At 40.2% G+C, this 246204-nt stretch overlaps 2 protein-coding genes, 1 long non-coding RNA gene, 2 other non-coding genes and 1 pseudogene across 12 annotated transcripts in view; 3 read left to right on the top strand and 3 right to left on the bottom strand.

The window, feature by feature from the left end:
- Positions 1 to 2911: 2911 nt before the first annotated feature.
- On the bottom strand, positions 2912 to 142892 carry GPD2 (glycerol-3-phosphate dehydrogenase 2). Of its 3 annotated transcripts, none has more exons than XM_008138676.3 (17): positions 142841 to 142892; positions 105636 to 105745; positions 85772 to 85943; positions 69999 to 70123; positions 68573 to 68670; positions 67194 to 67357; positions 37766 to 37930; positions 36785 to 36929; positions 30315 to 30508; positions 19768 to 19902; positions 19342 to 19517; positions 18617 to 18748; positions 17581 to 17739; positions 9617 to 9729; positions 9440 to 9518; positions 9158 to 9256; positions 2912 to 6291 (listed from the first exon to the last, which is right to left on the bottom strand). In XM_008138676.3, exons 2-17 carry the CDS (start codon positions 105735 to 105737, stop codon positions 6166 to 6168), a joined length of 2184 nt encoding a protein of 727 aa, XP_008136898.1. In that variant the 5' UTR covers positions 105738 to 105745; positions 142841 to 142892; the 3' UTR covers positions 2912 to 6165. The 3 variants fall into 3 exon arrangements, with proteins under 3 accessions (XP_008136898.1, XP_054579496.1, XP_054579497.1); XM_054723521.1 differs by lacking the exon at positions 142841 to 142892 and adding an exon at positions 142183 to 142404; XM_054723522.1 differs by lacking the exon at positions 142841 to 142892 and adding an exon at positions 107590 to 107652.
- Positions 116913 to 131043, top strand: LOC103283518 (RNA-binding protein EWS-like; annotated as a pseudogene).
- Positions 142893 to 181869: 38977 nt separating the features above from the next.
- Positions 181870 to 181940, top strand: TRNAG-GCC (transfer RNA glycine (anticodon GCC)). The gene has a single exon. It is a non-coding gene; the product is annotated as a tRNA-Gly (tRNA).
- Positions 181941 to 182230: 290 nt separating this feature from the next.
- On the bottom strand, positions 182231 to 182302 carry TRNAA-CGC (transfer RNA alanine (anticodon CGC)). The gene has a single exon. It is a non-coding gene; the product is annotated as a tRNA-Ala (tRNA).
- Positions 182303 to 236650: 54348 nt separating this feature from the next.
- On the bottom strand, positions 236651 to 237627 carry LOC129150689 (uncharacterized). Its single transcript, XR_008557409.1, has 3 exons — positions 237517 to 237627; positions 237082 to 237211; positions 236651 to 236667 (listed from the first exon to the last, which is right to left on the bottom strand). It is a non-coding gene; the product is annotated as an uncharacterized LOC129150689 (long non-coding RNA).
- Positions 237628 to 237880: 253 nt separating this feature from the next.
- Positions 237881 to 246204, top strand: part of NR4A2 (nuclear receptor subfamily 4 group A member 2) — an 8556-nt gene continuing 232 nt past the window's right edge. Inside the window, exons 1-9 of one of the 6 annotated variants that reach the window (XM_054722901.1) lie at positions 237881 to 238316; positions 240081 to 240204; positions 240688 to 241553; positions 242350 to 242479; positions 242862 to 243025; positions 243914 to 244116; positions 244509 to 244525; positions 244630 to 244687; positions 244831 to 245003. In XM_054722901.1, coding sequence (XP_054578876.1) covers positions 240690 to 241553; positions 242350 to 242479; positions 242862 to 243025; positions 243914 to 244116; positions 244509 to 244525; positions 244630 to 244687; positions 244831 to 244918 — 1524 coding nt within the window. In that variant the 5' untranslated portion in view covers positions 237881 to 238316; positions 240081 to 240204; positions 240688 to 240689 and the 3' untranslated portion in view covers positions 244919 to 245003. Of the gene's footprint in view, positions 238317 to 239120; positions 239132 to 239223; positions 239249 to 240080; positions 240205 to 240687; positions 241554 to 242349; positions 242480 to 242861; positions 243026 to 243913; positions 244117 to 244508; positions 244688 to 244830 lie in introns of those variants that run through there. The other 5 variants (XM_028141212.2, XM_054722900.1, XM_028141208.2 and 2 more) reach the window with 5 other exon arrangements.

Raw genomic sequence — 246204 nt, 5'->3', positions numbered from 1 at the left:
ATCTGATGATAAAATAGAGATTAAGGGGAACAGACAAATTTGTCCACTTAGCAATATTAAAACATTATAGTTACTGATCTAATTGATTGCTTTTAAAAATATTTATCCATAGACATATTTTTCATTTTTACTTACAAGGATATTCCTAAGGGAGAGGGAATTTCCATATTAGATATTCATTCTGGGTCATATGTGAAATGCAAACCTATGACTTGTCCTTTTTGGAAGAAGCCATGATTTTTTAATACTGTTCAAACACATAGTGCAAAGCACACACCTTTGAGATATAAATGACTAATTTGACATATGAAACCCATTGAAAATTATATATATTATTTAAGGAACTCGACACTCTTCCCCTTTTGTTATACTAGCAAATCACAGAATATACTTTAATATCAAGCTATTTTTGAGTTATAAAATAGATGATCTATTTGTACATGAGTTAAATTCCTCATGGTTCTAGAGGAATTCATTTGTGATGTTATGAAATTTTGATTAGCCTGCTGTAAAATCAGAATTGTTTACCACAAGTGTCTGGATTCTGACTCTTGCAGTTTTTCCAAACAAATAATGCAATGAACTGGAGGGAGGAGGGGAGGGGCAGAGTAATTTATGAAAACATGGTACACCATAATTTTGCCATTTTTCTACAATAAGGATGGCAAGTGATTCATGGGATAAAATGAAATATTTCTCACTGTCATTTCAATGGATCTAAGATTTACAGCTTCTTAACTTAGATAGGAAAAACTCTGCATGCATAAGAATGAATTGTAAAACCAATTAATGAGGGAGATGAAAAACAAAACAATTGATTTTAAGTAAAGGAGAGAAAATCTAACAAGCAACAAATCAGAAGGGAGAAGCAGCAGCTATTTACTCTGAGACCTTTGAAGGAAGGAGGTTGTGAGAGGGAACTGATCACTTAGCAGAGGGTATTAAGGTCAGGTTAAAGAAAAGTGATATGTTGATCCGATCTCATTACATTCAGATTGCTTAGACAGACACGGGAAGGTAGCTTTTAAAGCAAAATCAGATATACCTACATTGGATTTTTTAAAGTCACAACAAAGTTAGACCCGGTTTTACAGTATAAGTTTAAAACAGCCTCCAATTCAAGATTCTCCCTAGCCAAAACTATTTTTTTCTAAGTATCAGAACCAAAAAGAAAAGAGAAAGAAAAATGTTGACACATCCTAACTCCTTGAGACACCACACTGAAGGAAAGCTAACAGCCCCCACTGAAGAAGTGAACTTGAACTCTATGGGAGTCACTATACCTGGAAAACGAGAGCAGATACTCTGCTTAAGACACAAAAGAGTGGGCTTGAATGGCTCAGAAGCTGGTGGAACCAGTTGTACCATGTGCCATGCCCTAACATCCCAGGTGGGTACTCTGAGATTCGATCCTCCCATCTCTTCCACTGAAACATGATATGCTATCTACGACTCTAAGACACATACCTCAGCTTTCAGTTTCAAGCAACTCCAGTATGAATGCAGGTAACTAACAGGGGACTGCTGGGAGGGTGTGCTAAGCAATGCAATTTAATGCCAAATGTGGAGAACAAAGATGGCCTTGATCATTTTGCTAAAGCAGTTTTGCTTAGATCATGTAAATTTTATTATTCTGGGTCAAATATTTAACAAAATGCAAAGATAATTATTGCTTTTTGCAAAGGGCCCACAACCTTCTTTGTGCAGGATCTACAGGACTATCCTGGTGTCATCATGCCTCACATATATCGTGTTATGTGCATGTATTTCACAAGTTTGGTAGCTAATTAGAGGCCTAAAATACAAAGTGCAGGCACAAAAGGCTCATCAACTCCATCTCCTATAAGAAATACTCTCATTAGAAGGGTGCCGTACCAATTTAAAACTTCTGTTGTGCCTCCTTCACGAGTCATCAGGTGGAATCTAACACCCATGATAATGTGGTATTGACAAAGATTTGCAAATATCAATGTTAGTATCCATTTTCCTTTGATTATCAGAAATTGTATATACATTTCAAAAACTGAAGCAATCCACTTTGACAAATTTTATGTTGACAAATTTTAAAGTGCTATAAAATTTGATAAGCTAGATCAATGAACAATGTTTCGAGCTGCTATATTTTTTTTTTTTCAGGCACTGAACAAACAGTTCATTGTTACCAGTCTGTCTTGGGGGGCTATGGCTTTGGGTATTCTATGCAATTCCAAAGAAACTTCAGAAGCTCACACATGCTTTGAGCACCAAAAACCAGGGGGCAGTGCATCTAAACCTCAAATGGAGCATATGGTATGCTCCACATACGTGTGTAAATTAAAACCTATAAAATAACATGGGCATTGTAAAACTTGTGTTAAAACTGATAACAGCTTTACTGATTTACCGACAATGAAAATATATAGCATTTTTTCTGTCAGAGCATTTATCAACACTTGGCAACCCTGTACTAACTTGACATGTGAGATGATCAAAATGGATTATGTAATCTTTCCCATTCATTTCTATTGATTTTAGTTATGATAAAATTCATCAGTGTGCCTGAGAACCCTCAGGCTGAAATGCTCTTGGAGACAAAAAAAAAAAAGAAAGGGAAAAAAAAGAATTCAGCTGTTAGTTGTAATAGGATGAATGTAATTTTAGAATAGGATTGCACAAATCCAGAAGTCATGCCCTAAAGGCTGCAGCAACAAATTAATACAAATAATCCTGGCAGTCTCAAAAAATTACATCTGTCTATGCAGAGATTTACTTTTGAGATCAAATTATGAAATTTCAAGCTAAAAGAATTAATTTGTAAGTGCCATTAAAAACATAGTTTGTAAACATATTTTCAAACTTTTTTAAAAAAAAACTTCAACAGTAATCAAAGTTATTTCTCTGACTGCAAGTAACATCAAAATGCCAGCAAATGGACCATTTTAATCAGTTTTATTGATTCATGCTTTCAGTTCTTATTCTGTTAAAAACAAGGCACATTAAATACATCCTCTTATTGCTCTATAAATGCATGCAGCTCATTCCGTATATCAAAAGTAATAAATAATGGCGATAAAACACCAAGACAGTTATAAAAATGACAACCCAGCCTCAAACACAGTATTTAACAGTCCAATCTAGAACAATAACCCAACACGATACATAAAAGAGCCATGAAAACATGCAGTATGTATCTCTACTTCAGTACTGGGCTTATACTTGATCTTTAAAAACACAGTAGGGCTTTTTTACTCCCTAAAAAGGGCTGACATAATGCAAAACAGTGCAAGTTATAGTGTCACTGACATCAATATTATTACATTCATAGGCCAAAATACAAATACATAAAAAAGGGAATAAGATCAATGATCATTCTGACAGTATGTTTAGTAAAAGCCAGAGTGAAATTTTCGTTGTACAAAAGAGAAATCTACATAATTTGAAAAAGACAAAACGAAGCTAGAAACTAAAGCAGAATAGGGAGCATGCATTTAATTGTAGAAACCCTAAAGTTACACTCAGTATAAATTGATTAAAAGCAAGAATTTTGCAAACAGCATGATGGATATGAGGCAGGCAACCCTGGCTTCACAAATAATCCAGCATGATCACTCTTGTATGACTGTGGTCCAGCTGTTTAAAGGAGGACCATCCAGGTCTCCACCACAGATGGGGTTTCCTTCACCTGAATCCCCTTAAAGGCTCTTGAAAGAAATCACTTGATTGATAAAAGACAATCTCTGCACTCCCCACCCCCACCTCCACCCTCACAGCATCATCTACATCACATTTATATAAAAAGGCAGAAAATCCTTTTGCATTTGGAGTAGGTTTTGCAGGGGCTTATCCCCCTATTTCTTGCTTCATTTCTGAAATCAGGTGAAGAAGCTGTACAGGTTTAATTAAGAACTTACACCACAATGTGGGGGTGCTTTATTCACAGTAAAGACTTGGAACCAGCTCGTTTCCAAGATGAGTCTCTGGGATCGATGAAGGAGCGTATGTTTTAGAATTAGCAGATTTTAAGCAAAAGCAAATATGCTCAAGAGAAGAAAAGTGTGCTTTTCTTTGTCCTTAAAGGAACTTCACTCACAGCAAAGCGTGCACAAACAAGGCGTGTGTTACAAACACAGCTCTGCCCAGGCCAGTCAGGTCTTAAGCCGGGTCCCTACTGTAATGGATTCAGGGAGGATACAAGTCATCCTTATCACCTCTAACTAGAAAAAGAGAAAGAGAACACAAGTGTACAATATTGTGGTACATCACCTGTAATGTTTGAAAGGACAGCTCTTCTGTCTGTTGAGTGTCACTGGATTCCAAACAGTGAAACGTATTGTCTTGATAGAAAAATACTAAATTACAAAGTCACAAGCTTCCTTTATTTAAAAAAATAAAATAGCCAGTATAAAAAAAAAAAAAATCACACCTTGAAAGAAAAACTTCACAGTGGTACCTCGGAGCATCCCTTGCTCTGTTTTAGGTTTTCCTTTCGAAGTGGCAAGTCTAAAACATCCTTTAAAAACAAAAGGAGTTAAGATGCTACCATAACTGTTTCAGAAGTGAGGATGGGTGCTTAACTGAGTGAATTTCCAGTGTTTATACTATGACATCCAGGCTCAGACCCCACTCGAAAGATGCATAAAGATAGTCTACAATATTGACATACACAGAAATAACTGCGCAAAAGCGTTTCATGTACCAGTTTAAAAAACTAAGACTTTAAGTGTGTGCAGTGAAAACCTGACATTAAATAAAGGGTTAGATTTCACATACACAACCTGATCTGGAGACACAAAAAATAGGTAGTTAACTTCACAAGAGGAAGCACAAAAAATAAATATTCAGGTGACTGGCTAAAATGCCAACAAAATATTGCAAAAGCCTACCAAAATAGCCCTTTAAATTCAATTCATTATTTGTGAAATGCAATACAGATTGGATTTTTGTTTGTTTTGTGTCTCTCTGTGTGTGTGTATGTGTGCTGGGGGAATGTGTGTGAGTGTATGTTTGTGTGGTTTTATATTTTTCTTTTTCTTTTTGGTTGGTTGAGAACTTTTCCACTGAGTACAGAATGGGAGAGGCTTTCGGTAACCAAAAGGACCTTGAGTGTTGTGCCTTTTTACAAATAATTATAAAGTTACCGAAGGGCTATTTCTACCCTCGTTGCTGTCTGTTTACAAATACTCCCCCAAACGGATGCAGTCAACCAAGCAAAACAGTTCGTGTCTGACAATGTCACACGCTCTAACATTTAGGATGTGGGGATTAAAAATTGTGCTATCATATGTGGGTCTTTAATAAACACAGGTTTTTAACCTTTACGTGTATTAATTACTCCTGTAAAGATTTGAGAAATTCAGTCTCATCCCATTACATCTAACTTACCACTGAAATGCCGGTTTTGAACGTTAAAAAAGCAAGAATCTTCCTGGCAACTATAATAGTCAAAGAAAAACCAGCAGTGACTGAGGGAGGAAAAAAAAAACCACAACGAATTGCTGAGATGAAACTATCACTGTAACTCCCAGAAATGTCAATGCTATCCTTATCTTATACCTGTGATTCTGGAAGCTCTCAGAGTTTCTCTTTCAGACTTGCTCCTGTAACCAGATCTAAATGTTCTCTTCCCTCTCCAGCTTTGCCAGTCGCGCTCTACATAGAAAATTGTGCGACGGTTTGGAGAGGGAAGGCAGACAGGCTGGAGGAAGGAGTGGCTGGAGAGGTCTTCTCTTAATAGGCCACTCTCAGCTCCATTTCTTTTAAGAACAAATACGATCTGCAAGCTTAACATCAAGCTTTGTGTATGTTACAAAATTCTTCCTGTGTCTTTTCTTCAATTTCAGCCAAAGCATTCTGCCTCTAGAATTGAATGAGAATAAATGAACACATACACAAAAAGAGAGCATGTCCAGTCTAATCGGTCACAAAATGGATACAAAACATTAAGGCAGGGTGCATCAAAAATGAGGAAAAGGGATAAAATACACATTTTAGAAGCTAGAGTGAATGGCAGATACAAAGAAGGGGTATACATCAACATCCTAAAGCTTTGGAATGTTTCCCAGTGTTGTTTGTTTTTTTTAAAGCAGCTATCCATATCCACTATTTTGGAGTGTTGTATTTCGTAACTGTTGTTACATGATGATTTGTTGTTCCTACGTGTGTTGGCCGAGGAGTCACTGCTCACACTCACAATCCTCCACAACTTCTGTCCACCGGAATGGGAACCCTTCTTTCCAGGTTCTCTTCTGCCGTTTTCAGTAGGATCGCCAGCCGGCTTCCAGACACCCTTCCTTTCTGAATAGCACTCATCAGCTTAAAGAGAAAACATGCAACAGATTCAGAAGGCAGACTGGCTCACTCCCTCCTCCACGGCGTTTTAATGGTCACCTTGGCTGTAGGCAGAGGTCATTAAGTGCTCCATCAAAAGCCATCCCAGGTCCTCCAGCTCAAATCGAAAGAGGACAATTTTTGAATGTTTCAGAAATGGGGGCACGGGCAGGTATTTTATCACTGCTGTAAAAACTACACCCATCTAGCAAAATCACCTGCCTTTAAATGCAAATAGAATACGTCATGTTTTTTGGCCTTTAATGTGCTCAGGGCACATATTTTTTTTGAGCAACTCAAATATTGGATCTTGAGTTCCATTTTAAAATCTTAAAAACGAATCTCAGGGATTGAACAAAGACAAACCATGCTCTATATTTAACTACTCTTTTTTTAATGTTACTGTATTTGACAACTTCAATTCCCCTAAATCCAAATTCTTAAAGACTTGATAAAGCAATTTACATTTAAGTACTTGAAAATGGACCCAGATATCTACCTTAAGAATTAAAAGCACTCCGCAGCCCAGATTTTAGCTAATTCATTTTTATCCAATGGATAAAATCAGAATTAGTCTTGAAATTACATGCAGTCAGTGGGCAAAGGCCTTTAATCTTGAAGGCACTTCGCCATTATGAGCGTGGGGATTTCTTTTTTCCTTTTTAGGTTTATGTGATTTTAACTATTTGCTTTTCCTAGTATCACTTCCTCAATCTTTTATTTATTTATTTAAAAGAGAACTGAGTCAGCCATTCACTCGAATATTTTTTAGGGTTATAGTCTTTAGCTTACAGAGATATATTTCTTTAAATGGCTCTGAAGAAGAGTCAGAGGCATGTGCCAAGGTGCAGGATCAGAATTTCCTGACCTTATTAAAAGCTGCTTCACAAGTTATTGCCTATTAGAGATTGACTCCTACATGCAGAAGTGACATTAGAGCCCAAACCTAAAAATAAAGTCAAGCAACCACGTGCTACCTGTAGTGATCCTTCCAGTGGGGATTATTGAGAAACCAAATCTATACTGACAAGGGTGTTTGATGAGGTAAACATGGACTCAATCCCAAGGGGAAAAAAATTGTATAAAATAAACAACCCTGACAACACACTTTACATATGACAAATGACGTAACATAAAGAATGCTGACATCTAAATACAGAACAATTTATTGTCTATTGTTTTGTCTCTGAGTGCATGAAGACCTTCAAAGTTTATCAGAGCTAACAAATCTGATAGAACTGACTGGAGCTTTTTATTTATCCATAAACATTATATGATGTACCATCCTTTAAAAATTCAAAGTTTCTTTAAACATTACATGTATCTTGAAACCATATTATAAGGAGGGAAAAAAAACATTTGGGTGTGAATATATTTCATGAGAAATATGATCAGCATTTTTTAAGTTGAGAATTAGACTCTGTTTGTACTCAGTAGAGGCATGAAGAGTCTCTTTCATTAAGAATTGGACACAAAAAATAAGAAATACTCAATTTTTAAAAACTGTGCAAGAAAACCCACAGATGGTTTAAATTACTTTGTATGTGTTTAACTCTATTGCATTAAAAAAATTACTCAAAACTCAAACCAGAGAGTATATCCATAAAATTAGATTCTTATTGCTTCTAAAACCCTAGGTCTTCCAACCTTAAGCACTATTGCTTATTTACAACACATGAAATGAAACATAAACTATTTCTTTAAAGTTTTCTAAAATACTGAGACAAACCATAAAATATTCTAAAAACAAACTAGACAAAAATGTATTAAATGATTTCTAATTGCCAAGCACAAATTTTAACCTCAATTCAAAATGTGAACTTAGTTAACCGGTAAGTTAAAGAACTAAACATCCTTTTTTGTAATGCTGGACACAACCTGTGAAAATTTTCTGCATTTAGATTCAACAATGCTCTTATCTGCAGCTCATCTCCAGAGAGACAATTACCATTTCCTTTGCCTTGATCTTGTTTGTTTAACTTGACACAGTGAAGAAAGGGCTGACATTGACCAAAATCCCCAGCATTAATTTATTTCATGTTCAGCATTCATCATTGCCATGGTGAAAGCAAGACCTGGCATTCATTTGAAATACCTGCCCAAGAAGCACTACAGAAAAAAACCTGGCTGCTTGGAAACCAATACATACTTCATATTATCGGAGTCCAATGGACAGCCACAATAATATATGGGTTTGTTGAATTTCTCTCTTTTAAGGAATGATGTGCAGCATCCAGTTTGAAGTTAAAGTAGCAAAACGTATTTCCTTCATGATTACGATTAAAGAATTGAGCCGCAAGTAAAAAATAGTAATGCTTGAATTATATGGTCTTGACCCCAGAATGCATGTTCTCTTTCTTTTGTTTTTCAGGTTCTTTATAATGTAAGAATATAATAATTACATTTCAGGATCTCAAGTGAATATGATTCTGAAATGAATGCAACAATGATTTTTAAAGCTTTTCCTTAAAAAATTACTTTCCACATTAGAAATGTTGTGTTGCTAGCTCCTTGAAGCAGGTAAAGAATGGTCCGGCAGTGGTATTCCATGGCATACTTCTTTAAAAAGCATACTTCTTATTCACCACAGTTAAGCCATAATTACCTTAAATTTAATCTAAATTGCCCAATATAACAGGATGTGTCTTATAAAAAGGAAAAAGAATGTGGAACATGCATCCTTGAAGGCAGACATATCAACCTTTGCTGGCTTCAAGCTCTCTTCTTTTCAGAATGAAGTGACAACTGTGTGGCCATCAAACTATTCTGGAGCAACCATTAACAACCAAAAGATTTAAAAAACACAAAAAAAAACCCACAAATACATTTGTTTCCTTTCAGTACAACTCACCTGCAAAAATTCATTGAGTTCAACTTGTCCATTTTTGTTCAAATCTACTTCATTCAGAATTTCATGTAGTGTGTTTTCATCCATTTGGATATTGATACTCTATATTAAACCACAAAATAAAGATTAACTAAAAATTATGCAAATCCTTTTAATAATGTTACCAACTTTTCAAAAATTAAAAGAGAAATATTACCCATAGAAATACCTAGATAAGGAAAAAATATCTAATATAATCTTTGCATTCTTTTGCTATCCAAGATATTGAGTCAAAAAAAATATTACCTCTAATGCACGCTGAACATCAACAGTGGTAATAAAGCCCTTTTGGTCTGTATCAAACTTATGAAATCTCTTCTTGTACCTGGAATACAATGTTGAATAATGGAATAATATACTTATGTAGGTTAAAAAAAAAAAAAGAGAGAGAGAGAGAGAAAGAAAGAAACTTATTAGAAGTACCTGTCAATGTCTGAAGGCAGCAGGCTAATTTCAGAGTTATCTGTTAACTGTTCTGATCGAGATTTATAACCCATTTCGAAATATAGAAACTTCTTAGCTGTTTCAAGTTCTTCCTAAAACACAGACACACACAAATTTCAAAGATTTATAGTAAAATGTATTGATTTTTTTTTTCTTTTGGTGTTCCAAAAAGAAGCTAGCTCATCCTCACTTATCTGACCAGCACATTTTTATTTCTTCCAGACTTATTGAAGTATAATTTACATTCAACAAAATCCACCTATTTCAGGTATGTAGTTTGATGTATACTCTACCATGATCAGGATATAGAACACTTCTATCACCCTAAAAAGCTTCCTTCTGCCTATTTGCAGTTCATCTCTTCCCCAGGCAACCACTGATCTGTTTGTTTGTTTTTTGTCACAAGTTTTGCCTTTTCTAGAATCCTATATAATAAAAGGCTAATATGCAAATTGTCTCCTCAGGAGTTCGACCGACCAGGAGTTCAACTGTTCACTATGACATGTGCTGACCACCAGGGGGAGGCACACAAGGAAGGCCCCAGCCGGCAGCCGGCAGCCAGCAGCTGGGGGAAGGAAGGCCCCAATTAGCCCTGGTTGCCTAGAGTCCCTACCCGTGCACAAATTTTGTGCACCAGGCCTCTAGTTTCATATAAAAGGGCTCATATAGCAGGTAGTCTTTTGCATTTGACTGCTTCCACAGCATAATGATTCTAAGATTCATTCATGTTGTTGCATGTTTTATTACTTTGTTTCCTTTAAATGCAGAATACTCTTCCACTAGCAAAATCTACAGGACCAAATTCTGTGGTTTTGGTTAAAAAAAAAAAAAGCAATTAGAAGTGAAGAAGATATATAGGACTTAAACAACTACTTACAATGGAACCTGCAGTATACCCAGACAGACAACATGAGATTAGCTATTCTGAAATTCTGTCACTAGGATTCTGATAATTGGGTGGAAGTTACTGAGTAATGAGAAGAAACAAGCTATCCTGACTAGTTCTACCTGTTTTCTCAAATGTTCCAGACTCAGTTGATACTATTGCTGAGAACACTGTCATTCTTTAAAAAAAAAAAAAAAAATCACACAAACACACACACAATTGATTTCAGAGAGGAAGGAAAAGGGAGAGATACAAACATCAATGATAAGAGAGAATCATTGATCAGCTGCTTCCCGCATGCCTCTTACTGGTGATCGAGCCTGCAACACAGGCCTGTGCCCTGACTAGGAATTGAACCATGATTTCTTGGTTTATAGATTCATGCTCAACCACTGAGCCATACTGGCCAGGCAGTCATTATTAGTTTTCATCATGTCTGTCTCTCATCAAAGAACTTTCAAAATGACTCTATTGTACTGTATATTGTTCACAAATATCTCTTTCCTCCTTTTTACCTATATATATTATATATACACACCAACCTCCCTCCCCTTGCCATAAGTATACTTCTCAACCCATTGATGTGAGCTTGGACAGATGATTAACTTTGGCCAACAGAACATGAATAGGTATGACATAGGCTACTTTTGAGTAAAAACTTAAAAGCATCTGCACAACTTTGCCTCTCTGGTTTCTCTGCCATGACAAGGGAATAAATCAGAGACACCTGAAGATAATCTGGCATATAGAAAAGAGCCACAGCAGCTAACATGCAGCCTTCATGTAATATGAGTGAAAAGTAAATGCTTGCCATTGTAAGCTAATAAGATTTTGAGGTTGTTTGTTATAGAGCACAATCTAGAGAAAGCTCACTAATGCAAGTCTTAAATTCCCCAGACTTCCCATCAAAGGATCTTATGCAGATGACAAGTCCCTTTTCTTGGAGAGGGGAAGACAAACTATTTTTCTGAGATTATTCCCTTCCTACTTTATTTTCTCTTAGGAGAAATATTATATAATATAAATATATATTTAATATAAACATATAAATAAAATAAATACATACTATACATTATAGAAAAAGGCAAAATAACTATAGTGTATATAAAATTAGAAATGCTAAAATGTTCTCAGCTAATATATACTATATATTATCAAAACATACCATATATGATCTATCTGATATCACACACACACATGATATATAAGGTATATATAGGACTTGTCTGTGAAGTTACAAAAGGCATTCTTCACGGACAGATTATTCTCTTCAGACAAGAAAATCACCAGTTATAAAGAACAACATATCTCCATTGCACCGATTTTACCAGGTCAGGTTCTGTAAAACTCAGTCAAGATTCATTTCCCTGGAAATAGCTTCTCGGATGCTTCCCTCTAAGAACAAGCTCTTTAACTCAGCTCCTTTCATTACCCATGTGACTTATTCATACACCACCAAGCAAGGAATCATGGAATTTCAAAGTTGGAAGTGATTTTTCCCTAGAATCCACCCAATGCATCTCCCTAGCCTCACATTTTCTTTACAACATTCCAAAAATGGAAGCAGGAGTTCTCCATCTAAAAAATTCTCACAATAGGGTGATAACTCAATACCACTGAAAGTAGCCCATATAGGGATGGCTCCAAATGCTGAAAAGTTTTATGTTGAGATTAAACCCATCTCTTTGTAATTGCTCCAATTTGCTTGGGATTAGCAAGTACCTAGGAAGGAGTAACTACTAGCTTCATCAATCTAGAGATAAGATTCCTATTAATGCAGCTTAGGATTACAATTGCATTTGGGGGCAGCCATGATTTACTGTTAACTGCTATGTATTCACAGATAACAGAAACCATATTTCATTTTTGCATGTGTTACTGGTAAGCCTTGTCAAATCTATCATGAACGAATGGAGTCGTGTTTCTATGTATTGCAAGGTTTGCCATTTATCTCTAATTATACTTAAAGAAATTTCACCCCTTGCTTCCATTTGTCTTTAAACATTCACTCTCCCTCCAGTTCTTATTATTGGTGTGCCAAAGATGCATGCCATCAACACTGTAATCTCAGCACTTGAAGCAAGGTAGACTAGGTCAAACCAAGGACGGAATCCTCAGAGACCTTTTGTGACAAACAGTGATCATTTGATTACAAAGATATCACATGGGGCTTCACAGAATGCTTTAAGGAATTAAAATACATCATTTCTATAACATTTCCTTTATCTAGCAACCTTGCTAATCTTTATGAAAAGAAAATGAGATATCTGAAATGATTTTTTCCTAAATAATTCCTTACTAGCTTCCAATGATCACTACACTTCTTGTTAAATCAATAAAATAAACTTAAAATGCCATAATCTAGAAAACTTTCCAAGAATAATGCTAAGATCACCAGTTTATAAGTTACAAACTATATTTTTCTCTCTTCTCCCTTTTTGGAATTTGGTGCTACATATGCCCATCTTTTGTCTTCTGGTTCTGTTTCTATTTGCCACAATATTTGAAATCTCAACAGTGGTTAAATAAATTCCATCTGCAAATTCTGTGAGTGGCCTGAGGTATAATCTTTCTGGGTTGGCATACAGACTCATTTAGAGCAACCTTCTATTTAAATATCTATTTCCTCTTACCAATATTTATTTTTCTCTTTTCACACTGAAAATCATTCTCCTTGACCAAAAAGAAAAACAATTTGGTATTAAACTATAAGTTGAAAAGTTCTCCCTTTTCTCCAGCATTGAAGAATATGGTGCCAGTCTCATCAAACAATCATCTAGGTTAGGCCTCACTGGCATTCTTTTCCATTTGTAAAAGGTGTTTCTTGTGGGGGTTTTGTTTGTTTGTTTGTTTGTTTGTTTGTTTTTGTCCTTAGCATTTTTTATCCAACAGTCAGCCAATCCCTGACACTATTTATATGCATCCATATCATTCCTAGATACCCTTTCATTCTTGAGCACTTATCTTCCATATGTTTTAAATTTGCTGCTAAACAGCGTGCTTTTTTTCAGTCACTTCATTTCTTCACTGGCTTCTTCCCCATTGAAATCAATTTTGAAAGAATTTTGAAAGAATTTTTTTTGTGAGACTCCTCAACCTATTTATGTGGTCTTCTCTTTAAAGTCTCTCAATGAAAGGGCATGCTTTGTCTGAAAGTTATAAAACCTCCTTACCAAATCCTATGGGGGCATTTCCCAAAATACTTCCTACTCTCCTTTTCCCCAGCCCTTCCAAAATGTGAGAGTTGAGTCTGTCTCCGAATAAGTTCCTTTTTAGAGACTGACAGTGCACATAAGCATTTTAAAGGCACCAAATCACCTACATTGAAGAAAATTATTTCATTTAACTCATAATTTTCCACTCCTTTGACCATGTAGTCATCTTTTGACTTATATTATTTATACCCTGTGGGACACAATTTGGCAGTGTTCTATTTTTTAAATATGCCCAGCAACTCCTCTCTCGATTCCCACTGTCCTTAGATAATGCCTTTCTCCCTAACTGGTTCTTCCAAGTGGGTTGAATTTGGTCTTGAATGACAGTTCTCTAAATATTTCTCTACATTTTGGAAAACATACACACATTTCTGAGGTACACATGTGTTATAACTACTCAATGGGATTTCAAGGTCCTTGAAACTATGAGCTATTTATTATTCCTCTAAAATATTTGGTATAATGCTCAGCATACAAGTCACTCATTAAGTATTGACTGGTAAAAACAAGCACAATTCATCTACAGAGGGTTATTTATCACCTTGTTCCTCTTTCACTTTTGCAGGTTAAATAATCCCAATGCTTTTAACCTTTTCTCAGAAGTCCAGCTTTCTAACCTTTAATTCTTTTTTTCCCCTTCTCCTTTGTTCTCTCCAGACTGTCCACAGACCTCATTAACACTCCAATGTCTCGGATACTGAGTAATAACTTTAGATCTTTTATTTCTGTTTCTTTGTTGAGGGGGATGGGAGAATATTCCTGAGTACATAAATCTGCTCATAAAATTTGAACTGAAGTTAAATCTAGTTTCCTCGGGAGGGCCGAACACACCAGTTTATAGAAATTTCTTCCTCCTTTCTACCTCCTACAGCCTGAATTCCTGGCACAAAATATCTTCCTGCATATTCAAATCATTCCAACCATAATTTTTACAGGAACACATTATCCTCAGTCCTTCTATATGCTAAAATTGATTGGCAGTAGCACAGGAGTGAGTTTCATTCTGTGTTGCCTCCATATATAGCTTTAATTGATCAAATCAAAACTCCAAACAGGAAGAGCTATAAACCAGTCCCACCAAAGCAGAGGCAACAGGGCAGGTGGAAAAAGCGTATGTTCTAGGATCAGAACACTGCTTTCAATCCCAGTTGCACAACTTACTACTGTTGTATGAACTCTGACCGGGACTTACGCCCTAAGCCTATTTCCTCAACTATAAAATGGGGGTAAAGGTTTATGCCTGATAGAGTTGTGGTCAGATTTAAGGAGCTCCTTCAACTGGTGAATTCCACCAGCAGCATACTACATACAATGCATTCAAATTACAAGAGAAGTTTTAAATGGAGGGCCATAGTTTCACCCCTGAAGACTCTGACTCTGATGGTCTAAAGACAACCCTCGAACTCTGCCCTTTCCCCTACATTCCCAGGTGACTGATATGTAACCATCTTTGGGAATCTACACCAGAATGAGAAAAATGTAAGGACAGAATCTATGCCCAATCCTTCCTTACACAGATGACATGGATGCTCAATAATGTTCATGCACTGATTCAATACGTATTTATTTGGGGCCCCCTATATATGCTGGGCCCTGAGTGTACAGAAACAAAACAGATTATGTCTTCTCATTTGGGAGCTTATTTCCTGGAGGAAAGGCAGACAACAAATAAACAACTAAATACATCCTGTGTCAAATGGGAACAGATGCTAAAGAGAAAAATAAAGTAGGAAATGGAGCAGAAAACGTCATTCAAATGGGAGAAGGAGCTCTTTTATTCTGCCCAGTTAAGGAGGGTCTCTGGAGTAGAGACCAGTAGGAAGTGAGGGAGGAGGCCGTGAGGATATCCAGGGAAGAGCATTCCAAGCAGAGGCATCAGCAGAAAGTGAATGAAGAAAAGCAACTTGACCTGTGGGTTGAAGGGGAGTGAATAATGGAAAGGAAGACCAGGGATCAAAAGGTGATGGCCAGATCATGAAGGCCTTGTAAACCACTGTCATGACTTTGGCTTTACTGTGAGTAAAAGAAAGAAGTTTTAGCAAATGAATTGTTAATTGTCAGTCCTCATCTTACTAAACCTATCAGCGGCATTTGATACAGCAGATTCCTTCCCTCTTCTTAAAATACTTCCTTCCCTTCTGGTCACAGCTCTCTCCTGAGGCTTCTCACACTTTCTCCAAACTCACTAGCTATAACTTCCTTTTTCTCTCCCAGATTCTTCCTTTTCTCTCCAGCTTCTAAATTATGGAGTGCCTTGGGCTCAGTCTTTGGACTATTTGCTGTTATCTAGCCACATGAACTCCCTGGATCTCATTCAGTCTGATGGCTGACATACCAACTCAACTGTTCCCTCTGAACTTCAGACTGACATATCCAATGATCTGGCTTATGTTTTAATAGAATTACTGAGGTTGTTAAAGCAGGGACCCTGGTTTAGGGGAGGGAAACTATTACAACAATCCATGTAAGATGCTGAATCAGGGTGAGCAGTTAAACGTGTTAAGAAAGGGTCGACAGGGTTAGGCTAGATGTGGTCAATGGAGAAGAAAAGGGGACACAACGTAATACTTTCAACAATAAAGATCTAAATAAATAAATAAATAAATAAATAAATAAATAAATAAATAGTTGAGTTCAAGCCATGATTTGAAGATAAATATGATGAGATTTGCTAATGGATTTAGATCAGGTTATGATATCAAGCTTTAAGCCTAATCAACCAAATTCGTATGCTGAAGCTCAATGTGATGGAATTCAGAGATGGAGCTTTTTGGGAGGTGATTAGGTTTAAATTCATCTTGAGAGTAGGGTCCCCCTCTCCCTATCTCTCTCCTCCATGTGAGGACACAGCAATAAGGCAGCTGTTTGAAAGCCAGGAAGAGGGTTCTCACGAGAACCCAGACATGCTAGCACCCTGATCTCAGAGTTCTAGCCTCCAGACTTGAGAGAAATAAATGCCTGTTGTTGAAGCCATCCAGTCTGTAGTACCAGCATTCTATTATCACAGCCTGAGTAGACTAAGATAGGTGGTGTTCCAAATAGTAGCTCAAGGAGGAATCAAATGTGTCAATGCCACTATTTAGTTGAGTAAAAGGAGGATGGAACATTGACAAGTATATTGAGCAAGCTAGAGGTTATTGGTGAGTATGACTAGAGTTACTACAACAAAGTGGCAGCAAAATTGCCTAAATGAAATAGGTTCAATAAAGACTAGGAGGGAAAGAAGTAAACCAGTGAGTACAGAAAGAATTTTTTTTTTTAATGAATACATGAAAGTGACTTTGCATATCATAATGGTTGGGTTAAAAAAAAAAATTAAGATCTTCTGTTTATTGCAATAAGCCCATGGCTGTATATGTGGGCATCTGAGTATCATTGGCTTTCTTTTTCTAATTTGGGTGTAAATATAAAATTTCAAATGACACAAATCAATATGCATTTGATGGTCAAGCAGTAAAACTGATGGCAATAGGTTTCCTACCAAAGGCAAATTCACAGGAGTATGAATTTCACTGTAGATTACATTCTAAGAATGTTTTCAGTGAAAATCAGAAAAAGGTCTACCCACAATCATTATGTTATTTTTTTTTCAGGAATTATGACCATGAATTTGATAGCATTTTTCTACAAGGGTTTTTCCAGAAACAACCAACACATTTTGGTATAAGAACATCTTTCTGGTTTCCTAAGACTTGGCAATATAAAACACACACACACAAACACTCATAAGAACTGGCAAGAAATCTAAAGTCACCACAAAAGCTATGCTAGCCTCTACTAACAGATCACGACATTACATGTTTATAATGGTTACTATAATTTTAAAGACTTCTATATAATACCTGTTTTTTAGAATCATTCCAGTTCAGTTCTCTGCCCATCAGCTCAACAATCCTGGGTAGAGCTTCCTCCGCTGCCTGGACATTTAGAAAAGCCAGGCGAGTGCGACGTGAAATCATATCCACTGCGGTGCAGGCATACTCCTTAATCCCATATTTCACCTGATTTTGAATTAAAGTAAAATTAGTAGTTTAGGTTTCTTTTTTAAAGCAGAAATAAAACTTTACTGAAAACAATCATGCTTAGGAAAAGTGACATTTTTCTTTATAAACAATGGTTCTGTGGCAGGCATGGGACAAATAGTGACATCATACAAGTTGCCCATCAGCCTGCCAAAGGAGTTTTGGAAACTGGGACAAATTGGTCAAGAGTTAATGCCTTCTTTCTGAATAGAACCTGCCACAAACATGCAAACTGCCTCACTTCTCAGTTACTGTCCACAGTAATCACATACCTCTTTGCTTATACATAGTATGGATGCTAATTTACATAGCTGAGTAGGCAAAGAACAAGTATCAAAAAGTTATGGTCTCATCTCTTTAAGCTGTCCCAAGATTTCAGTCTCCGAGTAACCAAAATGCTTACTGGATACCCAGGTTTTAAGGTGAAGTGAATTATAAGTAAATATAAAGCATGGTCTCTGTTTCATAAAATGTGAAACCTTGATGAGAAACAAAGCATAAATCTTTGAGAAGTTAAGTGTCAAATCAAGATGTATCATCAGGGAGCACATGAGTGGTACCAGAGTTGCAAATTCACAAAAAGGCAAACAACTGGGAATTAACAAGACTTGGGATAGCTCTTGGAGGAAAAAGAAATCCTTTATTTTCTACTATCATGGTTACCATTATCAGTACCAATTTAGAGTTAAAATAAAAATGTATAAATGAAAAATATCTAGGCTGAGCAGACACTTTACTCCAGGTTTTAGCTCACATATGTGCATTAAAACTTAGCCATATTTTAATTGTTTTAAAAGATGAAAAACAAACAGATGAATGGCACCCCATGCAGATTCCCATATGGCCATTCACATACCTCTGCTTCAATGTATGGAAATTCTGACACCAGCCGCACTCCAACAATGGGCCACCTTTTTCCAGTCACACTTGCCATTTTGGCCACCTCAAAGGCCTTGTCCCCATAGGTGGAGGCAAGATGCTGTGCCACCTAGGGAAACAAAACTGCATTAGGACTTTGAATATCAATACTTGTAGGTGCAAAGCAAAAAAAAACAAAACTACAAGCTTATCTTGTCAGCTTTCTACAGCCTGTAACTAATAGTTCTAGGAAAGTATTAGATTTTGATTTTGTGGGAGGAAACCACTTGGGCCCCAAATGCTTAGGCCAGCATGAACTCTACTACACATGTATCACTGTATCAGTGACGGATGGAGCTTCAGCTTCACTCTGCTCCCAATATCACTTCTAAAGAACAGCTCCCCTGATGTTCACGACAGAAAGAATTTAGGATGTCCTGTCTGCTAGGAACAAAGCAAACAAACCCTAGATTTTAAAAGAGAAACTAAAATGTTCATTTTTTGTTTTGTTTTTTTAGGCCCCTAAGGCAAATAAGCCCCTCTTTTTTTTTTTTTTTTTTCTTTTCTCCATTAATTCATGTCCACAGTACACAGACAGAAATGAACCCCACAAGAGGAAATTCTAATTAAGGGAGGCCACACGGTTGCTGATTCTGCTACTGGTAATAGTGAGATTACTAGTTGGCAGGTAAAGAGTAAGATGATATAGCAATACACACCCACCTCACTTTCAAGTCCATAATCCTGGACAAGCCTAATGTAGAGTGTGGGGCTCCAATCTCTGCCCCCTTGAAGAAAAAGCCCAACTGTTCTACTTGGTCCCGCTTTCAAATTATGAGCCTTGACAGCAGCATTTATGGTATCTTCTGCCATAGAGCGATAGGTTGTCCACTTTCCCCCTACAAACAAGTTAGTAAATAATTCATTAGGTTACTACCGCTTATTTTTTTATACTTAATCATTTATCAATGTATGAATAACAAGTCCACCTGTTGTTTGGTAAAAATATGGCAAAGTGATGTTAGCCTTTACTCAGAATCATAAAAAAAAAAAAAAGCCTGTTGATTATAGTTCAAAGAGGTGCCAGTGTGACCACTGAACACAAGGTCCTCTCTAAAGCTTTCCCAAGTAACAAGGTAATGCCCATACCTGCTATTGTGATGAGGCCGCTCTCGCTGATATCCACAACATGATTCCGGGAGATGGACTGAGTGTTTGCCGACTTAGGATCTGTCACAAGGGGACGAATACCACTCCACGCTGCCAGTACATCCCCTCTCCTCACTGGGAAGGATCAATGACAAGGGGTAAGAGGATTACTCAGAGACATCTCAACAAAACTATGAAATAGTTAATCAGCAGAAAAGAGTACAGCAAAAGGAACACATGAATATGCACTTCAAAAGGGAGAGAAAGCCCTAACTGGTTGGCTCAGTGCATAGAGCATCAGCCTGCGGACTAAAGAGTCCAGACTGAAGGGTCCGGGGTTTGATTCCGGTCAAGGGCACATGCCCGGGTTGTGGGCTCCATCCCCAGTAGGGGGCATGCAGGAGGCAGCCAATCAATGATTCTCTCTCATTATGTATGTTTCTATCTCTCCCTCTCCCTTCCTCTCTGAAATCAATAAAAAGGTATTTAAAAATGGGGGGATGAGGGAGAGAAAATCTTTAAATATAAGAACTGAGTAGATAAGTACAAGAAAAAATCAATTTATTTTATTACAAAGATAATCTTCATGGAAAAGAAATTGAAAAGAGGAAACAAAAGAAACAAATGCTAGCAAGCTTCAGCTGGGATAATTTGAAGTAGTTAAAAAGATCAACAAAAAAGGCAGAAACTAAATAAAAACAAACTAATAGACTTATGACTTGTTATATTTCTCCTAGAAAATGTCTTGCTATCTCTTCTCAGGGAAGACACAGATCCTTAATTGAGCATTTCCAGCCGGCCTAGCCTTGTCAAAGCACTTGGCATACACATTTCATCTCACTTAACCTCACAAAGCCCCATAGCATTGGTTATTATTATTCTCACTGTACAGATGAAAAAAAAAAGATTGGAAAAGTTAAACCAACTTGCCCAAAGCAAACATCTTATAAATGATAGAGCAGCACATTCTTACCCATTGAATCACGGTCTCTCAACTGCTGACAATTTCCATACTCTACTTTTTTTTTCTTTTTTCATTCCATTATCTTTATAACTGCCACAAAAATAGATATGTCTCCTCCCAATATAGGTACACAATACTTGTGTTATAGCGTTTGGAAACTCTCTGAAAAGTCAAGATACTATGAAACATTTCTTACTATCTCTGCCAAAACAGATTACCCCTCAATACCAAAAATTGATTATATAAAAACAAAATTGGACAGCATTTGCATAGCACTCATTACTGACATAAAAATGCTAAAAAGAGTAGCCTAGTTGTGGTTCTGGAACACCATCGGAGGAAGGGCAAAACCTAAAGGCAGAGCTTTCAGAATCTACTCTTCTTTATCCAGATCAGCTTCAGGTTTGGCTTAGCTTCTTTCCTCTCCATTCTCCACATCAAGGAACTAACCATGCGCACAAATTCAACAGCTGCCTAATGATGCAGACTCTGGGGAGTTGGGGAGGTGACTGCTTACCTGGTTCTGTTGCACTTACTTTGGTTAAACTAGTTAATCCATTCCTGGATACTAAAGAAATACAATTTTGCTTCAACCATGACTTGGGTCATACTTCTTCTTACTCCCAGTCATTACCCATAGTGATAAAAACTGACTGTATATAGTCTTAAAAACATCAAGAAAATGGAAAAACTGGATATTCACATGCAAAAAATAAAATAAAATAGAAGTGTGCCCTTACTTTCCACTGTATACAAAAATTAACTCAAAATGGATCAAAGACCTATACACAAGAGCTAAAACTATAAAACATTTAGAAGAAAATGCATGGGAAAAGATTCATGACATTGGATTTGGCAATGATTTTTTGCATATGCTACACAAGAAAAAATAGATAAAATGGGCTTCATCAAAATTAAAAATGTTTGTACATCAAAATACATTATCTGGTGGGGGTGATTGGGGGGGAATGGAGCATATGCAATACTTTCAACAATAAAGAATTATTTTAAAAATTAAAATAATACATTAAAAAAGACATTATCAACAGAATGAAAAAGCAAGCCATGTAATGGGAGAAAATTTTTTTCAAATCATATATCTGAAAAAGGGTTAATATCTAGGATATACAAGAACTCCTAAAACTCAATAACTAAAAAACAAACAACTCGGTTGAATGGTGGGCAAAAGATTTGAATAAATATTTATCCAAAGAAGGTGTACAAATGGCCAATAAGCACATAAAAAGATGCTCAATATCACTAATCATTAGGAAAATATAAATGAAAACCATAATGATACACAACTTCATACCCATTAGGATAGCTATTATAAAAAATTTATTTAAAAAAACAACAACAGAAAGTAACACATGTTGGGAAGGATGTGGAGAAATTGGGATATCTTGTGTATTTTAGATGGGAAGGTAAAATGATGCAGCTACTATGGGTAAAAGCATGGCAGTTCCTCAAAAAAATTAGAATTACCAGATGACCTAGCAATTATACTTCTAGGTTCATAGCGAAAAGGATAGAAAGCAGAGAGAATTCCATTCATAGAAACATCATTCATAATGGCCAAAATGTGGAAACAAACCAAGTGTCCCCAAACAGATCAAGGGATAAATAAAATATATTATATACTAGTATATGCAATGGATTATTATTCAGCTTTGAAAGGGAAATTCCGAAACACACTATAGCATGGATGAATATAATGCTAAGTAAAGTAAGCCAGGCACAAAAGGATAAATATTATGATTCCATTTATATAATGTACCTAGAGTAGTCAAATTCATAGAAACAGGAAGTAAAATAGTGGTCACCAGAGGGAGGGGTAGGGACGAATGGGGAGTTAAGTGTTTAACTCTCTAAAAATCAATAAAAACGTATTTTTTTTTAAAGTTATATTGGAACCAAGTTAAATGTAGCATATTTTAATATGGCTCCTTAAGGGCCACACTCTTAACATGATTGCATGCTGAAAGAAGAGGTGCCCATAAACCTCTACAGGGGTGGCTAATCAAACCCATATCCAAACACTGTGTCTGAAACAAAGGAAGAAGAAACATAATCTGGTGAGGAAAGCCTCAGGCGTCCAGGCTTCTCAACAGGAGCCCACAAGGGAGTCTCGATGCTGGGGTTTCAGTCCTCGCCCTGCCCCTCCGATGCGTGCATTCTCTTTCATAGGTTTAAGCCTAATGGCTCACACGGAATAGGGGTTAATTCTTGCTTCACAGGGTTCGACAAAAGTCTTTTAAAATATCACATAAAGTATGTAATGTTTTAATCTTTACAAAAAGCCCAATTAGGAAATTACCACTATTTTCCATTAGAGTTCAAATCACCCTGAGTTAAAAATAAAACTTAGCCAACCACTTAGACCGTCACTGTGGTCACCACACAGTCTGCGGAGTGTGTCTGCGACATTCCTTAGGTAGCCACGCTGACCAGGAATTCGGTTTCAACTCTTAAAGCCCTCTGACTGATTCTAAAATTATTTCATGGAAAATTAGGCTTTCTAGAGTAAATCTAAAGCATATGCAAATAATCTTGGTAGTGAATGCTTTCCCTTTTCTGGTATAACAGGAAGAAAAATACTTCTATGAAACTGTGTTATCTGAAAGAAAAAGACAGAACTAAAACACTTTTTTCATTCATAGAGGAACATTAACTAAAGCATTAGGCATACTGATGCCATTCTTAATCCTACTCTTGAAACTGACACTCAATAAAGGAAAACACTACCAGGAAGAATTCATAATGTATTAGGAACTTTCTTTTATTTTGCTTGATATCTTAACATTCTGCTCTTAGCCTAAGAATTATATCAGATAAATTTTGCCATTAAATTTATTTTAAAAGGATAATCAAATTTTAAATCACATTTAAAATATGAATCAGTCTTCATAGCCTGTAGAATTTTTATATTATTCAACCAGAGGGTGATTGGATCAGGCTATCTCCCTACCAGTTTTCTCTCAGCCTTGAGATTTAATGATTTTTACGGATTATTCTTCAGCTATTTACTGCTGAAGAATAAAGTGCTTGTATCTCTTCACCACCCAAATTTAAGAAATGACAAGTCAGCCCTCGAGTATAACCTACGTCCATGGGACAGAGCATTGCTAAACACATGAAACATAAATTCTAACCACTTGTATAAAAGACAGCAACTAACTGAACTAACAGCTTTCTCTCATTATCACCCACAGTAATATTTTCCCACAGTATTCACCCACACTGGAAACACTGTACACTGTTAAACAATCACTAACTAAAGTTCTCTGAAAAAAAGAAATTCCAATGCAGTAGACCGACCGCGTAGAGAACCTTTTACTATTGCCTGGAACTGCTGCAGCCATGTTGAACCATGAGGGAAACAGCCCCAGGATGAACCCAACTTGGAGAATGGCAGAGTGAAGAGAAATAAAGAGACATGCACTTTAGATGCTGCGGAGTCACTAAATTAACCACCTCTTGAGCATTCTTATATCCAGAGTTCTTCTTTTACAAGATAATACATTATTTTACAGAACAAAGAAATACAAATTCCATGACTCTAATAAACTGACTATTGCCTTCTCTAAAGGTATACATACATACACCCTTTGAGATTCTGCAGTGACACTGCCCCACAGACTTTCCTGCAGTGATGAGTGTTCCACACCTATACTGTCCAATTCACCAGCCAATTGAAATGTGGTTCATGTGAACTGAATTTCAAGTTGTATTTAATCTTAACTAACTTTAATTTACCTAGCCACATGTGGCTATGATATTGCACAGCTCTAAAGTAAAAGCTGCCAAGTAGTAGATCTAGATTTGTCCTTCTAGATCATCAAGCTGGTGACTGCCACCATGGCCCCCTCACCCACATCTCCAATGGAGCAACTTTTCTGTGAAATTTGACTGTACTTCCTTCGCTCATGAGAATACAATTTGCTGTAATTGCTCTCCTTTCACCCAAATAATTTTACTGTCATAACATGTTCCATATTTACCATTTCAGACTATCCTCCTCTCTTACTAATCTCACAAAATATATATTTAAAAAAAAGTAATTTTACTCAGTTTAGTATTCCTACCCTCAAGTTCTTACCTGGATATCAGTTCTATCACTCAGGTTATAGCCAAGAGTAGGTAGTGAACATCACCTACTTTAACTCTCCATGGTACAATGTGTGAAGCAAATAACTCAGCTCAAGGTGGTAATGCTTCAGAGCTCAAAGATTCATCTTGATTTTTCTGGTTCTCATACTGCCAGGATAGCTAAACAAGATTTCATTACTGCCTCCTATCCCTCACCATGTTGAGTCTCCAGTGATGACAATTCTACTATTTCTTAAGACTTTACATATTGTATCAATGTATAATATGTATAGTTCTCATATATATATGATCAATAAATATTAAGTGGGGGATCAAGTATAGTGATCAATAAGTGGCATATTAAAACATTCTCTGAACTTTCTATATCAAACAAGAAGTGCTGACATTACCAAATCAAAAAACAAGAATATTTGGGCCTCTGAGCCAATATGCTAGGTTTTATATGAAATTTCTAATGACTATATATATATATTTAAATATTTTTATTAATTTCAGAGAGGAAGAGAGATAGAAACATCAATGATAAGAGAGAATCATTGATCAGCTGCCTCCTGCATGCCACAATGGGGATTGAGCCCACAACCAAGGCATGTGCTCTGACTGGGAATTGAACGGTGACCTCCCGGTTCATAGGTCGATGCTCGACCACTGAGCCAAGCCAGCCGAGCTATATTTAAATAATTGAATATTCCCTTTCAAAATAAATGAACACTTTAAACAAGATGACAAGAAATAACACTACTATTAACATTGAGAAAAAGCTTCATTTAACACCACTTTTTTAGAGTGGCTTGCCCTGATGGCACCTAGTTGATTTTTAAGTGTCAACTGCCCAGATGTAAAAAAACAACAAAAAACATGAGTACCTCCAGAGTGTATATAAGACCTTGGCAATATTTTCTAAAGGGCAGTTAGAAAATAAAATTGTCCTACCATCATGTCTAAGAAGTATTATTACAATGCTGATAAACAACTAATTCAGGTTTTAGTATATATAACATATAAGGAATAAAATAGCACAGAAATAGTAAAGTTTGCACAGACATTGTTCACAGCTGGTTGAAAAGACTAAATACTATGTGATTTTTCAAATTATAATTAATATTTTTACTCTTAAAAACTTGGCAAGACAAGTGTTTGTTTTAACATTAATAGAAAATGAAGCCCCTGGGAAGTGACAATTAAGAGCTAAATGTGTGTTTTTGTTTCACATCAGTAATTTAGCCATACGTTTGGGGGTGTTCTTTCTCATGTGTGCCACTTTCGAAAAATCAATAAAAAGCATGTGAAATATCTAAGTGAACACAGGGGAAATAGTGTCAGAAATCAATACTTCTCTACCAGCATGTTTAACCTGCTGAAATGAAGTGTTAATCACAGAAATAAGATACCATATTACATTTATAAACTAATGAAACTAGAAAAAGCAAAACATGTGACACTATAATTAAACAGCTGGAAGACATCCAAGCCTGTGTAAGTTGATAACCTTGGTACAATCTCTGGCAGTGAAAAGGCAGGTCTGCAGTGAGTTGATATGGCCGGTGCAGTTGTTAATTGAATAGCAGGCAATCTATAAACACTCCTAATTGCATATGTGAAAACCTGTGCACAACTAGAAACGCTGCCTAGAGAAGCACTCCAGAAAAACTACATGGATAAAGCACTTGGCAAATCTTCTGTCTCTCTCAATCCCTGTAAGTCGTAGCTTAGTTTCGCCACTGCATCCTTCTGATTAACCTGCACACAGCAGACTTAATGATACATTTTTCAAAGGATCATTTTTCTTCCTAACCAGATATGCACCGCACAACTATCAATTACCCACTCGTTTCAGAAAAGAACAAACAAGCAATCTAGAAAATTCAGCTTGTGAATGGAAAGCTTTCTACATCGTAAAAGAAGACATGGTCTTATTCCCAACAGGCAAAATGCTTTGCAGAATTGTTCCGACGCATTTTGCAGAAGTGTGGCAGCTGCTGCGAACAGCATGGAGTGTTAAGATTTGACACTTTTTTTTTTTTCCTTAAGGATATAGCCATTTGGGGAGGCTCAGAAACTGTTGTCAGAATTTTACTATTCATCCATTTAATAAATCCTTTTAAAATGATTATTGCTCTAGGATCTAAATCAAACTTTTTAAATTTTTTGAATCTGTAAAGAAGATGGCTTAGCCCAAGGTTTTAGTTAGGAAACATGGGATCTCCTCTAGTTTAATATACAAATTCAAAGAAGGCCAGTTAAGAAGAAAGGTTGTTATCATTCTGAGAGTGTCGAGCAGCTCCCATAAAATGAATTGAGACTTAATCCACTCCGCAGTAAATATAATATCACATCATGAAACCTGAAACTACCAATCAGAGAATGGTACCGTTTTCAGAAGCACAAGTATTGAGGCCAGACTGACTACTCAACTCACACCATGTCTCCGACACAAAAGATTTATTGGCAAGAAACTTCAGACTGCTGGGACTCAGTTTCTTCATCTATGAAGTGGGAATTAAAATATACCTCAGAAGGTTGCTCTGAGAAATCATAGAGATAATATAGGCAATATGGTTAGCAGAGTGTGTAGCATAAAAAGTGCTCAATAATGGTAGACTTTACAAAAAATAAAGCATGTGTTAACCATTATACACAAATGGAAAGATTAAAATATGTGTAGCAACAGCATGTCATCAAATGACTCAATGGTTCCTGACGGTGAGTTTTCTCCCATGTTTCCTCAGGAGAGAAGAGAAATTCCTTGGGAAAAAAATACAAATTTGAATGTCTCACTTTAAGATATAGATATCCTTCAGCTAACACTCTTCCAAGACTGATGGCAATTCCTCAAGTATGAGGCTCTCGATCATTTAGAAATAAAAATGAAAAGCAACTATAAAGAATCATTCATTGTTCATTGTAACGAAGGGTAAGTTTATAAGTAGGAAGCTGTGACAGATGGGGTACACAGGAAAATGAATGAAGTATGTGAAAGAGCTGAGATCCCTGCTTTTATCCCAGGTATTTGCTATCTGGAGAACTCCTCCTCTCATAAGTCCCCAGACCACCAGAGAAAGGGTGGATTTAGTGTTAGATGTTCATTTCAATCAACCACTTTGATCAGAAATCAGAATTGACAAAAACTATTTGTTAGTTTCACCAATTCCCTGATTACCAAAAGGTATGTGAACTGAAACAAGCTTTATAGATCAACCAGTTCCCACCAGGTAGGGCAAAAGTCTTCCATTTATTGATGGGCAGAATGAAAGAGCAGGGTGCAGGGTCCAGTCTCTGTTACAGCCAGAGCTTATGTCACTGGTGGAAATCCCCACCTATGGGGATATGCATGACAGCCTCTTGGAACCAAATCTGTTTCCCGCACATCCAGCCTTCCAGCGCATGTAAGCAGTTAGATTTCTCATTGTTACTGCATTTGAACTTTAAGAATTTGGAAACTGTCAACATAGAGCTCTCTGCTCCTGAATTAATTTTATTTCTTGCTCCAACAATCAAACTTCCCGTTTGTAAGGCCAAGACATAAACCTACTTTTTACATAAATTTGAAATGAAGCATAGTTCATTAACAATAATCAATGTACTAAAATATAATCATACCCAGAAGAAGCTCCTCCCTTGCAAAAGGGATCAAGCTAAAATTGCAAAGCACTTTGATTATTTAAATATGGATATTAAACAAATCATGATTATTTCCCTAATAACTGTCTGTGAGCCTAAGTATTAGCGAGATAGATTTCGATTACATGTATTCAATATATTTATACTATTATTACAGACATCCAAAGAGATTCTACTAAAATAAAACCCATTACTTGAAATTAGAATAAAGTAAAATTGTAAATTGTGGATCAATCAATTAAACTAGGAGAGTGACCTGAACCATTTTCAAAGTGGTTTGTTTATAAATATGTGATCACACAATAAACAAAATTCTTTAGGAAAAAAGGATCCATAGATGCCAGTGAGTCACATCAAGACAAAAATCGTCTTTGCATGTCTTCCACTGAAGCCAGCATTATAGAAGATTCCTGATATAAATGGAGACTATTTTTCAAAAATCTTAAACCTTCTACCTTCATACAGAATGATTTCCAAGCTGCTAATGTGTCAAAAACCTTGAAGACACCTCTTACTAATTAATTTTAATTCAAAACAATCATGAGTGGCATACCAGATAGACAGCAAGCTTTGTACCTGAGTAAAAAACCCTTACCTTCAAGGAGCTCCAAGTGAAAAAACATCTCAGAGTGCTACCTATAATATAATGTGATATACTAGGCCAGCATTTTATGGGAATCTAGGTAAAAAGACAAGATGAAAAGTCGAGGGGAAGGCATCTCGGAGCGAGCCTTCAGTCTAAACAAGGAGGAGGTATAAAAGCGCATGACCTGATGATATGGTAATACAATGATTAGACCACAGAATGCACAGAGGTAGTGCAGTTGAATACAAACCTGCAAAGACTAATTGTGAAAAGCCTTGGATCCCATGGGAGAGAGTTTAGACTTTTCCAATGGGGAGACAGTCAAGGGATATGTTAGTGCAGGGAAGTGATGATCAGAATTGTGTTTTGGAAAGACAGTTCTGGTGGAAAGATCAGACTGGGTGGGGACAGAGACCTGACAAATAGAAGCCAGCTAGGGGGCCAATGTAACTGTTCTAGTGAGAAATGACGGGGGTGAAGCAGGGCAATAAAGTGAAAGGGGGTGTAAGGAGTGAGCACTGATAGAAACCAGAATGGATATGGAAAGCGAAGAAAGACAAACATGCCATTTCTAGCTTGAGTGACTAGATGGATGGTGAGGTTGTTAACTGACAGAGGAAATATCGAAGGATAATATTTGGAAACTTCTGAAATTAGCCTGGATTTTTTTAAAAATCATTATATATGTTCATTGGAGAAAATATTATGACATCCAAGTTAAATAAAAGTATGCCCAGGTTAACATTGGAATTAAGTAAACTTGGACATTTTCAATTCAAGCAAACATACCCTTCTTAGCTAAATCCACAGTCAAAACTCTACCTTCCACATGGTAACAGCTCACAAAGCTTCTTAAAATATACCTCTATGCTCTCATTACTCTAATTATTTCCTATGAATACCCTGTATTTGTAAATCAGACCTTCCCAAGCTCTAGAATTTAAATAGCAGTACAACTATTTCATACTGTTCTCAAAGAACATGTATGTTTAGAGCTCATGTGCAGCACTCCAATTGTGCCACTAAAAATTACCAGAAAAGGACTGTGTGAATTCATGTGGATGCACAAAATAGAAGGAAAAGAAAGGCAACCTCTTCCCACAGTGTTATAATTTGGTTCTCATAAATTTTCTGGAAGGAGGAACTGGAGCAGGCAGGTGTGAAGATGAGTCAGACTGCAGACATGGCAGTCACCTGGAGAGCTGGAATGGTTTGGGAGACATTTATAAAAGAGAGAAGACAAGCTTAAGGGAATGGATACATTACCTTCAACATCATGACTCAGGTAGTTACGCACTTCGTTCAAAATGAAGTTGATGTCTTCTTCCGAAGGAATAGGATGGTGTGTAATATCGGTTGGAGTGTCGGTAGTGCCAGCTATAGTCATCTTTTGCCACGGTAAGAAGAAAATAACTCGCCCATCACTGGTCGCTGGGTCAAGAAGTCCCATGCTCTCTGGGCTGAGATAAAAGGAACATGTTTTTATTTTTGCAATTAGTAAAAATTTAATCTTAATCTACAACCTATTTCATTCATCACATCTTTATAAACAAACAAGAACAACATGAGCTGTTATTTTTACTGCCACTAAACTAACCTAAAAATTCCTTTAAAAGCAAAATTGGCTCAGGCTGTGTGTCGGTTCTTTGGAGCATCGTCCTATACACCAAAAGGTTGCAGGTTAAATTCCCATTCAGGGCACATACCTAGGTTGTGGGTTCAATCCCCAGTCAGTACATATATGGAGAGCAACCAATCAATGTCTCTCTCTCTCTCTCTCTCTCTCTCTCTCTCTCTCTCTCTCTCTCCTCTCTCTCTCTCTCTCTCTCTCTCTCTCTCTCTCCCCTCCCCCTTTCTCTCTAAAAATCAATTAAAAAACATATCCTCTGGTGAGGATAAAAAATAAATTTAAATATTAAAAAAAAAAAACTTTGGTAACAAAAAGTAATGGAGCAAGTGTGATAATGATAATATTCCACAGCAGAACCAACCCTCCCCATCTCAAAAATGCATGGTTAATTATGAAAGTGGACTTCAACTTACAATTGTTTGGGATTTTATATTCTTTGGACAATTCACATCAGATAATGTCAGCGAGATAAATGTCTATAATTTCTTTTATGATGGTCAATTAAAAATAGCTCTTCAACCTTTTTTAAAGTCTATGGGAAGTATTTTCCTGGGACATTTGACATTTGGCACATCTTTTAGTAGAAGGTCTCAGAAGAACATGAGAAAAGTGAAGGGTCAACTTTCTAGAAACTAAAACGTAATCAAAAAGTTCTTTACTTCTTTTTGCCTAGATGAACTTGTACCACTTGACCAAATATGAGATTTCTTACTTTATTTCATTTTACAGAAATCTCAAGGAGTACAGCCATAAGAAAGGGGCTCAGTTTTCTACTACTACTAAAATAATAATGTACTAGGATAAGGCCAAAAAGGAGAATGTGATGAAAATATTTACGCAGAGAGAAGGCACTAGTGCATTATGCTATGAAATCGAAGTTCAAGGATGCCTCTTCTGACAGATTACATAAAATCTTCCAAAATATTAATCAAGAATTTTCATTAATGTGTGCTTATATTCTAAAACCAAATTAGAAAACACAATGGAAATGATAGGCAACTATAAAAAAAAAATTAACAAAACCTCATCCAATAGTGTTATTAAATCACTAGAAACTGTTGTTTGAATGTATCATTAACCATTCAAAGACATTTGGAGAAGTTGTTAAAGGAGTGGAAGGAATCTGAAAGTAGCATATTCAAATAGAACACTACAAATCTTCAGAAGGCTGTTTCTATTTGACTGAATTCTCAAAGCAAGCCAGGGTTAACAGTATTTACTGGGAGCTATTTTCAACTTCTATTAATGCAACTTCTGCAATAGGAAACACAATTCCATTTGGTTTAAATAAAGTTTTAAGAAATCTCTCTTATACCCACAAACTTAAAAGGGCATATAGTCAACCTTTTATGTTTATCACTAGAGGCCTGGTACATGAAATTCATGCACTGGGGGGGGGGGGGCAGGGGGGTGTCCCTCAGCCCAGCCTGCACCGTCTCCAATCTGGGACCCCTCGAGGGATGTCCGACTGCCCGTTTAGGCCTGATCCCTGGGACAGTCGGACATCCCTCTCACAATCCAGGACTGCTAGCTCCCAACTGCTCACCTGCCTGCCTTCCTGATTGCCCCTACCCGCTTCTGCCTGCCAGCCTGATCACCTCCTAACCACTCCCCTGCCAGCCAGATTGATCCCCTGCCAGCCCGATTGCCCCTAACTGCCCTCCCCTGCATGCCTGGTCACTCCCAACTGCCCTCCCCTGCAGGCTTGGTCCCCCCCAACTGCCCTCCCCTACCAACCCAGTCATCCCTAACTGCCCTCCCCTGCCAGCCTCATTGCCCCTAACTGCTTTCCCCTGCTGGTCTGGTCCCCTCACAACTGCCCTCCCTTGCAGGCCTGGTCCCTCTCAACTGCCCTCCCCTGCTGGCCATCTTGTGGCAGCCATCTTGTGTCCACATGGGAGCAGCCATCTTTGACCACATGGGGGCAGCCATCTTGTATGTTGGAATGACAGTCGATTTGCATATTGCTCTTTTATTAGAAAGGATAGAGGCCTGGTGCATGGGTGGGGGCTGGCTGGTTTGCCTGAAGGGTGTCCCGGATCAGGGTGGGGGTTCCCTTGGGGTGTGGGGCGGCCTGTGCGAGGGGCCTGTGATAGTTTTCAGGCCGGCCACACCTCCCAGCGACCCAAGCATAGGCTGGAAGCAGGTATCTGGGATTTATTTATCTTCTATAATTGAAACTTTGTAGCCTTGAGCGGAGGCCAGGGCAGGCCAGGGCGGTGGGAAGCTTGGCTTCCTCCATTGCCGGAGGCAACCCAAGCCTCTGCTGGCTCCAGCTCCGTGACTGTGGCCATTTTTGTTGGGATTTATTTATCTTGTATAATTGAAACTTTGTAGCCTTAAGCAGAGGCCAGGGCAGGTCAGAGCGAGGAAAGCTTGGCTTCCTCCATCGTCGGTGGCAACCCAAGCCTCCTGCTTGCTCTAGCTCCATGGCTTCCGCCATCTTGGTTGGGTTAATATTCATACTCGCTCCTGATTGGCTGGTGGGTGTGGCTGGTGGGTGTAGTGGAGGTACAGTCAATTTGCATATTTCTCTTTTATTAGATAGGATTCCCTTTAAAATTTTTTTAGCCCTGATTGATTCACATATATAAAGATTAGACACTAACAACTCCTAAATAAAAAATAATATTGTTTTGCCCTGGTCAGTGTTGTTCAGTTGGTTAGCACATCATCCTATACACTGAAAGGTTGTGGGTTCTATTCCCAGTCAGGACATACACCCAGGTTTTGGGTTTGAGCCCCATTCGGGGCACATGCAGGAGGCAACCGATCAATGTTTCTCACATGGATGTTTCTCTTTCTCTCTCTCTCTTCTCTCTCTCTCTCTCACTCACTCACTTGCTCTTTCTGTTTCCCTCCCTTTCTCTTGCTTTCTCTAAAATCATTAAAAAAATGTCTTATGAAAAGGAAATCCACAGTCTGCTCAGCTAATGCACTTTCTTTATTTAAACCACAAGGAAGACTAATCTTTCTTTGCAAAACCCATCAGCCTCATGATATGCCTGCCGTGTCTACACAGCCTTTGGAGAAAAGAAATCACTTTCTACAGCCTACTTGAAAGACACAGGAGAGAGAGGGCCACAGTCCCCACTTAGCACATGCAAAAAGCATCACAGAAGTATGTCAGTCATTTAAACCTTCAACTAAGATTTTATCTTTACTCAGGGTTACTTAAAAAAAATATTTTCATTTTCATTTTTATATATCGAAAACTATAAGTATGGAGTATTTTCAGTCTCTATATGACTATATTTTTTTCTTTATATTTATTATAAGATTCTCTTAAAAGAAACTAGTTAAATATGTGTTTTGTAAGCACCTAATTTGATCCTGGGTTAATATGCCCTTACATTAAATCTGTCACTTTGGGATTGGAAATTTAACTCATTCAAAGTTCAAGTTTTCAATTTTATAAGTAGTACTATATTGAAACAAGAAGATAAATTCCATATTCCAACAAATTATATGTTGGCATATCTTATATATGGTCATCTTATGGGCTAGATATCATGTAATACACCTATATAACTCAATGAACCTCATCAACTTCAGCATAAAATTATAATATACGGCAACCTAGACATGAAATGCTGTTAGAAAAGCATAACTACTGAATCCTTTAAAACCTTCCAATGCAATAAAAGCAGTTTAAAGGGTGAAGGTGATGGTTACCAACACACGTAACTGGAACCTGTAGAGAATCAACTGCTTAAGTGAAGACATATGTGTCAAACACAAAATTAACAAGCACAGAGGGAAGACAAAGCTATTAATGTCTGGTATAAAAATTTAAGAATCCATTTGGAAATAGCTTTCATCAGTTCTAAATTACCTAATTCATGCTCTCCCTTAGGGAAAAGTTTGTTTTCTTATAAAGAATTAATTCTGCACTGTTACCCTAAAGTTTGAAAATGGATATCAACTATGGTGATGGTATATACAACAGAGTGAGGCATGGGTCTTTTTCAATATGTATGATTCACTTGACATCAGGAGCAAAAAAGCTTCCTGCTAATTTGTGTGTGTGTATAGGATTAAATGTAATGAACAATTTTCTCATGCAGACCATTGCCTTCCTGAAGTACCTGTATTTAAACTGAAATCAATTTATTAATTACATAGCAATCAGTGGTAGAGCTAACAGTATGCAGACACTTATAGAAAAAAACTGACCTCTTGTCAGTGGTAAAAAAATAAAATAAAAATCTTTAGGCTATAAGGAGATGCTTTTCATGCATTTCAGCCATTTGGTGTATTGTTGCTGCTTTTGTAAGAGCATAGCATAGCCACAACTCTGACGAAAATTCCAGATTTCTTCAGTAAACTAAAGAGTACCTTTAAAAAGAAATTATTTCTGTGTGTTGGGTTTTCTGGCATTAAAATAATTTTTAAAAAGCTGTTACCATGGCCCAAGAGAATTCCACACGTGGAATTGTTAGGGTCATGACAAGCTTAATAAATGCCATAAAGATACTCCGGAAACAACCCAACAAGATAGACTTACGCATAGTCCTTGCTCTCCATTCAGTAGCCTCCATGCAAGGAGTCAGTGGCTAATGAGCTCACTGCGTTTTCAAACTGAGCAGGTTCTAGTTGAAATGTTAGGTCTTCAGTTATGATCAGACCATGTATAGGACAGCCCCTGTGGACTAACTCACCCCTGAGGACCTAGTGAAAGCCTTGAGCTATATAATTGCTGAGTGTGGTTGGTTGATGAACCCAGAGAGATGTTTCCATCTGAGATCTCTTCACCCCACCCAAGAGAATGACTTGATATGGAGAGCAAAACTTTCTTCTGGATTGCCAGTATCACAGCTGCTCAAGGTCAGTGCCTTTAAGAGGGAATAAACTCTTAATCCAAGTTGCATTCCCAAGCCAAGAGGCTCATCTGCAATAGAGCTGGAAGGGAACTGGGCAGTCAACCATGCCTCCAAGGTTTCCAGCAGGCTGTGTAGTACTTGCAGGTCAAAGTGCTAACTAAACATGGGGATATTTATTTCTCCCAAAGTAGAATGAAAATGATTTTTTTTTTTTATCCTCACCTGAGGATATTTTTTCCATTGATTTTTAGAAAGAGTAAAAGAGAGGGAGAGGGGTGGAGGGAAGAGAGATGCGAGGCATCTCAATCGGTTACTTCCTGCACAACCAGGGCTGGGGATCAAACCTACAACCCAGGTACGTGCACTTGACTGGGAATGGAGCCTGCGACCTCTCAGTATGTAAACTGACACTCTAACCAGCCAGGGCAATAGATATTTTTATTTCATCTCTATCCCTAACCATTTCTCTGTTTCTGATTATCTGTGTTATTATGATAAATTAGAAATGATATCTGATTTTTACTTGCTATAATATTTTTCAAAATATATTTCAGAAGTTGTAAACATAAAAATACCTGAGTGGTCCTTATTTTCAAATTCTTCATAAGTAAATTTGGATGTTTTATAAAATTAACTTTTTAATTAAAAAGTCCTTTATGAGCCCTAGCAGGTTTGGGTCAGTGGATAGAGCATCGGCCTGTGAACTGAAAGGTCCCAGGTTCGACTCCAGTCAAGGGCACATGCCTGGGTTGGGGGCTTGATCCCCAGTGGGGGACTTGCAGGAGGCAGCCGATCAATGATTCTCTCTCATTATGGATGTTTCTATCTCTCTCCCTCTTCCTTCCTCTCTGAAATCAATAAAAATACCTATTTTTTTAAAGTCCTTTGTGAAAATTTTTGCAAAATTAAATTTTAATTGTTTAATGAAAATGAAAATTCTGAAACACTAAGGCTTATTCTCTGAAGATGACTACACTAAAGAAAGTACAAAAAAGGATCGCAAATCATTACTGGTAACTCGTAGAAAGGAGTATTGCCATTAAAGCTAAGAAATTGTATTTTGTCTTCTGGATGAGTTCCTTTACTTACTTCTCCTCTTATTTTTTAGTTTATTTTTTAATTATCGTTGATATACAGTATTACATTAGTTTCTGGTGTACAACATAGAGATTAGACATATTTCTCCTCCTCTGTTACTAAGAGAGGTGAGCTAAAAGACTAAATACAGAAAACGTCTGTGCCCCTCATTCTCTGGTGACGATCACAGAGTTGGAATCCAGTACCTGTAATAACCAGGCATCACAATGTGGACCCCAGCACTCGGCTGGCAGATAGTTGCGGCGTCCTTATCATCCATTTGGCGCACGGCGTCTGTGAAAGGTCCCGTGGCATTGATAACACATTTGGCTCTCACATCAAATTCCTGTCCTGTGAAAGGAAGCAGCATCAATCACACACCCCATTTGTTTCTCTGCTCACGGGTGCTTTGGATTATTAATTCATCTATTAGCTCCACCTATGGCAAAGTATATTGTCTACCACACTAAGTGACATGAGCAGCCAGAGTTATTGAAAAGCCACACAAAAGGCTCACACCTGAGTAAATGTTCCAAAACGAAGTCCAAACTGAGGGCTGGGGGAGAGCATGCCACTTTTTCATTTCAGCTCTCAGTTATTTTGCAAAATGCCCAGCATCCAAGTGCCAAATATGAAGAAAAGGAGATGAGTAAATAAGCTGCTTTCTCTTTAAACCTCAAACGTGTAAGCAGGGTTGCTGTGAGACAATATATTTCACGTTGCTGGTTTTGTTTGAAGAAAGGGTGTAATTTTGAAAGGGTGCCTACATGGCCTTAGAATCAGGACAAGAATGAAAATCTAACCAAAGTGAAGTGATTGACTCTAACGTGTAAATGCACTGTTTATGTCATGTAAACGATCCTCTGAAACTTGCACGTTTATTTTGTTTTATTAACATGTTTCTGCAAAGAAAACGAAATGCATTCATAGCTGTGGGGATTTTGTGGGCATTTATTATGACTGCATTTTATTATCATTACTATCATCATCATTATTCGGGGTAAATCGCCAGGTCCCACAAAGAAAAATTTTCACGTTAAACCAGTCACTGTTGACAATAAGGATATAATTAAGAGGACTCTGAAATCTGCTTAAGTCAAAGAGAAGTGACAGAAAAATTATAATTCAGTCATTATACAGGCAAGGCAAGATGCTAAGAAGAGCTCGCTGCCAGAGCCTTGGCATACCTGTGAGCACGTCCTTGCACCGCGCGCCGCTCACGCGCTCTTTCCCTGTTGCGGGGTCTGTCTTCTTCAGCAAGCTCAGGACCTCCATGTAATTGGCTGTGGCAGCCCCATACCTGGCAGCAGTGAGAGCAATGGCAAGGTTCATCCGTGCGTCGTTGTGTTGTCCTGCAGCAGGGAAAGAGGAGGGACAGGAGTCACCTCCAGCCACAGGCTGGTGGTTCAGAAGTGTGTCACAACAGATATGTCACATCTGTCCCTGTCACCCAGGATATAAATGATGGCTGGTCAGCTCTAGAGGGCAGGATTTAAAAATACACAGTCATTCTCGGTCAGGCATTTACCTGCCACTTCAGCAAGCGCACTTTTGTGCCGCGGAAAGGGCGAAAAATTCCCTTTCCTGCAGAGCTCAGACCGATTATCTGAAAGTTAAGCAATAAGTAATTATTCTCTCAGTTTTGGGAACATGTATATGTCAGACTTCTCCTAATACAGACAACCCTTATGCATGAAAGAGAAGCAATTCGAAACTTCAGAATATTTGACACCCCAACTGGTGTTGATTAACAATTTTTATGAGTATGTGCGCTATCTAATATTCAAAATCAAGAGCTTAATCTTCCATACAGAATCTCTCAGTATTCTATAAAAGGATTTTTTTTTTCTGGGTCTGAATTTTGATCAGAGCTCCTTAACATGTAACTTTTTTTTTTTAATCGCACACATAAAAGGTAAGAAATTAAGCAGGGCAAAATTTAATTACAGAACAATTCCTACCTGTATTGTTAAAGATTTATTGCTGAAAAAATCCTAGTTAAAGAAAACTAAGGGGGAGCGGAAGGGGGGAAAGATGATTAATCACTTTAAAATACTGGCATCACTAGAGACTTTTTCTATTTATTATTGCCAGTGGAGTTAACGCTGACCAGGAAGAATTACTCTACATTGCAGGGGCCAGGTTCTCTGTGCCCTGAATAATTAATTACCCAGGGCTAGATGTATTGAAGCAGGGTTCAAATTCCCACACACTGGGATCAGTTCTATCAAGATAATACTGATAAAGGGATGAATTTGTAATGAATATTGTTGTTGATTTATGTTGCCAGCATACCAAACATTTAGTATAAATGGTTTATGTAAAGTTTCTTCCTTGTGATTCAGTCTGTGCAGAGCCAGAAGCACAACACAGGTAATCTGTTCCAGCTAAAAGGGCAAAGTTATAAAGAGAGAATCGATGACTGAGATGCCGCCGCCCCTCCCCACAAACATCTTATTCTAAAACCGCTGGACTAATACAATCCGCCAAGAACCTTTCCTTCAAAATGAAATCCTCTTATCAAGTGAAGAGCACATATTAAGCCTCAACATGCAGAATGAAAGTTATTTTATCAAAAAATTAGTAGAAGGAAAGTAGAAGAAAGAAAACAACAGCAGCCTTCGGACCTGAGCTAGAAGTAGGAAGAAGGGTAGCATGTCTATCAATTTCAACTTAGCATGACCCCAAAGTTGCTATTAGAACAGTCAGTAGGTATATTTAATGTTTAAGAAATCAACTTTTATTAATGTAGGGCTCCTTACTTAAAATTGGAATATATTCCACAAAGTTAAATGCACACAGAGTCCAAAGCAACAAAATAAAAAATCCACTATAGCCCAGCCGGCATAGCTCAGTGGTTGAGCATCAACCTAGGAACCAGGAGGTCACGGTTGGATTCCAAGTCAGGGCACAAGCACAGGCTGTGGACTCTATCCCCAGTGTGGGAGCCGATCAATCTCTCTCCCTCTTCCTTTCTCTCTGAAATCAATAAAATAAAATAATAACTATTTAAAAATTCTACTATAGATCTTCTCTTTAAAGAAATTATACATCTAAACTAAAGAGAGTATCCATCCCATCCAATCTTTCTAGTAGATTTATTCACATAACAATGAAACACATCACGGGCAATTCAAAAAGCCCAGGACCTGTGAGTGCAGTGGGAAACCCTCACCCATCCAGATGCGCCTTGATTTACACACATGGCAGGTCTCTGGAAAGCCATGTGTGACTCGGCTATTTTGAACCCTACATGAAGTCACTATTCAAAGGAACCAGACAGAAATCCCATTTATTAAATGACAGATGCCTTTGTTAAATGGTATCTCTATTACACAATCATCTAGTAATAAAACTCTCTAAGTTCTGAAAATACAAAATCTTTCTTTTAATGCCTTTGAAAATACAAAATCTCACGGGAGCAGTACTCGTATAGTTCATCAAGCTCTGTGGCTTCTATACTAAGAAATGCCTCCCTAATTAGCTTTCAAATCCCAATACTTTTTTTTAATCTTTATTATTGGAAGTATTACATATGTCCCCTTGTTTCCCCCATTGGGAGATTTTCTTTTCTAGCGGGCCTATCTGATCAGACAGCACGAGGTTTAAGTTCCCACTAAGTCCAAATACTTTTGAAGGTAAACAAGACCAAGCTCGGTTAAAGTGTGAGGGGGAAACCAGTTCCTTTGCTCCTTCTTTTCCACACCTGCCCTGATACCCAGCAGCACCTGCTTTGACTCGAATCAGGTACATCACTTATTTATGAAGGGCTTCATCTGCCACATTTCTACTCCCATTATTCTCACCACCTAGGACTATGAAATTATTTGCAAATCCCTGAGCATCTGTGTTATTTCACAACTTCTTGCCTTCACCCACACTCATTCTTCTGGCTGCAGTACCATGGTGGAAGCTCCAGGCAATTCCTATTCATCTCTCATGATCTGGTTCAAGCATCTCCCCATGAAGTCTCCCCTTCGCTGCATCCCTCCAAGACAACGTTGTTCATTCCTTCTTCTGCGTCACCATTCTAGTGTGTACATACCTTTTTTATAAGCTTTATGATACTACATTCATCCATATATCCATCAGCTTAAAAAACAATAAGCTTTGGCTATGAGTCAGACACTGTGACAAATGCAGGGAACAACCAATGGTGAGAAGAGATACAGGTGTCTCCAGTCTCATAGAACTTATATCCCATTGTAATTACTGTATGATTTGCCATGTTCCCTCATTCCAGTCGTGGGAAGTCAGGAAGCTTTACTTGTTCATCTTTCTTTTTTCTTGTTAGTACCAAGCACAGAACAGGTATCCAGTAAGTGTTAAGTGTAGCCAAAATCCACAAATAAATAAGATTTATTTATAGCCTTAGATATATAGTCTTAATTATTTAACTTTTTCATAATTATATATAAATTTTATAAAACTTTCTCATCTACTAGTATACCGATTTACAGTCTTATCTCTAACTATGGAATGCTTTGTCTAGTGTTAAAGAACTTCAGAACTCAATGAGTTGGTTGCAAGAAGTTTTAAGGAGAGCAGGGAAACCCAGAAATGTGTAAAATCTGAACTTAAACCCAAAGTGGGATGAAAGGAGAAATGGTTATGTATGATTCCCTCAAGACTTATCCCACAAGTTTCTCCTTACTCTGAAGGGAAAGCAAATCCAGTTATTATAAGCTTCTAGAAATTGATGAATACGTTGAGTTTCCTCTGGGCCCGGGAGCTCACACCTCTACCCAGAAGTTCCCTTCTTTGCAGACATTCAGCTGAATTCATCTCCCTCCTTGGATTCAGGGTAGATCTCCTCCCCTACCCGCATTAAAGTCAGCCTGTCCCCTGAGATACCCAGATGCTTGCAGTGCATGCTTCCTAGGATAAGTGGTATATCTTCAATCTTCTTAACTACATTCCTCCTAACCCCCATTCCTGACATTTTGCAAGGTATCTGCATGCCTCCTGTAATTTCATTTCTGGAGAAAAAAGTTTTTGACAAACAGTGCATGTCATTGGAATGCGCTACAACAATCTCACCTCCCCCACCCAATTGATCTGCTTATTAAGTTTGGATTTTCCAATCTGTTTCCTCAGAGCCAGGCAACATACTATTCACTAATCAGCGAATAGCTTTACATTGGCACTTACACAAGCGCCCAGACGGGGACTGTGAAAATCTGTTTCCTACTCCTCTCCTTTTGCACTTGAAATCTTACATATGTGCACATTCTGAACTTGCAGTGCTTCTGAGAGGAAGCACAGAAGAGGTGGAATTATAACTGTTTTCCCTTGTTTAGAAAAACAAAATGTTCAATCAACCCACTGAACAGAATGTAGGTCAGTGGTGGTAGAGAAGGATTTCTGCCTTCATCCTCAATGGCCTCACACACAGGTTAGTGCGAGATATTTTGGGTGGAAAATATTTTAGGATGTAATCATAGGATAGACCTCAAGTATAAATATTTTGGAGACATAGCAATATTGCTCTACTCAGAGGGTTTCAAAGTTTGGCAGCTAAGTTATCATGCAAAACAGTTGGAAAAAGAGAAGTAGTCATTGAATGTGTAAATGGTATGAAGAATGAGTAAATATGAAAATCCCTAGGTAACAAATTACCTGGCATTTTCCTGATCCTTTGGATCTAAAATTCTACAGTGTTGTGAAATTCTACATACAATCTTATTTTAATACAGCATACTTTAAAATGGGCATGTACATCCCCTAACAGGTTTGGCTCAGTGTATAGAGCGTTGGCCTGCGGACTCAAGGGTCCCAGACATGTACCTTGGTTGTGGGCACATCCCCAGTAAGGGAGTGTGCAGGAGGCAGCTGATCGATGTTTCTCTCTCATCGATGTTTCTAACTCTCTATCCCTCTCCCTTCCTCTCTGTAAAAAAAATAAAATATATATATATTTTAAAAATGGGCATGTACAGTGCACAGAGCTATCAATACAGACCCAGGAATTCATAAAGAAAGTCTAATTGTTAGAAAAAATAGCCCTTGATTAAAATAACACCTGTCCAAAAAATTCATAAGCAATTAAAATCGCCACAAGAAATATTGAGAACATTTCCTTCCATCTCCCTGTGGCCTGACCCTACTTCTGGAAGGGGGAAAAGGATGCGTGAAAGAAAGAATACTTCTCCAAAGATTCCATCCCATTTCCCACAAAACGCCCAGGGCACGCTTCATTGTCTCAGACTGACAGTGTCACAGTGACCTCTCAGGCAGCTTCTCCTTAGCAGACAGACAAAGACAATTCAAGGCTAATAACCTACCAAACTCAAGCTGATTTCATATAATCATTATATTTAAAGTTTCCCTGTCTAATGGGAAGAGTGCAGATAGAGGCAGAGTAAAAAGAAGGGTGCGCGCGTGCGTGCGTGCGTGCGTGCGTGAGTGTGTGTGTGTGTGTGTGTGTGTGTGTGTAAGGAGATGACTAAATTCTGGTTTAAGTACACATGATGAATAAATGTAAAGAAAAAAACTCAAAGTGAGAACCTATTTCAGAGTAAATTGTGACAACAATGCATTTCCGTAAGTAAATTACGGCTAGTGGCAGGGGTGCGGGAAACAGTTTAGCAACTCACAAGACATATTGGTGAGTGGCTCTGGACTTGGAATGACTGGGTCACACGTTTCGGTACTTCTTTGGACTTCAGTGTCCTATAAAAGGAGAGGAGTTGGGTGGCCCCTCTGAAAATATACAATGAGGATATGGCTGATCTTCAATAGCTAGCTACTACTCTTTTCAATACTTCAATTTTTTCGTTTCTGGTTTCTCTGACTTTGCCCCAATATGTCTAAAAAGAGAATGAGCATTACTAAAGACCAAAAACAGGTGCTTTATAAAGTAAATCAGAAAAATAAAATCAGAAATCATGTTCTTACATTAGATATGGAGTTATAATGCAATCGTGATTTGATTGGCCTTTAGGGGCTATGTAGTATATTGCAAAAATTGTCCCAATTCTTCACCCCTCCTTGCAGACATGCCCTTTGCCACATGTCTTCACAGCATCTCCTCCCACTCTGACTCTGGACTCAGCCATGTGAAATTGTTTTGGTCAATGGAATGTCAGTGGATGTGAGGAAAAAAAGAAAAGGGAAGCTCTTCAAATGCTGTGAAAAGCACAGCCCCAGGCTGACCTGCTGGTACCAGGAGGACAATGAGAGGCATGTGGCAAGTTGCTGCAGTCATTCATTCCAGCCAAGGCCATCCTACACCAGCGAGCAGACCTGAGTGCAAGTTGAGCCGAGAGCAGAAAAATCTCTGAGCCAACCCAAGACAAGATCAGAAGAACCCGACTGCTCCCGTGCATTAGCAGTAAATCCTAATTGTTTTTGTGCTACTGGGGACTAAGGGTTGTTTGTTGTGTGGGATTGTGGCACTAGGTAACTTATACAAGCAATGTAACCAATTTTCTTATATAGTCCCAATTGAACAATGGGTTATATCTTCAAAACTGCATTATAAGATGGCTATTTAGAACACAATCCAGCCCTAGCCGGTTTTGCTCGGTAGTTAGAGGGTTGGCCCTCATACCGAAGGGTTGTGGGTTCAATTCCCACACCTCAGTTGCAGGCTCAATTCCCAGCCCCAGTCTCGCAATGTTTCTCTCTCTGTGTCTCTCCCCTCTCTTCCACTCTCTCTCTCTTAAAAAAAAAGAAGGGAAAAAAATATATATCCTCAGGTGAGGATTAATAACAAAAAGAAAAAAAAGACACAATTCATTTTCCTGTAAAAATGCTATAACTAAATCGCGGTGAGTTGATTAGTTTGTGCCACAAGAGCTATTTAGTGCATATGGTATTTGAATAAGGGAATTGGTCATTATTCCAAAGCTTCAATGCCCACCACTCCCTCTCACTGACCCTCAATCTCCAGGCTGACCCCGCTGCCCATCCTCAAACACAACTCTGCTCTTTCACCCCTCTGGCTTGTTGCTCATGTTGTCCCTACTCCACGAAACATCTTGCCCTACCTCTACACTACTCAACTTTTCATCGTTCCTTCACCAAACCTTCCCTGGCTCCTATCAGTCACAAGAGCCTTCTCTCCTCTGTGCTTCCATGGCACTTTATAAGCACATTTATTACGGCACAAACTATTTTCTAAACATTTGCATTGAACACTCATTAATTGAGCAAACATGTACTCAATGCTTTTAATGTATCAGGGATTATCCTAGGAACCGGGTTTACAACAGACACACAAATAGTCATTGCAGACCTAGGGAGCTTTGATGTTCCTAAAAGAACAGAGAGCATCTTATTAATTTTGTTTTCACAGCACCTACCATAGCATTTGCTACCTAGTAGATATTCAAATATTTGTTGAACAAATGAATGAATGAGTTAATGGACATGAATATGGAACATAATCACTGGTCAAATAAAGGAAATGTGCTCAAGGCTCAGAGATTCTAGGAACAGTCCCCAACCCCTCAGTCCTACCCCCACTAAAGGCTGTGTTCTCCACTAAACCAAGGGGCTATTGTCTGTCTACCTAGCTACCCAGACAATGGAAGCAGCATGGCTCCTATCACAAAATCTCTGGTGAAAACAGAAGCAAAAAGAGAAGGCCAGTGATAAAGTTAAGGCAAGCGTGTGGTGTATGATTAGGACAGCAAGTGGCAGATCCCTTTAACAAATATTGACCTCGTACATATTGTGATCCAGGTATGATGCTAGGCACTAGAGATCCACCAAGGAGGGAGAATAGGACTACCCTCGTCCCTGCTCTATGGAACCACATGGGGAAGACAGATAAAAATCAACCAAAATAAAGTAATAAGATTATTAAAAATTGCAATAATGGCAATAAAGGGGGAGATAGGTGGCAGGGGGAGTAACTCCCTGGGTCGGGCTATATTTTAGACAGGGCTGTGAGGGAAAGGTCAAGACGAGCAAGAAGTAGAGAAAAATGCAAAGAAGGTAAGTCCTAACAGCAAGACCACCTTCTATAAACTGTAATCACTGCTAATTTTCAATTATATCCAAAGCTTATATGAAGCATAAACTACCAGAAATGCGACTATGGTATTAACACAACTCCATTTGATTAAAAAGTGCTGGGAAAGTGATTTTTTTTTACTCATACTTTAAAGTACTCACATATATTTTAAATATGCTTATCAGGAATTAAATTTTAAAATCTTCCTGGGTTAATGTACACTTTTCCAGGAAATGTCTTCTAGAATAGACTGGTAAAACTCAAAACAAAAGCATGATACTCAAAGTTTATGAATTGGAGTAATTTGCTGTCACTTATCCAGACTACAGTTCTCAGGAAGGGGCACGTGTTAGCACTAAGCATGTAATCATTTTTATTATTAAATACAAAGGTACAATTAACTACAGGTACAGGATGTGACCTGCATCATAATTCTGCCCGGCCTTTCTCTTTGCAATATCCTTTTCATTATCCTGGGCCTTTTGTTCCTTCATGCTTCTTTTGTTTCTCCCTAAGTTCTCGGATAAGCTATTTACAATCTAAATAATTAGCAATCAGCGTGGATCTGTGGTCTTTGGCCCCATGTAAACGAAACATTGTGAAGTGCCTTAACGTGACATATTTAAGCACATAAAGCTTCTATTCCCTCACGACTTTCCTTTCTTGAAAAAGTTTTAAATGAATCTAATAAAGAGTAAGTTTTCTACTTTTCAGATACTTAGAAATCTAGCTAGAGCTGAACAAATATAACCACGTGTAAACTTGCAAACAACAGAATGTTTGGGTTTTCATCAGCTATATCTGTGCAAAAATGTTCTATGTCAGTTTACAATGAAGACCCCCTCGTGTCCGATGACTACCCAGGACAATTCATTCTCTCTCTAGCGCAAACCAGAAGTAGGCTTTTATACTTTTAAGAAAAATGGGAAGGGAGCAATGTGACAAAAGCAATTAACTGAAATGAGGTGAAAAGTCAGAAAGCATGACCTACTAGAGGGACTCTTGCAGACCATTCAACCATGTGGCCTGAAGCCACAGGTCATCCGCCTTGGTTGTTTGTGAAATGCACAAAAGTCACTGATAAGCCATCTTAGAATGTCTGGCTTTGAGGGCAAAGGTCTCGCTTTACTGAAAACTGCCGTCTGGAACACAAGGCATCTTAACCCAAGGTGTTCTGCAAATGCTTGAGATTTGTTTCTTTTACAAATATTTATTAAACAGGCTGGCTCAGCTGCTCCAGGACTCTGAGCTACAAGAGCAAGTTTATAGTCTAACTTGGAAAAGTCTCGAGTTCCAAAAAGTCTCTCCACTGCCTAGCACACGTCCTTTCTCTTTCCTCCGCAGTTTTCCTAAAATATCACCAAACACAGTGCTCCAGCTATCTGTTTCCCTCATGTTATAGGAAGATTTGCAAGCTTCTTTCAAAGGACTGTGTGCGTAAGTGCAAGTCCCATCCTCAGCACCTGGGAAACCTCTCACTAGTTGCTTCATCTAAGATTTTCATTCATCTCTACAAGGGGGAAGTAATGGGATTGACCAAGGGTTAACATGAGGAATAAGGAGACAGGCAATGCATGTTACAACATAACAGTTCTCAACAAATATTAACTATCATTATTAAAATATTTAAAAATTTTACTAGAAAGTCAAGACCACTTTACACCGTAATTAACAGATATGGTTGCCTAAAATATTTTTTAAATGTAGCAAACTTTCCCCGGAAATGTGCCACAACAGTCTCTAATCTCTGCACTTCAGGAACACTGCTTGCTCTTTTTGTTTCTTTCTCTCTCTCTTCACTTTTCACCGCTGACAAGCAAGGTATTCCTTTGCGTGCATCACAAAGGATAGGAAGACCAGAGAACGCTTTTCCATCCAGAGAAAAACAGTGTTGACAGGATAACAGAGTGTTCCAAAATGTTAGCATCACCAAATCTTAATCTAGGGCAGTGGTCGGCAAACTCATTAGTCAACATAGCGGCAAACTGCGGCTCGCGAGCCGCATGTGCCTCGCGAGCCGCAGTTTGCCGACCACTGATCTAGGGGACTTCATTTATCTTTCAGGTTTACAAAGGAAATCAACACTTGCTAAAAATTAGGAAAAGTCAAAAGACTCACATTCTAATCCTTCAAACAGTCACTAACTGGATGTGTTTTTGTAATAGATAACTGTCTGGGTTTTGTTTGTTGGGTGTGGCTTCCCAGCATCTGACCCCCCTCCCCTTCTCTCTCTCATGCAAGCCTTGAAGGCTGGCAGTCTGCCCCACCCGCAGGAGAAGGAAGGCGCACGGAAAAACTCAGGCCTCTAACCTGGCACCAGCAATTGGATGCTCTCAATACAGACATCAATCTAGAGATAGTGACCCAGAGCATGGGACGCAGGAATCCAATCTGAAGGTGGAGGCAGAACAGCAGCAGTGACAGAAATGTCAGCCGTGGTGGCACAACAAGCCTCGATGTACGGCCATCAGCACTAAAGTCTCCAATGAAGTTCCGTTTCTGGAACAGGATTTTGCCTGTGGCTTTAGTTGCTGCAAAACATTTTTGGCCCTTTATTTTCCAATTGTCTTCAGCGTTCCCATATTTCTGCCTGTTGTTCAATGTCCTCTTAAAAGATACTTTTCTCCTTACATGAGCCAGATTTTTTTAAATATATTTCTTTATTGATTTCAGAGAGGAAGGGAGAAGGAAAGAGAGCTAGAAACATCAATGATGAGAGAGAATCATTGATTGGTTGCCTCCTGCACGCTCCCTACTGGGGATCAAGCCCGCAACCTAGGCATGTGCCCTTGGCTGGAATCGAACCTGGGACCCTTCAGTCTGCAGGCTGACGCTCTATCCACTGAGCCAAGCTGGCCAGGGCCAGCCAGATTTATTTTTTTGCCTAAGACGGAAAATCTGGGCAAGTCCGACCTCTGTGCCTCAGTTTCCTCCTTGCTTAAGCCACCAAGTGGAAGTTTATCATCACTCAGGATCCTTCGGGCTCTCCCAGTTTTATAAGTTGCAATCACAAAATTTCAAATAAACCAACTGAAAACTTAAGAATCTACTTCAAAGTAAACGAAGCCTTTCGGAAAGTAACACACCTTGCATAAAGGACTGGCAAAAGTGAGTCCTTTCACTTACAAAGGACCCCCTTCCAGTCTTCCTCTCCTCATTTGTGTGTGAGTGCATGCACACAACTTTTTACAAACCTGCTGGAATGGCTCAGCCTGCCCCAGGGGTGATTCCGAGTGTGAGCTACATAATAAATACACGGAAGCGTGTGCTCAGGACCAGCCGGGGAATCCTAAGTGGGAGCAGCCTTCAGAGGACCTTTATCAGTTGCAGGGCCAGTCCCGTCTGTATCTTATCAAATTTCTCTCCCTAATCACAGAAAGATTCCACGCCTTATCAAACTGTTATCGAATCAGCCTGACCAGAGTGCGATGTCCTGATTGTCTGAAAAAAATGTGCACTATCACATTGACATGAACATCTGGCTAAGTCGCCGCAGCCCAGGGAGAGCACTGGGCCTGGAGACTCGGCATACCTGAGATGGGGACGCAGCTGCCACAGGCTGACACGTGCTTTACCCTTCAGAGTCTGCTCTTCATCTGCACAGGAGGGTTTACGCCAACTCCTCGGCCAATCTTCTAGAGAGCCACTGAACTAATCCAAGTAGAGCATATGGGGAAGCACTAGTCAACTGGAACCATTGTAAGAATGAAGCTATTCTTGCCCGACTGGCATGGCTCAATGGTTGAGCATTAGCCTATGAACCAGATCACACTTCGATTCCCAGGCAGGTCACAGGCCCGGGGTTGCAGGTTCGATCCCCAGTGTGGGGTGTGCAGGAGGCAGCCAATCAGTGATTCCATCTCATCATTGATGTTTCTATCTCTCTGTCCTTCCTCTCTGAAATCAATAAAAATATTTTTTTAAAGAATGAAGCTATTATGGTTCATGAAGATTTCCTTCTATTAATTTACCTTCCCTCTTCCTTTGAGACAGTCTTTAATCTGTTATCCAAGTCATTAACATTTCTCAGTTATCAGAATAATCTCTTAGCCATCCAGATTCAATGTTTACTACAAAACATTTTGGGGTGCTTGAAACTCTAAAATGAGGCAGAAAAGTAAGAATTTAATTCTTTTTCAATGCAAAACAAACCTTCAGGCTCACTTCACAAATATATTTTTAACTGATATTGTTTGAAGCTACAATAACATCCAATTGCTTCTGCTCAAATTTGCTATTTACTAAGCAGAATCCTGATCATAATTTGGTGATTCAAATATGTTTGCCCTAACGGAATTTTTAAACAGCCATCGTGAGTCAACTGATCAACATGATGCTTTGTTTTTCATAAAAATTAATAAATCATTTGCAGATGACATGATACTCTATATAGAGAACCCTAAAGATTCCACCAAAAACTACTAGAACTGATAAATGAACAGCAAAGTAGCAGGATACAAAATGAATATCCAGAAATTGTTGCATTTTTTAAAACTATACATTTATTGATTTCAGAGAGAAGAAGGGAGAAATAGAGATAGAAACATCAAATGTGAGAGAGAATCATTGATTGGCTGCCTCTTGCATGCCCTTACTAGGGACTGAGCCCACAACCCGGGGCACGTGCCCTGACCGAGAATCCAATGGTGACCTCCTGGTTCATAGGTCAACACTCAACCACTGAGCCACAACCAGCCAGGCTGCTTAAGATTTTTATATATACACACAGATCTCCTAAGAGTGTAAGTTTCCCTCTGGGCAGAGATTGTGATGGCACATGTTAAGTTATTATCTGAATAATTTTTAGTTCTAAGAGTTTTGGAGCCTAAAACATGGTATACATATAAACATAATACAATGGACTTTTATTGAGTTATTGCTATGTGAATAAAAGACCCAAACTATAACAGTCTATTTGCCTTAAAAAGAGAGCAAAATTATAATATGTTACTCCATTAAAATATAACTTTAAATACAGCATATTAATCTTCAGCTTAACACACGTCTCCAACTTCCGAGGAGCACTGCACAAATACGCTTTTGTAAAACAACCTCACAGCACTTTGATGTGACCGTATGTTCATTAAAAGGAAGTATTACTAGTTACATACATAAGGTACATAATGAATTCAGTATGTGTCTAGAGTTGGCTAATGCCATTAAAGCACATGCCAAAAGCACAGACTATAAATCAAAATGCGATTTGTCAAAGTAAGATCTTAATATGATACAGGTTAGAAATAAATAAATAAACCAATAACGTTCTGAGATGGGATTAGTGAGCAGAGAGCTAAACCCAAACTGAGACCAGGTTGCAACTGACATCCCTTTGTTCTATCTATAGCTTTGGCTACTCCTCTCTCTCCTGCACCTGGATAAGTACAAAATTAGCATGCACCAGGCATCCTTCACTCCCCCAAGGATTTATATCTCTAATGCCATTTTAAAGACTGATATTCTTTCCAAAATGTTGACATAAACCAGTTGGGCAATTACAGATTTTTTTTTAAAGCCCACATTACTAAAGTTTTTAAAAATCTAGATTATTCCTTTTTTTAAGAAGTGTGGAAAACACTTCACATTAATTTATTAATTCACTTCCAAATTGAGGAAGACTTAACAAGGACTAGAAAGAGCAGACAGAAAAATAAAAAGACTAAGCTAACTATCACAGAATAAGAAAATCTAGTCAGTGGACACTGGAGTTGTCCAGGAAACGTAAGCAACGAGAGGATACTGCTCCACGTCATGCCTTCTTTTTCCTGTGCCGTTACCTCTCTCTCGGCCTGGGCTCTTTCAAATTAGCATTAAATCTCATCCAAAACACCTCCGACTAATCACCTAAATATGTTCCCTACGTTCTGAGTTCCACTGCCCACAGAGTTCAAAATAAACCCTTTAGAGTGTGGCATGGCTGTCCCTCCATCATCCAGGTCCTGTTTGCTACTCCCACCTCTCCACCCGCCTCTGCTCAAGATCTATCTACAACTGCTTCTATTTCCATGTGCCTGCTTGCCTCTGGCCACAATGTTCCTTTCCACATTCTCTCCAATGACTTCACCTGGCTGTACTATTCATTCTTACAATTCGGCAAAGTGTTACATACTTAGGAAGCTTTTCTAGGTGTGTGCCTCTCATAGAACTCCCACCGTTTACTGAAAGTCATTGGTCTGCTTTAAGACTCAAATAACTTTCTGAGGAAAGGTAACATTATGTTAGTCTGTGCATCTCCAAGACAGATCACATGAACTATATGCACGGTGCTAGTATATGGTTACTGAAGAGATAAATAAATAAAGAAAATTGCTAGTTATATTTTTTTTAAAAACTAAGAATACTATCCCATCTAGAAAGATATGAAACTCCAAATTATTTCATCTTGCTATGCAAAGTGTTGCTTCCCTTATAATCATTCCAAACTTCCCAAGACTAATACATAAAGGTCAATCTTGAAGAAGAATTAAGTACAGAGACATAGAAAAATAAACCCTTAGAAAATATTAACATTCATATTTAGAGTCTACACAACTGAGGCAATATATAACCTATGCCTAGACCCCTAGTAGGCACACTTCAACGCAGAAGTAATGCATGTCAACGTTTAGTCAACTTCCTCCCCAGAATCATACAACAGGAAGTTCAGCAGTGTTTACATCCTGGGACTTTTCACTAGCTTTGGGAGGGTACATTTAACAAAACCAACTCCGGGCTTAAGGTCCAAACCTGAGTTCCCACTGACAGAATCAGCCTCTTTAATGGACTTTAAAAGGCTGGAAGGTGAAACCCAGGCCGGGAGAGAAGCCCTGTAGTTTGGGGAGCAGCAACTTCATCAGCAAAAATATGAAACTAAAATGCAATTCCTTCTTTCAAACCATTCTCCAACCTTCCTTCAGATCTCACAGCTCCAGAGCTGATGGGGGGAAATAAGACTGCTCAGCCTTTCCTTACTTCCTTTTCAGAGATTAAGCCAATCTATGCACACAGAGACCATCAGGATCTAGCCAAGAATGCTGCAATGGCCCAGAATTTTCTGGAGGTCTCCTACTTATCTGGACAGAGCAAAACTGAAAGCAATGAGAGTGGCTGCCACCTACTCAACACTCCATGTTCAGGGGCTGCTGCTTCTTCAACCCTGGGAAACACTCCTTCCAGGAGAGGTAGAGGATCCATTCAAAGATTAGAGGTGGCAATCCCCGCCCCCCACACCCCTCCCCCCGCTCCCACCACCCCTAAGCTGACTGTAGGTGTCCCACGCTGAAGAAGCTGCTCTAGCACACAGACTCCAAACTGACACAAGATGCTACAGCTCCTTTCCATCGTGAGTATGGAAAACTTTATGGCAACTTGCTTTAATGTGGGTCTGTCCAATACTAGAAAAGGCATGATTTGTATATCAAATACCGGTGGTAAAGTGGAAATCAGAGATTGTTTTCCCCAAGCTGTCTATTACTCACTAGCCTTCTAATTCCTGTTATTTTGTTGGTTATGCTCAACTAGTAACTGCTGTTGCAGCCAGCAGAATAATTTTAATAAGAGAGTTGATAGGGTCAGGCCCTCTGGTGTCTCTAGAATTTCAAGTTCAGTATCTGTGGAAAATGGCTAAAATGCCAAAATTCGAAGACAATTAAGAGAGGAAAATAGTCTGCAGTTTGTAGCTCAAATAAGACATGAAATGAGGGAAGGGTACTTATTCCAAATCTGATCTAGAGGAGCACAGAGGCGGGGGTGGGGGGGGCGTGGTGGAGAGTTCGGTCATAGATAACCACCCAGCACACAGAAGGCCCTCAATAACACTTAGAGGCAGTCAAGGGCTTGCAGAATAGAGATTCTTACTAATAATAACCAATAGGGGAGAAGCTAAGTTTCAGACAAATTTTGTCTACATTCAAATGTATGGGGTGAGTTAATTCTATTCACATTTGAGGTGGGGTGGGGAAAAGAGATGGTTAGATGCAGCAAATTTTAAAAATTAATCTTTAGTAGATGAGGTATTTAATTGCTTCTAGGTATTTATATACTTCAAATATTATTTAAAATTGTATGTTTGTTTCATTATGTTTATGTTAATCATGTTTATGCTTACCTTCTTTTAAATAGGATTTTTTGCTACTTAAATAAAAAGTATATATACTTGAATGGAGAAATACGTTTTTCTCTCTAGTCATACTTTGCACTCGCTTGCTTTTTTCTCGATTCCTTTATTCTACATGGGATTTAATTTTTTAAATACCCCAGATTTTACAAAGCCTGGCAGTAGAATAAAAAACTGGAGTTTATTTTCATACAAACTTATTTATTTGGATTTTTTTATATTTCAAATTATTGATACATTCAATAACCGTCACACTCGACATCCGAGTGCAAAAGGTTAAGGATCATAAAGACACCAGTTTTACCCGAAAGTGTGAAAAAGAAATATACAAGTAATAGAGGAAAAATGTAAAAATACATATTAATCTTACTTTACACAATACTTTTTTCTTGTTACTAGCATGTACTGTTCTGTGTGTGTGTGTGTGTGTGTTTAATGCTGCTTGAAGAGACAACTACTAAAAAAGAAAATCTGAATTTATTTCATTCCCTTAAGGGGTGATAGTGAATTTATCCAATTTGTAAATCTTGATCATGTAAATAATGATCTTGTATTTGTACCCCTTCTTCTACCAAAACAGCTTGAGGTAGCCACTGAGGTACAAGGCGTTGCACAGAGAAAATTATCGAGAGAGAAAGAGAAGCCTTGGGAGCCTCATCTCAGCTCGATTTCAGCCAGACTTTGTCCTCTGTGAGGGGAAGTGAAACAGTGCATTCACTGTTGCATCCATCAGGTTAAAGTTAGAAGGATCTAAAACTCTTGGAAAATACAGAGCTTCTGGTTTACTGAGAGGCTCTGGTGCTACCTATCCCTAGTTAATTCAGGGTTATGTATTAATCATTACTGACATAAAGTACAAGTTATTTGATTTTGTTCTTAATCTGACAGTTGTTCATCTAATTCTTGAGTGTGTGTTTTTTATCATGTTCTGCTCAAAAGACTTATTCTTCCTAATAGGTAGCAAATTACAGATTGGTAACAGTTTTTCCAGAATGCAAGAATACCTATTTGGTTTTAGATAGTAAAGGAGCAGCAGCTATATAAGTTGTGTGGGAAGTCAGTTATGATGTGTGTGTTTTTAATAGGCAGAACTGAGGGTTGTTTTTTTTAAAGCAGGTGTTGTGTGGGTCACGTTTTCTGTGGGCAGATATGATGGTCTAAGCAGTGTTTTATTAATATGAAGTGTGATATGAGTAAGTATTAATAGTAATAATGAAACCAGTTTGAAATTCACAGTCTAAAATAGTGGCCCATTTGGTTCCAGAGAATAGAATCTACCAAGATGTTAGGTCTATTTATAAGAACTATGTGTACCAATAACTTTTTTTCACAGTTTTTCTATATAATGTTACCAAGGTTGGTTGTAGAACTGATATTGAAACTAAAGTGTGGCACTTTTTTATTGAAGAGATGTTTGTATTACTACTATTTCCTGTGAGGTGAGACACCAGCCTGGAATCACATAACACTAAGAAAGCTGCTGCGTGGTGTATACAAAACTCCAAATGGATTTGACTACTGTTGTTGTTGTTTTTCTCTGTTTCTTCTTTTTCAAATAATTTTACCTGAGCAAAGACTCTCAATCCCTCAAAAGAATGTTAGAAAACACACGAGAGTGGATAGATCAGTGGGCACCTAGAGACTCTGCCAACAGATACATGAGACATTATATTGTCAGTCAATCAAGTAGCAAGAGAATCAGTTCCTAAAAAAATCATTCTAGCTTTTTATTTCCTATTTCCCACATTCCAGTGGCAAATATTTCCCACTCCCCGCTTTTCCAAATGTGACCCATGAGATCAAAATTTCCGAAGGAAAATTACTTTAAGACAAACACATTGCATAGTTACCTTAAGCTTCAGTGTGCAGCACATTTAAATATGGCTTATAGTTCTTGGGCATGTGTTTTCCTAACGTCTCTACAACAAAAGCTTAAAATCTCTCAATGTTTTAAACCTTGACTGTAAACTATAATTAATTAGTTTCATGTCTAATATGTTTAAATGTACCATTAATATAAAGATAAGATTTTACTAAGTATATAACTGTATGCATTAATGTAAAACAGACCCATCTTTTTTTAAATCATTATAATTAACATGAGCATTTAGTTTGACTAAGCAGATTGCCGTTCAACACAAGCAGATGATATGAACTAGGTTTCAGCAAATTTAAACAAATCAGAGCATGTTTTATATAATGATAAAATTATGGATTTGCAACTCACAGCCTAATTTTAAAGTCTATATAATAAAAGTAGTGGCCCTAGCCAGTTTGGCTCAGTGGATAGAGCGTCAGCCTGCGGACTGAAAGGTCCTGGGTTCAATTCCGGTCGAGGGCACATGTCCGGGTTGCAGGCTTGAATCCCAGTAGCGCGTGTGCAGGAGGCAGCTAATCAATGATTCTCTATCATCATTAATATTTCTATCCCTCTCCCTTCCTCTCTAAAATCAATAACAATATGTTTTTAAACAAACAAACAAATAAATAAATGTATGTAGTGGGGTGCCATTGTTTTGTAGTGTCCAAAGAAAAAAAGATTTTATTTTCATTTATAAGAAGAAAAATAACTTGAAAATATTATTTACTGATGGCTAAGGCTGTACTAATGGATATATATTGATCCAAGCAGCTAACATAGTAATAAAATTTAATTCTGTAGAATTGGGGTATTGTATGCTTTTAAATTCATCTTTTCAAAACTTTGTGGTTCCTTATACTACTATGAAATAAAATACCCACTGTTAGCTGGGGTGTGAGGAGGGGGAGAAACCAGGGCACTAATATTATCTAAGAAATGGTAAGGGGAGCAAACACAAGTGTACATATAATATACAGATATGCATACACATGCATACATACAATTAAAAGATATATCAAAATTCTTAAAAAACAAAAACCTTATATTTAAGAAGAAGGGAATACAGTAGAGGGAATAGGAAGAGAAGCTAGCCTTATTTGAATAGTGTTTATATTTACTTTTTACCTTGAAACTTTGTATTTTACATAATTATTATGCAAAAGCACAGCTTTAAAAAAATAAATTCCTGCCTAGCCAGCATGGCTCAGTGGTTGAGCATCGACCTATGAACCAAGAGGTCATGGTTGGATTCCCAGTCAGGGCACATGCCCGGGGTTGTAGGCTCAATCCCCTGTGGGGCGTGCAGGAGGCAGCCAACCAATGATTCTCTCTCATCATTGATGTCTCTCTCTCTCTCTCTCTCTCTCTCTCTCTCTCTCTCTCTCTCTCTCTCTCTCCCCCTCTCCCTCTCCCTCTCCCTTTCCCTCTCCCTCTCCCTTCCTCTCTGAAATAAAAAATAAATAAATAAATAAATAAATTATAAATTATAAATGATCTAAAGCAAAACTAAATTGATTTGTTATATTGAGTTAGTGACATAAAAACACTAATAGGAACTATGTCAAGTAGCTTTAAAATACAGTAATCTGTCTACATATCCTCATTGGCAGGCATATAAGAACAACAACAAAAATCTTGAACTGCTTTCAGTGGTGTTTTTAGAGATATGACTGATGAGGTTAAATAAAAGGCATGTACTCCTGAATTTAAAGTGGAATTATGTCTAAGAATTCATCATGTTTTTCTTTTTTTTCTTTTTAATCCTCACCTGAGGATATGTATAACAAAGAGAAAGAGAGAAGAGAGAAGCATCACTGTGAGAGAGAAACATCAATCAGGTGCCCTGACTGGGATTGAATCCAAAACATAGGTATGTGCTCTGAGCAGGAGTCAGACCAGCACCTTTTTTTAGTGTAGGGAGCAATGCTCCCACCAACTGAGCCACCCAGCCAGGGCATGTTTTTCTTCTTTAAACAAAACATTTTTCTTATTTTTTTCTACTCTAAGGCCTAAAAATAATGACCAATCAGTAGCAATGAACATCCATAGCAAAGTGGTTATGGTTTCTGATTACCATCTCCCACAGGAAGGAATCACAGCTTGTTGAAGAAACGGCTGCTTCCAAGTCTAGGGCAGGAAAGTTTCCAGAAGAGCCTGGATATAACTTGTGATACCAGGTAACACAGAAGTCATCATCCACCACTGACAGCATATTAAAAGGGCCAACCTGAGGAGGTGCCCACAGGCCAGAGATAGGACAGTTTGAACATCAACATGTAATGAATTGACACACATCAAATATGTTTTATATCATGAGTGTAGTTGGAAGTCAAAAAAAATTCTCATAACATTTGGAGAATACTGGAACACCAACTCTTTCTTTTTAAAAACTAGCAATTAATGGAAAGACTCAAGCATTTATCCAGACATTTTATACAAAATGTAACAAGGTAGGCAAAGAATTGATGCAGGAACATTATAAGAAATCCAACATATAAAGAAGGAAAGAGAGTTAGGAAAATACCATGTTGTAACCTCTTAACCTCTCTAGGCAATGATTATAGTGACTGCTGCCCCTTTCATTCACTTTAATTAACAGAATGTGGTAGAAGTGACACTATAACTTCCAAGGTCAGAAGAAGACTTGCAGTTAAGCCTTGGTCTCTTGGTACACTCATATCGGGGTAAGCCAGCTACGACATAAAAAGTCTTGACTACGTAAAAGTCCAGCCTGGCCGTGTAGAAAAGCCCCAGTGAGACAGATGAGGAGCCCCCAAGCTGTTCCAGCCTTCCCAGCCCAGAAGCTAGACATTTAAGAAAAACTCCAGCCTCAGATGCCATCTTACTGCAAATATAGAGGGATCTGAGTGAGAAACCCAGCCGAGCCCATCCATCCTCAGAACTGAGAGTACACTGGCATTTGAAGCCACTAAGTTTGGGTGGCTTACGCAGCAACAGATTAATGGAACAAGCCTAACTACCAGTGACCAAGAAATATAGCAAACTGGTAAATAAAACCATAAGGAAACAAAGGAAGGCATGAAAAACCTATTAGGTAAAAGGAATGAATTGATATATATGAACCTTAAATAAGATTTTGTTTGTTTTATAGGTTGATTTTTATTTTTATTTTTTTTAATCAGGACTAAGGTTAGAAGACTACAGGGAACATATGTACATGACCTGATATTAAGAAATTATTGTCAAACATCTTAGGTGTGGTTGTATTTTAAAGAACAAATGTCCTTTAAAGGTACAAACTAAAATATTCATGGATGAAATATCTGGGGGCAGTAGGAAGTAGATAGGAGTATAGATGAAGGTAAACCATGAGATTTCGTGTTGAAATGGGAAGTTCATTTTATTAATCTCATTACATTTGCAGTTTTTTGTTAAAGTACATGACAGACTTCAAGAAGCCATAATGTTATAATCCATACCTTGTAAAAACTCTTTCTTTTTAGCCAAGAAAAAAAAAATTACTTTCACATCCCCACATATCCAAAATACTGATCCAAATATTCAGCTATGATACCCTTCTCCTTTAAAACAGGGATCATAATATCTCATTCCAGCATACATACTGAGCAGGGTCAACTAACATAATTTATGGAGGAAAAATGGTTTGAAAACTATACACTACTCTACAAATGTAAAACATTGTTGGTAGTGGGGACCACGTGTTTGGCACAAGATTTGGCATCCATGCAGTGAACTCTCTCAGAACTCGAAAGCTCAGAACTCTGTCCTTACTGCATTTGGCCCTAATGCCAGGCACAATGTCTGAAAAATAGTAGGAGCTCCATAAATACTAGTATATATTTTGGGTGAGTGAGTAAACTGGGAAGAAGGGGTAATACAAGAGCAATTGCCTTTGATCCTACATCTTTTCAAAAAGGGTCAACTAGCAACAGTGAGAAGTAGATAACTTACATAAATACACCAGAACTACATACTCAAACAACTTCTATGCATAAAAACCCTTCTATTGGTGAATTTAGCACTGTTTTTAAGCCTTTATATACAGAGCATAATATGGATGACTACTATCTCAGTATCCTACACCTGATCAAATCTACTTTTTAGTGCTTTTCATTTTCTTTAATAGGACTAATTATAAGAGAATGAAAGCCTGGTATTTAATACATACTAGTCAAATGAGCAATAAACAATTGTATACTTTCCTAGGGGCTATTTTGCTCTGTCTCATCATCAGGAAGCAAAACCATATGTTAGATGTTAGCCTGGGTGGACACAAATGTGTCCTATTTATTCAAGGTTTCCTTTGAAGCCACAATTTATAAGTTTTGTTTCTTAGGGGTACATGTCAAACTTCATTTAGCATTAGTTGGTATCCAGAAAGATTGAATAGCAAAAAGGCAACATTCGGGGGCAAAAAAAAAAAAAAAAGCCTGCTATATGAGCAATAATGTCAGTTTCATTTATGTAACTCACAGAAAACAAGTGAAGAAATACAATGGAAAATTGATAGTAGGAACTCAAGATAAAAATTACACATTTAATGTATGTGTAAAACTGCAGATGGGCAAGGAGAACTATTAAAATAAATGTGTTTTAAATCAGTGTCTAAGAGGTGGAAATTTTTAGAGTAAGTTCTTTTAGAATGTGTGTTTTCTAACTCTTAAATTTCAAAGATTATATATTTACGTGGAACATGTTTATCTGCACAACATGTTCCTTTTTCCTAAGAATGTTTTACAAACTTATCTGGGGAAAGCTGCAAATTTTAAATGTATAAAGGGACATTAGTGGAACTGATGCTTCCCTTTGGAACATTTTCATGAAAAGAAGAATTTGATATACTGTAGATTACCCGTAAAATTGACCCCAATAAAACAATTAATATCTGAATAATGTTCTATAATGTTATTTTACACTTATTAATTCATCTAAACCTCAAAACACCCTATACGTTAGGTATTATTAAAAACTTAAAGTCAGCCCTAACCAGTTTGGCTCAGTGGATAGAGCGTCGGCCTGCGGACTGAAGGGTCCCGGGTTCGATTCCGGTCAAGGGCATGTACCTTGGTTGCGGGCACATACCCAGTAGGGAGTGTGCAGGAGGCAACTGATCGATGTTTCTCTCTCATTGATGTTTCTAACTTTCTATCCCTCTCCCTTCCTCTCTGTAAAAAATCAATAAAATATATTTTTAATAAAAACAAAACTTAAAGTCATAAATGTGGAATGTGGGGCTGAAAACTCAATAAAGTTTGTAAACCTAAGGCGTCTGTTTCCATATTATTGTTTCAACTGCACTACAATACTGTGGAAAGCAGTTCTCAAGTATGATTGTGATACAATTGTGAGACAAGTTTTTGTGGCATTTTCAACATTCTTTTTCTAAGACTCTTCTGTGTTGTTCACTTCAGCTTTATTCATTCACTTTCAATGCTGTGTTTTACTCCATATTATGACTACACTATAATATATTTATTCATTTGTCTCTTAGTAGATGTTTGAATTATTCCTCTTTTGAAATTATACCCAGTGCTGCAATGAACTTTTCTGTACTTATCTCCTGGTGGACACTTTGTAAGCTTTTCTGGAGCATAAACTTAGTAGGAGAATTACTGAATCACAAGGTATCATATGCATGCTCAACTTTACTAGGAGGGCCTAATTGTTTTCCAAAGTGTTTATATCAACTTATATGACTGATCACATTATACTTTTACAAAGTTTAAAAATAAAACTAAACAGCAATTTTTAAATATTTACCTAAGATAAAAATGAATACTCTGTGTGTGTGTGTTATAGTCTTTTGTATGTATCAATATCTATGCAAATTTAAACCTCAGTATGTACAATAATAAGGATCTGAAAAGGATCTGAAAAGGAGCCTGGAAAACTGTTGGCAAATAGAACTTTATATTTTAAAATAAATTTATTATATCTTTACTTTAGGATGGAAATAAAAACAATAAGTAAGTCTTAATCTATCATGCCAAATTTTGATAATTTTGAGGTTCCCAAGATAGTAAACCCTCTTAGTCAATATATTTTGGGTTTGTTTTTTCCTAGACCCCTCCATCAAAGTTCCTAGAAATTGGACCTTGAGAAATGAAGAAAGGGATTTGGTAATGTTTACTCTTGTAGAGGAATTTTTCTTCTCACTGAATACATCTATCTTGATAAGAGTAAAATTAGTCAGTTACCAAAACATAACATGATGACAAATTACCAACCCAGTGGTTCAATAAAAAAAAAAATTAAGCCGAGTGTTACAACAGTATAGTAAATGTCAACATATAACCTCAATATGGATGTTTATTTATAAACACATATCTGTATTGTTATGTGTGTGTATATATATTCCTGTACTTATATGTTATAGACATTTGAACCATATATAACAGGATTTTTATTTATTTTACATATATATATGTATATATATGTATGTATATGTATATATATATGTGTGTGTTTATTTATTTATTTATTTATTTATTTATTTATTTATTTATTTATTTCAGAGAGGAAGGGAGAGGGAAAGAGAGAAACATAAATGATGAGAATCATTGATCGGCTGCCCCCTGCACACCCCCTACTGGGGACTACTGGGGATCGGGCCCACAACCCCGGCATGTGCCCTGACCAGGAATCAAACCATGACCTCTTGAACTACTGAGTCACACAGGCTGGGCTATAAAAGGACATTTATATGGAATTTGATAGAAATAGATCTAAGTAGGAATTCTGATATTGATAGAAGTAGATCTAAGTAGAAATTCTCATATCTTCTTCCTACAAGCAGTGGATGGTCTTGTGCACCCATGAGGCTCACTCACATCGCCTTAGAGGTCACAATACACTTATAAGAACTGCAATAAGAAGCAGGTAGCCAAACTTGCATAATAGCACTGCTATTTTGTTTGTAAATCCACATCATTCAGTTACTTATTCAACCTATTTCTATTCCTCTGAAGAAATTAATGTGTCTGTCATATGCAAAGTAGATGACACCCAATTAGTTCAACAATGCTGTTTGCATATAATGTAAATGAGGATTAAAGGCACCATCTTTAGACTTGACTTATGTTCCAGGATTTCAACAAAAAAACACACAATAATACCAAAAAATATCACCTTTCTGTTATTGGATAATTAATTTTTTAAAGCTTTCAAAGCAGATAAAATCAGCACCTTAAAAGACTTGTCTTTAACCCGGGCTTTCTTTATTCGAGTGTACCATTGCAGGTGCATGCCTAGAGGAGCAATAGTTTGTTCCTAACAAAAGAATCTGAATGCCACAATATGCCTCTTGCCAGAGGCATCGTTCCCCAAAGCACACAGCTAACTGCATCTCCTGCTGTACCTGTAACAATTTAATTGTATAAGTCAGCCTAGTCAAGCATCTCCAGCCCATGACTGGGAGACATGAAATTCATTGTCATTATTGTCCCTGTCATTTTGGATCATTATATCCTGCTGCAGAATTTTCCTCACTTCAGTGCATCCCTACCTCCAGGAGCCAGGGATTATAGCTGAGGTTGGGGCGGGGGCAGGACCATGAACTACATTTACCTCAGGGGAGCCAGAGATTAAATTAGCTTTGCTCTCTCGCCAGCAGAATTCATCTATTTGTATGCTGTGAGTTTTACGTTGGAATAAAAATGAATATTCTAACAAAACCTGGGTTTTAATTCCCCTTTTAAAACATGGATATAACCAACTTTTATTTACATTAGGAAAGCTAATGCAATTTTTTGTAGGTTGCTGTTTTCATATGTGCACAAGGAATACTTGAGGGCATTATCAGGTAGGAAATAACAGACAATTCTCTGTGTCCATGACTGGACTCTCAAAAGAAAGAATTTAAAGCTGTATTTTTGTTCTCCAGTTGTATCTTAGAAAACCCTAATGGAGAAATTTAATGGTTTTAAATATTTCATGATTCTTAGTTATATCTCACTTTTTGTGCACTGAATCGGATGACTGGAGTCCAAGAGGAATGGCATCAAAGATCTCCTCTGGGAACAGGAAGATAGAAGTTGACAGAGGAAGACAAAATAAGGCGCTGAGGAAACCTGCTTCCTCTCCACAGCTGGTTCACTTAATCTCACAGCTGGACCAGTCACCCACGCCTGTCAGGCCTTCAACACTTCTCGCTGACTCAGGAGAGTTGGATCAGTCACATACTCTCTATCTGGTGAACCCTTGACCAGTGGTCACGGCCATGGCCGGGGTCAGCTGATGGCTCTTTGGTAGGAGATGGCAAGGAGCAGATAGGAAACACTCGGACATGTCTCAGTCAAAAATCCAGTGAGCTGACTGTGTTTTCTCTAACAGAATATAAGAAGAAAATACAAGCTTATATGTCGCTTCCTATTCCAACTTTCATTTCATATGAATTTTACTGAGAAATCTGACATTTACTTTGTCTGCACTGAAAAAAAAAAAAAAAAAAGGAAAAGGTAGCTATTCCTCTATATGTGTGAGTTTGTTTTCAGCAGTTAAGAACAAAACAGGGCAATGGATCATACCTTTGCTGAGCACAGCCACTATACTTACTACATTTTTAAAAATATGGAATTACTTTTATGACCTTTTGAACTTGTGAGGAGGGAATATATTTGGCCTTAATCATATGCAATGGCCATCCCTATTTATTTAGGATGATATGCCTTTATGAGTAATTAAGAAAAAATTTTTTACCTTTGTACATTTCATACTTCAGAGGGAACATCTTCAGCTCAACATCTCAGTATGGAAGGAACCTTAGACTGTTTCAGCCATCAGTCCAAGTGAATGGCAATGTTTTCTAGTCCGTGTCACTATATTTCCACACGCCTACATTTCACTTTTCATTGGTGCTGATGTAGCTGTCTAATGTATCACTAATAAGAGCTTTTCGTTCAGAAAACTTCTGGTAGCATTTAAAAGTTCTTTCAATTACTTGTGCCACTTTTTTTTTTATCATAATCAAGATTCCAAGATGAGAGGTATAAATATTACTTCTGTTCACTTTAAAATGGTAATTTGGTTATGTGACTTTCACCTCAATAAATCATTTTTTAAGTTAAAAAAAGTTATTTCAAGAAGCTCAAATGCATTTTGAAACCATCTGGGTGACTGTTACTACATTCTCATAATGGTTAGTTATGGAGAATTTTTTTTTTCTTGTTAAGAAAGGTTTATCTTATAAATAACAATTTTAGACCTTGTTTGCAAAAGTAAATGTTCAGAAAGTTATTTTTTCCTCTGAAATACTTTGGTAACAGGATGCTGATTTTATTTTTTGATCAAGGGGTAAGGCATTCCCTCCTTTCTCTGAGCATATATTTACTGCATTTAATTCCTTTACCTATATGCTCCCTTTTGTACCTGATTTCCATGTTGACATTTAATTTGCTCATCACCGTGTTGGGTAAAACAGGAGTTGTCCTATCTGTGAGCACAGTTGGGAAACCACAGAACTACACTTTGGTTCACATTCTTGTGTTAACTTACTGAACGACTGAACGACTCAGTGACACAGTTGGGCCTATATCATTTCTCAAGAGCGACACAGCTGGGCCTGTATCATTTCTGAACAAGGATTAAAAGAAAATTATTTCAAAGGACCAGAATATAATTATTTTTACCCTTTCTATTCAAGACTTAAGATTTTAAAATAAATTTTCAAATGTCAACATGAAATTATTTTCATAATGATCTTTAAGTTTTTCGATAATCTTTGCTAAACTCAATTTTGCAACCTATAACAAACTGTAAAAGCCAATTCTAAGGTAAAGAAATTTTTGATCCCCTTGATTCTAATAGGGTCATGTGTTTGTTTGTTTTTTGCGTATGTGACATAGATTTCCCTTTAAGAATCTATAATTCATTCGCCCGGCCAGTGTTGCTCAATGGTTGAACCCATGGACCAGGAAGGAGGTCACGTTTCAAATCCCAGTCCCAGCACATGCCTAGGTTTTGGGCTCAATCCCTGGGTGGGGTCGGGGGTGGAGGGGGGGAGGATGCAGGAGGCAGTCAGTTGATAATTCTCTCTCATCATTGATGTTTCTATCTCTCCTCTCTGAAATCAATAAAAACATTTGAAAAAAGAATTTATAATTCATAACAATATTAAAGCCAACATAAGTCAAGATGTCACAGAATCAGATATGATATGCACTAAGAATCCTCTTAAGGAGACTCAGATATGCACACATTAAAAACAAAAACAAACAAACTGTAAAAGTAGTTAGCATCCTCACATGAACAAGTCTAGAGGGTCTGTGCAGGAGGGATGAGCAGTAAGAGGCAAAGAATACAACACTTCCACGTCAGGATGCATAGAATGGACCGTCTTACTCCTCCTGGACCAAACCTTCTTCAATGCAATTACCCAGTAAACTACAATGGACTAGCATTAGGGTCTGATGCTGAGAAAGCAAATTCACAGTTAAGGTTGTCCTTAACGTACAGGTTCCATCAAGGGTACCAAAAGTGTAGGTAAGTGCCCCCCACCCTCCGTGGTGTTCACATACTGATGGGCACTGTCAACTGTGAATTTTCTAGCTTTTAATGTTTGTCTAAGACCCTTAACATTTCCCTAATGTTGCTCCTAGGACATTTTCTTGAGCTTGTCCCCATTGCACATACACTTTTTGTATTCCCACATGAAAGCCTAACAGGCAGCTAAGTCGATTCAGAAACCTAACAATGGGGGGAGGTGGGATGGTCTTGAGGATATCCTATAATATGAAGTAACATAAATATCAAAGCCTCCTAAATATATATATTTTTTTCACACTAAGAGTTTAGATACCTAACATGAAATACAAACATCACATAATGGAGATTTAAAAAACTCACTGAGCTATAGAACCTATTGTGTCACAAAATTTCTAAGACTTTTTGAACATATACAATATCTATATCCAGTTATTTCCTTGTAAATAAACATCTTTGGACTATTTGCTAATTCCACACACCCTTTAAAACTATAAAGAATTTCATAAATGGCTTTTCCTGTTTTACTTTATGTTGTATTGTGGTCCATCTGGAAATATAAGTGGAGAGTTCCTTCAAATAAAAGTATACAAAATTATATTGCTCACACACAAAATGAACATTGAACACATGGCAAATGGATACTAAATAATGTCACTATTAGAAAACATCCAACAACAATAAAATAAGCAATAAAAACAGAGGGGTTGGTTTAATAAATGCAATGTTCATCCACCTTCATCATAAATTATATGTTCAAGAATTGTGTCCTGTGCAAACTACAAACATGTCAATTTCAGCCCAGGGGGCATTTTTCTCTAGGTTTCTAACCCCTTGAAAATAGAGGTTTCATCTAGAAAACCTAACAGATCCTCAGCTCCTTTCAACATTATAATATATTCATAAGGCAAGTAGTCACTGGCAAACATGTAACATATTAAATGACATGAAGGTGGGGCCCAAATTCATAATGAGGGAAAATGGACCAAACCAACCATAAGATACAAAGTAGAAATCCAAGCAGAAAAGAAATATGCAAAATTAAACCTATGAAAAGCAAAACACAACGCGGAGGTTTTTAACTAGTATCAGAGAAAATGGCGAGTGGGTGTGTCTATCTGTGTGTTGTGTAAGATTCACATTAAAATGAAGAATGCAAAACTATCTCATTAGCAATAGACTGTAAGGGTCATGAGTGAGAGTAAAGTATCTTGTAAAACAAAACAAAGAAACACATACCATCATAGTAGACGATTGCTCCTACCAGCCTGTCCTTCTGAAGCATTGGGAAATGCTCAAGGGCTCTCGATTTGCTGAGGATGTAACTGCTTTTCAGGCAATTACTTCCTGCTACCAGGTCGTACAGTTTGATTCCTACCCAGTAGTAAGGTAACTGCCACCACCTACAGCATAAACAGGGGAAACGGTTTCTTTAGAAACAGTGTATAACATCACGGCATGTCGCTTTACGTTATTAGATACGTTTCATTTAAGAAAAGCAAAGTATGTCTAGAAGTGGACTGCAAAGGAAACAGAACGGCACCGCTGTTTTTGACACCAGCCCAGCTGAACTATGTAAGTGAATGAATCGGTGAGCCTTTCAGTGAATCACCTGGAAGGCAATGGCTCTTGACCTCGTTGCATTTTAGAATTCTCTGGAGAGCATCAAAAATAAACACGTGTCTAGAGATTGATTTAGCTAAACTAGGAAGGGGCCCGGGTGACGCTAATGGATCCCCAGGGTGAAGAACCACTGGTTTAAGGTGTCCTAAGCAATCTATGACAAGATGTGGACAATTGTAAAATCTGTTTCTAGGTCCCCCACAATACTCATGGCTAACAAAATTACAGAATCCACTTTTTCATATTACCTGTACTCTAATTTAAGGCAACTTCATGAATAGCTTTAACAATATTAGGAAAACGGGTTTTATAATTTATAATCTGGCACTTTTTTTAGAAGTATTGTTTATTGATTTCAGAGAGGAAGGGAGAGGGAAAGACAGAAACATCAATGATGAGAGAGAATCATTGATAGGCTGCCTCCTGAACGCCCCACCCTGAGGATCGAGCCTGCAACCCGTTCATGTGCCCTGACCGGGAACTGAAACAAGACCTCCTGGTGCATAGGTCGATGCTCAAGCACTGAGCCATGCCTGTCAGGCCATATCTGACACTTCTAAACAAAGTCTGGGTTAACGCACAAATTGAAAATGACCCAGAGTGATTTAGGTTTGGAGTTGGTACATACTAGGCTCAGATTTTGCAGCAGGATACTCTCGGGCTCTGCATTTTAGTCTTCAGATGGGCCTCTTGTGTTCCTCAAAGCAAATCTATATCCTTCCAGAAACTGCCATAAGAAATTACTAATTATAAATACAGAACACAGCTTCCTTGCCTTCAAGACGTAGCCTTTGGAGGTTGGTCAGTAGGGAGTGATTTAGGAAAAGCCACACTTTTAAATACAACTAAGGAAAGTATTTGAGCATGATTAAAGATTGCGACTAATTAAAACTACATTAAGAAATACAAACTGAGGGAATATTTCCATTAAAACTGTGTTGTTCTCTATTAACCCCAGAGAAGCAAATGTGTATAGATGCTACCAAAATGCTTACTTGTAAACTGGAAGCATTATAGGCAATGGAGCTGATAAATGGGGAGCAATTTCTAGAAGGTTGGCGCGCTCGTGAAGGGCTTCTTTTACCATCCTATACTGAAAAGCAAAACAGAGAAAATTAGTTTGGCAGTAACAGATCATAATATTTTCAAATGGCAAATAGACACCCCACCAACTGATTGATACACACAAACCTCTCTACCTCTGAGCGAGGATAGCTCCCTCCTAATCAAATTTCTAATAATACATCATGCTGTCAACCGGAGAGATTTTTTAGAAACCTTAACTGTATTTGCATAGGAGAAAAACATGCTGTCAGAGCTCCCAGGTGTAAGATATTTTCCTGACTGGAGTTACAAGATTATTATAACAATTTATCTTGCATTCTCTATATTGTCCCTTTTCTCAGTCCCCTGTAATATTTCCCCATGTAAGAGATAACAGATTGTTCAAGGGCATGCTAAACATCCCCTTCTGGCCTCCACTAACCCAAGCAGAGATGATGCTTAGGAGTTGCACAGTATTTTATAGAGTATTATAAAAAAGCTTATCTCTCAACTCCTTTGGTCCTTAGACCCCTCTGAAGAACCAGCATTACAAGCATGATACTAATTTTACAAATGAGAATACTGAGGCTCCTAAAAATTGAGTAGTAAACTGGAACACATCCCAAGCCATCTGATTCTAAACCCTGTGCTCTTTTCCTTGCAGCCATCACGATGTCGCAGAGACACCTAAGAAAAGGGGACAGATTCACAAGTGACAATGTCAAGTTAGTGCTGCTGTGTTTTTCCCGTACGGAAGACAGATACGGAGTTCGGCTGATTTTTTTCTTCTTTTTTTTTTTTTTTTTTTAGCCCTCTGGGAAATGTCATCTTCCACACTGCCTTGGCAGTTTTCAAGTGGTGGCAGACTGGACACAATAATGTGTGACATAAGAAAAGCATGACTCAGATCATCTTTCCTTAAGAATATGTCAGCGGCAAGATTAACGTATGGCTGCAGTTTCAGTTTAGGGGATCAATTTAATTCTCCCCCTGTATTACAGCACAGCTCCCCGAAATTGCTGGGGAAGTAGCAATTTGGTGGCTATTGGCAAACAAACAAAACAAAAAAAAAAAAAGAAAGAAGAAAAAAAGCAATCACCATTGTTAAAAGGCAACGCCTCCAAAAGGGATTTTGTAAATCTGCTACTTTGACATGCCTGTGTAGAAAAAGCCCCTGACTGCCCATAAACATAATGCCACAGGAAAGAACCGGCTCACCTCTCCTGGAAGATATTGCAGCAGACTACACTAAATAGGTATTTCCAACAGGAAGAAATGTTAGGAGCCATTAAAAAAAAAAAAAAAAAAAAACTGATTTAATTGGGTAGAAAAAAGCATAGTCGCAATTTTTGTTTAACAACCAGCATACACAATTACCTGCTCAATATCCAACTTCATGATAGCCTTCTGAAGATATCTCACACCACCATGGATCAATTTAGTGCTTCTGCTGCTGGTCCCCGATGAGAAATCATCTCTTTCTACAAGGGCTGTTTTTAGTCCTGTGTAACCAGAAAACCAAATTAACTTCTTAAATTACACAATTTGTATGTAATTCATTAAAGGCGCTTCTCCAGGGTAGAGACAATCACAAGAAAAATTACTCTGAACATGGATAAATTTGTATTCCAAGTGCAGTACACTGTCTATATTATAATGAAGAGATTTTAGTCTCTTCCTGGGGGAAAAGTCAAAGCCGAACTAGAAGCATGTTAAACGGTGAATGAATCACAACTAGGAAATATTACAGTACAATTTCAGGGCAGTAACAAACTCTGGTGCTTTTAGAGGGTCCAAGGAGAGCCTGCACCCATCTTTACCCAGGAGGCTAACTCAGTCATTTTTACAAGTCCTTCTGGAACTCCCATTCGTCCCTCACTACAAGAGGCCAGACCTGTTCCAGCCCCACATCTCCAACCTACTCTAATGCATCATCAATGAGCCTAGACTAGCCCTCATATGTGCTGGCTCCTATTTCTAGAATGGTGTTATAGAGGCTATAAAATGGGAAAAGAGATCAAAGATATCACAACAGAAGAAGAATAAAATTAACCCCTGATATTGAGGAGTTCCTGGTCTAATTTAAGACATCCAAGCATAATATTGTGGACTTACAAAGAAAAATACAAGCCAGTACAAATGAACCGAAGAAAGGACAATATTCTTGGTAAAGGTGAGGCTGAGCAAAGAAAGGTCAGTTTCAGAAGTCATCCCCCTCCCCCTTTCTTTGAGGGTTGCAATAAATCTCTTAGAGATTAAATTAGTTTGGTTTGGTTTTCTTGTAGAGACACCCCTATCTCTCCAGGACTGGGTAGGACCAGCAGTACTGTGAGGCCCATACACTAGTTAGAGATGAAATTCAAAACTTCAAAAGACCCAAAGTATATATCAACACCAAGCCATGAGGAATTTTCATGGCCTGGCATACTCTTGGGGATGAGAGAATGTCATGGAATCCAATTACAATGAGAATATGTAACTGGAGCAGTTTGGGCTCACAAAGCTCATATAAGAGAACTTGTGCATGTATTCAATTCAGAGCCATTCATTACATTTAATACCAAAGGGTCGTTTTTATAACTTTTAACAGTTTAAATATCGTACCCAAATGTCATCATAAAATCAGGCCAATTCCCTTGACTCAAAAGGACAAAATATTTGGAAGCCGTGGAGAGGAAAGAAGAGAACTTTGATTCAAGGGCAAAAACTGCTAATGCTCTAACTAAGGAGCTAAATAACACAGAAATTACAGGTATCATAGACCCAGGTCCCTCTTTTTAAGCATTTATGGCAGAGGAAGATCTGTAAAATTCTCAAGTATGAATACCCTTTCAGAGTTTAGTAAATGTAGTACTGGGCATATTATAAAAAATAAAAAATAAACTATATCAAATTAGTACTTATGAATATTGAGAGTTTAGTGCCAACTTAGAGCTAAGTGATGATGTCGGAAATGAATTAGGCATGGACTGAGCTGTCAAGTAGCTCCCAGCCCAAAGAGAGGCGCAGAAAGCGCCACCAGGTTTCATAGGTACTACATTTGAAAAGACAGAGGACTCTTACCTTACTCTGGCTTAGCAGGTAAATTCAGGACATAAGCCCCAAAGTGTGTAATCAAGATTACATCTGCATTCTCTTACAAATGCACTGTCTTGGTGAGCTATTATCACCTTGCCTTAGTAAGTCCAACATAGGGAGTTTTTCCAGCTCTGAAATAGACTGTGTTTCTTCAGTTGTGATCAAATTGGGGGGGGGAGGGGAGAAGAGGGGGGCTTTCAAATGACATTTAAGAGCCAGATTGTATAATAAATACCTCTCTTTCAACCTCAGAACCACAGTCTTGGCATCGAGACGCCCGTACCATGAGAGGCAGGGACATAAGACTGAGAATAGTCAAGCAGCCTCCAAGCCAATCCCTGGCTCCCCACTTGGGCCTGCCCAAAGGCATCCTGCTGGCAGTGGTAGAGGGCATCGTAGTGACCCATAATCCCCACTTCCTAGTATCTAATCCCTCGCCCTGATGTGTGGGCTGGACCTCGTGCCTTGCTTCTAATGAATGGGGCACAGCCAGAACAATGGCATGTGACTTCTGTGTTAAGTTACAAAAGACTGACTTTCCTTGTCCTTTTTACTTGCTCAGAAGAAGCAAGCTCCCATGTTGTGTCAAGGAACCGCAGGACGCCCCAGTCAGCAGGTCATGAGGAATGGAGGCCTCAGGCCAACAACCTGTGAGGCACTGGTCCTGCCAACAAGCATATGACTTGCTTGGAAGCACTGCATCCTTCGAGAGGCTCCGAGCCAGAGGCAGGCCAGGGCACACGCAGATCCCTGGCCCACTGAAACTGGGATAATAAATGTGGTTTCAAGCCACTACGTTTTAGGGTAGTTTATTGATGGTGCAATTCCCTCGAAGAACAAGAACGACAGCCAAGGCAGGAATTTTTAAATACCTGGGATGGGTGTTCAAGAAAGGCTGAGTCTACAGAGGAGTGTGTTGCAGAGAGGTGGAGGGAAGGTGGATGGATCACTGGCCAAAATCAGCTTAAGCAACAGAAAGGCAAATGCTTGAAATGGCCTAACTTTTGTAGGAGCCACTTGTCCCTCCTCAGGGACTGGAGTGCAGGATTCAAGGGGGAATGGGAAGGACCCAGAGGGGGAGAGGTAAAAGGCCTATCACAAAGGGCCTCTTGTCCACTTTGGGGCACTTGGATCCTGTCCTGTGGGCCACTGTCTAACCAGTTAAGTAATATCCAATCTCCTCAAAAGGAAATGCCTCTGAGAACATGGCTGAAAGTCATGGATCAGTTTGAGAAGCAAATGCTTCCTTCAAAAGTACAAGATCTGGCATCAGCCCAGCTGGTGTGGCTCCATGGTTGAGCATCGACCTATGAACCAGGAGGTCACAATTTGAATCCTGGTCAGGGCACATGCCCAGGTTGCCAGCTCAACCCCCAGTAGGGGGCATGCAGGAGGCAGCCTATCAATGATTCTCTCACATGAGCATGAACTTGAATCCTGTGCTCAGTCACCAGGTATCCGTTTGGAAGAACAAGGGTGTGCTTGTTAATTTTTTTTTTTTTTATCATTACAAAAAGAGAAATAAAACTGAAAAATCTTCTAGAGTTTCTCAGATATTGTTTTTGAGAAATGCTATTGTGCTCCTATCAGGAGAACCACCAAAATGCTTTAAGCTGATAAATCAGATGAATGTTCTAGAAAGATTTCTCTAAGAGTGGGCCTGGAGGGCAGGCCTGGAGGAGAAGAGCTGGAGGCAGGAGGGCATATAGGGGGACCCGCCAGAGCAGGAGCAGGGCAGTGATGATTCCTAGCTTTACAGGGCTAGGAAGAGAGAATTTTATGGACTTGTGTTAACAGAATACTTTTTTTTTTTTCCCCTTTCCCAAACTAACAGTGCGAGGCAGGGAACTACTCTAGGAATTAGCAAGCCATCTCAGGAAGATATTTCAGGATAGATAAGTGAGACCTAACACTTTAAAGCCTCAAAACTGCTTTTGCAAGTATTGGACATTTTAAAAAGTTATTCACATGTACGTATGTGAGAAACCCTAGTGAATACCAACAAAAGTTAAAATGGGCTTCTCTGTCAAACCACGCTGTTTTTCTTGTCCCATTATTTCCAGTGTCATATCATCAAGCTACCCACCAGAATTCCTGGTGAGAAATGGTACTGCTCCTTCCAGAGCAAAAAACATAAAAATCAAATTGTAGCTACACTGATATATTAATGTAATGTGAAAGCATTACCAAAAGTTTTTTGGAACCACAAAAAAACTAAATATTCTAGAAAAATAAATACTTTAAAAATTTAAACTGATGTTATATGCTAAATGTTCTGAATTTCTTATCTTTGTTGACAAGAATGATAGATGAGGAGCGGGGGACAATGTAAAGTCAAGACATTACTAGAATTTATAACTGTTTCTCAAAATACATTCCTCAGCTGATTAACCATCATCTAACACTCGGCCTGGCCTGTGGGATCTGGCCAAAACTGGCTCTCCGACATCCCCCGAGGGGTCCTGGATTGGGAGAGGGCGCAGGCCAGGCCGAGGGACCACACCAGTGCATGATTGGGGCCAGAGAGGGATGCGGGAGGTTGGCCAGCCAGAGAGGGACGACAGGAGGGCTCCAGGGCATGTTCACCCCATCTTGCTCAGTCCCGATTGGCTGGATCCCAGCAGCAAACTAGCCTACTGGTTGGAGAGTCTGCCCCCTGGTGACCAGTGCACGTCATAGCAAGTGATTGAGCGGCCTTAGCATATCATTAGCATATTACACTTTGATTGGTTGAACGGATGACCAGATGATCAAACACTTACCATACTAAACTTTTGTTATATAGGATGTTCCTTTCTGTTCCACCTCTACAAAATGCAAATTTTTTCTCCCCTCAAAAATTATTGATCTGAAGAAAAACAAAATACTGATCTAAAATTAAGACTTTAGTCTTTTGATACATTAAGCATAAAGCAAGGAAGTAAAAAGAGGGTGCTGTTTTATCTTCTCAAAGAGAATGGACAATATTTTTAAGTGACAATCAATGCTAAGCACATTTTGTATTCTTAAGGAAAACAAATTTGAAGGGCATCAGAAATAATGTCCCCAGGCTTCAAGCCTCTACTCCTGACTGTATTTGAGGAGCTCTCAAAGGCCTTCCTTCAGAGCAGAGAGAATGCCTCCCCACATGGCTGGCAATGAAGGGCTGGCTTCCCTGCATTTAGGTAATTCATTCAACTAGTTCAAGATTTTATGAGAAATAGTTTTTGTTTCTTTTCTTTTCAGATGTTACTTCTTTATGGAAATCATTAAGCTCTATCACTGCTGAGATAAACCAGAACATTTACGATGCTATTATTGCTTTATTTGTTTTTATTATTGATTGGTTTTAGTAAGTATTCTCAGGAGTTTCACGACTGTGGTGAAGTATTAATACTGGATTAAAATTACTCTGAAATGCTTAGGTGAAACAATAAAAGGATTAGCTCCAGTAGAAGAATAGAGTCACCTTGAACTCTACCTTTCAGCCCATCTCTTAGCAAGTTAAAACTGTATCTTCTGTGTGGGGCAGGGGTGTGAACTAAATACAGCTCTTTATAGCTTTGTCTTTTCCAACTTCAATGAGAAGTTCTAGCTACCAAGTACTTCCAAGTAAATGAATTCATGAATCAAGACAGCTGGGTGGTCGGCCGGTATAGCTCAGTGGTTGAGCATTGACCTATAAACCAGGAGGTCACAGTTCAATTCCCTGTCAGGGCACCTGCCCAGACTGCAGGCACGATCCACAGTGTGGGGCATGCAGGAAGCAGCCGATCAATGATTCTCTTTCATCACTGATGTTTATATCTCTCTCTTCCTCTCCCTTCCTCTCTGAAATCAATAAAAATATATTTAAAATTAAAATTAAAAATAAGACAGCTGGATGAAGTGATAAACCCAATAAGTCTAGTTATATAGATCACTTCATAAGCTATATAAATGTCTAATCACTGTTATATACCTGAAACTAGTATAATATTGTATGTCAACTATAATTAAAATTTTTTAAAGTTTTTTAATTTAAAAAAAGAGAGTTGGATGAATATAGATGGATAATTACCACCTAAGGGGAGGAATGATACGACATTTAACTTTCACAGCATAAAATAGAACAGAAGTATATTTTAATGCCTTTCACTGATTATCTTATTATGCATAAAAACATGCTCAATATAATAAATGCAGAAAAGTAAGGAGAACAAAATAAAACTCTCCTACAATCACACCATTCAGAGACAACCACAGCTGACATTTGAGTGTTTAAATGTTCACACTTGCTATGCATGTATATGATCACATACATACATTTTTCCAGTTAGGATCATACGATGATTCCTTTTGTTTGTTTGTTTTTCATTTAATAATGTTTAGTGTAAATAACTCTCCATGTCAATAAATATTTTCCTATTATTTCATTTTAATGTGTGGATAATATTACACTAAATATTTACAATGATTTACTTATTCAATTTTGGGTTATTTCATACCTCATGTCACAGATAGAACTGCAAGATTATATTTTCACTTAAACTCTGCATCTTTAATTATTTCACTAGAATAAATTTTTAGGTATGGCATACTTTAGCTATTTTTCAATAGCAAGGAAAGAGTAATCCCTATGAAATAACCATCACCGGCATCAAGGTAATAACACACAAATCTAAAAATTGAGACATTCTGTACATTGGTACTATAGCACAGGTATTAAAGCCACATGTCCCATGAAAGAAAAATGATATCATTTAAGGAAAATGGAGTTTATCTATCTTTAGAAAAGCTTTGGGCACTTACCCTTGTATTTCAAAAAGTCATTGCCATTAATAAGAAAAGGGACTAACCCAAAGGCTAAACATTTTAAATGAATGATCAGTTTCTCTAAAAAATAACACTCCTGTAAAGCTGCAAAGTAATCCTGGCTTTTTAATCCTCCTGATCATAATCCTGTGCTTTGGACTAGTATTTTCTAATAGTGAATGTTAGCATTTTATAGAATTGTATAATATTGGATTATTTAGTATCTATTTCTATTTTTATATTAGGAAACAGATAAACCATTAATGGGGATACCTTGTGAAGTTAGAACATATCATTTGAATACTCTGTTTTCCTTAAAAACACAGCAGGCTCAAAAATGTATTAAGCCATAACATTAATTGTAATAATATAATTTTGGGAAAACAAGGGAGTTGCTTTTGCTGCTTTTACTTTTTACTTTTCTATATGATAAAAGGCTAATATGCAAATTGTCCCCTCAGGAGTTTGACCTACCGGGAGTTCGACCGCTCGCTATGACATGCGCTGACCACCGGGGGGGGGGGGGGTGAAGGAAGGCCCCAGCTGGCAGCCGGCAGGCCCTGGCCAGCAGCTGGCAGCCAAGGGAAGGAAGGCCCCAATCGCCCCTGATCACGGCCAGGTCTAGGGACCCTATCTGTGCACGAATTTCGTGCACCAGGCCTCTAGTTTTATTATAAAAACAGCCAATGTTCAATGAGAGGAAGAATATCCAAACAATATGAAAGGATGCAAAGAGAGAATAATACATCACTGGCTTCCTAGTGACAAAACCCAGAGGTAACCAATGCTAATATAAAAATGCCCCCTGTATCTTACTAGAAACTTTCCATGCTTATGAAAGTATACAGCTTGTATACTGCTTAGCTTTAAACACAAATAAAATTAACAAACTCACTCTTCATAACATGTTTTTTTGGTGTGTGTTTTTCACAACTTGTTTTTCAACTTACAATATAGTGTAGCCATTTTCCCTGTAAGTACTTATAAATTGTTTTTCAATAACTGAATGTACCTAATTTATTAATCCAGGCACCCATTTTTTGCTATTCCAGCTTTGAAATCCTCTAAATACAGAGAAAGTTATATATGTATATATAAACACTCCATGGACCAGAAATGTAGCAGGTAGTCAAGCCCCCACAGCCTCTGTCTTGCTGGGCTCTGGGACTAGAAACAGGCAAAGGAATCCAAGATTTCTGTTCCTAAAGGGTCAGACGAATAGAGGTCTCCCAGGAAGGAAAGGTAAAGATGCCAGATTAGCACTTGAATGCAAGGATTGAAGAAAGGCTTTGGCTCCTGTGAAAGGATCCTCCTACCCACGGTGTGAGCTGTGCACTATCAGCTGGGACGTGCCCCGGAGGCAGGGAGACAGACCGCCGGGAGCAGCACCTGCACCACCAGCTGGTCAGCAGGATGCCCGACAGCAACAGAGGAGCAGGAGCCTCCCTGCGGTTCTGGGAAAGTCTCCGATGGGACTGGATGGTGGTGGCAACTCTATCTACAGAGGTGAAGGTCTGGAAGCAGAAAGTGATGCTCATTGTTTTTTTTTTGTTTGTTTTTTGTTTTGTTTTGTTTTGTTTTGTTTTTTTCTTTTTTTGTGCTCATTGTTTTAATACAAAAGGATGAAAGGATGAGGGAAAAGTAAAGTAAAAAAGATAATAAATAAATAAATAAATAAATAAATAAATAAATAAATAAATAAATAAATGCATGTGGAATCAGATAAATGAAAATTGATCAAATTCACCTGTTAAAAGGTGGATTCTCTCTATTCGGCATAAACAATCCAGGTATATGCAGTGTACCATAACATACTAAAACAACAGATGTAGAAAAGTTGAAAATAATTATGACACAAACCCCGTTTGATGCTACAAATATTTCCCAGTATCACAGGTTTGTTATAATTCTGCCATAGATAAAGTTTAATATTTATGAAATCAAATTTAGCAGGATTTTCCAAAAGAAAAATGGCTTTATTGGTGTCTTGCTTAAAAGCATCTTTCCTACTCCATTTTAAAAAAAATTTTTCATATACTTTCGTATAATAGTTTTACAGTATTTTATTAAATCCTTGATCCACATGAATTATAATAAGCAGAATGTGTGTGTGTGTGTGTGTGTGTGCTGTGTGTGTGTGTGTGTGTGTGTATTTGGGGAAGTGGATACTCCAGCATCACTTATTAATAACTAGTAATGACAGACCTGAAATGTTGTCTTTACCATATTCTAAATTTTATGTATTTAGATCAATTTTAGAATCTTACTTTTGTTCACTGATCTCCCTATTCCTTTAAAAAAAAAACTATTTTAATTAAACTAGCTTTAGAAGACACTTTAATATCTGATCTCTATCTCCTTTATCATTATTCCTTTTCAAAATTAATCTAGTAAGTCTCATAGGCTTATTTTTCCAGATAAACTTTAGCACAAGTTTCTCTACTCCTGCCAAAGAAAATCACTATATTAATTAAAATTACATTAAATCTCCACATTAACTTTAGTAGAAACTTGCAATCTAGTCTAATTAGCAGTGTCCAGCAAACTTTCACCAGCTGTGATTCTACTGTTCTGAAATAAGAATTTCTCTTCCCTCGTGGTGGGAAAAGGTACAAATGGTGAAGGGGTAGAAACCTGTATGCACTATTTTCCAAGGCTCTCCCTTTTCTGCATTTTGTCTGCAATGCACACACCTCCTGCTTTTTGTAAATCTTTACTTATGCAAAAGAGTTTTATTACATTCCTTCATTTGTGTCTGAGAAACCTGGGGTTCTCTGTAAGGTTAAGATACCAGCAGGCGTGGCTCATAGGTTTGAGCATGAACCTATGAACCAGAAGGTCACGGTTCGATTCCAGGTCAGGGCACATGCCTAGGATTGTGGGCTCTATTCCCAGTGTGGGGCATGCAAGAGGCAGCCGATCAATGATTCTCTCTTATCATTGATGATTCTCTCTCTTTTCCACACCCTTCCTCTCCAAAATCAATTACAAAAAAAAAAATTTTTTTTAAAAGACACCTGTGGAAAGTCATGGTGCTAGTAAAGGATGAAGTCAAAATTTGATCCCAATTCATTCTAAGTTTACAACCTGAGTCCTTAATCACTGTGCTGTACTGCCTTAAACTTGAAGGAACTGTAGTGAGAATTCCAGAATTGCTAGCTGGATTTACTCATAAACTAAAAGTACACATACATTTTTAAACAAGAGACCGATAATTACTGTTTTCCTCTCGCGAAAAGCAGTCTTCCCTGGAATTTGAATAGAAATCATAAAGGTTACATTTATAAATCAGATTTTAAACCAAAACTGTACTAGGTGATTCCTGATACATAAGTAAAGTCACATTGAAGAACATGAAGAACTGAATAAAAACAACTTGAAGAATGTTGAAAGAGTGAATATATTTATCAATTTCCCTTCATTCCAGCTCTCTTTGGGGACAAAGTGCCCACAACTGGGCTTCCAGGCTGTGCTTCTGCCCAGGAACTGGACACAGAGGTGTTAAACAGTGAAACAATTTCTAATGACCCCTAAAGACCTATAGGAGAACGTGAGAACTGTGCAAACTATGTTTATAACATAATATTCCCAAATGAAAATTGATTCCCAAAAAACGCAGATAGTAAGAATGCAAATGTTCATTATGAAGACTTCATGACTTTTTCCTCTTCCTTGTACTCTTTGTTTATCCATTACCCAAATTGCACTGGGGCATAGTATTTTATCAAAAAGCTTGTACAAACATTTTTATACAAGCCCTTAAATACCTAGTGTTCCCCCAAAACTTTGATGTCCTGAAAAATCTAATTATTACTGGTAACTTTAAAAGATCACAGTAATTTATTTTTGTCAAATGTGACTAAAGATTAATGGATACAATCAGGAATAATTTGGTAAAAACATATCAAATGCAGAGAAAGCAAAATTTGTTGTTAAGTGAAGCATCAAATATAATAAAAGAGCAAATTCCATGAATGAACAGCAACAATGCACAATTCATTAACCAAATGCCCATGACTATTTCACACTTCAGAGAGCCACTGATATGATCAGGAATGTTAGTAAAAGGATAAATATAGATTAAGTTCAACATCTCTATACATTTTAATTATAAAGGCTACCCCCAGAGAGCTACCAGCATAAAAAAAGAAATACAAACTAAGGTTCATCCATCCCCTTTATAAATCACAATTCCACATATATCAAATAACACATTCAGTCAATTACTGTAAAAGACAGCAGTCAATATGCCAAGAGATATTAAAAGTACAGCACTTTCTTGGCTGTTACTAACTATAAAAATTAAAAGTCTGGTCAGCATTCAGACTCTGGGAACCCTTATCTCTCCAAAATTATCACTATCCACAATCACCTATTCATTAACTGGTTGATGTACTGATCACTAACGACTGTCCTCCACTGCCCAAAGGAAAAAAATGTATTTGTTCAGCAAATATTAATAAATTATAACTCCTTGAGGGCAAAGCCACATCTTATTCTGTATTCTCAGAGCTGTTTCAGTACTTGGCTCACATCAAAAATAATGTGTATTGTATATATGTAAAGACTGACTAAATATACTAATATTTGAAAGAAACACTGCAAAACAGTAACTACAGTATGTTCTTGTATTTTTATAAATATACTAGAGGCCCAGAGCTCAATTGAAATCGCGCAAGGAGGCACCCGCCTCCCACCATGTGAGGAGGCACCCCGCGGGGGGCCAGGACCTGCACCTGACTCGCAGCATCCCCCAGCCCCCCTGCCTGTGTCCACTCTGGGGCCGCCCAAACCACCATGCTGGCTCGGGCAGGCCCCCCTGTCTCTGTCTTCGTCTCCACTCCGGGCCTCACCTGCACACGCAACCTCCTCCTATCCAGTCATGAACTGTTATAGAGTCCAGGCCTAATTTGCATATTACCTCTTTATATATATAGATATAGGTATGTAGCCTTGGCTGGTGTGGCTTAGTGGGTTGAGCATCATCCTGTGCACCAAAGGGTCACTGGTACAATTCCCAGTTGGGGCACATGCCCAGGGTTGCGGGCTCGATCCTCAGTAGGGGGCGTGCAGGAGGCAGCCAATCAATGACTCTCATTATTGATGTTTCTATCTCTCTCCCTTCCTCTCTCTAAAATTAATAAAAACATATTTTTTAAAGGATATATGTATAAAATGCACAAAAGTAAGCATAGATAAGATTTTTCAAAAGGAGAAAAGGAATAAAAGGCATTTAATAGTGGTTGGCTTATAATTATTTCATTCACAGTCCTTTAACAACCCTAACTCTTTGAGGGAAGCTGGCTTTCCAACTCCCCTTGCCTTCCCCTGTCAGTCCTAGGTCTCCATTTAAGCAATTCCCTCTGCCCTCATAGACTCTTTTCTCATTTTCTCCTCCTATCATTAACACCCAGTCATTTATCAATTCTGGATTATACCAAACTATATAATGTTTCTGCCTCCACTCTGAGCAATACTGGACAGACATGGGAACAGATACACACACACACACAAATATCCTGGGTAGATAACAAATTTACATTTACTAATCTCAGCAACGTAACCTACCCCCATCACATCCTCCATAAGGTAGTTCTAAACCTTTTGTACACAGAAGTCCAGTATCCTACCTACAAATAGAACCACTCTTAATAGCCACACAATCTCCTCTTTTATATCTTAGAATCTTTGCCCTTTGTTTCTGTTCCGAGAAATGCCTCTTACCTCCCTGCCAAAGCTAAGATACATCTCTGATATCCCATCCCTCGTATTTTCACCAGATCTTGTTCCACATGCTGACTTCTATTACTTGCATAGTCAAGTTCTCCTGCACAGGCTTTTATCTGAGTCTACAGAAATAATCAGATTGCTCCTATCTTGAAGCTGGGGGAGGCGGGGGGGCGGGGGGAGATAAAGACAGAGACAGAGAACAATTCTTGTACATATTACCTCCTTTCTTTACATCTTACACTATACTATCAAGTGATCTCCTTTCTATTATGTGTCTGGATCTCTTAAAAGTGCATGCCCATGCCTGCTCCTTCCTTGCCGCCTATCCATCCCTCTTCACCAATCCTTGTGCTCTTCAGGATCTCAAAGCCAAGTCCAGAGTACTCTCCCTGGAGCACAAGGACCCGTTTTGTCTGTCCATCCTTTTCTCATTCTCCCCTCCACAGCCTGGGTACTCTGAATTGAAGCACGTGCTGTCTCCCTCGTGCACTGCCTCCATGCCGTCCCTTCTGCATGTTCCTTCAGACTGGTACACTTTCAGCCAGCAATGTCTGCCTATTAAAATTCTAACTATGCTGCCCTAGTTGGTTTGGCGCAGTGGATAGAGCATTGGCCTACAGACTGAAGGGTCCCAGATTCGATTCCAGTCAATGGTACATGCCCAGGTTGCAGGCTCGATCCCCAGTAGAGGGCATGCAGGAGACAGCCTATCAATGATTCTCTCTCATCATTGATGTTTCTCTTTCCTGCTCCCTTCCTCTCTGTAATCAATAAAAATATAAAAATTCTACCTATGCTAAGTAGCAGCTTTCTTTCTCTCAACCATTCTTTTTAGCTATGACCACCCTCACCTTTACACATCCATAATGCCTCCAAACATTTTGAAAGACACATAATCTCTATAATGTAATTCAGTCTATACACACATTAAAGAACAGTGAGCACCCTAAAGGCACCAACCATAACAATCATCTTTATAGTCTCATGTAGTGCCTTACATATTGCCATGCATACAACAGGTACTCAGGAAATATTTGTGGAACTAATTAAAAGAATTACTATACATTTCAGTACATAGCATGTACTGAATATCTTTTTTCTGAACCCTACTGGAGAAATGATCCCTTCTGACATAGAAAACTGTCACCTGGTAAATTCTAACTACTGGGATGGTCCCAGGACAGGTTGGGGGAGTCCCAGACAAGGCCTCTCATTATTTCTGGAATGTGTCCTCTCTTTCCACTCTCCTTCCCAGGCCTCCAGGGGAAAGAGTTGAGTTCAAATACCTTGAGACAACTATAAATATTCTTTCCATCTGCTTTAGCATGCCCAAGGATAATCTGGCTCAAATTACAAACCATGGAGACAGGAAATTATATGAAAACCGGGGTCTGTGGCAACAGAATAGATTCCAGGCCCTATATTTTGTATTTACCATTATTTAGAAGTGACAGAAAGGACCTAGCTAGCAAATCTATAAAGATTAAAATTTAAGTATAGGTCCTGTGCAAGCACAGTAAATCTAGGGCACTGTTTTGCTTGTTTGTGTACCTAAATATTTTCTTTTTTAATATACTTTTTATTAATTTCAGAGAGGAAGGGAGAGGGAGAGATAGAAACATCAATAATGAGAGAGAATCATCTATCAGCTGCCTCCTGCACACCCCCGACTGGGGATTGAGCCTGCAACCTAGGCATGTGTCCTGAGGGAATCGAACCATGACCTCCTGGTTCATAGGTCGATGCTCAACCACTGAGCCACACCAAATGGACCCTAAATCTTAAATTTAATTCATTTCTGTAAGAGTAAATTCTACCAAGTATGTAAGGTAACAAAATCTAGGATGGCTGTGGAGTAACTTAATCTGAGAAAATCCTTTTATGTAATAAACTAGAGGCCCGGTGCATGAAAATTCATGCACTGGAGCAGGGGTCCCTCAGCCCAGCTTGGCCCCTCTCACAGTCCAGGAGCCCTCAGGGGAGGGAGGTGACCTGGTGATCATGGGAAGGCAATGCCCCATCACTCCTCTGCTGCTGCCATTGCCGGCAGCGCAAGCCTTGGCTGGCCCTGGTTACCTGAGCCTTGGGCGGCCCTGGGTGGCTGGGCAGCCACCATCTGAGGCTTGCCTGCACCTCGGGCCCACCCTGGGCAGCTGGGCAGCTGACATCCAAGGCTTGCCTGTGCCTCGGGCTGGCCCTGAGCGGCTGAGGACAGGTCCAGCCACACTGTGTGCCTGCCACACTCCTCCCCACCCCCCGAACCCTGGCAGGGCTGAGGGGACTGGGCGCCGCCATGTTTGTGATGGTGTGATGGTCAATTTGCATATTCCCTCTTTATTAGATAGGATTATTATCATTAAGCATGAAACTGCAAATAAATAGTGAACCTTAGGTAGTACCTAAAATATCCAGAGTCAAAATTCCTTGTAGCAGTACTCTGCCCCCAATTCAATACTTATAAGGACACCAAAAAGCATTATTTCAGCAGGACAATTGGTTCTAAAAGTGTTTTGCCTTCATGTTAATAATGACAGCTATAATACTATCTCTAATATTCTGAGCTTCTACTTTGTGTGACCAGCACTGTTTTCAAGTCATTTTCATGACTACACATTTAATCCTCTCAACATCATCCACAGAAGATATTTTTCCTTACTTGAAAGATGAGGAGCCTGAGAGAAATTAACTAATTTGCCGTGTGTGTGTGTGTGTGTGTGTGTGTGTGTGTGACTCCACATTGATAACCATATATCTTAAGTAACAGCATTGGTGTTCCATACCAAAATGCTTTTCTTTCCATGTCATGTTTCCATTTTTTCCTTTAATTGATTTCAGAGAGGGAGAGATAGAAACATCAATGATGAGAGAGAATCATTGATTGGCTGCCTTCTGCACACCCCCTACTAGGAATCAAGCCTGCAACTTGGGCACATGCCCTTGGCCAGAATCAAACCCGGGACCCTTCAGTCCGCAGGCCGACGCTCTATCCATTGAGTCAAACCGGCTAGGGACATGTTTCCATTTTTAATGAACTTTCATAATGTCTTTCCTAATGTTGACTAATAGAGTGACTGAGAGAGAATAGGTTAGCAACAATTTATTCTCATACACTGGAGTTTCCCAAACTGCAGTCCGTATTTCACTAGAAGAAATTATTTTAAGAGATATAGGAACAAAAAGAATTATTTGAATAGAATAATTCACTTTAATAAATCTTTTCTACTCTTTACTGACATGTGATTTCAGATCATATACAAATATTTCTTATTTCATAGAGGTATATTTACTTTACTATATATTAAAAAAATTTATAAGAACATCAGATCATAAAAATCACAGAAATACAAACTTTCCTTTTTAAATTCATTTTGGTGTAAACAAGTTCTCTTTAATCTTAAAACTGCAAGCGCCTACATCAAAAAAATATATGAAGGTGTTTCACAAAGGATGGAAAATTAGTAAATGCAACAGAAACGTGGCTAGCAGCATAGAGGCCGACTGTGTGTTTGTACTGGGGAAGAAAGGTGGAAACTTTCATCTGTGTCACATCCATCCACACCAGGACTTACCTCTGGTGACAGCATCCAGTGCACAGCCACACCCTGTCGCTCCTCCTCCAATGACAAGGACATCGAATTCAGACGTGTTTTTCAAAGTCAGTATCTGAGCTTCTCGGGAAGGAGGATCCTTGTTCACAGGTTCTGAAATGCACTCGGCTGCTTGAACATAGGCCAGGCTCATCTGATGTAAAAGGAGACCATTTTCAGTTGTTCGTCTGGAATGCTCACTTAATAAATTTTACAACATACTAAAAGAGATTTGCAAGGAGATAAGGAATACCAGAGCTAGACCACAGTCTACAGTCCACATGGAGTTATACGACCAACTGTCTTGGGAAGAAAAAAGTCCTTAGAATCTAGGTGGGTTTTTTTTCCTCCATGAATGACAACTACTGAGCCATGGAACATTTGGTTTCAGATTCAACCTCTCAACTGCTTGATTTGGTTTCATATACAGACAAGTTTAATTATTCCCCACACCATACAGCAATTCCCAAATACCTTGTCTAAGACAGTATATAGAGAACATAAGGATATGTTTTTATCCGGTAGCAACAATTCACTCAAATAACATTTAAAAGTTTTGAAAGGAGGAGGTTTTCAAAAGCACTTTACGACTTTCTACAATTTCTTAAAAGTATGTGCTCTTCATTCCTTAATTCCCCTGATAAAAATATATTCTGGAGTTTGAGGGTCTATAAGTTTAAAAAGAATCTGTTTAACACAAGTTTAAATAATCAGCTACGGCCAATGGGAATGATATTTTTCAAAGATTATAGTCAGAGCTTTGCCCATTAAATGTTTTACTATAAAATTACAAATTTTATACATTTAATATACACTGTTTTGATTGTAGAAAACTCTAACAATAATATAATTAAACCCAGCCATAGTCCCCCTAAAGAATAATGACCTTCTCTCATTAGAATGTAACTTATCATCCTAAGTCCAAAATGATGGCTGGTCTTTAAAAAAAAAAATAGCTGTCAGAAGTCAGAAACAAAAGGCTAGAAAAATAGATTAAGTATCTGGTTTTTCCCCCAAAATGCTAACATGAGGTTCATTCACTATAATGAACAGTGCTGGCTAACGTGGCTCTGAGAAATCATTACCCACAGACATATCACTTCTGTATTCTTTTCTTTAAATCACAGCATCTGGACCAGCCATAATGCAATGTTTTTCCCAATTCTGCTGCAGGGGCCCCATATGATGCTCTGAACCACAGGCCACAGCTTGCTTAAGAAAAGGTGATCTATGGCTGACCAAGAGATTGTTCTAAGTGATTTTTATTCACTTAAAGTAAACCAAATTCCTCGTTTAGGTCAGATTTAATTATAATCAGGCCAATTGGATTTCTATAAAAGCCATCAAGTACACTGAAAGAAATCTAGAGTTGGGTCAGCAGGTCCTAGTTTAGGTCTTAGCACTCTTGTTTACTAGTAATGTGACTTTTGACCCATTAACTCTCTGGACCTTGGTTTCTTCACCTGTAGAATAGGATAATATCCTGTGATCTCTCTCTCTTCCTCTCTGAGTTAACCTCCGTCTGAATGGTACAATAACATGAAAGTAATTGGTCAACTATAAAGTATCACCACCAAAGATTTGTTGTTTTTCGATTCCTTAGTAGTATATAAAAGGGAACTTTCAAAACATATTTTACTAAGTATCATAAAAACAAAAGTTTATACTCAGGTACCATAATTTTTCAGGGTATTAATTCTGATGCCAAGCCACAAAATCATATTCTCCTTCATATAACTTATCCTAATTATCTGCTAAAAACCATTTCCCTATGTTCACATTTAGATACATTTAAGATAACAAACTAAATAAATGTAACTGCTAAGTACTAAAATCACTTTCAGTCATGGTCTATACCTTCCATCATTTAATAAGGAAAAAATATTTATACACACACACACACACACACAACACACACACACACACACACATACACACACACACACACACACACACACACACAGCACTGAGCTATGGCCATTCAGATGAGGAAGTCTTTCATTTGAGGATTTCAAATGGGCCATGAGACTGACAAGTGACTAAACTGTCAGTGCATTTTCACACAGCAAAAGAATTTTCCTGACATTTTGTGTTTGGTAAGTTTTCTAGAAATACTTGAAAAATAATTTAAGAAATACTTGAAAAACAAATTCAAGTTCTAATGCAGTATATCTTGATATATGTCATTAGAATTTGGTAATGCTAAAGCCCCATATTTTTCTCTGTTCACAGGTCATAACTATGAATATTAAATTCAACTGAACTTCTTCCCCAAGATTACTAGATCTGATTGATGGGTATCTCTCATGCCTTGTGGGTATGTCATTCCATTGACTACACTGATTCTTCTGTCATCATCCCCTGCTCATCCTTCTCACCAGCATGCTCTAATTTGTCTCATCTTAACAATCAAAAACATCTCTTAACACACATTTCTAGTAACCAACCTGAAAGTTCTTAAAAGCCCTGTATGCCCTTGCTTTTTCTACTACCTCACATCCTACCCACTCCTCAATTCATTCTAGTATAATTTTTACATATATACTAGCACCACCGCCATTACCAGCAAAACTGGCTAATGTCCACTATAGTTCTACTAGTAAATTTTATGAGCACATTCCATCCCTGATTTACTTGTCATCTCAGCACACACATAACTCTTCACTCACCTTGGCATCTGGGATACAATCTTATAAATTCAAATTCCCTCTCATTCTCTCTCTCTCTCTCTCTCTCTCTCTCTCTCTCTCTCTCTCTCTCTTTCACACACACACACACAATCTTATAAATTCAAATTCTCTCTCTCTCTCTCTCTCTCTTTCTCTCTCTCTCTCTCTCTCTCTCTCCTACTTTCCTTAGTATATCCCTCTACCTAACATTAAACACTGAGGTTCCTCTTGGATCTGCCCCCGTCACTAGTCTCAGATCACTAAAAACTCTCTAGAGAATCTCTTCAACCTCCATATTGTCAGATACCTTTTATACCACAGACTTCCAATTTTGTTCCCCTATTCCAGAACCAGATATCAAACTACCTACTTGGTACCTCCATTTAGACATCTCGCATATATTTCAAAATTGAACTGATGACTTTATCTTCCCATACTTTTTTCCCCTGTCAATGTTCCTCATCTCAGTGAAGGTACCATTATACATGTAGTTGGGTGTATCACTCTCTCAAGTCCCATATTTGATGAATCACTGAGTTCTACCAACTCCACCTCCTAAAAATTCTCACATCTAATCACTTAATCTTCACTGCCATCTTTCCAGTCAAGGTGTCATCCCTTTCCCCTATATTAATATGATATCCTCCTACAGATCTTCACACATTTGCCATGTCTCCTTCCAAGCCATTCTCTACACTTCACCTGAGGTAATAATTTTTAAACCCAACTAATATTGTTTCCAAGTGTAAAACCCTTCAAGAGCTTCCAACTTAATTTAAGTTAAGGGTAAATATCTTTACTCTAGTTTCCAAGATTCTTCACAGTCTTTTAGAGTAGACAATACCAGTGCCGGTGAGGACACAACACAGTTGGAACCCTCTTACATTGCTGGAAGAAACACAAAGTGATACAGACATTTTGGAAAACAGTTTGGGAGTTTTGTATAAAGGGAAACATACATGTACCATACAACCTAGCAATTCTCCTAGGTAATTAGTCAAGAGAAATGAAAACCTTTATTAATACAAAAACCTGTAGGAATATGTTTACAGTGGCTTTATTTATAATTGCCAAAAATCAGGAAAATCTCAAACATCCCTCAACTGACTAAACAAACTGCCATATATCTATGCAATGGAGTAATAACTGACAATCTAAAGAACAAACTACTGATAGATACACAATATGAATAAATTTCATATTCATTATGCTAAGTCATGTCAGCAAATTATGGTTTTCCACCCAAATCTGGCTGCCACCTGTATTTTTTGTTTTGGGTGTGTTTTTTTTTAATGTGTTTTTACTGATTTTAGAGAGAGAAGAAGGGAGAGGGGAAGAGAGAGAAACATCAGTGTGAGAAACATCAATCCGTTGCCTCCCATACACACCCTGATCAGAAGCCTAATCCACAACCTGGGTATGTGCCCTGACTGGGAATCGAACTTGCAACCTTTTGGTTCATGGAATGATGCTCAAGCAACTGAGACACTGGCCAGGGCAACTACCACCTGTTTTAATAAATAAATTTTTATTCGAACACGACCACACACAATCATTCATGTATCATCCATGATTGCAATAGCAGAATGAGTATCAACAGAGATATGGCCTGCAAGCCTAAAACATTTACCACCTAGCTCTTTATTGAAAAGTTTTCCAATCCTTGTGCCAAGCGAAAGAAGCTAGACTCAAAAGTGTATATATGGTATGATTCCACTTATATGCTATTCTATAAAGCAAAAATGTATAGGGTCAGAAAACGGATCAGTGATTGCCAGGATTTTGGTGTTAGGGGCAGGAAAGATGGACTACAAAGAGGGTAAGAAAGAACTTTTAAGGATAATAGAAATGTTCTGTATCTTGATTGTGGTGGTGGTTATATGGTTCTATGTACTTGTCAAAACTCCCAGAAGTGTATATTATAAAGTGTGAATTTTACTGCATAAAAATTGCACTTCAAGTTATACATTAATAAACTTGACTTTAAAAAAAATAGGTAAGTGATAGATCCTCCCTTCCCTCAACTGATGGACGGAGTATGACATAACCTGTACCTGCAGCATACACATTCCTGAGCACCTAACCAGGCACCTTATATGGACTGTACATTGAACCACCAATCAGCACCTGCCAAATACCCTAAGCCACCACCCCCGCCCCGCCCCCCATTCCTAAGTCCCTAAGTGCCTAATCGTGTGCCTTATATGAAACCACCAATCAGCGTGTGCTGAGTACCCTAAGCCCCACCCCTTCCCATTCCTCCCCTCAAAAGGCGTCTTCACTCCTGCACAAGTGCTCTCTTCCTTTGGGAGGCAGCCCGGCAGGGTCCTTCTCCTCTAATAAAGCCTGTGTCCTGGTCTTCGGCCCTCTGTCTCATCTTTCAGTAAATATATATATTATAGTCATTCTATATCAGGCGCTATTATAAAGATTTTTTTTCCTACCCATTTACTCCTCACAATAACCCTATGAGCTAGGCACTATTATGGTCTCCATTTTACAGAAGGAACAGAGAAGTTAAGCACTCTATATGGTAGGGCTGGGAATTGAACCCACACCGCCTGGCAATGGATACTAAGTTTTATATTGCCATACCATACGGACTCTACACATAATGAGGGGAAAAATAAGGAAACAGACTAAATAGTTATAATAGGATGAGTTATCACCAGTTGCCAAATGCGGAAAGTTTTTTGTTTTGTTTTTTGGTATGGTTTTGTTGTGGAGGTTTTGCTGAACAGTCCTCCCAAAACAATTTTTTTTTTAACTATACGGTGCTATTGAGGATAATTTATTTAATTTCTGCCACTACATTTAAAATAAGATTTTATTTTTGTTTACTTTTTTCATAAAAGCTGGAAAGTGTTGCAACTGAGAAGCTAAGCACCACGTTTATTTTAGAGGCAGTAAACAGCCTAAGGCCCTACTTCTAATTATGACAAGAGAAAGACTCATTTTGGCTTCATATGGCTTTGAGTCACAAAAACACATCTGCACTCTACCTTCCCTAGAATATGTTGATGGAGGGGAAATAAAGGAGAGAAGCAGCAGGAAGGAAACAGCAGTGGGGAATCACAGCATGCCCTGAGAATAGAGGCCTTTGTGCTCCAAATCTCCCCAACCCTCTTCTCACCCTCCTTCTTCCTAAGGCAGTTTGAGTAAATGGGAATCTGGGAGACAGGCTCCATTACAGGACTGATGCCGAGATTCTGGGAGAAGCCTTGGACAGGCCACCCGGTTCTAAATCACCTGAGAGACCAAACTCTCTCCTGTGTCCTGAGAAGATATCTCACCCACTGCCACTCAATCAATAGGTACTGAAGGCCCTCAAAGAATCTACACACTGGAGGACAAAACAAAAAGATAAAAAGGAAACTGTAATATCACTGAACAGCTGGATTTAAGACAGAGAAGAGGCTACCATAGCAACAAGTGGCACCCCTAGTCCAGACCTGAGAAAGTTTCCTGGAAATTACAGCTGAATCGGACCAAGATGGACTAATACATTATCTGGGTGATAATAACAGGGAAGGAAGTAGTATTCAATAGCATGTGCTAAAACCGGAAGTCATACTAGCGAATTAGTCAGCACAGTACTTTCTCAAAAGCGTGAGCTACACTTCCAATATTTAAAACCTGATGTGTTCCACATAAAAATTAGAAGATGTCCATCTGAGATGAACCTGCTGAAAGTGAACAGAAGTAACTCCCTTCGGCAGGACCCGTGCTCTTGTTAGCCCAGCATTCCCATTCACTGGCTTCATGGCACCAGTCTGGCCCTTCCAGGAGCAGAAGTTTGCCAGCCCTGACCTAAGACAGGCCCAGTACGACCAGATTCAGAATCTATTTCCTAATTCAGCCATTGATGCCGGGAGAAAGGAAAGCCCAACGCACAAAGCAAACTGCCTTTTCCTGGCACAGTTCCAACCGCAGCTCCCCAACAGAAAATGCTTATCTTAGAAGAATTAGAAGATCTAATATAGAATATTATTTTCATGTTATTTCTGACTATATTTAATTATTATGGACTATGAGGAAGTAGCTGTTTTATTAATGTGTAAGCAGATTTTTATATACATTTGAAAAAGATAAAATCCTTCCAGCATTCTGATAGAAAATATAAAGCTTTTGTTAAGAGACAGACTGGCACACTGAACACCGACATGGAACTGAAAGCCAAGCTCATAGTCTTTGAGAGTGTACGTCCCAGAGAACAGAATGGGAGTCAGAATGAGATCTGTTTCACTATGCCTGTGCACCATTAGCCTTGCAAATTAAAAAAAAAAAAAAAATAGCCTAGACACTTGCAACTTCGGGTGAGACCAAAAACAAGATCTAATAATTAGTGTCTATTTCTGAAAGAAGCGCATATTTAAAGACCACAGGCAATTAACAACCAGGTTGTCCTGTAATCACGGAGAGTAATAATTGGAGTATAAAGTAGGGTTTCATGCAAATCACTTCATGCTGCAACTATCATTCTCTCCCATATTATGTGATTCAATCACACATTGATAATGGAACCGTTAAATGTAAGGGAAATTGCTTTGTGTTTTGTTGTCACTGAAACAGGCTGACAATATCTGTATATTCCTGGAAAGTAAAGTGCAACAAGCACCTCCTAACAGTGAATCTTAAGTTGTTTTAATGGCCTTCACCTCCTGAGTCACTTTGTGATCCTAAACTGGTGGTTGTCCTGTAATTACATGACAGTAAGCAACATTTCTCAGTGTAAACATACTTGGTGATGGATGCATGATTACTCTGTAAGAACAGTTGCAAATGGGTAGACTGTCATCTCCATTGGGGACCAGACAAGAGAAAACAAGACAAGTCCATCCCTCCAGGGTGGCTGAGAATGGAGTCCTAGTTCACCTTGAAAGTGCTATCCAACCTTTAAGTGGAGGGGATTCCTTTGAGAAATCACAGAGAAACTTTTTTTAATAGCAATCGTACTATCCTACATAATAAAAGGCTAATATGTAAATCAACCAAACAGCAGAACAACCAGCTGCTATGACACGCACTGATCACCAGGGGACAGAAGCTGGGTTCACAGCTGGTGAGTGCAGCGGTGGTGGTGGGAGCCTCTCCTGCCTCCGCGGCAGGGCTAAGGATGTCCGACTGCAGGGAGCGTGCCTAAGCCATCAGTCAGACATCCCCCGAGGGCTCCCGGACTGCAAGAGGGCACAGGCCGGGCTGAGGGCCCCGCCCCACAAGTGCACGAATTTCATGCACCGGGCCTCTAGTATCATTATAAAAGCTTTTATAGCTGAAAAATAGGAAAAACCCTTTGGCTCTGTCTGCCTTCAAATAAGCTCACATCATAATAGACTACATAAGCTGAGGTTTAAGAAATATGTTTCATTGGTTTTCAAATAAATATTTTTTAAACATAGAATATGTGTTTAGAGGTGTCTAAACTTGACATTGTTCTTCAATTCCCATAGGGTGCTGAGGATTAGAAGATCTGGAGAGGAAGCCTGAGATCCGAGAGGCAGAGAGGGCAGAGATGAGAGTTGTCACTGCCTAACTGCTGCTAGACCACACACTCTAACATGCTAGCTCCTTTAGGTGTCATGGCTACTGCAGAAGGGAGGCATCCTTTGACCAGAGAGGAAACTGGGTTTTGTGATTCCTTAGGAAAGTCACTGAGTCACTGGAATCACACTTTGATCCCAGGTTTGACTCTAAATCATATGTCCTCACCTCTGCTAGGTTATCTTGGCCTATATGTTTGGGTTACCTGGGCCCCGAGATCCAACAGCCTCTCTGACACCAGCAATGCAGGAAAGTATTGATGACAGTGTAATCAGAAGGCCCAGGGACTCTGCCCAGCTTGTAGTCAGCCACCCTGGGCAGTAAAGATGACAACCAGGCTCCAAGAAACAGCACTTTTCCTTAAAACCTTCCCCAATGCATATACCTGGAAGTGGATACAGAACTAAAAGGCGGCTCACTCTTTCCCCATCCCTCTCAGGTGAGTAAGATGTTGACCCAGCCCAGCAGGCATGGCTCAGTGGTTGCGTGTCGACCTATGAACCAGGAGGTCACCGTTCAACTCCCAGTCAGGCACATGCCTGGGACATGGGCTCAGTCCCCAGTGTGGGGTGTGCAGGAGACAGCCAATCAATGATTCTCTCTCATCATTGATGTTTCTCTCTCTCTCTCTCTCTCTATCTCTCTCTCTCTCTCTCTGAAATCAATAAAAACATATATTTTTTAAAGATGTTGACCCAATGAATCAAATGACCAAGCAATCCAGATGACCATTGGCTACATTTTAACCTTATGTTCAAAACCATTTTGGGTAAAATTTGTGATGCACACTTTCCATTTCCTTGTGAATTATTTCATCGAATATACTACACATATTTATAACTTCTCTAGTTTGTACTCACAAGCTTATCATTAGATCTCAAAACTTCATTGTTGAAAAATCACAAATTTCAAAATAAGCAAGTAAAATTAATATTGCCTAACTTATCTTAAAGCATCTACTTTCTTCTTAATTTGCAAAACTAGAGGAAGCTTGCCTAACATAAACACAACTTAACTATTAAGCAGGAAGATGGGGAGGGAAAAGCTAAAGGACTCTCCCCAAAGCATTTATAGAAAGTTTCCCAAGTCCCACAATATCCCCAAAAAGTTTCTTAAAGAGACCTTAAAATGAATAAATAGTTGAAAATGAAATGCAAAGTCAAATCAAAATGAATGTCAGTGTTGCTCAGTTTGCAACAGCCTAGAAGCTCACCAGCTGTCAACGCTAATCATAGCTCAGCCGTTGACTCACTGTGTGACCTACAACAGTACAGTTAACCTCGCTGATTTTGTATGCCAGCAGTAAAATAGCATCACAAACTCCTCGAAAGCCTGGTGTGAGTTAGAACGCAAAGATATTGCCATGGCCCCACTTTGGGAGCTAAGTGTTAAATAAAAACCAAAATTATAAGGAAGATGATAGGATGCTCTTCAAAGAACATTTCCAACTCTGTCTGCATAATTTTAGTGCTTTGATGAAACATGCCTCTGAAGAAACAGTGAACCATACAGAGTAGTTAAGAATAGTTTCAACTGGCCTTATCGAAAATACAGTGCATTCAGAATCTTCATCAAGCTTTAGATATCAAACACAGCCTCAATATATTTAGTTGTGTTTCTAGGAGGAAAAACAGTCCTTCCAGGAATCTATGCACATGGTTCTATAAGCAAGAGAAGTAAATGAATGATAGAATCTTTGGCACAAACTTACAATAAAATTCTCATCAAAAGAAATTACATCAAAAACTAGTCAGGACACAGATGTAATGGCGGGATGGGTGTGTAACCAAACTTCTCTTCTTCAAGAACACTACAGGATCACATTTTCCACCTTCCCTTACGATTAGCTAAAAATGATCCAGTAGGTCAAAAAGCCCGGTTTGGCTCAGTGGATAGAGCATTGACCTGCAGACTGAAGGGTCCCAGGTTTGATTCCAGTCAAGGGCACGTACGTGCGTGGGTTACAGGCTCGATCCCCTTAGGGGGCATGCAGGAGGCAGCCGGTTAATGATTCTCTCTCATCATTGATGTTTCTATCTGTCTCTCCCTCTTCCTTCCTCTCTGAAATCAATAAAAGTATATATATATTTTTAAAAAGCCCTATAATGTGTAATAGCCACTAGAATAAAGGGACAGAGGTTCCTGAATAATTTCCAAGAAACAAGTCCCCAACCAATCCACCCTGGACCTTAATGTGGCAAGAAATAAACCTTCACTGTAATGAGGTTTGGGCATTGTTTATTACACTAAATAGCTTACTCCACTAAATACACCAATCATGAGATATGTGTAGCATTCAAACCCAAGATGCACAACTTGCCTAGTTTGTATGTAGTCTGTACATGGTTCAGAATCTTCCTGGGACAGATGAGGCCCCATCGTTTACAGAAAAATAAATCCATAGAGAAGCTCCAAAAGGACAGATAGATCATTAAATGCAAGCCCCTCCGCACCATGGTGCAGAGATGTTTCTTCCTTCGTATTTCACAGAAGTGATGCTGACAGCACTTTAAGCAGGCAAGGAGGACCGAGACCCCTATCGCTCAACTCCAGTCCTTTCTCCTCCTAAACATACATTCCTCACATGGTATCTAACAATGTAGTTTCCACCTAAATATTAAAATCAACAAAAATGAAGACCATTTAAGAACAGCTGCTATTACAGTACTTTGTAAGTTTTGTGTGTTGTTTTGTGGCATTTTTTTTGTGTGCTTTTTTTTTTTTTTTCCCCAGAGAAAGGCTGTTTATGAAACTATAAAAAATGCCTCTGGAGATGGAAGATTATTTACTCAGAGAGAACAAACAAGTCTGCTAGCCTGAATTGACTCACAAAGTTAAAAGCAATCTGGTAAGCAAATGTGTCACATAATTTCAGCTACATCAGTGCTCAAGAAAAGTTATACTCATTTCAAACCCACAGATATGCTTTAGCTTAGGAACCAGAAAATATTTACAACTGAGGTTAAATTCTTAAAGTTATTTAAATGTGCTGCCCTAGCCAGTCTGGCTCAATGGATAGAGCATCAGCTTGCAGACCGAAGGGTCCCAGTTTCGATTCCAGTCAAGGGCACAAACCTTGGTTGCAGCCCCGGCCCCTATGGGAGGCAACCAATCGATGGGTTTCTCTCACATCGATTGTTCTCTCGGTCTTTCCTTCTCTCTTCCACTCTCCCTAAAAATCAATTGAAAAATATCCTTGGGTGAGGATTAAAAAAAAAGATATTAAATGTGTTAAATACATATATAGTTTTATATATATAGTTATGCATATAGTTATATTCAATCAAGATACTACTGAAAAGTAATGCTGAAGTGAATTTTTATGATTTTAAATTTCTTAATTGACATGTTCCAGGGGCTATGTTTAAGATTTTAAGTATATTTTTAAAGGCTTTATTTTTTTTTTAGAGCAGTTGTAGGTTTATAATAAAATTGAGAGGAAAATCAAAGGATTTCCCATATAACTCTTGCCCCCACATATGCATAGCAGAATGGCACATTTTTTACCAAGGATGAACCTACATAACACATCATAATCACCCAAAGTCCATAGTTTCCTTAAGGGCTCACTCTTGGTGGTGTACATTCTGTGGGTTTGGACAAATATGCAATGACACATATTCATCATTATGATATCATACAGAGCAGTTTCCTGCCCTAACACTCCTCTGTGCTCTGCCTGGTCATCTGTCCCCACACACCCCTGGCAACCACTGGTTTTTGTGTGTTTTTTTCAGTCTCCAGAGTTTTGCCTTTTCCAGACATCATATAGTTATAACCATATAGTATGTAGCTTCTTCATAGCGACTTTTTTCAGTTAGTAATATGCATTTCAAGTTCCTCCATGTCTTTTCATGGCTTGATAACATTTCTTTCTATATTCCACTGTCTGGATGTACCATACCACAGTTTATTTTTCCATTCACCTAGTGAAGGACATCTTGGTTGCTTCCTAGTTTTGGCAATTATAAATAAAGCTGCTGTAAACATCCATGTGCAGGTTTTTGTGTGGACATAAATTTTCAACTCCTTTGAGTAAATATCAATGAGTGTGATATTGCTGAATCATATGGTAAGAATGTATTTTTAGTTTTGTAAGAAACCACCAAACATTTTACATCCTCACCAGCAGTAAACGAGATTTCCTATTGCTCCACATCCTCACCAGCATTTGGTATTACGCTCAGGATTTTGGTTTCTCTTCTATCATTACTCATCTGGACTTCAAGTTTCTCTGACGTCTACCAGTTTCTCTGTCCAGCAGTTAATATAAGCAATGTAATATCAACCAAAAGTTCAGCTATTTAAAGAAATCTGGTGTCATAGCTTTTTTATTATGCCTAACAAGGCTAGGTCTGTTCCAAATTTTCATATCCTCTATCACGGAAAGGGAAATAAGTACAATATTTCTTATTTTACAAAGACCTGCTATGTGTCAGGTACTGTGATCATTGGCCTCTATATACTGACTGACTTACTGCTTGGCAGGGGAAGGAGCCTGGGAGTCAATGACATTATCCTCACCTTGTGAGGAAACTAGAGTTCTAAAAACTTTCATAGCCCGTGCACAATAACAAGTTCACCAAAACCCGGCCGCACTTGTATAAAAGACACATTCAGGAAGCTAAACATCTTTTCATCTGAGTATCCATTAAAATAAACTGCAAAGTATGTCTTTCTTTGATTAGATATGATCATTCTATTCTTTGTTGTTTGTTAACCTTTTGAAATTTGAGGCATTGGCACTACCAATCAAAAGGCCCTGGTTTATTAGACTCCCTTACAAATAATGTATTGAGGGGGAGAGACTAAAATTAAAACAATTTTAATATAAATAAGAGTTTAATTTGTCCTTTTCTATATGACTTATTTCACTTAGCATGAAACTCTCAAGGTCCATTCATAGGAACTTAACTCTTATTTATATCTAAAATCCCATAGATTTTAATAATGCATGTATCACTTTGCCTCTCATTAGCATAAATATTTTTCCTCATAGGTTCTGATGATGTTAACAACAAAGGTAGCATAGGCTTACCTATAATTAAACCCACCTAACACATTGTCACTATGACTTTTTTATGTTCCCTTAAGTAATACACAAAGCAAAAGGAACTACAGTATTTAGGAAGCCACTAAAAGTATGTGAATTGCTGTCTCTTACAAAGTGAGACTGTTTTGCAAAGCAGAAAGATCCTGTCATTAACAACTATTACTACATCATTGATTTTAGGAAAGAATAAGTTGAATTGCATTGTACTTGAAGCTAAAATGGTATACGAAATTCTGATTTACCAAAAAAATGCAAGTGTTTTTTTTTTCCAATTTTTCATTGATTTTTAAAGAAAAAGGAAGAGCCGAAACCGGTTTGGCTCAGTGGATAGAGCGTCAGCCTGCAGACTAAAGGGTCCCAGGTTCGATTCCAGTCAAGGGCACGTACTTTGGTTGCGGGCACATCCCCAGTGGAGGATGTGCGGGAGGCAGCTGATCGGTGTTTCTCTCTCATCGATGTGTCTGGCTCTCTATCCCTCTCCCTTTTTCTCTGTAAAAAAAAAATCAATAAAATATATTTTTTTAAAAAAGAAAAAAGAAGAAAAAGAGAGAGAGAGAGAGAAGAGAGAGAGAGAGAGAGAAACATTGATGAAACTAATAAATCTGCCATAACTCATATCAGCTTACATAGTTAAAAAAAAAAAAGAAAGAAAGAAAGAAACCGTGTAAACTTTATGAAATTTATTACTTACAACTTTTGTAAAGAGTTTAAGTCAATAATTGGGATTGTCTACCTTGTTACTGGCTCATCTTCAGATCAGAAAGCAAGGAGAAGAAAAAACAAGAGGATGTTTGTATAACTGTTTCCTACCCATTCTCCAACCACCTCAGATGAAAGACATACCGATTGCTACTAACCTCAAAGTCTTAAAAAGGTGTCCTTGAATGCAAGACTCCCCAGTGACAAGAACAACTTTCTTGCCAACTACAAGCACACTTCATAGTCACATCACCTAGGAATCTAATCATATCTAATGGTTTTTGAAAGCTTACTAAGTTCCAGATACTCTCCCAGGCTTTATTGCTCTTCCACAATCCTATGAGGGAAGTACAGCAGTCCCCCAATAACACCATTTTGTTATGAAGTTGATGAGATGCCATAGGAAATTAACTCTTTTAAAAAAAATTAAGTTTATTGGTGTGACATTGATTAATAACATGTTTCTAGTGTACAATTCTATAACAATTATTGTATATTGCACTGTGTGCTCACCTCCCAAAGTCTAGCTCCTTTCGTCACTATATAGTTGACCCCCTTTCCCTCTTCCACCTCCCCCCACCCCTCTTTCCCTCTGGTAACCTTCATGCTGTTGTCTATATCTATGAGTTTGTTTGTTTTGTTCATTTGTTGCTTTCTGTTTTATACCCCATATATGATTCTTGTCCTTTTCTATATGACTTATTTCACTTAGCATGAAACTCTCAAGGTCCATTCATAGGAATTTAACTCTTATTTATATCAATTAGCCTATGGTAACATTGGTTTTCTTATACATCATTTCACTTCAAGTCACAGAACCTAGCAAAGACTTACTGTACCATTCCTCTCCTCATTTTACGGGGGTGTGGGGATGAGGCTGAGAGAATTTAATAATTTTTCCCATAGTCACTTAATTTTTAAGAAGCAGTGTTAGATACAGGCAGCCTGCAAAGACTGCATCAAAGACCATGCTCTTGTCCTCTCTGTTGTGTTGCTCAGGAATAAAACATCAAATCACTGGAATCTCTCAATTCCTTGATCTTAATACCACTCCTTACACTGATAAGAGACTTTGATTTCCATACTCTTAAGCCCACTCCCTGCCTATGTCTGATGCAAAAAAGAAAAGACTTTCACATCCGGGCTTTGAGAAAGCTCTGAGTGGTTCTCAGGTTCCACCTCAGCATTGGTTCACAAAGCCCACCACACCTCAAGAGTGGGTAATGGAAGGAACAAGCCCAGTATGTGTTACGTGAGAGGGCCCACCCTCAGACCTAAATAGGTCTTGGTTACATCAGCTATATACCACTGGGGTTGAAAAGAAACCCACACTATCACACCAATATTTCCAGTTAGGACCTAGAAGGTATGAAATAAATGTTCAGTTTTTGTTTTTTAAAAGCTTTTCAAAAAGTGCCTTGGTCTATTATGAAAAGTCAAAAGCCTAAGGGGCCCCTCATTAAATCTTTGCATTCCCACCTATCTTTGCCTCCATTCTCTTCCCAGCTACCTCCATTCTTCCCACCCCCCTGAGAACCCTCAGGCAGCCCTGACTTTTACACTCTCCACTCTGCCCCTCAGCCACTAAGGTTGTTCAGTGGCTTAAAAATACCCAAGGCCCTCTCTCCTAATATAAACCCTCCTATTCATCAGCTCCATTCTCCTATCAGCTTGGAATTAGAAGGAAAAAAAAAAAAAAGGGTCTCCTATGAAGTAACCCTTTTCTTTCACTAGATATTAAAGAACCACAAGCAGAACATTCTGTACTGAGAGGAAGATTGGATGTCTTCTAAGTCCCTTCCCATTAACAGTTTATTATTAAACAGACGTATACTAAATAGGAAGTGACAAATGCCTTGCTCCTGAAAATCTGCACACCACTGCAGAAGTTGGTTGCTTGCTACATCCCTGGTGGGACTTAAGACAGAGCTGGGATGTGTGTACCCTACTATTCAGCTTCCTGTCCCTTGACATATGGCCGGTCTGGGGAGAGGAAAAATCAAGAAGTTTTTTGTGGAAACTTAGTCACCTACTTATGGGTGAGGAAATAAAAGAAGTGGGGAAATGAACAGAAAGCCTCTTCAAGACCACTCAACCACTGCATGCGTAACGGAGGGGGACCAGGAATGGGGGTGCAGTGTGGCCACAAACCTCCTCCCCTGCAGGTGGACACAGTCAAAAGTCAGCCACCATTCATCTCCTTTCCTCTATCAGCTTCCTCACCGGAATTGAAGATTTAGTTTGCCTAGTTCCAAAAGAAAATATAATAATGATAATAATAGCTCTCTCCTTACATCATGATCTCCATCCCTTCTAAATATGACTTCATTTATCTCAAAAGAAAAAAATATATATTTCTAGGCTTCACCTGAGTTAACAGTGGACACTACTCACCATTGAAAAACATAATAGAAATGTAATCAATGTGCTTGTAAGAAGAAAAGCCATACTACAAAGTAAAGTGAGACCAAAAAATCATTGCTATCACCTGTAACCCCCCAACCTGCCCCCAGAATTGCCAGCATCTGCACAAATGTCTCTATTTCCTCACCTATTCAAGTAACTGGGTACAAGGGAAGTGAACCACCTCTTACTCAATTTCATTGTGTTTTCTGTTCAATTAAGCAAAGAAAAGTAGTATATGTGATAGTTTCACTTCTAAAAATTCTTTCCCTTGCAAATATAACCGACTTGGCACCTGAACACTTACAGAAGTATGCCATCACCAAATGTGCTTTAACAATTGATCAGCTTTTAGAATCAACCCATTTGTACTTGGAATACAACCCCCGTCTGCATTTTAGGAGGAAGCTTTGTACTGGGAATATCAAATGAACACAAGCTAGGGGCAGGGGAGGCAGAACCGCGGGTACAGAAATGCCAGCAAAATGTGCCTCAACTTAAAGTCAAGAGAGAGCTTTCTCAGGAATCAGCATTTTGGGCTTTCAACACCAACTTATTCTTAAAGGAGGAGAGTTTGTCAGTTGGAATCATCTTAGAAAACTGAAATCTATATAAATATATATAAATACAAGCCAATACTATAAAGTATTGCTCTGTTTTTTAAAAAAGGAGCATGCCTAGTCACATTTAAGGCCAAACTTCTACAAACTTCAGCCAAATAATGGATATCAAGGGGCAGGTTTTTATTGACGATTAAAGTCAAGAAAATGTTCCTGCCCAGGATGGCTCTGATTGGCAGATATTTTCTGAGAAAGGACAGCTGAGGCCTGTGGTCATTTTATGTCAATGGCTCAAGTGAGTTGGTCTCCTTTTCCCCCTTGCTCCCTCCCCATCATTCTCTCTCCCTTTTTTTGCAATCCCTATGGCTACATCGCAACCTGCTACCCAAAATATGCTCATGGCAGTGGCTTAAAGGGACAGCAATCACCACAAAAGAATGCACACACTTGGATGCATATCATATGCAACTCATTGACTGAATATGCCTATGGTGATTTTTCTCAAAAACACTTGTCAGCTTAAAATTATAAATGACTCGAACTGCTGATATCTGTTTCATTTTGGCTATTAGGGTGGTCAGGATGTCTAATGTAGGAAGGAGAAAATGATAAAAAGGCCCAGAAATCAACAGACCCTTGTTTGCCTTTTATTTTAATGATTAAAATTGACCTCTAACTGGAGACAGTACCAACTGTTTGTTCTATCCCTTGAAATTAAAAAGAAATCAAACATTAAAAAACAACAGCAACAGCATATTACCCCGGTACAAACTTAAGTTATAAGCTCTGAGGTAGAACATGCTTACTGTGGTTAAGTCATAAACCATGTACAAATTTAGCAACAACTCATCATATTAAATGTCGTTACCTTTGACACTGGCATTTTCCAGTATCATTACAGATAGCACTGGTTAAGGATGGCAGAAGTAATCAAATCCATTGAAGTCCAAGTCTCAAACAAAACTGCACTTCTGAAATAGCCTCAACAGCCTGCTCTGTCCCCACAGTGCTGTCTCTCCTGGCTCCCAGCTCCTAGCTTGTGCTCATTTGATATTCCCCGCACAAAGCTTCCCTCCTAAAATGCAGACAGGGATTGTATTCTAAATACAAATAGGTTGATTCTCAGAGTTGATCAATGGTTAAAGCACATTTGGTGACTGAATAGTTCTGTAAGTGTTCAGGTGCCAAGTCGGTTACATTAGCTTAAATTTACAAGGGAAAGAATAGAAGGAAAACTATCACATATAATTTTTTTTTTTTTTTGGTCTTTTCACATTCACTTTTAAGGAACCAAGACAACATTTTAAAAGAAAGTAGTGTGCATCAAAAATTATCAATGGGTAAAGTTAAGTTTCAGTAACAAGTTAGGCAATTAATAATACCTGTAACATGTACTCCTGGGGAAACCTTAAGGTAATGTGCTCAAAGTTAAGAATGAAAAAGACTAATTAATCTGTTCAACATTGTCCATCTTTAGGAGGAAGCACTAAAAATAAGCCTTAAAAATAACTAGCTCTGGCTCAGTGGTTGAGTGTTGACCTGGGAAACAGGAGATCATGATTCCATCCCAGGCCATGTGGCCAGGATGTAGGCTCGTTCCCCAGTAGGGGGCGTGCGGGAGGCAGCCGATCAATGATTCTCTATCATTGATGTTTCCATCTCTCTCTCTCCCTCTCCCTTTCTCTCAGAAATCAATAAAAAAAATTTTTTTAAACTATAAGCCAGCAAATTGATTTTTCTTAATATGTGTTTTTAAAGTATTATTTCCCATTCAGGATATAGGACTCCAAGCCTGTGGCTGGCTCCTCCACATCATAGCCAAAAGCAACCAAAACAACCAATGTAAGACAACCATGGCTTAAAGGTTATCACAAAAGTGTAAAAAAAAGGAGTAGTTCATAGATAACCCAGCCAGAAATAGCTTCCCACATTCCTGCATCTCCATCTTTGCTTAGAGAATGCACCACCCAAAAACAAAAGAAAGAGAACGAGAGAATACACCACCCAGCTGTTATCGCAAAACGTCCTTAGGTCCTGGGGGACTTACACTGACTACTGAGGTGGCTACTAGCATTTCAAGCCTGAAAAAAAAGCAAAACCATTCACCAAAATTATTTCCTGGCATTAGTTTAAACTATAGGAAGGCATAGTTGTGGTGCCTTTTTTCTCCAAGGGGAAAAAATAAAATAAAAATAAACTGAACACTTTAAATTATTTGGAAACTTCATACCAATCACATTTTCATGTCTTTCCCTTATAAAAATTTTACCAAATATAAAGTAGTTCTACATGAACTAAACCATTAAGAAACAAAACCAAGATTCAAATTTGGGCCTTTTATATACGCTCTTTCTTTTCCATTTCCTTTCTCAGCTGCCTGCCTTCTAATAAGACAAACTTTTGGCAGGAACATAGAAGGTATCCAGACATTTGGAAGAATGAAACAAGGAGAAGTCTAAATGAACAAACGCTGGCATTTGGAAATGAAGCAGTCTTTTAAAACCAAAGAGCAAACGGAGGCTAAGTTATATAATGCTTTCTGATAAAGAAATTTACTTTTTTTAAATCAGATACACGCATTTCTCAAGGATCATTAAGGCAATATTCTAAATTAGTGTCTTTCAGATCAAACTGAGAAAGTAATCCTATATAATACAAGGCTAATATGCAAATTGTCCCCTCCACTGGGAGTTTGACCAGGGGGCGGGGCCAGCCGGCCAACCACTTTCGGCCCCTCCCCCTAGCTGGCCTGGTCCAATAAGCCCCAATTCGGGGCAAGCCAGCCTGACCCCATTCATGCACGAATTCATGCACCGGGCCTCTAGTTTCTAAATAAAACTATTGGCATACGCATGCCTCACACACAATTCTTTTACAGATTTAAGTTTTATAGTATAATCAATACATGTGCCGTTACTTACTTGCTTCCTTCTGTAATGGGCAAACTGAGAGAGGCCTAGAATAGTTGCAAGAGCACCTCCTCCAGCAAGAACAGTCCCTTTTACTGCCTTCTTAAATGCCATTTCTTAGCCTACAAAAAAAAAAAAAAAAAAAAGGAAAGGGAAACAAAAAAAGTTAATTAGGATTTTCATTGCATGAACAATGCAAATAATAAAGAGACTGTGTATTTATGAAACTATGTTAACCTAGAAAAGAAAATACAAAGTAAGTTACTAACATGCCATTTTGAGTATTTCCGTTCAAAAACAATAAACCAAAAAAACATAAACACGGGAATTGACTATACAAAAGCTCCCTTCCAACAGGACTTAAAGAAAGAAAAGCAAATTAAAGGACAACCGAAGCTATTTAAACAGTATAAAGTCAAGAGAGCTGTAAAAAGAAATGTCATTGTGTATCTGACAAAACTGCACTGTCCTCGCAGATTTGTTCAACCACTAATCCCCTCGGAAAGGAGAACTAGGAGAAGTCTTCTGTCACTCAACATGACAATGAACTCCATGCCCGCTTCAGGTTCTTTGTCAAGTGTTTAATTCACATTGTGGTACAACTCCCTGAGTTTTCCCCTTCCTAATGAAGTTCTCAGCAGAGTCCAAAGCCCACACACTTACATTTCTATCCCTAAAAGAGTCTACGCTTTACAGACAAAAAGTCTCAGGAAACCATGCCTCAATCCTTTCACAAGGTGGCGGTTTTAACACTGCTGTAGCTCCTTTCATTAAAGAAACTTAAAAAAGTTATCTCTAGCCAAAGTTGCCTGACACCCCTATTTCAAGGGAAACCCTCCAGACCAAGTACTCTTTTGTGCTCACTGTATATATTTCTAAAGTCTTGCTTTGTGTTAGCTTTTGACTGTCTTTCTTCTCACCTTTTGTAAAAATATTTCTGCTATTAGACTCATGGCATTTTTTAAAGCTTTTTTAAAGACTTAAATATTCTTTATTTTCAGAAACCAAAAAAAATAAAATAAAATAAAATGCATTAAAAAATTCCACCAAAAAAAAAAAAAAAAAAACACCTCTTGCCAGTTTTTATTCTTCTAAACAAAAAAAGATAACACTGTGTGATCACCTAAGAAGAATTCGAACCTAGAGTCCATAATACCTGCCTGACATTTACGCACAAAAGGAGCCGGCACACCCACATCTTTCAGGGAAGTCACTACCCTATTTTCCTGAATGGGCGGAGGTCTGACCTGTCTGGACAACACACCTTATACTCTAGAGATATTTCTTGCCTCAAGAAAGTATTTGATATGAAGTCAGTTTTAACCGACGAGGATAATAAAGAACACTTATCATCTCAATGTAAATTATGACAGCTAAAATGTTTGGGTCCTAAAGCAAAGAACCGCAGTGCAGTTGGTAACTAGGATTCCACAGAAAATTTATTTTGGAATACTATAAGTTATCTACTAAAATAAAAGTTGGCATTTCTTAAAACTTTATTTTTACTCTGATCTCATTCCTTCTGACAAACTCCTACAGTCTAAGACTCATCTTTATTATTAAGATTCTCACCAAAAAACTATTTCACAGGCATACATACGTTCTCTGCTGCTGGAGGCATCTTCTTGACTGTCCCTTCTCTCCATCAACCATCCCCTCTCTCCCAAGTTGTGCACAACAGTTGGTATATGCTGGCTAGGCGCCTCCGTTCATCCTTCAGTCAACCATAAACAAAACCTAATGTCCCAGGTTTCTCTGATAGTAGAAACCACAATTTAGCCCATTTGGAAGGCATCCATTAGTTACAGCTCACCAGCACCATTTCTACTACTGCTGTAAATGCTCACATGAGTGCCGATCGCACAACAGAAACCCTAGCAGCCCAGACAAGATAGCATACGATATCCAGGCTAACTGGGTCCCCCTGACTAGCAGGGACAGACAATAGAGACCTAGTTTTATTTACCTAAACAATGTATGTATCTGCCCTCCCCATACCAACAGCAGCCTGGTGGTTCCTTGGGATGTGTTTTATAGCTGATTGACTCTAGCTCAGTATCACTGCTTCTGTCTTGTTGATAATGGCATTTATGACCTCAGAAAGGATACCACACATCAACACAGCCAACTGAGGGATGTCATATAATACAGTCAATGAAAATATTTCAGCAAAGGTGATCCCTCAGCCAGTTAATTTTGGAGACAATTTTTTCCAGTTGTCTAGGTTCCTGTATTCCTTGTTCACCTTATTACGCAGCTTTAATTTCATTTTTCTGAAATCAAACCTTGCTAAGGGGCATATTTTCATGGGATTTTTCAATAAGCCACTAATACTAACAAAAAACTGCATTAATACATCACTTTGCAAAGTTAGTAATAACATTGACTATAATCAATAGTTTCTTTTTTCAATAATTTCATAAGATAATCTATATTTAGGGAACCATTATTTCTATTTTGATCAAATTCATCCATAAGATCATCTAGCTTGTTGTAATGAATAAATCACTCTTACAAGTAATTCAAAAACAAAAGCGCACGCATACATACACACACACACACACACACACACACACACACACACAGCACAGAATCAGTCAGTTTGACCTGGCTCTCCTAAGGTGACAATGATGATGACGATGATGCTAGCTTGTTGTAATGAATAAATCACTCTTACAAGTAATTCAAAAACAAAAGCGCACGCATACATACACACACACACACACACACACACACACACACACACACAGCACAGAATCAGTCAGTTTGACCTGGCTCTCCTAAGATGACAATGATGATGATGAGACAATGATGATGATTAATATTTACCACTTATTATCTGCTAATATAGTAAGTACTATGCTTTTAATTCTTTATATATATCAGCTCACATCAACCTTACAACATCCTAATTTCATAAAAGAGGCAATAGGGGACTTGCCCAAGGCCACTCCCTAGTAAGTGACAAAACCACAACTTAGTCTACTAGTATGTTCTTAAGCAGTGGGTGGTTCTACCCTGCTTTTGTTCTCAAAGAGACGCCCCATATTTTTCTGTTACTCTCAAAGAAAAAGTCCTATTCTCAAAACTCACTCAAAGTGTACAGTCCCTTGACTAAGGCAGTGAAGAGCCCTCTGATAAAATATCTACTGGTAACCTTCTGCCAGATAATGTAAGAATTTTATTTCAATGATGAAAGAAATGTAAAACCAGATAAATATAAACCACATGCTCTGGGCTTCTTATACCCATTTACATCCCATTATAAGGAGAAAAGTTTGCACTTATTATATAAAGAAAAGATGTTTCCTTCTAAGTAAAAGCTGCAACCAGTAACCTAGCAAAGGGGAACAAGAATATCAATAAATTTTTACATTTTGCAACTAAAACTGTGAGAAAATCAAAGGTAGGAAAATCATCCAAAAAAATTAGCCTAGGCCCTAGCCGGGTGTTCAACGGTTAGAATGCCCACTGACCCGAGGACTAAAGGATCTCAGATTCGATTCTGGTCAAGCGCACGTACCTCGGTTGCAGGTTCTATTACCGCCCTGGTCCAGAAGCACGCAGGAGGGAAGCAATCGATATGTCTCTCACATCGATGTTTCTCTCTATCTCTACCCCTCCCTTCCACTCTCTAAAAAATCAATGGAAAAAATATATACCCTTGGGTGAGGATGAACAACAACAAAAAAATTAGCTTAGTCAGCATAGCTTGATGTCCATATTTAATAGCCCATGAATTAAATCACAAATACATTGACTCAGGAGTGACTCTTGCATTTGCACAGACCAGTGCCAGCCCTCTAACTCTTGCACGAAGAACACCAGCCCAACTAAACAAAACCCTAAGTGAAAGGGTACTCATTTAAATATATATATGTGGGTGTATCAACTACCCTGAAGAGGATAACGATCAATTTGGAGGATTAAATATCAAAGTCTGTCTTGTAATTCTGTCTTATAACTAATTGTGCTATACTGGTATATTGAGTGCTGTTAATACTCTGATAGACAAAAGACCCTCAATAGCCAAATCAATCTTGAGAAAGAACAAAGCTGGAGATAACACAATTCCTGATTTCAAACTATATTACATAGCTATTGTAATCAAAACAGTATGGCATTGGCATAAAAGTACACAGAGATCAATGAAACAAAATAAAGAGCTCAAAAAATAAATGCACAAATATACTGTTAATTAATTTTTGACACAGGAGTCAAGCATATTCCATTGGGAAAAAGATACTCTCTTCAATAAATTGTGGTAGGAAAACTGGACAACCACATGCAAAAGATTGAAACTGGATCACTATCTTGCATCACACACAAAAATCAACTCAATATGGATTAAAGACTTAAACACAGCCCTAACTGGTTTGACTCAGTACATAGAACATCAGCCTGTGGATCCAAGGGTCCCGGGTTCGATTCCAGTCAAGGGCACGTAAATAGGTTGCAGGCTCCTCCCCAGCCCAGACCCTGGTGGGGGCTCATGCAGGAGACAACTAATTGATGTGTTTCTCTCACATTAATATTTCTCTCTGTCTTTCCCTCTCTCTTCCACTCTCTCTAAAATCAATGGAAAATATGCTCGAGTGAGGATTAACAAAAAAAAATTTTTAAAAGTAAATAAAAATGTGAGAGCTCCCTTTAAACAACAACAAAAAAGTCTTAAACGTAAGACTTGAAACCATAAAACTCCTAGAAGGAAACAAAGAGTGAGCTTATAATCAACACAGAGGGACCAATGGCAGGCAATGAAATAGTCCCATGTGAGAGAATGAGAGCCTGGCTTAGGACTATTTCAAAAGTTCAGATTGATGCTTTGCAGAAATCTAATGACAGCACCAAATTAGAAACCAGGGCAGGACCTGACAACCGACTACAAAGGAAGCAGGAAGAGACTTAACACCACAAGGGGTTTTGCCCTGGTAACTGGGGACTGCTCTCAACTTACAATATTAAGCTTTAGAAAGAGAAGTAGGTTTAAGGGAGAAGAGCTTAGTTTGGAATTAAAGAAATTTGAGATCTACAACACTAACTTAGAGAAAACAGTAAAAAAAAAAAAAAAATGAACAGGTGGGTCTCAAACTCACAAGAGTAGTCAGAGGTAAAGCTATGGTTTGAGGAATCTTCTGCCAGAACTACAGCTATAACTACACAATTCATGTACTTGGGCAAACAAAAAATGGGTTTGCCACTCCTCAAAGTCTGTTAACCCATGCTTCTATATAAACCTGCAATTTACCTGGCTCAACTTAATTCTTAGCTGTCCTTTAGGAGTCCCAGTAAAAATACAGTGACTCCACCCTGCTGAGCTGGCTCAGTGGTTCAGCATCGACCTATGAACCAGAAGGTCGTGGTTCAATTCCCAGTCAGGGCACATGCTGGGGGTGTGGGCTCCATCCCCAGTGTGGGGTGTGCAGGAGGCAGCTGGTCAATGATTTTCATCATTGATGTTTCTATCTCTCTCTCCCCCTCCCTTCCTCTCTGAAATCAAAAATATATATATTTTTTTAAATACAAGGACGCCAACAAGAATAACTACTCAGATCCTATTTCAAATAGTCCTTGAATACTCACCCTTTCTGCCTCCTATTCAGACAGAAGGCTACTCTCCCAGCTAAATCATATATTTGAATGATTTAACCACACATTTTAAACTTAAAAACAAGAAATAACCACCCACTGAAAAACGGCTGAGGGTCCTCTCAGCAACCACCCACCAGCAAATTTATTCCAGAACAAGAGCACAATTCCTGGCCCCTGAATTCTTGAAATAGCGTTCACAAACTCCTCTTCCTATCTTACAGCCCTAGCGTCTCTTTTAATTTAATATAAATAAAAATCCACCCATATGGATTTATCACTCTTCCTTGGATATCCACCCAGGGCCTTCACCTTTACGAAAATTCTCCTATCCTTGGGCTTCTGGTGTAGAAATAGCAATTTCCTTTCCAATCTTCAGCTCTCCATTAACTTAAGAGAAACTGGGACTTGTCGGGGTTTTGAGTCTTTTCACAGCATAGATGTAAGCATATTTCTTCTCATCTTTTACAAGAGTAGTCAGTGTGTGTTTGGGGAGAAGTGAGGGGAGAAGAAGGTATAGCTCAAAGACCATTTTCAGAAGAGTCATTTCAATCATAAGCCTTGTAGTCCTTGGGATCTGTGTTCTCTAGTAAGATATAAAGGATTCCATGCCACTCTGATCACATTCTCTGAGGAACCCAGATGAGTGAGGAATTTAAAACATAAAATGAGCCACTGTTGTGGTTGAGTATTGACCTATGAACCAGGAGATCATGGTTCCAATCCTGGTTGGGGCACATGCCTGGGTTGTGGGCTCAATCCCCAGTGGGGGGCTTGCAGGAGGCAGCCGATCAATGATCCTCTCACATCATTGATGTTTCTATCTCTCTCTCACTCTCCCTTCCACTCTGAAAACAATAAACAATATTTTTTTAAATAATTAAAATAAAACATAAAATGAAAACACCAGGATGTAATCTACAAGTATGAAGCCCTTTACATAGCATGTGCAGGTAGGTTCAAAGTAGCAAGAAGCTCTTTATACTTCCATTGTGCAGGCACTTACCTTATAGCTGTGCAGGAAAAACGCCCCCTCATCTACTTTGAGTCATAACACTCTAACCCACAGAAGGTACAATTGAAAGGGCCAGGCCTCAAGGTCCACCTGTATACAAAATCAGTGACTTATCGGAGACGGTCATAGGAATCTTACAAAATAAGGGTGCAGGACCTCAACAGAGGAAGTACTATGCAACCACGGAACTTGCAGCACGTCCCCAGCAAAATGGAACAAAGGGGAGTGAGCTCTAAAGTACCTTCCCACCCAGCAGCCTCATTTTAACTATAAAAGCCAAGGTTTCTGGGTGTTTTGAACTAAACATGTTTCAACAAAGCAAACCCTTTATCATTCCAATTGGTGTGATAGCAAATGTTTTGTACACTTCTCTACAAGAAAGAACATCCTGGTTCAGGCACACCGAGAACATGCTGATAAAGTACTTAACACAGTATCAAAGCACAACATGTACTACCTTCTCTTTCCCCGGGGCTGACATTACACTGTCAAAACCAAAAAGGAATTCTCCCCAGTGAAGCAGAGAGGCACATACATCTCACATGGCAGCATGTGGTCCTGCAGAAATGCACATGCTTTTTGAAAGCTGTCAGACATAAATGAACAAAACCTCTTCTCTGAAAAAAGAGAGAAGTCCTAGTCCATAAACTGAAAACTTAATTGTCCTTTTTTGGGTTGTTTAAAACATTGTAAGAAAGAATTTAGGCCAAATCTGGATAGGAAATTGACCCAAGGGTTATCCTCAAAAGATTATCCCAATAGAAATAAGTGAATATACTAAGTCACGAGGAAACAGTAGCCACTTTTATCTTTTATTCACCTTCTTCTTGCCTTTCCCTTATTATAAATAAATAAATTATGTAATTAATTAATTAATTTTTAAAGCCATAAACACAACAATAACAATGACAACCTCTCTGAAGCTATTGAGAAAACTATTTTCCTGATAAAACAAGATACATGAAAGAAGCAAGTAAAAGTCAGCAGAAAAGTTAGAAATACAATGGATCCTCAGATTCCGGATGGCCAAAATTTTGGATTGTGGCTGATTAGGAAGCTACAGCTACATAATCACACATTCCTGGCTCAGCATCCAAACCCTAGCTTTGTCCTTGCCTTTCACATCCTATCAGAAAGGCAGGCTGCTTTAGGAAAGGCATGTTCTATTTCCAATCAATTTCCCCAGGAAATTCCAAGCCAGAAGGGCCCAACCCAAAGATTGGGGTCGGGTTGGGGGGAGAGAGGGGGGTGAAATATAATCAAAGAAAGAGGATTCCAAAAAGACAAACAAGTAACAAAAATCAGGAAACAAAGAGAAAATGAAAGACGACAAACATTACCTGTGTATTGGTTCACAGAGCTTCTAGCAAGAAAGTACTTTGGAAAAGCTTCCTCTTAATCTCCCTGAGCACTGTTAGGTCAGTTATATTATTTCAGGGTCAAACACACAGCTACAGATGACTGAGAAGAGGTTAGCCCAGGACCATTCCTCAGGCTCAAAGCAGGGCAGGAGCCTAGAAACATGACAGAAGGAGGAGTTGGCACAGAAAAGGGTTGAGCTGGTTCCAGAGGTTCAAATCAGTTTAATAAAAGCCACCAAAAAAAGAGAGCGAGAACAAGGTCAACAACCATTGAAAATAAGTCAATTAGTACAGGATGTTGAAAAAAGAGATAGAAGAAGATATAAACAAGTGAAAGAATATTCTTTGTTCATGGATTTGCAGAATTAACATCATTAAAATGTCCATACTACCCAAGGCAATCTGTAGATTCAATGTAATCCCTATTAAAATAATAATGGCATATTTCACAACTCTAGAACAAACACTCCAAAAATTTATACGGAATCAAAAAAGACCTTGAATAGCTGCAGCAATCTTGAGAAAGAAGAACAAAGTTGCAGAAATACAATACCAGATATCAAGTTATACTACAATGCCACTGTAATCAAAACAGCATAGTACTGGCACAAGAACAGGCATATAGATCAATGGAACAGAACAAAGAACCCAGAAATCGCCCCAACTCATTACTCAATTAATATTTGACAAAGGAGGCAAGAGCATACAATGGAGTCAAGACAGTCTCTTCAATAAATGGTGTTGGGAAAATTGGACAGATACATGCCAAAAAAAAAAATGAAACTAGACCACTAATTTACATCATACACAAGAATAAACTCAAAATGGATAAAAGACCTAAATGTAAATTGGGAAACCATAAAAATCCTAGAAGAAACCATAGGCAGCAAAATCTCAGACATTTCTCGTAGCAATATGTTTACGGATACATCTTCTAGGGCAAAGGAAACTAAGGAGAAAATAAACAAATGAGACTACATCAAAATAAAAAGCTTCTGCACAGCAAAAGAAACCATCAACAAAATGAGTAGGGAGGCCACTGTATGGGGAAAAGAAGTGTTTTAGATAATTAAGTTTCTATTGGCCTGGATCTTAATTACAAATATCCCATATTGTTTTTGTTAATCCTCATCTGAGGATATTTTTTTCCAATGATTTTTAGAGAAAGTGGAGGGAAAGGAAGAGATAGAGAGAGAAACATCTACGTAAGAAAGACACATCAATTGGTTGTCTCCTGCAGGAGCCCTGACCGAGGCGAGGATGGAGCCTGCAACCGAGGCAGGTGCCCTTGACCTGAATCGAACCCAGGACCCTTCAGTCCTCGGACCAACACTCTAACCACCAGCCAAAAAAAACCTATTTCTAAATGTAGTCATCCTTCTTTGAAGTCTCAAAAAATCTTAAAGAAACTCAAGATCATTGTTCTGAAATCTCTTTTTTCTGAGTAGCACAGATGAAGGTTTGAGAATCTGCCTTCCAACATACAAAACTTTGAAAAGTTGGATTTTTTAAATTTTCAAATGCTGATGCCAATTGATTTAACTTTCCCTAATTTTTTTTATCACTGAATGAAAGGGAAAAGTACCACTTCTTTCAGAAGTTCAGTTGCAATTGCATTATATTTTTATCACTAGAAAAACATTTTAGGTAATACTTGTTGAACATAGTTCATGAAATCCTGAGCTCAATAATAAAAAATATGACTGATAATTTTTTTGTAATTAATTATAACACAATAATTTCAGTTAATTTAATTTACTTACATTGTAAAAAAAAAAAATAGTCCTAAATTTGATCACAGCTCTATTACAACTCTATTAATGCACACACCATGGCTGAGAGTTATAACAGAGACCAAGAAGTATGCTGGAATGGGAGAACATTGTTCTACTTCCTTCAGCTTGAGAATATCTTCAGGAAATAAAGCTAACCACAGTTTACATCCTGTAGCTTTTTTCCCCTCTGTAGCCTGCTGAAATTTACATTTAAAATTCACTCCTCGCCCTGGCGGGTTTGGTTCAGTGGATAGAACATTGGCCTGAGGACTGAAGGGTCCCAGGTTTGATTCCAGTCAAGGGCACATGCCAGGGTTGCGGGCTCAATCCCCAGTAGGGGGCGTGCAGAAGGCAGCCCATCAATGATTCTCTCTCATCATTGATGTTTCTCTCTCTTCCTCTCCTTTCCTTTCTGAAATCAAAAATTATATATATCTGCCCATGGATTGATAGATCCCAGGTTCAATTCCAGTCAAGGGCACATGCAGGCTTAATCCCAGGACCCATTCAGAGCTCAGGGCTGGTGCAGAAGGCAACCAATCGATATGTCTCTCTCACATGGCCGTTTCTCTCTCTCCCCCATCCCCCTTCCCTTCCACTCTTCTCTAAAAATCAATGGGAAAATATCCTTGGATGAGGATTAGCAAAAATAAAATAAAATTCACTGCCCTACACATCTAACTAATAACCTGCTGCATGTATAGATGTAACTCACAACAAAGGGCCAAATTACACACATAAAGCATCACGCAAAGTAAGTCTAAAACGTACTAGCATTAAAATAATCGTGTATTGTATTTTTAGCTTAGCAATTATACTCCCTAAAAAATGACTGACCCTTAAGGAAATAAGAATCAGGCAACAAAAGAGACAGATTCTAACAACAATTTCACTCCAAAGTATGGAATAAAAATCATACAACATATTGTAAATGCTCCATCCCCTCATCCTCCAAAATGGGAAAGAAAAAATAGATCTTCCTTCACCTATGCAAAAATACTATGCAAAGCTGTATCTCCACCTCCTTAGTCATCTTGGCTAAAACAAACTTGGTCATAAGATCTTATTTTCCCCACTTGAACAAGGCATCCTCTTCAAGCCTCTCCCTTTAGATTTTTCTTTTCTTCTTGAAAAGGACTGGCACACACCCTAAGTGGAAAGCATTCAAGTCCTAGACTCTTAACAAGTCTAGTCACTGTGCATGAGGCAGCTGTGTACCAACATTACACAGCTAATACCCTCGCATTTGACATTCTAAAATGTAAATAGCATACCCGGGTGGCTTGGTTGGTTGGAGTGTTGACCCATACACCAAAAGACTGCAGATTCAATTCCCAGTCAGGGTACATCCTTGGTTGCGGGTTCAATCCCAGGTCGGGGTGCATATAGGAGGCAACCAATTGATGTTTCTCACATCAATATTTTCCCTCTCCCTCTCTCTCTCTTCTCTTTCTCTCTCTCACACTTGCTCTCTCTCCCACCCCCTCTAAAAAACAATAAGGAAAAAAAAAATGTTAGGCGGCGCCTAGGGAGAAAGGGAGAGGGAGATGGACGTTGAGAGAACGAGAAGGAAGGAGAGAAAATGGTGTTCACGGATTACAGTACCTACAGCCAAGCTGCAGCCCAGCAGGGCTACAGCGCTTACACCGCCCAGCCCACTCAAGAATACGCACAGACCACACAGGCATATGGGCAGCAAAGTTATGGAACCTATGGACAGACCACTGATGTCAGCTATACCCAGGCTCAGACCACTGCTACCTATGGGCAGACAGCCTATGCAACTTCTTATGGACAGCCTCCCACAGGTTATACTACTCCAGCTGCCCCCAGGCCTACAGTCAGCCTGTCCATGGGTATGGCACTGGTGCTTAGGATACCACCACTGCTACGGTCACTATCACCCAGGCCTCCTATGCAGCTCAGTCTGTGTATGGCACTCAGCCTGCTTCCCAGCCTATGGGCAACAGCCGGCAACCACTGCACCTGCAAGACCACAGGATGGTAACAAACCCGCTGAGACCAGTCAACCTCAATCCAGCACGGGGGGCTACAACCAGCCCAACCTGGGATATGGACAGAGTAACTACAGTTATCCCCAGGTACCTGGGAGCTACCCCATGCAGCCAGTCACGGCACCACCATCCTATCCTCCTACCAGCTATTCCTCTACAAAGCCGACTAGTTATGATCAGAGCAGTTACTCTCAGCAGAACACCTATGGGCAGCCGAGCAGCTATGGACAGCAGAGTAGCTATGGTCAACAAAAACAAAGCAGCTATGGGCAGCAGCCGCCCACTAGTTACCCCCGCCCACACACACACACACACACACACACACACACACACACACACAAACTGGATCCTACAGCCAGGCTCCAAGTCAATATAGCCAACAGAGCAGCAGCTACAGGAAGCAGGGTGAGTTGCTAAGAGAGAACACCAAATAAGAGTGGCTATGTTTGGAGTTTCTGAACGTGGGGAAATGGTCTTTATCATTGTTTGCTTTTTGACTCCAAGATGCATCTTTAGGGCATAGCATCCTGGCTGATAGCTTGGATGTCCCAATAAAGACTTCAGTGCTTTTCAAAAAAAAAAAAAAAAGTTAAATAGCATAAACATGAGAAGATAAAGGATTCTACTCAATATTTTCTCTAGAGCCACTATTGCTAAAAAAAGAAAAAAGGAGAAAAAAAAACCCCGACTCTATGTTATTCTTATTCTCAAAACAAGATTTTAAAAAAGCACCAGCAAGGTGAGATTAAGGAAACTTGCCTTGTAATGCTGTTTCTACCATCAGCTTGCTTTGTGATTTCAGGCAAATCATTTGAATGTGTGGTTCCTCATGCCACCTATAAATAAAGTATCTCTGAAAATGTCCAGAGATATTTTAACTTTAAATTCATATTATTTCATTATTTACTTCATTCAATAGGTACATGAAAAAAAAAAAAACACACCACAAAACAAAACCTTAACCATTAAAGGTGATACCATCTTAATGCCCTATTTATTTAGCTGTATTGGGTAATAAGTCCTGAGTTCATTCTTTCATTCAGTAATTATTAACAGATCATCTAACATGTGCTAGGCACTGAACGTACAACTGAGAACAAATATACAAAACTCCTGCCCTGCAAGAGTTTACATTTGAATGAAGTTTACAGGTGTGTGTTTTTATGTCTAAACTTTTTGAATTCAAATATCTCTAAAATACTAGTTATATATGAGCACTAGAGGCCCGGTGCACAAAATTCGTGCGCAGGGGCCGGGGGTGTCCCTCAGCCCAGCCTGCACCCTCTCCAATCTGGGACCCCTTAAACGGGTGGTCGGACATCCCTCTCACAATCCAGGACTGCTAGCTCCCAACTGCCCTCCCTTGCAGGCCTGGTCCCCCCAACTGCCCTCCCCTGCAGGCCTGGTCCCCCCCATCTGCCATCCCCTGCAGGCCTGGTCCCCACCAACTGCCCTCCCTTGCAGGCCTGGTCCTCCACCAACTGCCCTCCCCTGCAGGCCTGGTCCTCCCCAACTGCCATCCCCTGCAGGCCTTGTCCCCCACCAACTGCCCTCCCCTGCAGGCCTGGTCCCTCCCAACTGCCCTCCTCTGCTGGCCTAGTCACCCCTAACTTCCCACAACTGCCTTCCCCTGCAGGCCATCTTGTGTCCACATGGGGGCAGCCATCTTTTACCACATCAAGGTGGCCATTTTGTGTCTTGGTGTGATGGTCAATTTGCATATTGCTCTTTTATTAGATAGGATAACCAATGGACACAGACGGGGGTTGGGGGCGGTGAGGGATGTGCTGGTGATTGGGGTGGCTGGGGAGAGATCAATGGGGGGAAAGGAGACTAATGTAATACATTAAACAATAAAGAACTTAAATTTTAAAAAAATACAAGTTATAGTCTTCTTCTTAAATAAAGGATATTGCCCATGAAGTCAATTACTGATGACTTAGAGCCATCCATATGAACATCAAACTATGCTATCAAAGGGCCATGCCCTCAGGAAAAGCACCAGGGACAACAGTATCAGCCCCTTTACTAAGGGGCCCCAACCAACAGCCTGTTCCACTTGAATTCTTCTTCTGTCTGCTTTACAAAATTTTCCTGTTTCTTCCAAACTGTCGGGCTGCTGGTAATTTTCCCTTTTGATCTTGGAGCTCTCCAGCTCACTTCTAACTTGTTACCACTGTGGTCAGAAAAAATGAGAGCCAAGTTAGCTAAAACTGTGTTTAAAATACAAATAAATAATTCTAAGCAAGGCAGAAGGAACAACTTAAAAGCATTTTAGCATTTGGATTTTCAACAGTCTGGCTCTATCTATTCAAAGGTCTTTGCTCCCTTCCTTCCTGAGTTCTAGGTCAGAAGAGTTTACCTGGAAGTTTGCTGTACACAATATGGATGAAAAAAAACACCACCAACTTCATAAGAGTATGTAGATTAAGAACTTCAAACCAGACACAAGCACACAGTCCAAGATTAGAAAAAGAAAATTCTTATTTCAATTCTGTCTCATCTGAACAGAATTGAAATAAGAATTTCATCTTTTTTTTCATCTCTTGGGGAAAAAAATGCGGCAAAGCTGTTTGCTTCTGCTCAAGAAATAATTAGAACAATTTTTCTGTGCTATCATGGATTTAAAGAAGAGTTTACCGATAAATTAGCCAAAAAAATCATCTATCTGCCACTCCTAAAAATCTACAATATGCCTTGTCAAAAGCTGGCTTATGAAAAACACACTTATAGTTGGTGAGGGAAAGATAACAATGGTGCACTTTAAGAAAATAACAAAAGCAAGAGTTTGAGTACTCAGGAAAGTTTCACTGAAGGACCTACGCAAGTAAGGAAAATGAAAGGAGAAACATTCAGTCCTGCAACATACATTCAACTGGGATTTCCTAGTACTGAATGCCTTGCTGTGTCCTCAGCACTGCTCTAGGGACTGGCAATCTCTCTGCTCTCACAGATTGGGGAAAACAAAAATTAAACAGTTAGACCAATTTTCAAATTGAGTACTTTGAAACTGACAAGTGCTATGAAGAAAACAAGATGGAATATTAGGTTAGAGATTGGCTGGGGTTAGCGGGGATCCACTTTAGATAGAATGTTCATGAAGGTGATTTGGCAAAAATGTAATTGAGGAGGAAGAGCCAGCCACCCAGAGATCTGAGAGAAGGGCCGTGCACAAGGAGGAACAGGTGTGCAAACTTGGCCTCTATGGACACTGAAAGCCACTCTGGCTGCAGCCCAATGAATGATAGAAGCAACGGGTTACAGAAGAGGTCAGAGAGCAAGACAGGTGCTGAGCCACATATGACTTCTTCCTTGTAAGGCGCTTATTCTGAAAAGACAGATATAAAATCAATGGATGGCCCTAACTGGTTTGGCTCAGTGGATAGAGCATCTGCCTGCGAACTAAAAGGTTCCAGGTTCGATTCCGGTCAAGGGCATGTACCTTGGTTGTGGGCACATCCCCAGTAGTAGGTGTGCAGGAGGCGGCTGATCGATGTTCTAACTCTCTATCTCTTTCCCTACCTCTCTGTAAAAAATCAATAAAATATATATATATTTTTTTAAATCAATGGATGGTCTTAATCAATGCAATGATAAGGTGAAATTTGTAGGAAGGAAGAAAAGGAAGAAAGGGAGGAAGAGAAAGAGGGAGATGGGGAGGGAGGATCACCCCTTATTACCTTTTGAGGTATTAAGAGTAAAAACAGTAATTTTTTACTTAAGAACACCACTGGCCATGTTCATAGCGTGTAGAGGAAAGCAAGAAAAAAGGACATACCAAGGAGAGAGAAAGAGTTAACAAATCGCATGACAAAATAGTCAAAATATAAGCCACAATCAAAAACAGGATTCCATAATAGAAAAATAAATACCTCAGGGATAATCTTGAATATAATATCCACTGAGCTTACACACTTGAAAGACTGTTTTATCTTATTCAGCCTAACAAGCTGGTAGCAAGGAAGAGTAAGTGTCAACTGAGAGAGCCTCTCAAATGCCAACAGCAGAAGTCTTCTTTCTATTTCTGTTCCCCCTTGGGCTGGGGTTGTTTGCAAGTGAATTTTCCCCCCACAACTCATTATAGCTTGAACTGATTTTGGACTCATCTTGGAAAAGAACCCTGGGTCACATCTCAACAAGCTGTTGCTCCCGGAACATTCCCCACCAACCACAGACTGAGAGCTGAAGAGCAACTTACTGACCCACTGAGTATAGATTTAATAGACAAGAGAGACTGCAAATGATTAATTGCAGTTATTTATATTTATGGGTTTGAATCTTCAGTATGCTTGGCCTCTCCCCATTTTATTTCATAATCTTTCCCCTGTTGGAGACTGAAGAGCAAAAGTCAATTGCCTGAGTGTTGGCATCACATGGAAACTAAAGGGCCATGCATTTCAATTCCAGCTCAAGAAACACTCTGGCTCAGCAGATGTAATTCACCAGACCCCAGTGGGCTAGGCTCACACTGTTGTCAGTCAAATCACATAGCTGATGGAAATCAGCAGAGCACGTTAGCAATTTATACTCAACAGCCTCTCCTCAACCATAAATTTCAAGATAATGTTTAATGACACCCAAAGTTAACCCAAGAAATTGAGCCCATAGTTGGAGTCTGTGTTCTTACCATGAGGCACTCAGGAGGCAAGTGACTCACAAAATGAAATTTCTAATAGAACTCCTGCCAAAACTCCAGACTCCAATATCAATCCAGTGACCTTCAGGCCAGACCTCACCCAGTGCACTTGTACCTACTTCCTGGGTCATTAGTTTGGCGGCTGCCAGCAACATGGTTTTTTTCAGTCTGTATTTGATACTCCACCCTATCTAGGGCAATCTCGGCCTGCACAAAGCCAGACTTCTCTGGACTTCAGTCTCCTCATATAAAAGATTGAGATCATCAGTACTTTAGCTTTGTCATGCCACTTCTAGATCCCATACCCCTGGCCTTTTGCTCTCCAGGGTCTCTGACCATTGTTCCTGTTTTCCAAACTCACCACCAAAATGTTTGCCATCAGCATCTCTTACCCCACACTGACTTGAAAAAGCAACAGTTGTAAACTGGTAATAATTATGATAAAGTGAAGGAAGATCTACAAGTAAGCAGACAGCCTTAAGTAAGTTAAACATTCTAGAATTTCTTTATAGCTTAGGAATTAATTCATTCCGTATTAATTACACTCTGGATATAGATGAGATGATGGGCAAGTAGAAAATTAACTATGAAGAGAAAAAAAGTACATAAATCAGTTTCTGTGTGTGTGTATTTCTTTTAAGTATATGTGCATACACACACACCCATACACACATACATACACATGAAAGCTAGAAGGTTATACCCAAAATGTTTAAAATCCATTTCATCTTTGAATGGTAGGGTTTTAAGTCATTTTTATTTTCTTCCTTGTATGAATCCTTTTTTAAAATTTCTAAAGTGAACGTGAATTATTCTTGTAATAAAAACAAGTCCAGTGTGGGGGCTAGGGGGGGTGGGAGGGGGGAGAGCAGGGAGAAGTGAAAAAAAGTAAAAATTCTCAAGAGCACCCTGCAGATAGCTGACATTTGACTAAATCCCATATCATCTGACCATTACTTGAGTGATCTTCCTGTTATACAACTTTTCTCATCTTTAATGAACTAAAGTAAAAGATCTATACAGAGAAAAGAAAAGAATTGTTTGCCTTTATAATTTATTAGGAATCTTGGAGCAAGAACTGGAAAATGTCACAAAATTATCTACCGTATTCTGAAGAACAGTCGCTACACTAACTAGAATGAATTTGCCTTGAGCACCAACCCAATAACTATTTAAACCAAGTTAAACTACATATAAACTAGTCCTGAAATTTGTTATTTTATATTACATCCAGTGAAGGGTTTAAAGTTTAACACAACATCAAAAATCCCAACAACTAATAAAATCAGTGACTGCAAAGCTGATGGAACTTACTAGAATTTGGTGTTCCCCAAGGTTAACTCTTCAGCCAACAACACAGCCGGCGGGGGGCGGGGGGGTCACCTATCCACTGTGCCAATACGAAAAGGACAGGCCATCCTAGATGGGGCCAACATTCCTTCTGTCTCCCCACCCTGTGACAATTCAGGGCTCTCACGCAGGAACACAGCTACAGAACATTCTCTGCAGGAGGCACAGCTAGAGAACATTCTCGGCAGGAGGCAGTCAGTGTAGGGGCCATCAAAGACAGGCAGCCCTGGGTTGAATTCCAACTTAGCCACTTACTAGCTGGGTGACTATGAGCTTTAGTCTTCTCATCCATAAAATCCCATCTATTTCACAAGTTATACTGAGAATTTGAGATCACATAATAAGGTGTAAAAATGCACCTGCCATCAACAACTCCCATTACTCAGCACCTACAACGGGGCTCCCACATTTGCATTGCTGAATTGGAGTGTTAGAGAAAAGAGGTCAGAGGCGAGAACAAAAGCAGCCAATCTACACAGGGCCATAATAACGCTGCTTCAGCTCACGGGGAGCTTGTCTCAGACCAAGCAAAGGCACTTAAGACTCACGGGTTGGGAAATAAATCCCACCACTTCCCTGAAAAAACAGTAGGCAGGCGTCTTCCGTCATTTCTCTAGCATCGCTCTCCAAAATAAACATTCTCTCAAACAGAATGGATACTGTTATTTGTTCTAAAAACAAAAAAAAATTGTAAAGCCCAACATCTAACACAGATTTAACTCCAGGCCACAGGTTACCTGTTACAGAGGTCAGGAGGCAGCAGGCTCTCTTTCAGGTGAGGTCAAGCGCTGCTCACAGGGAGCCTAGCGTTCATGCGTCTATCTAATCAGTCTTGAGCAGTTCAGTTGATGGGTTTAAAACATTCCCCAGAAGAGGCTTGAGCAAAGGTTAGTGGCCTGAGTTAACCCAAGTCACTGGGACAACTTTGACCCACAAGAGTGTGTGTTTTTCCCCTCTATTCAGAATATTTCTTGGAATTTATTTTTAGTTCAAAGAAGGTGAGGAATTGCTTTCTGGCTCAACCATAAACCCTGGACACCATTTACCATAAAGAACATACTAATGTAAAACAAAAATGTCAAGACAATCAGCTCTGACTTGGTATTTTTAAACAAATCAAGATATTTCATCCTGGCTGGTTTGGCTCAGTGGATAGAGTGTCAGCCTGCAGACTAAAGGGTCCCAGGTTCGATTCCGGTCAAGGGCATGTACCTTGGTTGCGGGAATATCCCCAGTGGGGGTTGTGCAGGAGGCAGCTGGTCGATGATTCTCTCTCATCAATGTTTCTAGCTCTCTATCCCTCTCCCTTCCTCTCTGTAAAAAATCAATAAAATATATTTTTAACAAAAAATATATTTCTTTACATGTGTCCTTTATATTATAATATCTTGATGTCAGATGTAAAAAACATATAACTTGACTTTGGTTACCCTGATAGCAAGAACCTGGGAACCAGAGTCAATGACCCCATCTGAAGTGTCAAAATGGGTCTTGTCTGATCACTCACTCAGTTCATGTAAACCTCTGCCAGCCCTAGCTGGTTTGGCTCAGTGGATGGAGCGTCAATCTGAGGACTCAAGGTCCCGGGTTCGATTCCAGTCAAGGGCACATGCCCGGGTTGTGGGCTCGATCCCCCTGTGGGGGGGCGTGCAGGAGGCAGCCAATCAATGATTCTCTTTCATCATTGATGTTTCTATCTCTCTCTCCCTCTCCCTTCCTCTCTGAAATCAATAAAAATATATTTAAAAAAATAAAATAAACCTCTGCCAAATAGTGTACTGTGTTCCCCAAACCGCCTTTACCCATACCCATAGAATCCCTTCCATTCCCAGACTCCTCCACCTCCCCTCAACATACCCTTGCTCTCCCCTTAACATCCATCATTCCCCATCCATCTGCACTAAGAAGTTACTCACTCCTGCTACCTCATTTCACACGTGCCCTTTCCATTCTTCTCTTACTAGGTTCTTATTGCTGATGTCTGATTTACATGACCTCAATTCTTTGTTATGTATAATTAACCAGTTCATGTAGGATCAAGAAACCCAAGATATGAAGAAAGCTAAAAGAAATTGGATATTTTAACCAAGGTTCCAAAAGGTTCCCCATAATAATCCAGCAATTGTTAAGAAGGCACTGGAAACTGCCTGGTCATCATACTTAAACACCATGAGAAAACTACATTTGTTTGATGTAGGGTGTGAAACTTAGAAAGCTAATTATTACAGGAAGTGAAAAACCTATACTGTGAAAAGTATAAGACATTGGTGAAAGGAACTGAAGAGGACACAAACAAAAGGAAGGAAATACCATGCCCATGGGTTGGGCAGCTTAATATCATTAAAATGTCCATACTACCCAAAGCAACCTCCATATTCAGGCAATCCCTACCAAAATACCAATGGCATTATTCTAAGAATTAGCACAAATAATCCTAAAATGTATATGGAACCACAAAAGACTCTGCATAGCCAAAGCAATCTTGAGAAAGAAGAACAGAGTTGAAGGTATCACACTCCCTGATGTCAAACTATATTACAAAGCTATAGTAATCCAAACAGTATGGTACTGGCACAAAAACAGACTCATAGATCAATGGAACAGAACAGAGAGCCCAAAAATAAACCTTTGCTTATTTAGTCAAGTACTCTATGACAAAGGAGCAAGAACATACTCTTTAGTAAGTGGTGTTGGAGAAACTGGTCAGATAAATGCAAAATAATTAAACTGGACCACTCTCTTCCACCATATCAAATATATATTCAAAATGGATCAAAGACATATATGTAAGGCGTGAAACCACTTAATTCCTAGAAGACAAATCAGCAGTAAACTCTTTGGCAGGGATCTTACAGCACAGCAAATATTGTAGCAAGTACACGGCAACAGGTGGTTACTAGACTTAGTATGGTGACCACTTCACAAGATACATGTCGAATCACTATGTTGTAAGCCTGAAACTAATGTAATGTTGTATGCCAATTATGTTTTAATGTAAAAATTGTTTTAAGTTCATGATTCCAATTCAGAATAAAACAATAACAACTGTGAGCAAAACCACTACATAACTCAAGTAAATAAAAGTCATCAGTAAAAGAAAAATAACAGGATTAAGTACACCTCCCATCCTAACTCATGGCCACTCATTCTTCTTCTCCTTTACCAGAAATTTTACCTCCACTGTTGAAGTAACAAAAAAAAGAATAAACAAAATATAATTTGTAAACTCAAATATGTATTGAATTTTCATTTATTCAACAAATATTCATCAGGCACCTAGTGTGGTAGCCTGTGAGTAAACAAAGATGAATAATTCATAATTTCTGGCTTTAAGAAATTCATAGGTTAGAGAAGATTCTAAAACAAATACAAGTGATACAAATAAGGTTTGGAAAAGGGGCTAAGGGAGTAATTACCCTGGGGGAAAAGGGAGATAGGAAACATCATCAGGACAGGTTTGTAGAGAAAGCAATAATCAGCTCAAATGTTGAAGGTTGACCAGGTGCAGGGTGAACATGAGCAAAGGCATGACAGCGTGAATGAATATTTCATTTTCCAGAACAAGAGGGTGTGATGCCTGGAACACAGGAGGCTGTGCAATAGTCATACGTGGGGAAGGAGGGGCGGAGACTGACCAGGCAGCAGGGCTACATCTCTGGAGATCTTATACGCCATTCAGAGGACGTTGGCCTTTGTCCAGTAGGCAATGAATTGGCAAGGAAGGCCTTTAGGTATATTTGCTGGTTACATACTGTGTTATAAGGACTGTGCTAATCAGTTTATACACATTATCTTAATCCTTACAACATTCCCCCTGTAGGATCAGACAGAATCACATTTGAATTTAAAAGACCATTATCCCATTCCCTGTTCCTTGAAGCAGTGCTGGGAGATAAACTAAAAGGAAATGAGTCTGGGAGCAGGGAAATCAGGAGACTGGGTGTAAACATCTACACATAAACTCCTAAGGGTATATACTTAAGCCTTTGACAGTGACAGGGGGGTGCAGAGCACAGTAGTCTAGATCCATTTGGAGGGAAGGTTGCTGTGATCACTGCCTCCAGAAGCAGCACTCCTTAGTTTCTGCCAAATAGGGGAAAGCACCTCCCCCAGGGACCACACCACCATGTTGGCTAGGAAGAGGCCCTTAGAGACTTCAGTCTCCTGCCACTTGAGAGTGGTGCCCAAGGAGGCCTTTATCTTCCAATTGACCATTAGGCCACCAGGAGATGCCTAAGGCTATGGAAACGCTGAGGAGCCTTTTGCTCATCCTTGGCCACCAAGTCAAAAGGAGCTGCCACAAGGTCTTCACCCAGCTTCCTCCAAGACATCTCAGGACCAAGTCCAGCATGCCTCACAACCCTCGTTACCTCAGTCTTCACCAGAAACAATCTGCCCCACTTTTCACCTTCTCAGCCCTCCCCCTGCCCCTTCTGTCATCTGAAACTCACTGTCTACCCTCTACAAACTCCATAATATTCTCTTCTCTGAATGTTCCTTCCACCAGGTAAAACCCAGAAACATGGAGAAAGCAAGGTTTAACCTGAATTTTAAGGCTAAAGCTTATTAACACTGTTTTTCCATTATTCCATCAAGGGGAGGTTGATTATACACTCAGATGTAAGCCTAGTGTTCAACCAATGTAAATAGGGATGGCTGTACCAGTTGCTAAAATACCAAACGTCTTTGAACCAGATGGTAAGTAGATCCTTGCCTGGGACCTTCCTATGATAAAGTGATTAAAGAATTAATGCCTAGCTTCACAAAAGGTACCCCGGATCCTACTGCAGACCAAAAGCTTGCTTCTGTGATTCCCATTCCACTTAAGCTGTAAATACTTTGAGAAAAACTCCAGCTCCTATCCTAAAAATCCCCCAGCCTGGAAATGGATTGTCTCACCTTTCACCTTCCAATTTCTCCTCTATCCTCTTTCAAAAGTCGTACCTGTTTTGAAGTTCATGTCACTGGACTTGACCACCCATTATCCCTTCTTGTTGTCATCTACGCATATACTACTGTTTGCCCTCATTCACTGATGACGAGCACCTGGCCGTTTCCCTTTCCAAACTTTCCTGGTAGGATCAGACAGAATCACATTGCACTTCACTCTAGCCATCTTCTACATTTCCATGGAGCCTCCAAATCCTACACCATCTCACCTCTGGTGATCTTCTCTTGGACCCAGCCTCGGCCACCCACTCTCATTCTTATAGCCTCTGATTTGGCATCTTGATTCCTTGCACCAGTTCTGAGACTTCAAGCATCCCACAATGTGAGCACCACCTTTTCTTTTTCCAGATCATCTATTCTGCTATTTCTTTCTATTCCAGCATCTTCTTGGCAGTATCTGGCTTTCCAATCCATTGACCCTACAATTTCTTCCACTATTAGTTACACTCTCACTTTCATGTCTTCCAAGTTTAGAGTCAAGGTCCATCATTGTCACCTCTCCTTTGTAAGCACCCTTAAGTCCCTTAGACCTCTCTTCCTGCTTCTCAATTACCTGGCTCATCCACAAATTGCACCCAACCATTGACCTGTTCCAAGCCTCCACCTACAAAGCTGAAGAAATGCCCGGAGGAAAACACACAACCACAGCTAGCCTCAATTTAAATTCATGGCTGCAAATCTGTAATGGGCACTTCCTGGAGATGTTTCCAAGTAGCTATTGCAAATCTTTTTCCCCAAACCTGTTTCACTGCTCCCCACCCCAATATTATCATACTTCCTTGGGAAAGAAGAAGCAATCAGGTAAGAACTCCATTTTCCCACAACTCAATCCATGACCTTTCAGCTTCTACCCATTGTCTCTGCAATCCTTTTTTTTTTTTTTTTAATATATTTTTATTGATTTCAGAGAGGAAGGAAGTGGGAGAGAGAGATAGAAACACCAATGATGAGAGAGAATCTTCAATCGGCTGCCTCCAGCACCGACCTCCAATAAGAATCAAGCCCGCAACCTGGGCATGTGCCCTGACTGGAATCAAACTGTGACCTCCTGGTCGACACTCAACGATTGAGTCACACCGGCTGGGCTCTGCGGTCCTTTTTACTATGACTGAAATGTCCCTATTCCTAGTAACCACCAACCTCTTCATTTGTACCGTAGATCTCCTCACTTCCTGGCCCTTTAGGAATTATACTCCAACATTTATCCATCACTCTTTCCTGTCTTCATTCGTTTTTCCTTGTTCCTTAATCATTCTATCATTTCTTCTCTACTTAAGCTCACTCTATTACTCTCTGGTTAAAGAAAAAAAAAAAAAAAAAAAACTCCCTTAACCAGAATCTTCTTCCAAGAACTTTCCCATTTCTCTGATTCTCTTCACAACAAAATTTATTTAAGTTGTCTGTAAGCACTATCTCTACTTCCACAACTCAATCCAATAACCTTTCATCCAGCTTCTACTTAAACTGTATGTCAGATTGTCAAAATCACAAATGGCCTCATTTCACCAAATGCAATAACTATAACTGATACATCTTCTTTAAAAATATTTGAACTCAACTTGAGGGATACCATACTCTCTGATTTCCTTCCTATCCCACTGGCAACTCCTCTTTCTCTTCTAAATAATTCAGTGCTCCTAATGGCCCCAGGCTCTATAGATACATTCTCTATGGGTAATGCCATCCGGTATCAAATACAACCTACATCAAATTATTCCTAACTCTGTATCTTCAGCCAAAATGCCACTTAGAATCTCCAAATTCCCCATTTATCCAATTGTCTGACATCTCTAAAGAAATATCTAATAAGTGCCTCAACCTCAACATAGCCCAAAACAGAATTTTATGCCTTCTGTCAAGCCTGCTTCTCTCCCAGTTCTCCCTTTCTCAGTTTATGGCCCAGTTCCTCAAGTAACAAATGTAAGCCTTTGTCTAGATTCCTGTTTCTTTGCTATATATAATTAATCTATCAATAAGATCAGTCAACCAACTCTATCTCAAAAACATATCCTAAATCCATTCACTTCTTTCCATCTTTAACACAATGCTTGTCCATACAACTGTGATTCCTCAGTTGGGCAATTAAAATAGACTCTTAATTAAAATCCTATTTCCAAGCTTCCTTCCCTCACCTACCCTAATCCAGTCCACTTTTATCAACCAGAGCAGTCTTTGATAGCATGCATTCGGAATGGGGGCAGGAATACCCACAAGGGGACAAAACTGGTTGGAGAAGGGGGGATATTTTATATAACAATGATTTGTTGTTCTTCAAAGCTCAACTCTACCCAACAAAACCTTATTCCTTAATATTTAATTAGTACTCTCTTGCTAGGAGTACAATTAATTTAATTTTTTAATTAATTTCCATTTAATTTTTCTTTTTAGAGAGACATTATGAGAAGTTAAGAGGGACACTGTTTTATAGCAAAACCACAACATTTCACTTACTGGCACATAATCATCCAATGGCTTATATAACTGTTGAACAAAACTAAGTGCCTTAATCGGCCTTATAAAGCTCTATAGGATTGGCCGCCTGGACCGAGATGGCCGGGACTATAATTCTCCCTGCCTTCTGCCCCTACACCAAGCACATGACCATAATCAACAGGATCACACCCTATAACCACCCAGTGGCCCTCCGAGATGATGGGAGCATGCCCCATGTGCCCAACCATTCCCAGGACCCAGGGGGCCCAAGCGTGGAGTGGCTGAAGAAACTGTGAACACCTCCACTAACAGGGAGGGAGGTACCCTTCCCTGTGGCCCCAATAAAAATGTGAAAACAGAAAAGAAAAAAAAAAAAGGCTCTTCTGGCCCTTGCCTACTTTTTAAAGATTCTCTTGTACATTGTGGTATAGACTGAAAGATATCCACTCAAAAGATATCCACATCTTAAACCCTAGAACTTGTGAATGTTATGTAACCAAAAATAAAAATAAAAAACCCTTTGCAAATGTGATTAAACAAAAGGATCTTGAGATGGAGAAATTATCCTAAACTTCCAAGGTGGAAACTGAATGCAATCACATACATCATTATAAAAGGAGGCAAAGGGAGATTTGACACACAGAAGAGAAGGCATTGTGACCATAGAGGCAGAGATTGCAATAATTAACCATAAACTAATAAGTGCTGGAAGCCACCAGCAGCTGGAAGAAGCAAGGAACAGATTCTTCCCTAGAGCCTAAGAAGAGAACACAGACTTGCAACACCTTGATTTTGGCCAGTGACCCTGATTTTGAAACTCTGGCCTCCTGAACTATGAGGGAATAAATGTCTGTCTGTTTCAAGCCACCAAGGTTAGATAATTCGTTACAGCAGCCCCAGGAAACTAGTACAGACATCTCTCACTCTCACTAAGTTCCAGGTTTATTCACCTTCTTCTGCCCATCAAACTCACCAGGAATACAAGTAGGGTTTTGGTACCAGCCGTGTCCACTGCCTGGAATACTCTGCTCATCTTTGCACAGCTAGCTTTTTCTGGTCACTTAGGAAACAGCTCAAATGTCAGCTCCTTGGACAGGCCTTTTCAAACCAACCAAATCCAAAATAATCCCATAGCTATCACCATCTCATAAGTCATTTCTTAATTTAATCATTACTTCTTCCCGATACCAGAATGTAAACTCTACAAAAGCAGAGATCAGCCCAGCTAGTGTGGCTCAGTGGTTGAGAGTCGACCTATGAACCAGGAGGTCAGTGTTCGATTCCCAGTCACGGCACATGCCCGGGTTGGATCACCAGTGGGGGGCATGCAGGAGGCAACTGATCAATGATTCTCTGTCATCAATGATGTTTCTCTCTCTCTCTCCCTCTCCTTTCCACTCTGAAATCAATAAGAATATATATTTTTTAAAAAGCAGAGATCATATTTGTTTTGGGTATCATAATCTTAATTTGTAGGGAAATGTCTGGCACATAATTAGGTGATTGATTAACTTCACAAATGAATAGATGACATAGATGGGAGAAAACAGCATTTTAGAGAAGAGACAGCATTTAGAGAGTGGGAGAGATGGTGAGTCCTGTCTTGACTGTGGGACATCCAAGCAGAAATGTTCACTGAGTTTGAACTCAAGGAAGAGCTCCAGTTGGAGATGTTGACTTTGGAATCATTGAATGGGATATAGCAGAAAAATTTGAAGGTGCAGAGAGCATCTACAATGAGAAGACAGTACATTGAGGCAACTCCAATATCAAGAACCTTTAGAAATATCCACAAGAAGCAGTCCAAACGAAGAACAAAGAATCATAGTAGCCTAGTGAAAGTTCAATTTCACGAGGGAATGAGCAGCACCATAGACATTTCAAGTAATAAGGTCTCATTGACTTGCCAGTCAGGAGAACACCAGTAATCATAACAAGAACAGATTAATCTAAGGTAGAAGCCAAATTTCTAACAGCTGTAGAGTAAATGGAAGGGGAAGAAGTAGAAAAACAACATATAGAATATGCTTTCAGGAAGCATAGCTTGAAAGAAAGGAGGAAGTGAGCATGTAGCAAGAGGAGAGTGCAGGGTGGAGGAATAGTTCTGGTTTTCAGTCTGGTTTGTTTTTGTAATGGGAGAATCTTGAACATTCTTCAAATATTTAAAATGCAGGTGAACATGGAGAAATTTCATGGAGTAAGTTATCTGAGGGGATGAGAAGTATTGAGTAAAGCAACAAGTTTGGATAACTCTACCTCAGTGTTGGTAGTGATTGATGGAGTTGGTGGACTTAGATATGTAGATGTGGAAAGGAGAGTAAAATCTTGAAAGTTGACCTATCTGTGTTTTCTCAGTATAATAGGATGCAAGAACACTGTGAGGGGGATAGCTAACTCTTCACTAAAAACCAATATTCTCTTCTTCCTGGTCTCAGCTAGACTACATTTGCCAATCTCCCTTTGCTAATAAGTGTGTCTGTGCACCTGATTTCAGGCCAATGGTATGTGAGTGGAATTGATACATTTATTTTAAGACTAAGCATTTAGAAAGTAGATACGCTTCTCTTTCACTTTCACTAGTTGAAAATACAGTGATTTTCAACCAATGTGCCACAAGAACTTTTTAAAAATGCAATGCCTGACTATCTAGTCGGGGCACTGACCTATTTTTCCCTTAAGTTGTCAAATTTTAAAAAATGACTACAGCCAACACAACAATAGCCATCTGGTGTGAATAAATCAAAATTATACCTATTTTTTGTCAGATCGGCAAAATATACACTGAGTGGCCAGATTATTATGATCTCTGAATGCATAATAATCTGGTCACTCAGTGTGTGTGTGTGTGTGTGTGTGTGTGTGTGTGTGTGTGTGTGTGTATTAGAGGCCCGGTGCATGAACTCATGCATGGGTGGGGTCCGGCCAGCCTGGCCAGGGGGAGAGGACATGGGTGGTTGGCCAGCCTGCCTGCTGGTCAAACTCCTGGTAGAGGGGACAATTTGCATATTAGCCTTTTATTATATAGGATATACACTGAGTGGCCAGATTATTATACGTTCAGAGATCATAATAATCTGGCCACTCAGTGTATATTTTTCAGTGTGCCGCAGAATTTTAGTAATTAGTTTATGTGTGCCATGAGATGAAAAAGGTTGAAAAATGTTGCCCTAAGGGGTGGCAGAGTAACAAAATGAAAAGTTCCAGAATGCCTGAATCACCCAGTGGAGGAAAGCCATTCACCAACCAAGCCATGATCTGTTGTGTTTGTGCTTTTATCTATTTTCAGATCTTTCTGTTATGACAGTTTAGTTTGCTCTAACCGCTATCAATCATCTTCTGTTTTAAAAAAATGCACAGGTAGGGTAAAAGGCTCAAAGAAAATGCTGCAGATTCAGAAAAGCTGTGGCAAGAAATGGGAAAAGGTGCCGTCTAGAAACGGGTGCAAGAACTGTGGCCGAAGAACATAAATTTGTATGTACTGCCAATGAGCATGATAGTGTTAATTTCCCCAATATCATCCATAAACCCAGGTGTAGAAGTGCAAAAAGCAAACTAATATCAAGTCATAGGTTGTTTCCACATCCATTAAGACTAAAGAGGATTTTTAAAATGTCATGGGTTCCTAGAAGCCAAATCAAAAGAATATCATGGGTGTTTTTATTAGAAAGTGGAAGTGTTAAGCCCAGCCTGCATGGCTCAGTGGTTGAGCGTCGACCTGTGAACCTGGAGGTCACAGTTCAATTCCCGGTCAACCAAGTTGTGGGCTAGATACCCAGTGTGGGGTGTGCAGGAGGTAGCCGATCAATGATTCTCGCTCATCATTGATGTTTCTATCTCTCTCTTCCTCTCCCTTTCTCTCTGCAATCCATAAAAATATTTTAAAAACAAAAAGAAAATGGGAGTGTTAAAAGTCAAAGTTCAAAGAGTACAGCAATAGAAACCAAAGTAGCAAAGAGCAGGAAATGCACGACAGATATGCAAGTACAATTATATTTTGATTCTATTTCTGTATAGTTTTCAAGGAAGTTTCTGTCATACCAGAAAATAACTATGTGGCTTTGAGTGACTCACTTAAGTTCTCTGGAACTGTTCCCTCAATGATGTGACAGGGTTCATTGTTAATATGAAATGATGTGTCCTAAGTGCATAGCACAGTGCTTGGAATATGATGACTGCTCAATAAATGATACTTATTACTATTTATTATAAATAATAAAAAGACAGAGTTAGATTAGTTCTCTAACCCCCTTCCTACTTTAAAATCCTGTGAATCTATATTTTTTTAGATAAATATACCAGCTATTTAATGGTCGGTTAGGGTGAGGGAAAGGGGTTAATACTAGCAAATATTATGAAATAAATAAATAAAAATATACTTGTATGACAGATCCTATTAGCATAAACCAGGAGGGAGATCAAGGAACACAGCATCTCCCAGATGTAAATGCTACATCTAGAGAGGCTGAAAAAAACCCCAAACTCAGGGAAGTAAGAGAGGTTAGGGCAGGGTCCGGCAGTGAACAGAACCCACTGACCAAGACTGTATTCCCCTTAGGCAGGACAAGAGTAATAAAACACTCCATACTTTTTTGTGGGCTTTAAATTCCATGCAGTCCAGCCACCTCATTTAACAGAGGAAGAAACTGAAATTTTCAGAGACTGACCAAAGCCCCACTTAAGTGGCTATGATGTGACTTCGGGGATGCATAGAAGTAAACACAGCTCCCCAAAATCTCCTATCAATGGACACAAAATCTCCTTCTATTATCTAGCCTACATAAATGGTCCCCAAGACTTTTGTCCCCTTAAGAACCCAGAAACCTTTGAGAAGGTGACAAGTTAACTTTATCAATTGTTTTGTTATGAATTCATTTTCTGAATTCTTTAAGAGACTGGATTAGTGGGCAGGTGGGGGAGAAGGGTTAAATGAGTGAGAGAAAAGAGTCCTAAGAGCTCTGGCAAAGTTGGCTGAGCCCTCAGCGGATATAAAATGACCTCCTCAATTGTATATCCCTCCCCTGATTTTCAGGGACTGTTTTTATAAATTTGTTTTATAAATTCAAATGCAGTTTTCCATCCCCCCTCCTAAATATACTTTATATGTCAAAACTGCCAAATGTGTAGGGAGAAAGGAGAGGCCTGAAAAAGACAAAGTATCCAGTTTAACTGATTATCTGAGATGTACCTGCCTGAGTGTTATCTGCTGTCTACGCACACCCAACCCATTTCTACCACTTAGTTCTTGAGCAATTAAGTGATGAATAAATTATGATGCAATCATTCATTCAACAACTATTTACTAGGTGACTACATGCAAGACATGTGGGTTGGGCATGTCAGGTCTACAAAATTGTGTAAGATCCAGCCTTTGTTCTGCATGATCTCCTGCAGGAGAGGAAATGATGCACTTTTAATTATCATACACAGGAATAAATAAGAGTAGTTGAAGTGTTTAGAAAATGTACAGTATTCACTGCAACATTATTTACAATAGCCAAGATACAGAAGCAACCTAAGTGTCCATTGATAGATGAATGTATAAAGATGTGGTATATATTTACAATGGAATATTCTTTAGCCATAATAAAGAATAAAATCTTGCCATTTTTAACAATGTAGATGGACATAGTATTATGCTAAGTGAAATAAGTTGGACAGAGAAAGCCAAATACTATATGATTTCACTTATATGTGGAATCTAAAAAACAAAGTTCAACAATAAAGATTTTTTTAAAATAAAAAGCAAATAAAGAAAACAAAACAAACAGACTCATAAAATCAGAGATTAAGCTAATGGTGGCCAGAAAAAAAGGGTTGTGGGGGGACGGGTGAAAAAGGTAAAGGGGAATACAGTCAGTAATCTACACTAATAAAAGAGAAAGATGCAAATTGACCGTACCTCCGTGACGCACACCAGCCAATCAGGAGTGAGTATGCAAATTAACCCAACAAAATGGCGGGTTAATTTGCATATACAGGCACGGAGCGAAGCCTGAAGGCTGAAGACTGAAGGCTCCGCTGTGGCCTGAGCCAAGCCTGAAGGCTGAAGGCTTGGCTCCACTTTGGCCTGGGTCCCAGGTGCCGGAGGAAAACCGGTACCGGCAGCCAGGGGAAGGAAGGCCTATTGCACGAATCTTCGTGCAATGGGCCTCTAGTACTGTGATAAATGCACAGTGACAGATGATTATTAGACATGTGTAATCACCATGTCTTTAAAAAATTGATTACACATGTGTCACATCATTATATTGTAAACCTGAAACTAATATGCCAACTATACCTATTTAAAAAAAATACACCAGAATTTAAGACAAAAATATAGAAAACGTGCATAACGTTTCTGACTGGGCTGTGAAAGAAAGCATCATGAAACTGGCAACCAGTGGTCAGGATATTCAAGGATTGATAGGATTTCAAATGGTGAAGCAGGAGGAAGGTCATTAGCATAGGGTAAGCAGTAACAATAACACAGATTAAAGGGATGCCAAGTAATCCAATTTGGCTAATTCACAAGATAGATAAGGCAAGAAACTGAGGTGGAGGGATTGAACAAAAAAGAAAAAAAAGAGAAAGATCTCCTGGACACAGACAATAGTGTGGTGATTGCGGTGGGGGTAGGGGATGGAGGATGGAGGTAGGAGAGGGTATAGCAGGGATAAATGGTGATGGGGAAAAAATAAAATAAAATAAAAAAAATAAAATAAAATAAAGGGAAAAAAGATGAGAAAAGCCATAAATTCCACAACAAATATTTAGAACTTTATCCAACAGGACTGAGAGAGCCTCGGAAGGGTGGAGCAGAGGGTGATATGATCAAAGCAGTTTTGATGTTACCACAATGAAACCAAACATCCTTTCTTTATTCCACTTAAATAAGGAAAATGACTTTTGAGAACCTAATACTCTGAACTGCATTATTTTTACCACTTTGCAAATACATTCAGATGTTTATGTTTTAATGAAATAATAACAGCATAAAATCTTAACCAAAATTTTTCTTAAATGTTTCCCGTGAACATATACTTTCGTTCCTATTGTACAACCAACTGGCCTTAGAGGTCATTGTTGGATATAAAGTAAGTAATAAAGCTTTCTCAGCTTATGTCAATAAGTCACACTCAGAAGCCATCTCATTTGACAGTAGCAGCTTGTAGAAATCTCATTTTCAGAAAACAGACTCTCTGTTAGTTTATGGGGTTTCTTTTCTCCTCTATTTTAAAGTATTTTCCAGAAGAATATAGGCAGGTGATCAAATATGAGATTCCACAGAGGACATATCACTATTTTAAAAATACGAGGCTAAAAAAAAATAATAATCTAAATTAAACAGTAATTGTTCAAAAAAATACTCACACATTGCCCTAGCCGGTTTGGCTCAGTGGATAGAGTGTCAACCTAGGGACCTAAGGGTCCAGGGTTAGATTTTGGTCAAGGGCACATACCTCAATTTGCAGGCTTCTCCCCAGCCTGGGCCCTGGTCGGGGCTCATGCAGGAGGCAACCAATCGATGTGTTTCTCTCACATCGATGTTTCTCTCTGTCTTTCCCTCTCTCTCCCACTCTCCCTAAAAATCAATGGAAAAATATCTTCGGGTGAGGATTAACAAGAACAAAAATATATATATATAAAAATATAATATATATATATATTAAAATATATATATATATCCACACATTAACAGTATCTATTAAAAAAGAAAGTATTACAATCAGTAATAATTTCAATTTGCCTGAAAAATTAAAGGACATCCCCAAATAATGTTTTTAAATTTTATTAATACATATGTAACAACAAATATTAGTTAGGAGGGAAACATTTCCCCACTATTGAACTAGCTTTCCCCACTAATTTTAGTGAACTAATAAGACAAAAACTTGACCTAATTAAATTCAAAAACCATGTTTTGTCTGCTGCATAAATCAAACTCTGATTTTGAAAGAACCAATGTAAAATTTTCACCTAAAAAATGGGAAACAAGAGCACAGACACGATGTAGGGAGAAATATTTAAACCAAGGAACCAGTAAGACCCTCCAACAAAAAAATGAAAATCCTGGAAAATGAGGGCGGAAATCATAGTCAAGTTCATGTCAGGACACAAAATTAGAGTTCTGGACAAACTCTGATTACAAATATTATCTGAACATCCTCAGGTATTTAAACCATTAGCTCCCGGAGTTTCTTTTTCCATAAATGTCCCTGAGATCAATCCCATCATTCTACATTTCTTTCCCCCATCTTGTCAACAATTCTAAACAAGGAAATATACAACATGCCCTTTATTAGTTTCTTCTTCCAAGTTTTCCTCTTATCTCAAAGGTGGTAAGTCCTAGTGGAATTATCTAATTATTTTGATAAACATCGAAAAACACTTTGATAATACCTTCTTGGTTTACTTACATTCAGTCCTTCCCTATCTCCCAAAATAACAATCTTGAAATTAGCCAGTTGTAGAGGTCCCAAGCCTAATGACTAGTAACTTTCCCTGAAACTTCAGATAAAAATTATATACTCCATTGTACCCAATTGGATAGAGCAACAGGCCATGGCAATTCCAATCCTGGGCTTTAAAATTGCAGAGACATAGTGAAAAGTACTGTTTAGTACACATACAAAATTTTGCTATAGGTTTCTAATATAATTTTCCACAGATAGTTCATTTTGAAAGCAGATGATCTATCTGCTGGCATTTTGATACACTAAATATAAAATAGCAAACATTCTTGAAACAAAGATGATCTGCTGTAATCTTTTTTTTTTTTTCTGCTGTAATCTTTAGGAAACTTTAAGTCTCTCTGTTGCTAATATGAGATTCTCTTCACCATTAAATTGTCTCAAGCACTTGAACCCACATTAACATCTCCCTTCCATAACCACAAGAGTTATAAGCTAAGCCAGACCAGCTTGGCTCAGTGGTTGAGCATCACATTTCGATGCGGGTCAGGGAGCATGCCCGGGTTGTGGGCTCCATCCCCAGTGTGGGACCTGCAGGAGGCACCTGATCAATGATTCTCTCTAATCACTGATGTTTCTATCTCTCTCTCTCTTTCTCTCTCTCTTTCTCTCTGAAATTAATTAAAATATATATATTTTTTAAAGAGTTATAAATTGACATTCTACCACTGGGTATATATGATTATGCAAGGTCTTTCGTGGGTCTCTCGTTGTTTTACATGTATATATTTTACCTTGTAAAACAAACTGAACTTCTCAAAAGCAGGATAACCATACCTTTTCTTTACCTCTCGCTTGGTACTATATAATGCTGCACAAGCCCACAGAAAACTTCATGTAAGAAGCCAAGTGTTACATACATTTGATTTCTAATGCTCTTTCTGAAGTGTTGTTTCTGCACTTAGGACAACCTAGTGAGTCTGGTTGACAAGCAGGAAAAAAGAAGTTTTGAAAACATCATCACATTAAAAAAAAAAAATAGGAGAAGTTAGATAATGATCTGGAAATTACTTCCCTTCTTTAACAACCCTAGCTGACACTAACCACCTTCCCTCCTCTCACCCCCCAATCAGGCACACCAAATTAAAGAGGAGAGAGCCTGGATAATTCATGCATGACATGCTAGAGCTAAATTTATCTAGCTAACTGTATTCTTTACCCAAATCTTCCCTTTATGAATGTAAAAAGAAAACATATAAGGAAGAAAGCTAATATTTTTAAGTCTACTTCCTGACAGGTCCAACTCTAGCAGGTTTACATGTATTATCTCATAAGTTATTATCCACAGTTCGCCAAGGAGATAATTGAGGCTCAGTGAGTTTAAATAGATTAATGCCAAAGTCTTCGGTTTTCTTCCCCAACTACACTCAGCTAAAGTTTGTCCCACTCATGGAGGGGGACAAAGTTTAGTCACTCATGGAGGAAACATTTACTAAGGGCTTATTACATGCTAGTCACCACTCTAGGCATTAGAAATACAAAACTGTGTGAGGCTGACCAAGTCCTCTCACAGAACTGACAAGCTAGTGATGAATGACAGAAAACAAATAACCAAACAGAGGTATAATAGTTTACCAATATGATTTTTGTACAATGATAGTCATTTTTTTTAATATCTATAATGAGATTAAGTAGCTGCAAAAACTAAATGGATAGGTGGGATGTAAAACCCACTGATGATTAGTAGCATTGTGGCCCTGCTGTCAATTACTGGGCCAGGACACTGCACCTTTTAATAATCAGAGGAAGAGAAAAGGAAGCACAGCTTTAATGCTGTTGAGAATTTCTTTATAAAATCCAGTGACTATGTGAGATACCAGAATGGGCAGCTCTGTCCGTGTTGGTCCTCAAACCCCAAATTCCACCTGTCATCTATTATTCACTAAGGAACTGGGTCATTATTTGAAGAGCTGATTTGTAAAACCAAGGGAATGTTAAACTGGACACATGCCCCTTTGAGAAACACATCACAAGGTGCCCAGACTACACATGGTATCCATTGGGCAATGGCATCCAGCAAATGGCCAGCAGAAACTGTAGGACTCGGACACTAGATTGCCCAGTAGCTACCAGGAAGTGCTTGGCACCAGTTCGGCAGTTGCCATTAGCCTCCACACTCCAAAAGGAAACCTCACATCTCTTAAACCTGGAACACAGGCAACATTCTAAGCAATAAAGACCCGATGAAACTTACCCTTCCTCCCTTCACCTAGTTATGCAAGTACAAGTTGACTCAATTAGCTGCTAGCTCTTCCTATAGCTGCCTCTTCTCGTGATATTCATGATGTGTTTGTAATTTGGGTTGGCCCTTGCCAGGAAGACTTTGTGAGAATTTGTGTTTGTGAACGACGCTGGGACGCCTACAGAAGGAGCGAGTGGCCCTCTCCCCACACGGTGGAAGGCAGCCTACAGCAGCACTTCATTCAGAGGCCACCCCTGCCTGCCAGCGCATTCCGTGCAAATCTCCTTTTTGCTCCGTACAAGTTGCACCTCGGGGCGTGGAGGCGGCTTTAAGTTCATCGGTGCACCCACGCCTTCCACCTCTGCCCAGCACTGCCAGCCTCCAGCAGGTGAGGTCCTCAGAGAAGCCTCAGCGCCCTTCTAGAATCCTTCCCTCTCCTGCTTCGGGAGGGAGCAACAGTCCTCAGCAGAGGAGCGACATCCACCAGCCGAAAGTTTGCAGTGAACTTTCAGTGAGAGAGCATACCCTCCCTCCCCCTCCCCGAAGTCCCGCCACTAAACCAAGGAAGCGAATGTATCACCACCCCCACCGCCCCCCCTGGCCTCCCCCAAAGTAAACAGCTAAGCCCCAGATAAGAATGGGTCCACCTTCTGCTGTTGGGGAGAAAGTAGACATCCATCCCCAGATTCCCGCCACCACCCACCCCGACACAGCACGAGTTGCAGCGGACCGGCCGGGGTCGCACAGGGAGCTCGGCCACCCTGGGGGCGAGGGGGCGGGGGCGCCCAGGAAGCACACACCTGCGACTAGTCCTGTGGCGCCAGGGGAGAGAGGGCAGGAGCACCCGGTTCCTCCGGCCCGGGCGGAGTCGGTCTCGCTCGGAATCAGAGCCGGGGCCGGGCGCGCGCGGATGTCACTGCGGGGCGGGCTGAGCCCGTGTAACCCGACGCGCCCCGCCCGCCCGCGCTTCCTCCTCCCGCCCCGAGGGCGGCCTGGGGGCGCGGCCGCGGCTCCAGCCCCGACTCTGAGGGCCTTGCTCCTGGGGCCCGGGCTCCTCCGGCCCAGCCGGGAGGCGCGGAAGTGGAGGCGGGAGCTCCGGCTGCAGGAGGGGGGGCGGCGGGGGGGAAGCGTTGCGAACCAGCCGGCGGCGAGTTGGCGAGGTCTCCGCGGCCCAATGAACGCGATCGGACGGGGACCCGGGGCTCCAGGCCCGGCGGGTGGGGTCACGGCGCGGCGGCTGCGACGGGCCCGGTCCCAGGCGGCGGTTCCTGCCCTGAGCTCTCGCCGTGCCCCACTCCAGACCCGCCGCCCCGCCTTGCCAGGCGCCCGCCAGACAGGAAAGCCTTGCAGCGCTAGGCCCGGGAAGATGGTGGAGGTGTCCGATTGCCTCTGTCCACCACGCGAGCCGCCCTGCCACCTGCCCGGGAGAGGAGACACCCGCCCGCGGGGTTGGCTTACCTGATTTCTCGCCACCCGCCCACGAATCTGGCTTCCCCTGCTCTGCGGGCAGGCTTCCCTGGGCCTAGAAACGCGTCTGGGAGGCGGGCGAACCCCTGGGGAACCCCCGCCCCCCCGCGCCCTCGTCAGAGCCCAGAGCCCTGGCCCGGCTCCCCCCGCGCGCTCTGGAGGCGCGCCCGGCCTCCTGACTCCCCGCCTGAATGTCAGCGCGGGGACCCGCCGGGAAGACCCAGCCCTGGCCCCGGGGGGCAGGATGCTGGCTCCTCGGGCCCAGCCGCGAACAGGTGGGGGGAGGCGCAGAGCCCCGCAGTAGAGCAGCAGGCTTCCCAGTTGCACCCCCCCAAAACTGACCCTGCCCACTGAGCATGCCCAGCTCACTGGGAACTTCCAGTGTTAGGCCAGACCCGGTGGAGCCAGGAGGGTGCTGATGGGATTCAAATAAATGGACCCCATTTCTTTCTGGAAGACCTTTCCTCCGAAGACCTCTGGCGCTTTACAGATATTTCTACCGCCGTGTTGGAAAATATCCGGGGGCGGTTTGGGAAGGCCTTCCAAGGGAAGGCAGCCTAATTTGTTTCAACCAAAATCAAAGTGGTGGGTCTTTCCAGTTCTTTATTAAGTCGCATACTAATTTATTTAAATACCGCATAATTATTAAAATTAACCCGGAGGCATGTGTAGGTTCCTTGCGTCCCAGATTCAGTAACTTCAGGAAACCAGCCTATCCAGTGGGCCGTGGATCTGGTGGAACAGTGGTTGTCAGCCTTGGCTTCTGAAGGGGTTCAGAGCAGGCCCCACCAAGATGTGCTATTTAGGCAGGTGGGTTATTTTAAGTTGAGGCAATGGAGACCCTATGGGGGGGCTCATGGAGACACTTTTACCTCTCCCTTAAAGAATCTAAATTGGAGCCTTGCAGATAATGAGGTATTACAAGAACTAACGTTTTAAGACTTATCTATAGGGCAGGGCAAACATTTAATTACTAAACATCTGTTCTTATCTTCCTGCAAATGACCTTCCTCCCCTCCGAAGCCCCAAGGGCCTGGTGTCATTTTAGCTCTGAATACCATATGGACCCCATTTTCCCTTTCTGACTCTGAACCGCTCATGTATGTGGTGTTCCCATAGATACAGATATGTATGTCATTACATTTGGTTATTTTTCTCCTGTTAATCTCTCTCGTCCCATTTGATTGTTAGACCAGCCAGAAGAACGTAGAAGGGTAGAGGAAAGTTTGTTCCTCCCCCAAAATACGCATTGGAATGGGAGTGGGATGTAAAATGACCTATGCCAAGTTCCCATCCCCACATCCATTGAATCAGTCTGTGGATGGAACCTGGAAGTCCTTTTATTTTAAAGCTGTGCTTATATTTTAAAGTCCTTATATTTAAAAGGGGCCCTTGGGAGCCAGGAGCCAGCAGCATCGGCTGAGAACTTCATAGCAATGCAAATATGGCTTCACATCAGATGAACTGATTCCTGAACTCGAGGCTGGGCCTTTCTATCTGATTTAACAAGCCTTTCCAGTGATTCGGAGGCACGCTAAAGCTTGAGAAACACAGTTTAAAAGCTTCCCCAGGTGACTCCAATAAGCAGCCAGTGCTGAGAACCAATGCAATAGACCAATGCTTTTACATTTTTTCCAATCCCAAACTCTAGAAGAGCAGCATGTTACACAGAATGTTAATCTAGTTGAATTGAGGTGCCAGTCCTGGATTTCTTTCCCCCTAATACACCCAAAACAGTTGAGTGCTTGGAAAATGGAGACATCTGTTATTCACTTTCATACTCTGGCACCTAGCACACTGCCTATAACATAATATGTGTTCAATAGTGTTTATTGATTTGAAATTAATGCTTAGGTGAACAGTTTGCTCCAGGGTCAATTATGTCGACTGTGTATTTTCCCCACAAGCCCTGGTCACCTTGGCAGCTAACAAGCCGGCACAGATTCAGTTCTTATCAATAATGGTCTAACCCAAGTCAGACCCTAATGAAATAGGACATGGGAGGAGGTGGAGAATTTAGAGGAGGTGAAAAAAAAAAGTCAGAAGCATTGGATGATTTCTCTTGCCAAAGTTGGAGCCCAAAACAACCAAAGGAAAGCATAAGAACACTAGACATCCAGTGGAATTCAGGAAAAGCACCAAAAGAAAAAGGTGTGTATGGGAGAGGTTGGGAAGGAGAGATAAGGAAGCTTAAGGTGATCAGCCTACAGTTTACTCTGGACCTTGGTTTTCTAAACAACCCCACCTCTACCCTCCACTCCCCCACGCTCTGTACACACACTTATTCTCAACTACAGCCTTGAAAAAAAAACATTTTTTAATAGGATAGTGCTGTAAAATATTGCAAGAAAACATAGTTGACTTGTAATTAATCAGTAGAAATTAGGCATCCATTTTTGTTAAAGGCAAAATGGTTTTTAAAAAGTTAATTTTTAAGATAAATACTAGATAATTTCAAAACGAAGGTTTATGATAATTCTACTTTAAAACCCACAGAAACTTATGAAATCAAAATGATTCCCTATGCCCTAGATGATTTGGCTCAATGGATAGAGAGTCAGTCTGTGGACAGAAATGTCCCAGGTTCTATTCTGGCCAAGGGCACATGCCTGGGTTGCAGGCTCGATCCCCAGTAGGGGGCATGCAAGAGGCAACCAATCAATGATTTTCTCTCATCATTGATGTTTCTCTCTTCTCTCTCTCTCTCTCTCTCTCCCTCTCCCTTCCTCAATAAAATATATATATTTTTTAAATGATTCCCTGTTTACTTCATCGGTATTTTCTAGAGGGAATAAAATTTGAAAATAAATTTTTCCTTTTAGCCTTATACATAATGCTTCAAAGTTTAGTATACTATTTATGAGGACCTAAAGTAGCCTCTGCCTCTCCATCTCTGCCCCTACATCTTGCATGTTATGACAAGAATTCCACTGAGTTTGGTTACAGATCAGGGTATCTAACAGGAGCATAATTTCCCATATGACTAAGCAATTTCTTGTTATTATTAAGATAATTTTGAGAGAAAGAGGGGAATAATTATTAATTTTGGAACCAAAATGCAGAATTAAGTATTATGCTAGATCCACAAATATTTTTATATAAAAAAACAACTTTTGGGGGGTAGGCAGGAGTGGGAGAGGTCAATGAGGGAAAAGGGGGACATATGTAATACTTGCAATAATAAAGATTTTTTTAAAAAACTTATACACACATACGCTTGCTACAGCTTCTTTTTGCTCATGGAATTAAAACAAAACCAAACAAGTAAATAGGGCGAGGGCTAAGAACATGGAAGACTGAGTGAAGGTGTGAGAGGGAAGCACTTACTATAACGTAATTTAAAACCTGAAGTAGAAGTCATCTACTGACAACTAGGAAGTTAAAGTCTTAAGTGGACTTTAGACTTTAACTTCCTAGTTTCTCCTTGTCATCATAGCCATGACTCAGCATTTGGAATGAAACTATGTTTACTGTCTTTCAAATGGAGGGTGTCAAATAACTTGGGTGCCACCTAAGTCTTTTCTCCTGTGCCTAAGAAAACTTCAGCACAGTCATGGGTTTTCAGCCTCACAGGGGCACCCAAATCTAAAAGGTCACTTCTTTCCATGTGTTCCTATCTTACCAAAGCTTAACTTGGCCCACAATTAATCTAGCTTGCTTTTGTAGTAGTGTCAGGTGAATTTAGGTTATCTTATATATTATAGTGTAACAAAACTAGCAAGAATTCCTTCCTTTCCCAAGGCTACCTGCTGCTGAGATATCTGAAACCCAAATGCTGGGGTGAACCTTCCCCAACATGGGGGAACCTTCCACTGGTGATTCTACCAAGTACCTTTAATGACCATGTATTAGGGGCAAAAATAGAATCTTGGGGACTAGAAATAGTTATAAGAAATACTAATCATGCTCAATCAACTGTGATTGTCTTGTTCTGATTAAAGAAAGGACATTCTAACCTGGCTGGGAGTTGTACGTCCCCAGGACCTGGGAGTCAACCTTGGACCTGGCAGCCAACTTTGGACCTGGGAGTCAACCATTTTCATTCAAGAACTGCCTAATACCATGGAAAGATTAACAACCTTGTTGCCTAAACAATGGAGTCCTGCCCCAGCTCACATTGCCTACTTCCCCGTGTCTATAATTCCTACTTCCCCGTGTAAACTTTGTCCTACCCCATATAAGCAGCTGGCTTACGGGAGGTTACAGAGCAGACTTTTGTAGATGACCCGCTGCTCTCCGATACTGCCAGCATTATTGGAATAAACGCTCACATATGATTCAACCCTGTCTCTGCTTAATTGGCTCAAGTAGTGACAGGCAGCTTGGACCCATTGATTGTCCAGTTACACATCCACCACATGCCAAGGGCCAGCTGTTTTAGCCCCTGCCCATTTCTAGAGTGTCAACGTAAGAACATCCAAACCTGGAAAGAATTTTTATAAAAATGGGATTTAAACCAAACAGGGGATACACCTGGAAGCAAGATCTCAAAGGACTGAGAAAATGCTTCTTAGAAAGGCAGTTCGCAGCTTCTTTATGCATTTGAAATTGAAAAAGAAGATATGAAGGTGGAAGAAAGCAAGGCGGGTTGGACTACAGGACAAGATTATGTGCTCTCTTCAGGGTGGTTTTACTTGAGGAGTCTGAAAAAGAGGCATTTCAAACGTGTGTTAACTGAAATGTCCAGAAACAACGGACAGGGTTTTCTTAGACAAAGATAAACCTTTTTATTAAAAAGTTATATGCCTGGGTGTGGCTACCCACCATGAATTTTTTTTTCATTTATTTATTTTTTTTTAATTACAGTTGACATTAAGAATTTATAATCAGATCACTCAATGAGGTTATTTCCCATAGAATCCCTTTTAGGTCCACAAGAGGAAAACAAATTTTTCCCAAGTATTCATTAGTCACCAAAACTCATTGTAAAATTTATGAAATAAAAGGATTGAAAGGGGCCATTAACGTAATTTACACCCACATTTTTTGTCTTACAAGTGATGAAATTAAGGCCAGGAAGTCTGAAGTTATTGAATTAGCTAAACCTAAAGCCAAGACTAAAATGAGAAACTACTTGATAGAGAGAACAGTTTGTAGACTTCAAATCTGTGGCCGAAAGGGGCCACATGCTAACCTGACTAGCTCAGGGAAGGCCTGCATGGCAGTCTTGCAAACTCAAAGACCTAAAGTAACCACAAAGGATGGTCTAAAATTAGACTTTAACTAAAAGCAGTTATGGTGGGTAGTCACCTCCTAGGCTGGTATCTTCACTGATAAGGTCAACCTTTACCTTAACTGAGTCTAACTGTCTTTTTGCATCTATAATAATATCCTTGAAATGTCTGGGTAACTTGTAACTTCCCTTTTTCCAGACTCATTGGGGCACAACCTAATGTGCCTGGGCACCAGGACAGATAACCACAAATTCCTTCATTTTTATTGTTATCATGTTAATTGTTGACTGTTACTATCCTGCACCCACCAAAGTATGTGTCTATCACTTTACTTTTTATCCAATCCCAGGGGTCCCTCCCCTCCTCCTGCTTTGCTTTCTCCCGCCTCTCTAATCTATCACCAATGGATTTCATGTAACCCACCTATGTCCCCTCCTTTGATTGCAATGTATAAAAATAGATGAGAAACAGCCATTCTCTGGAGCATTATCCCAATCTGTTGAGATGCTGCTTCCCAGCAATTGTCGACAGTTTGGCTCAAATAAACTCACAAAAATTCTTTACAGGTTTGAATGTTTTCACGTTAACAAATCCATCCTTATCTAAGATCTTTAACCTGGACCTGTTCTTTAGCATCCCTCAACCTCAGTTTCCTCATCAGTGAGGATGTTAATAGTGAACATTCACACAGTGTTTACTCTGACAAACATTAGTTTTAACAAGGTACATATAATCTTTAATCCCCAGAGTAACTCTATGAGGTGTGTTTTTGGGTTTGTTTTTTTTTGCGGGGGGGGGGGGGGGGTTGGTGTTTTATTTTTACAAATGGCTAAATTGAGATTCAAAATTGTTAAGTAACAAGCCTAAAATAACACAACTAGTAAATGATCAAACTAGGATTGAAAGGGATAATCCATGTGATAATAGTACACCAATGTCAGTTTTCTTCTCTAAACCCCAGACATTCTGACTCTTGGTCCAACATTGAGCCAAGACACCATTGTTCCAAGCTCCAATGACTCTGTATGTTCATTATATTTTTTTTTTTACTCTGGTGCATTTGAGTAGTTTACATAATTTAAGTACTATGTGTACCTATAATCTTATTCATTGTTAACAATAGTTGAGAATGCTAAGAATATAACAAAAAGTTTGTAAACAAAGACTACAGCTTTCTACTTACAAAGAAAAAAGTTAATATAAAATTTCTACAAGATTAATGATACTATCCAGGAAAACCTTAAAACAAATCTTTGAACAAGACCTGACCAGTGGCACTGGGGCTTTGAGACGAGAACAGCTCATTTGTAGGCTTCCATCTACTTATTACTTCTTAAAAGCAGAATTATAGACGTCTAAAAATAGCCAATGGACAATCTTCCCACATCAGTGATTCTCAGAGTTAGGATCAAGAATGAGGCGAAAATATATGATCCTTGAAAAAAATGAAGTAAAAATACTAAATGTATATTTAATGGGTACTTCAAGTTTTATTTCTGCTTTATAAAAATCTGGGAAAGTATATTTAAAGTAAATATTTAAAGCATCAATATAAAGTGGCACCAAGAAACTCCCTTGGATTGAAAGGTCTCGAGGGTAAAGGAAATGTGGATTTCTCGAGGCAGCATCCACTTCGTTCCTCAAACAGGGCAGCCCTGAAAACAAGCGGTAGCAAGTGCTGATGATGTCAACTGAATAATGTTGTCTCTGGACTGTAACCTCCTATTTAATAGCAGCAGGAAGATTGTGGGTAAGCAGAAATATCCCAAAAAACTCTTGCAGAGATCATGAATAAGTATTAGGTTCTAAGGGGGAGTTGATATAAAATGGAGAATTGGGTTCTTCAGAGTAAACCTGGTTATGATTCTGTGAAAGAGGCGAGTGAGCAGAGGGTAAACAGCCTGAGAAACTGGAGATTTGTTCAGTTCTACATCTGAATACCTGTTATATAACCTGAAAATGGCTTGCATCTCAGCAGTGAATGCGTAAAATAAATTTGACCACTGTTTGTAATGGTCTAATATGAATTTTTAAAAGTAAGTGAATCAGATTAGCAAAAGTAAATCAACAATAGAAATGGAGAGGGTTTGTGTCTGTGCATGATTAGTTTTAAAATGACAATGTTGTGTCTTCATTCAGCAGCCTTGAAACATGTAGACATTGACCTAATTTCTGCCTAGCCAAGAGGAAGACACTTTACACACAGAGCACATAGGCCAGAGAGTTACCGGTGCTGTTCCCTCAGCAAATAACTTGGCCTCAGAAGCAAATCTCCTTCATTCCCCCTCTATCAGCAAAAAAAAAAAAAAAAAAAAAAAAAAAAAAAAATGGACAACAGAAAAGTAGAGAATCTTTTTTCTATTAGCTTTAAGTTACATATTGAAGAATACTTTTAAAATAGCTTTTTTGGCAGATATAAAAGAGAAGGAGAGAATGGTTCAATGAAAACTTCATCTAGGAGAAATTTGACAATTTAATGGAGTGTGTCTATATTTTTAAATTCTCTAGACCACACTGTAAATAATCTCCTTTCCTTCTGCCTAACTCTTAACCCTGGCCAAGTTTCTGAGAACTGAGACAACTTGATATGCGATAAGAAGCCAGAAACTTGTGTCAGGGCATCTAAAAATATTTTTTTCTGGTAAGTGTAATATGTGTTCTAAAAATATATTTCAATAGTCAAACATGGAGGAAGGCAATGTCTCCCGAGCATGTGCTCTTCGCTGTCAACCTGGCTGTCCTCCGGTTTCGCAGTAAGAGCAGAGTCCTATAGTCACAAAGATGGCCTTTCTAAAGTGGGTCTTAGAGTACTGAGGATTGAAATTCTAGCTTTTCTATCATTATGCTTACCCTAGACACAACTTATATTCCTGCTCTTGGACTAAGTAAAAAGTCCAAGAGCAGGAATATAAGTTCCAGGCTTAAACGGCAAAAGCAAATACTTAGAAGCTACCCTGTGGTAGTCTGAATGTCCTCCCTGGAACCCATGAATGCTGCCTTATATGGGAGGAGGGGGTTACTTTGCAAATATGATTAAATTAAATATCTTGAGATCATAGTGTAGACCCTAAATTCAAGCACACGGATCCTTCGAAAAAAGAATAGGGAGAGAATAGGAAGATTTCACACAGAGAGTAGAGATAATGAATGTTGCCACACACAGAGATTGGAATAATGCAGACATAGGTCAAGAAATGCCAGCAGCCACCAGAAGCTGGAAGAAACAAGGAATGGATTCTCCCCTAGATGCTCTAGAAGGAGTGGCCCAGGGATACTGATTTTGGATGTCTGGACTCCAGAACTCTGGAAGAATATAGTTCTCTTGTTTGAACCACCAACTTTGTAGTAATTTGTTACAGCAGCAACTGGAAACTGATATAGCATTTTATTTACTTCCCTTTGGCACTAATGCCAACCTGTCTTTGTAGAGATGGCCCATCAGTACATTATTAGCATTTACATCCATGTAAAGCAATATACATCTTTTTAACTGGTCTCAATTTTCTACTGTGTGAGAGTTAAGCAATACCAGAGCCTTCTAAAATTTGAGAGCTTTCTGGATTATTTTATTTTCTATTTTTTTTTTTTGGCTCTTTAATAAGTAAACAAATGCCAAAATAAGGCTGAAAAATTAGAGCATAATTTTTAAACTGGACAACAAATGTGGCTGGGCTGCTTGTGAATACTTTAGCCCAGTGGTTGGCAAACTGTGGCTCATGAGCCACATGAGGCTCTTTGGCCCCTTGAGTTTTTAGCATAGGTCAGCTTAGGAGTACCCTAATTAAATTAATAACAATGTACCTACCTATATAGTTTAAGTTTAAAAAATTTGGCTCTCAAAAGAAATTTCAATCATTGTACTGTTGATATTTAGCTCTGTTGACTAATGATTTGCCAACCACTACTTTAGCCAATTAAGCAGAGGCAGGGTTAAAATGTATGAGTGTTTTATTTTCCAGCATTGCCAGCAGATCATTCAAAAAAGTCTGCTTTACTCCCCCTTATCCCCCCACCCCCATAAGCCAGCTGGTTATATTGGGTAGAAGGACAAAGATCACATGGGGAAGTAGGCAAAAGGAATAAGAATGGGTATAATGGTTACAGGTTACAGGTAAGGCAGGCTGGGGGTTGCAAAGGGCAGGTGACTTGGGGACTCCATTGTTTCAGCAACTCCATAATGATAGGCAATTCTCAGATACGGAGAATGGAACACATTTCAAGGTTAACTCAGAGGTCCCAGGGTAGACAACTCCCAGCCAGGTCACAATATCCTTTTCTTTTCTTTTTTTCTTTTCTTTCTTTCTTTCTTTTCTTTTCTTTCTTTCTTTCTTTCTTTCTTTCTTTTCTTTCCTTCCTTTCTTACTAGTGGACAATTTCAGCCATGCCGGATTATAACCCTACCACCTCCACAAGTGACACACTCAAGGGATAAACTTGGTGAGCACCAAAGCCCCACTGAAACAAGTCCTGCTCCATAGGGTCAGCTCTTTCACAGAAGCTCTTCCATTGTAGTTGCAGCCAATCCTCACAACCAATTCCTCCCAGTAACACCAACATCAACCAAGGCTCAACTACAATAGGACAGTGCACACAGCTCACACAGGGGCACACCTGGAGTGTTCAGCTCAGATGATTGGGAGGCTGAACCACTGGGCCCTACAGGACACCAACTATACAAGATGACTACCAAGTCCAAGAGACATAGCAGATCTACCTAATATATAGAAACAAACACAGGAAAGCAGCCAAAATGTGGAGACAAAGAAATATGTCACAAATGAAAGAACAGGAGAAATATCCAGAAAAAGAACTAAATGAAATAAAAGCAAGAAAACTACAAGAGTTTTGATACAAAGTTCAATACAATAGTTATAAGGATGCTCAAGGAACTTCAAGGAACTTAGTCAGAATATCAACAACATAAAAAAGAGCTAGTCAGAAATGAAGGATACATGAACTGAAATGAAGAATAGTTTACAAGCAATCAATAGTAGAGTAGAAGATGCTGAGAATCAAATTGGAGATTTGGAATATAAGGAAGCAAAAAACACTCAATCAGAAGAGCAAAAAGAAAAAATCCAAAAATATGAAGATAGTGTAAGGACATCTGGGACAACTTCAAGTGAAGCAACATTTACATTATTGAGATACCAGAAGGAGAGAAGGTGAGCAAGAAATTGAAAACAATAATGACACAAAACCTCCTTACCTTGTGAAAAAAAATAGACATACAAGTCTAGGAAACACAGAGAGTCCCAAACAAAATAAACCCAAAGAGGCCCACACCAAGACACATCATAATTAAAATGCCAAAGGTTAAAAACAAAGAGAGAATCTTAAAAGAAGCAAGAGAAAAGCAGTTAGTTACCTATGAGGGAATACCTATAGGATTGTAGGCTGATTTCTCAACAGAAACTTTGCAGACCAGAAGGGAGTGGCAAGAAATATTCAAAATTATGAAAAGCAAGGACCTACAACTAAGATTATTCTACCCAGCAAAGCTATCACTCAGAATTGAAGGTCAGATAAAGAGCTTCCCAGACAAGGAAAAGCTAAAAGAGTTCATCACCACCAAACCAGTATTACATGAAATGTTGGTCTTCTTTAAGAAGAAGAAAAAAAGTTCAAAAATATGAACCATAAAATAGCAATAAATATTTATCTATCAACAATTGAATCTAAAAATAAATAAACAAAAAAGCATAACAAACAGACTCATAGATACAGAGGACATATTGATGGTTGCCAGATGGGAGAAGAGGTGGGGGATGGGTAAAAAAGGTGAAGGGATTTAGAAGTACAAATTAGTAGTTATAGTATAGTTATGGGGGTGGGTATAAAGTACAGTATAGGAATATAGTCAGTAATATTCTAATAACTATGTAAAGTGTCAGATGGATATGAGATTTTTCAGGATAATCACTCAATAAGTTTTCTAATGTCTAATCACTGGGGTGTACAACTGAAATGAATATAATATTGTATGTCAACTGTAATTGAAAAAATGAAAAATAATGATTAAAAAAAATGAAGCACCAATGTGAGAGACTCATCGATTGGTTGCCTCCCACATGCTAGGAATGAACCTGCAACCCAGGCACATGCCCTTGACTGGGAATCCAACCCTTTGATGTGCAGGCTGAGGAGCCAATCTCTGAGCCACACCTGCCATGGCAGGAAAATCTTGAGTAAATTGTCAATGATTGACGATATCAGGATTCCAAAATATTCAAGTGGAAAAAGATTGGCAACCACTTGAGGGCCCTGGAAGCTAGCATTCACACATTATTTTCCAACTAACTGGGGGCTATCAAAGCCAAGTAAATGGTTTACAGGGTTGATGCCTTAAATTAACAGTAAGATGAATTCATTTCAAAATATTTGAATGTGAAAATATGCTGTGAGGCAGTCAAGGCCCAATGTCATTATGGACAGAACCTAAGCGTCTGAAAGTAAAAGTTTGTTCTGTGTTAGACTACATTAAGGCTTAGGAACCTTAGGAAGCAAACATTTCTACATCTCCTCTCTCCATCCTCCCTCTGTACAGATGGAAAGACTTAACACCAACACCAGCAGCTTCCAGCCTCCTTCCTCACTTTTAATAGCTCCCGCATCCTGAAGCCTAAAGCTTACAATTTCTAAGAAAATCCATATTCCTTCAGTTCAGAAGAGAGAAGCAGTGAGCAAATAAAGCCACTTTTTTCCTCTAAAGCTTTCAAAAAAGAATAATAAACACAAAGGAGACCCCATAACAAATAAATTTAATTGGTGAGCATATAATGCCATAGTATACAGATGATGTATTATAGAATTGTACACCTGAAATATATATAATGTTATTAACCAATGCCATCCCAATAAATTTAATTGCAGTCTTAAAAAGTAAAAAAAAAAAAAAAAAAAAAATCAAGCCTTTAGATTTGAATTCTAGTCTACAAGACAACTGACTGTCTCAACAAGACAGTGTCATAGAAGAGAAGGGGAAGCCTGAGCTAGAGTCAAAGTGGTTAATGTGACATAACCAAATGCAACCCATGTGCTTTTATTGGATCCTGGCTTGAAAAGAAAATGAATGTAGAAAATGTTTTGGGAACACTGTGGAAACTTGAATATGGACTGAGCAAAGAGGACCTTAGGGAATTACAACCGAAATTTTTTTCAGTGTGATAATAATATGGCATTTATGTAGGAAACTGTCCTTATTTTTTCTAAAATGTCTGCTAAAGTAGTTAGAGAAAAAGTAATATATCTACTTTAAGATGGTTCAGCAAAAACTTAAATGCATAGATATAAGTACTTACTTCTATAATATAGCAAAATATTAATATTTGTTGCATAGATGCTTTTGTCTATTTTTCCATAAGCCTTAAGAGTTTCATATTCAAAATCTTTAGAAAAAATAAAAGGGCAGCCTTTATGCAGCTTTTGTCCATTACTGTCATGAGTGAATTAGGCTTACTGTTACTAGATACTCTGAATTTTAAAATAAAAATTAATTTATTTATTAAAATTTAGAAAATGATCATCTGAACTTTGCATATAAAATATTTTTTCCACTTAAGAAAATATTAACACTCAAATTTAAAAATAAATAAAACCCAGCAACAACAAAAACACCTCTGCAGGCCTGTTACGCATTGGGATGCTGAAGCTGACCCATAGGCCTCTGATTCCCTATCTCTGCTTTAGATCTTTTGCACCTTAACCCTTTTCCTTTACACCTTCGTTCTCTCCCTCTCCCCTTGATTTTCTTCTTTTTGAAAGCGATATCTAGCTAGGTTGGTCCTTGCTCACTCTTGCTTTTCTTTTTTCCCAACTGGCCTCTGCCACTTTGCAGTTTCACCGAGCAGTTGGTGGATAATGTGAGAATTAATCAGGCTATGGATTTCTCTGGAGTATCCGATGAGTTAGCAAACTGAGAATTGTTTAATAATTATCCTGGGGCACTAAACATTATCCTAATGATCTAAAATAGTTATTAAACCTCCCCCCTTCAGATGATTAAATTGCAACATCTGTCTTCAGGAAGCATGTCTATCGCATGCAATATTTGCCAAACGTTTACAACTGCTTTTAGTTATATCTCAGACCCTCTGATAGGGTTATAGTTTTTCCCCATTTAATGGCTGAAAACACTAGGCCTGGAGTCTTAAAGGGAACTTCAGTCCTCCGTATGAGGAGGCATTAGACCCAGGAAGCTTCCTGGATGACAGGCTGCTGCTCATCCAACTGTGCCACGTCCTCTCTCGCTCTTGTTTGCTTTATTAGCTAATTACCAGGCTGCATATTCAACCCAGGTTCCAACTATATTAAGGGCTATTTACTAGCTAAAATCAATACCCTTTCGATTAGACACCTGGCGTGGCTTTTGGTAACTAAGCATTATTTGGGCTTCACTGCTTTTACTCCTTCAGGGAGATGGGAAAGTGCTTTGTTTTGATTTTTTACACTTAGTGGCTACTGTTCTTAGCAGTAGGAGATAAAGGGCAGTGGAGGCTCGCTCTGCCATGGCAGAGACTAGGGACAAACACATAATAGTTAACTGCACAAGGAAAGGGACAAAGGAAAATAGCATGACCAGTAGTGATTTTACTAGTTTAAAGATCTTTTTCAAAGAAAGAAATCTCTGTGAATATTTGTCTGGTGCACACGGCACAGTACTAGTATATTAGCCCTAAAAATGAAAAGACGAATGAAATACATTTTCCAACTTTGTCAAGTTGAAAGAAACAACTTTGAAACGATAATTTCTGTAAAAGAATGGAAAGAACAAAAAGTAGATGTAGAACTGGGTTTTGATGTAGCGTGATAAAGGGAATGATTCATTCTTTTTGGAAAGACAAATGCCAAGGAGGCTTTTTTATTGTTGATGGTGGTGAAACCAACCCAAAAAGCCCTTTGTAATATAGGTATCTCATTACAGAAATAATCCATGTTCATTCTGGTAGCATGAAAACATATAAACAAAAAAGAGAAAAAGTATCTCTGTCATCCCACCATTCCGACCACAATTAACCACTGTTAATAACTTGCTATAAACATTATACGAATATTTTATACTATATAGTCACAACTTTTTAAAATAATAAAAGCCAAAAGAATATGTAGAAATCACTTATCCAACAAATGTTTATTAAGAGCCCTTTGCACTATGAATTTAGCCAACATCAGTGAACTAAATATGATATTTATTTTAAATATTATAATTATTAATATAATGTTCTGTAAAGTCTTTTAATTTAACATAATATCAAGAATACGTTTCCATAACAATAAACATAGATTGATATAATCATTTTTACTGATTGCACAGCATTTCAAGGAGAAGATATACCATAGTTTATTCAACCAATCACCTATACAAAGGACCTACAAAGATGGCTTCCAATTTGTATTATAGATAATATTGCTTTAAAAATCTTTGTATTTCTTGTTCAATTGATTTTTTAGGATATATTTTTAGTGGAATTATTGAATCAAAGATGATGAACATTTAAAAAAAATTAACACCTGTTACTAACTTTGCCCAAGGAAAGCTTTCAATGGAAGGTGTACCAGAGCTGGGTGTTGAAGGATAAGCAGAAGAGAGGTTGAGGGAAAAGAATGAAGAAATAAAATGGAGTCACTCTGGTCAAGCTGCTAAATTATTAAAAACAAGTAGGTTGAGGAATAAGGAAACAATTCTATTCTTGCTTTAACTAGTCTGGAACTTAAACTTTTTATTTTTTAAGCAATGTTTTTTGTTTTGTTTTGTTTTTTAAATATGTTTTTATTGATTTTAGAGAGAAAGGGAGAGAGAGAAACATTGATTGGTTGCCTCCCATACCATTCCAACTGGAGATCAAACCCACAACCTTAGTATGTGCCCTGACTGAGAATCGAATCTGTGATCTTTTGGTTCACAGGATAACTGAAACTTAAACTTTTGAACATTCAGTTGTGCACCAGGGCTGGGACGTACCTAAATTCTATAGATAAACCTCTGAAGGACTTAAGAAAGAATGTTCATGTGCTGGAGATGTATATGGGAGTGGTCAAAACTTGGTTTACAGTTGTAAGTATGTAAAACACAGATTATTCTTGTATTATTATTTATTAATTATTATATTTTCCATACAAACAACTGTAAACCTGCTTTTGCTCACCCTGTATAACTCTTACAGATAACCACTTGTCATGCTTAAGAAAGAATATTTCATTATTCAGGCCACCTGGCATCCATTATCCAGACCACCTGGCATCTGGGAGATTACCATCCTGAGCCAATCTGTGGGCTAAGAACTGACTTTTTCAAATGTGTGCTTTTCACTGTAAAAACTCTCAAACTTTTCTTTCTCCTTTGTAACACTGGGTATTGCCCACCTGTGTTTGTGATTTGCAAATCCTAAGACCCTTGAATAAATCTTTGTCATTTACTTTTAGCCAAAGCCTCCTGACTCTTTTGAGCTCAGTATGAGGTTAGGGGAGAAAAACATGAACAGGAAAGAGTTCCTTATCTTCAAGTTGCTCAGAGATGCGGTCATACTCTAAAGCAGCAATTTTCAACCTTTTTCATCTCATGGCACACATAAACTAATTACTAAAATTCAGCGGTACACCAAAAATAGGTTTTTACTGATCTGACCCAAAAAAAGGGTATAATTTTGATTCAGTCACACTGAACAGCTATTGTGTTGGCTGTTGGACATTTTTTTATTTGACAGTCTAAGGGAAAAAAGGTCAGTGCTCCTGACTAAATAGTCAGGAATTGCATGTTCTAAAAATTCTTGCAGCACACAGGTGTGCCTCTTGTGGTACACCCGCGTACCTTGCCACATTGGTTGAAAATCGCTGCTCTAAAGCAAGGCATCTTTGGCTTGGGGCTAAATAGATTTTAAGGACCAGTAATTTTAAAAGATAACTTTTCTGGTAATCTATGGTAAAGGATATAAAGAAAAGAGTTGGGTTTTTTTCCCCCCCCTTTCAATTCTCAAGCATAGTGTAAGTAGTTGGAGCACCTTTGAAATGCACATTTCCATCACCCACATCATCAGAATTTTCAAGAAGGGCAAACCACTGCTACCTCCTAGCCCGCTCTGCCCATACCTACTCGAGAACCTCTTTCTGCTCCCATGAAAAGTACAGATGACAGGCTGCTTGATGCAAAGCTGCTGTTGTCGTTTTATATTAAATGTGTGTAAAAATAACCTAGAGCACTTGTTTTAAAATGTTTGAGTCTAGCCCACCGGTGTGGCTCAGTGGTTGAGCATTGACCAAGAACCAGGAAGTCACGGTTAGATTCCCAGTCAGGGCACATGCCCTGTGGCAAGCTGGATCCCCAATGTGGGTGTGCGAGGCAGCTGATCAATGATACTCTCTCATCATTGATGTTTCTATCTCTTTTTCCCTCTCCCTTCCTCTCTAAAATCAATAAAAATATTTTTTTAAAAAAATGCTTGAGTCTACGAGTAAAGGGTACCTACACAGATTTTTGCCTCTGTAAAAACAGGTTGAGGATGAAGGATCTGCATTCTAATGAGCATCCTCAGCTAATTTGTATGTAGGTAGTCCTCAGACGACACCATGCTGAACAGACTGCACCGTGTTGAACAACTCTGCTGTAGACCTTTGCTACTCAAAGAGCTGTTCCTGTGTAAGCAGCAAAAGCATCACATGTATACTTATTAGAAATGCAGAATATCAGACCTTATCCTAGACCTGCTATACAGAATTGGCACATTAACAAGTTTCCTGGATGATTTATATGTAGATTAAAATTTGATAACCCCCCCATCTATAGGATAGCTGTCAGTAAATAATCTGGGAGTAGATCCAACACACAAAAAATTCCCATGAAAAGTAGAAATCCCATCCATTTGGTTTTGGGGGACCTAGAATTCAGATAATACTGGACACTGGGAAGATGCAGCAAGAAGCTTTGTATCTCAAAATTGTTTCCAGCATCAATTGAGTAACCTGGGTGGAAAAAAAAAATCCCAGAAGGATAAACCTGTGGTATATAAGACTCCACAAATATTCCAGGAAAAGTAATGAGAAAAAATGAGGTCCAAATGGTCTATTAATAGTCCCCTAGTTATCCCCTTCTGCTTATATATCAATTTCTAACTCTTTTCTAGGTATAAATGACTTTATGGGTAGTTGTAGCAAAAAAGACTGAAATAGCTTGAAGTATGATCAATAAATACTAAATGAAATAAAATTGGTTTTGGTTTTATTTTTCTTGTCAGTTTCTATTGATCAACCTTTTAAATTGTAAAATTATGCAGCTGGAACTAAAAGTAAATAGTGGCAATGATGGAGCTTTTATTTAGCATTACTAGTTGATATTTTAAAAGGTGCAAACTTCGGCCCTACCTGGTTTGGCTCAGTGGATAGAGCATCAGCCTGTGGACTGAAGGGCCCTGGGTTTGATTCAGGTCAAGGACACATGCCCAGGTTTCGGGCTCGATCCCCAGTGGGGTGTGTGCAGGAGGCAGCCAATCAATGATTCTCTCTCATCACTGATGTTTCTATCTCTCTCTCCCTCTCCTTTCCTCTCTGAAATCAATAAAAATATATATTTAAAAATAAATAAATAAAAGGTGCAAACTTGGTAGAATACATCCTGTTGAGCTACAAATTTCATTGCATTAGTCTTTTTAGAAATCTGGCTAAAAATAACCATCTTGTAATCAAATCTGAACATTTGTTAGGATGTCAAAAGTTTCATTAAATAGTTCAATAATTATTTCAGATCGTTATGGTAATATTTGCAATAAACCCAAAGGGAAAATTTATGTTGGATCAAGTAACAATTTTGATCCCACAATTCCTTATGTTTCAAATACACTTACAGAAATTTTTCAAAGTTTGTTAGATCTTAAAAAATGCAATGTAAATTTAGTTGTCCTCATTCTCTATGTTTTATTTTAGATAAGGCAATGGTTGGTTTTTATTAACAAAAACAAAAAAGACACAGAAATAGCCATAGAACACTTACAAGGTTTTGATTGGTATTCATCGATGTTTATTTCACTATAAGAATACTTAGGTATATACGTGTAACCCATGGACACAGACAATGGAGTGGTAAGGGCCTGGGCGGGGGGGAGGAGCAGGCTGGAAGAGGTCAATTGGGGAAAAGAGGGGATTTATGTAATACTTTCAACAATAAATATAAAAAAAAACAAATTAAGTCAAGTGGGTAGTGGGGGAAAAAAACTTAGGTAAAATCGAAGAAGATGATAGGGAGCCAATATCCCTTTTTGGTAATGCAAATTCAACAACATTCTGTCTCTTCAAACTTGTTCTTATTGGTGATAAGTCAGATAATGATGACAAAAGAGGGGGCCCTGGCATGGTGGCTCAGTTGGTTGGAGCATCATCCCGTAAGGTTTTGTGTTCTATCCTGGGCCGGGGTGATTATATGAGGCAACCAATCAATGTTTCTCTCTCTCTCTCTCCCTTTTTTTCTTTCTCAAATCAATAAAAAGCATATCCTTGGGTGAGGATTTTTAAAAAAGACAAAAGAGATCAAGAAAACCAAAAGGGAATATCTGAGGAACTTTAGGTCCCTTAGATATATAAGTTTAATGCCAACAATAACAACAAGAAAAAAAATTAGAATGCTGATTCTTTCTTCTTAAAAATAGAAAGAAGCTATTTCTTCATGAAACTAAGCTTCATTACCTGCTATTATACTTCACAGTCCACTTGACTGGTCAGAGAAGAAGGGGTTTGTAGGAATCTCATTTGCCATTTTATGATTCATGGTATAATTACTTCTCAAACTTTTGATATTTTTACATGCTTTGTAGTGGCCTCAACCTGTTACCACTGTAATTAGCTAGTTATCTTATATAATAAAGAGATAATCCTATATAATAAAGAGGTGATATGCAAATTGACTATCATGCCCTCACACAAGATGGCCACCCCCATGGGGTCACAAAATGGCCACCACAAGATGGCCGGCAGAGGAGGGCAGTTGTGGGCAACCAGGCCTGCAGGGGGGTGCAGTTGGGGGCAACTGGGCTGTCAGGGGAGGGCAGTTGGGGGCAATCGGGCTAGCAGGGGAGCAGTTAGGCATCGATCAGGCTGGCAGGGGAGTGGTTAGGGGCTGGTCAGGTTGGCATTCAGAAGTGGTTAGGGGCAATCAGGCAAGCAGGCAGGTGAGCGGTTGGGAGCCAGCAGTCCCAGATTGTGAGAGGGATGTCCAACTGCCCGTTTAGGCCCTGATCAGGCCTAAACAGGCAGTTGGACATCCCCTGAGGGGTCCCAGATTGGAGAGGGTTCAGGCTGGGCTGAGGGACAACCCCCCTCCCAGTGTACGAATTTTGTGCATCGTGCCTCTAGTTAATAATAATAGGAAAAAAGCAAAGGGAAGGCCAGACATTATAAGCATGGTCACCTGGGCAGCTTCATCAGGAAACTGCAATTTCACACTCCTTCAGGGAACCACCAGTCTATTCCCTGCAGATCACTAGGGGAAGGGACGGGACAAAGGGGAAGATGGGCATATGTGCAGTAAATTGGGGTGATATAGGGAAAATACTGGCTGTCAGTGTAGCCTAGGGAATCATGGATTGGCCAGATTGGAGCAAGTGTGTGAAATCTTAGAAGGTTAAAATTCACAAAGGAATTCTCTCTTTCTCTCTTGTTGTTCTTGCTTCGCTCCTATTTTTTTTTTGCATTTGCTTGTTTCTTGACAAATGTGGCCCTAGAAGCTGCATGGCCATGGCCTGTGGACCCTACGCAGTGGACTGCAGCTGGGAACACAAGCTAACCTAGCCAGATGCTGGACTGGACTGTGCAAGTATGAAGCAGAAACTCCTGAGCAATGGCTTTAACCCTAGCTCTGCTGAAGACAAAAGTGATATGGGATTTTGGGACTGGAACATGCGGTGTTCCCCTGGGTTCTTTGTCCGTTGGAGTTGAAGGATGAAACCAAAGATGGAAGATGGTATAGCAAAGGTGGGAATTTATTGAAGAACAGGCACAGACTCCCAGGTGGGGAGGGGGAAAGAGTCCCACCCAGTCCCTTCTTCCAGTTTATAAAGGCTGCAAGTCCCTGTGTCCTGATATCCCCTCTGATTAGCCACTATCCCCGCTTTGATTTGGTCACTATAGCAACTCCTGAGCTCAAAGGTCAAATCTCACAGGGGACATGTGAGGCCCTCCTTCTTTATTTTGTAAATATAGACTTTTTGCTACTCTGAGTTTCCTTGTCTTATGGAAATGTAACTGCTGCCTCTCCCAACTTCCTTGTCTTATGGAAATGTAAACTTTGTAGCTCTGTAGCCCTGTGTTTCTTCCATGGACCCCCTTAATTTTAAAAATTCTCTAAACCTGTCCTTTTCACCCCTAAAAATTCCTATTTCAAAAGAGGACTTTTTCCTTGTCTGAATGGAGGGAAATGGAACCTTGGAAACTCAGGGGGTTAATTCCAAGCAAATAAATATCACTAATTCTTCTGAGCAAGTCTCAGAAAATTCCCTTTCTTGTGACATCACAAGAAGTCCACTTTCACTAGCAACAGGTGGGGACACGGGAGAGCACCCCACCTATAACAAGCCCATCAGCCCCAGATGTTACTCCAGACCAGACCTCTGGACTGCCATTACAATCCCTTGGATTGATTAAAATGAAAAAAGATTCAAGCTGCGGAACACCCTATTCCCTAGCTTTGAGTCTTCTATTGAATCCCCAAGACTGAAAAGCAGCTTGAGGATCAAGGCAGGAGGCGGGTGGGGTGTGGGGGGTGGGGGGGAAGAGAGGAGGAATGATGGGGAAAATAAGACATTTTGGAGGGGCTAGCAATCTGAATCTGTGCCAGTAACCTAATGTACATTCTTTTTTTAATTTTATTTTATTGATTTTTTACAGAGAGGAAGGGAGACAGATAGAGAGTTAGAAACATTGATGAGAGCGAAACATCAGTCAGCTGCCTCCTGCACACCTCCCACTGGGGATGTGCCCGCAACCAAGGTACATGCCCTTGACCAGAATCGAACCTGGGACAGTTCAGTCCTCAGGCTGACGCTCTATCCACTGAGCCAAACCAGCCAGGGCCTAATGTACATTCTTGATAGCCTATAATTAAGTCACTGCCCCTTTCTCCACAATCTGGTCTTGCAAGACCTGTTTACCTAAATACTCCCATTTTACAGAGGCCATAAACTATGAATAATACATAACCCCCGGAGGGGGTTATCAGTGCTGGCATCAGGCCAAGCCTTTAGGTGTGGTCTCATGGCCCCCATCCCAACACATGGGGCTTTTTGCAAAGCCCATTAAAGGTCCGGAAGTCCCATCCATATTTGGGAGACAAAGAAACCAAAGGGTATAAAAAAAGAGCTTCTTCCATATTGGTTTGCTCAGGATTTGGAGAGAAACAGTCTCCCCTGAGTCACTGTACTAGTACATGCGAAAAATCTGAAAATGAATGGGCTTTTCCTGTATCTCCAAGTACTCCTATGTATTTTTCGGTCGCCTGATACATTCTATAAAACCATCAGGAAACTTCGAAAAGACTGAAGTTTATAACTTACTAGACCTGGAGATTATATAGCACACCTGGGGCCACAGGAGAGACCATTTAGGGCCCGGGGTTCTGCTTTAATTGGGCTAGAAGGTGGGGGCTTGGTGTTTCCTGGGCTCAATCTTTGTTGATAAATTTTGCACATAGCAGGAATTTAAAGCACAGGAAGAGAATACAAACGGCCCACAGGGTCAGTCCTTGAAATCAACCAAGATCTCTGATAGAAAGGAGCCTCAGTTGGGGAAGGTGACCTGGCTTTTTATCTAGTCAATGGCTAGCAATGAGTTTATTCCAGATAACCATCTTTGAAGGATGCCTCTTTGAAAGGACAATCAAAAGCTTAAGGCACATTTGCATTACAAAAGGAAAAAACAAACAAATGTCAGGGGTTACACTATAGTACCAGCTCACTATTTTTACTTCCTTTGTTATTAACATTTTTCTTCAAACCAATTTACTGTTTAATGTAATTACTTTTTAAGTAGTTTACTTTTAATCTAACATTTTCCTAAGAGATAATTTCCATAAATTAAACATTAATATAAACAAATTAAAATAAATTAAAACTTTTAAAGTGTGCACATGCCACCTAAAAGCATCTCATGAACTTAGAGTGTTTGGCAAACTGTGACATAACAGGTGTTCAATAAATATTTGGTAAACTGAGGAATAAATCCTAACTTATTTTTAGCATCTTATTTAGGAACTTGAATACAAGATACAAATGGGAAATCATTGCCTATTTTATAAGATTTGGGCCTTGCCCCGGCCAGCGGGGTCTTCTAACGGGGGTACCGAGGCGGTGCACCTAAGAGAATGAGAGACAGACAAGGGACGCAAAGAATGGAGGCAAGACAAAGGGGTTTCTGATCAAGCCTCAAAATTTTATTTTTTACAGCGTTCTTTATATGTGATTTCTAGAAGGGTGGATGCCTAGGAGGGGTGGGGGCTGACCTAGATAATCGGCTAAAGTCGTAACTATAGATAAAGGGTGTGGCAGTTGAAGGGCGGCTACAGAAGAAATGCTTTGTCCTCAGGCAAGAGGAAGTGGGCCTAGTTTCAGTAACTTACTGAAGGTCAGAGTTAATCCTTTGACCAACTCATGGCTCCTGACAGGGCCTAACTCATTAAATGAACCATAATTTTATTGTAAGGCATATGTTTAATTTTATGCAGTCTCAGAGTATACCTAAGTACTTATTAATAAAACTAGAGGCCCAGTGAGCAAACTTGTGCGGGAGTGGAGGAGGGAGAGGGAAGAACTGGGGGAGGTTGGCTGGCTGCCAGCTGAGGGAGGTTGGCTGTGGAAGCGCACTGACCACCAGGAGGCAGCTCCTGAGTTGAGTGTCTGCCACCTGGTAGTCAGTGCACATCATAGCGACCACTCGTTTTGGTTGTTCGGTGGTAACGGTCACCTAGACTTTTATATACGTATATCATCCTACTTAATAAAATAGTAATATGCAAATTGACCGCACCTTCGCCACACCCAAGCCATGCCCACCAGCCAAAGCCACACCCACTAGCCAATCAGGGTGAGTATGCAAATTATCCAACAAAGATGGTGGTTAATTTGCATACACTGAGAGAGGGAGGAGTGAAGACTGAAGACAACTTAGAAGGAAGAGGGAGGAAAAGCGGAAAGCAAGGTGGCTGCCAGAGGGAAAGCCCGGGCGGGGCGGGTTGGAATGGAGCGGGGCGGGTGGCAGTGGCCGCAAAGGCGGCGGCAGCGGCTGCGCACGCGGCCGAAACAGCCGCTTGCAGGATTTTCCTGCAAATGGGCTACTAGTGCCTAATAATAGACAAACATATAAATTGACCGTACCTCTGCTACGCCCACAGCCAATCAGAGTGAGTATGCAAATTAACCCAACAAAGATGGAGGTTAATTTGCATACATAGATGCCCAGCAGCCTGGGTCCCGGGAACTTTCTCAGCACCCAGGTCACTCCAAGGTAGGCCCCCTGTGGGTCCTGAGCAACCTGGGAAGGGCCTGAGCCAAGGGGCTCCTGGGCAGGGGCAGAGCCGGGCAATCGGGCAATCGGAAGGAGCTGGGGGCGGAGCCAGCGATTGGAGGGAGCTGGGGGTCCCCTGCCCAGGCCCCAAGCTCGGGCCAGAAGCTTGGGGCCTGGGCAGGGGTGCAGCCGGGCGATCGGTTGATCGGAGGGACCTGGGGTCCCCTGCCTTGGCAGGGGTGGATCTGGCGATTGGAGGGAGCTGGGGGGCCCCTGCCCAGGCCCTGAGGCTTTAGGCCTTGGCAGGGGTGGAGCCGGAGATCGGAGGCTATTGGCAATCTGTGTGAACTATAGAGGAAACACCTTTTCTGACCACTCATTGGCTAAGCTCCCTGTATGCCACTGGTAATATTCTTAGTAACTTGGGTATAAGAATCCACAAAGGTGATCTAGGGTTTTTCCACCACACTCCTGGAGAAAAAAACGAAGGTCCACTGCTAGAGGGCGAAGAAATGTCATATCCTGCCCTAGCCAGTTTGGCTCAGTGGATAATGCCTAGACTTGCTGACCACAGGGTCTGGGTTCGATTCTGATCAAGGGCATGTAACTAGGTTGCAGGATCCTCCCTGGCTGGGGCCCAGATCAGGGCTCATGCGGGAGGCAACCAATCAAAGTGTTCCTCTCACTTTGAAGTTTCTCTCTGTCTTTCCCTTTCTCTTCTACATTCTCTAAAAATCAATGGAAACATATCCTCAGGTGAGGATAAAAAAAAAAAAAAGAAAGAAAGAAATGTCATATCCTATGAAAGACACATCTTGAAAATGCCTAAAGAAAGTTGTCATTTTTTCATGGTGAAGGGACTGGAGTCTGTGTTGATGAAAACACCTTGGTGGCTGCGGTGACTAGCAGTGGCTGCAGCAGCGGGGTGATGGGGCTGGTGCCTTCCCCTGATCAGCCTGGTTGCCTCAGTAGGACATCCCCTGAGGGCTCCCAGTATGTGAGAGGGGGCAGGCTGGGCTGAGGGACCCCCCACCACCAGTGCACGAATTTCATGCACCGGGCCCCTAGTAGATAATATTTTGTAACTTTCCAGCAATCCTTTTTTATTGCTCTTTCACCTTGCAAGGAATTAGATCAAAGAGAAAACAGGAATTGCTCAAAGGCCTGATTCTTCTGAGTAAATTCGATTAATTCACCCTTCAATGAATACTTTCTGGGTATGAGGCATTATGCTAGTTTCTGAAAATGCAAGGAAAAATAAGACTTAATCCTTCAATGTGCTTAAAATATGAGGAAACCAGGCAGTTATACAGATAAATATAATTCAGGGTGATAGACATGTCAAGACGTGTATCAGTGACACAGCAGTGAGTGACCAACAGTGACTGAGGACAGCCAAGTTGAGGTTTCAGTGGAGTCAGGTTGTAGCTAAGCTCCAGGATCTGGCATCTTTATAGGCACTCAAGAATCATTTTTAGCCCTGGCTGGTGTGACTCAGTTGGGAGTCCTCCAATGCACCAAAATGTTGCCGGTTTGATTTCAAGTCAGGGCACATGCCCAGGTAGGGGGTGTGCAGGAGGCAGCTGATGTCCTGCTCTCAGATTGATGTTTCTCTTTCTAAAATTCAATTTAAAATCTGAAAAAAAAAATCACTTTTAAAGCAATGCATAAGTGAAGGAATAGAGTCAGATGTTAACTACTTAGATAAACAGAAAAAAATCAATCCAGAGCTATGTCAGGCAAATGAGTTTAAATTTTAGGATAAAATGATATGAAGCATGGGAAGATATAGAAATATTTTCATTTAATTTTGAACCATGAATTCTGACACATTTGTTTAAGTAATATATATATTTAAATTTTTTCCAGTGTGATTTTAAAGGATGAGTTATTTCAATTCTTATACAAGTGAAGTTTTTGGGAAAAATATAAGGTGAGGTAGAAGACCTGTGATCCTATGCTAACTGTTAGTAACAGGCCACTTGTTCTTAGTCAAACCACAGCCTATCTGAGACTGATTTTTTTTAGCTTTGGTGGCATCCAATTCCTGATTCTGGTCGCAAAATATATTCGGAGTCCAACAACTTCCCAGCATCATCACTACTACCCTCTTGGTTTCAGCCTCCATCATCTTTTGCATGGGTTATTTAACTCTTAACTTGACTCATTGCTTTCTTTCTTGCCCCAGTCTATTCTCAACTCAGCAGCCAGTCTAACCCTGTTAATTAAAGTCAGGCCTTACCTCTAATTAAAATATTTGAATGACTTCCCTTATCATTCAGAGCCAAAGCCCTGGTCCTTACCATGGCCACGACCTACCCACCTATCTCCCTTATCTCATCAACCATCACTTTCCCCTCCTTCATTCCATTGCAGCCATCGGACCTCTGCTGTTTCTTAAAAAAAACAGTACCTTCCAGCCCAGCTGGTGTGTTCAGTGGTTGAGCAATGACCCATGCACCAAGAGGTCAGTGGTTCGATTCCCAGTCAAGGCACATGCCCAGGTTTTGGGCTTGGTCCCCAGATGGGGGCATGCGGAGGAAGGAGGCTATCTCTTTGTCCCTTCCTCTCTCTAAAATCAATAAAAACATCTATATATATAAAAGCCTAAGCGACCGAGCGACCAAATGACTGGTCAACCAGTTGCTATGATGCGCACTGACCACCAGGGGGCATATGCTCAATGCAAGAGCTGCCCCTTGTTGGTCAGTGCACTCCCACAGCCAATCTCCCATAGCCAGCCAACCTCCCGCAGCTGGCCAGCCAACCTTCCACGGTCCCTCCTCTGGCTGACCAACCTCCTGCAGTCCCTGCCTCCCCCCCCCCCCCCCCCCGCCAGCCAGTCCCCTCAATTGGCTCCGATTGCCGACCATGCTGAGGGACCCCACCCCTGCATGAATTTGTGCAACAGGCCTCTAGTTAACAATAAAACACAAATAGCTCTATCTGGTTTGGCTCAGTCTATAGAGTGTCAGCCTGTGGACTGAAGGGTTCCAGGTTCAACTCATGTCAAGGGCACATACCCGGGTTGCAGGTTGGATCCCCATTAGGAGGCTTACAAGAGACAACTGATCAATGATTCTCTCTCATCACAGATGCTTCAATCTCTCTCTCCCTTCCTCTCTGAAATCAATAAAAATATATTTAAAAAAATAAAACACAAACAAACAGCACCTTCCACCCTTTCTGTGGTTATTTTTCTCTGCAGCACTTTTCACTATATACATTTTGTCTTACTTTTTGTGTCTTATTGATCTACCCACATTAGACTGTTAGTGCCACAGGACAGGATTTTTGTCTGTTTTGTTCATGTGACTCAAAGAGTGCCAGGCATATACAAATCCTCAAAAACTATTTAATGAACAACTAAAATAATTAATGAAAAGCAAAAAGTTTGGATTAGACTTCCTTCTTATTCTACACTAGAGGCCCAGTGCACAGATTCGTGCACTGGTGGGTTTCCTTGGCCTGGCCCGTGGGGATTGGGATGAAAGAGGCTATCTCTTTGTCCCTTCCTCTCTCTCTAAAATCAATAAAAACATCTATATTTATAAAAGCATAAGCGACTGAGGAGTCCTAAGCCCCCCCAAGGGGTCCTGGATTGTGAGAGGGCACAGGCCAGGCCGAGGGACCCCACTGGTACACGATTGGAGCCAGAGAGGAACCATGAGAGGGCTTCAGGGCATGTCTGGCCCATCTCGCCCAGTCCCAATCAGCCAGACCCCAGCAGCAAGCTAACCTACTGGTTGGAGCATCTGCCCCCTGGTGGTCAGTACACGTCATAGTGTCTGGTTGAACCGTCGAATGGTCCGACACTTAGCCTATTAAGCTTTTATTATATAGGATGTATCATTATAGTGTCTAAAAGATAGAGGAAATAGGAGCACGAATCATAACAATATAATCACTGAGTCTAGTTAGATATTATGTAATACCTTTAGTCTTTATTTAACAACATATTGATCCCTTCTGGGACCATCACTGTTATTTAGAAAATATATGGAGAAACTGATGACATTCTCCATTTTTAATGCAAATGTCATTGGAATCACAATAATTTAAAAAGTAAGTACTCATTAAAGTCATGCTAATGCTAAAAAATATAATTACCTTTGAAAAACTTTTCAGATCTCATTGACTTTGAATGTAAAAAGTTTATTACTTTTTTTAAAAAATACATTTTTTATTGATTTTAGAGAGGAAGAGAGAGATAGAAACATCAGTGATGAGAGAGAATCATTGATCAGCTGCCTCCTGCACACCCCCTACTGAGGATCGAGCCCACAACCCAGGCATGTGCCCTTGACCAGAATCAAACCTGGGACCCTTCAGTCTGCAGGCCAACACTCTATCCACTGAGCCAAACCAGCTAGGGCTTGATTCCCTTTTTAAATAAAGTTCACCAATAATATGATGCTACTAAAACCATTAAAATGTCATGGAACTGCAAAGCTAGAAAATAACTTGAGATCATTTGGTTCACATCTTTTCCATAAAGAATGTGAATATCTAAGCTATTTCTTAGGATAGAAACACATTTATATACTAGTATATCTGTAAAAAGCATTATGAATACTTTCAGATAATAGAGCTATGCTTTAAATTTTAATATGAATGCTTGACCTCAGGTTGATTTTCTCTTCTGCCTCAGAATTGTTATTACAGAAATGTTGGTTTTAACTTTCAGTTTATATAAAATCTGAAGAACAACAACAAAAAATAGGTAAGTAGTAAATTGTAGGTCTTTTATGTTAAAAAACTATTAGTGTGCTTTAAAACATCAGTTCTGAAAGCAGTTTTATTTAGAACACTAAGATGAAAATAGATCAATATGTTCTCTGTAATTGTATTAAAAATTTTTAATTTAAGTGACAGCAAGAATGACATAAAGATTCTGTCCTTCAGTTATAAGGATAATTAAACTTTGTCTCCAAGTGAGTTGTGCATTTGAATCAAAACTTTTAAATTTAACATTGCAAATTATGTAATCAGACATGACTGGGTTTTTGAAGCAAACTCAATCCAATTGAATACTTTCTGCTGATTCACTAATTGTGTTAAGTATATAAATCTACATTCTCCATACTCCCACTGAAGAACTTAGAATGAAAAAACAAACAAACAAACAAACAACAAAAAAACACAGAAACAAACCTGTGTTAGTTCTGCCTCTTTAAAATAATAGCTATATTTTTCTAACCCTCAGTTTCCACACTAATAAAACAAGGAAATATTACTATCAGACAGTTTTTGCAAAGCAAAATGCCAATGAAAGTACTTTGTAACCATAAGTATACTATAATATAAAGGGCCATCATGATTATTAATTTTGACATTACTTCTACCAAAATAGCCTCAAACAGTCTAAGAAAAGATTATGAAATATTGATAAAATAAAGAACTGCTATTTTTGCTAACTTAGTAAAAGTATATTTTGGCTACTATAGGGGTTGGCAAAAGTAAGTCTACAGTTGTGAGTACATGAAGCACAATTTATTCTTGTATTTTTATTTATTAACTAGAGGCCCGGTGCATGAAATTCGTACACGGGGGAGAGGGGGTGTCTCTCAGCCCAGCCTGCACCATCTCCAATCTGGGATCACTTGAGGGATGTCCTAAATGGGCAGTCAGACATCCCTCTCACAATCCAGGACTGCTGGCTCCCAACAGCTCACCTGCCTGCCTTCCTGATTGCCCCTAACTGCTTCTGCCTGCCAGCCTGATCACCCCATAACCACTCCCCTGCCAGCCTGTTTGCCCCTAACTGCCCTCCCCTGCAGGCCTGATCATCCCTAACTACCCTCCCCTGCAGGCCTAGTCACCCCTAACTGCCCTCCCCTGCAGGCCTGGTCACCCCTAACTGCCCTCCCCTGCAGACCTGGTCCCCCCCAACTGCTCTCCCCTGCAGGCCTGGGTCCCCCCCCCCCCCAACTGCCCTTCCCTGCAGGCCAGGTTACCCCCAACTTCCCTCCTCTGCCAGCCTGGTCACCCTTAACTGCCCTCCCCTGCTGGCCTCATCGCCCACAACTGCCCTCCCTTGCAGGCCTGGTCCCTCCCAGCTGCCCTCCTCTGCTGGCCATCTTGTGGTGGCCACCTTGTGTCCACATGGGGGCAGTCATCTTTGACCACATGGGGGCAGCCATCTTGTGTGTTAGAGTGATGATCAATTTGCATATTATCCTTTTATTAGATAGGATTAGATAGGATAGAGGCCTGGTGCACGGGTGGGAGCCAGCTGGTTTGCCCTGAAGGGTGTCCCGGATCAGGGTGGGGGTTCCCTTGGGGCATGGGGTGGCCTGGGCAAGGGGCCTGTGGTGGTTTGCAGGCTGGCCACACCCCCCGGTGACCCAAGTGGAGGCCCTGGTATCTGGGATTTATTTATCTTCTATAATTGAAACTTTGTAGCCTTGAGCGGAGGCCTGGGCCCGCCAGGGCAGGCGGAAAGCTTGGCTTCCTCCATTGCCAGGGGCAATCCAAGCCTCCTGCTCTCTCTGTGGCTGCAGCCATCTTGGTTGGGTTAATTTGCATACTCACTCTTGATTGGCTGGTGGGCATGGCTTGTGGGTGTAGCGGAGATACGGTCAATTTGCATATTGCTCTTCTATTAGATAGGATTATTGTATTATTTTCCATACAAACAACTGTAAACTTACTTTTGCCCATCCCTGGATGTAGTTTCTTCTCTCAGTTCTATATTTCTTTGTCCTTATAACCATGTTACTTATTTTTATACTGATTATAAGCAGGTTTTACAATATTCTCATTTATTATTATTAATAGCTAACATTTTTTGAGCTAAGCTGATTATGTTCCAGACACTATGGAAGAACTTTATGCATTAGCCCATTTACTTCTCACAGCAACCCTTTGAGGTAAGTACAGTTGTCTGTCCATTTTACCAAGGAAAAAATTGAGACAGGTAAATGGCTTGCCTAAGTTCACAGAGCTAGAGATGGGGATGGGATTTAAACCTTGGTAGCAATGACTAGATCCTGTACTTTTAATCATTATACCATGCCACAATAGTTTCACACAACTGTCTGTAGTACTTTCTAAGGTGGACTGATAAAGCTTACATCTTTATTACTCAACACTGCTAGTGGAATCTTTGGGTGGTTACCAGTGTTCTCAACTGACTTGAGCAAGCACTTTCACTCAGGATGCTACACTGAGTGAAGGAAACTACTTAATATCTGAGTGGGGTTGGCTTTTCACCCAACATATTTTTCTGGCCAGGCATATTTCTTAAAACTTACAAAGAATTCCATGGGAAGAATTCTTATCAATGATTTAAAATTTAAATGTTATTTTTATATATCTTGGTTCTATAATTTAGGATCATTGAGTCAGAATATGGCAATTATATTTAGAATTTCTTACCTTTCTGAGGAACAACTTCAGTTTTGATGACTTCTTAAGGTCAGAGTAGAAGACATCTTATTAGCTTGATGTCTTCCAACTACTTGGTGCTAAAGGAAAAACTGCTAGAAATGTTCACTGCTACATTATTTAATATATAGAGCTTAATATGACTGAAAAGTTGCACAAATCAGAGTAAATTTGTTATGCGGTATAGGCCAGTTGTCAAAAGTATAAACTCTGGAGGCAGAACACCAACCCTCTACTTACTTTTTGAAGGATCTTAAACCCTAGTTTTTTCATCTGTTAACTAGACTTGTTCTGGTTTTGGGTAGTAATTATTTTGCTTCCTGACTGGTTTGGCTCAGTGGATAGAGCGTCGGCTTGCGGACTCAAGGGTCCCAGGTTCGATTACGGTCAAGGACATGTACCTTGGTTGCGGGCACATCCCCAGTAGGGGGTGTGCAGGAGGCAGCTGATTGGTGTTTCTCTCTCATTGATGTTTCTAACTCTCTTTTCCTCTCCCTTCCTCTCTGTAAAAAATCAATAAAATATATTTAAAAAAAAATACTATATGCAGTGCCCAGCCAGTGTGGCTTAGTGATTGAGCATCAACCTGTGAACCAGGAAATCATGGTTTGATTCCTGGTCAGGGCACATACCTGGGTTGCAGGCTTAATTGGGCTCAATCCCCAGTATGGGGTCTGCAGGAGGCAGCCAATCAATAATGCTCTCTCCTCATTGATGTTTTTCTCTCTCTCTCTCTCTCTCTCTCTCTCTCTCTCTCTCTCTTTCCCTCTCTCTCTCCACCTTTCTCTTTGAAATCAATAAAAATATTTTTAAAAAATACTATATGTAGTTTTACTTATTTTCATCAACACTGTTGTTTTTCTTCTACTACATAGATTCCATCTTAGAAGTGAGAAAAATCACATTAAATTGGAAATAAGTAGCCTGTGTTAGACATTCGGTTAATTGACCAAGTGGAATATTCCTTTCACCAGCACAATATCCTTTTTGGGTAAATATTGTATACATATTATAGAGGAAAGAGGAAGAGTGAAGAGGTCTCCAAGTAACTAATAGCAGTATTAACCTTTTAAGCACAAACTGAAGATAAGATGGTTGTGAGTGCTAAGGAGCAAAATAGACAAACAGTATATATATGACTTTGCAGTACAGCCCCTTGCAATAAAGGAGTGTAAATAAAAAATAAAACACATGTGTTAATGGTTCTTAGTGTTCAATAAAAGTTAAATCTGTAAGTTTCTATTGAGATATCTTCCTTCCACAACTTCACTGCCAGGATAACTCAATCCTGGAAGGAAAAAGCTTAAGGTATTTATGAACAACTTAAAAGATGGATTTGTCCATTATGTTAGTATAGACAGAAAACTAAATTTGTGCAAAATGTTGAGGGGGCAGACAGTTGTAAAAAGCATTGCCCAGTGGCAACCAATGGGGATCCTCACAAGTGAGTTGAACTAAGCCTACAGAGCTTTCAGTTAGAGATAAATGCCCAGAAGAGGGAGTACCAAGAAGCAAGAAAGTTGACAAGTCCAGGGCAATAGGGAAGAGGAAACCACAGAATTCACACCCCTAAAAAGCCAAGATTTGGAAGAGGAGATGCTCTGGATTGTCAGCACCAGCAGAGTGGGCTCTGGGTGGGCAGGTTTGAACACAGGGAAATTAGACCGTTTTATGACCTACTATACTATAATGTTTCATGAGGACTCTGTAGTTGCTGGCTGAACTACTGACCTCTTAGAGAGAGAGAGAGGTGGGGCTGATCAGCAAGTGGCCATGGCTGCTGGCTAGGCCTGAAGAGAGAAGCGGATCAGACCTTGTTTCTCTCTCCGGGCCTTGCCAGCAGCCAAGCCTCTCTCTTTCTCCCAGAGGTCAGCAGTTCAGCCCGCTGGCCAGCAGCCTGGGGTAGCTGCTGATCAGCCCCGTCCCTCTGATCAGGCCCAGAGATAGGCCCAGAGATGCTGCCTGGCAAGGAAACCAACCAATCAGAACCAAATCTGGGTGAAATGTGAGGAGCCAATGGCTGCCTAGGAGGCAGAGCTTTTGACGCTGACTGGCATAGAAACTGACCAATCAGAACCAAATCTGGGTGAACTGCGAGGTGCCTATGGCTGCCTCGGAGGTGGAGCTTTTGATGCTGACTGGCATAGAAACTGACCAATTAGAACCTACTCTGGGTGACCTGCAAAGGCAGAACCTAAGGTAGGGGCTGAGGAGGGGTTTTAAGGGCAGCAGCTGTTTGGTGTAAGGTGTAAGAAAGTGATTCAATTTTTTAATGACTGATTTGGTGGTATAGTGCATATGGCTGGCTATCAGTCCAGATATAGGGATTATGTGTTTTTGTCTGCCAAGAGCATCTCCTCCTGCTGAAAAAGCCCCCTCCCCGCCCCATTTAAGCAATCCTATCCTATATAATCTATCTATACTAATAAAAGGGTAATATGCTAATTAGACCGGGTCGACCAGCCATATTCCAGACATTTGATTTCCTTCCAGACAAAGCCATGGTGGTGGGGGCTGAGGCAGAGGCAGTTAGGGGCAATCAGGCTGGTAGGGGAGGGCAGTTGGGGCGAGATCAGGATGGCATGGGGTTAGGGGCAATCAGGCTGGTAGGGGAGGGTGGTTGGGGGCGAGATCAGGGCAGCATGGGGTTAGGGGCAATCAGGCTGGTAGGGGAGGGCGGTTGGGGGCGAGATCAGGGCAGTATGGGGTTAGGGGCAATCAGGATCAGCAGGGGAGGGAAGTTGGAGGCAAGATCAGGCCAGCAAGGGAGGGCAGTTAGGGGCAATCAGGCAGGCAGAGGCAGGGGCAAGATAATGAAGGCCAGCAGGGGAGGGCAGTTAGGGGCGATCAGGCAGGCAGGCAGGCAGGCAAGTGGTTAGGAGCCAGTCGTCCCAGATTGCAAGAGGGATGTCCGAATGCTGGTTTAGGCCCGATCGGCTAAACCAGCATTCGGGGGTGGGGGGGGGCTTTTTCAGCCAGAGGGGTCCCAGATTGGAGAGGGTGCAGGCCGGGCTGAGGAACCACCCCCCTCCGTGCACGAATTTCATGCACTGGGCCTCTAGTTTACTATATTAACTCTGCTGTAATTTACATCCCTATGACTATTTTATAACTACCAATTTGTACTTCTTAATCATTTCCCCTTTATCATCCATCTCCCAACTCCCCTCCTATCTTGTAACCACCAAATTTTAACACATACTCTTATACTTTTTAAATTTTGCATCCTATGCATGGGTTATTTATAAAAACAAGCAAATTTTAAAAGACCACATGACTTGTGAGGAAGAAGAGAGAGCCCTTAGGAAGGAGAGGATGGCCATTTCTGCAGTTAGATGGTGGGTAGTCAAGGGGCACAGCTCAAGTATTTAAATAAATGCTGTGCCCAGTGATGGGTATCAAGAAAAGGAGAAAAGAAATCTACACCCACATTTCCTCCACCCTGAGGACTCTGTATGGGTTTAAAATTAAATCAATTCTTGAACCAGCAATAAAGGAATGATTGAATTTTCAAAAATTAAGGAGATAAGAAAAGAGAGAGAAAGGGAGAAGTGGGAAGGAGTAGGAGAGGGAGGAAAAAAATTCAACTGGTAGCAGCAGGCAGGATGGCAAAGGACATAAATCCGAGGTTTCCCAGGTAGCCTTGGGAGTGAGCTGGTAAAGCTCTACACTAGGTAGAGGGATGGGCATGTGGAGGACCAGTGAACTTCAGTGCCGTTTTAATAGGGGAAACCAGACTTGTCGTCCAGTTGAGACATGCTGGAGAGCAAGGAATGGGCAGATCAGGAGCAAGAAGATTTTGCAGTGACAGCTTTTCAGGGAAAATGCTGCCTTCTCAACATCTGCATGCATCCGAGCACCACACCTGGATTCTTCATTTCCAGGCCTTGGTTTGATTCTTAGGAAAGTAGGCCTTGGGGTACTACTTGTGATTCTAAAACGGAATAAGTAATGATTTAATTCCCAGCCAGTAAAGGGCAATCCAAATGACTGGCTCCACCATTTCCCCAGGGCTAGTTTGTAACCTGGGACAGAAATAAGCTGTGTGTATTAAATCAATACAATCGCTCACAAGTTAAAAAAAAAAAAAAAAGTCATTGCTTTGGTGGCTGTGTATTATATGAACTATTTCTGTTTCTTAATGGTTTGCTTTCTTCAGATGATATAAATCTGGCCACATTTGCACAGTGAGCCAGCAGCAATCAGGGACTAGGTGTCTTGACTGATATGATGCAACTTACAATCCCCTGCCTGCCCATTGGGCTGTCACAATGACCAGGTTTCCTAAATGAGACAATTGTGTAACATGTCATGGAACTCCCTGCTTTCTTCCTTTGTACCCACCTCAGTGGGGCCGCTCAACAGAGCATGGGATCACAGCAGACTAGAAAAAGTGTTAGTGTGTGCCACCCAGAAGGCACTGTTGGCTATCTTGTGGTCTTCCCCTGCTTGACCATACCAATGACAAAATCACTGTCTGCCATAGCATCTAAGATGTGAAACTGAATTAATATAGAGTATATCTGTGAAATATAATAATACATGCATCTGTCATAATGTGTTACCGAGATTTAGAAAAGGGGAGAAGGCTGTGCTGGCCTGAAGAAGCCTTGACACCCCACTCTTCTGTTTCTCTACCTCTGGCTCCTCCACTCCTTCCACTCCTTAAAATAGATCTTCCCCAAGTCTCTATCCTCAGCTCTCTTCTCTTTCTGTGATTTCCTCCACCTCTCCATTCTTACCTTTCACTTCTGTGCAGTTGACTCTCAACTCCACCTCTGCAGCCTTATTTCTCCAGATCTTGATGTCACCTGCCCAGTAGGCATCACCACCTACTTGTATAGTCTTTTCAAGAGTAAACATTTTACTCCACCCTGTTGCTTCCAGGCCTTTCTCCTCATGACTTCCTGACATTACACCACTGTTCTGCCTGTCACTTAGGCTAGATTCCTACATTCATTTTTCTTCCTCATTCTGCCTTGCCATGAACCTCATGCTAGAGTTCTCACCCTGGTTCAGGACCTCATTGCCTCTCCACTGCCATTGAACTACCTCCTGGGTGAATTTCTCTATTTTAAACTTTCACTTCTCTAACACACTGTTGGCCGTGTCATCCCTTCAAATGATCTGATCCTTCTGTTGAAAAAATCTTCACTGGCTTCCCTTGCTACCGAATTAACATTATTTCAACCAATTTTTCTCATGGGTTTCATTGTCCCTTTGTAATTCTACCATTGATGAATTTCTCTAAGAGTTTCTTATACTTTCACATTTTCAGCCTTTACCACATTCTGGGGTAATGAGTTCTCTAAATTTACTATGTTCATGGTAAAATAGTCTCTCAATTTATGTTGTTCAGATGCAAGAAATATAAATGCTACTTAAACTAACTTTAAAAAATAAAGACAACCTACTGATTCTCATAAACCAAAATCTAGAATTTGTTCCAGTCAGGCCCAGCTGCTTCTAGGGGCTCAGTGTCATATTAGAGATGTTTGCCATCTCAGCTACAAATTACACCTGTTTGTTCACTCAGGTGAAAGACAGTCTTTGCTAATAGCTCTGGCAAGAAACTTTTGGTAAAGATTTGATTGTCCCTGGTGTGGTCACATATCCATCTCTAAATATAGTGGGGAGGGAAATATTTGGCTAGACCTGTTTCACATTTCTACCATTGTGACAGAGGAAAACAGATTTGGGGGAAAGTTAGCCTTACCCAGGTATTACTCAAGGCATTTAGTTAACTCAAAGTTAGCCTTACTCAAGGTATTTATTCTGTACAGAATAGATTTGTCTAAGACTTGTATAAGAAAGTGTGTGAACTGATGGACACACACACACACACACACACACACACACACTCTCCCTGAATGATTTTGGCTACATGTAACAAAATGCCAACTCCATGGGGCTTGGACAATAGAGAGCTGTCATTGTCTTACTTAACCAAAAGTCTGAAAGGAGAACATCCCAGGATAGTAACCTGGGACAGAAATAAGCTGTGTGTATTAAATCAATACAATCGCAGCGCATCTTTCCATCCTTCTGCTGGGTCACCCTCAGTCAGTCTTCAAGTCGCAAGATGTTGGGGAGCTCCAAGCATACCTCATATGGCAGTGTTACAAGCAGGAAAATAAGGCAGAAGAGATTTCCCATCCCTTCTCAGAAGCTCCTACTAGGTGACTATACGTCCCTCTCATTGGCAGGAACCGTCAGAAAACCATCCCAGATAGATCTTTGGAAAGGAAAATGGGATACTGGCTTAGTGTACCACATTTGTCCCTGGGGTGAGGTAGATTGGCCCCAACTTTTAGTAAGAAAGGAAGTAAAATGACCTTTGGTAGGCGACTAATAATGTTTGCCATTACATCATACTTCTTATTTGATTTTTGATTCCTTCCACCTGTTTTAAACTTTTGGTAGTGTTTCTCACACAGAGGGTTGTCTTTTTTTTTTTTTTAGATTGTTATTTTATTTCCAATCATAGTATTCCGGAGTTCAAAGGAACTTAGGTCATTTAGTTCAGGGCTTTTCAATTTTATTTAATTATTTTTTTACTTCAGACGTGTAACTCATCAAACAAATGCAAATAAATGGGAGAGTATAAACATAAGCTGGTGGAGGCCTTACCAGCCAATGGCCCTGAAGCCCTTCTGGAAAGCTAGAGCCCTTCAGAATGCAATTTAAAGACCACAGTTCTCCTCCAGTTCTCTCATTTTAAAGAACTGAGGCTCAGAGAGGTAAAATGATTTGACCTTGTTTTTTTTTAACAGGTTATTTAGAATTATAGTCTAGATTTTTTGCTTCCCTAATCTCTTCATATCTCCTATGTTTTATAATCCTGTAATGTATTTGTCTTCAATATTTTTCTGCATCCATATGCTAAAAAGTCCTTAAAAATAAATTTTAACAGAAATTCTTACATTATTTCAGTAGCCTTTTATGATGTTTCTCACTCTACTATTCTTCATCTAGAATATCCTGAGTTAAATACAATATTTCTGGTGCAAGTACTCAGTGATTTAGTCTGTTGTAGGCCAAACAGGGTGGTGGCTAAGCACCTAGATGTTAAATATGATACTACATGTGTTCCAATCTTTCCATGAGCCTCAGTTTCCTCATTTATTAAGTTGAAGTAATTATAATACTTACCTTGATGGATTAACGTCCATGTGTAATGTACTTACATGGCCTTAGCACATAGACACTGCTATGTGTTTACTGTTAATTTCTAATACTTTCCCCCCAAATCCTCCTCGGTCTTCAGTGATTTTGAAAATTGTTGGAAATTTTCTTCCCAGAGATAAAGAGCCAATGATGCCTAAATCCAGAGCTTTCTATCATATATTTAGATTCATTTCCATAAATGCATTTTTTCACTTTACCTTCTCCTCCTCATCTATCCTCGTTGTATGGTTTTCAATTTTTACTTTTCATGGAAACTAAGGATAAGAGATCAGATTCATATGTTAATGTTGAAAAGTCTTTTATAAAGAAAGAAAGGGCAGTTTAAAGAATTAGGTCACTTGGCTAGAATCGCCAATGCTTCAAAGTTCCCTGTTCACATCACAATTTGTCCTTATAATTTGGTTCAGGATCCCAGTTCCCCTTCACTGTTTCCTTGTCCCTACTCCAAATTCCTGACAAAAGGGAGGGGGGGAGAGGATAAGTTATTTTAAATTATCTAAATATCTAAAAATACAGATAGGTAGTTGTGTAATTCTGTATATACATAACAACATTTTCATTTGTCTCCTTCACCAAGGACAGCTTCAGAAGTATCTCCTCATAAAGTTCAACACAAATGAATGAAATTTTTTGTAAATGTTAATGTGTTCTCAATATTTTGATAATTATTTAATTAAGCATTACATTGCTTTCTCTAACACTGAATACATAAATACTATATAATTTCAGAAATATTACAATACTCATACGGAAATATCTCTTTTAGGTGAATCTGGAGAAACCTCGCACCTGTAGGCATTGGTGGTTCAGTGGTAGAATTCTCGCCTGCCACGCGGGAGGCCCGGGTTCGATTCCCGGCCAATGCAACTTGCAGTTTTGCTTTCATTTTCGCTTACATGTCTTTAGGTGTTCAAAACGCCTTCAGTAACGATACAAAATGTTTGCCTTATGCAAATAAAGAAATGAACCACGGCAAATTTCCCGTTTCACTTTTACTTTGAGAACCGAAACAGCTGTTTTTCTAAGCTTTACTGGTTTTCGGCTTCCCTTTTAGATTTTTATGGGGGGACGTCCTATAAACCATGAGAGCAAAAGTTATGTATTGTGTCCTTGTAGGATATGAATAGAAGGGGAAAAAAAAGAGACGATGGCTGTTTGGAGATGCCGGGGATTGAACCCGGGACCTCACACATGCGAAGCGCGCGCTCTACCACTGAGCTACATCCCCCAGCCAGAATCTCTCTCCCTGGAATAGACTTTCATTCATTCTCCTTTTTACTGGTCACCTTTCTGCACTAATTTCTTAAGTGTTCATTCTGGTGCGTGCTTCTGTAGCACATTTCTACCCCTCCTGCCCCCGTGTTTAGCTGCTTTCCGTGATGCATCTGGACCCCGCGCAGCCAGCAGCGTAGGACCCAGCGAGGACCTACCAGCCTCTGTGCACTCTTGCCGGGCGCCTGGGGTTTGGGTAAAGGACAATCGGGCACCTCGCCCCGCCACGAACCCGCCGTCCGAGCGGGAGAGACGGAAGTCCGGGTGCCTCCTTCAGGCGGGTGGAGACTCCGGGGACCCAGCATCAGGGATGCCAGTGTCTCCCTGGTGCCTCAGGAGACCTGTTTCTGAAGCGGAGCGGTGGGGACTTTCTGTGCGAACCCGAAAACCTTATAACAACCCCCGAAATAAACCCTCATCCCCGGAAAAAGACGTGTTCGCGCCAAATCTCTGCAAATGGGTGGCATGTGGGCGTTCCAGACAACTCTTGGAGATGAAAATGATTTCGCAACATGCTCTTCTTTTTCCTGGGGCCTAGACGGAAAGAAAGAAAATGACACCGCTACTCTCTTTGTGGTTTAATTATATGTAAATGATTGATAAAGTCAGGGCGAGTGACTTGCTCAAGATGGGTTTTTCTCTGTTTGATATTTACATCTTGGACCCATCTGACTGATTGCTGTGATGGTAATGCAAGTCACTGAACACCTTCGAATTCCTCTGAAACTTCCCTAACCACCAACCGCACTCCAGCCCCAAAGGAAGAAACTGCTCCTCTCCAGTTGTTTGCCTGCTGGGTAAATAGCGTGAGCTATTTACAGTTAGATGGTATGTGTTTGTCCCTCCCGAAGCAGTTTAGACTGCTACCACCCCACACAGGAGAAGGATGGGTGGTAGAAGCCTCAGACACTCTCATGGGAAGGAGCCGGGGAGAGGGAGACTTGGTGTCAGGGGAGCTGGGTCAAGGTCACTTCAACCACCAGGGCTAAGACTGACCTCAACAGGTGGCACAATGGGGGCCTAGAACGCCCACTCCCTTAGTGGCAGCAGTCGCCCCTTTGAAATGGTCAGCAGGCCCAAAGCCAGAGCGGAAAAGCAGACGTTTCAAAAAACTGGGTAAACCACAAGCTTCATCATTAACTCCTAGATTAAAAATAAATGTTACTGTGTTTGCTTACGGTAATTTAAACAAATAGTGGCTCCTAATCAGATTTTGTTTTTAACTAGAACAAACCACATGCTGAGCTAATAATACAATAATACAGAATGCTAAAAAAAAATAAAATAAAAAAGAAAAGAAAAAAGCCACGTCATGGGACAGTCATTAAGGAGCTCCACTCCAAGCCAGAACATTTCCAAAGCAACCCCTGCATTCCATCTTGAGGCCCTAGAATTTGAACATCAGTTGATTCTGAATCAGGAAATAGGGGCAGAGTCGTTTCTCCATCCCAATGATTTCACCAGTGCAAACTGTAACTGTAATATTAAGGTAATTGGAAAAGAAGCACTTTGCCTCTGGTGACCTCACCTTGACATCCTCTTTAGGATCCTTTCCTCACGTTGTGGCTAATCTGTCCATTACGTGAGGCCCTCCTCCCTTTCTGGGACTTCTTTCTCACAAAATTCTGACATTTCAGAGCTGAAGCCAGAAAAGGCCCCCTGTAAAAGGCCCACTCCTCCTATTCTACCAGACCAAGGACTAACTAGATGCATTTGATAAAGAAAATGAAGCCAAGTTCTGAAGCCAACAGAGGATGTGAAGTTGATTTACGGGACTGGCTTCATCGAAAAGAAAGACTCAATGGAGTTTTTTCAGCCTCGGTGGTTGATGGAAAAGATAAAACAGGAAGCCCGGTTTTGAATTAGGCAGTCTTGTCAGGAAAACTTGTTGAATTGCCACTATGTTGTATGTGCATAAAACTGTCCCAGCTCTGCTCACAGGTGAAGAGAGGCTGACTAAAGGTCCAACGTAACGGAATATTAAAAATACCAGTTCTGATCATTGCTGGGGGAGTGAAGCGAGGGGAAAGGGGATTAAGAGGTACAAACTTCCAGTTATACAATAACTGGGAAGGAGCAGGGGAGAGATTTGGTGTCAGGGGAGCTGGGTCAAGGTCACAGCATGGGGAATAGAGTCAAAAACATCATAATAACTATGTATGGTAACAGGTGGTTACTAGACTTGCGATCACTTTGCGAGATATATAAATGTTGAATCATTGTACTGTACACCTGAAACTAATATAATACTATGTCAATTATAATTAACAATAAATTAATTTAAAAGCTCAGTTCTATGTTCCACCCTCCTCATATCTCTCTTGATTGGGGACCGATTTCCCCCATTGTCGCTCTCTCTTTCTCTGTCACACACATTACACACACACTATTCACACCGACTGATCTTAGGCCCTCACTTTGAGGCAGGTGACGTTGCTCTCTGGCACTGTCTCCACAGTTCCGGCCCCACTCTTGCTGCAGCTCTTGGCGCTCTGTCCAGCAGGTGTAGAGGATCTTTCCATCAGAGCTGGCTCTGAGCTGGCATGCGTATTCGCAGTCCAAGCAGCAGTTCTTGCTCCTCACAGCACATTGGGATTACTGGCAGAGCCTTTAAAAATGCTGATGCTTGTGTGAGCCCAATCCCAACCAATTAAATCAGAAGCTCTAGGAGTGGGTCCAGACATCAGTACCTATTTAAACTCCCTGTTTAGTCCAAAGTGCAGCTAAGCCTGAGAGCCTCTGCTTGAAGACTATTTGCATGTCAACAAGAGGTGTTTAGTGGTGGTTGTTAACTTACTGTGTTAATCATTTTGCAATATATACAGACATTAAATCATTATGCTGTATACCTCACCAATACAATGTTATATGCCAATTATATCTCAATTCAACCATTAATTAAAAAGACTCTACAAGACACTAGGAAAGGGATAGGAGGAGTGTAATCTGCACTTGACCGGAATAAAACCCAGAACTCTCCAGTCCCCTGGCCGACGCTTTATCCACTGAGCCAAACCAGCTAGGGCAATTTGCAACACATTATTTTACTATTCAGGTCATAACTACTAAGAATTCTTCATCACCACAGTTAATTATCATTAATAATAACCTGGGGCCCCCCAAAAAGCTTCCGGTTACATTTAATTCAGAGAAAGTTAATAAACATTCCTCTTTTCAGTAAGTACCCCAACATGAAAAATTATAGTGACCATACTTTGCATTTAGAATTACAAGTATTTATTGAACAGTAAGTTAGAGCCTACTTGGAAAGATGAAAATTCTATAACATAGGTTCTGCTTACAAATATGTGGAAACAGAAGGAGGTACATATTTAAGATGGCATTTAAGGGAGATGTTACAAAAGCCCATACTTCTGGAAGCTATCAATGATCAGTAAGTTTAAGAAAGTGTGTTTTAAGACTGGAAGGAACCAACTGTTTACTTAAGTTTAAAAAAATAAATTTAAAAAAGACTGGAAGGAGAAAAAATATCCATGTATATGGGGTATGAAAGATTTTTCCAAATTTAAACAATCTGCTCACCCATAGGAGTTTCTGTAGTCGTGTAGTACTGGCCCATTCACAAAAGCTACAAATAAGACACACACTTTCTCATGGTGGTCTCTGACTGAGGTCTCATTTTGCAGCTAGCTGACCCCCTTGAGATTAGGTATTGTATTTTATTCTATATGAATTCCCATAGCACCAAGCACCCACTGAGTTCTCAATAGGCATATAATTAATACATGCTGACTTACAATTTCAAGTGGGAAATTGGTAAAATGTGTCTTTAAAGATAAATAGGCATAAGGGATTCTATTGGAGTGATGAAGATATTTTAAAATTGGATTATGGTGATGTTTTCACATCTCAGTAAAATTACCCAAAATTACTTAATTGTACAGTTAAAATGGTTGAATTTTATATGTAAGTTATACCCCAATAAAGTCTTAAAGGGGGTATGTAAAGGAACAAAATGTGTTAATAATGGAATGGGATTGAAGTGACAGTGAAAACTTACACACGCAAACTGCACAAGTGATCTGGAAAAGAAAAAAGATGATACACGAAAGAGGAAAATTGGAAGATGAAAGACAATGATTTGTGAATGTAGAAGGAAAGAAGAAAATGGCTGTTAGGGAAACTACAGTTTCCAATAACCATGACAAGGGTAGAGAGTGCAAAGTATGTGTTGGGTGCTTAACTAAACACAGGGGAACACAGAGATAAATTGGAATCCAACCCAGTGAATTTTATAATGGAATTTTGCATGAAGTACCAAAGGGAGAAACAAACACACAAGAACATTTTAACTTGCCCAAGTTCCTATAGATGAGATGTTGAAAGCAGAAGTCAAATCAAGTTTATCTCAGCCTTAAATCTGTACCCCTAGGCCAGTGGTCGGCAAACTCATTACTCAACAGAGCAGCAAACCACGGCTCGTGAGCCACATGTGGTTTGCCAGCGGCAGTTTGCCGACCACTGCCCTAGGCTGTATGATTAGCGTAAGTCTAAAGAAATCCTTTTTAAGGGGAGAAATAACAACAGACCCCACAGAAATACAAAGGATTGTAAAAAAAAAAAAAATACTATGAACAACTCTACTCCAAAAAACTAAACAACCTAGAGGAAATGGATATATTCCTAGAAAAATATGACCTTCCAAAACTCAATCAAGAAGAATAAAAAAAATCTCAACAGGCCAATACCTAAGGAGGAAATTGAAGCAGTGATCAAAAAGCTCCCAGCAAACAAAAGCTGGGGGCCAGATGGCTTCACAGGGGAGTTTTACCAAACATTCAAAGATGAACTAAAACCTATCCTTCTCAGACTATTCCAAAAAATTCAAGAGGAAGGCACACTTCCAAGCTCTTTCTATGAAGCCAGCATTACCCTAATCCCAAAACCAGATAAAGACACTACAAAGAAAGACAATTACAGGCCAATATCCCTGATGAACATAGATGCCAAAATCCTCAATAATATTCTAGCAAATCAGATTCAGCATTACATTAGAAAGATCATACACCATGACCAAGTGGGATTTATTCCAGGGATGCAAGGCTGGTACAATATCCACAAAACAATAAATGTGATACATCACATAAACAAATAGAGACAAAAATCACATAATCATGTCAGTTGATGCAGAAAAGGCATTTGACAAAATTCAACATCTTTTCCTGATAAAAACTCTCAGCAAAGTAGGAATAGAGGGATCATACCTCAACATAATAAAAGCCTTATATGACAAACCTACAGCCAACATCATACTCAATGGGCAAAAACTAAAGCCATTTCCCCTAAGAACAGGAACAAGACAGGGATGCCCACTTTCACCACTCCTGTTCGACATAGTACTGGAAGTGCTAGCAATAGCAATCAGACAAGAAGAAGAAATGAAAGGCATCCAAATTAGAAAAGAAGAAGTAAAATTATCCTTATTCACAGATGATATGATATTATACATAGAAAACCCTAAAGACTCCATCAAAAAACTACTAGAACTAATAAATGAATTTGGCAATGTACCAGGATACAAAATTAACACCCAGAAAGCTATGGCTTTTTTATACACCAGTAATGAACTTACAGAAAGAGAAACAAACAAATAAACAAAAAATCCCATTTACCATTGTAACAAAAATAATTAAGATACCTAGGAATAAAGTTAACCAAGGAGGTAAAATACCTGTATTCAGAAAATTACAGGATGTTGAAAAAAGAGATAGAGGAAGACATAAACAAATGGAAGAATATACCATGTTCATGGATTGGCAGAATCAACATCATTAAAATGTCCATACTACACAAAGCAATCTATATATTCAATGCAATCCCCATTAAAATACCAATGGCATACTTCAAAGACTTAGAACAAACTCTCCAAAAATTTGTCTGGAATAAAAAGACCCCGAATAGCCACAGCCATCTTGAGAAAGAAGGACAAAATTGGAGGGATCATAATACCAGATATCAAGCTATACTATAAAGCCAATGTTCTCAAAATTGCCTGGTACTGGCATAAGAACAGATATATAGACCAATGGAACAGAACATAGAACCCAGAAATCGACCCAAGCCATTATGCTCAATTAATATTTGACAAAGGAGGCAAGAGAATACAATAGAATCAAGACAGTCTCTTCAGTAAATGGTGTTGGGAAAATTGGACAGATACATGCAAACAAAATGAAATTAGAACACCAGCTTACACCATTCACAAAAATAAACTCAAAATGGATAAAAGACCTAAATGTAAGACAGGAAACCATAAACATCTTAAAAGAAGCCATGGGCACCAAAATAGCAGACAGTTGTTGTAGCAATATCTTTACTGATACAGCTCCTACGGCAATGGAAACTAAGGAGAAAATAAACAAATGGGACTACATCAAAATAAAAAGCTTGTGCACAGCAAAAGAAACCATCAACAAAACAACAAGAAAGCCCACTGCATGGGAGAACATATTTGCCAATGTTATTTCCGATAAGGGTTTAATCTCCAAAATTTATAGAGAACTCATACAACTTAACAAAAGAAAGATAAACAATCCAATCAAAAAATGTGCAAAGGACCTAAATAGACACTTTTCCAAAGAGAACATACAGAAAGCCAAGAGACATATGAAAACATGCTCAAAGTCATGAATCATACGAGAGATGCAAATCAAAACGAGATACCATCTCACACCTGTCAGAATGGCTATCATCAACAAATCAACAAACAACAAGTTTTGGAGAGGATGGGAGAAAAAGGAACCCTCCTTCACTGCTGGTGGGAATGCAGACTGGTGCAGCCACTATGGAGAACAGTATGGTGTTTCCTCAAAAAATTAAAAATGGAACTTCCATTTGACCCAGTAATCCCACTTCTAGGAATATATCCCAAGAAAACAGAAACTCCAAACAGAAAGGATATATGCACCCCTATGTTCAGAGCAGCACAATTCACAATAGCTAAGATTTGGAAACAGCCTAAGTGCCCATCAGGAGATGAGTGGATTAGAAAACTGCTACATCTACACAATGGAATACTACGCTGCTGTAAAAAAGAAGGAATTCTTACCATTTGCTACAGCATGGATGGAACTGGAGAGCATTATGCTAAGCGAAATAAGTAAGTCAGAGAAAGATAAATATCACATGATCGCACTCATTTGTGGAATATAATGAACAACATAAACTGATGAGCAAAAATAGAACCAGAGTCATTGAAGCATCAAACAGACTGTCCAACCTATGAGGGAAGGTGAGGGGGGGTGAGGGGGGGTGAGGGGGTAAGAGATCAACCAAAGAACGTGTATGCATGCATATGAGCATAGCCAATGGACACAGACTGGGGGTTGGGAGAAGGAGAGCATGTGCTGGGGGGTGGAGATGGCTGGGGAGAGGTCAATGGGGGGAAAAGGAGACTGATGTAATACTTTTAACAATAAAGAATTAAAAAAAAAAAAGAAACCCTTTCTAAACTTGTGCCAAAGGCTGCTATCTGTCTCCAATATCTGGTCTCCCTTCCATGATATTAGATCTTCTGACTTTCAGCTGCATACAAGGCCACCAGAACAATGACATTTCCAGCCCTGCCCGACCCTGGAGAAAGAGGCACATCTCCTTCTTCTAAGGACATATTTCCCCCCACATCCCATTTGCTCAGAACGTGCTCTTGTGACTAAATATAGCTCCTAAGTGAGGGTTGGAGAAAAGTGTGGGTTGAAACTTAAAGAGGGAGGGCACCCTGGGGAGGTGGGCACAGCTTGGGTTCCAAGCAGCTGTGGAGCCACCAGCCCTAAGCTATCTGCACCTGGATTTTATGAGAAAGAAATTTTCTTCATGTTCCAGCCACTTTATTTAGGATCTCTCTTTTCCATAATAGAACTTGACTTCTAGTTGATAAAAAGAATTATTCTCTCATGGACAGAGTAAACATATAGACATATGTTACCTCTTTGATGAGCTGTATTGTCAGTTTTACAACACCAGGCTAAGGCTCTCTCGGCCCCGCCAGTGAAGTTGGGCTCAGACCGGCTGGATGGCAGCCAGTGATTTTCCTCTTCACTGACGCTAGGTAATGGAAGGATAGAGAACTTTCTTGCTTAGTGATCACCAAAAGGGAAAGGGAGGAAAGGCAATTACAGCCTAAGGAGATACTCTTTCTCAATAGCTCCTCTGTGTTTTAACTATCCCTAACTGATTAGAAGCAAATTAAGAGGAAAAAGCAGCCATAGAGTTTCCTTGGGATTCAGAGGTTTAGCTCCCAAAGATTGTACTTCATGCTGCTCCCCTCCAATTCTAAGTTTTTGTTATTATGTTACAAACTCCTTAAAAAGTGAGAAATACATATAAATGTTAACTGGTATCCCAAATGCTCATATTTCTTGTCCATCTTGACTAACAAAGATGATGCCAACTATGATATTACCCTTATCCTTACTTACTCAGGAAACTAAAGAGTTTCCCACTGATATACAAAAAGGGAAAAAGGGTAATAACAGCATTTATATAAATATTGTGTGGAATCCCCAGAAAAAAATTTCATAGCTCTGAAAATATATTTGTATATATTTGCATATGTATAGTGAAAATGTATAATATATATATGCTTTAAGAATTCTATACGTCTTAATTAATATTAAAATTTCTAATATTGATTGACTAAATATTGATTGGAAATAGAGATTAGAAGAGGAGTGTATAAGATGATTTCCAGTGTTCTGACTTGAATAATTACAAGCATGGTGGTATCATTCAATAAAACAGAAAACATTGGAGAGAGAGTGAGCTTTATAGGTGGTCATTAATTCTATCTTGATTTTATTCAATTTGGGATGCATTATCTCTACAAAGGGAGATCTTCAGTAGATACTTAGATGATAGATTTGGAGACAAGACTAGAGGTTTGGCATTGAAATGTATATTTGAGAAACACTGGTATAGAGAAAATAAAGTCATGACTGGATGGGACTCTTTAGGGAGAGAGTGGTGAAGGAGACAAGAAAGAACTAAAGGTCTAGCTTTGAGGAACTCAAACATTTAAAGGCTGAGAAAGGAGAATGCAAAGGAACAGCCAGGGAGACAGGAGGAAAACCAGAAGAATAAGGTTTTAGGGATCCCAATGGGAAAATAATGTTTCAAAGGGGAGGTGAGTTTTAAAATACTGGCACCTGAGAAATCAGGGCATAGATCCAAGATGTAAAATGCCCATTAATTTTAGTGACATCAAGGTCATTGTTACCCTTAATAAGTTATTTCACTACAAAATCAAATGTTGATTCTTCTAATAGAGGCTATGCAATTTTTAGTTATTCTCTATGAGAAATTTTAAAACCTACCTTAAAGACATTATTTCTTTGGAAACAAATTCATCTAAAAATTAGTGAGAGCCAAGGAATCAAGAAAGCATACAAAAAACAAATAAACAAAAAGGCATTTTAAATCACAGGAGAATTTGCAAATAGAAAAGTTTTGTTTTGCTTTTTTCTGGTACTAAAAAAGATGACATTTATTCATTTATTCATTCACTTACTCGGTGAATATCTATCACCTACCAGATGCTAGGTGGAGTTGGGGACAAAAAAAAGTGACACAGGTAGTGCTGTCCCTGTTGTGACTGTCACGAGGGGAAGGCAGCGAAATATAAAGAAAGTATCAATTGTGCAATAAAGGATATGGTAGAGGAAACTAAAGCGTTCCATATGAGCATGCAGGATGAACACATAATCCAGACCTAAGGGAAGGTTTCTGGGGAGACTTAAAGTATGAGCAGCAGTTAACCTATTGAGGATGAATGGGGACCAGAAGGATGAAGAAGAGCTTTCTAAGTAGAAGGAGCAGAATATGCAGTGATCTAGAATCCAAGAAGATCAAAGTAGCTTTAAAGGCCAAAAATAAAATTAGTGTGTGTGGGGGGATGGAGGTGGGGAGTGGGTGTGGGGGAGGGGAGGTATGTGCTATATTATAGAATCTGAAAAGGAAGAGCTGAAGCTGGAAAGTAGGTGAGATCTAGTTTATGCAGAGCCTTGTAAATATCATACAAGCTTATAGATGTGAGAAACCATGCAGAGTCCTACGGAGGAAAACAACATGAAATTTTATTTTTAGAAAATCATTCTGGCTGTGATATATAGAACATATGGGAGGGGGGCCCCAACAGGAAACAACTGGAAGCTTTCTCCTGGCATTCAGCAAAGAATTGGGCAAGAGATGATGCTCTATGGCTGCACTGTCCACTATGGTAGCCACTAGCAACATGTCTATTTAGATGTGGTTAGTCTAAATTGAGAAGGTAAATATCCCATCAATAATTTTTTTATTATGACTACATATTGAAATCACATTTTTTAATACACTGGATTAAATAAAGTACATGGTTAAAATTAATTTCATTGTTTCTTCTTACTTTCTTTGTGGCAACTAGCAAATTTTAAAATTTACACATATGGCTCACATTACTTTTCTACTGGACAACACTGATTTAGAGCCTTTGCATTGGAAATAGAGAGACTGAGATGAATAAAGAGACACTGAGGAAATGGGTTTGGCAGAACTTGCATGTCAATCGGGTATAGGAGATAAGAAGAAGGAAGGAATAAAAGATGCTTCTGATTTGAGCAACTACGTGAACAAATGGTAGATAGAAGAACTCCTAAGGGTAATAAAGGCTTTCTTTTTGGTTTTGTTTTTATTTTAAGATGGGAGATTCAGTATGTCTGAATGAAAATATAAAGGAGTCAGAAGAGAGGGAGGCAATAAAGATATGTGAAAAGTTCCTTAAGTGACTTCCTTGGGTACAAAGGAGATACACCTGCTTTATTGCAGCAAAAGAAAAGCAGGAAGGGATGAGTTGTGGTATACTTGGTGATAGTAAATTGAAGATTTTCCCATGATGAAATCTTCTATTTTCTCTGTGAAGAAGAGAGGGCATCTACATGGTCTCGTGGCCAAGCCATTATGTTTAAAGATTTGATAAAAGTAGAAAAACTAGAAAAAAAATTTCCAGGCAGCATTGAGACCCAGATGAGTCTGGAAAAAGGAATGTAGAGAGTCCCCAGTCCAGCAGTGGGGCCCAAGAAAGGGGTGCCTGTGATGAAAGGACAACAAGGCCAGAAAATTTGGCAATTGACAAAGGTATGACTAAAGAGGTGAGCAGGAACTCTAAGATTTTCCTGAAAGGAAGTAGAGAGGAAATGGTTGACCAGATGCTTGAAGAATTTTTTGAGGTCAAATGAGAATGAATTTTTTGAGGTGTGATCAGTGGGATCTTTGGAATAAATATTTCAAAGACAGGGAAGATCAGAGCAATGACATAGCCCTGGAAGTGAATATCTAAAGTAGAATGGAGGCGATGGTTAATACAGATGAGATGATCAAGGAATTGATAGGCTTGAGATGTTCAAGGGAACATTAATTCACCTTAGAGGGATAGTGGGGTCTGGATAGAGCAGCCAGATGCATGTCTTTAAGGAATGGGGGTGGGGGAAGGTTGATGACTGGAGGGAGGTAGATTTACAGCATGGTAAATATCAAATACATGTTAGTTTCTTTGAACAGTTCACATACAAATTAGTAAATGATTCTGTTTTACAATTTCACATTAGAATAATGTGCTATTTTTTACACACACACACACACACACACACACATTCACATAACCACATTGCGATATACATTAATCCAGTTTTTTAGACAAAAACTGTTACAGAGAAGTGGGGGAAATATGTTAAATTGTGCATTTTCTTTTTGTGGTACAGGTAGAAAAAAGATGTACAGGTTCTTAGCATCATTAACAATAGAAACTTCATAAATGTGCTCAAACAATAGCTTCTAAAGGTTAGGGGCAAGCCGTGCTGGTACATGCTGAAGAAGCATTTTTTAAAGACAGGTATTTATGGTGAAAAGAGTGCTGAACCAGGAGTCGGAAAACCTAGTATCCAAGCAGATTGGTGAGTTATCAGTTAGGTGTTTTAGGCACGACATTTAACCTTGCTGAATCTCTACCTTCCCATCTGTAGAAGACAGGTGACTTTTACAGCTCCTATCACTCAACAGGGTCTTAGTGAGGAGTCAGTAAGAAAATATACAGTAAGAAAAATTCCCTTCTGGCTCATTCAATGCTCATATAAGTTATCTGAGGGGACTCCTGACCTAGTTCCAGTAAAAATTTATCATGGTTCCTAAAATACTGATAATATTCACATTCATAATGGAGAATTAAAAGTTGGATTAAATTTATCTGAAGGATGGATACTCCTTTAATTATTATTGATTATTCTGAACTTTGGGAGGATTTTTTCTTGTTTAGTAGAATTACCCATCTCTTTTAGATTTCCTTAAAAGAGTGAACCTTGGGTCATTTCATTGGAGTCACTTGAGATGTTTAAAATACAGTTGCCTGGACTTAGCATCTAGGGATTCAGCCCTTTGGGCTGAGACTCAAGAAAAACTGTATTCTATTTTATGCCACACTCTAAAAATGTTTATAACAACTTTGTTGAGATATAATTTACATACTATAAAATTCACCCATTTAAAGTATACAGTTCATTGGTTGTTGGTATATTCCCAAATTTATGCAGCCATCACCATAGATTTGAGATCTAATGGGTTACGTAAAAGTTTTATAGAAGCTGAGACTGCTCTGTGGTCAATATACTAGTATATAGACTCTCATCCCAACCCCAAGTATAAAAATAGATAAAAGACAAAATCATCATATGCCATCCGGCTAGTCTGCTTCTGAGCACTGGGGGCCTTCTGCTGAAGAAATTCCCTCCGTTTTACAAAAGGATTAGGAGAGAACACAGTTGTTGCATGTCCAAAGGATTGTGGGATTTTCTCCATCCTTGAAAATTTACAAGCTTGGCCTTGTTTTCCCTGCCTCTGGATCAGAAAGAATTTGAAAGGAGATAGAGTCATTAGGCTAAGATTTCAGAGCTTCTCTTAGTCCTGCTTTCTGATCTAAAGGTCTTTTTCTCTTCTTAAGAATTCAGGATCAATGCAACTTCCCAGTATCTTTAGAGAGATATTTAGAGAGAGCATGTCTTTAATAGCTTATTGACATTTTCAGTTTGTCTGCTTCCAGAACTCCATTGTTGACTCAGTTCCATCTCTGTTTAATTAGAGGGGAAAGACTTAAACAAAAACACTTCATTGTTTCCACAAACTGAAACGTAAATGGTAAGGTGTGAGCCTGAAACACCCAAGGCTTTAGAAGGAGTCACAACTCTATTTAGACTGTGTTTTAGGTAATTTGCAAAGTGCTTTTCTTACTCTGTGGGGAAAAAAATTGTTCTGGAGAAGTATATTAGGGAAGCTTTCTGGTATTCACAGAGGGTTTCTTATTTAGTTTATAGCGTGATAAATTTCCTGAACATCATATTCACTGATGAGTATTATATGTATTATATACATATATGCTTACCTCTGTGTGTCTGACACACACACACACACACACACACACACACACACACACACACACACGCACCACACACAGGTTTCTCTTCTGTTGGAACTAATAGTCACTCTAGAGACCTCATATCAACAACATCTGAGTTTGTTTATGAGGATAAAAATAACCAAAACCCCCACAAACTTTAAAAAAATTTTTTTATTGATTTTAGGGAGAGGGAGAGAGAGAGAAACATCAATTTGTTGTTCCACTTATTTATGCATTCACAGGTTGATTTTTCTATGTGCCCTGATTGGGGATTGAACCCTTATTCCCACAACCTTGGCGTATCAGGACAACACTCTAACTAACCTAGCTACCCAGCCAGAGCCCTGCAAACTGTTATGAAGGGTTTACACCAATCCTTCCTTTTTATAGCTGAGAAAATTAAGACTTACAGATATTTGGAAACTTTGAACTAGAACACACTTTCCTGCTTTCCTTAGAGTAGGCAATTTTGAATTAAAGTTAAGAACTCAATTAAATATGATTTTCAGGGTGAAACCCTAAAAGCTGTAATGAAGTAAGTCCTCGTCTCTGTCAATAGCCAAGTACTATATTTTCAGGACCATGACATTAAAATGAAAGCAGAGTGCAAGTTTATGTTCCAAAATTGGTTATTTTCCATGATGTCACAATAAAAGCAGAGAGCGAGTTGTATTTTAAGGTTGGTTATTTTCTTCGGCTGTATACAAAGGTTGTTAATTCAGTATAAAGCTCAGCTCAAACTATCTACGAGTGGTTTCCAAGTTCCAGAGACCTCTGTCTGGGAACGTTGTTTATACCGCTGGTAGTGCTGCCACATATAGATCCCCCCTTGGTTTAACGCACAGGCCCCTACAACATTACCCTTGTTTATATGTCTTGCAGCAGCCCCCAGTTCCAGGAAATACTTTGTCATCATGCACTTGACCATTATTGGTTGCCATCAACCGCGTCACAAACTTAACACTCAGCTTTCTCAGTCAGTCTTTCCAGGGACCCAACTTACCTCTTTCTGTTTGGGTTTCCATGCTGACATTTAGAAAAACAACAGTCACTTGACTCATAAACCCCTTTCTCTGTGTTCGTACTAATTTTATTATTGACTTTCTCCTAAAAGCTCCAAAATATTTTAAGGTATTTTTTTCCCGTTTGCAAGATTGAGCTTCCAACTTGTATTTTTTAAGTGCTTCCAATTTTTTTCCCTAACATATGTTGCATGAAGTCTGTCCTATTAGCAGAACCCACTCCTCTTCCAAATAGTACAAAAATCCAAAGATTTAGCCTTTCAGTGAGCATTTCTAGGTGGTGCCATTAACTTGAGCTTTGTGTTTAGCTCAAATCAATTTGTATAGATTAGGTTCTCCCATGTCGCTTATCTATAATCACCAGAGATTCTGAGTTCATATCCATTCCTGTAACACTCAGTTTGGTGTTGTATCTGGATGGGGACACATTCCTTTGTACTCATTAGGGCAGTGATGAAAGATTTTTTAAAAAACGAACATAGCAGTGTAACATTTGGTCCTAACATTTTTTAACAGTTCTCTTTGCTTCTTTCTTCCACTCAGGAAACTCTATTTAAAATCATAGCACTTGATAAATATGTGTAGCAAATTAAGAATTTTAGAGAGGCATGATTGTGTGTGATTAAGCACCCTGATGCTGCAGTCTGATTACCTAGGATTGGATTCTAGTTTTGCTACTTCTTTCCTGTGCATCCTTGAGAAAGTTACTATCCTTTGTGTGCCTCAGTTTCTAAATAGAAATAACAAAAGCTAAAGGAGATTGAGTAAATATATGAAAAGCACTTAGAACACTACCACATAGAAATAATAAATGTTAGCTCTTTCTATAGAATTAATGGAATAGAATATATAAATTAGTTACCTGGAATACAGATACTATAGAGTTTGGAGGCATACTCTAAGTCAGTGGTTTTCAACCTTTCGAATGCCGTGACCCTTTAATACAGTTCCACATGTTGTGGTGACCCCCAACCATAAAATTATTTTCGTTGCTCCTTCATAACTGTAATTTTGCTACTGTTAATGAATCGTAATGTAAATATCTGTGTTTTCTGGTGGTCTTAGGCTCTACAGCAGTGGTTTTCAACCTGTGGGTCACAACCCACAGGTGGAGAACTGCTAGCAAGGTCATGAGGAACTGTATTAAAGGGTCACGGCATGAGGAAGGTTGAGAACCACTGCTCTAAGTCATACCCAGGACACATAAATAGAGTAACTCTGGGAAGAATTTGAGAAGTTCCTTATTGCTTTGAATTATTACATATATATGTGTAATTTCCTTTACTGCCTTGAAAAATTTTATTTATTGCCTTGAATTTCAAATTGCATGATAAAGAAATATCCTATAATATGAGGTATTTAAGGACTTTCCTATGACTGTTATTTGTGATTTATTTAGTTTTGATTTCCATTTTGTGATAGGGCTAGGACTTGAATGAAACTTTTTCTAAGTGATTTTGGCTCATCTGAGCCATCATGATCCTAAACAAAGGTGCCAGAGACGAGAGAAGTTTGCAATAGAGCAATTCTAGGGAGGGTAGGAGGTTAGCTTGCTCCTACCCATCAGGAAGGCCATTCATAACCTAACCAGATCTCTCACAGACTCATGGCAAGTCCAGAAGCTGAAACAAGCATTTTGAGTATAATTTATGATGTTTAATTAATTTTTATTGTATTTTTCCATCACCATTTATACCCTCTATGCCCTCTTCTACTCTCCTCCCCTGCCTGAAATCACCACACTATTGTCCATGCCCATGAGTTCTTTTTTTCTTTTATGCTCAATCCCTTCACTCCCCCCACTCCTCTAGCGCCGCCACCACCACCACCACCACCACCACCACCACCACCACCACCACCACCAGAGCTGTCTGCCTGCTCTCTACCTATGAGTCTGGCTCTATTTTGCTTGTTTTAATTCTTGATTTATCTTGTTTTGATTGGGTAAATGCAATAGTCCAGCCATTATACTAGTAGTTTCTGCTTACAAGTCTGGTTGACAGTTGTTGAAATACTCAAGCTACACAGGACTTCACTTGCTCATTAAAGGGATGGCCAGAGAACATGATTTAAAAATTCTCTGTTGGACAATGGAGATTTAATGGATTATACTCTTCAATAGGAATAAAATAGAGTTTGATTTACTATAGAGGTATATATGCCCTGAGGATATGAAAGAAATAGTGATGTCCCAGAAACTTCAGTGCCTACAATCTGACTAAAACTCTCTTGGGCTGTATGAATTCCAATTCCTTATGCTTTTTGTCAAGAAATTTAATAATTCCTTATTTGCTATAGTTCTGCCATCTAGATAAATCTCATCATCCTGAGCAGGTTTCAAGACTTGCATTTCCTTTAGCACATGTTCAACGAGACTACAGCTTCACAACAAGTGCCTTAGCCCTGACCTCCAATCTCAACATGTTGTCAAATGTGCTGTTGGCAGTGCCCTGGCTGGGATGGACAACGGACCTCCCAAAGACAAGTATCCTGTGCCTCCGGATGAAAGATTCACAACTAAAGCCAGAAGTCAAACCATCTGATGTGGGAGGCCCGGAGGAGCAAGCAGTGATGAGAAGAAGGCCATCGAGACTCCTAGCTTAAAAGTACTCTGGTATAAATTCACACAAGCCACAGTGCACCCACACTACGCCAACTGCTTGTCTAGGCCCTGCAAAGATAGCAATGGGTGACACCTGACCTACCTTTAGGATTAGGAGGAGCCCAGCTGGCATGGGTCAATGGTTGAATGTTGACCTATGAACCAGAAGGTCATGGTTTGATTCCTGGTCAGGGCACATGCTGGGTTGTGGGCTCGATCCCCAGTGGGAGAGTGTGCAGAAGGCAGCCAATCAATGATCTCTCTCATCATTGATGTTTTTATCTCTCTCCCTTCCTTTCTGAAATAAATACAAAAAATTACAAAAAATATTTTTTTAAAAAAAGCAAATGGGGAGAGTGGCAGACTTGCTACTGGCAAGAGTGAAGCAAACGGGTGAGTAAAACTATCCTGATATGGGAGCATATTTCTGTGGGACTTTAGTCTTGATAAAAGTGTCAACACAGGAATCAGACTCCTGGGGGGTTCCAGGATCTCCTGACAGGACTGCCAACCATTCCTGAGCAATAATGTTGGTGTTCTCTGAGGTGGTGGGCTGGGATGCCTGCCTTCAGATGTGTTTGGGTGAGCTGCTGAACAAGCGAAGGAGAGGTTGGATGATTAAGTGAGAAATAAGGGATTCTTGGTTAAACTGAAGACTTCATTTGGGAACCAAAATTCTTAACAAATCTCTTGGACTTTAAGCCACATATTTACCCTGAAAAGAATGCTTTTTTTCTTTCCAGCAAAATTTTGTTGAGGGTTATGTTACTTAGGAATGAACTGAGATGGGTATGTGAAACTTATGTAATGGCTTACTGTACCAGAAAACTGAAGACCTGCAGGAGATTTAAAACCAACTCTTGTTATAACTTTTTAAAAGACTGTGAAATTGTCAAAATGCACATGAATCAAGTTTTAATATGCTGTGTGATGGGGGGAGAGGCTGTCCATTGTACCATTTCTTTCTTTGAATTCTCAGGCATGGTTTTGGCAGAGCAAGAACTCTTGTAACATGAACAAAGTCAATAAAAAGTGACTAAGGGGGAAAAAAAAAACTATTAGGAGGAATCAAAACAGCACTTGTAATTTGAATAGAAAACTTCTCCAATTAAAAATAAAAGTGACTCGGGGGGCGGGGGTGAGGGCATGTATGGGAATGGGGTGGGGGGGGCACAATAGTAAGATATGTACACATATAATACCTTAACAAAAAAAATTTTTTTAAAAAAGTGAAACATTGAAATGATAATAAAATCAGCTGAAATAGTTTTCTTACTTTCTTTTGCCCATAAAAGTAAGATTGTAACAATGTCCACTTTATGTAATAAAAGCTAAAGCTCCATATATGCAGCTTCTACAAAAAGGGTAAACACTAGCCTTCATGGCTTTGACATTCTGAAATAAAGAGTTTGAAATAAAGAGGGTACAAGTAATAACATAGATTTACACAGATTTTAAAGGAAAAAATTTCCAGATAATTAAGTGATTCAGCTTTTTACAGGCCTTTAATTTATTTTTTTAAAATATATTTTTTATTGATTTTAGAGAGGAGGAGATAGAAACATCAATGATGAGAATCATGGACCAGCTGCCTCTTGCACGCCCCACACTGGGCATGTGCCCTGGCCGGGAATCAAACCATGACCTCCTGGTTCCTAGGTCGATGCTCAACCACTGAGCCACGCCAGCCAGGCCATACAGGCCTTTAATTTATAACCTCACTTGTGACTCCATAGAAAATTAAAAATTAAGACATCTTTTAATTAGGATAGATCATTAAGCAAGACCATCTGTATTTGATTCAAAGAACCTTTGATTATACCATTGTTCCATATTTTACCCTAATCCCAGAAATGTGTCAATATGTATGTTAAAGTAACTATTTATTGATTTTTCACTGTCAATAGTATATAACCCAAATTTGTCCACATTTATGATTTCAAGACCTAAAAGAAAAAGTCTCAGAAGTAACAAGGTAGGCTGTATGGAAAGGAACAAAAAGCCATCTTCGCATGCCTGCACAACAGCACCTTTCCAAGACAACGGAGAAACAAACATCTAAAGAGATTTAAAGGAAAAAACAATTACAAACATTTATACTTAAACAAGCTGTCTTTCAAGCATGAAGGCAAATAAAACGATCCTTTGATATGCATTGTCTCAGAAAGTATCATGTCCTGGAGTTCTAGTCTGGAAAACTCTGAGATGATTTAGAATTAAGAAATCATAAATAGTGAAGGAGTGATATAAAAGAACTTGCACAGTTTTTCTTACTTCACCTGGATTCCTTTCATTAATCCAATTGAAAATGTGATATCAGGTGAATTCTGCAATTTTGGAAAATCTTAATCTACAATGATTCCCTAACCTTTCTTCCTTTTCCTTTGTTAATTAGCTGAACATGAATGTTTATTTGCAAATCTGTACCTGTCAATTTACATAGAACCATGTTTAGTGACAACATAAAATATTATCAGTTGTTCTCTAGTTTTATCACTTGTTTTAAAAGGATAAACAACTTCTGGTTAATGATTATATTTGTTTCTCTCTGAACCTTGCATACATTTTACAAAAATAAAAACAAAGGAATAAAATATGATATAAACCCACAGGAAGAAAATAATGTGAAAAGAAATTATTGACGAGGGGAGGTCAAAACATTTGGAAGAAGGAAAACAGATGGATGGATACTGGGAAGGCTCAGGAATACAACAGGTATCTAAAAAGTTCTAACAGGAGGAATGATGGGGTGAGGGGCTAGCACACAAAACAAGCAAGGAAGCAAGAAAGAGGAACTTGATATGTTTGACTCTATTGCTGTTTTTCACTTCAGTGGGACAGTTTAATTTTTAATATTAAGATTAAGATTTTTGAGAGGTAAATAATGTAAAATATACAGAAAGTAAAACATAACAACAACAAAATTAGACAATAATTAACTCTGGAAAGCAAAGTTATAGAAGAAAGGAAATACAGACACAATAAATTATATATTTATCTTTAAACATTTATATGGACACAGCAATATAAGTACTTTATGTTGGTTTCACCAAAAATTGTGATATAATAATACTTGGAGGGTGGGAGGGGGAGTGGAAGAGTGCTATATACTCATCATCTAGAGTTGGGAGCTAAGTATTGTCTTAAATCAATAACGATGACCCAGCTGGTTGAGCTTCAACCTATGAACCAGGAGATCAGGGTTCCATTCCTGGTCAGGGCACATGCCTAGGTTGTGGGCTCAATTCCCAGTGTGGGGTATGCAGGAGGCAGGTGATCGATGATTCTCTCTCATCATTGATGTTTCTATCTCTCCCACCCTCTCCTTTCCTCTCTGAAATCAATAAAATATATTTTAAAAAATCAATAATGATGAATGGCACTAAAAGCATGAAGAAACATGACAGGAGAGTCTAGAAGACAAAGCTAAAAGAGCTGAAAGTGCTCATCTCTGGGAAGATGGACCAGGACAATTGGATCCACTAGGAGAGGTAGAGCAGAGGACTCCTGTGTTTATATTTGTCTTTTAAAATTACACGCAAATACTACTTTGATTAAAAATAAGATAAAAATGGCTAACTTATTTACTAAGTTGTGAGCCACACTAACAGAATTATTATATGCAAGCCCCCTTTCTCTCTTCCATAAAATAGAGCCATGTATAGCAATAGTGGTCATTCTTTATTGCTAGGAAGCTTGAGTTATGATTTTCCACATCTTTAAAACTCATATTGATTACCTGAGTCATTTTTTTTTAATTGGGAAAGACTAATAAACCATCCAGTGGTAAATATTATGTCATCTAAGACAAATGAGCATTTCTTTTAATCATGCTTAAAACATAAATATAAATAGCTTTACCTCAGCAACATAAAACAAATATTTGATGCCTTCCTGCAAAATAGAAATAGTATCACGATGAGATTTCCATTTTTCCTTCCTTCCTTCTCTTTCCTTTTTATTTTATACTTCTTTATTTTTCCATTTTAAAAATGGCCATTCCTCTTATAATGAAAAACACATATATGTTTAAGTTCAACTTAAAATAAAATGTAAAAATACATTATATACACAATGCCTTATACAAAGTTTTACTTACTTATATCTATCTATATCTATATCTGTATCTATATCTATATATATTATATCTATACTATATCTATATCTCTATCTTTATCCATAATATACACACACATAAGAGAAAGACAATGATAATACTTTAAATTTTAATGATGGTTATCTTCTCTGGGAGGATAAGAACCTTTCTTCTCCCTTCTAATTTTCTATATTTTTCACACTTCAGTAACATTTCAGTTCTTCTAAGTTTTAAGTGAAGTAAATAACCTTTTCCCTTGAGTACAATATTAGTAGCTTCTTTCATTGTAACCCAAACTACTTGAAGCAGGCAGTGAAGGTCTGTGAAGGGGGCCACTGTATGCAGGTAGCCAATAGCAAATATATTTGGGAATAAGGCTGAGGGGAATTGTGGTAATTCCCACAACTTTAATTCTCCTCTTACCCATTGTGTGGCATGCTTTCAGTTTTAATGGGATATAATAGCATCTCCAGCTTCAGGGACTGGTCCTGCTGTGTTAAACTGACTAGGTGATCCCATCTCCTTTAGCACAGCATTGGTTCAGGAACACACTACCTCGGCTAAGCCAGTCAATGATTGGCATTCCCTGGCCATAGTCATTAGCTCACGGGTGGTCAAATCTCCTTAGGGATGGAATTTTGTTTCTAGTTTCAGGAACAGCATTCTCTCTCACTATGTGGATCCTGGCAGTCTCCTTGAGAAACTAGCCAGAGGCCAAACCAAAACCCAGAGGGTAGAACAGAAAGAATCTTAGAGCCAGAGTCCTGCTTCAGCTATAGCTGATGCCCAACACTGATCTAGACTTGTCGCTTACCTGAAACAGCAGGTCATCTTTATTTTTAACACAGAGGTGACAAACTTTGCAAACCAAAGTATCTTACTTAGGAAGAGAGAATTTTAAGGGTTTCTTATGTCAGACATATTATACATGTTATCTCATTTAATATACACAAAATAATGCTGTTATATTTTATTACTCTTATTTTAAATCAGAAAAATATGGATAGTGATGTTGATAAATGACCCAAAGTCAAAACCTAGCAATAGTTTTACTAATTTTTATTTTATTAAGAACATTTTTTAAAAGTCTGATGTTTTGTCACAACAGTTTCATAAAAGGAATACCATTCTAGCAAAACTTCAGATAGCCATCATCTGAAAACAAAAGACAGTCCCTCTCAAGAAAGACCTGATGCCATCATTACATGGGCATTTTTTCTTGTGTATAGGAGAAAGCTCCATCATTGCTGGGCCAGCTACACAAAAGTTATATTCTGATTCAGCAGGACTTGAGTAAGGTCTGGAAAAAAAATTTTTTTTTCCAAAATACTCCAGGTAATTCTGAGTAGTCACGATGTGGAACTAAATTACTCTTCTGGGAGACATAGGTATGCTTCAACTGGAACAGATCCTGCTTCTATTTGCCCTTCAGACTATATTCCTCATCCTGGCAGATCCATGAATCATGGATCTTCTGGCCCTCAGTTCCTAATAACTACTGAGGATATTTTTCCATTGATTTTTAGAGAGAGTGGAAAGGAGAGACACAGAGAGAAACATTGATGACAGAGAGAAACATCAATTGGTTGCCTCCCACACACTGGCAATCTAGATACATGCCCTTATGTACATGCCCTTGACAGGAATTGAACCTGTGACCCTGCAGTCCTCAGGCTGACACTCTATCCATTGAGCAAAACTGGCTAGGGCCAACTACTGCTTTCTTGCTCAGAACTACCCAGAGAAGAAAGAAAGACATCTCTATGATCCATTAACTACAAATTCACACAAAGGAGATATTGACATGACTTCCCAAAGACCTCACTCCTCAGATACCCTAGAAAATGAGCAGTAATTCAACCTAATTCAAAATAATATATAATTGCAACCTTCATTAATAATTATATCTGACTATATTATATTCTTTGGAGGTGGGGATAAGATTAAATCACATTTCGAAAATAAATTAGATGATTCCTATGGTCTGATGAGAATGGTGATGACAATTTGATCCAGGTCACTAAAGAACTGATCAATAGTTGACACTCTCTCTGTTTCCCCTCCCCCCCCCGCCCTAGTTTCCAAGATCAAAGACTTATTATGTTCCTTGCTAGAGCTCAGTTATTGTTCAATTTCCCTCTTTCTCTTATTTTCTCTCTCTGCTCTCTCCTCCCTCCTTTGCACCTTGTTTCTACTATGGACATTTTGGGCACCCACCCATCCCTGACTCTGCTAACCTCCCAAAGTGATATTGGTCTGTGAATACCCAATAAGGTACATTCCTGTTGGGCAGCTTTTGGCTCAGGTACTCATCACTTGGTCTAATCTATATCTATAAAAGCCTAAGCAACCAAACGACCTAACGACTGGTCGACTGGTCGCTATGATGCACACTGACCACCAGGGGATAGATGCACAACGCACAGGATCAGGGTCCCTCCTGTCTGGATTGGGCCTGTGGGGATTGGGCCGAAACCAGCTATCCGACATCCCCCAAGGGGTCCTGGATTGTGAAAGGACACTAGCCAGGCCGAGGAACCCCACCGGTGCACGAATCTGTGCACTGGGCCTCTAGTAAATAATGATCAAGGTAGCAGAACTGACTTCATTCCAAGCACTCAGCTTCTTTTCTGTAAAGGTTTTAGCAGGGAAAGTGTAGTTGGCAAGTCCTCGAGGCGCCATAACACATTGAGTACGATCTGGTTTAGCAAACAAGTGAGAGACCCCCAAGCAAGATTTAGCTAGGGAGAGAGGGAGAAAAAAAAATATCCTAAGTAATGACTACTCTCACCTTTCTTCTTTAAAAATAGAGAAATGACAGCATTGTCCTTGAAATGTTTAGATTTTCTCAACCACTTATGGAGGGAAAGCCCAGTCTGGTATTTATTTGCAACTTTAATCATCTCAGAATGCATGCCTGAAGGTGTGAGAACTTGACTTCCTGCTTCCTCCACACTGCCTTCATGACATGGCCCCTGTCAACCTTTGCAGTGATTTCCCTCACAACTCTACAAATGTCTACTGCCTTTCTCTGGTTGTTCCATACACATGTAGAGCAGCTCTCAGTGCCTTTCAGCCTTTCCAGACTCTATCTCCAGTCTAATTCTACTTGAATTCAAGATTCAACTTAAGCATGATCTCCTCCATGAAGCCTCATGAATGTTCTTGGCAGCCTTCAGTGGGAGGCACTCTTCCTTGCCAACGTAAAGCCATTCCCCTTTTTATTCTCTCAAATGAAGCCCCTAATTTGTTCAGAAATCAAACAACAATCCCTAGTTCTCAGGAAAAGTGGCTCCAGTAACTGGCCTAAGTATTGTCATGGGACCAACTTGTAGTCAATAACGTGTAATGAGAAGTCTGTTGAAGGGTTTCAAGATAGAATTTTCTCTCCTTGATAAGAGGATAGGGTACAAGGAGAAAATCACCTGTACTACCTCCTCCTTGCTGCATGTGAACACTGTTTTTGCTAGGACAAGTATGCTAGAACACTTTGGTGCTGCAGTCATCATTTGACTTTGAGGGGAAGGCCAGCAGAATTGCAGAGATGGCAGCCTAAATGTCACTGATCCACTGAACCCAACTTTGTTGAAACCACTGTTAGTTGGTTTTCTTGTTGCTTGCAGCTGAAAGCACTCCTAACTGTTTCATCCTCTGTGAATAAACACAGTCATGGAAGTGCCCCTGTCATCTCCTCATAATCAGTCCCACCTGAGAATGAAAATATCTTCATTCGTAAGCAGTACTGTATTATTGACAACGGGATAGCAGCTGCAATTAATTGGGTATATTTGGATACATACTGATAAAAATAAGGCAGCTACCCTGGCAAAAAATATCTCATGCTATCACTGGGTGGCAAAGTTTAATATAAACCCATCTTGACCAGGCAAACTGTCTTCACAGTGTGCTTGAATATAGAAACACAAGAAGAAAATTTTTCAACTGAGTAGAAATAAGAATAATTCCTGGACTAATGATTTTCGAAGTCTCCCAATAAGAAGACCAAACCTCACATTATAGGAGCCAAAAAGCATCTATCATCAGCTATATGTGTTTCTTGGTCTATATTATTTCTGTCCCAGACACTGGAAGTCTGGACTTCTCCCAGAGAAGAGAACTGTCATCCTGTCACATGATTGCATTTGGCAAGTCTTACCAAGAAACTCTGGCAGATTCTTAGAACTGGGCTAACATATGTTTTATATATGTGTGGGTAGGTGTATATATAGCCATCCATCTACATACATAAATGTATACTTATTTATTTATAAGCCGTAGTTAAAGTTAGAAAAATTAATTTAGATGAATATGTATGTCACACAAATTAGTACTAGTTTTAGAGGAATTAGTATTACCCTAAAAGAAATCATTCTGATTTTTTTTTAAAGTAAAAATGCCAATGCAAATTTTAAAAGCAGAACATCATGTTAGTTAATAACTTTCATCTTTAGGTTATTGCTCATTTATGTCAATGATTCATTCACGCATTCAACAAGTCTTTATGAAACCAACTACAAAGATAGATAAAACATGAAGTCCTTTCCCTTGAGGATCCTGTGGTCTAGTAGTAGACAGAAAAAAAACAAACAGAAAATAGTTCATTCAATTGTTTAAAAATCACATTAAGGGCCTTTTATGTATGTCATATGTGAGAGGTGAAAAGACAGAAGTTGCCTGCTTTCATAGAGCTAATGTAATATTGAGGGGAGAAAAACAGTACACATTCACAATCAACAAATGTGCATATAACTGAGTGATAAATGCAATATGGAGACTTCAAATAGAATGATGTGATAAAGAGTAACTGTATGCAATTTTTAAATGGGTGGCCGGAAAGACTCCTCTGAGAAAACATTTTAGTGGAGACCCAAGAGGCCATTGGAAGAGGATGTAAAGTGAAGTGAGGGTATTTTGCTACTGTTTGTTGCTATTGTTATTGTTGCAGTTGTAATTGTGGTGTGTGTGTGTGTGTGTGTGTGTGTGTGTGTGTGTGTGTGTAAGAAAGTAGTTACTAGAGGTGGTTTATGATAATGAGAGTAATTGAGTAGACAAATGATGATTTAGGAGAGGATGAGGAGGTAACTGAGAAACCAAGCCCATGAGAGGTGAGGGAGAATGGAATCCAGAGTGAAAATAGAGGGGCAATAGAGACACTTGTTCTATAATAAAACAAGGCAGTCAGAGAACAGGTATAGAGTGAGGGGGGTGGACAATTTTAGTTTGGAAAGGTGAGGAAATTCTTATTGAATTACTTCCGTTTTCTCAATGAATTATGAAACAATGTCATAAGCAGAGAGTAAAAGGGGTTAGGAGATACAAAGAGCAAAGACAAGATGTGAAGTGTCATTTTGGAAAGCGGGAATGCAAAAGTACTATAGAAGTAATAAGATTGCTCTTGACTTCTGTGATGGTTAATTTTATGTCAATTTGACTGGGCCATGAGGTGCCCAACTATTTAGTTAAACATTATGCTAGATATGTCTGTGAGGGTGTTTCTGGCTGAGAAAAACATTTGGAAAATTTCCTCTCTCTTCCTGACTGTCTTGGAGCTGTGACATGCATCTTTTCCTGCCTTCAGATTCGGACTTGTACTGGACCTTACATCACTGGTTTTCTTGGTTCAGCCGTCTGGACACAGACTGGAACTATACCATCCACTCTTCTGGGTCTCCAGCTTGGTGACTGCAGAGGTTAAGACTTCTCAGACTCCATAATTGCATGAACTAATTCTTTAAAAAAACAACAACTTTTTTTATTGATTTCAGAGAGGAAGGAAGAGGGAGAGAGAGATAGAAACATCAATGATGAGAGAGAACCATTGACCACCTGCCTCTTGCAAGCTCCCCACTGGGGAGTGAGCCCACAGACTTGGCATGTGCCCTAGACCGGAATCAAACCTGGGACCTTTCAGTACGCAGGCCAACACTCTATCCACTGAGCCAAACCGGCTAGGGCAACTAATTCTTTATAATACATCTATCTATCTATCTATCATCTATCTATCTATCTATCTATCTATCTATCTATCTATCTATCTATCTATCATCTATCTACTTATCTATCATCTATCATTTATCTCCTATTGGTATGTTTCTCTGAAAAACCTGACTAATGCAACTATCCAACTGAGGTGTATAGTCAGAATTTGAAGTGTTCCTGGCCAGCGTAGTTATTGTGTCCTCATCAATATTTGTTTGTTTTGGTGCATGGGAACTATTGATTGTAACCAGGGTTGCAGCTCAGCAGGTGAAAGAGGGTGGCAGAAGAAAGGAGCAAAGGGTGTTTTCAAAGGGAGTCTTAATAATGTATCATAGAATCCAAGCTGGGTATAGAGGGAAAAGAAGATCTGAGGAGGGCAGACTGACAATGATACAGTCACAAACTCAACATTTTTGAAAGTCTTAATAAAATCAAAATGTTTGTGTATATGTACCTCATTTAATGAGCTGTGAGGTGGTAAGAGTCAGAGAGTGGAATACTTGAACTTGAGATTTGGAGATGATGAATTCATTGATGATCCCAAGGTCAAAAGTATGACACTATGAGAAAGTGGCTGCGTGTGGGTGAAGAACAACATTATTCTATTGTAAGGTGGGAAGGTTCAGAAACTGAGAGTCTACGGTATGAGGTGTATCATCCATACAGGTATTTAAAGCAGCAAAAAGGAAGTCTGTGAGAATAATGGCAGAATAACAAAAAGACAATCAGGTGGGTGCTAACATTACCAAATAAGAAGGCAACTGAGTTCTCTAGATGACAACAACAAGGAAGAATAATAGATGACAAAGTCTGATGACACAAACTTCAAAGAGCTGGGATTTTAGAAGATGAGGGAGGAGAATAGATTTGGAAGTGGCACTGAAGAGCAAGGTGAACACCCATTCCAGGATCAGGCCTGTCACGTTATGTAGGATGTAAAAGAAAAATGGCCTACACTGACTATGATGCAACAGAAGTGATTTCAAGAGGGCACATCCAGGTTTTACTTAGAGTAAGAGAACAAAGGGAACATTCAGAGATGAAGTTAAGGATGCAGACACATTTGCTGATGATGAACTGTTAGCTTCAAGTGGCAGGGTGCAAGGGCTAGGGTGGGCAGCAGAAGCGAAAGAGCAAGTCACAGGAGTGGATGTGCAGGTCAGTATGAGGATGAATGTCCAGGCTACAGGTCAGCAAACTTCTTCTAAAAAGTGCCATTCAGTAAATATGTCACATTTGGCAGGCCAGATGGCCTTGGTCACAACTACTGAACTTTGCCTGTTTAGTGCGAAAGCAGCCATAGACAATATGTAAAGAAATGAGCGTAATTGTGTTCCAATAAAACTGTATTTACAAAAACAGGCAATGGGCTGGATTTGATCCATGGGTAATAAAATGAGCTTGGCCTTGGCATGATAAGTGAGGTCAGATGTAGGAATGTGGGTGAATGGGTGTTTGATACTTTCCTGGAGAATAAGGAGAGCCAGTTTAAGGTGGGTGATGTGATGCTCCCAAGTGACTGTTGGCTCCTGCAGTTCCCAGATGTGGTGGCCAGGAATGAGAGAAGACCTTGACATGGAACTACTGTGATGGGGCAAGGAGCGTTCCTTTTGGTGAGAACATCTGCTTTTGAGTGGCCCCAGTGTAATACGGAATGGTAAGTGACTCTCATTTACCTGGAGCTAGAGGCTTAGGACTACCTCTTCTCTAGGATGCTCAGTGTTGTTGACTTCGTGAGTTGACTCCAATTCAAGAGGAAAGGGAAAGGGAAGGCTTCAATTAAGTGGAAACGCATTGAGCTTCTAAAGAAAGAAGACTCAAGCACTGGTAAATATGGAAATGGGCAAGGTTTTCTTACTCCACTCATATCTACATCCAAAAATTCAGTCACATCGGGTTTGTCCAGTTTTAAAAATTGCCCTAGCTGGTTGGGCTCAGTGAATAGAGCATCAGCCTGCAGATTGAAGGGTCTCAAGTTCAATTCCAGTCAAGGGCACATGCCAGGGTTGCTGGCTTGATCCCCAGTAGCGGGAGTGCAGGAGGCAGCTGATCAATGATTCTTTCTCATCATTGATGTTTCTATCTCTCCCTCTCCCTTCCTCTCTGAAATCAACTAAAATATATTTAAAAAATGATTTAACAGGTTCCAATCAAATAGGCTTTTAGATTTTGTTGGTCATCAATTTGTCTATCTGAGGGAATAGTGTTTTATATCAGACTTATGAAGAGTCACTCATAAATCACTCACTGTGAGAGCAACTTGAACTCAATATCTATAATAATAAAAGCGTAATATGCTAATTAGACTGAACATCCTTCCGGACGACCTTCTGGACAAAGCCAGGGCTGCGAGGGAAGCCCGGGTTCCTGGTGCTAGAGGGAAGCAGGTGCCGGCAGCCGGGGGGAAGGAAGGCCTACTCTTGCATGAATTTCATGCATCAGGCCTCTAGTATAGAAATAATTTTAAAAGATCCCTGGGTTGAGTTCACTGCAAATTCTAAGTAAACACTGTACCCACAAATGATCTCTTAGATGCTAATTTTTAATGATTCTAGAACAGGTTTTCTCCCTCATTTCTAAAAGATTTTTAACTACCACACCTAATTATTCCCTGCAGAATTGGACCAAACATCCCTGATGCTACTGTTGATTTGTTGATATTATTAAAACATTCCCTAAATGTTTAAATTATTCCCTGATAATAGACCAGGTAGCACTTAGGGAGATATTAACTCTTTAAGACCCCTGGAGTATACTTGGGTATATTTTGCTAGTAATCTGAAGGTATTTAATCTGCTTCTTGATAGTAAATTAGGCCCTGGGATACCGGTTTATTGCTTATAATGTGTGAAGTTTCTGTTATACTGATGACAAAGAGATGGGCCTTTGAAGAGAATGATTCATTTGATCGTACTGAAGAAACACACAAAAAATGGTTTGATTCAGTGAAAGTATATAGTGTGAAAATCCATCCATCTTTTTTCTTCATTCAAACCACTTCTTCCTAATAGATAAAAATATATTATAATCAAAGACATTTCATAGTGGATTGAACAAAATTGAACACTCATTTATCAATTATTATATGCAGTCTTGGGGAAACAAAGTTGAACAAAGCTTGATGACTTACATATCCTTGGTTTATATAGGTTTATCTATCCTTTGAATATATATATATGTGTGTGTGTGTGTGTGTATATATTTATAAATATAAGCATATATATGTATATATATAAACATATATATATATATATATATATATACATATGTATGTTAGACATCAAATTGTCTATTTGAGGGACTGGTGTCTTGCATCAGATTCATTTAGAGCTATATATATGTGATACCAAGAAAAACCAGTAATTTAGCAAGAATACTTATACAATATCGATCACATAAATAATAATAGCAGCTCACATTTATTGAAGCCCTACTATTACTCAACATTATTTTTTTAATAATTTTATATGCATGAATTAATTTGCTTCTTCAACAACCCTATGAGGCGGGTACAGGTGTTCTATCTTAAATAGGGGTGGGCAAAAGTAGGTATAATACAATAATTAATGAATAATAATACAAGACTAAACTGTGTTTTGTGTACTCACAACTGTAAACCTACTTTTGTCCACCCTGTACAAGCAAATTGTGACTAACAGCTTCTCCACCTCCCCCTGCTCCTGCAGGGCAATCGGGGCTGGCAGCCACCTCTTACACCTGCTAGTGGCACCGGCCCCACTTGCACCTGCTGCTGGCATCGGCCCCAATTGCTTCAAGCTGTTAGCGCATGGGAGCAGTGGTGGGAGCAGGGGCCACAGCAGGAGGGGCTGGGCAGGGGCGCGGAGGATGGGCTGAGACCTGCCCCTGTGCCCACCGCAACCTCGCGGCCCACAGTTCCTTTCAAGATGCACGAATTTGTGCACTGGGCTCCTGGTATTAAAAAATAAATAGACAAAATAAAAAATAAATGGAAAAATATTGTCTGGTGAGGATTAACAACAACAAAAATAAATAGAATATTGCAAAAAAAATAAAAACAATTCCTCTTACAAAAAGCAAATTTGTATTCCTAGAAAGATAACATATTTAAAAAATAAATATTTTCAAGTTCTTAACATGTATGTCTTTGCAAAATCTTAAAGTAATTGGACAAAGGACAGATAAGTTTTGATAAAATTATGGCGTGACAGGTATGGACTAAGGAAGGGGGAAGGTATGAATTAAGAGTAGGGGATAGAGAACAGGAAGCATAAAAGAACTGGGTATGAGTAGTGGGGGCTCCTAAGTGGGGACAAGATGGAAGAACATCTAAGACTATTTTATAGCTATACTAGAGGCCCAGTGCATGAAATTCATGCACTGGGGGAGGGGGTTGTCCCTCAGCCCAGTCTGCACCCTCTCCAATCTGGGTCTCCTCGGGGGATGTCCGACCCCTGTGGGATCAGGCCTAAACCAGCAGTTGGACATCCCTCTCACAATCCAGGACTGCTGGCTCCTAACTGTTTGCCTGCCTGCCTGCCTGCCTGATCACTAAATGCTCCCCTGCTGGCCTGATTAACACCTAACTGCTCCCCTGCTGGCCCGATGGCCCCCAACTGCCCTCCCCTGCTGGCCTGGTTGCCCCCAACTGTCCTCCCCTGCAAGCCTGACCCCCCCAATTGCCCTCCCCTGGTGGCCTGATGGCCTCCAACTGTCCTCCCCTGCAGGCCTGGTCCCCCGCAACTGCCCTCCCCTGCCGGCCTGGTTGCCCCCAACTGCCCTCCCCTGCCATCCTGATCTTGTCCCCAACATCCCTCCCCTGCCAGCCTGATCTCGCCCCCAACTGCCCTCCCCTGCTGGCCTGGTCGGCCCCAACTGCCCTCCTCTGCAAGCCTGATCCCCCCAATTTCCCTCCCCTGCCAGCATGATGGCCCCCAACTGCCCTCTCCTGCAGGCCTGGTCCCCCCCAACTGCCCTCTCCTGCCGGCCTGGTTGCCCCCAACTGCCCTCCACTGCTAGCCTGATCTTATCCCCAACATCCCTCCCCTGCCAGCCTGATCTCGCCCCCAACTGCTCTCCCCTGCTGGCCTGATTGCCCCCAATGGCCCTCCTCTGATGGCCAATTTGGTTCTGATTGGTCGGTTTCTATGCCAGTCAGCATCAAAAGCTCCTCCTCCTAGGAAGCCATTGGCTCCTCACAGTTGACCCAGATTTGGTTCTGAGTGGTCAGTTTCTATGCCAGTCAGCATCAAAAGCTCTGCTTCTTAAGCAGCCATTGGCTCCTCACAGTTGACCCAGATTTAGTTCTGATTGGTCGATTGACACTATGGCAGTCAGTGTCTCTGGGCCTATCAACAGGGCCTGATCAGAAAGGTGGGGATGATCAGCAGCCCCGGTGGAGGCCTGGAGAGAAATGGAGGCGTGGCTGCTGACCAGGCCCGGAGCTAAAGAGAGAGGCAAGTGCTGATCAACAGATGCCACAGAGGCTATGGATCAGACCCTACTTCTCTCTTCAGGCCTCTCTCTGGGCCTGATTTGCAGCCCCCTCAGCAGTCAGTGCTGTGTTACCATGCCTACAGCCATAACTAAGTATTTTAGTTAAATACTTAGTTACCATCATTATAATGCTACTAAAGGCCTGGTGCACGAATTTCTGCAGTGGTGGGGTCTGGCCGGCCTGCCCCAATCAGGGCTGATCAGGTTGCCACAGCAACCCAGCACTGACTGCAGGACTGACTTACGGTTGGTCGAGCCTCCCGGTCATTGCGGATGTAACGGACCCAGGGTTTTTATATATTAGGATAATTTTGCATAAGGCCATTATTGCTGCTTCTAAAAAACTTTCAGTGGTACACCATTAAGAAGTATGATGATGAAATTGATTTGTGTGAATTAAAAAATATTATAGCTGCTCTAAGCAATGATTGAGATACAATTTCTGTTGTCAAAGAGCTTATAACCAAGGAAGCATATTTTTCCCTTTCCACACCTGTTTGTTCCACCATTCTTTACATAACCTCAGAAGACTTTTATCCATGACCACTTGCAATATATGATTCTGAATTAGCCTTATATCCAGGACAGGGATGCTAATAGAATTGAATGCTAATTAGTTTTATTGCTCTTTTCCATTGTTACATTTTTAAGTATGAGACTTGTCGATACTATGACTCATTCACAAACCTTAACTGCAATTTTAGTTAAATACTTAGTTACCATCATTATAATGCTACTAAAGTCTTGGTGCACGAATTTCTGCAGTGGTGGGGTCTGGCTGGCCTGCCCCAATCAGGGCTGATCAGGTGGGCCAGCCGGGAGGAGCGGCCACGGGCGGTTGGCTGGCTGGCCTCGCTCCCTGATCGAACTCCTGGTCAAGGGGACAATTTGCATATTAGCCTTTTTTATATAGGATTAGTTATCAGGATGATGATGCTTATAATAATAATAAACTGAAGTGGTTTTAGGGTTAGAAATGTGTCTAAAAATGATATCTTCATGATCTGCATTTATCCTACACCAATAAATTTGCATCAAATTTGCTCAATTTATAAATCAAAAATAGATTTTTCTGTCAGCAAAGATCAGTCTTGTATCTGAAAATCAAGCACAGCTTGTACATCACCATTAACCATAAAGGCTCTGAAATCAGAACTTAGCTGCCAATTTTGTTGATGATGCATAAGCTGAAATCGAGTACAGCTGGCTCTTCTGTCCTATGCTAGCTCTGCAGTACTGACATTAGTGAAAAATCTGTTTGTTTTCTGTTTCAGGAAATTAAACAGCTATGACTAAAATGAAGCAGAGGGAACAGATATATCTGGGTAATAAACAGGTGCCATTTTTATTCTTAAGTTTATTTTTTTCTCGCAGATTTACCTCAATTACTTGCAGCAGTTCTTTAATTTGGCCAATTACCATGACCTTGAAAAGATATGTGAAACATCTTCAAAAAGACCACTTTAGAGGAGCCCATTTTTTTTTTGGTAAATGGGGACCAAATAACAAATCATTCATAATTTAAAAATCCCTCATAAGTAAATATACTTTCTCAATGATTATTCCTTCTAATAAAGTGTCTGCAGGCAAATTGTATCTCTAAAAATCAGATTAATTTGCTGATGTGTTAATTGCCTTTTCAGAATGAGTATTTTCTATGAGTTAGGCCAAATTTTAATGCCTTAGTTGTGGATAAATAAACTAGTTTCTAAATATTCCCTCAAAATGAGGAAATGAGAGAATTTTCAGCAAGGTGACATTACATTAATGAGTGGCATAAAACTAAATTCTGATCCCTAAGCCTATTGGAAGCTTGGTGAATCAAGGAAATCCTTATCCTCTTTTCCAAAAAAGCATGAAATATGCTGGGCCAGTGTGGAGTTAAGGCAAGAACTGAACACACATGCACATTAACTATCACCACTTCAGAAAATACGGTGACAACAATCTTCAAGACATTTTTTTTTTTTACGACAGGGAAAGATGAGGAGAAAGAGAGGAATTAAACAACAACATACTTTGGAAAATTGGAGGTAGATAAATCCTGACTGACTTAGCGGACCCCACAGTGGAAACTAAGCTGATCATGAGGGAAGCTGAGAATCATCCGCAAGAATATAATAGAAACCTCAAATGGTTTAAGAAATGCTAGCACTGGGTAATTCGGGAACTGAAAGTGAAGGAGGGAAAGCCAGTGCTAAAAAAGAATGGGGTGAGAGCTGAAAGAAGAAGCAATTATCTCCTTTGATCTCCTTCCCAACTCCATACCACTGGGAGACTGAATCTCCCCACCTTGGAATAAGTCTGTGGCTTTATTTTGGACTGAAGGGGCCAGGCACAGTTGAAGAGCTGAATATTCTATTGGAAACACCTCCTCAAACTCCTTCCTACACTTCTTCCCAGGACACTGGCAGCCAGAGCTCAACCTTCCAGGAAGGAGATAGGTGGGCTTTTCTCTGGTACTCTGACCATCCCAATAGGAAAGACCTAACTATACTCCCAACCAGGAGGGATGCCCAACAAACAGCCTTCCCAGGTCACCCTGCAGTAAAGCTCAGGGTCAGTGGGCCCCTTAGGGCCCATATACTCAGAGCTTCCAATCAGATTTTAGTTTTTCATTTTCAATCAAGAGCAGAAAATCAAGGATTACAAAATACCTGAGAAAACCTCTAACAGGAAAAACAAGACCAAAAGAAATAAGCAACCAAATACAACTTGGAGGAAATGGGTACCATTATGCAGGGAAAAATAAATTTATACTAGAGGCCCGGTGCACAAAATTCGTGCACGGAGGGGAGGGTGTCCCTCAGCCCAGCCTGCACCCTCTCCAATCTGGGACCCCTCAAGGGATGTCCGACTGCCCGTCTAGGCCCGATCCCACCGGACATCTCTCTCACAATCCAGGACTGCTGGCTCCCAACTGCTCACCTGCCTGCCTTCCTGATTGCCTCTAACTGCTTCTGCCTGCCAGCCTGATCACCCCTTAACCACTCCCCTGCCAGCCTGATTGATGCCTAACTGCTCCCCTGCCAGCCTGTTTGCCCCTAACTGCCCTCCCCTGCAGACCTAGACACTCCTAATTGCCCTCCCCTGCAGGCCTGGTCCCCCCCAACTGCTCTCCACTGCAGGCCTGGGTCTCCTCCAACTGCCCTTCCCTGCAGGCCCGGTCACCCCCAACTTCCCTCCTCTGCCAGCCTGGTCACCCCTAACTGCCCTCTCTTGCAGGCCTGGTCCCTCCCAATTGTCCTCCCCTGCTGGCCATCTTGTGATGGCCATCTTGTGTCCACATGGGGGCAGCCATCTTTGACCACATGGGGGCAGCCATCTTGTGTGTTGGAGTGATGGTCAATCTGCATATTACTCTTTTATTAGATAGGATATATAAATTTAAATATATATATTTCCAGCTTATATCCTCAGAGAACTATGAAATAATGATTAATACTACACAAATGGAACATTCGGAGAACTTGTGAAATATATATAAATATATAAGTATATTTCTATATATATTAATATAAATTAAAAATATGATACCCAATGTTTATAGCAGCATTATAGCCAAAATATGGAAACACACCATACATCCACTGATAGAAGACTGGACAAACAAAATATGGTATATGAATACAATGGAATATTATTTGGTCTTAAAAAGGAATGAAGCCGAAACTGGTTGGGCTCAGTGGATAGAGCATCGGTCTGCAGACTGAAAGGTCCGAGGTTCGATTCCAGTCAAGGGCATGTGCATTGGTTGCGGGCACATCCCCAGTAGGGGGTGTGCAGGAGGCAGCTGGTCGATGTTTCTCTTTCATCGATGTTTCTAACTCTCTATCCCTCTCCCTTCCTCTCTGTAAAAAATCAATAAAATATATTAAAAAAAAAGGAATGAAATTCTGACATGCTTTTACATAGATGGCCCTTGAAGATATTATACTAAATGAAATACACCAGATAGAAAAGAAAAAAATATTATGTGATTTCACTTATATGAGTCTATCAAAGTCATAGAGAAAAAATAAAATAAAATGTTGGTTGCCAGGGTGATTGAAGGAAGAAATGGGGAGTTATTATTCAATGGGTATAGTGTTTCAGTATAGGAGGATGATAAAGTTCTGGAGATGGCTGGTGGGGTGGTTGTAAAATAATGTGAATATAACTATTGCCACTGAACTGTAACCCCTAAAATTGCTTAAAATGATAAACTTTATGTTATATATATTTTGCCACCATAAAAATAAACAAAAAATTGGAAGTATATAAGAATATCAGTTGAAAAATAAAAGTTAGCCTGGCCGGCATGGCTCAGTGATTGAGCATTGACCTATGAACCAGGAGGTTATGGTTCGATTCTCAGTCAGGGAATATGCCAGGATTGCAGGCTCAATCCCCAGTGGGAGGCATGTAAGAGGCAACCAATCACTGATTCTCTCTCATCATTGATGTTTCTATCTCTCTTTCTCTTCCTTCCTCTCTGAAATCAATAAAAAATATATTTTTAAAAAGAAAATTCATGAATTTTGTAAAAAAAAATACAGCAAAAGCAAAATTAAATGAAAAAGAGTAGAAAAAACGTGGTAAAATTGGAGGAAAAGTCCAAGAGTTATCTATATATATAAAAGCCTAATATGCAAATTGTCCCTGCAGAAGTTAGACCAGGAGACCGATTGCTTGCTATGACATGCGCTGACCACCAGGGGCAGCACAGAATGAAGGAAGGCCTTTGCTGGCAGCCAGCAGCCAGGGAAGGGAGGGACCCTACCTGTGCATGAATTTCATGCACCGGGCCTCTAGTATAATTTTCAGAAATAGGGAAAAAAAAACATTTAAGAGGAAATCATCAATGAAATAACTCAAGAAAATTCCCCATAATTATAAGACATTAATTTCCAGATTGAAAATCTTATCCAGTGCTTAATATAATAGATGAAAATAAAATCACATTGAGACATATCATTGAAAAATTTTAGAACACTAGCAACAAAGATCATGAAAGTTTTCAGAGAGGGAAAATTATGGCAGAAATCATAATGGCATTGTATTTCTCTTTTTTTTCCTTTTAATCTTTATTGTTGAAAGTATTACATAGGTCCTCCTTTTTCCCCCATTAACCTCTTCTAGCCCACTCTGATCCTCCCCCATCACCCTTTTGGCATTGTATTTTTTTAAAATATATATATTTTAATTGATTTCAGAGAGGAAGGGAGAGGGAGAGAGAGATAGAAACACCAATGATGAGAGAGAATCATTGATAGGCTGCCTCCTGCATGCCCCACACTAGGGATCGAGTCCGCAACCTAGGCATGTGCTCTTGACAGGAATCAAACCTGGGACCCTTCAGTCCGCAGGCCAACATTCCATCCACTGAGCCAAACCAGCGAGGGCCGGCATTGTATTTCTTAAATGTGAGATTGGAGTAATGCATATTAATTTTTTTAAAAAAGTATTTCCCACCTAAAACTGTATTACCACCCAAATTATTAATTAGATGAGAGGGAATAATAAAGAGATTTTTAGAAATTTAAGTTCTCAAAAAATTTGTCTCCGAGACATTCTTTCTCTGTGTCTACTGGAAGATATATTGAGAGAGAGAGAGAGAGAGAGAGAGAGAGAGAGAGAGAGAGAGAGAGAGAGAGAGAGAGAGAAAACATTGATATGAGAGAGACACATTGATTGGTTGCCTCCTGCATGTACCCTGAGTGGGGCCAGGGATCAAACCTGTAACCCAGGTAGGTACCCTTGATAGGGAGTGGAACCTGCAACCCCTCCCCACCCCAGGTGATCAGTCTGATGCTCTAACTACTGAGAAACACTGGCCAGGGCCCTTTTGAATGTTTTATCACAATTCAGAAATGAATAAATTACATTCCTTAAAAAATTATAACATAGTTTCAACCAATAAATACAACTTCTAGGCATTTATACTAAAGAAATATTTGTCCACAAATAAAATAAGAGGGAATATTTTGCATTAGCAAAGTTTGGAAACAACTTAAACACTTGATACTTGTGAAGAAAATTATGTCTATCCTTGCAATGGAATAGTATGCAACCAGAAAAAATCATTTAAAACTCCTTTGCGTCCTGATACAAACTGTCTCCAAAATAAGTTGTTAAGGGTAAAAAAATATATATATATACTTTCTTAAATAAACATGTGTGATTACATTTTATAACATTGGGTTATCCTGGAAAGAACTGGATGGCAGGGGAATGAGAAATTATACCTTTTGCATTTTAAGTCATTTGAATGTTACCTTTGAAAACCAAATTGAATTACAATATTGAAAATGTGGGGCATTTAAAAATAGCATAGATTATTTTCATCTTGATTCTTTCTTGTTTCTCTATCGCAAAGCCAGTATGAGATCTTTCTTCTAATAATAACATTCTGGTTGTGGTTCTGCAATGCTTTAGAAATAAAATCTGTTACTCCTGCTGGGATCAGAACAGTTGTCAGCATATGTGGGCAGCAATGGGTGAAGAGCTTTTAAATTTAAGGCATGTAAACTAAATACCAAGGTTGAATGTATTATCACATTATTATTGATATAGGAGAAATCTTATATTAATGACACTTATGAAGACATCAGTGATGTTCTTCTCTATGATACACAGGAAGACAAGACTCCATATATCAGCTTTATGCTATCCATCCAACCAAGATAAACCAGAGATATAAACTAGAGGGGTAATGGGGACTCTAGACTGGATTTCAAAGCTGTGAGTGGGTCCCTTTTCAATGGCATGATTTGTTGGGACAGTTAGAGGGACATATTTTCTTTTTTTTTTTTTTAATATATTTTATTGATTTTTTACAGAGAGGAAGAGAGAGCGATAGAGAGTTAGAAACATCGATGAGAGAGAAACATCGATCAGCTGCCTCTTGCACACCCCCTACTGGGGATGTGCCCGCAACCAAGGTACATGCCCTTGACCGGAATCGAACCTGGGACCCTTGAGTCCGCAGGCCAACGCTCTATCTACTGAGCCAAACCGGTTTCGGCAAGGGACATATTTTCTTGTTCTTCCATTCTCTTCTCTGTGTCTACAAACTATTATGCATATTAGAAATTGGGGCATAAACTTAACTTTGAAGAAGACTTTTGAAAATGCTAAATTTAGCTTAATTTCAGGAAATTAAGTGGGCTCCGTGTGTCATAAAGCCCCTGATATAACCACGTGACAAAGATGAGGTGCAGAGGTGAAGAGCCTTGCCCCCAAATTAATCCCTTTGTATCCGAAATTGATGTTCACCAGCCCACCATGCTGTCTATCATATCCCGTATTACCATCTCTCCGCACCCAGATTCATCTAGGACCAGAAATATTTGATGGAATTATAGATTTATTTTAAAAAAAGCATATTCCACAAGTCTTTTGATCACTGTGTGAACATTTACTTTCCCCAATTTGACAGATTTTTGAGGGCATTGTTGCTTCTACTGTGGTGCCATCTGTCTCAATATTGAAAACTTGGGTAATCTTTAAATGGATAATTCTTTAAATGGAATTCTATTAGCATGACAAATAACTTTAATGGCACCTATTTAAAGACAAGGCTCCAAAGGAAAGTTGCTACTTTCTATAGAAATCCTGAAGACAATAACAGGCAGAAAGAAGGTTGTTGTTTTTAAAATATATTTTATTGATTTGTTTATAGAGAGGAAGAGAGAGGGATAGTTAGAAACATTGATGAGAGAGAAACATCAATCAGCTGCCTCCTGCAGACTTCCTACTGGGGATGTGCCTGCAACCAAGGTACATGCCCTTGACTGGAATAGAACCCGGGACCTTTCAGTCCACAGGCTGACGCTCTATCCACTGAGCCAAACCAGTTAGGGCAGAAAGAAGGTTTTTATTGGAGATACTGGCAGGGGGAGATCATGGGCCAGTGCTCTTTAGAAAGACACCCATGGTGATAGAACCAGACCACAGCAAGAAAGCCACTGGTCACAAGAGACAACATAGGTGGCTGTTGCCAAAAATCCAGATAAAAAATGATGAGAATTGAAGGAAGAGGGAAGAAATAGCCAGATTTTTAGGGGGAGGAAAGTGGTGGGTACAGGGATTCAGTTCTCAAAGGTAGAATGGAGAGGAGGCTCTGATACTTTGGGCAAAATTTTCCCTCCCTCCCCCCTCCCACCTTCCACCCATCCTGTCTGTTCCCAAGTTGTCAGGGGCCTTGTTCTCCATGCTCCTTCTCAGGCCACCACTCATTTCCTTGATATTTGCCGGAGGTTGGGTCTGTTAGCGGTGGTCTTAGACTTCAGGCCTTGAGGTTGGCAAAGAAAGAATTCAGAGCCAAGAAGACTAATGCAAGACATTTAGTTAGCCTTTTAGAAAGAAGGTCAGAGGCAGAGTAAGTGAGCCGGCATGGACTCAGGAAACAAGTTACAGAGGCTAAAGAAGGGCCCTTGGAGTAAGAAAGCAAAAGATATGTGCCTTAGAAAAGAAGGGGGGCGGGGGTGGAGGGGCCAGGCATGCTCTAGAGAGAGAGAGAAAGCCTATGCTGGATCCTTTGTCTTAAGGGTTTTTATCTGTTTTCTAAAGGCGAGAGTTTTAGGGGAGGTCTCAGGGGAGGATCTCAGTAGAATATTCATCAGTTTTCCAGGTGTGTCCTTTCAGGGTCGTGGTCTCTAATGACTGGTCAGTACTAGGGTAGGCGGTCATTGGTCACTGCATCTGGTCCTGATGTCAGTCATGGTGTTGCTTCATCCGTTTTGCTGCTTTTCTGGGCCTGGAGCTGAAACACCACTGAGGCCTAGATGTCACCTCTTGTTGACCAAAACTCAGACCTGAGGCTTTGTTCCTAAGATTATTTGATGCTGATCAGAACCTCACTGTCCTGAGGGCTTAAGGTTGAAGGGAGTGGTCTTGCAAGGGAGAAGGAAGCAGGTGGGTGAGGGTGCCGGATGGGGCCAGTTTGAATCGGATGTCTGTCTGTGTCCCATTCCACTTGCCAAGCAATTTTCCCATCTTACTATCCTGCCCCAGGACCATACGACCAGTCTTAGAGAGCTGCGGTGTGCAGGTTATACTTCGCTCTGTCGTTCTCTTCCTTGATCGCCCGTACCCCCACCCCATAAGTCTGTGCAGGTGTTAATAACAACTGAAGGTTAGAAACAAATGAATCACGGGGCACTTGTCAGGAGCGTGGGGGCACAGTGAGGAATACCCTGCTTTCCCCCTCCTCCAGCTCTCCCCTTTCCCACTGTTTCTTCCCAAGGGTCAGACCCAGCTGGCAGCCAGTTCCTAAGGAATGTAGGGAAATGCTGCTCGCAGGACCAGCTCCCTGTGACAGAGAACAGAAGAAAGAAGAGCCAGGAATGGACCAGAGGGCAAAGAGGCCTAGGACTTTGAACCTTCACAAATAAATTTTCTTTTTAATTCACTATTAACAAAATTCTGGTTTGATGTTAGAATTTATATCTCAACATAAACGTTGTTTGCAATAGGTCCCATCAATGAGTTATCAAAGTCTGTGCATTTCTGGGGATGAGCCATCAAAACCAGGACCACCTTATCCGAAGGAGCAGTTACCTATATATGTCCATATTTTGAACTGATGTGGGGAGCCTTGTTAATGTTGCTGAATTTGCTTTCTTTTAAAAACCTTCCATTTCTTGGCTTTGTAAATGCAGAAAGCTTCTAGTTTTATAACCTTGGTTGTTCCTTTCCTTTCATTTGGAGTACTGAGAATCTCCCATCGCTTTTCTTGTTAACCTATTTATCCATTTGATATTTTCCAAAATGAATCTTCTATCACCAAAACTATACTGCACGGGACATGGCAAATATTTGTGCTCATTCCTTTGATGCCTCAACCTGGCTGGCACCACTCTCTAAATATAGAGCAGGATTAACTGAGTAATAAGGCAAGAGTGCACAGTAGTTTCTTTAATAAATTTTTCAATACTGCGACTGTAGAGGAGTCTTTTCAAAGGATTTACCCTCAGGTAGACAGAAACTTCAAAAATATTGAGAAATGTCCACATTCTAAAACCTTTAGTATGTTTGAAAAATTGGAATAAGCTTTATGCTATCAAGGAGCGCCAAATAAAGAGATTTTCCATATTTTCAGTCTCTTATTTAGCACATTTTAGCAGGAAGGTTTGTTTTTGTTTGTTTGTTTGTTTTGTTTGGAAGAAAGTGTGGTGTGTGTTTTTCCCCCCACTGCATTTCTATTAGTCCTAGAACCAAGTTTTATTTCCTCCCTCTAAAATTGAGAATGTTTCAGTTTTAGCCTGTATACCCTAATTCTCATTCTGTTCAACATTTAAGGGTAAGGATAATGGCAAATGGAATTGACCACATGAAAAGAAAAAAAAAAGGATAAGGAATAAGAAAAAAAGAGTTTTGATTTAAAGCTATGTGAGAAGCTGGAAGTGTTAGTAAAGTAGCAGTGAAAGAAAGAAAAATAGCTCTTTCTAAGTTGCAGAAGAAGGAACTTTAATACAAAATGAAATCAGAGATACCAAACATGTTCTGGAAAAGGGAGACAGATGTGCTTTTGGAACCGGGAAAATACTGGTTAACTTTTAGTTGTGATCACACTTTGATAGTGTCTATGTGAAGCAAATGTTTTGGCTCTAAATGTGTTTCTGCCAGTTTTACATTTTCTGCCTTCACCAACCTGGAGACAGGAAAATGAGGCAGATTCTGACTCTCTGAGGAGGTTCCATTGGAAGCAGACCTTAGCCTGCCCCACAAATACCACTCACTGAAGTGTCTTTCAACAGAAAACTTCCTCCACCCAAGCCAGAATGGGGGCAAAATTAGAGAAAATGGTCCTAGTACATTTTGCTGCCCATAATTCATTAATTCACATAAAAGAATATGGTGCTGGAAAGGGCCTAAAACAGGGGTCCTCAAACTTTTTAAACAGGGGGCCAGTTCACTGTCCCTCAGACCGTTGGAGGGCCGGACTATAGTTTAAAAAAAACACAAAAAACTATGAACAAATTCCTATGCACACTGCACATATCTTATTTTGAAGTAAAAAAACAAAACGGCAAAAACACCTGCATGTGGCCCACGGGCCGTAGTTTGAGGACACCTGGCCTAAAACATCATCAGACTGTAATTATGTCTGCTGTCATATAAATGAAGCATTTAGTTTTAATGGTATAATTGAATTGATTCTTCTTCTCAACTGGCCCTAATATACTCTGTTTTTGTAAAATGCACAAAATCATAGGCAGGAGCTAAATTATTCTACATTTGGTTATCCGATCCCCATGAGACACTGGGTGCTCATATTAGTAATTTCACGCCTGAACACAATTGTGTCCTTTGGCGTCCTAGAATGTTAGTGTGCAAAGGGGCTTAGAAGCCATCAGTCCTTCCTTCGGAAGACGAGGAAACTGAGGCAGGGAGCGGCTGAGTTCTGCAAGGGGGCACAGAGGTACAACGAAGTTATAATTAAAACCTAAACTCCCTAGTCTCCCAACACCCCCCGCAGCGAACCCTTCACTACACCATTTTGGGTGGAGATTGTGGAGCGTTATTCCCCAGCCTTTTAACTTACTCTATCCATGCAGCTCACTTCAGCACTCTGCTTGCATGGGCAAAGTCTCTCTCAGCATCCCGGGAAATTTGGAGTTCATGTAATCTGAGACATTTTGCTCAGGAGGAGAGAGTATTTTACTAGTCTATTAACTGATGGTCCCAAGAAAAGTGACTACCTCCAGTTGTATATGGGCACCTTAATGGGCAGAGAAGTGTCAGGGTGTGAGGCAGAATCGCCCAAGTATGGGAGCTAGAACAGAAAGTCCCCACAAAAAAAATGTACCTATAGAGAAAGCAGCGTTGATGAAACTCGAGAACCATTGACAGATTGGAGACTTCTGGAAAATTCAAATGTGCTATGTTCAAGGCCTCTGCTAAGGCCCAAAAGACATGTAAATGCTCTGGGACTGACAGCAGCACCAGTCCTGGAGGCCATACCCACGCTGCTTCTAACGGGCACCCCAACTTACAGGAGTAACGTAGGCCTGGCTTGCAAAAAGACACACACACACAAAACTAGACAAATAATTCAGGTGGAGTTTGAGGAAAGCAAGGATATGGTCCATATACGGGGTGGGATGTACTCGGAACCCCATGAGATGCAAACACACGCATATACTTTAAAATGCGAGATCAGGACAGTTAGGATGCAAGTTTTTTTGTTTTGAAGGGAGGATTTACTACCGCACGCACAGTGGACCTGCACCAGAAAGCGTGTGGGAGAGCGCGGAAAGCACCCAGAGGTCTAAATCCCTCTAAGAGCACCAACGACGGCCCACGTTCACCTCGTCGCCCAGTTCCCTGTCCCCTCCGGTCCCCGGTGTGGAGCTCATGAATCCCCACGGGGCCCCGACGCTCGGTGTCCCACCGGGACGGGAGGACGCCGGCTCGCCTCCATCCTTCCCACTCGCGCGCGGTCCGTGCGGGGCGCCGGGAGCCCGGCCGCGGGAGGGCGGAGGGAGCGGGGGCGGCCGGGGCGGGTTCATTGTTCCCGGCGCCCTCCTCCTCCCGCGCCCGGCCCCGGCGTCACTGGAAAGCCGCCCGGGCCGCCCGGCGGCGGGTTATTTATAGAGCGGGCTGCGCGCGCGTCACGGAGCCCGGCCCGGCTGACGGGGCCGCTGACGCGCTTGGCCGCGGGGCCGAGTCCGCGGGGCTGCGCGTCGGGAGCCGGCGACAATGGGCTTCTGTGTGTGCAGCTGCCGCCGCCGCTGGGGGCCGGGGGAGGGGGACGGGTGGCCGCTCCCCGACCCCCTCCCGCCCGCCCGCGGTCCCCCGAAAGGTGGCCGGCCTTTTCTTCCCGTGGCCCGGACCGGCCCTCGCCAGCTGTACCTTTTTCTTTCTTTTTCTTTTTTTAAAAATCAGTAAGTTCCCTTTGGCCCAGCTTTCGCTTCCACTTCCCCCGTTTCCCCCGTCTTCCCCCTACTTGGTGAGAAAGGGGGGGATTCAGCCCGCAGGGGGGCCACTTGGTGCGTCCCGGGGAGCAGGACGCACACCAGGCACGGCCGGCGGGGAGTCCGGAGACCGCGGGGCCGGGAGCGCCGGCAGGTAACGTATCCTGGACCCGGACCGGGGCTTTGTTGGGGGTGGGGGAGGGGACGCGGGGTGCGTGTGACCGCCGGGCAGCCCTTCTGGGACTCCAGTCGCCCCGCTCCTGCGCCCCGAGGCCGGCGCGCCGGAAGCCCATCTGGGTGTTGAGCGCCAAGAGCGAAAGAGAAACTTCTGCGTAACTGACTAGAGGAGGCTCCTCCCGAGAGGCCGGGGTGATCAGAGCAACCCCCCCTCCCCTCTCCGCCCCGCAGCCTCCCGCCGCCCTTCCTCCGTCCATCCCCCACTCCCTCCGGACGCCCGGGACTTGGGAGTCCTCCCTTCCCACCCTCCGCCCCCCTCCCGCGGGATCTGTCCTTTTACGCCCCCGCCTCGCAGAAGGAGGGGCTGGCGAGGATTTTTAGGGACTTCCTGGGATGCGGAGACCAGCTCTGAACCCTCCCCTTTCAGCTGCCGAGAGCTGGGGAAGCTTGCTCTGGAGCCTCGCACGTGGCAGGCAGGCAGAGAACTTGCGGTGCCTTCTAGGAAATTGCAATCGATTTGTAATGCAGTTTCGCTAATTGGGAGTTCAAAATTAAACTTTAATAAAGCATTTGTGTCGTCTCGTCTAATTGTGAAAGCTTCCATCCGTCCTGGTAGATAGACTTTAAGTCGCAAGTTAATGGCGCTAAGCTAGATTGCCCCCCCCCCGCACCCCCCCAAGTACAATTCCGTCAGCCGGCGTCGGCGCAGCTGGATTTCCGTAAGGTACAGATGTTGCTAATGGCAGCTTAAGCACGGATGGGCAGATAGCAGACGGAATGCAACATGTTGCCATATGGTTCTTTTAGCCTTTCACCTCCAGGGATGTCAATCACATATATTCTGGGAGGAACTTAATGACTCTCTGAACGGTAAAATAAATTACCTGGCACAATTTATATCCCTTGACCTGATAACGTTATAACAACAGGAAGATAGCATTTCACCGTTTCTGTGGTATAAATTGAACTACAGAGCCACATTTCAGATTCTGTAACACCTCTTTATATTTGAGGGGCTCTGTCAATCATTCTGGCTTAAAATCTGTTTCTGTGTTGCCTTCCTCTTCCCACTTCTGGGTGATACAAAGTTTGTAAAGTTTAGCAAAACTGTTTTCTTGGATATTGCCAATCAGCCCTCCAAATAGTAATCAATGAGGGTATGGGAAAATGGACAATATGATTTTCAGAGCTAGTTACTTAAGAGTAGCAATCTTAGGAACACCATACTTTTGAAACTCACAATTAAAGGACTCCTATGAAAAGTGGTGTTGAGTTGTTTCAATAGAATTCCTAAATCCATTCATTAACTATTTGAAATTTTGTGTATTTGTGTATTTTTTTTCCCAATAACTTCAATCATTATTAAACTTTGGAAAGTAACTTACAGAAAAACCGTGCTTAGAAATGTGAAATATAAGAAAAATAAGGAGGAAACCAATTTCTGTACATACACACACCACATACTACATGTGAACTTCAACTTGAATCCTGTATGTGATGGTACTGGTCATTTGTTCCCCCCCACACCCCACCCCCAACATGTCAGTGACAGCATACTGAAGTCTCTGTTCAGATCCTCCTGGAATGATTCTGTAATATTTCACAGGTCTTATTTTTACAAACCCTGGTGACTAATATATTTAATTTATTGCCTCTAATTTCAGATGATAAACATAGTTGTCCTTTACTGTATCCCTCATTTTTCTTTCACTAATGCAGAGAGGCAACACTGAGAAACAAGAAACTTAGGGTGTTTTATTTCATTTTATTTTTAGTAAAATGACTCACTATAACATTTTTCATGTTTACCTGAAAGCTATAGACATATATTATCTTTTAAAAGACTTTGCTTACAACAATATGCAAACCATATTAATTCATGTGAACTGGTGGATTAGCGAAATACAAAATAGACATAAACAGTCTTTAAAAAGTATATATTTTCAGTCATGTCAAGTTTCAGAAAGTTAACATTTTGAAAGTTTGTCTATACCTCATGTCCTTTCAGGGCTGTTTTTAAATTACCATATAATGTTTCTCCATTTTTCTCCTTTTGTGATGGCTGATAATTGGTTACTTAGTGCTCGAGTTAATGCAATAAGTTTGATATTATTGTCAAATAATATAAGATAATTTGTGTCTATATAGCAGAAACTCTTACACAGAGCACACTAAGATATATGTGAGTTATGGCAACCTTTTCTGGAGGCTGTTTTTGGTAATCTTGTAATGGCTGAGATTTTATTTCTGTGACATCAACACTCAATGAGTTTTAACCTTGATCAGTAGTGAGCTTGTCAATAATGACTCCATCTTCATGACTTCTGAATAGACAGTAAGTGTGCCCTTCAATCAGTCACACAGAACTTGCCTTACAAAGTTGTTATCATAGTGAACAGATATTGCAGCCTTTTGTTAGGCCCTGAGGGTATTAATGTGTTCCTCCTTCAAAAGCCAGGCTAAAGTCCTGCTATTCTTCATTTCAGAATTAAAGTCCATTAGTCAATAAAATCCTAAGTGGCACTATTTGTTTTTTCTCAAGTTATAACATTACATATAGTTCATGAATAATTTGGGCCCTTTTATATACAAACTATGTATGTTTTTGGTATATATATATATATATATATATATATATATATATATATACACACATATGTACACACACACACACACACACACACACAGTAACAGAATCAAGATATGCATCTTGCATCATGACTTTATTTTAAATGAAGATTTGATGGATTTCCATTGTTACTCTAAATGAGGTGGCTGGCTGCCAAGGCAATCCTATAGCTGGAAAGTGCTAGCATTATTATCTATACGGAAACTGCTTTCTTTCTTTCTTTCTTTCTTTCTTTCTTTCTTTCTTTCTTTCTTTCTTTCTTTCTTTCTTTCTTTCTTTCCTTCTTTCTTTTTTTTTCTTTCTTTCTTCCTTTCTTTTCTCCTTCCTTCCTTCCTTCCTTCCTCCCTCCCTCCCTCCCTCCCTCCCTCCCTCCCTCCCTCCCTCCCTCCCTTCCTTCCTTCCTCCCTTCCTTCCTTCCTTCCTTCCTTCCTTCCTTCCTTCCTTCCTTCCTTCCTTCCTTCCTTTTTTTTTTAGCTCTCAACCTCACTTCTCTCTTTCAATATTATCTTGCCTTTCATATTGCTAATCTGATAATGTGGATATGAAAACTTTTGAGAATGTGTTTGTAATGGCCAAGAAGATTTTTACCAGTGTTTCTTTTTTTTTTTTTTTTTTTTTGTTGCTTTCTGATTTACAGGCTTTATCTTGAGCTGGTATGTTTATTTTTAGTGAAAAAATGAGAAATACTTTTAGGACAAGGTATATTCCCCATGTTCTAAGTAATTTTAATTGTGATGCAATCCTAGATGCTTTCTTTTAATTGTTATTTTTAATTCACGAATGTATTTTAAAACATTTAAAATAGGACAGATTTATGCGTTTCTCAAGGTAACATGGGACAGGTTATGAATAGGCATCAGGCCTGTAATAGAACTTCATTCCAGCGAGTGGGGGAGGGGAGGAGAGCCAGCAGGAAAGAGTATATAATCCCACTGCACTGGCCCTGTTTGCTTCTCAAATTTAAACTCACGTTGCTGCATTGGAAACTTGTTTCTCTCTTTTATAGCATTTCATTTTTAAAGAATTTTTAAAAACTGTCAATCTGTAAATATTTAACCAGCCAAGCAGAAAACAGTCTTTTATTCTCAGCTACATATACAGCTTTGTTTTTATCTGGGTTAGGGTGAGTGCCATGTAAATACCACATAAAATCTTGACTTGGTTTTCCCTACTTTGACTGAAGATTGACAGGGGCTTCTTTAACCTTGTTCTATTCATGTTCTGTATTCAGATATTGAAATACAGTATTTTATACATTTATAAGATTATGTTTGCATTTATTTAATTTATGTCTCGTTTTCTTTCTTTCTTTCTTACTTTTTTAAAGCATGCAGCCTGGAATGTTTGTTCTACTTTTTTTTTTTTCTTCACATCATTACTCTGGTACTGCTTGATGTAACTTGATTAGCTCCCTCCCCAGTCATGATTGGTAATTAAAATAGGCATTAAAATTAGTCACTTAGCAATTTTGCTGTTCAATTGGCAATTAAATTACTTAATTGCAATTAAAGTCCTAATTTTAATTGGCAAAATGATAGATGTAGATTTAAGATAATATGTATAAATACTTTAATAAGTGTCTATATAAGGATTACTTAATTACTTAACTTCAAGTTTATGCTGTTAACTTTAGAACTTTTAAGTGAGCAATGAAATTTATATTACATGTATTCAAAGGATATGGTAATTAGCTTTATTGCTTATCACTATAAGGGTCCTTGCTATAAGTTACTTTTATGGTATTAAAGTTATAGGCTTGGTAATTGCAGAATTATGATGAGAAAATGGCATATATATGTCATAATATATCAGTATTGTATCTTTATTTTTTATTAAATTAAGAGGTTAGTTTAGGCCCTGAGTCTATGTTATCACCCAGTTAGTTTGAGGAAAAAATCAAAAGTGGTTATTTTTATCATTAAAGGTAGAACAAAAACTAGCCAAATGAGGTATACACATAAAAACGGTTGCAACGTGTATGTATTTCATCTACTTAAGCAAAATGCTATATAATACTGTGATGGTTACTAATGTTAATAGCTAATTTTAAAATTTCAAGTATCCTGGATATTTTCTTAGCATATAGCAACTTATGTTCAGAATCTTTAAAATGTCTTTTAGGACTTTGTACATTGTAATGACCCCCATGTTTACTGAAATTAGCAATGAAATCTAAAACCAAAGTTACACTTCCTTGCTTAATAAAAAAAAAATTGTTACAGATGAAAATATTGGTGGTTGCCAGGGGCTGGGAGGAGGGGAACAGGGAGAGTTATTGTTTAATGGGTATACAATTTCAGTTTTATAAGAGGAAGAGTTATTGGAAGGGATGGTGGTGATGAGTGCACAACAGTGTGAATGTATTTAACACCACTGAACTGTACAATTAAAAATGGTTAAGATGGTAAAGATAATAAAATTGTGTTATGTGTATTTTATCACAATAAAAAAGAATATATGAAATGTTTAAAAGTGAATAGGCAATGATTGTCCAGAGTCAAAATTAGAGAAAAGGTGAAGGATTTTTATTATGCAAAATACTTTTTGAGTGGCATGAGGTTTCACCATATATTCAGTTTTACAATTTTAATTTACAAGTAGATGGTTCTAGAAAAATGTCCTCTTTTCTTCTGCACATCTAGAACTGGGTTCTGAATCAAAGTAAGAAAGAATTTTTGAAAGTCTTTGCATTAAGTGGTTTTTGATGAAAATGGGCCAGGTAAAATTGAGTAAAAGCACAACTACCCAAAATGTGAATGTCAGCTAAGCAATTGACTCTTTCTCTAAACATCCTATAGCAAAGGAACAAATTATTGGTTGATTAATATCCTATTAAGTCAAATGAAGTGGCAAAAGCAAAAAAAAAAACAAAACAAATAACAAAAAAAAAACACCAAAAAAACTAAAAAAACAAAACAAAAAAACCCCCAAAACCAAACCCCTTAATATTAAAAAAGGATTTTGCATTTTCAGAAACAGATTTTTTTCAAAAATTTTTTCCTTCAATCAATAAAGTAAAACTTCCTTGCCAAATGGAAATAATGCCATGAATGTGTTTGTCTAAATATAACTTAAGATGTATATCTCATTTTTATGCTTAAAATGGGTTTCATTAAGTAATTTTATTATGACATATCCTAGAGTTACCTTGATTCTTACAACGTAAGAGTTATGTATATTCAGCATATCTGAATTGTAAGGGCTAGTCTGAGTTCATTTTGGGAGACTAGAGAAGTAAATCCCTAAAGGCCCCCTTCACATGCATTAAGATAGAAAATCCTAAGGGATTACATTCATGTTTGCTTTCTAAATTATACCAAAAGCTCAATTTTATTAAGTATAATCTACCTAGCCTTGGTTTAGATGTGAATGTATGTATTATTTATGTTGATTTTTCATATTTTTCTACTTGGGTTTAAATGTGAATATATTATATTGATATTTTTATAAAAATATTTTCCATACATGTGCCAATATGTTCTGCTTAATATTGGTTACTATGATAACATATAATATCATAGTATTACTTTTCTAAATGCTTTACTGAGGTCATCTAATAGTAGATGTTGATAGGAATAATAATTTTAAATTTTATTGGATTCAAAAAAAGGAGCTACTTAGGAGTAGGACCAACTTTTACTCCCATTTATTTTAAATTGTTAAGAAAATAGACCACCAATTGGGGATAACTGTAAATGGCAATAATATAAAGTTATATCAGATTCTGAGCCCTAAAAAGCATTATTGTTATTTTAATTGAGTTACGAAATAGTTTATTTTCAAGAATCTATGTTCAAGAATCTTGAAGGGTTGCAGTCATATAAATGCACAATTTCAGTTCCTTTTAGCCTAAAGCATCATTTTTAACATTTTCTAAAAGGTTGTTCAATTGTACATTTTGATTCCATTATATGTGTAATTAAACCTGCATGCACAAAATCATTTTCTTATGTTCTAGCAAATATACCCACAGGAATCCTCTTCTAAACTATAATTTATTTAAACATGTAATCATAGGATTTTTAAAAACATGCTTTCATTTTTCCAAACTGTATGCCAATTTGAACTGCTTGGCGATAAAATGAAAGATTTTATTACCATTTTGATCCCCCCCTTACCCCCCTGACCTAACAGTGAGTTAAACATGAGCAGGAGGAAATAAAGAAAATCTATTGTGAACCTAACTCCATGTGTTAAACTCTTTCCCTTTTCCGGACAAATGGAAGAGAATCACAGATTTGTAAATATTTATGAATTCCAGCACAATATGAATATTGGGGCCTGCAACACGCTCTCCTTGGGATTGGCCTAAGTAGTAATAGCTCTCTCTCTCTCTCTCTCTCTCTCTCTCTCTCTCTCTCTCTCTCTCTCTCTCTCTCTCTCTCTCGTGTGTGTGTGTGTGTGTGTGTGTGTGTGTGTGTGTGTGTGTGTGTGTGTTTTATCCTCCTGAACGTTGTGGAGTCAGGCCCCCTACTGACAGAATCAGTCAATTACAGTCGTGGGCGGTCCTCAGAACCTGGTGGGGACACAGGAATTTGGAGTTTTGAGCATAGTCCTCCTTTACAATTTCTGAAGCCTGTACTGGATCCTTTCCACCCCAGCACATCCGACCCCTACCGAAAAGGCCCGCTCTAGGAGTAGCTTAGCCAATAATTTAAGTGAGTATTTCAGTCTTGTATATGGTGTGTCTCAGAAGTAAAGCTTCCCAGGAACTAGTTCTCTTCCCAGAGAACTCTTAAATGGATTGTAGTAAGAAGGAAATAAGCCCACCTTTCCTCGCATTTTAATGTTACATTTAATTACTCCATTCCAAGTCATTCATAATTATTATATTAAGCTACTGTGAAAACTGCCTCTCCATCTTGGGTACATTAAGACTTGGGCAAAGTCTATGTTATCAAGAAGCCAGACTCCACAGGTTGCTGGTACAGAGTAACGAATCACAGTATGTATTCCTTGGAGCTCCCTTTAAGAACTCCAGAACATTTCCTCACTCTCTGGGAGAAAATTCTCACGTTGTCCCCAGACTCAACCCAGGGTTATAGGAGTTTTTTTTTTTTTTTTTTTAAACCGCAACAAGGGTGGAGGAGCCTGCGGAGGAACTAGTTCTACTTAGATATGCCTATTTGTGTATGAAGGGTAATGGTTCTCCAGCCCCCGCTTTCCTAGGAATATATTAAAAAATAATAACTGCCACCCCAGCAAGGCTGTGCTTGAGTTTCCGTCTGCCTGAAAATAGCGGCCGGGAGCCCGGCCCACCGCTGGGATCCAGGCAAGCTCCCCCTGGGCGCGCCCTGCTCCCCGGCGGAAGGGGAAGGGAACCCGGGAGGGCGCCACCGAGCTGGAGCTGCTATTTTGGGCGCAGCCGAGCCGGTGCGTCAATGCCTGCGCCCCTGCGTCACCGCCACCTCCACCCCTTTCCTTCTCCCCGGCTCTCCAAACTCTCACTTTTTCCCTTTCGTTCGCGTGGAGTCGACTCTGCCCACGGGGCTCTGACGCTGCCGAACTCATGCTAATCAGCTCTTCTTCGCCCTCCTCTCCTAAGCCCTCTACTCACACGCCTTCACTCGCCACTACACCCTCCCCCAAACACACACACACACACACACACACACACACACACACTCACACACACACATTTACACACTTCCTGGGTTAATTTTTTCCCCCCTCGCGCCTGCACAGGCACCGCGGAGCCGCAGCGGCGGCAGAGCAGCGGCGGCAGTCGCAACATCTGGGGGAAACTTAAGGTGGTCACGTAGGTTTTCTCGAGGCTGCAGCGCTGGAGAGCCTGCGGCTTCTCGGGGCAGCCGCAGGGCACCTGATGGCTTCTCCTCTCCTGCCTCTGGGCAGCAGGAGGCGGCGGGGAGCGGGCAAAGGCGGGGGTGCAGATTAGAGCTGGGTGGCTCCGAGGCGCGCCTAGTTCCACGGCGCTTTGGGCCAGTCCTGGGAACCCCGGGATGGCGGGGGCGGGGAGTGGCCAAGGGGCCCCAACGGCTGGAAGCTAGCGCGGCGGAGAGAGGAGAGGCGGCTGGAACCCCGCGGGCAGAAGGAAGAGCCCCCCGACCCCTCCCCTCCCGTCGTCCCAGCCTCTTCTAGCCCCAACGGGGAAGCCCCCAGAGGCCGGCCCCGCTCAGGCCCAGGGCCCGGCCCGGGGTTGGGAGAAGCGGCGTTTCCTTTGCTAGAAAGCGCCTTGCCCCATCAGCGCGGTGGGGGATGGACTTGCCGAGCGGAGTTGGCGGGGCTCGGAGGGCCGCGGGGTGCGGCGTGCTCCCAGAGCCCACACTTCTGGGAGGGCGGGACACGCTGCTCAGCGGAGCGACCCTGCCCCCTCCTCCCTAGGTTTTGTCTTTCCTTCTGGGCTCTCACGTGGAGGCGGTCAGAGCCCTGTGCTTCGGAGGAGGGTCCATTTATTTACCTACAACTGGTGGAAGGGTAGGAGGTGATGGGCACCGAGGAGGGTCGAGAGTGCCAGAGTTCGCATAGGGTGAGATTAGAGCCTCTATCTGCCAGAGGCGCACCTGTTGCCCTCTGCTCGGCTGCATTGTCTGCGAAGGGAAAGTGAACGACGCCCCACTCTGGCTTCTGGGGTCCCCAAAGGGCTGGGTCACTGCCTACCTCCTCCTGTACCCTCCACTCCCCTCCCCAACCCACGCACCACGTCCTCCCTCGCGCGTGGGCACTGCAAGGAAAGAAGGGAACACAAGTTAGCCCCTTCCACCTTGGACTCTGTGTGGGGGGGCGGGGGTGGGGGGGAGAGAATATGAATATTCCAGAGGAGGAGGAGGCGGCCAGGGACAGGGAAAGGGAGAAGGGGGGGGGGGGGGGATGCACTGGGCTAGGGAAACCCCACCCCAATTGCCTGAGCCCTCGGAGCGTGCCACGTCCTGGGACATCTGCTCGCGCCTCCGCTAAAGGAGATGACGATGGTGGGTCAGTGAGGTTAGAGCGCTGTCAGGCACACCCCGTCCCTGCGGGTCCGGGTGCTAGCGGCCTGGCCCACACCAGGGTTCCCCTCCGCCCAGGCTTTTGTTGCACCTTCCCTCACGTGTGAGCGGCCGGGCGGCAGCGGTGGCGCGGGGGTTTGGGGAGGTGGGTGAGATGTCGCTGCTCTGCGGGCTGAGCAGTCCAGAGTGGAGAGGTCACACCTCTTTCGGAAAAAAAAAAAAAAAAAAGCACACACACCACACCCCCCCCCCAAAAAAAACCCACCACGCTGGTCACCAAGGTGAACCCAGAATGGTTCCCACCTTAACATCGGCCCTGCTCGTGACGTCAGGTCGGAAATATACCAAAGCGAGCGGCGGCCAGGAGTCCGGGGAGCGCGGCGGCGCGGCGATTGGGCGGCGGGCTCTGACGCGCGCTGACGCGCGGAGACTTTAGGTGCGTGTTGGCCGCGGCGGCGCGAGCCACATAAACAAAGGCACATTGGCCGCCAGGGCCAGTCCTCCCGGAGGCTCGCGCTCGGCGCCGCGGTCCTGCTCGCCGGTCCCGCCGGCCGCCTTCCGCGCGGCTCCCTCTCGGCTCTCGGCGTCCCGGCCCCCTTCGCCCCTCTCGCCCGCCCCTCCCCGACCCTGCTCCCGGACTCCCGGAGGGAACTACACTTCGGCCGAGTTGAATGAATGAAGAGAGACGCGGAGAACTCCTAAATGAGTAGGTGCCGTCCGTGCAGCTCGCGGTCTTTTTTTTTTTTTATTTAATTTTTATTTCTTAATCCTTCTTTCTTCTTTTGCACGTCTCCCCTTCCTACCTCTTCGGTATAGGTTCTCTGGACGTGGGCGCCAGAGGCGCGGAGCGCGAGTGGGGCGGGAGGATGGGGAGTAGGTGCGCGCAGCTACCGAGGGGCATTTGTCCCAACACCAGCTTTGGCACGAGCGGGGAGTTGGCTCCCAACAGAGGCTTCCAGGCTCCTCGTTGGTGGACTTGAAGGGAGACTTGCATAGTTCGGGGAGCCGAGGAGCCGTGGACTTGCCCGCGGAAATAAATGCGCTCGAAGTTTGCTCTTAGTGCGAAATTGATGGTGGCCTTTGGACACGGAGACGCCAAGTCCTGGGTATACGAGGGGGACGGTCCGGACGCTACCCACAAAGTGACAGGGAGAGAGTGCTTCAGTTTGTGTGTTGCTTGGGAACTGTGTCCCCGTGGCTGGCCAGGGTGCCGGTGTTTCCTGGGTATTGTTGAGTAAGAAGAGGGGTGGGGAAGAGTGTCCTGTTACTAATTTGTGTGAAATTTCTGGTTTGATGTACGCCGCGCTGTGTGTGTGAGCGTGTCAGAGAGACAGCCGGGGAGGATATGTAAAGAGTGCAGTTAGGAAGCTGTGAAGTAACTGGGCGGGTAACATCCAGCACAGGCGTATTTCTCAGGGGCTGTGGTGGTCAAGAGTCTAATTCTTTCCACTCTTTCTGGTTAGCCTCCCTCCCCCATGAAGCAAGATTGGGGGGTGGGGGTGGGCGCAAGGGCAACAGAAGGTGTGGATGTTTGGCTTTCTTTTTTTCATTTTTAATAAGATCATCGATGCTCTAGAATGCCTTCCAAGGAGGAACATCTGAAAATGACCAGGATACAAGCATGCCTTGTTCCAGCAAGTAGGCAGGCCATGGCAGGCTGTTAGGGAAGGTTCCGTTTGCTGTGTGGGAAAGCCCTTCCAGCCCGGTGCCAACACCGGATCGGCAACATTGCCCTCCCCCTGCAACTGACCGAGATTGCCCTCCCCCTGCAACTGACCGAGATTGCCCTCCCCCTGCAACTGACCGAAGATGCGGCTGCAAAAGTAGCGCCTGCTCTTCCCACCCCTTGGCCATTAAAGATGTTGAAAGATAAGTTTCTTGGACAACTACCTGCCAGTTCACCTGTTTCCCCGACCTCGGTGCTCTGTCAAAAGCACATCCAGATGATCGTCAGGCTGCCCAGGCCTGGCTAACTAACGTCTTGTAACTCATATGGGGTGGAGGAAGAGGTTTCCTTATTTTATACGCTTGACCTCTACTTTCTTCCCCAATCCCAAAAGAAAAAGCCAGTTTCACCAAATGGAAAAAAAAATCAGAGAAGGTTCCCATGCTGTATTTTATTAAACTCTGGTTTCCTCTTTTCGGGTCAGAATTAAACTGAAATGGGAAATGACACCCCCCCACCCCCATACACCCTACTAAAGGGGCCAATCTATTGCCTCATAAGAATTAAGTAAGTCCATGGAATGCCTTTGGTTCCTCAGAGCCCTCTCTCTGCAAGGATTTACACAGTGCAATGGGTGGCACTTTCTGTTGTTTTCAGCCATCTCCTTCACACCTTCATTTTAACTGCTAGGTTTCCAGGGAAAGAATCACGGAAGGCACAGAAGGGCCTGCCTGGTGAGTCTGCAGGTGCCGGGCCGAATCTGTCGGGAAAGGCACCCTGAAGCTTTCTGTGTCTGTATTTCAGGGAGGAGATCTGACAGGCTGGGCTCTCCAATGCTTTTCTAAAAATCTTGGAAACTTTATCCTTCATTGCTTTACGACACTGTCCACCTTTAAGTTCCTTGAAAACGCCTGTAACTCGGCTGAAGGTTAGTGCAACTTGATTTCTTTCTCTCCCCCGGCCCCCCACCCCCCACCCCCAAGTCCCTAAATATCAAGACCAGGGGCAACGCGATCTTCCTCAGCAAAGCCTGTAACTTAAGGTTTTCTAACCCGTCGCCCTCGGGAACAACTTTCTCATTGTGCAGTTCAACTTCATCTCTAGGATGAGCTTGCTGAACCCGAGCTAAGGGAGGGAGAGGCTCATCTGAGCTGGGTTGTCCGTGAAAGGGGGTCGAGGGGGAGGACCCTCCACGGCTTTCTAGCTCCGGGTCTTCATTTGATCAGCCTTTCCCAGGCCCCGCGCGCGGCTCAGCTCCGCTGCCTTCGCGAACTCCGCCCTTCCCCTCGCGCCCCATCCGCGCTCTCTGACCGCCGCGGGCTGCCGGTGCAGCTCCAGGTGTCCCCGAGCCCGGGAGAAGGGGTTCAGTTGACCAGGCTGAGTGTATATTGTTACCCTGTTTCATTTCCAGCCATGCCTTGTGTTCAGGCGCAGTATGGGTCCTCGCCTCAAGGAGCCAGCCCCGCTTCTCAGAGCTACAGTTACCACTCTTCGGGAGAATACAGCTCCGATTTCTTAACTCCAGAGTTTGTCAAGTTTAGCATGGACCTCACCAACACTGAAATCACTGCCACCACTTCTCTCCCCAGCTTCAGTACCTTTATGGACAACTACAGCACAGGCTACGACGTCAAGCCACCTTGCTTGTACCAAATGCCCCTGTCCGGACAGCAGTCTTCCATTAAGGTAGAAGACATTCAGATGCACAACTACCAGCAGCACAGCCACCTGCCCCCCCAGTCCGAGGAGATGATGCCGCACTCCGGGTCGGTTTACTACAAGCCCTCCTCGCCCCCGACGTCCTCCACCCCGGGCTTCCAGGTGCAGCACAGCCCCATGTGGGACGACCCAGGCTCCCTCCACAACTTCCACCAGAACTACGTGGCCACCACGCACATGATCGAGCAGAGGAAAACGCCCGTCTCCCGCCTCTCCCTCTTCTCCTTTAAGCAGTCGCCCCCCGGCACCCCCGTGTCCAGCTGCCAGATGCGCTTCGACGGGCCCCTGCACGTCCCCATGAACCCGGACCCGGCGGGCAGCCACCACGTTGTAGACGGGCAGACCTTCGCGGTGCCCAACCCCATCCGAAAGCCCGCGTCCATGGGCTTCCCGGGCCTGCAGATCGGCCACGCGTCGCAGCTGCTCGACACGCAGGTGCCCTCGCCGCCGTCGCGGGGCTCCCCCTCCAACGAGGGGCTGTGCGCGGTGTGCGGCGACAACGCGGCCTGCCAGCACTACGGCGTGCGCACCTGTGAGGGCTGCAAGGGTTTCTTCAAGGTGAGCGAGGACCGGGGCGGCGGAGGCAGGTAGGGGCCCCCTGCAGCCTGGAGCCTCGGTGTGGTGTGCGCGCTCCGCCGCGGTGCAGGCGGCTCAGCTCCCACCCGTCCCGGAAGGTTCTTTTCCCGGGGTCCGTAGAGGTTGCGGTGGGGGCATCGGGGTGCCTGCCTGAGAAAAGAAAGCAGGGAGACCCCAGAGACCCGGAGACCCGGGGTCGCATCCCCCGCACAAAGCCGACCCGGCAGGCCTCCGCCCCAAGTTGCTGGAGCGAGAGTTGGAAGAGGGTCATTTGCATGTGCGCAGAGCTGTCCTTTCTGTTCAGACTGAAATTGGTTAGGACAGAGAACCGTGTCTGAGCTAACCAAGTGGAACAGAATTCCCTATGGTCAAATTAAGTGATCTCTTTATTTCGCCATCCTGATTGAATAATCTTATCATTTTAAATAGAGAAGGTCTCCAAGGAATGTAAATAATATGAATGCCCACGGATTTGTATTTACTGAGCGTCTCCTTCTCCTTCTCTTGGCATATAAAACACAGCAAGGAGCGGCAAGGTTAGCTCAAATGTTAACGCTATCAATTTTCTTCTGTAACATGCCCTGGGGGAGGAAAAAGAAAAGAAAGAGAAAGGAAAAGGAAAAAAAAAAAAAAGAAAGAAAGCAGTTAGGCATATGTGTTTGTTTGTGGAAAGGGAGTGTAGACCCCAGTCTTTCAGAAATGGTTTCTGCATTCCTTGGGTTGCTGGATTTTCAAGAGAAAATTAATGTTCGGCCTTGATTGTCTTTTTGTTTTGCAGCGCACGGTGCAAAAGAACGCAAAATACGTGTGTTTAGCAAATAAAAACTGCCCAGTGGACAAGCGGCGCAGGAATCGCTGTCAGTACTGCCGGTTTCAGAAGTGCCTGGCTGTTGGGATGGTCAAAGAAGGTCGGTCCGGGCAAGCAGCCCACTCCGCAGTCTGTGCCCCCAGCCCCTACTCCCACCCCACTTTCTACAGACAGAGCCAGGGGTGTCCCGGTCCCCCCACCCGCGTCCGGCCTCCACCAACGGGCAGCTGCCTGCTTGCCCATCGTCCTGCCCTAGAGAAAGCCGACTGGCTCTTCTCGTCTTTTAACTATACGACCCATTTGGAAGAGGACATAAAACAGCCCCGCATTTTTTATGCTTCTCGTCAGTCAAGGCTTTACAAGCAGTGGGGCCCAGTGCCGCCCGGCCGCACTCCCCCCAGCTGCAGCCATCCCCGGGAGGGGCCAAGGAGGCAGCTGGGTCCCACTAGGCCCAGTGACACTAACCGGCTCTCTCTTTGCAGTGGTTCGCACGGACAGTTTAAAAGGCCGGAGAGGTCGTTTACCTTCCAAACCGAAGAGCCCACAGGAGCCCTCTCCCCCCTCGCCCCCGGTGAGTCTGATCAGTGCCCTCGTCAGGGCCCATGTCGACTCCAACCCGGCTATGACCAGCCTGGACTATTCCAGGGTAAGAAGCTGGAGGGGGGTATCATGTGGACAAACCGACAGATGGGCAGGAACCCCTCCCCACTCCCGTCACCAACCCCCAGACTCAGGATAAAAGGAGGCAAGCAAGACTGTGTTCTCACAGCTCTGGGGAGGGCCACCGGAGGCGGGCAGACCCACAGACAAGTGTAGACAGGAGGACAGTGCAGCGGAAGGAAGACGTGTTAGGTCGGAGTGGTCAAACCTCTTGGAGCCCCTTTCCCACCGCCACATACCCAAACGCCAATGCCTCTGATGTCCACACCGGAGGCTGCGTGAAAAGGCCCCACTCGGATGTATTCCTAACCTTCCACAGAGATGCTTTAATCCTCACCCTCTCTGGCACCGTCAGGGTGGGGGCTGCCCGCTTGGGGGTCGGGGAAGGGAAAGACAGTGAGTCCGAGGAATGGCAGTGGGGTGGAGGATCAAGTGGTCAGAGTCTTCTTGTGCCCCAGCTGTGAGGAATGTGAGGGCTTTAATTGGAGGAAGTGTGTCGGGCAAACTTAGAAGTCACAGTCACTGGAATTTTATTAAGATTTGCAAAGGGCGTCTCTGCTCGAGACCCACTCTGGGACTGGCATGAATACTAACATGTCAATTGTTTTGTGGAGATAAGAGTGAACGTTTCCCAGGGCTGGATGGCACTGTATTTAGTCTGTATGGAAATGGTAATTTACATATTTAAAGCAGCGACCTCATAGCACCATCCCTAATTGAATTAATTGCCCCGGAACATCTAATTTCCTTACTGGTCAGAGAGAGGTTTAATTGTTATAAAAACCTGGCTCCACTACTAGAAACGGGGTTAGCAATTTCACGGGTTATATATTTTAGAGAACCTCATTAAGTGCTTTTTAAAATGAAATTCCAGTTCCAGGCGAACCCTGACTATCAGATGAGTGGAGATGACACCCAGCATATCCAACAATTCTATGATCTCCTGACTGGTTCCATGGAGATCATCAGGGGCTGGGCCGAGAAGATTCCGGGCTTTGCTGACCTGCCCAAAGCCGACCAGGACCTGCTTTTTGAATCGGCTTTCTTAGAACTGTTTGTGCTGCGATTAGCATACAGGTAACTGAGGAAGCAATCGGGGAGGTTGGGAAAGAAGGAAGAGAGCAATCAAGACAAGCAAAGAAAGAGGAAAAGGGAAATAAAAGGAAGGAAAGAGAAGTGGTCAGAATGGGACATGAAAGAGGGGGAAAAGAGGGATGGGCTAATAGAAAAAGGTAGAGAAGGGAAGGAGTGAGCCCAGAAGTCTTGGATGAATGTCATGGAGGTGGGATAGGGGGCGTTCTTGATTGTTATGAAATTGAACCCTTTCAAGGTCCACTGGTCTACATTTTATTAACTCTTCGGTAATTAGGTGCCTCTTAAATCCCTCATTTATTGCTCTTCAAGTAATTAGTTGTTTAGCTTTTCTCTCTCTCTTTTTCTCCCCTCTCTCTCTTTGGTATTAATTGCAGGTCCAACCCAGTGGAGGGTAAACTCATCTTTTGCAATGGGGTGGTCTTGCACAGGTTGCAATGCGTTCGTGGCTTTGGGGAATGGATTGACTCCATTGTTGAATTCTCCTCCAACTTGCAGAACATGAACATCGACATTTCTGCCTTCTCCTGCATTGCTGCCCTGGCTATGGTCACAGGTCAGTACCACAGGCGCAAGGCTCTCCTCCAAAACTGTCCAGCAGGATTTGTCCCAGTTTCCCCTTGCCTCCCACCTTCCCTGGTTTTGCCAGCTAGCTAACTGCTTTCTGCATTCTTTTGTTTCGGATTGTGTTTTCTGCAGAGAGACATGGGCTCAAGGAACCCAAGAGAGTGGAAGAACTACAAAACAAGATTGTCAATTGTCTCAAAGACCACGTGACTTTCAATAACGGGGGTTTGAACCGCCCCAACTACTTGTCCAAACTGTTGGGGAAGCTCCCAGAACTCCGTACTCTTTGCACACAGGGTCTACAGCGCATTTTCTACCTGAAACTGGAAGACTTGGTACCACCGCCAGCAATAATTGACAAACTTTTTCTGGATACTTTACCTTTCTAGACCTCCTCCCATGCACTTCAAAGGAACTGGAAAGAAAACCTAAAACTGTCCAGAGGGGGCAAGTCACAAGGGCAGAGATAACCCCTTGAGCTGTCTCAGCTCTAGCCACCCCACCCCATCCATAACCCCCCAGCCCCTTAATCCTTAAAGGAAAACAAAAAAACAGAAAACAAAAACTGTTGCTATTTCCTAACCTGCAGGCAGAACCTGAAAGGGCATTTTGGCTCGGGGCATCCTGGATTTAGAACATGGACTACACACAATGCAGTGGTATAAACTTTTTATTATCAGTTTAAAAATCAGTTAAATGTTCAGAAGAAAGATTCCTAATGTATGATGGGAAATGTTTGGCCACATTTGGTTGTTGCAGTTAAGAGAAATGTTATATATACACACACACACACAGACACACAAACACACACACAGACACACACACATACACACACATCGTAAGGGGACCCATAAGTATTGCCCTTTAAAAGACTTCAAAGTTTTCTGCTGTAAAGAAAGCTGTAATATATAGTAAAACTAAATGTTGCGTGGGTGGCATGAGTTGAAGAAGGCAAAGGCTTGTAAATTTTACCCAATGCAGTTTGGCTTTTTAAATTATTTTGTGCCTATTTATGAATAAATATTGCAAATTCTAAAAGATAAGTGTTGTTTGCAAAAAAAAAAAAAATTATAACTACACAAAAAAGGGACCAGCATGTTGATTCTAGGTTGAAATGTTATAGGCACTTGCTACTTCAGTAATGTCTATATTATATAAATAGTATTTCAGACACTATGTAGTCTGTTAGATTTTATAAAGATTGGTAGTTATCTGAGCTTAAACATTTTCTCAATTGTAAAATAGGTGGGCACAAGTACTACACTCCAGAACATCCTGACAAAAGGGACACATAGTGTTTGTAACACCGTCCAACATTCCTTGTTTGTAAGTGTTGTATGTACCGTTGATGTTGATAAAAGAAAGTTTATATCTTGATTATTTTGTTGTCTAAAGCTAAACAAAACTTGCATGCAGCAGCTTTTGACTGTTTCCAGAGTGCTTATAATACACATAACTCCCTGGAAATTACTGAGCACTTTGAATTTTTTTGTTTTTTTTTTAATG

Source organism: Eptesicus fuscus, chromosome 11 (genome assembly GCF_027574615.1).
Source record: "Eptesicus fuscus isolate TK198812 chromosome 11, DD_ASM_mEF_20220401, whole genome shotgun sequence".
Taxonomy (NCBI): domain Eukaryota; kingdom Metazoa; phylum Chordata; class Mammalia; order Chiroptera; family Vespertilionidae; genus Eptesicus; species Eptesicus fuscus.
The sequence above is the reverse complement of the archived record's forward strand: the minus strand, read 5'-3'. Positions and strand labels throughout refer to the sequence as shown.

Coding starts and splice junctions, on each gene's coding strand:
- GPD2 (XM_008138676.3), bottom strand. CDS start 105,737: ATGGCATTTAAGAAGGCAGTAAAAGGGACTGTTCTTGCTGGAGGAGGT. Junction 70,124..85,771: donor ACTGGATGCTGTCACCAGAG/GTAAGTCCTGGT, acceptor CTGGTTACACAG/GACTAAAAACAGCCCTTGTA. Junction 68,671..69,998: donor TGAAGTTGGATATTGAGCAG/GTAATTGTGTAT, acceptor TTTGCTTTTCAG/TATAGGATGGTAAAAGAAGC.